We start from the raw sequence: 281,589 nt of genomic DNA on the forward strand, positions 1-281,589 counted from the left end.
ACCCCTGAGATGCTCACTTTTCAACAGTGTCTTCTTTTTTAATAAAAACTTTACCCCCAAAAGCATACAGCACTCTGGAGTTAAATAGCCAGGGTTCAAATCCTGAACCCACCGCTTACAAAATTTGTGCCTGGACAAGTTACTTGACTTTTAAAAATATATATTTTATTGATTTTTTTACAGAGAGGAAGGGAGAGGGATAGAGAGTTAGAAACATTGTTGAGAGAGAAACATCGATCAGCTGCCTCCTGCACACCTCCTACTGGGGATGTGCCCGCAACCAACGTAAATGCCCTTGACCGGAATCGAATCTTTCAGTCCACAGGCTGATGCTCTATCCACTGAGCCAAGTTAGGGCCAAGTTAGTTGACTTTTATGTGCCTCGGTTTCCCTTTCTATAAAAGGGAATTAAATAAAACTGTGCATGGCATGGTAGCTGGTTCCTAACAAGCCTTGATCAATATTAGCTGGTTTTGTTAACCACATTCATAAGGTTCCTTGTTACGAGCAAATAATAATAATCACAATGAAGGTTTGCCCAGATGCCTGGAAGTAGAATTTATGGGTATGTCCCACTAAGACCAGCTGGTTTCCCAGGATCCCCTCTGGGGGCTTTCTGGGGCCGGGACTCAGCCCATCTCTGACATCCGCACCCAGAAAGGTGCCAGAGCAACGGGCAAAGCGGCATGGGACTGTTCAGAGTCAGGTTTGCTCTGGGTGGGGGCTGAGCCTGGAGCACACAGCGTTTCCCCCCAGGTGTTTGTGACCTGGGCTGAGATTGGGCTGCCTTGCATATCATCAGAAAACAACAGCAGGCAATAATCGCCAACACTCAGGAGTGATTCTCCCGCACCATCACAATTTAGTACTTTACACGGGTTAACCCATTTCATCCTTCCAGTTAATGCTGCTGTTATCTCCACTTCACAGGCGAGAGGAGAAAGCTCCAGACAGAATAAAACAAACAACAGGCCCATTAAGGGTGGACTGAGCACACTTCACCTGCAGTTTTCAAACAGAAGGTGGCAAGGCCCAGGGCACCAAGGAGAATTGACATCAAAGACTGATCTGCAAGAGAAATGAAGGCCCCAAACCAGCAGTAGAAGCGCCCCTTTAAGGAAAAGGTGGGTGTGTTCTCATTTTCTGCCAAGGGAAGGGTGAGGAAGGCCTCAGTTGCCAGTATTCCTTCAGAGGTTTCAGTTTATTTGTGTGTGTGTGGGGGGGGGGGGGGTGTTTATAAAAACCTGCATTTCCTGGGCCCTTAGGATCCAGTGGGCCCTCTGCTCTCCCGCCTGGCCTCCTACCCCACCCCGTGGCTACTTCCGGCTGCTCATGCTCTCTTCTAGCTCCTGCTCTCCCTGGCTCCCGATTTCTCTGGCTCTCTCCTAGCCGCTAGAGGCTTGACAAGCCTCCCTACCTCTCCCAGTGGGTGGGCTGGGGCAGCGGGGGGGAAAACAGCAGGTAGGTCTGGGCAGGGGGCACAGTGGGGGTGCTTGCCCCAATCCAGGGCAGCCCGGGAAGGTGGCGGGGGCAGAATAAGATTCCATGGGGGCAGAGGTCCCACAGGAAGGAAGCCCAGTGTCTGGCAGGTGAGCTTGGTGGCAGGCCCCAGCTGCCCCCTTGGCCTAAGCCCCCTTTCCCTTCTGGCCTCAAACCTGCCAGGTCTTCAAGACAGACAGGAGCCCAGCCTCTTCAGAGATGAAGGAAAGCACGTGTGTCTTGTGGTTGTGACCACTACCACCTGTAGTTCCAGGAGGGGGGGGGGGGGGGGGGGAGGATTTTCCTTGTCACACTCACCCAGATTCAAATCCTGCTATTTCTCCAGCTGTGCAAACCTGAGCACGTTCCCCCGAGCCTTATTTTCCTGCTAAAATAGTGATGTAATGGTGTCAGGAACCAAGAGTCGGTCAAAGGATTAACCCTGACCTTCAGTAAGTTACTGTAACTAGGCCCACCTCCTCTTGCCTGAGGACAAAGCATTTCTTCTGTAGCCGCCCTTCAACTGCCACACCCTTTATCTATAGTTACGACTTTAGCCGATTATCTAGGTCAGCCCCCACCCCTCCTAGGCATCCACCCTTCTAGAAATCACATATAAGGAACGCTGTAAAAATAAAATTTTGAGGCTTGATCAGAATCCCCTTTGTCTTGCCTCCATTCTTTGCGTCCCTTGTCTGTTTCTCATTCTCTTAGGTGCGCCGCCTCGGTACCCCCGTTAGAAGACCCCGCTGGCCGGGGCAATAATGGCGATAATGATCATTGCTGACATTTCTGAGCCTGTCTTCTCTGCAGTGCCCGTGGGTAGGGGCTTCTTAAGGACAGTGACTGATCCAGGTCAACTCTGGGGCCACCGCCTGACACTTCCAGGGACTCAGGGATACAGAACAAATGAATGAATAAACGTCCGTCTTGACAGGGAAGTCGTGGGTTTGGAAATAGCCTTTCCCCAGCACTTGGAAGAAACCCTCATTCTTTCAAAATTGTTCCTTCCACCCCATCCCTCCCCCCGCCCCCGCCCCCAAAAGTGTTGGTCCTCCCAGCTCACTCTATTTCCTCATCTGCAACAAGAAGGGCGGGGGATTTGGGTAGGGCAGGGGGGACTAACCTCCAAGCTTCTCCTGCTCAGCTCCGTCACCTCTCACCCCTGCCACCCCCCCCCCCCCCCCAACGCAGCCAGCCTAGGAAGAATTCTCGAGTCCGCTCCTTTCTCGCTGTAAAACCTTGGGCCACTTCTGTGAACTCTGAGCCCCCGTCTCCCCATCTGTGAAATGGGGCCGAGGCCCCCTAAGTGGCCGATCGGGGATGGGGGTGCCTGGAGGCGTGGCTGGCAGCCTGAACTCCACGCGGGCCTTCCCAGCGCGCCGCGCAGGCCACGCCCCTCGCCCTTGCGCTGGCCCCGCGGCGTTGCCATGGGGACGCGCGTACACAGGCCAGGCGGGTGCGCGGGGTGCCGGCCTCTGGCTGGAGAATCCGCGGGAGCGTGGCCGGGAGGCCTCGCCCCGGAGCGGGCCTGGCGCCTCGCGAGCCCGCCAGGCTCTGGGCGGAGGACGGAGTGTGGGCATCTTCCTCCGGCCAGGTGAGTGCTGCCAGGAGGAGGAGGAGGAGGAGGCGGCGGGCGGAGACCGGGCGGGCCTGCCCTGTGAGGTCAAGGGCTGGGGTGGCTGGGAGTGACCGGGCCCCACCCCAGGCCCTCCCTGATCCAGGCTCCTGTCCCCAGGAGCACCCCCAGAGGCGGTGCCCCAGCGCCAGCCCTTCCTACCTGAGTGCGGTCTCCCACCCTGCCCTCCGAGGTGGCCCCCATGGGAGCTTTAAGGACCCTCTTTGGCACCAACTCTCGCATGTCCTGTGGGGTACAGCTGGGATTAGGAGGGACCACCCCAGGTTTTCTGGATTTCCTAACAACAACACCCAGTGGTAAGAGATCCCCCTTACCTGACCTCTCCTCGGAGGAACTTCCACACCGCCCAGGCCACTGAAGACCTGGTCGCCCTCAGAAGAAATCCCGTGTCTGTGGCCCATTCTGGACCAGCGAAGTGGTCAGGGGTGTCCGTGCCGGAAGCTCTTTCCTCTTCACCGTGGCTGGTGCTCCGTGGCTCTAAGAGCGAATTTACAGAGTTGAACACATTCGATTACTTTCTACGGTGTTTTCAGGCCGGGAAATGGCTGCGCAGGGCAGGACTAAGGTGAAGTGTTGTCCAACCCCAAAGCTAAAGAGGTAGAATTTAGGTTTTCCAAAAAGTCATGTAGAACAGACACTAAGCGGCAAATGAGGGTAGCTACTGTTCAAGATTCCTAGCCAGCTGGTCCTCTGATGGCTCTGAGGTGTCATTTTGTATTTTCATTCATTCAGCCACAGTGTTGACTGAGCACCTACTATGTATCAGGCCTGGCTCCAGGCACTGGATATGGGGTAACAGAACACAACTGTCAGGAACTTGGAAGGGGCTGCGTTTTCCCCCTGCTTGCAAGCTAACGAGGTAGCCTGCCCAGCGGACAGTTGCTGGCAGAAGACAGGAGACACCGGGGCCGGAGACAGAGGACTTGACTACTCACAGCAGAACGGACAACAGGCAACCAGGGTTCCCACTCACGTTGGTTCCCGTGCCCCCAAGTCCCTTGGCGTGGTGCAGAACATCAGAGGCGGGCGCTGTGCACGCAGTGGGTCTAACCCCAGCTGAGGAGCTCCAAGCTTAGAAAGCCCCGATCTTTGAAAGGGGCTGCTGGCAAACTTGCCTGGTCATTGCCCCCAAGGGAGGCGGCGTCTTTCTTATGAGCCTGACCTATATTCCCCCAGGCCGTTTGCCCTGCAATAATTATTTGGTTGTAACAATGTCCTTGGCAAGACCGTGCAGGACAAAATCTGCCAATGCCTTTACTCTGAAGATGGTACAAACACAACTCATGCAAAATTGTCTCAACAGCAACAACAAAAAACACGGTTCTGACGCTCCTGGAACATATATCTTAGTGAGAGGGAAATAGACAGTAAACCCAACCAAATGAATAAGAAAATGTCAGCCCAGCCAGAGTGGCTCAGGCTGAGCATCGACCTATGAACCAGGAGGTCACAGCACATGCCCAGGTTGCAGGCCAGATCCCCAGCAGGAGGCATGCAGGAGGCAGCCAATCATTGCTTCTCTCTCATCGTTGGTGTTTCTATCTCTCTCTCTCTCCCTTCCTCTCTGAAATCAATAAAAATATCTTTTTTAAAAAAGAAAATGTCAGAGAATCCGTACCAGGAAGGAAACACAGCAGGGAGACGTGCTAGCTGGAGAGTGACAGTAACTGGAGGGTGCCTTCAGCCAGGTGGTCAGATGGTCCCCACAAAGGGGTAACATCTGAGCAGAGAGAAAGCACCAGCCTCGGGAGCACCTGGGTGAGAGCTAAAAGCAAATATGGGCATCACCTGAGTTTGGGGTTTTAGTTGAGTGGCCGCCCCGCAGGAGAGACGTTCTGCGCCGTGTGCACGGGAGGTGAATTAGGCCGGAAGGAGCTGCTTGGTAGCGAGGTCCTCAACTGAGGACGAATAACTGAAACGAGTTGATGGCAAGGGAGCACGCTTCTTTTGGGAAAATGTCTTTCCTCCTAGATTAATGACAACACACTTAAAATTTATTACTCGTGATATGAAAGCACCGATATTTGTGAGGCATCCATAGGCCTCAGAGTTTACAAATATAAAATAAACCCTCTGGCTTATTTTTATTTCTCTTATCCCCGAGTAGGGTCTTTTTTTCCTCTCAGAGGATAGAATCCTGGTTTCAAGGACTTTCTGATATAGCATGCCCCAAGGGTCAGCAGGCAGGGTAACTGGCTGTCCCCTCTCCGCCCCACCCAGCAACAGTGCAGGTGGAAATTGAGCTGCGGAGGGTCACGTAGTAGGTACATGAAAGCGCTCAGAGTTCTCTCCCTGACACTTACTGCTACACAACCTTAACCTCTCTGAGTCTCAGTTTCCCCATCTGTGAAGTGGGACAATAGTGATACCAAGCTCTCAGGGCTGTTCTGAGGACAAAAAGAGGCAATGTCTATAAAAGGATGGCACAATAAATGATGATGGAGATGTTGAGGGAAGGCAGAATCAGACCTGATGCGTGTAAGTCACAACTAGATGACGTTGGTTTTATCCACAGTCCAGCAACTTCGCATTTCAGTGACCTTTCCGTTGAAAAGAGAAGGACTGTCATTCTTGACGTGGCACTGAGATGGAGGATGTCACACTGTAATAGGACACATGTCAAATCAGAATGCAAGCATCATGTGAAGTCTCACCAGCGTTTTGGAAATGACTGAAGTTGCTGAAATGTTCACATTTTGAAAAATATGTACAGAATTTATTTGAAATGCATCAATATGTAAATGGATGAATGAATGGATAGATGGATAGATGTGTGATCAAACAAATACAGCAAAATGTTGATTGTGGAATCCAGTTGGTGGATATACAGGAGTTCACCATCCACTTCTTTCAACTGTTCTGTATATTTGATATTTTCATAATAAAACACTGGGAAGAAATATGTGCAGAGTCCTGATCATATGGCCAAGCCTAAATCATCATTTTCTTCTAAGTATATGAAAAAAAATGAGTGACTTTTTACAAAAGGTATCATTCAAAGCTCATTTCCTCAAAGACTGACTCAACACTTCAAGAAGCTCTATAAGGTTTGGCTCAGTGGATAGAGCATCGGCCTGCGGACTCAAGTGCATGTACCTTGGTTGCGGGCATACCCCAGTGGGGGGTGTGCAGGAGGCATGTTTCTCTCTCATCGATGTTTCTGGCTCTCTGTCCCTCTCCTTTCCTCTCTGTAAAAAAAAAAAAATCAATAAAATTTATTTTTTAAAAAAAGAAGCTCTATAGAAGCTTGGAATTCCTTGGATCCGAGTTCAAGAAGCCCAAAATTAATAACAATAATAAAAGTCATAGTACAAATGTGTATTTCTAAATGCTTCACGCATATTATTGCATTTAATCCTCACAAAACCCTTTGGGATACAGAGTATTATCCCCATTTTACAGATGAGGAAACTGAGGCATAGAGAAAGAATAACTCACCTAAGGTCACAGAGCTAGGAAGGGAAGGGTTGGGAATATTGAACGTGAATACTTGGTGTGTCATACAAGTAACCTCACTCTTAAGGTTAATGGGAAAACCATCACCCGTGGAATTCAGATTTGTTGTTGAGTCATCGTAGCTATAGTTTGTGCTCTGAGTTAAGTAAAAATGTCTTCTACTTGATTATCAGAACCAAGCTCACCTATATTAGAGATCACAGCTAAAGAGACAATCTTTAAAATAAGTAAAATCAGCCCGCTGGTGTGGCTCAGTGCTTAAGCATTGACCTATGAACCAGGGGTCACAGTTCCATTCCCTGTCAGAGCACATGCCCAGGTTGTGCGCTCGATCCCCAGTAGGGGGCATGCAGGAGGCAGCCAATCAATGATTCTCTCATTGATGTTTCTCTCTCTCTTCCTCTCCCTTCCTCTCTGAAACCAATAAAAAATATATTTTTTAAAAATATGCAGCATCATAATTGTGATTGCGTCAGTCCATCTGTCCACTCGCACCTCTGCTGATTTCTCCTTTGGGCATGCGGTGTGTCTCATTCATTCTGAATAGGACGTGGGATGGTTGGAGGACTGCATCTTCCTAACCGGTTTCTTTCTGAAAACCTTGTACAGGAAAAGCAGAGAGTATGAAAGCCTATCTAAAGAGCGCAGAAGGCTTTTTTGTCCTGAACAAAAGTACGACGATTGGAAGGCACGAAGACTCAGACCTTGTTTTAGCGGTAAGAACTCATCCAGCCCATTCCCTTGCCCCCTCCAAAGCCCTGACTGTTTTGTGGACTCAAATCTCTTTTGAAACATAACCTCTGGCCTTACAGCCACATTTCCCCTCCATGTGCTTCCAGTAACCACTGGCCACACGCGCTGGATTTCCGCAGGAAGCGTAGTGAAAACGTGTGGGGCGCGGCTACAGTGTTTGGACGGGTTCAAGCCTTGGACTGATGAGAGGGCACAGTCCTCTCATGGCCACGTGCAAGTCCCAGCTTGGAGGGCAGAGCCCTCCCAGCACAGATATAGCCAACAGCTATAGTTGTAAGCTTGAGCCTATGGTCCAAACTCGTGGCACCATATGCCCAGTGGTCGGCAAACTGTGGCTCACGAGCCACATGCGGCTCGAGAGCTGCGGTTTGCCGCTCTGTTGACTAATGAGTTTGCCGACCACTGACCTAGACTCTCGATTCCAATAATTACAGGCTGTTGTTGTTCCTTGTGATTAAGCCCCTATCCCAGTGGTTGGCAAACTCATTAGTCAACAGAGCCGCAGTTTGCCGACCACGTGCCTAAGTGATACAGGCTGCAAGGAAACAAAGCTTGATCAGGTGCATGTAATTGAGTAGGATCGAAACCCACGAGAATGTTGTAAACATCTTGACCACGCCCTTACTTTGCCTCGTGGCATCGGCTATAAAATAAAGACACGGCTTGTAGTCCCTGGCGCTGTCTCTCCATCAGAGAAGCAGCGTCCCACTGAGACCCAGCTTTCATTCTCTTGTCTGTCTTTCCTAAGCCTTTCAGCCGCCCCCACTCAGGGTCACTGACCCTGGCTGAGCTGGCGTGGCACATAAGGCACCCTGGGGCTGAGTATGCCATGGCCATGCCGGCTCGCCACAAAAACAAGCGCCAGGCAAAGTGCCACGTGTCCCACGGCATTTGCTGAACTTGTCTTCGGATGACCCATCCATCGTCCCCTCCCCAGCAGCTTGGTGGTCGGTTTGCTAGGTGGGCGTGGAGCTGGTGCTTTGACCTTCACCTGCTCAGGGTATGATAGCCAGAGCCACCCGGAGTGCCCAGCCTGGGGAGTGGCCTCTCGCCCCCGCCAGAGGTTTTGGAGACTGGCGGGCCCCTGGGAGCCACGGATCTCCAAGCAGTGGGTGTGGCCGCAGCATTTCCTCATTTCATTCCATTCTCTAACACTCAACAAAGTTAGTGTGTTGGAGAGCTGAGGGGAGAAGGGGGAATGACTGCTAGTAGGCATGGGGTTTCATTGACCTTTCCGTTGAAAAGAGAAGGACTGTCGTTCTTTGAGGTGGCATTGAGATGGAGGATGTCACACTGTAATGAATTAGCTGTGGTTTGGTCCAGAGCCTCAGCTCCTTGACATCCAAGGAAGCTGGGAGAAAGGAAGGAGTAATAGAAACAGTGGCTTTGAGCCTTTTAACTACCCAAGAGGGTTAAAATATTGAAGCAGAAAGAGAACTACAACAGAATCCCTTTATAACTGTGAAAGGCAGGTTTCTCTGAGACCTGACTCAACAGATTTTCTTTTAACTTTTTATTTTGAAACTAGAGGCCCAGTGCATGAAAATTCATGCACTGGAGGGGGGAGGGGGTCCCTCAGCCCAGCCTACCCCCTCTCACAGTCCAGGAGCCCTCAGGGGCAGGAGGCGACCCGGCGATCAGGGGAAGGCAATGCCCCCATCACACCTCTGCTGCTGCCACTGCTGGCAGCGCAAGCCTTGGCCGGCCCTGGTTACCTGAGCCTCGGGCGGCCCTGGGCAGCTGGGCAGCCGCCATCTGAGGCTTGCCTGCACCACGTGCCTGCCGCCCCGGCAGGGCTGAGGGGACTGGGCGCCACCATCTTGTAGCTGTGGGCACTGCCATCTTTGAGGGTGGGGCAGTCAGTTAGCATATTCCCTCCTTATTGGCTGTGAGCACCGCCATCTTTGCAACAGTGTGAGGGTCAATTGGCATATTTCCTCTTTATTAGATAGGATAATTATAGATTCACAAAAAGTTCCAAAAACTGTAGAGAGAGAGAGAGATCCCAGGTACCTTCACCTAGTTCCTCGCAATTGGTTACATATTACCTAGCCATAACCTTATCAAAACCAGGAAATTGACATGGTGCGAAGTGTGTGTTTGGCTCTATGCCATCTTGTCGCATGTGTGGGTTTGTGTGCAGCCATCGAGGTATAGACCGATCCCAGCCTCAAAGCCCTCCCTGTGATAGTCCTTCACAGCCACACCACCTCTCCACCACCAGCCCTACCCCTGGCAGCCACGAACAGGTTCTCCCTTCGCATGCTTTTCTCTTGGAGAATGTTATATAAATGGACCCCTATACCATGTGACCTTTTGAGGTTTTTGTTGTTGTTGTTTTTCTACCAGGATGTCCTTGAGATCCATTTAGATTAGCCTGTTCCTTTTTATTGCTGAGTATTATTCCATGGGGTAGACGTCCCACTTTTGTTTAACCATTCACCTACTGAAGGGCATTTTGATTGTTTTCCATCCGGGGCTGTTACAAATGCGACCACTGTAAACAGCCGTGTACAGCTTTTTGTACGAACGTAAGTTTTCATTTCTCTGGGATAAATGCTCAGCAGTGTGATTGCTGGATCACGTGTTTGGTTTCTAAAGAAACTGCCAGACCACTGTCCAGGGTGACGGCACCATTTTGCATTCCCCCCTCCCTCCAGCCGTATACGAGACACGGTTTCACTGCATCCTCACCGGCAGGTACGATTATCCCCGTGTTTTATTGTAGCTGTGTTCGTGCGTAGTGAGAGCTGATCGTGGTTTTAATTGCACTTCCCAAGCAGCTAGTGATGCTGAGTATCTTCTCATGTAGTTAGTGCTCATGCGCCTTCTGCATATCCTCTTTGGTAAAATGTCTCCTCGTGTCTTTTGCCCACGTTCTAATCAGATCATTTGTGGGGTATTTTCCTATTGAGTTTTGAGAGTTCTTTCTATATTTTAGATATGAGTCCTTTGTCAGAGGTATGGTTTGCAAATATTTTCTCCCACCGGGAGTCTGTCTCTTCATTCTCTCCACAGAATATTTCACAGAGCAGAAGTTTTAAATGTTGATGAGGTTCAGTTTATCATTTTTATTCTTTTATAGATCCTGGTTACAGGGTCCCCATGCCCTCGATTCTGAGGATTCTCTCATGTTTTCTTCTAAAAGTTTTATAGTTGTATATTTTATATTTAACTATATGAACCTTTTTGAGATCATTTTTAAAATATAATGTGAGGTTTAAGTCAAGTTTTATTTTTATTACATGTGGGTATCCAGTAGCTCCAGAACCATTTGCTGAAAAGACTGTCGTTTCTCCATGGAATGGCTTTTGCAACTTTGCCAAAAATCATTTGGCCGTACTGTAGGGGGGCTATTTCTGAAATCCCTATTGCATTCCATTGATCTCTGTGTCCATCGCTCTACCAATATGACATGGTCTAGATCAGTGATGGGCAACCTTTGAGCTTGGTGTGTCAAACTTCGCCAAAAAACTGAGCATAACTCGGGTAGTGTGTCACTTTGAGGAAAAAACTAACTCCAAGACTCTAGTCGCAAATGTTTCATCCTCAGGAGCAGCAAATGTTTCATCCTCGGCATGCGGCCGCGTGTCATCAGAAATGGCTACGCGTGTCGGTGCTGACACGTGTGTCATAGGTTCGTCATCACTGGTCTAGATTATCGTAGCCATATAAGCCTTAAATCATATAGAGCAGGCGTCCTCAAACTACGGCCCGCGGGCCACATGTGGGTGTTTTTGCCGTTTTGTTTTTTTACTTCAAAATAAGATATGTGCAGTGTGCATAGGAATTTGTTCATAGTTTTTTTTTTAAACTATAGTCCGGCCCTCCAACGGTCTGAGGGACAGTGAACTGGTTCCCCGTTTAAAAAGTTTGAGGACCCCTGATATAGAGTGACTTCTCCCACTCTATTCTTCTTTTATAATTTTTTAAAACTATTCTAGTTCTTTTGCCTTCCCATATAAATTTTAGTAACAAGCCTGTACATACAAAATACCTTGCTGGAATTTTTATAGGAATTGTGTTTAAACCTCTATATCAGTGTAAGAATAATTGATATCTTTACTATGTTACCTTCCACCCACAAACATGGTACGTTTCTCCATGTATTCAGGTGGTCTTTTATTTCTTTCATGAGTGTTCTAGTAGTTTTCAGCATACCAGTCCTATACACTTTTGTTATATATATTTGCTCTTGTTTCTCTCTTTTTCTCTGGCTATAAATGGCATTATATTATTAATTTTGGTGTCCACCTGTCATTGACAGTAAATACAACAGATTTTTTTATGCTCACATGGTACCTTGCAACCTTAACTGAACTTTCTAGAAGGCTTTTTATAGATTTCTTAGGATTTGATTCCCAAACAATCATGTCATCTGCAAAAAGGAACAATGTTACTTCTCCTCTGAGAAGAGGAGAGCGGAATGCCTTTAATTTCCCTTTCTTGCTTTATTGCATGGTCCAGCACTTCCAGCACTCTGCTGAAAAGCAGCGATGTGAGCAGTAGAAATCTTCATGTTTGCTCGTTCCTGATCTTAGTGGGGGCGGGGGAGGGGGGAGCATTCAGACTTTCTCCATAAGTAGGATGCTCACTGTAGTTTTTTTGTAAATGCTCTTAACAAGTAGAGAAAGTCCCCTCCTTTGTCCCTAGTTTTCTGAGCGTGTTAATTATAAACTCAACAGATTTAAAAATAACTCAGTGGGCCTCCCCTCGAGATCCTCATCCAGGTGGTAGTCTCCCCACAAGGACACAGAAAATCTGTTGAGTGCCCCAAGTCGGGGGAGAAGAAAAAGAAAAAATAATTTCAGTTTCTCCTTTATCACACGAGGCAGAGGCGGTTTTAGTCTTATCTTGCGTCTGGCTGTCATGGAGACGGAGAGCTCTGGTTTGAATCTGACGGCGATATTAGAAAACCATTGCAATTTTCAAAAGCACAGTCTTAGGGGATAGACAGACCTGGGTTTGAATCTCACTAGGCCCCTTTCTGGCCCTGTGACTTGGAGCGAATTCATCGAGTTAATCACTCTGAGCTCCTCCTCCCCGTCTACAAACTACTTACCACATCTCAGGGCCGTTGTGCGGATTCAGACAGACTCGCAGGTTAGTGCCCGCCCTCCTGCTGCTACATAAACCACGATTGTTATTGTCTCAGAAAACAAACGGAGACAGAAGAATCCTCGGAGGTGAGATGCGAATCCACTGATACTGAGTTGTTTGGGAGAGGGAACTAATGAGGACAGTGGTCACGGAGACAGGAATTGAGCTGCGCTCGTCGTATAAAAACTAATTGACTGCCTCCTGCCCCTTGGACGGAGTTTAAGGAGCCACCGCGGCCCGCAGCGGCGATTGACGAAGAGATGAGCTGCGTGTGCAGCGGCGCAGGCTCCGCCTGGCTCCCCAGGGGACAGGTGATGCATGAGTTGCCAAATGTTTTGTGAACAAACTCGATGGGCGCGTCTGTCTCCTCTTAGACAAATCCTCTCCTCCCAGAGCCTCAGTGGATTCGGGCGAGGAGATCTGGTTTAAAAAGGGATGTGGGGACACGGGTCCATTTTGAAGAACTGAAACCTGCGAACATGTCAGCATTTTCCAGTTTTAATAAAACAGGACGAGGTGAACACTGCCCCCGTCCGCTGACGTCACTGGGCCTTGTCTGATTAGGAGAATCACCCTTGACCAGCCGGAGGCCACCCGAAGGTACAATTCCACAGTCAACTTACAGTCGCCAATAAAGATAAATTAAAATAAATAAATGAATGACATTTATAGCTGCCACTAGAAGCCATGCCACTAACTAAAGTTCAGAAATATTTATTAACAAAAAGGTGTCCTTGAAGTTACCCAGAGGTTACATCTCAAAAATAAAATTTAAAAAAAGATTGTTTTATTTACTTGGGTAAATCCCAAAGGACAGGCATCGATGCTTCTATAGGTTGATCCTCATTCGTGAGGCTGACACAGTGTTTTGATTGTTGATATCATACAGAGTGGGCAAAAGTAGGTTTACAGTTGTGAGCATGCAAAATAGCGTTTACGCTTGTATTATGACTTATCAGTTATTGTATTATTTTCCATTCAAACAACTGGAAACCTACTTTTACCCCCACCCTGTATTTTGAAATCATTTACCTTTTTCTGATCGTGAAAGGTTGTTACATGCTTATTGGCTTTTTAAAAACTTGAGGGAAAGCAAAGTGTAAGGAAGAAAAAGTCCCTTGTAATCATGCGGCTCAGAGAAAATCAGTGTTGGTACTTGTAGGCGTTGCGCCCCAGGCTTTTTCTATATCCTGTAAGGGTTTGGTTCCCCAGCAGCAGTAGGAAGCCCGTGTGTGCCAGCTCAGGCATTGCCGCTGTTGTCACTCCTTCATTCCACAAATATTTACCTGGAGCCTCAGCACGGAGGCAGTCCTGGGACACAGCACTGGCCACATCGGGCAGGGTCCCCGCAGTCAGGAAGCGGCGAGGAGGCAGAGGTGTGAGTCACAGATCCCACCGAGGCCCGAGTAGCTCCCAGCCAACACTGGGCTCCCAGGGAAAGAAATGGGGAGGGCAAGGAGGCCTTCACCAGACAAGGGAAGAAGGGGGTGGCATGTGCAAAGGCCCTGGGGCTAAAGAGGGAAAACCGGTGTGTCCAGAGCAGGAGTGGGAAGGAGGAGGGCTGAGACGAGGAGGTCTCCTTCGTGCACGGTGAGCACGTTGATCTCTATCAGGAGAGGAATGGCAGGAAGGCACTGAAGGATCGTAAGCAAAGGGGAGAGCTGCGTTTTGAAATGACCGTCCCGGCTGCCGTGTGCAGGCTGGCCGCCGGGAGCTCATTCAGAACCTCCCCTCGCCCATCTTGCACGGCTGGGAAGCCTCGGCCTCGCTCATCTCAGGGCTAAACGTTGTAGGTTATCATTTACATGATCTGACGTGGCGCGCGAACTGTGATTTTTAGAGTGGGATGTGGCTGTTATTTAAACGCTGCCGAGAGAGGGGCTTGATTCTTCCAGGATGTGAAGGAACACTGCAAGCCAAGGGTGGTTGGATTTTTCATCTGAATAGAAGTGCTTGTTAAACATGAGCCCGAGACATGCTGGCCCAGGGGGTTGGGATGAGACCTAGGAACCCTCACATTATGTGCTCCCCACGTTCAGGTGGTGGCTGAGAACTCACCTGGCCCCGCACCGGGGAGGTTTCAAGATCCCCTTGACCGCTGAGCTCTCGGACCACCCCAGTCAGCGCAGTGCTGTGGCCAGGAGGGTGGGGAGGGAGGGAAAACCAAGGGCAGAGCTGACGGGGGATGAAACGCCCGGGCCTGCGCCTCCGTCCTTGGTGGGCAGTCCCGCCGCCGGCTCCTCCCTCGAGGCTGGGACCACCTCTCTAGCCTGTGTCAGCCCCTTCCCATCTGGGCTCTGGGGGTCGTGGAGCGAGACTGACCTAACACACACACTGGAACCCGTACAGCCCGATGACCTGGCCCCTTGCCGGGCACCTGCCAGTTCTGGGCCGCCTCTTGACAAAGGCCCATCGGAGCCCATGCCGTAATCTTGCTTATTGTTCCGGAAAAAAGGCCGCTGTGACCGTCCCGTTTACACCATTTCATGGACGTGGGGGGCTGTCTGCTGTGGCCCAGGGCGTGTACACCCGGAGCTCTGAGGGGGTGCTGCCAGTTACCTCCAGAGGTTTACAGATGTTTTAGGCCAGTGCTCGGCAAACTCATCAGTCAGCAGAGCCAAATATCAACAGCACAACGATTGAAATTTCTTTTGAGAGCCACATTTTTTAAACTTAAACTTCTTCTAACGCCACTTCTTCAAAATAGACTCGCCCAGGCCGTGGTATTTTGTGGAAGAGCCACACTCAAGGGGCCAAAGAGCCGCATGTGGCTCGCGAGCCGCAGTGTGCCAACCACTGTTTTAGGTTCCCGCCAGCGGTGACCTCTGCTCTGGAACCCCCCCCCCTCAGCCTAGTGTGTTGCCCACCTATAAGGTCTTCACTGGTCTGGGAGGTGAACTATGGCGCCCTGTCACTTTAATTCGCGTCTCTCTTATCACGAGGGAACCCCTGCATTTGAGACGTAAGGTCTGGATGTGGACTCTCACCCCTCAGACTCTGTGGGAAACCCACAGGAAGCAGCAGGCCTGGGGGTGCGGGTCCCAGGCTCGCCTCCTGCCAGGGTCCAGCCCCACGCCCACCCCAGGCCCCCCGCCCAGCGTGGCTCCCCTGCGGGTTCTCCCAGGGGACCTCACCAGTCCCCGGACTGATTCTCCCCGTCGGTCCCAGAACCGGTGGCTGGAAACCGGCCGATGTCCCTGGGCCTGCTTCCCCCCGGGCCGGCGGGGGTTCCCGAGAGGAAAAGTCCAGAGACAGGGGCCGGAGTGGAATCATCTTTCCATTTCTTGTGGTAACATGCACATGACATGGACTTTACCATCTTCGCCGTGGTTAGCGTGTACACTTCAGTGGCATTAAGTACGTTCACGTCGCGCAACCCGTCCCCATTCTTCTCCAGACCTCGGTCATCTTGCAAAACGGAAACTCCGTGAAACGCTCACTCTGCATCCCTCCCCCCCCCCCCAGGCCCGGCAGCCGCCGTCCTGCCTCCTGCCTCCGCGCACGGGGCTGGTCTAGGCGCTTCGCATACGTGGAATCACCCGGGGTTTGTCCTTTTGTGGCCCTTGCGTCACGCAGCGTAGCGTCCTGAAGGTCCATCCGTGCCGCAGCATCTGTCGCAATGTCCTTCCCTTCTGAGGCTGAGGACTGGGCTGTGTGTGCTGACCACAGGTCCATACCCCCCGGCTGGTGGGCTCCTGGGCCATCCCCACCTTGGGCTGTTGTGAGTGCTGCTCTGAAGCGGGGAGGAGGGGGGTGCGAGTCTCTCCAAGCCCCGGCTTTCAGTTCTTTGGGGGATATCCAGAAGTGAACTTGCTGGATCATACGATAATCTTATTTTTAATTTTTGAGGAACTTACTCTTTTCCAGAGCAGCTGCTCCAATGTACGTCTCCACCCCAGGGCGCAGGCCGAGACCACCAGCACTCACTTCCTGGGCTGCTCGGGGTGCGCCGGGGTGTTTGACAGCAGCCACTCCAGGGGACGTCAGGGGCAAGTCCTGATCTTCTGCAAACAGCTACAGCACACACTTATAGACGACTTGATGCGTCTTGCATGTTTTAACATATATTCTGTGTATGTTCTATATGTGTATTTACAGAATTTTACCCTCAAAATAATCCCACGGGGTAGGAACTACGATGATCATTTTTATATGTTCATGTCAAGATGTGGAAATGGGGCTCAGAAAGGTTAAGTAACTTGTCCAAAAACACACAGTTGGGGAGGGCGAGGGGGGGGGGTGGTTAGGGGGGAAGAGACCGAGTTTCAGATTCTAGGCTGACTCAAAGCTTCTAAAGAAAGACGCTTCATTCTTTGGGTGTGAATTTGGCTTTGGGGAACAACTAAAAATCGAAATATCTGAAATTCCATGTGAGTTAACTGAGATCATCAGCTTAATGACACATGAAAAGTTTCTTATGGTCCGCATTCACTCAAGGAATGGGCGTGGCGCCATCTAGTGGGGGCCGTGGGTAAGGAGGAAATGTTGGCCGGGTGCCCTCCATGGAAGAGGCGCATTGGGGCGATAGACAGAGGCCCCAACCATGACCCTGTCCTGGGACAGAGTAGACCAAGCTGACCTGCCCCTATAAGGAGAAGCCCGCGGATCTGCCGGGCAGAGCCGGCAGGACAGGCCACCCCAGCTGCTGAAACCGCAAGTGCTGAGGTCTGGAGGTGTTCGGTGAATCATTTGGACGGAAGAAAAGGGCTTGATGGCATGTTGGTGACAACATGTTGTGGATGAAAAAAAAAGGGGGGGGGGGAATCTATGAAAAGTCGCCTCACAGGGTGACCTGATCATAACTTTCAGACGGGGCAGGTCATGGTGGGTGGTCAGGCCTCAGACCTGTAACTTCTCAGGGAAAGGTTCTCAGCCAGCCCTGCCCCTTGTTCTTGGGCATCCAGGCGAGCACGCTGGGAACCGCCAGGAGGAGTGCCCCTGAAGGGCCTGGCCCCCGAGAGAGCACTGAACCTCGACGGGCCTGTCATCAGATCCCCCCCTGCTCTTCTCGCCCTCCCTGTCTTCTCCCCGACGCTCCCCTTCCGCCTCAAGTGCGTAAAGGAAGCTGCAAAGCTGCCCTTCCCTGGAGCACTGGAGGTTTTCGTGTGCTGGGCCATCAGAGTGCATGCCAGGAATAAATTCCACGTGCTCGTGCCACGTAATCCTTTTTTTTTTTTTATTGAGGTATAATGGACATATAACATTATATATTAGCCTCAGGTTTCCAAAATAATGATTTGATATTTTTTTATGTATTGCAAAATGATCACCAGAGTAAGTTTAGTTAACATCTTTTTTCTTGCGATGAGGACTTTGAAGATTTACTCTCTTAGCCACTTTCAAGAATGCAATACAGTATTATTAACTACAGTCCGCAGGCTGTACATCACATCCCCACGACTACTTATCTTATAACGGGGAGTCTGTGCCTCCTGATCCTCTTCACCCATTTCACCCACTGTCCACCCCCTGCCTCTGCCAACCGCCAGTCTGTTCTCTGTATCTCTGAGCTCAGGCGTGTGGGTTTTTTTTTTAAGATTCCACATATAAGTGACATCATACACTATTTGTCTTTCGCTGCCTGACTTACTTTCCTTAGTATAATGCCCTCAAGCGCATCCATGCCGTTTGCAAGTGGTAAGATTTCCTTCTTTTTTTTGGCTAAATAACATTCCATCATATGTGTGAGAGTGTGTGTGTGTGTGTGTGAGTGTGAGTATGTGAGTGTGTGTGTGAGTGTGAGCGTGTGTGTGTGTGTGTGTGTGTGTGTGTGTGTGTTTCGATGCTGTTGAGTTCAGTTTGCTAGTATTTTGTTGAGGCTTTTCCGTCAGTGTTCATAAGGGATGTTGGTATGTAGCTTTCTTTTCTTGCGGTGTCTTTGTCTGGTTTGGTATGGAGGTAATGCTATTATTCTCCCATTCCACCTTTTGAGTCTCTGCTTCTTCGCCTATAGGATGGGGCTAATAATAGGGCCCATATAGGGCTGTTGTGCAGGTTAAATAAGAGAATACACACAGTGCTTCAGCTGGGCCCGGCTCACAGGAAGCCCTCACAATACATTAGCCAACAGTAACGAGGCTGATGACAAAGGAAGAGTTTGCCTCACGGGCAGCTCGGCAGAGGGAGCTTAGCCACTCAGCCTGCGCTTGCCGGGCTCTGTCCAATGGTGGCCTGTAGCAATTCTCCAAGTAAGGGGAGGAGCGGTAGTATTACAGGGGGGTGTCTAGGAAGCTCCCTCTTGGCCTAACACTGGCAGAGCCTCACCCCATTTGCGGAATCATTCAGAATTCCTGCTGCCTTGATGTCTTAACGATGGCCTGGCAGCTTTTAAGGAACTGAAAGCAATGAGGCCAGGAGGAGAAAACGCAAAATGCAGCACAGAGAACCTCTCTTCGATGGGTCATCATGGGCTCGCAGCGCACAAAGGTCAGGGGAAAGGTGATGAAGAAGGCGTGGGTGGCACTTCCCAAAACACTGATGAGTTCTAATGTGTTTTAAAGTATTTTTTAGAACTGTTTCACGCTTACAGGAAATTAGCAGACAGTACAGCGAGTTCCCATATATCCCCCGGGCTTTCCCGTTACCAGCATCTTGCATGGGTGTGGTCCGTTTGTTACAACCAACACGGATACATTATTATTAACTAAAGTCCACAGATCACATTAGGGCTCATCCTGGTGTTGTACATTCTGCAGGTTTGGACACATATATAAGGGCATGTATCCAGCATTTCAGCACCAGAGTCCTCTCGCTGCCCTGAAATCCTGCGTTTCACCTGTTCACCCCCCTCCATCTCCACCTGAGCCCCTGGCAACCACGATCTTTCCACTGTCTCTCTAGTTTTACGCTTCCCAGAACTTCACAGAGTTAAAATCGGACAGTCTATAGCAGGCGTCCTCAAACTATGGCCCACGGGCCACATGCGGGTGTTTTGCCGTTTTGTTTTTTTACTTCAAAATAAGGTGTGTGCAGTGTGCATAGGAATTTGTTCATAGTTTTTTTTAAACTATAGTCTGGCCCTCCAACGGTCTGAGGGACAGTGAACTGGCCCCCTGTTTAAAAAGTTTGAGGACCCCTGGTCTATAGCCTTTGCAGATTGCTGTCTTGCACTAATCAGTGTGCATTTAAGATTCTTGCAGGTGTTGGAGGGCATGATAGCACATTTCTTTCTATCGCTGACTACATTCCATTGTGTGGATGTACCCCACTGTGTACCCCAGTCATTAAAGGAGATCTTGGTTGCTTCCAGTTCGGGGCAATTATGAATAAAGATGCTATAAATATGTACCCAAAATAATTGAGTCTTAAAACTCGACAATAAAAACCCCAACTTAAAAATGGGTGAAAGATCTGAACACAGACATCTCCCCAAAGCACATATGCAGACGGCAATTTATATATGCAAATGAGCATGAGAAGATGCCAAATATCAGGTAAAACTAAGGAACTGAAAATAAAACATGGACTATCTCTTCATTTATTTAGATCTTTGATTTCTTTCATCAACATTTTGTAGTTTTCTTCAAATAGATCTTGTACATATTTTTGTTAGATTTATACCTAAAATTCTTTATGGTTTTGGTAATAATGTAAATGGTGTTGTGTGTTTTTTGTTAATCCTCACCTGAGTATATTTTTTCCATTAATTTTTCGAGAGTTGAAGGGTGGGAGGGAAGGGTCGACCTGGAGGGGAGAGAGAATATCAATGTGAGAAAGACACATTAATTGGTTGCCTCCTGCACATGCCCCGACCAGGGCTAGGGATTGAACCTGTAACCCAGGCATGTGCCCTTATCCGGGAATCGAACCTGTGACCCTTCAGTGCTCAGTCTGATGCTCTAACCACTGAGCATGCTGGCCAGGGCAATGGTGTTTTTAATTTCAAATTCCAGCTGTTGATTGCTGGTATATAGGAAAGCAAGTGACTTTTGAATATTAACCTGTATCCTGCAACCTTGCTATAACTGCTTATTAATTCCAGGATTTGCGCTGTTGTTGATTCTTTGGAATTTTCTGCATAGGTACATACACATTAAGGATTGTTGTGTCTTCTTGTCCCTTTATCAGTATATTAGAGGCCCAGTGCATGGATTCATGCACTGGTGGGGGCTCTAGGGCTGGCCTGCAGGGATCGGGCCAAAACTGGCTCTCTGATATCCCCTGAGGGGTCCTGGATTGTGAGAGGGCACAAGCCGAGGGACCCCACTGGTGCACGATCGGGGCCAGGGAGGGACCATGGGAGGGCTCCAGGGTGTGTCCGGCCCTTCTCGCCCAGTCCTGATCAGCCGGACCCCAGCAGCAAGCTAACTTACCAGTCAGAGCGTCTGCCCCCTAGTGCTCTGTGCACGTCATAGCGACTGGTCGACTGTCTGCCCCCTGGTGGTCAGTGCACGTCATAGTGAGCAGTTGAGTGGCCTTAGCATATCATTAACATATTATACTTTGATTGGTTGAACAGCCAACTGGACGACCGGACACTTAGCATATTAGGCTTTATTATAAGCTATCCTATCTAATAAAGAGGGAATATGCTAATTGACCATCATGTCATCACAAATGGTGGCACCCACAGCCAATAAAGAGGGAATATACTAATTGACTGCCATACCCTCAAAGATGGCAGTGCCCACAGCCACAAGATGGCGGCACCCAGTCTCCTCAGCCCTGCTGGGGCGGCAGGCGCGTAGCATGGCCGGACCTGCCTGGGGGTCCGGAGGCAGGCGTTTGGTCATCGTCTGCCTCCTGAGTCCCCCAGTCCCCTCAGCCCCCAGCCACCCAGGGCCAGCCTGAGGCGCAGACAAGCCTCAGATGGCAGCTGCCCAGCCTCCCAGGGCTTCCCGAGGCTCAGGTAATCAGGGCCAGCCGAGGCTTGCGCTGCCGGCAGTGGCAGCAGCAGAGGTGTGATGGGGGCGTCACCTTCCCCTGATCGCCAGGTCACTTCCCGCCCCTGAGGGCTCCCGGACTGTGAGAGGGGGCAGGCCGGGCTGAGGGCCCCCCTGCAGTGCATGAGTTTTCATGCACCAGGCCTCTAGTATCATATAAGCTATTATCATCCTAATAAGGAGGGATTATGCTAATTGACTGCCCCGCCCTCAAAGGTGGAGATGCCCAAGCCAATAAGGAAGGAATATGCTAATTGACTGCCCTGCCCTCAAAGATGGCAGCACCCACAGCCAATAAGGAGGGATATGCTAATTGACTGTCAAGCCCTCAAAGATGGCGGCGCCCAGTCCCCTCATCACCGGGGCAGCAGGGGCAGCAGGCGCAGCAAGGCTGGGCCCGTCCTGAGGCAGGTCCATCTGCTCCGTGCACCTGCCTCTGGAGTCCCCCAGTCCCCTCAGCCGCCCAACCACCCAGGGCTGGCCCGAAGCACAGGCAAGCCTCGGATGGCGGCTGCCCAGCCACCCAGGGCCGCCTGAGGCTCAGGTAACCAGGGCCAGCCGAGGCTTGCACTGCTGGCAGTGGCAGCAGCAGAGGTGTGATGGGGCGTTGCCTTCCCCTGATTGCCAGGTCGCCTCCCATCCCTGAGGCTCCTGGACTGTGAGAGGGGGCAGGCCAGGCTGAGGGACCTCCCCCCTCCAGTGCATGAATTTTCATGCACCAGGCCTCTAGTATTACTATAAGCTATTGTTTATTATTATATTACTAGCGTTCCCATTGCAGGAAAAATCCTGCAATAGGATTTCCTGCTGCACTCTACCCCACCTCCCCTCCTCCCTTGTCGCCCGCCCCGCCTTCTCCTCCAGCCCGCCTGCTTTTCCGTTCGCCCCCGGCCCCACCTCCGCTCTGCCCTTGTCACCCGCCCCGCCTTCTCCTCCAGCCCGCCTGCTTTTCCCTTCGCCCCGGCCCTGACTTCGCTCCTCTCCTCTCCCCTCCTCCCAGCTTGCTTGCTTCTTCGAAGCTTTACTCCCTTCTGCAGCTCTTGGCTTCTTTCGACGCTGTCTTGATATACAAATTAGCCGCCATCTTTGTTGGGGCAATTTGCATACTCGTCCTGATTGGCTGGTGGGCGTGGCTTAGATGTAGCGAAGGTGTGGTCAATTTGCATATTTGTCTATTATTAGATTAGACTAGAGGCCAGGTGCATAAAATTGGTGCACAGGGGTGGGGTCCCCTCAGCCCAGCCTGCACCCTCTCTAATTCGGACATCCCTCTCACAATCCAGGACCACTGGCTCCTAACTGCTCACCTGCCTGCCTGCCTGATTGCCCCTAAATGCACCCCCTGCTGGCCTGGTCACCCCCAACTGCCCCCCCCCATCGGCCTGGTTGCCCCAACTGCTCCCCCCCCTGCCAGCCTGGTCACCCCTAACTGCCTCCCCAGCCAACCTGGTCACCTCTTACTGCTCCCCCACCCCCCGCCAGCCTGGTCACCCCTAACTGCCCCCCCTGCCCGCCTGATCGCCCTTCACTGCCCCTCTCTGCTGGCCTGATCGCCCCTCACTGCCCCCCCCTTGCCGGCCTGGTCACCCCCAACTGCCCCCTCTGCCGGCCTGGTTGCCCCACAAAGCCTGCTGTTCGATTGTTTGGTCGCCCCTCACTGCGCCCCCTGCCGGCCTGGTCGCACCACGCAGCCCGCTGCTCAGTCATTTGGTCAGCCCTCACTAACCCCCCTGCCAACCTGGTTGCCCCACGCAGCCTGTTCGGTCATCTGTTCAGTTGTTTCGGTTGCAATGGTCGCTTAGGCTTTTATATATATAGAGGGGACTTTAGTACAGGTTTGTAAGTGCCAGTACTCTTTGTATGAAAGTTAGAGGAGACACTGTGAGAAAATAAACTTAGAAAATAATTGCAAAGTCTTGGGCTAGAGTGGATGCCTCAGAGGCAGTGTCTTGGGAAGACAGAGACTTCCCATTGCCCTGCAGCCCACAGTCCAGGGTCCTGGTGCCAGGGAACGTGGTATTTCCTGCTGGGCGCTGTGTTTTGCTCACTCTTCTTATTAAAGTGAAATTACAGAGGAGCTGTCTGCCCTCGCCTCTAACTCACAGACATGCTGTCTGGGGTCTTTTTCTCCTGGGAAACATCGTCACATCAGGACCCATCGTTAGATAAATTCTGACAGGCTTTTAAGCAACAATAGAAATAATTGATCACGTGGGGGAAATTTATTGTATATCAAGGTTTTTTTAAAAGGTAGTTATTAAACTCTTTTGTTTGGCATGATGTCAATTTTGTTTAAACGTCTTAAAAAGATTGTAAGCAATTTTTTTTAAAGACTGGAAGGCTGGGAACCAGTGTTACAATTCCTGCCTCCTGGGGATGGGACCCTAAACGATTCTAATGTCATCTGTGCATTTCTCTGGTTCTCGTTTCCTGCAATATTAGGAAAAATGTGATTCTAAAAATGAACAGAACGAACTGATGAAGGACGGTTCTGACAAAACCTCCCTTGACCTTAACACCCTATTCCATGAACTTGGCATCTTTTTTGCAAGAAAATGAACAGTTGTCACTAGCCGACTGACCTTTCTGGTTTGTGTTTGGGCCGGTTCTGCTTCCTGTCCCGCCATTTGCAACAAACAGAGCACACCTGTGTGGAGCCGGGAACTAGGAAGTGGCGGGTTCCCTGGCCACGCGTGTGCCCACCCATTCGGACCCCCCGAGTTCCCTTTGCCTCTGTGTTGCCTGACTCCCCACCCAACAAGCGTGGGTACCTGCCTGGGTCTGGAGTGGAGAGAGCACATATCCCAGCTTCCCCTGCACTCGCTGTGTGACCTTGGGCAGGTCACTGAACCTCTCTGAACCTCAGCATCTGCATTTACGAATGCGTATTGTGGTGACCAGCCAGCCAGGCAGGCACCCGGGGGCACTCACTAGTCCCCGTCTCCTGTTCTCCTGGCCCTGACTGTCCCGCTTTTCAGTCTAAGGACATCGACAACCATCACGCGCTCATTGAATATAATGAGGCCGAGAGCAGCTTCGTTCTCCAGGACTTCAATTCCCGCAACGGCACCTTCGTCAACGACTGCCACATTCAGAATGTGGCCGTGAAGCTGCTGCCCGGAGACCTCCTGAGGTTCGGGTCCGAAGGGCTGACCTACGAACTCGTCATCGAAAACCCACCCCCGGTGAGTCCCGCGGGGTCAGGTGCGTGTTGGGGGGGAGGTGGGGGTGGGCAGAGGGCGAGGCTCAGGTGGAGCCGGTCCTGAGCGCGTGGCTCTGATTCCAAGCTGCGCACACAAGTGGCAGCGGGGATGCCAGTGGGTGAAGTTCAGACCCAGCCCCCCGGGGTCCCAGGAGGAGCGAGTCCTCGCGCCCTCTTCTGGGCATTGGGTGGAATTACATGCAAGAGGTTCGCAGCGGCCAACACAACTCCCCGAGTTTTCCTGAAAACGCCAAGCTGGGGAGGGGAGGTGGAGAGCACGCGTGTGCTCTCCGAAACTCAGAGAGGGCTGCTTCCGTCCTGCGCAGTTCAGCGCTCTGCAGCTTCCTAGCCTGGTGATCCCGGCCTGGTGATCTCGGCCTTCCCAGACAGAGATGTTGGTGCACGCACCCTCTGAGCTCTTACTAATGGAGCGGCCTCGGAGGCCTGAGCGAGGGCCGCCTTGTGACAGCAGCACGTTCCTACAAGTCCCATTTCCTGATCGCCCAGGCCCTGCACCTTTTTATTTTAAAGAAACGGGGAGAAAGGCAATTCCTCCCTCATCGGTCGCCTCTAGATTTGTTTCCCAGCAGCCAGGGTAAAACACATTGGCATTTACCCCTCCTCACTTTCAGCCCATTCATTCCATACATCTTTATCAAACCAAGGGGAGAATGGTTTGATTACAGCAAGACAGCCCCCGAGGAGGGCTGGGGAGGGACGGGATGGACAGAGAAGGCAGGGGCAGCGTCTGAGAGCGAAGGAGGGAAGGAAGCACGGGGCGGAGGCTGAGATGCTGGCAGGGAGAGAAATTCAAAGCTCCCCGGAAGGGGACCGTTCCGGACACGGCCAGGCCCGCTCCTGAGACAGACGCCCAGGGTCGCTGTGAATGCTGGGCCATACGTCCTGGACAGCGTGTTCTCCCTCTCTCCCAAGAGCCTGCGGGGGGGCACACAGGGTCCTGGACTTGCCTGAGAGGCTGTGGCTCCAGGATCGGTCCCGGAGGCCGAGTGAGTGAGAGGAAGTGCGGCTGCCAGCGCTCCTTTTTGGGGAGCGCTCTGGCCCGTCTCGTTGTGGGTCTCTGAGCGCACATCCCCTCCGGTCCCCAGAAGGAGAAACGCGACCCCGGGAGAATCCACACGTGGCCCCACGCAGGCAGCAAACCTGCTCGCTTCTGGCCCGGAAGTGTGTCTTCTCTGCTGAGAACTGGGAGGGAGAGGCGGGGAGAGACAGAGACGAGAGGGACTGGAAGGGAGAAGGGAGAAAGAGGAGAGAGGCCGATTGGAAAGAGAACGAGAGCGAGAGGGGTCATCAGATGTTGACCCCCATTCCCTCTCCAAGCTCCATGGGGGAAACGGGGGTAATGAGAACGCTCCCCTTAAGGGCTGCTGTGAGGAACAGAGAGGGAAGTGCGATGGATGAGGACACACGGCGGCACGCACTGCTGGCCCCGCTTAGCCACGAGGCACGGGGAGCAAATACCGCTGAGCATTAAGCCAAGACGGAGCCCGGAGTCAGCACCTCTGCCGGGCACCGGCTCCCCCCTCCCCCCCCGCCCCCGTTAGATGGACGCTGTGCTCTCCACCCTCCGTAGCTACAAACATGTCCCCCCGGTTCGACAAAGAGGTTTCCTGGTGAGATACCTATGGAGCATCTGCCCAGAATCCGAAGTGGTGGGTGTTGAGGATCAAAGGTTAAGAGACAGTCGGGGTCCCTGCCATCCCAGATCTCTCGGCTTCCAGGGGGTGGATGGATCAGGGGTGCCAGAGACACACCGTGCCGATGGAGAGAAAGCAGGCCTGGGGTCCCGGTCTGGGTCTCAGCGCTCTGCTCACCATCCTCTCAGCCCGTGGGGAGGGTCTGCCCTGTCGGTGGCAGGCGTTTCCGAGATGCTGAGGCTCCGTGGTGAGCGAGACAGACCCAAAGCCCTTATCCTCTCAGAGGTGCCGTCCGCCAGCTGGCAGCTCACGAGCAGACCTCGCAGCTGGGGAACGTCCCCTGGTCCTGCTCAGCCGCAGCCTCATCACAGAGGTCAGGAGAATTAAATGGGGTCACGTGGGAACCCCTTGGGAAGGTGCCTGGCAGGAAGGCCACGCCCATCAATAGCGGTACAGTCGTGTGCAGCGTGACACCCAGTGGGGACCACTGTCCCAAACGTGGGGAAGTGACTTACAAGCTGAGACCTAGGGCTGCCATGATGTGGCCGGACCAAGGGGTGGGGGCCGCCCCCGCTCATCATGACCTCCCCTGACCCTCCTGCCTACCCCTGCAGGTCTCCTTCCCGTGGATGGGGGGCCCGGCACCTTGGCCAAGATCACAGCCACCTCGGTTCACAGAGCAGCTGGCCCACTCACCTTTGCCGCCACAGATGCCCTTCCAGCCGGGCGTCCGGCCAGCGCCAGTGCAGAAGAGCTGGTCCCAGGGGTTCCCCAGGCCAACCACGGCCCCGCCCGCCTGCCACAAGCGGCCCATGAGCGCCTGCGGGAAGATGTTCTCCTTCGTGGTGGAGAGCGCCCCCCAGTCTCCCGTCATCAAGCAAGGTACGCGCGGGCACGCCCCCTGGCGGCTCGGGGTGGGCTTGCAGCCCTGAGGATGGGTCTTGCTTTTTGCTTATTTTCTCTGATTCCTCAGTTGAACACAGTCAGTTGTGAAAAAATTGTAAGGAAGCAGTTAGAGATCAGCCGTCTCCCGATTCCCCCTGTGGACTTTTGGTGTACATCCCTCCCGACTTTGTGCACTGTCCACATGCACACGTCAGTACCTCTGTGGTGAGTGTGTGTGTACATATATATGAGTGAGTGGCAGGATCTAAATGTATACACGTTGACTCAGATGTGCAGAAATACCCTTGCCTTAGGAGGTTTTTAAATAGTTGATTACCGCCTGGCTGGTGTGGCTCAGTGGTTGAGCATCAACCTATGAACCAGGAGGTCACAGTTCAATTCCTGGTCGGGGCACATGCCCAGGTTGCAGGCTCAATTCCCAGTGTGGGGCGTGCAGGAGGCAGCCGATCAATGATTCTCTCTCATCACTGATATCTCTCTCTCTCTCTCTCTCTCTTCTCTCTCTCTCTTTCTCTTTCCCTTTCTCTCTGATATCAATAAAAATATTTTTAATAAATAAATAGTTGATAACCATTTTACAGGTGAGAGGAGACTGAGGCTTATCGAGGCACATTACTTCCCCAGAGGTGACACTCAAGCTAATCTAATGGTTTTTAGTGAAATTTAAGGCTGGTTATGCTAGTGACGGTCACTCATAGCCCGGTCACTTTGGGGACACAGAGCCTCCAGGGTCCCGTGCCCCACCTCTCCCCCTGGAAGGCCTCATGGCATCTGGGAGAGGGGGGGGGCGGGGAGGGACTTCCTGTCCGTCACCTTGCTCTCGGCCGCGCCGGCCTCACTGCAGAGTAGCAGGTTCAGCTTAGTCCCTGGCATGGTCCCCGGGTTTCCGTCGTGGCCTCTGGGTCAGGGTCCCACTCTCTGTCCCAGCCCCAGGCCCTCCGAGTCCCAGGTCGCTCAGGAACACTCACCCCGTCACACCCCTCAGCCACGCAAATCATGGTTATTCTTGTGAAATACAGAGACAACGGAGTAAAGAAAAGGCATCTCTCCAGTGACATCACCACCATTGTCCTCATCGGGTGCACCCTCGTGCACCTGCCACCCAAGTCAAGAAATTACTCAGCCATTTCCCCCCGATGGTTTGATATGAAAAGTAAAAATAATTTTTCAGATGACCCCATCTAATCTACCATTCCCACTTTTCTGTACTCTTCATTATAGATCCATCTTTCTATCCATCCTTCTACTTATGCATTAATCCACCCTATATTCTGATACATTTCAAAGTACATTGCACATATCTGTAGTCTTCTCCCTAAATATTTTACGATATCTGTCATTAATTAGAGTTCAACAGTTTTTGTCTTTTTGATGTAAAATTAACATGCCATGTGTATTAGTTATCAATTGTTGCATTAAAATGCAGCATCCTAAAGCAAAAAAAAAAAAAAAAAAAGTATGGTATTGTTTCTTAAGTTCAGCTCGAATATTGTTCCCAGCAATCTGAAGACCTGTGACCCACAGAGACACACCCTCCGTACATTGATGGGACGGATGTAGCACACCTGCTACAGACACTCCTCTTGTTCAAAAGGGAGCAAAACAGGAAGTGCCCTGGAGTCTCTGGTCCATAGCAGTTCTGAAATCCAGCCGGGAAAATGCTGGACATTTCTCCATTCGGCTTCAGGCCCACTCTTGCCCAGAATGACTGTCTGTGGCTCTCGGCTCTCCACGCTGGCCCACCAGTTCTGCCCCTGAAGCCATCCTACCTTTCCCACAAAAGGTGTCACCCGTGTGCTGCTGAACAGCGTTACCGTCTGCTTCCTGCCTATGGAAGCTTAGCAGGGGCGTCCAAACGCTGCTGCTTTGTGAGTGAGGAGACAGGTGGGGGTTCGCGCTGGAGACTGACCTCTCTCTAGCTGTGTGAGCGTGGGCAGCGGTTTTCTCTCTCTGCGCCCCATTTTGCGCATCTGTCAAAGGGGATTAGTAAGCTCATCTTGAGGGCCACAAACTGAGACATGGTCCCCAACCCCTTAGTCAGGGAGACTGACATGAACAGAACCATCACAGAACGACTCCCATAAAGTGACAACTCGAGGCAGGAGAGGTACCGGTGCCCCCAGAGCTCACGGCTGTAGGCCCTGACTTAATTGGGGGATCAGAACAGCGCCCCAGAGGGAGGGAGATTCTCGCTGAGTGCGGATGGGTGAGTGACATTCGCCGAGAGAGTAGGGGAGGAGCAGTGTGGAAGGGACCCCGAGGGAGGGCCGTGTTGAGGGGGGATGGGGCGGGAGCGAGGGGATGGTCAGTGTGGCTGAAGGGTGTGCTCCCAGAGGAACATGGCTGGAGACCATGTAAGAGTGAGAAGTGACGGCCAGGGCCGGGCAGGGCGGGGACGTGACCCAGGCCCAGCTGCACCGGGGGTGTCGGGCTCTGGCTGTGTTTGCCGCCACGGGGAAGCACCTTGGGCACAGCTGAGCGGGGCCCTGCTTGTCCGAGACCTGGGGGGAGTCCTCGGCTCTAAATGCACCAATAAAAGTGCAGGATCAACATGAACACATGATTGAGTGAATGTCCACGGGTGTGACGGTGCATGCTTCATTCATGGCGAGTGTCCACACGCATGAATGTCTCATTGCCCTTGGAAAGAACTGGTTCAGTTCATCACTTCACAAAAAGACAGGAATGCACCAGAAATCCTAGTCGGTTGGAAATTAAAAGTGCAGTGCTCAGAGCCGAGTGAGCTCAAAGGCAGAATTATAGAAAGCCTTTCAGAAGTTTCCACACCAACCAATGTATTCAGTGTCCACAGGAATGCACTTCCCAGCGTGATGCATTTGATAAAGTGGGGGCCCCAAACGAAACTGTGTCAGAACCCCTCGGAGTCATCTCAACAGCCCTTGTAATATTGAGGTAAAGAAGAAAAAATCAGGAAACCAAAAATCTATCAAGTGGATGGATTCTAGTTAAATATGTTTTGGGACCGACCCTTGTACAATGAGTGGACTACAATGCTACTATGGAAAGAATGCAGGATATCCATAAATACTGATGTGGGAAGGTGTCCGTGATACATTGTCAGGTGAAAAACATCTCGGCGATTGAAACCCATATTTTTTATTCTTTTATGTAGAAATAACCAGCATGTAGTGCTCAGTGCTCTAGCTCCGGGGCAGGGGCTTTCCTGTAAAGAGCCAGATAGTAAATATTTTAGTCTTTGTTGGACAGAAGGTCTCCGTTGCTGCTACTCAACTCTGCCATGAGGGTTCAGCCACAGACAATATGAAAATGAGTGACTGCGGCTGTGTTCCAATAAAACTTTATTTATGAAAACAAGCGGAGGGCCAGATTTGTCCCTAGGGCCATAGTTTGCCAATGCCCGCCCTACATCATTATTTCTTGTAATCCTCAGCCCTGTATAACAGGCTGTTAGCATCCCTAGATTATGTCTGTGGAAACTAAGGTTTAGAGAGAGTAATGACCTGCCTGAGGTCATCGGCTCTTCTGTGGCCTAGGGAAAAGTCTGGAAAGACACACATCCACGTGAGTCGGCAGTGAATGCCGGGGAAGAGGAATGAGGCGGCCCTTTCCCGTTCTAACACGTCTCTGATGCTACCATTGTTTTGCAATGAATGTACACACGGCTCTGTTTTCTAATTACATAAATCTCAGCGGGAAATGAATGTGAGGGTTAATCTGCAAACATTCTCTAAGGCCTTAGGGAAGCTCACAACCTCCCCTGTGCTCTCTGTTGACCTTGCGTTAGTGTGGGCCAGCGCCGCGGAGCTGCTGGAGCAATCGGTGGCCGAGGGCATGCCCGGGGCAGCCCCTCCCGGGGAGATTTATGTGGACCAGGACCTGGCCCAGCAGGACAAGGTGAGGGGTCAAAGGGGAAGGACGGGCCACGGCAGCGAGCAGGACCGCGGAGGGACTGCCCCTGCCTCTTGTCCCAGAGTGCTCTTGTTACTGCTCCCAAGAAACCACCTCTTACTCCCCAGCACGTTCAGCCATAACTGTGGGAACTGCTCCTTTGATCCCAAGGAACATCATCTGCAACCACAATGTATTGAGCACCTACTGTGCGCTGGACCGTGTCCTGTGCACTCGACATGCAGTGAGCTTGTGCATCTTCACCACCTTCAAAATAGACTTCTTTCACCCTCACTTGACAGATGAGGGAACTGACGCTCAGAGAGGTTAAGTAACTTGCCCAAGGTTGCTCAGTGTGAGGGGCAGAGTTGGAATTCAAACCTAGGTCTGGTTAACCTCTAAGCTGATCCTTCCAACTCTCCCCTGGTAACTGTTTGGTCAACCAGGAGGGATGGACGGTGGGGAAAACATACTTCCTGGCAGGAAGAGGTGAGCACTGGGGTCAGAGAGGACTGAGAGCGAAGAGAGAACCAGAGAGGTTTAGAGTGCAGAACAGGATCCGAGGCCCGAACAGGTGAATTCAAGCTATCCTGGGGAGGGCCCCGCTTGATTTCTCCCTCAGACACAACTGAACATGGTCCTAAAAAAGCAGGTCATAGGGCGTCTTGCTTTCCGGAGGCCCAGGGCCTGAGCCGGCAGCCCTTCTCGGAGTCTGTGAGGAGGGGAGCCCCCCGGGTTCTGGTTAGATACTGGAGGTTCTGACACAGGTGTCCCGAGACCAGACTTTGAGAAATGCGGCAGTAAGGTGAGAAGCCAGGCTGGGCACTGTATCCGTTATCTACTGCCGTGTAACAAGCCACCCAAAACGCAGTGGCTTAAAGCAGTCCTTTATTATTTCCCAGAGCCTGTGGGTGGCCCCGGAAGGTTCCTCTGCTGCTGTCCCCTGGCCTCACTCATGTAACTGCAGTCAGCCAGTGGCCTCTCAAGAACTTGCACAGAGCCCGGCCGGCGGGGCTCAGTGGTTGAGCATCAACCTATGAACCAGGAGGTCATGGTTTGATTCCCGGTCAGGGCACATGCCTGGGCTTCAGGCTCGATCCCCAGTGGGGGGCGTGCAGGAAATAGCCAATCAATGATTCTCATCATTGATGTTTCTATCTATCTCTCCTCTCCCTTCCTCTCTGAAATCAATAAAAATATATTTTTTAAAATAGAACTTGCATAGAGATTGCCCAACATCACTCCCACCGTATTCCGTTGGTCAGAGCAGGTGACAGGGCCAGCCTAGGTTGAGAGGGTGGGGAAACAGACTCCACCCCTGGATGGCCAAAGTACGGTATTTGTAGCCGTTTTCCAGTCCACCCCGGTTGTTAAACTGGAAATGCAGTGTAACCACATTTATAGTTTTTCTATTTGTGAGTCATTTGTGCCCTGACTTGCCAGGGCTCCTTGGAGTACAATGACAATGAGTAAATTAGCTTACGCCAAACAACCTGAAGCCACTATCGGCTCCTCCTACTGGAGATGTCAAGGCCTGCTGGCTTCAGGCATGGCGAGATCCAGGGCCCCAGGGATGTCCTCAGAACAGTCCCACGGGCAGTCTCTCCCGTTCCCTCCGAGCGTGGCGCTCTCCAGCAGGCCGGCTGCATGCGTTGGAAAAGACACACTCAGGCAACCGAGCCCGTGACTTGAAAGTTAGGACCCCATAGGAGTCAAGACCCTTTCCCTCTGCAGTGGACACGTGACATCTCTGAGAAAACCCTGACTGGCCAGCCTGAGTCACATGCATGTGGGGAGGCGGGACAGGAAGGAGCAGGGCGCGGGATCTCCAGTCTGACCAGGACCCCGTGGAAGGGGGAGCCCTGCCTCTAGGAAGGGACGGGGTCCTCCCCAGGAAGGCAGAACCACTGCTGGGCACCGCACCCTGCAGGCTTCTTTATACTCCAGCGCCCAGCACAGGGCCTGGCACACAGTAGCTGCTCAATTAATGTGTGTTGCATGACTAATGGCTGAGCATGGAGGCTCTGGGCCACTTATCCCTGGGAGGCTGCCCAGGAGGACAGAACGTTTGATGCTGTCCCCTGGCATTTTGCCACAAGCATTTTCAGAGGCCCCAGGAGAGGCCCTTGGCAGCAGTTGGCAGTGCCAGGCAGGCTTCCTCATGACCCTGTCCTCGCCCGGGTCAGGGGAGTGGGAGGTCATGAGGCTGATCGGACAGCTCCCCTGGCCCTGAGCTGGCCTGGAAATTGCCCACTTAGCTCCTTCCAACCAACGGGAAATTGTTGGAAGAGCAGGATTTCCTTTCAAGGCAGAAATTCTGTAGCTGCATTTGAAAAGTTAAAAACTAGCCCTCATTATAAGCAGAATGTGGTCGAATAGAATGGCGTTTCCCTAATTACCTTTCCTAGGTCCCCAGGATAATGGGCTGAATATGATACAATTTAAAAAACACGATAAACTCTCTAGCAACCAAAGTTCCCAGCAGGGGTGGCTGTGCTGGGTATGAAAGTCTAACTTTAGGGGCAGGAAAGTGTTAGCACCCGTGAGGCACAGCATCCATCTCCCGGAGACTAGACACAAGTGGCTCAGAGCCAGCCTTGCAGGCCTGCCTCCCCCCTCCCCCCTACCCCCGCCCTGCCTGCCCTCACCTTCCTAAGCCCTCGCCCCCCAGGCCCACGCCCAGTAACCTGCCCATCTGCACCCCCCCCCTCTGCCCCCAGGATGAAATCATCCTGCTGCTGGGAAGAGAAATCAGCCGCCTCTCGAATTTCGAGCTCGAATCCAAGTACAAAGACGCGGTGATCGCGAACCTGCAGAACGAGCTGGCCAGCCTGAGTCAGACGCTGCTGTCGGAGACCACCTTCCCCATGGGCGAGCGGGGGGCCTCGCAGAAGTGCCCGGTTCTGAACGAGGACATCGACGCCAAGCACAGGGAGATCCAGAGCTTGAAGAGCCAGGTAGGACTCTGAGAAAGTCCGCCGGCGAGGTCTGAGTCAGGACGCAGGGTGACAGCTCTCGGGAGGGCCCGAGGGGGACAGCAAGAGCCACCCCGATGGCCAGGAAAGGGGTGGTCAGCGCCGGGGGGTGGGGGGCGGGGGTCAGAGCACAAGTCCCAGGGATGAGAGGCTTGGCAGATTTCTGGCCTGGGAAGAACCATACTAACTTTGACTAAGCACCTACTATGTGCAAGGCTTTAGCTTTTAACCCCCCGATCTGCCGACACATTCCATCCTGCAGACGAGGAGACCGAGGCAGGCCCAGAGACGCCAGCCACGCGTCACAGCTTGCACAGCAAGGGGCTAGGGCAGCACAATTTGAACTCTCTGCCGACCCCATGCTTTCACCCCACTTGATATTTCCACCCAACTCTGCCTCTTCAGGGACCACCTCTCCCCCACCACCTCCCACCCCACCCAGCCCCAGAAAGAGCCGTGGGCAGTGAGCCGGACGGGGGCACGGAATCCCAGCGTTCCAAACCCTGAGGCCTTGGCCACAGCCCGAAGGGAGCTGCTGGCTCGCTCGTGGGGCATTTCCTCAAACAGAAACCCTCCACCAGCAGTTCTGGATGCACCAGTCATGTTCTTTCTTTCCAAACTAGGTCCGGTTTTTTTAAGGACTCCTGTAAAGCTGGCCATAGATTGTGTACATAAATTATGTCTCAACAAAGGTGACTGAAGAAAAGAAACCGGCCACTAATGAACGCTGGCCCCGGTGCACAATGCGGCTTAAAACCTGGGTCAGGCGTGGGGCCCCTGCTCTCTGCCCCCGGCACTGCCTTTCCCTTCTGTAACCCACTTAAGGTGCACAGTCTCAGGCCCAGACGGGGTGCCTAGAAAAGGGCAAGCTGTGTGGTGGACCCAGGAGATTCCACCAGGAGACTGGAAGCTCCAGGAGGCAAAGACTAGACCCAGTGACCTGCATTACTCGGATAGGACCATGTCTGTTCATTCACTCATTCATTCATTCATTCATTCATTCATTCATTTGTTCATTCACTCAAATATTAGAGGGGTGCCTACCTTGTGCCATGCCCTCTCCCAGGCTCTGGGAAGTCAGCAAAGGACAAGGCGGACATGACCCTCGCCTCCTCCCAACTGCATTCCAGTGAGGGAGACGAAAGCCAAGGAAACACAGACACGCTCTGACGTCTAAACGAACAAATGACTCCCTTCGGACCCGTTTTTGAAAAAAACCAATGTCAGTAGCCGGTCCTACAGGAACGACCGCTGCAAACAGTTGCCTTGACTGCAGCTGGCTCGTCGTGAGCAGCTCTTTCCTTTCTGAACCCAATTTGGCCACTGGATGGAGAAAGAGCCCCTCAGTTGCTGTCCCGCTTCCTGAGCAGAAGTGGCCTGTCTTGTCCAGGCACGTGGGCGAGGATGAATATCCCCCACCTACCTTTTGTCTCGTTGAAATGTACTTGACACCTAACATTGTGCAACTCCCACAAGTCTTTGGCTGTCGGCAGGTCGCAGTTAACTATTGTTTAAAGTGGCTAGTGATATCTGGAAAAGGTTTAAAAAAAAAAGAAAGAAATGACCTACAAATAATCACACTGACTCATCCTACTGAGGCCTGCCTCCCTTCCCCGATCTTCACTTACAACCAAAGGAGAATATTTGAGAACAAGGCATCTCTGAACAAGAGGCCGCAGCTGGTTTGAACTCAAATCGAGGTTCACCCGCTCATATTTTAGTTCCTTAAATATTCTATTGCCTGGAGGACCTTCAGCCAGAGCACACGGCACACGGCACACGGCACACGGCAGGTTGACCTGTTGGCCTGATGGTTGTATATGTTCTCCCTGGGCCCCCTCACAGTACGTGCGCAATGATCTGCCCTCGAACACCTCCAGTCTGCGATGTCGCTGACAGCGCCTGCTCCGGCTGCTGCAGCCTCTGCCACCAGCCGCCGGGCCCTCATCTCGGAGCCCCCGCTCCGCCCGCCTGGTTGCCGCTCTCGTGGTTCGGCGCCTGCTTCACTGCACAGCAGGACAGACGCTAACCTGCCTGTGCTTATGCCGGTTACAGACAATACGGACGTTTATTTCGATCATGAAAGAAAAGAAGCTGTTTGAAGACTATTTGGAGTTTTCCCACAATCTGAAATCCTGAAGCTCTGATGCTCCGGTTTAAATATTTTGTATCTGTCGGAAGCACTGGAGTCTTTGGGGGGAAAGGTGTCTTCCCATCCCTTCTGGAAGTTTCTGTTGTGCCTCTGGTATCATGCAAATAAAGGCATTAAGCTGAGAAGAGCTAGATACATTTTTTTTTAAAAAAATTATTGCAAGTGCCCCGTATGGAAAAGTTGCGTGCTTCAGATGCCCCAGGGAAAAAGGAAACGTTACTGCCCCAAATGTCATAGATGGTGCAGGAAATGGGTCAGAAAATGAAACGAAACCTTGATGGTTCGGTGAATTCTATCTGAGAAATGATGACTAGATTTTCTGAGACCAAAAGCAAGAATAATGATCGTGAGCGCCATCTGGTGGCAAGGCTCTCACCACATTATGTGAGCTTACCCCACCCCCATCATTTTTTCCGCTCTGCCTACAGCCTAGGACCATTACCAAGGATTCCTGTGTTTGCTCATTTTCTAAAAAATATATTTTTTATTGATTTCAGAGAGGAAAGGAGAGGGGGAGAGAGAGAGAAACATCAATGATAGGGAATCATTGATCAGCTGCCTCCTGCACACCCCGCACTGGGGATGGAGCCCGCAACCTGGGCCTGTGCCCTGACCAGGAATTGAAGTGTGACCTCCGGGTTCATAGGTTGATGCTCAACCACTGAGCCACACTGGCCGGGCCCTGTGTCTGCTCTTAACAACAGTCGCACTGGTGTTTACGTGAGCCTAGACAAGGCTTACAAATGCACACAGACATGCTACCAACCTACCTTCCCCGAGACAGACGAGAGAGGCTGAAGCAGAACATGCTGTGGGTAGTCAGGTGAGAGGATCGGCACAGCTAACACCCACGTGCCGTGTGCCGGGCGTGATCCGAGCACACGCACATACACTAAACCATCCTCACAAACCTGCCAGCTTGGGGCCCCCACCACCCCACTTGCAGAATGATAAAGGAAGCAGCGTCGGGTGCCCTCCCTCCCCGTGTTCCCACGGCCTGGAAGTGGGGGAGACGGGATTTGAAGGCCGCAGGCTGGCCCCGAGGCCACGCCAGCTTCAGAGCCTCTGGCTTTCCATGCGGGTTCCTGGAGCCATGGGACAGGATGGGAAGAACTGGGGCTAAAACCGAGGTGCGGGTCGTAATTCCACCTCCGACCGGCGGCGTGACCTGGCCCCAGCGACCCCGCCTCGCTGAGTCTCAGTACGCTCACTTGCAAAATGGGAACTGTAATGAGACCGTCAGCCTTCCGTGATGCTGTGACGAGCTGTCAAAAAGTAGCGTCTGTGCCCAACCGGCGTGGCTCAGGGGTTGAGCGTCACCCTATGAACCAGGAGGTCACGGTTCCATTCCTGGGCAGAGCATATGCCCAAGTTGCATGCAGGAGGTAGCCGATCGATGGTTCTCTCTCATCATTCATGTTTCTGTCTCCCTCTCCCTTCCCCTCTGAAATCAATAAAAATATATTTTTTTAAAAAGAAGAAGTAGCCCCTGAGAACGGGCTCAGGAAGCTCTGGAATGCTCTGTGACGTACACACCGTCGTCACTACCATTGGAGGGAACTAATTTTATAACCTGCTCCCCCTCTTGAAATTTTCTCCGCATCCAGTGGTGCTGGATGATCTGGAACCAAGGGCCGGTCTGTAGATGGCTGAGAGTTCAAAGGTCGTAGGCAGGCACATTGGGCATCAGCTGTCCCGGCGGCAGCTGTGCCCGGGCCCTGTGTGTGCACAGAGAGATGAGCTCATGTTTTGATTGCACAGGAAACGGTGGGCCTGAAGGAACAGGCCTCTCCCGTCCCTTCCACCATTTAACAGTGAGAAGCAGTGGTTCCCCCCACAGCCCAACCCAAGATCAGGTGACCCTTGACCTGGGCGGCCCCTCTGACTGCACTGCCTCCGCCCGCAGGTCAGCGCCCTGCAGCAAGGCTACAGCCAGGTGCTGAGCCAGACCCTGTCGGAGAGGAACTCGGAAATCACCTCCCTGAAGAACGAGGGCGAGAACTTACGGAGGGACAACGCCATCACGTCAGGTGAGCTCTCCCTGGGCTCGGGCCCCAGAGCTGCCCCCTCCACTCATCCCAGTGCCACAGGCGCCTCCACAGCCTCTGCCCCCTCCTCAGCAGCCCCTTCAGCAGGGGGGTCAGTGAATTCGCGATGGCCCCTAAGGGAGGCTTATTGCCATCCAGTTCCTGGGGCGGGGCCTGCTAAATGTTTGAGTGCATGTGACCTCTTAGCTGGAAGGTCTGCTGAACTCTGGGCTCCCCACGAGAACACGGGGCGCCGGGGGGCTGGGGCAGCTCCTGGACACAAACTAGAATGTGGGCCCCGGGGGGCCACCGCTTTAAAGCACCGTCAGAGAGGTGCACCATTACCCCCTCGTGCACGAGGGCTGAGTGAGGACCTTGTTCTTCAAATTGACTGACAGAGGTGGACCCACCCAAAGCCCTGGGGTGGAGGAGGGGCAGCCAAGGCCTGGGCCAGGGCACAGGACTCTTAGCCCGGACTCCTGCATTCCTTCAACACGTTTACTGAGCACCTACTGGGTGCCAGGACCTGTCCCGGGGCTGGGGAGAGCCCTGAGCAAGCGTCAGGTCCCTGAACTCACGGGGCTCACGTTTGGGAGCGGGTGACGGACAAAAGTAAGTAAACGTGAACAAACAAGCCCATTTCAGAGAAAACGGGGCAACGTGGTGGCAAAGTGCTTCGGGGTGAAGCGGAGGGAGAAGGGCTTCCCGGGTGGGCAAGGACAGGTCTCGGAGGAGGGGAAGGGAAGAGCACCGGGCGAAGGACCCGCGGCTGAGCGAGCTGGCCGTGTGGGAGGAGCGGACGGGATGGCTGGTGGGGCTGGAGTGGTGGGAACGAGGGACCGTGGGGCTGGACGGGTCGGGCGGGAGGCAGGGCCTCGCTCTCAGGGAGGAGTCTGGGTCTCATTCTAAGGGCGCTGGGAAGCCATTGGGTTTTTTTTAAGCAGAAAATGAGATGAAGAGGATGGAGTCAGTAACAGAGAAAAAGGGAGGGAGAGAAGCAGGCGTTGAGTCTGGGTCGGGGCTATTCTTTCTTTTAACATTTTTAGTGACTTCAGAGAAGAAGGCAAAGGGAGAGACATAGAAACATCAGTGATGAGAGAGAATCATTGATGGGTTGCCTCCTGCACGCCCCACACTGGGGATCGAACCCACAACCTGGGCCTGTGCCCTGACCAGGAATGGAACCGTGACCTGAGTGAATCCGTGTGCTGTGCCCGGGGCCAGCCTGACCACTCGCTTTTCCTCGGCCTCACTCTTTACACACTCACACCACGTCCTCTACCCCACGCCGCCCTGCCTGCCAGGCCTCTGCTCACGCTCCCCTCTAACTGGAATGTCCCAAGAAACTTGCTGAGCACCCTGCACGGGCCAGGCACTGCTCCGAGCATCAGAAACATAAAGATGAACTCGCTGAGCCCCTGCCTTCCTCCCCGACGACTGCTCATCAGGCCTCATCGGCGCTCCAAGCCTCTCAGATACCACTCGGTCAGGTCCCCCCAGACCACCAGCATCGGTCACCCCTGCGGCCGGGCCCCAGCCCAGACCTCTTCCTGCACACCACCAGGACCCCAGATGTTCTGTGTGCACATCCAAGACTGAGCCGCAGGGGCCGGCTGATGCTGCAGTAACAAACAGCCCTCCCCCCTTCTCAGTGGTCCACGTCGTTGCCTCCGACCCTGGTGAGTCTTTCGTGGTTTGTTTGTTTTTAAACAGGGATGGTGTCCTCTTTGCAAAAAGACGTGATCGCCAAGGATGAGGAAGTGCAACAACTGAAGCAGGAGGTGAGCCAGCTGAAAAGTGAGAACAAAGAGAAGGACCGCCAGCTGGAAGCCATCAGCTCCAGAGTGAGTGTAGCTCTAGGGAAAAAGGGGAGACTGACCTTCTCGCTCCTTCCCTCCCTCCCTCAGGCCCAAACACCCGCCTCCTCTGACACCCTGAATGAGGCCAGTGCCAGGGGCAGAGGGAGGATGGCTGCCGTGAGTCACCTGGGAGGACTAAAAGCTGGGGGCCAGGTTCCTTGCAGCTTTTCAAAAAACACATTTTTGTCCCCAGCCCACGTAGCTCAGGGGTTGGGCATCGACCTATGAACCAGAAGGTCCTGGTTCGATTCCTGGTCAGGGCACATGCCCGAGTTGCAGGCTCAATCTCCAGTGGGGGCTGATTCTCATCACTGATGTTTCCACCTCTCTCCCTCTCCCTTCCTCTCTGAAGGTCCCTTCTGCCTTCTGGGCTGTCACGGTCTACTAAAAATACATATATATAAAAATACACTTTTGTGACTCAGAATAAACGAGGTATTTTCAAACCCAGCATACGTTTTCTAACACCTATTATGGGTTAGTTTGTTGAATCCCAACCTGACAGCAGCAGACCGCTGTATTGTGCTGTATGCACCCAGGGAAATGCCATGTAGCTTTTAAGAAGAATGAGCATGGGAACACGGTAGCATTTAAGATTTAAACGTGAGCGGCACGACTTCAATGTGAGATTGAATACACAGCATGCCCTGCCGGGCGGGCTCTCTCTGCGGGCCAGGGGGACCCCGGGCTTCCCCGCGGCCCCGGGCACCCCGGTTCCCACAGCCGCCTTCGCAGCAGAATGTCTGAGGGTCCGGATGCAGACACGTGACCCTCACTTCTGCCGTGGACGTCAGTCTGTGTGGGCGCTGTCTGTGTGGGTGATGTCTGTGTGGGCGATGTCTGTGTGGGTGCTGTCTGTGTGGGTGCTGTCTGTGTGGGCGATGTCTGTGTGGGTGCTGTCTGTGTGGGTGATGTCTGTGTGGGTGCTGTCTGTGTGGGAGCTGTCTGTGTGGGCGCTGTCTGTGTGGGTGATGTCTGTGTGGGCGCTGTCTGTGTGGGAGCTGTCTGTGTGGGCGCTGTCTGTGTGGGTGATGTCTGTGTGGGTGATGTCTGTGTGGGCGATGTCTGTGTGGGTGATGTCTGCGTGGGTGATGTCTGTGTGGGCGCTGTCTGTGTGGGCGCTGTCTGTGTGGGAGATGTCTGTGTGGGTGATGTCTGCGTGGGCGATGTCTGTGTGGGCGATGTCTGTGTGGGTGATGTCTGTGTGGGTGATGTCTGTGTGGGCGATGTCTGTGTGGGCGCTGTCTGTGTGGGTGATGTCTGTGTGGGTGATGTCTGTGTGGGTGATGTCTGTGTGGGCGCTGTCTGCGTGGGTGATGTCTGCGTGGGTGATGTCTGTGTGGGTGATGTCTGTGTGGGTGATGTCTGTGTGGGCGCTGTCTGTGTGGGTGATGTCTGTGTGGGTGATGTCTGTGTGGGTGATGTCTGTGTGGGCGCTGTCTGCGTGGGTGATGTCTGTGTGGGTGATGTCTGTGGGTGATGTCTGTGTGGGTGATGTCTGTGTGGGCGATGTCTGTGTGGGTGATGTCTGCGTGGGCGCTGTCTGCGTGGGCGCTGTCTGCGTGGGTGCTGGGCGGGAGTAGACCGTGACAGCCCAGAAGGCAGAAGGGACCTCTGGTGCTTAGCACAAGGCCCAGTTTGGAGCTGGCGAAAGGCAGAGCCTGACCAGGCTTTGGTGTCAGACAGGCCAGGGTCCAACCCCAGAGCTTGCTTTTATTGTAACTTAGCTGGCCTCCACTTCTCCATCCGTGAAATGGGGACAACAAGCTCTTTCTGAGGACTGGGAGGCTGGTTTTAACTCTGTCCTCTGCCTCTGCCCCGGTCGGCCGCCCGCCAAGCTCCTGCCTCTGTTTCTTCCCAGCACATTGCCATCCTAGGCGCCTGTGATCAGTTTTGTGTCGTGTGTGTGTGTGTGTGTGTGTGTGTGCTGGTGGAGGGGTGCTTGTACACCGATGCTAAGTAAGAGAAATATAGAAAAACAGCGCCTGTCAGGCGAGTCTACTTCCTGACCCCCATTTCCCCTTCCTCCTTGACCTTGGAACGAGGGCTCCGTCTGCTCCAGCCTGTGCCGGCCACCAGCATGCAGGCTCCTCACCAGGGGGGTCACTCCATAAACATCGGGGTGCATATTGCGGTTTAAATTATGTCTGTCATAGTGTTGATTTTAGAAAAATAAGTACATGGCACTAAAAAGCAAAATTTTATAAAGAAGAAAGGAAATGCTACCCTAAGAAATCAACATTAATATATTTTTTTATATATTTTATTGATTTTTTTACAGAGAGAAAGAGAGAGGGACAGAGAGTTAGAAACATCGATGAGAGAGAAACATCGATCAGCTGCCTCCTGCACACCCCCCACTGGGGATGTGCCCGCAACCAAGGTACATGCCCTTGACCGGAATCGAACCTGGGACCCTTGAGTCCGCAGGCCGACGCTCTATCCACTGAGCCAAACCAGTCAGGGCTCAACATTAATATTTTAATGTATACTCTTCTATCGTGTTTTTATATATCACCCAGGAGTAAATAAATTATGCACTCATATCTCACAGTGAATTAATACCATGCACATTTAAAAATCCTAAATGCTTACTGATTCCCTATGTTAATAAGTAAAAGCTTATATCATTGGTCTTAAAAGCTACAATGGTATTTCCCCGGGGGGTGTACAATCCAATACAGCGGTCTCCTGTTGTTGGACACGCAGGGTTTGTTTTGTTCTTTAATGTTGCTAACGATGCTGAGGAGCACATCCTGAGTCTACAGATTCACCGATTCCTCTAGTCGTTGTCCTCAGGGCACATCGCTGAGGCCGGGATTTCTGGGTCAAAAGGAGGACATGCCTTTATGCTCTTAACGCCTGTTGGGGGAGTGCCCCCCGGAAAGGCTGCTCCCTTTTCTCTCCTCCCTCCCCCCCGCCCACCACACACACCAGGGCAGTTGTGTCTTTGAGATGAAGCACCGAGAGCCATCCAAGTTCACCGCCACGTTCACTAGTGAGCCCCACCCCGTCCACGTGCTCCTGAACGCTGTGCTCGGAGGGGCCCAGAGTGGAAGGTTCCCATCCCTCCACCCTCAGCGCCCGGACTCTGCTCACCTGCTTTCTCCTGTGGCGTAGCTTGCTGGCTCTCGAAAAAGAAGTTAGACACTCTCTTCCTCAGAACTCGTGAGCAGGGTGCCCTGGGAGCTACCGCAGATCCCCGGCATCCCCCGGCCCAAACGGCCTTGCCCCTGGGAGTGTGGGGTGTGATGGGATCAGACAGCGGCACGTGCTCTATGAGGCCACCGTGGGGACCTGGGACCCCCCGCCCCATGGCCTGTTGCCCTTCTCTCTCCACAGTGCTCCGTGCTCAAAGAGGCGCTGAACAAGGAAGATGCTCAGAAGGAGCACCGGGAAGCCCAAGAGAAAGAGCTGAAACTCAGCAAATCCGTGAGTTGGACGTCCTCGCTCCTAGGCATCCACGAAAAGGCTTTGGCCCTCAGGTGTTGGCAAGAGCACCAACTCCGGGGTTTTCTGATGGTTGTGGCTAAGGCCATCGCCTCACTCTGATTTGCTGCCTCCAGGAGGACCCGGGTGGGAAGACCCTGGAAAACACACTCTCCCAGCATTCCCCGGGCCTTTCTCTTAGAGCTGGGCTGGGGATGGGGATGGGGACGGGGACAGGGGCCGGCCACGTGGTCACCACATGCTGCCACAAAGTCACTGTGGCTCCTGCCCCTGGGCCTGTGATGCCCAAACTAGTATGTCCCGCTGCCACACTGTTATCGTAGGAATACTTTGATCACGATCCCCAACCCAGAATTCTTCCTTAAGTAACTTTACACCAACTCATAAAAACAACACGAAAAGGCACCCTGTGCCTCTACACAAGGTGACTGTTAACGATGCAGTGAACACCGACCATGAAAATGGAAGTGGGCCAGCGGGACCCTCTTCCACCTCAGCAGGCACGGCTCCAGTTCGGGGGACGCACAGCGCCCTCAGCACACGGGGGAGACGCGCCCTTCCCGCGTCAGGAGCTTTCCGTTCTCTGCCCCGGGGGGAGAGGGAAAACCCGCATTGTTTTGTTCCTCCAAACCGTGCCCATTGTGTCTTCCAAACTGCCCTTATTCCAGTCGATCGCAAAAATATACCCCAAGAGGAATAATTGTAAAATTATCCTAATGAATTGATGGATGTCTCCTGCTGTTCCATCCCAGGGTACAGCTGATTTTCAGACAAAACTAGCCATTTTCAATACATCACTTGAAAAAAAAGTCTGCTTTGCTCTGCAGATGTAGGATTCCCCGCCAGGGGCGGAACTTAGCTGATCCCCGGTTAGGTTTTCGCCTTCACGCACCCGGTGAAAGGAGTTACCGAGATCCAGCCCTTTCCGCCCAGAAGTCAGGTCCAGCGTGCCGTCAGGGAAGCTGACTTTTGTTGAAACTCTTCCAGCAAATCCAAAACATGGAGAGAGAAATGAGGAGGCTCAGGGAGGAGTTGAAGAAGAGTACTTCTGACCAGAGCATGATCTCTAAGACGCTTCGGGAAAAGAGCAAGGTACGGCCAGGGCAGCCCCGGCCCAGTCACCCCTCTGGGCCAGGCGCTCCACACGCATCCTCTCCTTAGGTGACGCTGTGTGGTCTATACTGGTTTTAACCCCACTTTACAGTTGGGAAAACTGAGGCTCACAAGAGCGAAGGGAGTTTTCCAACTTCACTCAGGTAAAGTAGTTGCGGCAGGACTTGAACCCCGGTCTGTCTGGCTCCAAAGCCCCTGTGTGCAAACACTACCCCAGCCTGCCTTCAGGTCTGAATTGTGAAATTATCCCGAACCGGCCCATTAAACCACGTTTGCCAGTGATGTTCAAACTGAAATGCTGCTGCTGATCGTTCTGTGGGTGTGTCCCACAGGTCTTTGAGAGAGGCGTGTTTTTAAAAATCTCACCATGACCGTGGATTTGTGTATTTCTCCTTTTAATATCGCTAACTTTTGCTTTGTGTATTTTGAGGCCGTGTTACCAGGTGCATGTAAATTTAGAATGTTAATTCTTCCCGTTGGGAAAGAAAACACCCCTGGATCATCATAGAAATGTCCGTCTTCGTGTCTACTAGTGCTTCTCCCCGAAAGTCTGTGTTGCATTAATGCAGATCCATCAGCTACCCGGCCTCTCTGTTGGTGAGGGTTTTCACAGCATCTTCTTCATTTTTCTGTCCATCTTTGTTTTTAAGTTTGTTTTTTTCTCTCCTAAATAGCATGCCATTTTATAAAATCACATGACAAAGTCAAAGTCACAATCTTTGTCACAATCTTTGTCTGTTAATCTTTGTCTAAAAAGACAAAGTCACAATCTTTGTCTGTTAGCCCATTTATATAAAGTGCAATTGCTGGTATATTGATTGAGGCTTACCTCGACCCTCTCGCTCAATGCCAGCTGAGCGATATTTCTGTGCTGTATTTCCTTTTCTCTCCTTTCTTGGGTTCTTTTGAGTTGATGGTTTTCTGTCATTCCATTTTTGTCTCTGTTTGCTTGGAAATGTTTCACTCCTTAATTATACTTTTAGATTAGTAAGACAATAGCATTGACCCTGGACTTGCCAAAATCCAATATTCATTGAGTTTCTTAGTCTTTTAGCGCTCGCCCCAAAGGCTGTGCTATGCATTCTTGTTGCAGTGTCCGTTGATGACTATGCCCTTGGCCTTGGCAATGCTGGTGACAGATATTTTTCAGGAGAATGTGTGTGTATGTGTGTGTGTGTGTATGTGTGTGTGTGTGTGTGTGTGTGTGTGTGTGTGTCTGTGTGTCTGTGTGTCTGTGTGTCTGAAAAACGTATGCTTAACCTTCGTTTCTGACTGAGTGCTGAATCCCACGTTGGCAGTGGTTTTCTCTCAGCACCTTATAGGTAGCATGAGGTTCATCTTTTAGGGTCTTTTGGATCCTGGTGCTTCTACTTTGAGGTCGTTGTCGAACCTAATATCGCCCCTTTGCAGAAGCTCTGTTTTTTTCTGGGGCTGCTTTTAAGAGTCTCTGTTCCCTTGGTTTCCACAGTTTGACGATGGTTTATCGGGGTGTGGGTTTATTTTTTTTTGCTTTGTGTGGCGTTCACGGGGCTTCCTAAGCCTTTGGCTCGGTGTTCTGATTTGTTCTGCGCTGGGGGCTACATACCACACAGGCAGTGAGGAGCTACCGGAGGCCCTAAACAGGACACTGACACTGTTACATTTGTGATCAATAATAACGGTGAAAATGGCAGCTGTAATTTCTCATGTTATGCCAAACATTTCATCTTTTTCTTTTTTTTAATATTTTTATTGATTTCAGAGAGGGAAGGGAGAGGGAGAGACAGATAGAAATATCAATGATGAGAGAGAATCATTGATCGGCTGCCTCCTGCACAGCCCCCATTGGGGATCGAACCCGCAACCCAAGCATGTGCCCTGACTGGGAATCAAACCGTGACCTCCTGGTTCATAGGTCGACACTCAACCACTGAGCCACGCCGGCCGGGCTCATCTCTTTTCATCCTCACAACGACTCTATGACCTAGAAATTATCCTTCCCACTTTACGGCTGAGGGAGTCAAGGCTGCTAGTTACTAGCACAGTCAGTGCCCCAAAGTCAGTCAGTGGCACAGCCAAGGTTGGGAGCCAGGTTTGTCTGATACCAATGAGGGCAGCACAGCCACCAGCCACGTGTGACTGTTCACATTGGAATTTACCAAAATTAGAGAAAATGTAAAATTCAGTTTCTCAGTCACACCAGCCACACCTCAAGTGCTCTGGCCAGGTATGGCTCACAGCTGCCGTGTTAGCCAACACAAACACAAAGCCGTTCCATCAGACAGAGCTGCTCCACAGCCCGGTAACTCTCAGGACCATGAAGAATGTTCTGGAAGGAAATGAAAATAGAGGCGAGGAGGCCGGTTATCACAGGCCAAAGGTTCTCAGCGCCTGGCGGGGCCTTGCCCAGGGTAGGGCAGGGGTAGGAACGGAGAAGCGGGGGGACGTGAGAGGGATGGGCTTGGAGAACAGTGGGTGTGAGAGACAGAGAGGGAGCCGTGGGAGATGACCCCGGGGCTTGAGGCAGGGGGTGGGGCTGTTCTTTACGGTGGGGACTACAGAGAAGGGCAGAGTCCGGGGTTGGAGTCCGCTTTGTAGTGGAGGAAAGTCTGCCGAAATAGAAGTCAGAGCTCCGTAGACCTGGGAGGGTTGTTTGTGGAGGAAACTGGGCCCAGGGAGGGTGCACAGCTTTTCCAAGTTCACAAGGCCGGTGCGAGGCGCTGCCGCGGGACCCCACAGCTCAGCGTAAGCTGTAAAGGGCTCCGCTGGCTCTTTTATTACATCTGCGTAACCCCCCCCCCGCCCCTTCGGCTCCCGAATAAACAGCTGTGGAGCTTTTCGGTACAAAACCCTCTCATTTATTTAGGAGAGTTTGCCTCGTTTCCTGATGGTGCCAGAGCCCTGGGCTCAGCACGTGCTCCCAAAATGTTTATTGTTCTGAGATGAATTGAGCAGCTGCAGGGCCCCGTGATGGCCAGCAGAGGGCAGCGCCGAGCACTCCCAAGCTCCCCTCCAGTTGACTGTTACCCAAATCAGAGGGAAGAAATCAGCTCGCTTCTCTGCTTTAAACGCCTTCCCTCACAGGCTGTGATTCATCGCTTAGCAAGCCTCCCAGAGTGGGTTCCAGAGCCCTCTAAGGGAGTACTGCACTAGGCTAACCACTGCGAGTCCCGCGATACCTCTGTGAGGCGGTACTAGTATCATCATTCCCATTTGACAGATGAGAACACTGCGTCGCAGAGCAGGGAAGTAACTCAGGGTCCTAGGGCTCGTTAGGGGCTGAGCTGGGATTGGAGTCTGCGGTTGAAAAAACAGAGATGAGCCCAGGATGCAGAGCTTGGCCCTTTCCCCGAGGAGCCGGCACGCCCGTGACCCCTGCAGCCGTCCCTCCCCCTCGGGGACTCCCCGGCCATTAGCCCTCCTGGAGGGATTTCCCAGAGTGCATTATGATCACATTAGCAGCAAGCGCCTGCTTTCATCGTCCTTTCAGGTTGAAGAGAAGCTTCAGGAGGATTCCAGAAGGAAATTGCTTCAGCTCCAAGAAATGGGGAGCAGAGAGAGCCTCATTAAAGTCAATTTGGAAAGGGCAGTAGGTCAGGTAGGCGTGCGAGCTCCAGAGCCCCTCCATGGCCCCGCTCCCCAGGGATTGTCCGCGCCCAGAGGCTGGTGGGAAGCGTGAGGAGGAGGAAGACGGCCGTGGTTTGCTTCTCCCGTTGACCTCATGGGCAGCAGCTTCATGTGGCTTCTGCCTCCCCGTGGATGGATGTCCTGAGGGCCGTTCCCTGCTGGGAGCCACCCACTCCGGGAGTTCGCCGTCGCCCGAGACCCTGGCCACGCAGCCACCCTTCAGTGCCCGCCCCCAACCCCCAGCCGCCGCTGTTCCCTCTTGGGAAGGGTCTGAGCCTCTTGACCCCCAACAGTGTTTCTAGTACCTTCTCCCTGACGTTGTCACCCTGACATTTACCACTCTCCTGCCTCCTCTGGGCCCCAGCAGAGGGCCCGTCAGTGTCCACGAGGCAGCGCCACTTTTCTTAAGAAAGTAAAGCCCCAGGATGTTGTCCGAGCTCATGCGAGACGGAGACGTCCCGGGCAGGGTGGTGAGCAGGCTGGCCCGGCTGGTCTGGGTGCATGTTCTGGCCTGGATGGCCCGCGGCCCCTCCCCTTACCCGGGGCACAGCGTGAGGGCCAGAACGTGCAAATAAGGCTTCATCAAAGGCTGAGCGAGAGCCAATGGGAAGCCGGGACAGGGCACTGAGCCTCCAGGACACGGCCCACCAAGGGCAGCCCTTCCGGGGGCTCCTCCTCAGGCCCCTCCTGGCAGCCACGGCTCGAGGGCATCCAAGAACGTTTGGCGTGCACACGAGTTTGTGCTTCTTTTCCTGGGAGGAAGGGTCCAGCATGCTGCTCCGTGGATTCTCAGAAGGGTCTGTGAACCACCAAACAAGGCGAAGCACCGCGATCCTAAGGGTCCTTCCATCCCACCCAGCCCAGCCCCAACGCCCTCCCCTCGGGCAGCGTCCGAGCCTGACCCACAGGGTGGCCGGGCCCCGTCAGAGGCACACAGTTCATAGCGATGCTGACTACCGGGCAGATTTTAAAGCTCCTTCAGCAAACGTCACCACCGTCACCCCAGGGTCACGTCTCCTGCAGGGACCCACCCTTAGCGAGGGCAGAGAGCTTGCCCGTCTGGGCTCCCCCTGTGCACCTGGGCTGCCCCTCGCCTCTCCTGCACGCTGCTCTCCCAGCACGCCTAGGTGAGGGCATCATCTGTGCCACTTGGCCAAGTGCCAGGGTCCTGGTTATGACTCTAGGAAGCAGTCAGCTTGGAGAGGACCCTGAGAGACACTGAGGTTCCTCCAGGTCTAGACTCAAGCAAGGAGGAGCCCCGCTCTGGCCCCGGACTCTCCCAGCCCAGCCCCTGTCTCCACGTCCTGCTCTCTCTCTCTCTCTCTCTCTCTCTCTCTCTCTCTCAGATCCACCCTCCCCCAGGCAAGTGATCCAGGACGGAGCCTGTGGCCCAGGAGAACCTGTCCCTCCGCCCTGAGCAGTCCTACAGGGTCCTCTGCTGGCGGGGCCATCACTCAGGGCCTCTGTACATAGCCTCTTCCTTGGGGAAAGGAGACGCCCCCTTGGCTGTGAAGCCAGAGGCGGGCAGGGAGCGCCCGAGGCACCCCGATCGCTGCTGCAGGCCGCCCGCCCGCCCGCAGGGATGTCCTCAGGAGAGTCTCACTCCACGCCCGGGTCCCAGAGCTCCGCGGTAGTGCACGCCTGTGTCCTGGGGCCGTTGACCTTCAGGCTGGCTCAGTGGCCCTTCCGCCCCTTCAGGACTCTGTCTCAGGGTCCTCACCGACCAAACACCCAGGCCCAGGGCCACCAGGCTGGGAAGTTTCCAGATAAACTCGGGCTCCTTTGCCTCTGCCTTCTCATGGAACCGGGGACCCCCTGAACTTGCAGTTCCGTAAGCCCTGCGTTAACGTCACTGCTGTTTCATCGCCGTCATCGGAAAGCGCCGGCCCCAAGGAGGCCCTCGAGGGCGGGCTGGGCTGGAGCAGAGGCCCCTGTCTTTGACAGATGTCTCTGTTCACAGCGTTCAGTGAACCTTATGGGGTGTCTGCTCTGTGCCAGGCCCTGTACCAGTCGCTGGGGACACAGAGAGGAACACGATACCCAGGGTCTTCGGGGCGCGAAACGGCAGGAGGGAGTGGATCCCTCTGTCCCCAGGCACCCTTGCTGATGACAGTTTCCTGGGGCTGACAGCCTCCATATTTATCTCACAGTCCGGGGCCGGCTTAGCCATTACGGCAGACGCTCCGGCCCCAGGCTTCCCACTGGGTAATTGGCAGCAAGTGGCTCTTCTGAGGGCTTGAGACGTGTGTGTGCTGACCACACCATCAGCTGGGTCAGGCAGGCCGGCCGAGGACGTCGTTAAAACCTGCCGCTCCCTCCCTCCTGCGGCCACTGCCCCTTGCAGTGACAGGTGGAGATCTTAGTGGCATGGCATGGCCATCCAAAGCGCTCAGGCCCTCCTACCTGATTTCTCCCGACACCCCCCCCCCAAGGCTAGCCGGCTGCAGCCGCCCCCCCTGACTCAGTCGCCTCCGCTTTGTGCTGCAGCTGGAGCATTTCAGGAGCCAGGTCATCAGGGCCACCTACGGGCGAGCCAAGCCGTTCCAGGACAAGCCCGTCACCGACCAGCAGGTTCGTCCGCCCTCCGGGCTCCCTTCTCCGGGGCCGGGGCCTGCAGCGCCGGGAGCACATGCTCCCGGGCTTCGTCGGTGGCACGTTCCTCACTGCTGCCACACCATGAACATTTGTTTAGGTTTCATGGGATTTCCCGGCTTTCACAGCAAAAGCCAGGGAAACCCCCTTGAAACGTTTCTGTGAACGTCAAACCCCATCACTCCGGGCGGGTCTGGCCGCCGGATGCGCAGGGGTGGCCTTGCTTAGCGCCCTGTTCAGCGTCGTGAGAAAGGGCTGCCTCACCCGGACCACACGTCCCGCCCGCCCGTTCCTTCTGAGGAGGGAGAGGTGAGGACGGACTTCCGGCTGGCCGGGGCCTTGTTAGTTTCCGGTGGTTCCTTCCCACGCTCTGTGCTGGCCCGTGGGTAAGGATGTGTGGCTCTCCTTGGCCTCAGAACAACCGGACCCTCAGCATCAGGATGTGTTATCAGTCCCTCCTAAACGGCAGAAAAATCTAGAACAAATGAATGGCAACATTACGGGCCTCGGGATCTTCAAAACCGTCTCGGATCCCAGGAAACGTGTCCTGGTGACAGCGCCGATGGCGGCCTCCAGAGCCATCGCCCAAGCCTGGCCGGACGGCCCTCCCCACCTGCAGAGACGGGGTGACGCTCCCAGCTCCCTCCTCCCGGGGGCCCCTGTGTTTTAAATCTTTTTTTTTTTTTTTGGTCACCAGTTAATAGAGAAGATCATCCAGGTCACGGAGGACAACGTCAGCTTTCAGCAGAAAAAGTGGAGCCTGCAGAAGGAGAGCCAGCTCAGCCACTCCAAGCAGGAGGCGCTCGCCGAGAGCATCGAGAGGCTGCGGGCGTCGCTGGACAGCTGCCAGGTGCCCCCGCTTCCCACCGCGTCCCCTCTGTGGGAACCCGTGTCGCGGGCGCGGGAGCCTGTCCGGCCTCCGTGGAGCAGGTCGGGCAGGGTGCCCTGCCGCTGTGCCCACCTCCCCTCTCCTGGGAGAAACGCGTGTGAGAGCAGGAGCAGAGGACCTCAGAGAATGCCCCTGGCGGACGGGGGCAGCCCAGGAGGAGGTGCCTGGCACTCTGAGTACCTTCACGGGAGGTCGCGGACCCCAGGGGGGCAGTAAAAGAGCCCTGTGCTAGCTCCAGAGAAATCAGAGCAACAGGCCTGGCTTATAGCTGCTCTTCCTTGGGGCCCAGCCAGGGAGAGGCCGTTTGTAGCCCTGGTGCCTCACCAGGGGTGGGGCCTGCTCTCCGCCCAGGGCCCTTGGGTTACTATAACGTCATTCCCGGGCCGTACACAACCATCAGCTTAAGGACCAGCCTGCTGTGTTTCCTCAAACAGTTAACTCACCCCTGATGCCTCGGCAGGGCCAGACCAAAGGACTTCTCGGGCCTTATAGGACCCGTGGGCCGGCCGTTCCCCACCCCTGCCCGAGCCTGCGGAGGGGGAGGCCCACGGGGTGGGGCCCAGCCCCCAAGGCCCCACGCAGGGAGTAGGCAACTGCTTCCTTGTCTCTGGAAATCGGCTGCTACCATCTGGGGAGTTTGTGCCAATGTTAGCGTGTCAGCTCTTTCAATCAGGAAACTGCACTTTCTGACCAGCCTATGTGTTGATCTCAGCAGGAATTTTGACGAATAAAAATAGCCAAATTCAGTTCTCCTTTCAGCCTATTGTCCTTGGCAATTTGGCTTTGAATTTGAATAGACCCAAGTGGGGTCGCTCTGACCACCCAAAGTCCAAGTTAGAGTGCAAACAAAATAATGCAATGCTGCCCCTTACATTCCCCTTCCCTCCATCCCCACCCCCAACTCCACCACCTCCCATCCTCCCACCCCTCCCTCACCAAAAAAATTAAGCAAATAAAACTGGACGGTACACCCCCGGGCGCTGACCTGGGGCCCTGCTGCTTCACGGCAAAATCAAGAACATTCTTCACAGGTGGTGTCGGGTGGGGTTTCTGGGGCGTGTCGAGCCCCTCACCGTTCTCTCTCTCCAGGCGGGGCCCTCACCGTCCTCTCTCTCTCCAGGCAGCCCCTCACCGTCCTCTCTCTCCAGGCGGGGTCCTCACCGTCCTCTCTCTCCAGGCGGGGTCCTCACCGTCCTCTCTCTCCAGGCGGGGCCCTCACCGTCCTCTCTCTCCAGGCGGCCCCTCACCGTCCTCTCTCTCCAGGCGGGGCCCTCACCGTCCTCTCTCTCCAGGCGGGGCCCTCACCGTCCTCTCTCTCCAGGCGGGGCCCTCACCGTCCTCTCTCTCCAGGCGGGGCCCTCACCGTCCTCTCTCTCCAGGCGGCCCCTCACCGTCCTCTCTCTCCAGGCGGGGTCCTCACCGTCCTCTCTCTCCAGGCGGGGTCCTCACCGTCCTCTCTCTCCAGACGGGGCCCTCACCGTCCTCTCTCTCCAGGCGGGGCCCTCACCGTCCTCTCTCTCCAGGCGGGGCCCTCACCGTCCTCTCTCTCCAGGCGGGGTCCTCACCGTCCTCTCTCTCCAGGCGGGGTCCTCACCGTCCTCTCTCTCCAGGCGGGGCCCTCACCGTCCTCTCTCTCCAGGCGGGGTCCTCACCGTCCTCTCTCTCCAGACGGCCCCTCACCGTCCTCTCTCTCCAGGCGGGGCCCTCACCGTCCTCTCTCTCCAGGCGGGGCCCTCACCGTCCTCTCTCTCCAGGCGGGGCCCTCACCGTCCTCTCTCTCCAGGCGGCCCCTCACCGTCCTCTCTCTCCAGGCGGGGCCCTCACCGTCCTCTCTCTCCAGGCGGGGCCCTCACCGTCCTCTCTCTCCAGACGGCCCCTCACCGTCCTCTCTCTCCAGGCGGCCCCTCACCATCCTCTCTCTCCAGGCGGGGCCCTCACCGTCCTCTCTCTCCAGGCGGCCCCTCACCGTCCTCTCTCTCCAGGCGGGGTCCTCACCGTCCTCTCTCTCCAGGCGGGGCCCTCACCGTCCTCTCTCTCCAGGCGGGGTCCTCACCGTCCTCTCTCGCCAGGCGGGGTCCTCACCGTCCTCTCTCGCCAGGCGGGGCCCTCACCGTCCTCTCTCTCCAGGCGGGCCCCTCACCGTCCTCTCTCTCCAGGCGGGGCCCTCACCGTCCTCTCTCTCCAGGCGGGGCTCTCACCGTCCTCTCTCTCCAGGCGGGGCCCTCACCGTCCTCTCTCTCCAGGCGGGGCCCTCACCGTCCTCTCTCTCCAGGCGGGGCTCTCACCGTCCTCTCTCTCCAGGCGGGCCCCTCACCGTCCTCTCTCTCCAGGCGGGGCCCTCACCGTCCTCTCTCTCCAGGCGGGGCTCTCACCGTCCTCTCTCTCCAGGCGGGGCCCTCACCGTCCTCTCTCTCCAGGCGGGGCCCTCACCGTCCTCTCTCTCCAGGCGGGGCCCTCACCGTCCTCTCTCTCCAGGCGGGGTCCTCACCGTCCTCTCTCTCCAGGCGGGGCCCTCACCGTCCTCTCTCTCCAGGCGGGGCTCTCACCGTCCTCTCTCTCCAGGCGGGGCCCTCACCGTCCTCTCTCTCCAGGCGGGGCTCTCACCGTCCTCTCTCTCCAGGCGGGGCCCTCACCGTCCTCTCTCGCCAGGCGGGGTCCTCACCGTCCTCTCTCGCCAGGCGGGGCCCTCACCGTCCTCTCTCTCCAGGCGGGCCCCTCACCGTCCTCTCTCTCCAGGCGGGGCCCTCACCGTCCTCTCTCTCCAGGCGGGGCTCTCACCGTCCTCTCTCTCCAGGCGGGCCCCTCACCGTCCTCTCTCGCCAGGCGGGGCCCTCACCGTCCTCTCTCTGCAGGCGGGCCCCTCACCGTCCTCTCTCGCCAGGCGGGGCCCTCACCGTCCTCTCTCTCCAGGCGGGCCCCTCACCGTCCTCTCTCTCCAGGCGGGGCCCTCACCGTCCTCTCTCTGCAGGCGGGGTCCTCACCGTCCTCTCTCGCCAGGCGGGGCCCTCACCGTCCTCTCTCGCCAGGCGGGGTCCTCACCGTCCTCTCTCGCCAGGCGGGGCCCTCACCGTCCTCTCTCTCCAGGCGGGGTCCTCACCGTCCTCTCTCGCCAGGCGGGGCCCTCACCGTCCTCTCTCGCCAGGCGGGGTCCTCACCGTCCTCTCTCGCCAGGCGGGGCCCTCACCGTCCTCTCTCGCCAGGCGGGGTCCTCACCGTCCTCTCTCGCCAGGCGGGGTCCTCACCGTCCTCTCTCTCCAGGCGGCCCCTCACCGTCCTCTCTCTGCAGGCGGGGTCCTCACCGTCCTCTCTCGCCAGGCGGGGCCCTCACCGTCCTCTCTCTGCAGGCGGGTTCCTCACCGTCCTCTCTCGCCAGGCGGGGCCCTCACCGTCCTCTCTCGCCAGGCGGGGTCCTCACCGTCCTCTCTCGCCAGGCGGGGCCCTCACCGTCCTCTCTCTCCAGGCGGGCCCCTCACCGTCCTCTCTCTCCAGGCGGCCCTCACCGTCCTCTCTCTCCAGACGGCCCCTCACCGTCCTCTCTCGCAAGGCGGGGCCCTCACCGTCCTCTCTCTCCAGGCGGCCCCTCACCGTCCTCTCTCTGCAGGCGGGGTCCTCACCGTCCTCTCTCGCCAGGCGGGGCCCTCACCGTCCTCTCTCTCCAGACGGCCCCTCACCGTCCTCTCTCGCCAGGCGGGGCCCTCACCGTCCTCTCTCTCCAGGCGGGGCTCTCACCGTCCTCTCTCGCCAGGCGGGGTCCTCACCGTCCTCTCTCTCCAGACGGCCCCTCACCGTCCTCTCTCTCCAGACGGCCCCTCACCGTCCTCTCTCGCCAGGCGGGGTCCTCACCGTCCTCTCTCTCCAGGCGGGGCCCTCACCGTCCTCTCTCTCCAGGCGGGGCCCTCACCGTCCTCTCTCTCCAGGCGGGGTCCTCACCGTCCTCTCTCTCCAGGCGGCCCCTCACCGTCCTCTCTCTGCAGGCGGGGTCCTCACCGTCCTCTCTCTCCAGGCGGCCCCTCACCATCCTCTCTCTGCAGGCGGGGTCCTCACCGTCCTCTCTCTCCAGGCGGGGCCCTCACCGTCCTCTCTCTCCAGACGGCCCCTCACCATCCTCTCTCTCCAGGCGGGGACCTCACCGTCCTCTCTCTCCAGGCGGCCCCACACCGTCCTCTCTCTCCAGGCGGCCCCTCACCATCCTCTCTCTGCAGGCGGGGTCCTCACCGTCCTCTCTCTCCAGGCGGGGTCCTCACCGTCCTCTCTCTCCAGGCGGCCCCTCACCATCCTCTCTCTCCAGGCGGGGCCCTCACCGTCCTCTCTCTCCAGGCGGCCCCTCACCGTCCTCTCTCTCCAGGCGGCCCCTCACCGTCCTCTCTCTCCAGGCGGGGCCCTCACCGTCCTCTCTCTCCAGGCGGGGCCCTCACCGTCCTCTCTCTCCAGGCGGGGCCCTCACCGTCCTCTCTCTCCAGGCGGCCCCTCACCGTCCTCTCTCTCCAGGCGCGCATGAAGATGTCTTGCTGCAGCACCGACCTGAAGAAGGAGGCGGAGCTCCTCCAGGCCCTGCAGGTGAGCCCACCTGTGTCCGGGCTCCAGAAGGCGGCGCTGGACCTGGTGCGCCTGTCGCAGTCCTGGCTGGAGGACACCGAGGGGCTCCTCCGGGACGTGGGCATCCAGCTGCCCGGCTCCGACAAAGGTGACTGGGCGTTTTTTCTCACGTAGCTGCACGACTCTAAAATGTCGTGTTGAATCCCTATCACGAAGGGACATCTGTTGAGGAAAGCTTCTTGGGCACATGGCCAGGTGCCCCCTGCTCCAGACTCGCTTTGCTTCTCCACTTGAGAAGCAATTGCCTTTAAAAAAGGAAAAATAAAAAAAACATGAGACTTGATTACTGAAGAGAAAATAAGACATGACAAAGGCCAAAGGCTAATTAAATCCAAATTGTACTCAATCTTACTTCTCAGCAGTAAGATATATTGTGAAATATATTTTTATGTTTACCGTTAAATATGTTTTTAATAGGCCTTTTTTAAGTGTAGTTTTGGTTCACAGCAACATTTAGAGAAAAGTACAGGGATGTCCCATCTGCCCGCTGCCCCTACCCACGCTCGGCCTCCCCGGTTGTCAACGCCCTCCACCATCGTGGAGCATTTACTACAAGTGATGGACCTACCTGACACATCATCATTGTCCCGAGTCCGCGGTCCTCATGAGGGTTCGCTCTTGGTGCAGTACATTCTCTGGGCTGGGACAACTGTATAAGGACATGCACCTGCCTCTCTATATCAGACAGATATTCTCACTGCCACGCAAACCCTCTTTGCTCTGCCTGTGTATTCATCCCTCCTCCCGCCCCCAGCCTCTGGCAGCTGCTGGTCTTCTTACTGTCTCCATGGTTTGGCCTTTTCCAGCAGGTCCTAGAGTTGGAATCGTGCAGTGAGTACAGCATTCTTAGGTCGGCGTCTTTCACTCAGTCATAAGCATGTGCATTTCCTCCATGTCTTTTCATGACTCCATGGCTCATGTCTTCTTAGTGCTGAATGGCATTCCGTTGTCTGGAGGGACCACAGCTTGTTCATTCTCCTACGGAGGGAGGGACATCCTGCTTGCACCCGAGTTTTGGTGATTGTGAGTGAAGCTGCCCTAAACGTCCATAGGCAGGGTTTGGTGTAGCGTACGTTTTCAACTCCCTGGGATAATGATCCAGGAGCGGGATTGCTGGATTGTGTGGGAAGAGTGTATTTCGTTTTGAAGGAAACCACCCAACTTGGAGACAGTCATCTTGGCCATGAGTGGAAAACGCACTGGAAGGTGGCAGCAGGGAGCAGCAGTGAGGAGGCGGTCACCAGCGATGGCGGTGGCCACACTGGAGCGGGGGTGGGGATGGAGAAAGAGAGAGGAGTCCCGGGCGCTTAGAGGTATATCCGCAGGCCTCCGTGTGGGATTGGAAATGGATGGGAGAAAAGTGACAGAGAGAACGGGGTCTACAGACCTCCAGGTTTCTGGCTGTGTGCAAGGACGGATGGGTTCCTTCACTAAAATCCAGAGCGAGGAACGCTGCATGCGGACCAGGTCTGAGGGCGGAGATGAGTGTGGGGTGCCTGTAACTTCCAAGGTGAGGTGTCGAGAATGCAGTTGTCACCCTGAATGTCTAGCCTGGAAATAGATATTAGTGATGTGTACCCAGAACCCAGAAGAACATGTGCCACATAGTGGGTGCTTAATTAAATCTCTGGGATGGGTGGATGGTTGGATGGATGGATGATGGATGGATGGATGGATGGATGGATGGATGGATGGATTGATGGATGATGGATAGATGGGTGGATAGATGGATGGTGGATGGATGGGTGGATGGATGGATGGATGGATGGATGGATGGATAGATGATGGGTGGATAGATGATGGATAGATGGGTGGATAGATGATGGATGGATGGGTGGATAGATGATGGATGAATGGGTGGATGTATGTATGATAGATGGATGATGGATGGATGGGTGGATAGATGATGGATGGATGGATGGATGGATGGATGGATGGATGGATGGATGGATGGATGGGATGGATAGATGGATGGATGGATGGGTGGATGGATGATGGATAGATGGATGGGTGGATAGATGATGGATGGATGGGTGGATGGATGGATTACTTCAAAGTAACCCAGAAGGTAATGCAAAGTTCTTTAAAACAAAAAAAAGGGAGAAAACAAGATTAACTTTTATATAAGGCCTGCCCCTCACATAGGGAAGAGGGTTTTCTCCCAACCACCCTGTGGCCCTCCGATCCCAGTTTTGCTGTTGTTGCAACCATGGCAGAGTTTTGAAGGTACAGAAATCAGGTGAAAAGTGACCACACTTCTAGCTGTTCCCCAAGATTTGAACTGAAATCGATCTCTAGTAATAGTGGGGCCAAACTCTCCGTGCACCGTCCCTCCCCACTCCGTCATTGTAGCCTACAGTACGTCTTGATATCTAGTCATATGTCACCATGAAGACTCGTTTTAAACAGCCTTTCTCAGACCCACCACCTTCCTAGTCAGGAGGCCTGAGCAATATTAAACAGGTCTCTGCAGATCCCTTCTCTACTGATGTGCACTGTGGGTCTGTAAGGATAGGATAAAGAATGGTGACCCCCAAATGCTCCTACCCCCAACTTAGAATAATGCTCTATGGCACACCTGTTGGCCATTACAACCACTTTGTTCTAAGAAGTCAGAGAAGAAGCATGAAGGGTAATAACAGAAAGGTCAGTGGATAGGGTCCATCCTTCTTCCATTCAGCAGGAGAGGAAGTTGATGATAAAAGGCATTTATCTTTCAGTACAAGCAATATTATGGCAATGTCCCAAAAGACTAAAAAAAAAAGAGAGAGAGAGAGAGAGGTGAGCTAGGGTATTCCATATATTCTCTATGTTAAGTACTGCTGTACCAGATTCCTAGCACAGAACCCTCTGCACAAGGAGGAGGAGGAAGAGGAAGAAGAAGAGGGGGGAGGAGAAAGAAGAGGCTTGGGAGGAGGATAATGGTGATGACGATAATTATGATGGTGATGGTGGTGATGATGAAATGATGATCATGGTGATGGTGATAATGATTAGGTGGTGATGGTGATGAGGATGAGGTTGGTGTTGATGATGACAATAGTGGTTATCACTCATTCCTGAGCACTTACATCCTAATTGTTGTTCTAAGCGTTTTTCATACATTACCTCATTTCATCCTCACTGTAACTCTATGAGGCAGGTACTATTATCCTCTTTTTAGAAATGAAGAAACTGGCTCAAGACATGTTTTATGAGTATTCCACCAGAACAAGGTGACTCAGGGCGCTTTCCACTACTGAGGCCAGCAGGGGGTGCCCAGTCACCCATCGCCGTCCACAGATACGCGTAGGCGCCTCTGTGTGCAGTTTCTGAGAGATGGGCGGGAGCCATGGCGATGTAGCCTCGCGGGAACGTGTTGCTGTGTTGGCTGTTTTGCACGCATTGTGTGCTTTTACCCTCCCACAGCCCAGTGAGCTGGGCACTGCCACTGCCTTTATTTTGCAGGCAAGGACACGGAGCTCAATGCCATCACGAAACTTGCTCGAGGTCACACGGCTGGTACATGACAGGGTCAGGACTCAAACTGAGGTCGCTGCGATCCTAATGCCTGTGTTTTATCGATGGCCCCCCACTCCCTCTGGGACCCGGAAGGATAGCAGGGACATGCCCGGTTCCAGGTGACAGGCTCGTCATTAACTTGGGGAGGGACAGAGCGACGTGTCTTCATTCTCTGAGGGAGCCAGGCCCAGGGACAGCCCCTCGCATCACGGCAGGAGGGCCCTGAGTCTGCCCTCGGGAGACCAGCCACGCTTTGGCCCTCCGCTGCGCACTTGCTCTGTGTGGGAACGTCACCTGACTTCTCTGCGCCTCCGTTCGCCTGTTTATAAAACGGGGACAACATCTCATAAGGTCGTTGTGAGGGTTAAACGATGGGAGGAGCACACACATCGCCGAGCTGGGTCACGGAGCCTTCATAAGGTCACCTGCCATCGCCAGCGCCCTCAAGTGATTGTTGGCTTACTGCGGCCACCAGGCCGTCCAGCCTGATGTTCTCACACCGGGTGACTGTGCCCGCAGCCCCGCCCCATCGCCATTTGGCAGCAGACGAAGTTTTCTCAGCCGTGAGCACTCAGTTGGGCTGAACCCAGAGCCCTTGCCAGGCCACCTTCCTGGAGAGGACAATGGGCCGAGTGTCCCAGCTGCCTCTTGGCAGAGCCAGGACTCAGTCCGGGTCCCTCTGCCCTCAGAGCCCCCGCTCTGCACCACCATACCACCTGCCTTTCAGAATGTTGTCCTCAGAGACAAAGCGGACCTCACAAGCTAGGTTTGTGAATCCCGAAACAAATTCCCCGGGAGGATCCCGGGAGAGGGAAGCCCCTTGCATTGTTGGGCGATGTCGTACGAGGCCCACAGGTTGGAGCCGCTACTAAAGATCTGATTGGTGGAGGACTGGCTGCGTGGTGCCCTGGGGAGATAGGAAACGTCTAAGGAGGAACCTTGGAATTTCGTTCCCCACGCCTCCCACCTGGTTTCTCAGCGCCTCTTGATAAGGGAAGGAACAGACTCCGCGTTTGTCTCCGCTAGCGCAGTTTATGTGTCTACGTCTGCAAGGCTTTGTCACAGACAAAAGGCTTCCCACGTGCACAGGAGTCACTCTTTCTCTGACATCCAAGCTGTGCAGTATTTTTAAGTGGAAAAAAGCAAGTTGTAATACAATATGCATAGGGTACTCCCATTTTTTGTTTTTTAATGTCAGTATCTGATCAAAAGAAAAATCTAGAGAAAAGACAAACCTGTGGAGAGTATTATCCCAGCGTTTAGGGCCTTCACTTTCCCTCATTCCACACTATTTATTGTGCACCTACTGTGCGCCGGCCACTGAAGATACAGCAGTGCGCTTTCCACAGGCGGATTTCAGTAATGTTTGGATTTTTGTAATAAGCACATGCAACTATTGTAACCGGAAATATAAGAAAGAATTGCTCCTTCTCCCACAGAGAGAAATCTCGTTTTGATCACTGTTCATCGTTGAATCTAGAAACATGATCACTCACCCTGTCTTCCCTGCAACCTCCTTGACTCCCTCCTGTCCCTAACCCTCCCTGGGTCCTACCCAGGATTGGACCCTTCCCCTTGGGTCCCTGGGTCGCAGGTTGCAGCTGAGCACAATCCCAGCCCCACCCCAATTTAGCCACCGAAAATCCAGGACACCACCCAGGCCACCTCGCCTCCGTGCCATCTTGGTCTCCTCCCAGTACACCTCTCTCCACACACGCTTCCCATGAATTAACCCAGCTCTTTACTCTGGAGCCTCCACTCTCTTTTAAAAGAGAAAGACAGACTTGGGTCTGAATTCTGATCCCACCGCTTACCAGACCGGTAGCCTAACCTTGCTGAGCTTCTGTGTCTCACCTATCAATTCAAACACATTTCCTTGCTGGGTTGCTCATAATGATGAGAACATATGTGTAAATTCCTGGCTCGGTGCCTGGCACACAGTAGGTGCTTAATACCTGATAGCTATTACATTATTCTCACTCTTCCCTGATGGAAGTTCTCAGAAAGTTCCATTGATGGAGATCAGGGTCCCCGCACGAGCGTGTTCAGTTCCACATCCCCCTTCCTCCCTGTACCCACCATTTCTCCCTTCCTCCCACCTTCCCCACCGTGTTCTTCCCTGTGTCCCCTCCGCTCTCCCCCCAGAGAGCTGTGCGCGCGCAGTCCTGAATTGGGACCTCTGTCTTTGGCGCTTTCAGCCTTTCTTTCTTTCTCTCCTTCTCTTTACCATCAAGCATGCTCTTCAAGGTGGTAATTTTTCGCTGGAACCCCCTGCTTCTTTAGCTGCCTTTCCGCTACCCGCACTCCTGTCTCACTGATGACCTTGAAGAAGTGTGGCACACCCTCTGTCTTCACGGCCCACATCCTGCTCTGTCTTTGCCTCTTTGCTTTGCCCCTGCTGAGTAACCGCCATGGAGCCCTCCTGCCCTGGCCGGCCCGCCACCCTTCCCCGGCCCGCGGCCTCTCTGGCCCACCCAACACGCTCGGTTCTCTATCTCAAAACCCTCTCACCCTGGACCCTCCCGGGCCTGGCACACCTGCCTGTCTCCTGATGGTCTTGGTTGGTTCTGAGCAGCCCCTTCCTCCAATCCTGTCCCTCCCAGGTGTTTCCTCCAGTGCATCCATTGGTCCTCCTCTCCCACCTCCTTTCTCACGGAGAAACTCCCCGCTCCGCATGCTTCATCAGCCACTCCAGGCAGAGAGGGCCAGATGGGGCCCCTGGCCGGGGCCATGCCCACCAGGAGGCCCATGAAGACCCTGGATGAGCTGGGCTGGTCTTGCCAACTGAGCATGCCCAGCTCTCTGCCGACCACCTCTCCTTAGGGTCCTCCCAGCACCGTGTCCTCCTTCGGGCTTTGGACCTTGTCCCTCGGGCTGAACCGTCAGCTCACGGCTTGGCGCACGGTGGGTACTTAGTCAGTAGGTGTTCTGTTGACGGGTTTTCCTCTGCCGCCTCCAGAAAGAACTTGGCTTTGAGCCCGTCCCAGCTGATGAACCATCTTAGAAGCACGAGTTTGGGTGGCGGCTCACGTCTTCTTGATGGGAGGGCAGTGCTGCCCTCGCCCACCTGCCGGCAAGCTCTGCCGAGAGGCTGTTTGGAAAGCACAGGAAGTGAACTGAGTAGATACTTACCTTCTTCTCGCTTCTCTTTTCAAGGGTTGTCTTTGTATCTGAAGCATCTTCTGGAACATTATAAAAAAGTCACGATCCGGACCCAGGAACTTCAGGTAACCTTCCAGCTTCTGGAAAGTTCAGGCCAGCGCCTCCTCGGCGTTCACGCAGCGCTGTGCATGTTAACCCTGTTTACCTGTTAGCGGGTCAGTCCACACCCTCCAACAGGTGAAACCGTAGCTCCATCTGCACGTGAAGGGATTCAGGCAGGCTGGCTGGGATGGCCCAGGACGGCAAGGGCAGGGTGCTTGTCTCCCTCTGTCAAAACCCGGGGAGGCCTCGAAGCCCTCAGATCTTGAAAATTGTGTTTATCAAATGCAGTGGAAGAGGTACAGCTGGCCAGCGTCCCGGCAGCAGGATTACCAAAAGTGACATAATGTCCACATGTCCGAGGCAACGTGATCCTCAGGGATTGTATCGCCCTCACGGTCATTGCCATAATAACGCCGTGTAATAAACACCCACACAACGTGAGAGGCATTCCACAGTCACTGCCCCCTGCCTGCAGGCTGCCGCCAGGTACCCGCTGACCCTCATGGGCTTGCTCACCGTCTGTGCTGGCCTGCCCTCGGTCGGTCCAGGCTGGCCTCAGCCGCAGCGGCTCTGTTTTGCTCAGTGTGTCCTCGCTCCTCCAGCAGGCCGGCCCGCGCATGCTCTCACGGTTGGCAGAGGCAAGAGAGAAGCAGGACCAGACATGGAGTGCTTCGCAGTCATTCTCTGTTCGTGTTGTGACTGTTCTATCCCATTGGCCAAAGCAAGTCACATGGCTGAGTTCAGTGTCACTGGGCAGGACAGGGGTGGACACTGACAGCCACGTAGCCAAAGACACAGGAGGGTGGAGTGTTGGGACCACCACTGTGGTCAGTCACGGGCACCATCTAGTCCAGGGGTCAGCAAACTTTTTCAGTCAAGGGCCAGACGGTAAATAGAGCTTTGCAGATGGCTTTGCACGTCACACAGTCTGTCACACCTGTTCGACTCTACTGCTGTAGAGCAGAGACACCACAGAAAACACGTCAATGCATGAGCATGATGGGCATGGCCCTCTTCCAATAAAACTTTATTTACAAAAGCAGGTGGTAGACCACATTAGGCCTGCAGACAGCAGTTCGTCAACCCCCGATCTAGTCCATTCTCCTTATTTTACAGATGTGGACATCGAAGTCCAGAGGCCAGGTTCTGTTTCAGCATTACACAGTTAGTTTGTGGAAGAATCAAGACAAAAGTTCAGGCCCTCTGGCCCTAGCTCCCTGCTTTTTCTTACATCCAGCAAATAATAATTAATGACCCTGGCTACCATTTACTCTGTGCCTACTATGTGCTTAAAGATTTCCATCACTACCTCTAGTTAATCCTTAAAACACTATTATTGACCTCATCTTCTACATGAAGAAGCATCTAGAAAAAGCTAGAGCTAAGATTCTATCTAGATTCGGAGTCTGGGCTCCTAACCACTGTACTCTACTGCTTTCCTGCCAGTAACCAGGTTAAGCATATATTTTCCTTGTGTTTAAGAAAGTTTCACATAAAGCTTTGTCCCTCCCCACAAAGGTAAACAACTTATAAAAACAAACAAACAAAACAACCATGGAAAAGACGCCTGCCCTTAGTCCTGTCCCCCATCAGCTTCAGTGTCCTTTCCTCTCATTTCAGATCAAGGTCAGTAGTTCTCAGGAAACTCAGAAGTCTTTGCTGGAAGAGAAACTACGGGAGCATCTGGCAGAGAAGGAGAAGCTGAGCAAAGAGAGGCAACAGCAAGAGGAGAAGCTGAGGGCCAGAGTCAAGTGGCTGATGGAAGAGAAGGCGGTAAGGTCCCTGTCATTTTTTTTTTTTTCTACTGAAAACGGAAGCAATGGCCTTTTCTGTGACAAATTAAGAGCGTGTCCTTAGATGGAGAACTCTCAGCAAGTCCTCGTTTGGTGTTCCGGAACTAAATTACTCAAAGGAGTGAATGATGTTGGAGGAGTTCACATGGAGCTTGAATTCTGAAACTCAGAGCAAAACCACCTTGAAAAGGAAAGGTTACTGAAATTTCTAGAACTGGTAGCTCATCTGTTTAAATGCTGCAGCTGATTTTACCATCGGAGCTGTCTCCGCAGGTCCTGGGTGGTTCTAAGTGTTTGAGACCAGCATCGTGTTCTCTCAGTCTTCTGCTTTCTCTTTGTACACACTGATTTCAGTCTTTGCTCTTCCCTTACACTTACCAGGGAAAACGAACGGCCAAAATAGCTGCTCACGTTTCTAGAAACCAAGCCAAGTACGAGAGGACACTTTACAGGGGCACCTCTCAAGCTCCAAGGTGCCTGAGGGTCACCTGGGGGTCTTGTTAAAGCGCAGGTCCTGACTCAGCAGGTCCGGGGTGCGGCCGGGCACCTGCATTTCTAACAAGGTCCGCAGACCACACGTCCAGCAGCAGCTTCAGAGGAAGGTTTTCCCACGGCTGCCTGATGAGAACCGCCTGGACACTGGTTAAAGCTACAGGTCCTGGGCCCCACCCCAGACCCACTGAACTAGAATCCCTGGAGAAGGCCAGGAGATGGCACTTCAGGAGCCCAGCCTCGTCTCTTTTTGATATTTAGGGACCACCTCGATTTTAACCACCTCGTGGCCATCATCTTGGATCAGTGGCTGGGGACTTCGGCTGCCCTTTTGTCATTCAGATTAAAAAACACGAATGCTCTGCCCCTCTCCCCGACCCCCGGTTCTGATCTAACCGGGGTGAGGGTGTGGCTCCTGCACTAGCGTTTGTCAGCGCTCCAGGTGGTTCTACCACAGCCCGCCCCTCCTCCCGGACCCCCCGACAGCAGCACCAGATCCCCTGGGCCCCAGCCCTTTTCTTCCCCTGGAGGACTGCCCTGCCACTGCCTCCGTCTTTCACGCACCAGAGCTCCGTGACCTCCGGCTTAGTCTGGTCTCTGTCACACGCCCCCCTCTCTAGAACCCTCCAAGAGGCAGAGACCTCTGCCTGTTTCATTTCATCCTCCAGTTCGTGCCGTCTCCTCCTCCTCTCTCTTCTTCTCTTTCTCTGTCCGTCTGCCTTTTGTGAAATAAAAGATTGAAGGAGGAGAACCATCTGCCCAACATCACACCTGATCCACTTTGAGGCAATATTAGCGATAGACTTAAACCAAGGTGGACCATTTTGAAGGACAATTAGATATGCAAAAGGCCAGTGTCCGTCAATAGAGAGGAAGCTAAAACCAGAAAAAGGCAAGTCTCCAGCACCTTCCACCACTTCCTCCCTCCTCCTGATCAACTCTGCCCTTTCCAAATGGCTGCTTTTCCTTTTCCTTTGGGGTTCGCTCTTTCCCTGTGGGTGCACGGCTGGCCCCCACCACGTTCCACCCGCTGCACCAGCCTGGGCCTCCCAGACGCCCACTCATAACATCGACCCTGACAGAGGCAGGGGTTCAAGGGCCGGCTTCAACCCCCTTTTAAACAAAACCAATGTCAGGGCCCACCACCCCCTGCAGAGGGGAAGCAGCCAGGTGCCCACCAGACAAACAGACACTGTTCCAGGCCCTTGCTGTCCCATCCAGGGTCATCGCTCCCAGACACTTAGTGTTGACAGCTTGACCCCAGGCACTCATCAGAAAGTGTTGTCTCAGCCCTAGCCGGTTTGACTCAGTGGATAGAGCGTCGGCTTTCGGACTGAAGGGTCCCAGGTTCGATTCCAGTCAAGGGCATATACCTTGGTTGCAGGGACATCCCCAGTGGGGGGTGTGCAAGAGGCAGCTGATCGATGTTTCTCTCTCATCGATGTTTCTAACTCTCTATCCCTCTCCCTTCCTCTCTGTAAAAAATCAATAAAATATATATATATTTTTTAAAAGTGCTGTCTCAGACTTCAGTACCAGGCACCCCAATTTTAAGTGCATCTTTTTCATGCCGCATGACACGGGTCGGTATGTCAGAATTTACTCATTAAACTTCTCATGGACCCTGGCTTGTCTGGGGGCTCTGTTTCAATGGTAAGAAATTTTAGGTTCCTTCACCGAGCTACCATTCTTTTGTGTTATCATCTGTTCACAACCCTCACCTGATTTCTGCACGCACTAATGGCTTAGATCCGGGTTGGCGAGCTTTCTCCACAAAAAGCCAAATGGCATAGACTTTGAGTTTTGCAGGTCATGCGGTCTCTGCCGAGGCTGCTTAGCTCTATCGTTGTACTGTGAAGGCAGTCATAGGCAATCCACAATGAGCAAGGAGGTGTTCCAATAAAACTTTATTTACAAAAAGCAGGCAGAGGGCCAGATCTGGCCCATAGACCATAGTTTGCTAACCATGGTTTAGAACGCAGGCTCTAGAGTCAAATGGACCAGCGTTTGAATCCCTGCTCATGTGGTTAACTAGTAAACCAGGCAGATTCCTTCATCTCGCTTTCCTCGTTCCTCCTCTGCAAAGCAGAGATGACAGGAGAAATGACCTTTTAATGAATGGCTATCATGTTCCCAGCGTTTCATGTTTATCATCTCATCGCTCCTCACATCCACCCAATGCAGGAAGCACCATTGCTATCCCCACTGTACAGATAGGGAAACTGAGGCTTCTGTAGCTTCTCACTTGCCCAAGGTCACACACCCAGGAGGGATGGACCTGGGGCTGGGATCTGAGCTGCCAGTCAGAGCCCCAGGTTCTACCGCTTGCTGACCGATGCAGGGCCTGGCACAGAGTCAGATTCCTGCCATAGTAACCAGGGCTGTTAAACAACGGTCATTGACTTTCAGGCTTTGGAGGAAAGAATTACTGAAGAGAAAAACAGAGCGAAAGAAGCATTAGAGGAAGAACAGAGGAAAGTCCAGGAGCTGGAGGATCGCTTAAGCCACCAGAGGAAGGTATACAGCTCGGGGAGACAGAGTCTGTCTGGGCCCCAATCCAGGCCACGCAACGAGCAAGGGCTGGCCCGGGGCCCTGACCGGGGCCTTCGACTCCAGTCCCGGGCTCTCCGCGGCCATCGCCTCCCGTGCGGTGCTGTGCGTTGTGGAGCACTAACCGACGCAGCGCCCGGCACCGAGTCCAGATCCCTGCCATGGTAACCAGGTCTATTAAACAGCGCTCATTGGCTTTCAGGCTTTGGAGGAGAGCTTTATGCAAGAGAAAAGCAGAGTGAAGGAAGCACTGGAGGAAGAACAGAGGAGAGTCTACGAGCTGGAGAATCGCTTAACCCGCCAGAAGGAGGTAGGCAGCTCGGGGGGACAGTCAGCTGCAGCCCTGACCCCACTCGAGGGTCATGGAAGTACGCTCAGAGCCACAGATGATGGTGGGCGGAGTGGGGTGCAGCTCTCCCAGAGTAAGTGGTCCTCAGGAGGGCTCAGCTACTTTGGGAAGAGGCCTGGGGGACTCTAGGAGAGAACCATAGAGTCGTAGCCTCAACAACCAGTTGGAAAGTTGTAAACAGCATAAAATACAGGCCCCCCCACCACCACCACCCCATTGCCCTAGCCGGTTTGGCTCAGTGGATAGAGCATCAGCCTACAGACTGAAAGGTCCCAAGTTCGATTCCGGTCAAGGGCATGTACCTTGGTTGTGGGCACATCCCCAGTGGGGGGTGTGCAGGAGGCAGCTGATCAATGTTTCTCTCTCATCAATGTTTCTAACTCTCTATCCCTCTCCCTTCCTCTCTGTAAAATATGAATAAAATATATTTTTTTAAAATAAAATAAATAAAATGAAATACAGCCCCAGGTAGAGCTTGGAGAGAAGTTGGGACTGGGACATGGGCGTCTTCTAAGTGGAGATTGGGACCCAGAGCACAGGGCTGGAGCCGTCACGGAGCTCTGGGACTTCGGGGCTGGGCGGATCCTTCAACGTCACCCAGCCTCCCTCTCCCGCCACCAGGGAACCTCCCAGCCCAGGGCAGCCCACCAGGACCGGCAAGTTCCATTATTAACGGGATTCTCCTCCTTATCGGGAGGCTGCCTGCACCGAAGTAATTCAGGCCTGGCCCCCTGCTCTCCTGCCGCCTCCCGAGGCCTGCATGCAGGTGGCTCTTTCCTCCCACAAACTGCGTGGCCCTGGGGCTCGCACCGACTTCCTGTTCCTCGGTTTCCTCATCCAGGAAATGGGGGCTAACTTCTCTGACAGGGTTGCTGCGTGAGTGGGAGGTCTGGGCGCGGGCCCTGGCCTATAGACCACCCCAGCCCTTAGCTGGCGTCACTCTCAGCAGCATCAGAGCGAGTGTCCTCGGCACATCACTGGTCACCGCTTTGCAGGTTCTGGAGAGCAGCGTGGCCCATGAGAGGAAAGTGAAGGAGGCCTTCGAGGCCGAAAGGAGGCGCGTGCAGGACCTGGAGAACCACCTCATCCAGCAGAAGGAGGTACGGGGAGCGGGTGGCAGTGGCGGCGGCCACGGCCGTGGGAGGAGCCCGAAGCCAGGCGCCAGGCCGTGTCTCTGTGCCCGCTAGCGTGTGGTGGGCACCTGGGCAGATGCGGGCAGCGCCAGTCCAAGTGGCCAATATCACCTCACCCAGCTTCACAGCTGCATGGCCTGGGCAGATCACTTAACCGCCTGTGCCTCAGTTTCCTCGTCGGTAAAACAGGAGTGGTGACAGGCCTGCCTCACAGGTTCCGTGAGTTGATCGATATCAAGTACTTGGAACCGCACGTCACACACAGGTGACTGCCCAGGGAAGAGAGAGGATCTCCAGGGGATGACCCCGGGGTGGAGTCGGGGTCAGGCCCTCAGCCAGCTCCCCCTCCTCATCACCGAAAGGCATTTATGATGCAATCCAGCAGGGATGCCGGAGGAATGCACTCCCCCCCGGCTGCGCCCCACCCCCAGTAAGGAGAGACACAGACTCGCAGTCAGATGGACGAGAGAGGAACATAAGGAGCTCACGTGGTGGTCACAGCAATGACCGGGGCTCAGTGCCTTCTGGAGTGGATGGGAAGGAGAGGGAGGTCTGGGGGAGTGAGGGGGATGCCTGAACTCCAGGCCCAGCAGAGCTGGGGACACCCACACCCCGCCTCCCCCACCAGTCCCCACAAAAGACAGGGCACAAGAGCCCACTCTAAGGTGAGGGGCAACCAACCACCGAAACATGCACAGGATGGCTCCACAGGTGGGTAGAGAGTGGCCTGCAGCCGGGAGGGCCTCTCTGGGGAGGTGACCTGGAGGAGAGAGGGAGCATCTGGGGGAAGAGAATGTCACTGGATAAAGCGGCCAAGTGCAAAGGACAGGGGCCTGAGTTAGCCCGGGGGCAGGGACAGGGACATAAAGAACGGAATTGAGGCTGGAGCAAAACGGAAGCCAAATTAGGGCAGGGGAAGGAAGCGGAAGACAGAGTGTGTGCCAGGTGAGCCGGCGGGGGGGGCGGGGGGGGAGGGAGGGGAGCGTGGTGGGCTGAAAGTGTCATTTCTGGGTCCAATCCCAGCCCTGCCCTACATGCTGTGCGACCCTGGGCAAGCCCTTGCCCTCTCTGTGACCTGTCTGTGATGTGGGTGTCATGGCAGAACCACCCAGAGGTTTGTTGTGAGGAGTCAGTCAGTGCATTCATTGTGAAGCACCTGCCAGGTGAGGGCAGAGTCTAGGAGGGGTAGGGAGGATGGTGTGCCCAGCAGAGGGGAGAAGGGAGGGGGTGGAGGGTGGGGAGTGGGGGTGGGGGGGGAGGGAAGGGGGCCGTCAAGCCTTAAAGACCTTGGCAGCAGGACTGTGCCAGTCCACGCAGGGAAGTGAGATCAGAGCCCTGGTGGGTGAGGGAGCACCACCCGAGCAGGCCTTTTAAGGGGTCGAACCCAGACTCTGGTCGGCGGCTGGCCCCTGAGCTGCCTTATGCAGATGGGCCAGGGGTGGGTCTTGAAGCTCGGGCTCCTGCTGGGCAGGTGGCAAGCTCTGTGCCCGCTTAAGTGTGGCCATAGACGCATGTCTCCTGCTGCCAGGTAGGGTGGGGTTTGAATCAGGACAGGTGAGCAGGGTCCAGAGGCCAGTGTCAGAGTGGGGAGGGCGGGGCACTGGCATCCGAGCTTGAGCCACCGCTTCCTGGCGTGTGACGTGGGCACATGACTTGTCCTCTTCCCGCCTCACTTGCAGCCTCCGTGTCCTCACCTGTAAAATGGGGATAACTGGGCAGATGCTGCCCGGGGGGTGCAGATTAGATGCACTAATACTTCAGCGCACGGAGCAGGGCACCACAGTGCAAGCACTTAAAGATGCCGGTTATCACCATTATTATTTGCACCTGGAATGGCCAGGCAGCACCTAATAAAGGAAGGGAAGGAGCCCTCCGGACACGGACTCGTACAACAGGAAGGACGTAGCGTGGCAGGGTGGGGGCTGGATCTTCGGAGGCAGCCTTGACAGTAGGAAAATGCCAAGCCCGGCAGGGAGGTGAGGCGGGGCCCTGGTGGGCCCGGGAGGCCCGAGCACGGGGCAGGGCGTTGGACGGGGCCACTGAAGCTGCTGGAACAGCGGGGAAGCTGGTCTTTTCTCCAGAGCCACGCATCCCAGCGTCTCACCCCGCCCCGCCCCCCTCTCCCGCCAGCATAGCATCCCCTATAACAATTTCCAGTAGCTTTGTTTTCTTTTTGCTAAATATTGCATGTTCACTAAAGAAAATTTAGAAGATAAAGACTAGTGAAAAGAAGAATATGTAAATTGCCATCATCCCAACTCCCCCCAAATTACCATCTTTACATCTTGGCACATACCTCTCCAGTCTTTTGTCTGTGCTTCTATGTATATATTTTACATATTTTTCTTGCGAACTTTCTATGTTTATGGGGGCAAAAGTTCCACCAGCCAGAACTGGAGTTCTCCAGCCTCGCTCTGGCTGTGTACCTCCCGGGGCGTGTGTGGCTGAGGCTGGGCTCCGACCTCGTCCCCATCACCAGGCCTGGCCGGGTACATGTTCCCCGTGCCAGACAGCCCTGGACATCAATTTTTGGACCCAAGCCTTTGTAGGCTGCGTACAGACCACCAGGCGCCAGGCCTGCTGGTACGGGGGGTGTCTGCCCGGCTCTGTCCCTCATGCCCCACCTCCCAAGAAGCCGTGTACTTCCAAAGAAGGCCACATTGGGACCAGCGCATGTCAGCTTACTCAGTGGCTCAGTGCCAAATGCCTAGAGCTGAACACTCACCAGCACGTCACTTCCCGAACGCCAGCCCCAAATTCCTGAATGACAAAGAGCTCTCCCTCTGATGCGCATGACTAACCAAGACGTGACTTCCAGGTTCTCCTCTCTCTCCAGTGGGCGTCCTGATCCTGCCGCTCTTGCTCCCAAACCCTGACTCACTGGTTTCAACAATTACAAATCCATTTCCCTCTCTTCCTCGTGCGCACGCCCTCAGACCACTTGCCCTTGACTTCCAGATCTCAGAGAGCAGCATCGCCCACGAGAAACAGAAAGCGAGGGAGGCCGTCGAGAAGGAAAAGCGGAGGGTGCAAGACCTGGAGAACCGCCTGACCAAGCAGAAAGAGGTACGAGCCCCAGCGAGGAGAGACGCGGAGGAGCAGGCATGGTTAAGAGCAGGCGCGGGAGGCAGGTGGTCGGTCCCACCTCTGCCGCTCTCTGGCCGTGGGACATTAGGCAAGTTGCTCACCATCTCTGTGCGTTGGTTTCCGCACTTAATGAAACACAGGTGATACCCAAAGATCAGCCTCCTGGAGCTGTGAGGCTCGATTGTTAACGTGCACACAAAACACACACAACAGTCCCTGGCACTCCGCGAATGCTGGGTGTGTTGCCCGCTTTTATCATTATTACTGTGAGCTCACAGCTGGGAAGCAGAGGGGCAGGATCCAAACCCAGGACCATCTGACGCCAGAGCCCTTCATCGTCACTCCGCCTCTCTCTGCTGGCCGTGGGCGCCGTGTGGCTCTGCCGCCTGGGGTCAGAGAGGGGGGCAGGGTATGGACGCCTGACCTTCTCATCACCGTGATGTCGTTTCTCCACCAGAACTTCTCATGATTGTCATCATCGCCTTCATGCCAAGCCCCATGTATGAGTGTCACGGGGAGTCACAGGCGCAGTAGCTGTGGAAGTTGGCACGTGGCCCTGCCCTGGGCACCTCCACGCTGTGGGATGTAGCTCACTCTTCCTGGTCCCAACAGTACAAGGGACACACACACACACACACACACACACTCACACACACACACACACAACACACACTCACACTCACACAATGGCCAACATCTCAGTGGTCAGAGCAAGCAATAAACACACAGCCTGACAATAGAGGTTTAATTGTAAACAACACTTGAGTTACTTAAATACAGGTAAATACAAATTCAGAAGGTTTTCAAGGCCAGATGGAACTAAAGGTCTATTCACATCAGTCCTGGATGATTTTCTCCCAAGGAAGGTTCCCAAACGTCAGCCTGGGTAGAGTCACCGGGCAGTTTATTCCAGGTGCCCCGGAGCTGCGGACTCACTGTCGGGAGGTGCGGGAGGGTGGGCCCGGGAACCTGCGTGTTTAGCAGGCAGTCCAGGGGTGCTGCTCAAGGGGGACGAGAGTCAGGAACCGCATCTGGGTTGCATGGCGGTCCTGGGCGCTTCTAAGAGCGTGTCCCGAGGAGGCCGACCAGAGCTGGGGGAGTGACGCAAGGCTTGCCCGCTTCCCTCCGGAGGGCTCCTGCGAGCAGGCGCGATGCCGCGGGCTCAGGGAGAGCCCAGGAAAGCAGCCTGGATTCCCCAAACGACTTAACACGGGCTCTTCCAGAAAATGCTTTACTTCGGGGTAGGAGAAAAGGAGAAATGAACAGTTTTAAGTAAATTACTCAGGGCATAAAAATGTATGTGTATCATGAAATCAATATGGGCCACGATTTTTATTCTAACAGTTACAGTGAATAGGGAAGCCCAGTTGTGCAATTCACAGATGAAAATGGAGCGATTGCTCCTGAAATTGGGACCATTCTTGGTATTCGGCCCAGAGAGAACGCCTCCTGAGGCTCATCCCACAGAGAACTCTGTAATGTAACCAACAGTGTCCTCAGCACCTTAGGACAGTGGTCGGCAAACTGCGGCTCACGAGCCACATGCGGCTCGAGAGCCGCGGTTTGCCGCTCTGTTGACTAATGAGTTTGCCGACCACTGCCTTAGGACATCGATGACATCAGAGGGCGGGGCCTCCTGACAACCCTCAGGCAGGCTGGTGGTGTCACACCAGACAAGGAGAAACGGAGCTCCGCCCCAGCAACTCCCCACTTACCAGCAAAGGTCAAGGAATTACAAGGTCAAAGACACACTCAGAATTGCTTACCCACGTGCTGTTCGAGCTGTATACGCGAAGAGCAATTGAGAGATGGATTTCATCTGCATGGGCAAAAATAGGGTTTCTGTAGAAGAAAGAGGTGACAGTGGAGAAGGAAAATGAATGGGGATCCGTGGGGACAGTGAGCGCTGGGCTCCTGTCCTGCGTCAGCTGCCGAGTAGTCGGCAAGGAGCACAGATGCCGGCCAGCGTGTCCCGCCGCTTCCTGGCCCGTCAGAGACCCATCTCAGTTTGTGTGGGTGACAGGCTGCTCTGGGGGATGCCTGCCAGGGTCCCCAGGAAGCATCTCCTCGGGCCAGATCCACACATTGTCCAAACTGGGATTCCTCTCTGTACCTTCCCCTCAATTTTGTTACAAACCGAAAACTGTTCTAACAAAAAAAACACGAAGTCAAATAAAGAAATGAAGTCCACAGCAAGGTGCCTGCCACAGAGCCTGCAGGGCACACGGTGAGGAGGGACTCAGAACCGGCTAGAACTTCCACAGTCAACGAACGGAGGAAGGACGGGACACACAAGGCCGTGGCAAGACTGGGCCCCGACGGGGAGGGGAGGCCAATCCCGTGCCAGAGCCTCTGAGGAACGTGGCGCATCCTGGAGGCAGGTCCTGTGACGAGGGCCGAAGGAACTCGGCACGTTTATCCTGGAAAACAGAGTTAGAGCGAGACATGACAGCCTTCCTCAAGTATTGAAAGGGCTTCTCATAAAAGAGAAATAAAACGTACTCAGTGAGCTCCAGGTGACAGACCTGGGCTCAGAGACCGGAAATCCCAGGGAGGCAAATGTCAGCTGAATGTAAGAGGGAGCTCTGTACTAATTGGAACCTTCCAGGGAAAGCATGGACTTTGGACTTCAAAAGAACCGAGGGAACAGTGACAGGACAGAGTTCACCTCCCTCTGAACGCCGGGGCAGGAGGGAGGGGGGAGGCGGGTGAATATTCATTCCTGGATTTCTGTTGACTTGATGTTTGTTGCTTGTCTAGGAAATGGATGTGAAAGTGCAAAAGGAAGATGTTCTAAATAATAAATTAAATGAGGCGCTGGCCATGGTAGAAGAGAGTCAGAGAACAAAGGCGTCCGAGAGTCTGAAAGCAGAGAGCCTGGCCATGAAATTAAATGAGGCGTTAGCTGAACTGGAAACCGCCAAGACAAAGATGGTAAGAGACAGACTTCTCCTCTCGGGGCAAGAGCACAGCGCCGTGAGCACGCGGGGTTCAGAAGTGGGGCAAGGGCGGGGGGCGGGGGGGGCAGGGAGGATAGTGCTCGGCCTCCACGCTGCCGCTGTCGAGGCTCTGGGTCAGACAGGCCTTCCCCAGGGGACCCTCCTGTGACTGTAGGATGCCCACCAGACGCCAGCAGCTCCCTCCCCACAGCTGGGACGACCAGAACTGTCCTCAGACTTTGCCAAATGTATGTGAGTTTCTCAGGCAGAGCATTAAACACAGGGGGAGGAAATGGAGCCTGGAGGCCAACAAGTAGCGGGGTGTAGGGAGCAGGAGAACGAGGTCATCAGAGAGAAGAACAGGCTCATCCGAGGAGCAGGATGGGTGGGGGTGAGGACAAGGCTCTGGGATAGACGCGCCGAGAAGAGCCCTAGGAAGGAGAAGGCGGTCATGGCAAAGGGTCTGACTCACCATTTGGGGACCATTGGTGGTTTTTGGTTTTTAGGAAATACAAAGTCATCCACTTTTCCTTTTTCTTTTTCTTTTTTTTTTAAGTGTTTTTATTGATTTCAGAGAGAGGAAGGGAGAGAGAAATAGAAACATCAATGATGAGAGAGAATCATTGATTGGCTGCCTCCTGCACTTCCCCTATGAGGAATTGAGCCTACAATCAGGGCATGTGCCCTGACCAAAAATTGAACCGTGACCTCCTGGTTCAGAGGTCAACACTCAACCACTGAGCCACATCGGCCGGGCCATCCACTTTTTTCTTATAAAATCATTCATTGATTAATTCAATGAGTCTTTACTGAGCATGTGGGTGATCCCATGCTGTGGCAGGGATCTAGGCACTGATGGCGCTGGGTGTGTTGGTAAAGTTAAAAAGATCAGTACCTGCTGTCATGGAGCTTACATGCTGGGGGGAGTGAGAAGCAAAGACACGGGATAATTCGGATGGTGTTAAGTGCCTCAGAGGAAACAAAACAGGATGATGGAATAGAAAGTGCCTCAGGTTGCTCCTCTGGTTAGGCAATCAGAGAGGGCCTCCCTGAGGAGGTGGCATTGGTGACCTGAAACTTGGGAAGGAATCAGCCATGCAAGGAGCCAGGGAAGCAGTGTACCACGCAGAGGGAACAACACACATGCAAAGGCCCTGAGGTGGGACCAAGCTCAGTGGCTGTGGATGCAAAGGGGACGTGTTACTGTTGTTATTGTCAGAGCAGCCGCCCGGGGTCGCATTAACCATTCCTGTTTCCCCAGATCATGATGGAGGGGCGGATACAGCTGCAACAGCAGACCATCAAGGCCCTCCACGAAGAACAAGAATCACAGAAACGGGGGTTTGAAGAAGAAGTCGTGGAGTACAAGGAGCAGATCAAACAGCACTCCCTGACGATAGTGAGTCTAGAAAAAAGACTCAAGAAAGTGACCGAGCATCACAAGAAAATAGAAGAAGAGATCTCAACTTTGAAGGACAATGACCTGGGTAGGTCCCGAGAGACCCTGAGAACCCTTCGTGTCGGGGCAGATTCCGATTGCCCTGTGGGTCCCAAGAGGCTGATGGGTAAGAAACGGGCTTCTGCTCATTGAGAAGCTCGCTCATTCCCTGGCGCCCCTTTCGTTCTTGTGACAGAACACGGTTAGGGGCCCTCGAGGCCCAGGGGCGACAGAAGTGACAGCCTAGAGGAGTTGGCCAGCCTCTGTGCCCGGCCAGTCAGCCAGGGAGCGCAGGCTGCCGGGCCGTTGGGGCTGTCGGCGCGGCACGGCAGGCACCGTCTTTCCTACGTGGAACTCCCCCAGGCAGGCGCCTTCCGAAGGCTTCCCTCGGCCGTTGTCACGTGTGACTTGGTCTAATGCACTTTCGTAGCCAGTCAGGGTCTGTTTCTTAAAAGCTAAACCCCAAAGAGGCTGAAACGGAACACGGAGTGCTGAGCATGTATCTGCCCTAAATGACAGGACACCAGCTGCTTGGAGAGGTTCTCTCGCTACTCTCAACGTCAGGGTCATCAACGTCACTTCTCGGAGAAGAGTTCTGGAAACAAAGGCCTCAGGCCAGGGTTTCTCAGCCGCAGCGCCATGGACATTTGGGGCCAGATAATTCTTTGGGGCGGGGGTCGTCCTGGGCACTGTGGGGTGTTGAGCAGCATCCCTGGCCTCTACCCACCAGCTGCCAGTACCACCGCCCACCCCAGTGTGACACCGAAAAGGTCTCCGGACATCGACAGGTGTCGCCCAGGGGAGCACATCACCCCTGGCTGAGGATCATGGTCCTGGTCCCAAGCCGGTTGACGAGCTGTCAGGGCTCACCTCATGCATTCGTTCACTCAACACACCTCATGGAGCATCTGTTAGGTTTCAGGTTCATTCTAGGCACCGAGGGGTCAGTGATGGGCAAGCTGACAGGGTCCCTGCCGTTAACCAAAACACTGCCCTGACAGGTGACCCAAGACGAGCAGGGCACCATGGCCAGGGCCTGGAGTGGGACTCAGTTTCCCAGGCCAGGTCCAGGTCAGAGGGAGGATGCTTAAGCTGGGACCTGAAGGGTGACAGCTTGGTCACCCCACACTTAGACCATAAAGCACTGAACTGTTGAATGAATGAATGAATGAATGAATGAGAGTGAGCACGTGACTGAGTGGTGAGGGTGGAAGCCGAAGGCAGTGGGCCGGGGAGTAAGTGGAAGATGTAGTAAGGACACGACTCTTGTCTGAGTGCAGAGGAGGAAGTAGGGCGGGCGGTGTGACCCAGTGGTTAGGGCTCCACCTCTCACCAGCTTGCTGAGTGGGCACAGGTTCCGTCACTCCTGTGACAACTTCATCGTTTGTACGGAGCTAATGAGTTAATGATCTGTGCCTTAGAGAGCAGCTGGAAGGATTTCATGAGCTCAGGGGGGGTGGGGGAGTCCTCAGCCTGTGACACAGAACTCATGGTGGGTCCCGTTAGGAGGAGAGTGTGTAAGTGGGGGAAGATGCGGGTGCGTTGATGGGTTACTCCGCGTCGGGGAAAGAAGGCCCGGGTTGCAGGACTGTAATGATGTGCGCATGTCCCTGCTTCAGCCCAGGAGAAGGGAACGCAGCAGGACCGTCCCCCGGGGCCCCCGCTGGAGAGCCGCACCAAAGACGCAGTGTGTGACCACATGATGTGAGTACCCAGAGGCCGTGTCCGCGCCAGAGCACCCGCCCTGGCGTGCACGCCAGCAATGACAAACCCACCAAACTCCCACTTCTGGCCACGTTGTCGGAATCTGAAAAAAGGAGTGGAGTCTGGGGTCTTCTTGTTGTTATTTGAATTTCTTGATTCTTTTAGCAAGTCAGGATGATGTCATGGAAAAGCCTGGGTGGATCTGTGTTCAAATCCCAACTCAACCCTCTCCAGCTGTGTGACGCCGGACCTCAGCTTCCTCATCTGTGAAACGAGGAGGCTCAGGCCCGGCGCACAGAAGTCGCTCGGGAAATGCTGGCTAACAGGTGGTGGGCAGGTGGTCGCGGCAAGCCGAGAGCGGAGGTTGCCAGCAGTGGAGACCACTTGGTGGAGAGGTCCTAGAGGGGGTTCAAAGTTCAGAGGTTGGACTAAATGACTTTGAAGATCCCTCCCAACCCCAAAGCTATATTTCAGCCTCAGACGGAACCCAACCAGGGCCCTTTCTTCTATCTCGATGTATTTCTCTCCCCTTTTTTTTTTTAATATATTTTTTATTGATTTCAGAGAAAGGAAGGAAGAGGGAGAGAGAGATAGAAACATCAGTGATGAGAGAGAATCACTAATCAGCTGCCTCCTGCACGCCCCCCACTGGGGATCGAGCCCACAACCCAAGCATGTGCCCTTGACTGGAATCGAACCCTGACCTCCTGGTTCATAGGTCAACGCTCACCCACTGAGCCACACCAGCTGGACGCGATGTATTTATCTTCAATGATGTACATAAACATGAATTTTGTTTTGAGAATTTGTAAAGCCCCTGCTTATCCCGTTGCTGGGACCAGTACCCCATGGACCATCATTGATGGAGCATCACTTGGCATTTGTGCTTGGTCCTTTCCAGGCACTTGAGACACCACGGAGACGGGGCTGACCCGGCTCTGCCTGTTTTTGTGAATTGCAGAGAGGACTTACTGACTGCTCAGAAGGAAATCCTGTCTCAGCAGGAGGTCATCATGAACTTAAGGAAAAACCTTACGGAAGCCCACGGCCGAATGTCAGATTTGAGAGGTTCGTATGCTTGCCTGGGTCCCTTGACTTCCCGGCCCGCTTTGAGGAAGGAAAGAAATGGGGCTGAAGAGTTGGACAGCATGGCATTGAAGCCCTGCTCGATCTGCTTTCCTGGGCGGTCACAGCACTTGTAGCGGGATCAGCAAAAGCTGTGTCCCGACTATGGCCCTGACTCCCTATCAAGGGGCCACGGGTCACTCCCCAGAGGGCGCTGGACCTCTGCGATGAGGCGCAACTCTCCTTTTCGGGGAGAATTTCCTGTCACCACTGAGAATTTTCCCCCAGGATCAAAGGCTCCCTCCTGGGCAGGGCAACCTGCACAAGCCCTAACCCTCACCAGCTTTGGGACCCAGGGCCAGGTCATTCCTTCTAGGGTCCCCTTCCTCAGATATGAAATCAACCTGCAGTACACCTGCTTCCCGGGCTGATGTGCACATCGGGGCCACCTAGAGTGGGTGAAATACTCAGGTCTTAGGGTTGCCCAGCTGAGGGTGAGGGAGCTAGCTGCGTGCTCATCTCCACCTGTCATTGGCTGGAGGCTGTTGCACCTGAGCGGAGCAGATTCCAGAGGCCTGAGAACACCCTTAGACACAGAGCTGCAGAAGCAGGCAGGGGGAAGTGGACCGATGCCCCAAAGGCCATAGGTACATGGCTGGGGGCGGCGGGGACAGAGAGCACCCGCGGGGTAACACTAGGCTAAGGCAGGAGCACACGGTCCTCATAGAGCCAGCGCTCACGTGAGTTGTTTGCTCAGACGCCAGCAGACCGCCTGGCTGTTGCTGAAGCCCCCAGAGAATTCCTGGAGGACGGGCCCTCCTCGTGGCTCTCAAACCCTGGCCGAGGACCCTGCTGTGGCCCTAGGGGAGACCCCAGGCAGGACACCCCCTCACCAGCTTTCATGTCGCTGCCAGGGGAGCTTAATGAGAAGCAGAAGGTGGAACTGGAGAGGAACGCGGCCCTGGTCCAACAGCAAAACAGAGAGCTGGGTGCGCTCAAGGAAAAGATGGCCCAGGTGACCAGTCTGGTGGAGAAGAAGGACCGGGAGCTGGAGGTCCTCAAGGAGGCACTCAGGTGTGTGAGAAGGTCTGCACGGCGTGCAGAGCCCAGGTACAGCTGGGTGCCCCGGGAACCTTGCACAGAGAGGGGGTCAGTAAGTGCCGAGTGAGGAGTGGGATGGATGCATGGATGGGTGGATGGATGGATGGATGGATGGATGGATGGACAAAGAATGAATGAAGGGATGAATGAATGGCGTGTTTCATTGCTTCACAGCCTTATCAGGTAGAACAGGCCTTTACTAAGCCCAATATTCCAGATGACAGGTCTCAGCTTAAATGCCACTTCCTCCAGGAAGTCCTTTGTCACTCACCCTCCCCAAATATAGACAAGGGCTCCTTCTCTGCCTGAGCCCCTCAGCCCCTCACTTCACCTAACCTAACTTCTCAGTCAGGCTGTGTTTAATTGCCCATTCAATGGTCTGCCTTCCCCCTGAGGACAGACCTTGCCTGGCATTGCCTCCCAGCATTCGCGCAGTGCCTAGCACTGAAGGAACTCAATAAACATTTGTTAAACAAATGTATAGACTGGGGGTGTCAGAGATCAGCTCAAAATAAGTATTAAATATCCCCGTCCCATGGATTTGTCTAAAAAGTGCATGTGACTTTGCATTTTCATCCATAGTTTGTCCAAATTTTGACATAAAAATAATGTTTTCCCCAAGAAAGTGTGAGTAAAACCGATGTCTTGTGTAGACCCTGTAGCTTCTTATGCCACCGGGCTCGTGGCCAAAGCAGAGTCACACAGTGGTTAAAAGAACAGGCTCCAGACCCGTGCACTCCGGGTTCAAAGCCAGGCATGTCCACTTACAGGCTCCGTGACCACGGGCAAATTGCTGTGTGTCTCTGTTCCTGCCTGTCAGATGGGGCCAGGAGAGTCCCCGATTCATGGGATGAGACCTGGAAGGGCTTACCCATAAGAAAGCAGGAAATAGCATGAAACAATAAATACTCCCATTCGTGGCACAGCAGGTGTCCCGCAGACCCAGGTGGGAAGCAAGGGCAGCTGGGTGCCCACCGCCCTGGCCACTCCCCTGCAGGTCCCCTGAGACTAAACTCTCTAGCGATCTGTGGGCAGGAGACTTGAAGGCTGGGAGACTTCAGTTACCTGTAAAAATGGAGCTCCTTTTCCTGTCCTGTGGGGGCAGCGGTGGGGGGGGGGGGGGGGACTCGTGGCTCCCCGAACCTTGTGCAGCCCCGTGACGCATCGCCTCTGCCCCAGAGCCTGCCAAGAGAAACGCAGGCCCCAGCCGCCCAAGGAGAAGCCCCCGAAGCCCAGGAGCGCGGCCCAGATGTGTGACATCTCGGTGCAGATGGAGCCCATCCTCACCGACACTTTCGTGAGCAGCCAGGAGGTGAGTGCCCGCCCCGTCCTGGCACCCAGAAGGACAGGCTGAGGAAGGAGGAGCCCCGTGGTGGCTTTCCTGGCTCTGGAAAACATTCTCATTCTAAGTTCCCAAAACAGCACGTGCTTCTGTGCCAGGTACGTGCTTCTGTGCCAGGTATGTGCTTCTGTGCCAGGTGCAAGTTAAACATTAGGAGTCCTGCCCCTCCAATGCCGTCAGCAGAGGTGCCAGCAGCCCCTGCACATCCTTATACAGCGTGACTGGGCAGTGGGTGGAGACCAGGCTCGGGTCTGGTCTGCCTGGGTCCTCTTCTCAGAAACTGTGACCTCAGGAGGTCACTGAGCCAATCCCCTCTTCCAGAAAGTGGGAGAAATGACACTCACGAATCACCTCGTGGGGCTGTTGAGAAATACATTTTATTTATAAACTCAACACACACAAACCTATACATATAGGGGTTGGCAAAAGTAGGCTCACAGTTGTTCGTGTGGAAAATAATACAATAATCTATAATAATAAAAGCATAATATGCTAATTAGACCAGACAGCCGAACGACCTTCTGGACATCCTTCCGGACAACCGGACGAAGCCGGGGCTGCGAGGGCCGAGGCAAGCTGCCACGGCTGTGAGGGCCGAGGCAAGCCGCTGCAGCTGCAAGGGCCCAGCCCCCTGTATGAATTTCGTGCATCGGGCCTTTAGTTAATAAATTATAATACAAGAATAAACTGTCTCATGTACTCACAACTGTAAACCTACTTTGCGTCCCACCCTGTACATATATTTATTTTTTAGCTTCTTTTTTTTAATTTTTTTACTTTTCTTTATTGATTAAGGTATTACAGATGTGTCCTTACCTCCCCTTTCTTCCCCTCCCCATCCATGTTTTTATTTAAGAGATTTTTTTTTGTGAGTGAAATAATGGTATCAAGCCATATATATTCCACAAATTGGTTTTCCCCACACATAGCTATTCAATGGGCATCTTTTCAGGTAAGATCCACCTCACACTTTTAAATGGCTGCATAGAATCCACTGTGTCCCTTTTGTCCAAGCAGCGCCCTGTTGATGGAGATTTAAGTGGCTTCTGCGTTCCCACATTACTATAGTTAATACTGTATCCTGCCCTAGCCAGTTTGCTCAGTGGATAGCGCGTCAGCCTGCGGACCAAAGGGTCCCGGGTTCGATTCCAGTCAATGGCAGGTACCTTAGTTGCAGGCTCCTCCCTGACCCGGGTCCTGGTCGGGGCGTGTACAGGAGGCAACCAATCCATGTGTCTCTCTCACATGGATGTTTCTCTCTGTCTTTCCCTCTCTCTGCCACTCTCTCTAAAAATCAGTGGGAAAATATCCTTGGGTGAGGATTAACAACAACAACAAAAATACTGTATCTAAATTGCTGGGTCCAGAGGACATCCTGAATTGCGCTCGATAGGGCCACATCCCAAAGAGCAGCGACATTCATGCTCCGTGGCTCTCCCCTGGCGACTTCGCTCGGGTCCCCGCCCAGAAACCTCCGTGGGCCTGAAGTCCCAGCCTCGCAGCACCAGGGAGTGCGCGTGAGAACAGCCTTAGTCACGCCGCCCTCGGAGGTGGCACTCACGTTCCGCCCCGGGGCTGGGGCTGTGATGCTCCCACTGTCCGTGGCCGCCTGATGTGGGTCCAGTGCTCCCTGCAGGCCCCCGGGTTCCTGGAGGCCCCGGATGTGACTCCCTGCTTGGCTTTATGAAGCCAGAGAGCAGGGCGCTTCAGTCACGGGCTTTGGATTCTCACTTGGAAACGGGGCCAAATGTGTCAGCTTGCCTTCCTGCTTCCTCACAGATGCCTCCCTCCTGCCAAGCAGCAGTGAGCCAGGGCCGCACACAGCTCACACGGAAGGGCTCGGCGGCCCAGCGGCTGTCCTTGGCACCGACCGCTGTCCAGGGCCCTTGAAAAGCGTCTCCTTGTCGCTCAGGGTGGCCTTGAGCTGGGGCTGCAGCGGGTCCATGGGCTGAGCTCCGAGGGGCAGAGAGCAGGTCTCACTCCTGCTGGAACCCCAGGCTCTTAGTGCAAGACCTGGCCCATATGCATTCACTCTTTCAACAACTATTGAGCGCCCGCTGTATGCCAGGTCCTGTGCTGGGGGCAGAGGAGGACGCACGGGGTTTCTGCCCACACGGGACCCGTGCTTGTTGGGATGGATTGTTATTAGTTTCCCTTATGGGGTGGGATTGGCAGCGCAAGATAAAAGGGAAAAAGCATTTGTTCCTCCTCAGAACGGTTTCCGCCCTCCGGCCACTTCCTGCTTTCTAAGCCGGAGTGGGTCAGAGGGCTGAAGAGTCGTATGAGAAAGAATCTCCATCTTCTCTAAATAAACGAGTTCCCAGGGGGCCGTGAGTTGGGGTCACGCCGGGCTCGGGCGCGCTCTTCCTGCCGAGTAGAGGCTGCCCCGAGCCTCGCTGCCCTGCTGCATTGTTTCAAATGACAGAACACGGGACGTGGGCAGATTGTGAAAAGCCGGAGCCCCTCCCAAACGGACTCCGGCCATGTGACTTGCTTGTCTCATGGGATATGAGCAAACACAAGGCAGATAAGTGTTTATGCTTTGGGGCTTGATCTCTCCTGCTGCTCCTGGGAACCTGTGCCCACCACACACGAAAGAGCCTGGTGTAGCCCGGCCGGCCTGGCTCAGTGGTTGAACGTCGACCTGTGAACCAGGAGGTCACGGCTCGATTCCCCAGTCAGGGCACATGCCCCGGTTGCAGGCTCGATCCCCAGTGGGAGGCGTGCAGGAGACAGCCGATCAATAATTCTCTCTCATCTTTGATGTTTCTGTCTCTCTCTCCTTCTCCCTTCCTCTCTGAAATCAATAAAAAATATATTTAAAATAATAAATAAATATGTAAAAGAACCAAATTGTCAATTCCTTCCCTTTCTTGCCATTTTGCCCAGGACCTTCCTTAGCAGCTCTATCTACAGCTGAAAGCCATTGCTAACATCCCATCCCATTCCCTCTCTCTCTCTTTAACACCTACCACCGTCCCCCTTACATCTTCCATCTTACCTTTCTTATCGTCTGTCTCCCACACTGGGGTACAGAATCCAGGACAATAGGGATTTTGCCAGTTTTACTCACAGCTGAGTCCACAGCACCTAGACTAAGTCTCGGCACGCAGAGGTGAATTGCTTACCCGAGAGAAGTGTTGCTTAACAACACGTAACGTGACTGGTCTTCAGAGGGATCCCTGAACCCCCAGAAGTTGTAGGCACCTCATGGTGTGTACATGGATTTTTCTGGAGGAAGGCACCCTGCACTGTGCCGAATCTCAAAGGGGTGCCCGGCCCCCACACGATGAGGAAGACCTTCCCTTGTCTGTACCCTCTGTGAACCCGGCTCCAGCTGTGTGGCTGGCGGCTGCCAGGCCTGCGGTGCGGATCCAGAAGGCTCCCTCCATTGCAGAAGTCCCGCTGGACACGCTGTTCTAGAGGCTCCCGGGGGCTCCGAGGAAGCGTTTCCTCTCTCCAGACCAGCCGAGAGCCCGTTTACCAAATCCCCGTGGCAAGTATTAGCTCACCATCCTTACCACCAGCGAAGAAGCAAGCATCCGTGTTCTCCTCTACACACGTCCCTCCAGAGCGGAGTGTGAAGTGTTGTTCAGAGATGAGCCCAGAATGACAACAGATGGAAACCCAAGCTTAGAAGAAACATAAACAAGACGCGGGGAGGTGGCCTGGAGGGGATCTTTTGTTTACAGCTGTGTTAAGTAGGGAGGAAAGCTGGAAATCTTCCTAGCTGTGAATTTATATTTGAAATGAAAGATTTCAATTCCTTCCCGGCTGAAGCCCCCTTAATGATATTTTCCAAAGTACTCGGTGGCCAGGTTTCTGCTGGCGTGAATGGTTCACGTTTCTCCACACGTGAGAGAGGTTCTCGCCCCCAGTAAAGCCGCCGCCCGTCCCTTCACCGCAGGAGCAGTCCTTCTGCGACCTGGGGGCCAAGTGCAAAGGGTCCCGGCACGAGGAGGTCATTCAGCGTCAGAGAAAGGCCCTATCCGAACTCCGGGCGCGAATTAAAGAACTCGAGAAGGCGGGCTCATCAAGTAAGTGGCCCCCTTCCTCGTCTGCCTCTCCGCACGTGGATCCGGCGGGAGGGGGGGGGGCGGTAATGGGGAAGTGGGGGGGGGAGGGCAGACTTTCTTGATAAGATCAAACATTCTCGGAGGTTGGGAGTGGAGGAACAATCTCCAGGTGGGTTCACTTTGGGAACTGACCAATTTGCCAGGATCACCATCTTCTATCCCTGTCATTTCATAACCAAAAAGATGTTCTAATACAAAAAAAAAAAAATTTAAAAAAAAAAAGATGGGCAGACATGATCTCAGAGTCAAGGGCAGAACTTGATATTAAATAAGTAAGGTTTCATGAAAAACCCAAACATTGTCCTACTTTTTCTCTTTCCACTGAGGCCTGGTGGAAACTTTAGCATGGACCAACACTGTACAAGGATCGACCTTGGGGAACCTCCTAGAATTCCTGCCTAGAGGGGATAGGGCTCTCCGGGTGCTGAGCTGGCTGCTGGGCAGAGCACTGGGCTAGGACCCAGAAGGCTGGGTTCAAGTTCCATCCTGTTCCTGTGAGGCAGCCTCCCATTAGCTGTGTGACCTTGGACAAGACCAGTAAAGAGTAGCTGTGCTTATGACATGCAATCACGGAGCCTTTCCTTCGAATCTAAATTATTTCTTTTCTAGATGATAAGGTCCACCAGAATAAATCATTTCAAGACTTAAAGACTCTCAGAATGGAAAAACATGTCCAGAAAATGTTGGACGCAAAGCCCGATTGGCCAGCTCTCTCAAGACTGGAGATCCAAGCGGTAACCAAATCAAGTTTGTCTCTGCATGACTGACAGACACGTGGAGAGGGCGGGCATGAGGGCAGACACTAGCTGTGTGCCCTGGCACGGCCGTGCATATTGGGGGTTCGGGGCCAGGCCCTTCCAGATGGGCCATTGTCTGCACCGACTGGTCAGTGCCTCGCGTCCCAGCAGCCCTGTCTTAGAATGGGAAGGTGGCCTCCGTTTGTGCACTGCCTGATGCATCTTTGCATTGACCCGGGGCCAGGTCAGCCTCTGGTGGACCCTGCTTTTCACACCGCGTGTTATATTCTGCAGAAAACATTCAACGGGCTAATTTACGGCATTATGCCATGAGTTTGCCTGAAGTTTGCTTTTTGCTTGTAAACTGAAAAACATGAACACATGAAGGGTAGCAGAGGGAGCCATGATTAAGAGGACGCCATTCTGGAGTGAGAGAGACCTGTGCCGGAATCCTGGTTCTGAAAGTTGTGTTAACCTTTCTGGGCCTCCATGGCCCAGCTGTAAATTGATGACGAAACAAATAAAAGGAGGTAATTATGTAAAGTGCTTATCCCTCCACTTAGCTCACAGTGAACACTTAACAAATGATAGCTGTTATTATTATTCAGTAGTATTTAAACAGTATTATTCAAGAAAGTCTTCTTTTCTTAGGGGGCATAGTTTTATTTGACAGGATTTTCAGAAGTAATACTGTTGTTAAGTTGAAAGTGCCCTGTACCCTAAATGGGTATTTGATTGACACGTAACAATGGACAGCTCAGGTCAGTGTCAATCACAGGAGCCACTGGGCGGGGCTTGCTGCCACAGTTGGATATAAACCATACTCAGGCTTTTAGGAGAAATAATAGTCATCCTATCTGTACTAACATTCTCCCCAACAGTTTTTCTAGACATTTGCTAGAGATGTGAGTCTTCAAAACTCTGTTGGTTTTCTTGGTAAGATCAAACTTTCTTTCTCCGAGGTGGGGAGCTCAGCCTGACCCTGCTTTTAAGATTTTCCTTCCCCTTGGAAATGACCCCTGATCCCACCCCTGACACCACAGAGCACGAAACCTCCCAACTCTCTTAGAAGACCTTGGTCCTTCAAGGTTGGCAGTAATTAAAGTCAGAGGACGAGAAGCAGCAGGAGGAAGAATAGCTGACATCTGTTATGTGCTGACTTGTGCCAGGCATTGAGCTAAGCCCTCTCTCTACACACGTTACCTCATTTAATCCTCACAGCAGCCTGTGTCTAGTGACTGTTGTCATCCCTGGCTTACACGATAAGAAACCTCAAGGCTTCTGGAGGTCAAGTACCTCACCCAAGGTCACAGAGTGATGAACGATGCAGCCAGGGCTGTGTCCCTGGCAGTCCGCCTCTGGCACCCTGCCAGACTGCAGAGAAGGGGGCGGGACTGTGTGCCTGAACCCTGGAGCCCAGGCTCTTCCTTAGGTGACCCTCCCCCAGGAGAAGAGGGGGGGGGTCTGTAGAGGGGTGCCAAGGCCGCAGCTCAGGGGAGGTGAGGACACTGAGCGGCATTTCAGGTTCTGTTTGCAGCAGACCTGCCCAGCTTAATGTCATCTTCAAACACCCTATTTTATTCTCCTCCAATAAATATATAAATAAAGGTCTCCACTCTTCTCTGTCACAGTCACTTTTGGGGCCTCTATGCTTTTATATTTTTTTTGGGGGGGGGTTGTTTTTTAATCTCAGGCTTGCAGTATAGTGCCAGCAAAGGCTATGGGCTGAGCACCGAACACCCAGTTTGGTTTTTGAAGGAGACGTATTGGCCCTTTGTGGTCCTTCCCTGATCGGCCTGGTGGCTTTTCCACGCAGTCAGTAGAGCCTTCCAGCAGCCAGCTGCCGGCTAGGTCTTAGTGAGCGCACAGCTGTGAGCGCCATCCCGAGAAGTTCCTGGGAAGGGTCCGCAGGGACGCTCGCCCGCCAGGCCCCACTAGGAGAAGGCTGGGCCAAATTTTGTGAGGGTGTAGCTTCCGCTGCATAAAAATCAGATTCCTTTAGTAAGAGGAGGAGGGCTGTCCTCTATTTAACCTTCATTCATTCATTCGACAACACGCCCACAGAGTGCCACTCTGCCAGAGGCGTGGCAGCACAGGAAATGGGAGAGCGGCACCCTTCCCCTTCCTGGGGGCTTGTCCTCTAGACCAGGGTTTCTCCACATCAATGCTGCCGATATTTGGGGCCAGGTGATTTTTTTTTTCTTTTTAAATATTTTGTATTGATTTCAGAGAGGAAGGGAAAGGGAGAGAGAGACAGAAACATCAATGATGAGAGAGAATCATTGATTGGCTGCCTCCTGCACACACGTCCCCCTCCACTGGGGTCCGAGCCTGCAACCCAGGCATGTGCCCTGCCCAGGAGTTGAACTGTTGACCTCCTGGTTCATAGGTCGATGCTCAACCACTGAGCCACGCCAGCCTGGCGGGCCAGGTGGCTCTTTGTCGTGGGCCGCCCTCTGTGCTGTGGGACGTGTAGCAGCATCCCTGCCCTCTTACCCACTGATGCCAGTAGCATCCGCCACCCCCAGGTTCAACAACCAACAATGTGCCCAGACATGGCTAAATGTCTGCGGGAGGGGGGACAAGGGTGGCCAGGATCACCCCAGGTTGAGAACCGCTGGTCTAGATGGAAGACAGTGACCCAAGAACAAGACAGGCGACGTGTCGTTTCAAAGGGAGTTGCGCTCTGAGGGGTAGGGACACCGTTACCAGAAAGCAGTTGGCAACGGAATCAGACTGGCAGGTCGGGGACTGAAATCAAAATCAACTCTGCCGAGTTGTTCTTGGCAACTACACGGCGCTTCCACTTCTGGATGCAGACATCCATCGTGGAACGCCAAGAGGTTTTAACTCTCTTTTTATTTCAGTCTCAAAATGGCTTTGCCCACCTGGCCACCGAGAAGCCGGGGAAAATGGACGTGGCCGAGGCTTTGGATCTCAGTGAAAAGCTGGTATGTACAGCCAGCCAGCCTCCTGTCCGCACCCGGGGCCCCTGCAGCCCGTGCGAACCGCGGGGTAGTGTCCACACCAGCCCTGCGTGCACAGCGGGTGGTTACCGTGGCTCCGCAGGACCCGCCCGCGACCCCAGCGCGGGCCAGGCAGGGCCTCGCCAGCCTCCCTGAGAGCCTGCCGAGTAAGAAGGCATGTTTATAACGGCTGTCCCTTCCCCCAGTTCTCCCCAAGGCAGAGTGTAAATGCATGTGGAGAAAACAAAAATCGTGCTAACCACCCTAATGGCACTCATTTCCAAAGCGGGTGTTTGCCCCCTGCGATGGCCAACAACGAGTGAGTGGGCATTAGGCGTGGGCCGCCTTAGCCACTGACCTGCGCGCCGCCTCCCCTGCAGTACATGGACATGAGCAAGACGCTGGGCAGCCTGATGAACATCAAGGACATGGCCGGTCACGTGTCCATGAAACACCTCTCCCCCAAAGAGAGGGAGCGGGTCAACCAGCTGCGGCAAAGGGACCTGGACCTGGTGTTCGATAAGATCACCCAGCTCAAGAGCCGGCTGGAGCGGAAGGAGGAGCTGTTGAGAGGATACGAACAGGACGTTGACCAGCTCAGGTACCGCGTGTCCCCGCGGAGGCCCAGGCCTCCGTGCCCCCGACTCAGCCTCAGGGCAGGACACCGGCCTGGGGTGTGGAACCACTAAAACCTGGGGGGCTCGGAGGGGGCAGGACGATGACTACAGCCTGGAAGGGACCGGAGTGGGCAGGGTTCTCCACTCTCGGCTCTCTCTCAATGAGTGAGATGTGAATGAGTGAATGAGTCTCATGTTCCAGCATTTGTGGACTTGCCCCAGCTCCGTCCCATCCTCCCCCCCGGGAAATTGGGAGGGGCCGCTCACACACCCTTTGCCCCCCTCACGCTTCACTGCTTCAGCCGATTTGCTATTTATTCCGCTCTCTACTCCCCCAAAGCTTTGTCATTCTCTCCTGCGTGTCATGAAAACACTGGGATAGCGGTGTCTGGGAGTTGGAGAATCCCCCCGGGTCGGGGACATGGACGGTGGCTGAGGAAGATGCGGGGAAAAGAGGCTTTGTCTCTCCCCTGCGCTCAGGCAGAGCAAAGTGTCCATTCAGAGGTACCAGTCTCAGGTGGCGAAGCTGGAGGACGACATCTACAAGGGGGCCGAGGAGAAGGCGCTGCTGAAGGAGGCCCTGGAGCGCACGGAGCAGCAGCTGCGCCAGGAGAAGAGGGTCAACAGGGCCAGGAGGCAGCAGCAGGTGAGAGGCCCCGCCGGGAGCGGAAGCTCCGAGGCCGCCCCTCCGGCCCGGACGGAGGAAGGCGGCAGGATGGCTTTAGCGTCAGACAGACCTAGGTTTAGACCCGCGATCTGCCACTCACTGTGTGATCTCGGGCCGGTTTCTTAACTTCCCTCAAGCGCATCTGTGTGTGTGTCTTAACAGTGGCTGTTATTGGCATTTTTATGGTTCTGCCACGTCCTGGGGATAAATAGGTGATTAAACTCTCTGAGAATAGAGATTTGGTTTCACTATTCTGATTGCCCAGAACATAGGAGACACCCAATAAATATTTGGTGGATGGATGATGGATGGACAGGTGGATGGATGATGTTTGGACAGGTGGATGGGGATGGATGGACAGGTGGATGGGGATGGATGGACAGGTGGATGGGGATGGATGGACAGGGGGATGGATGATGGATGGACAGGGGGATGGGGATGGACGGACAGGTGGATGGGGATGGACGGACAGGGGGATGGGGATGGATGGACAGGGGGATGGGGATGGATGGACAGGGGGATGGGGATGGCTGGACAGGGGGATGGGGATGGATGGACAGGGGGATGGGGATGGATGGACAGGGGGATGGATGATGGATGGACAGGTGGATGGAGGATGGATGGACAGGGGGATGGATGATGGATGGACAGGTGGGTGGGGATGGATGGACAGGGGGATGGATGATGGATGGACAGGTGGATGGAGGATGGATGGACAGGGGGATGGATGATGGATGGACAGGGGGATGGGGATGGATGGACAGGGGGATGGGGATGGATGGACAGGGGGATGGGGATGGCTGGATGTCCTTGAAGGACGTGTCCTTTAAGTGCCGAGCAGACAGGAGCTGACTCAGATGAGATCCCTGTAGAAGCCCGTCCTCCATCCTGCAAACCCTCCAGACCGCAGGCCCCCGGCTGCAGCCCCAGAAATGAAAGCGGCTTTGAGGGAGCACCAGATGTGGCGTCTAACGTTCGCCGCGCTGAGTTAAATTAAACATCACAGCCCACTGTCTGCGGTGTCACGGGCTGCCTCAGGCAGAGGACAGTTTCCTTTCACACCGAGCAATGCCCGGGAGAGCTGGGCCGCCAGGGAGAGCTGGGCCTGGCAGAGCTCCGGCTCTTCCTTTGATGTGCCCTCTGGAGAGCTAGCCCCTCCTGAGGGGCCCCTCCCCCCAGGGCTTGGCAGGCTCCGTCCCAAAGCACCAGCGCACAGAATGGATGGACAGGGGGATGGGGACAGCAAAGGGCCCCAAAAAGGCCATTGTCGTGTGCTGGCTAAAAATGTAAGAAAACCCAGGGATTTACATAATCAAGCTTCACATGCATTATTCATGAGCTGCCTCTTGGTACACAATGCAGGCACTGGACATCCTTCATGGAGAGGGTCTGAGAAGGCCAAGTTGGACCTGTGACGGGGCCCCCGGAAGAGCTAGAGCCGGGAACGTTCAGATGTGTGCAGTTCACAACTTAGGGGCAGACCTGTATGAACCGGAGCCATAAGCATGGCAACGCCGTGGGCGTTGTTTATCGAGCGCTTACCAAGCGGCAGGCACCTGCCCCGCACGACACGGGCTTCCTCTGTGCCCTCAGCCAGCCCATCTGAGAGGGGGGACACTGGGGCTGACGGGGTGCTGTTGCCTGGCTACCCGGTGCAGAGGCAGGGTTCCCACATGCACCTGCTGCCCTCCCCGGCCCGGGTTCACTTTTCCACGCCCACTCCTCGCCATCCCCCTCGCCAGGGCATCCCCCGCCCCCTCGCCCTCCACTCACCCTTCCCCTGGTTTTAAGGGCTTGGGTTTGCACTTAAGTTTGGCTTGTTGTCAGAAATACCTGTTTGTCAGGGAAAAAGTGATAAATTTGTAAAGGTTTGCTGGATTCTGAAGGGAACTTGTATTCATCTGTCTCTCATCAGTTCCTTCCAAGGAGTATATATTCACCTTTAAAAGGGAAGTTAAAGGGAAATGGAATTCCTTTTGGTTTTTTAAGTTTTGCACCTAATATTTCCACAAAGAGCCTTATTTTTTTTTTTTTCCCAGTCTCCAGTATAAAGTTTCACCCGTTCACAGAAACGGCCTGGTTGGAGCCCTGGGGAATGAAATTACCCACCTGGAGCTTCAGAACCACCCCCCCTCTCCCCCCCCCCCAAAAAAAATGTAGTTTGTAGTTTTAATGTTTGAACATCTCTTCGCCAAACAGAACTTTCCAGAGTCAAAAATCATGCTTCCATACTAACACCTGTGGCTGGATGTAAAATGCGGAGAAATCCTCAGTGCTGGGCATTCCCAGAGAACCTTGTGGTCACCGCCTCCAGGGGCCTCTGGGACGCCCTGGGTCCGCAGCTCTGTCCCCGTGACAGAGGCAGTGACCGTGACCCAGCCTGTGCTTAGTCCGGTCCGCTCCCCAGTCACTAGAGGAGACGGCAGTGTCTGTCAGAGTTCGAAGGAGGACTTCAGAGTCTAACAAACAGGGTTCAAGCCCCACCTCCGCCCCAGGGACCCTGAGTCAGCGGCTCAACCTCTGTATCTCAGGGTCCTCAACAAAACCCACCAAAAGTGGTAGCAATGGGATCTGTTCACGGGGCACGGGGAGGTACAATGGTACGATGCCCGCAGTGCCTGGCACACAGCAAGCTCGGTCACTACCAGGGAGCGAAAGGCAACTAGCTCCTGGCGGGCGGGGAGTCCTGCGTTCCCAGGGAGCTTCCTGCCGCTGCAGACCCAGCAGACCCAGAGCCACTGTCCGGTCCCGGCCTCCCGAAGCCTGTGGCTTCTCCTTCTGCTTGGTGAATACAGCGAGGGCTCCGGCCCCGAAAAGGCCCAGGCACTTTTTGTGAAGAGGTGAAGGCGGGACTTCCCATAGGAAATGTGTGAACGCACAGAAGCTGCCATCTGAGAGCACGCCAGCCCTCTCTCAGCCCCCTCTCAGGGCCCCCAGGGTGAGGAAGGCTGAAGGGCACCGGCCGCCTCTGGCTGGGGAAGCAGCCCCGTTCGCCTGCCAATCAAATTTCCAGCCAATAGAACCCCGGCCAAGGGGCGTGGCCACAGCTTTGCCAGGTGGTCTCAGGAACCACCTCTCCTCTGCTTAATTAGCTCAGATCCCTCATCTCTCTCTCTTTTTTTTTTTTAATTTATTTTTCTGTGGAAAAAAAAATCTTTATTTTGTGCAGAACTGGCCCTAGCGTGGGTCTTTTATTTTTCTTTTTTTTTTTTTTAGATCCCTCATCTTTAAGATGAGAATAAAAATGGCACCAACCACATAGCATTTAATTCCATGAGAACATGCATACAAAACCCTTCGCACGTGGGACCACTCAACAGATGCTCTTATACCATCATTGTTATCATCGCTGCTCTTTTAACTCACTGTTTTCCCGGATTTTCCTGGGCCCAGGTATCCTCAAGATCCTGGTTCCCTCAGTGCCACTTGTGTGTTTTGACCACGGAGTAGAAATTGGTAGATGTCGTGTAGGATGTGAATGGCATGGGGCAGGGCGTTGGAGGTGGTACCCTCTGGCCCACACAAGGATGAAAAAAGTGAAAACGTGGTTAGGATGGCCCAGGATAGGGATAGAAGATGGCTGAAGAAAAAGACCCTCCCCCACACCCTCCTCCCCCCACATCTTTTGCCCACCAACTTGAATCCTCACGTCTCCCAGAAGCCTCAGAGGTGTGTCCCAGAACGGGACAGGTCAGGACACACTAAACACTGCCTTGCTCCCTGATGTTTTCCCTCAGGAACGTTCAGAGGATCACGAGCTGAGAAATGCGAAAGAATCGACATCTTGCAACTGTGCCTTCAAAGAGAAAGAGAGGCAGGTGCGGAGAGGGTTTCTGACCTTGCCACCAGACACGAAGCCCGTGTGGTATTTTCAAAGAGTGGGAGCTTATGGAGCGTCAGTGCCGTGGAGGGCTGCCTGGGGCACAGACACACACACACACACACACACACACACACACACACACGTCCTTCCCTCCCCTTCCCCAGCCAGCCCCTGCCCCCTCCCCCCACCCCCCTCCCCTGCCTGCAATCTGAACAAATGGCCTAAGAGACAAGCCTCTAACCCAGTGTCTGGAGGTGAGAGAGAGCAGAGGGGAAGTTCAAGTGTAGTTTTGGCTGACGGGGCAACCATCCCAGGTTCTACATGATTTGGGGACTTGGAGACAAGATCATAAGAAGAAGAGAGGAGTGGGGAGCCCCCGGAACCCCTGCTCCGAGAATGAAACAAGTGGGTAAAGGAAGGGAAAACGTGGGTACAAAACGGAGCCCGGAATGAGGGTGTGAGTGCCAGTTGTAGCCACCTCCCCCCTACCACAGGGAGCCTCGTTTGACGCTGTGGGCTCCCCGGTGCCGTTGGGACGTGGGAAGCCCAGCACGGTCCAGAGTCCACGATGTCCCTGAGACAAGAAGGATGTGACGCTCAGAAGTGTTCGCAGAACAAAGGCGATGCTGGGCTTCCCTCGCGGGGACACTGTGTGATATAATGAACAGCGTCCCTAAGAACAGCCATTCGAGGTTGGCTGGGCCACGTCTGAGAATAGCTTGTGAGGCAGAATGATGTCATCTCACAGCCCAGTGAGGCCAGGAAAAGCGGGCGTGTGGGGGCCAGGCTCTGCCTTCAGCGCTCAGCTGTCCGCTGATGGGACCTAATCCAGAAAGATATTTTGGAGCAATGTTCAAACTGGGGTTCCCTGGAGCCCATGGGTGCCACGGAAGAGAATGACTCAATACACACACTCACACACCACACACACACACACACACACACACACACACTCACACACACACACACACACACACACACACACACACTCACACACACACTCACACACACACACTCACACACACACACTTACACACACACTCACACACTCACACACACTCACACACACACACACTCACACACACACACACACTCACACACACACTCACACACACACACACTCACACACACACACACACACTCACACACACTCACACACACACTCACACACACACACTCACACACACACACTCACACACACACACTCACACACACACACTCACTCACACACACACACACACACACACTCACACTCACACACACACACACTCACACACACTCACACACACACACTCACACACACACACTCACACACACACTCACACACACACACACACACACACACACACACACACACACACTCACACACACACACACACACACACACTCACACACACCCCTCACTTCCACAAGAGAAGCTCTCCATTATCTGCTTTATATGCCAAGTTCTTCCAGGGATTTCGCTTGGGTAAAGGGTCCTCCTACAAAAAAAAAAACAAAAAAGAAGGAAGGAAAGATGTTGGGTTAAAAGCACTGCTTTATAACACCTGGGAATTTGGGGGTGACTGTTTTCTGAGCGTAGTTCCTCTCCACCGAGTTTGTGGCAAATACTGAGTCGCTGCAGGCTCAAGGCCTTCGCCACAGAAAAGGCTGGAGGGCAACTGCTGGCTAAACACGGCCTGAGCCTGCAGAGACGGCCCCTGAGACGAGCCAGCCCAGTGGTCGGCAAACTCATGAGTCAGCAGAGCCAAATATCAACAGTACAACGACTGCAATTTCTTTTGAGAGCCGGAAACCGACTTCTGCGCATGAGCCTCGAAGTTTCCATTGCACTGGACGTGCGCGCCCGCACGTGGTATTTTGTGGAAGAGCCACACTCAAGGGGCCAAAGAGCCGCATGTGGCTTGCGAGCTGCAGTTTGCCGACCACTGAGCTAGCACCTTCCGTGACTCACAGCAGCCATGCCCGTCCCAAAGGCCTTCGTTTCTCCGTGAGTTTTGCGAATGCCCAGTAGGGTTGCCAGAATTAAAAGGGGGCAAAACAAAACAGGACGCCCAGTTAAACCTGAGTTTCAGATAGACAACACACAGTTATTCAGTGTAAGTATGTCTCAAATATTGCACGGGACCTACATCCGCTGAAACATTCTTGGGTTTCATTCTGAAATTCAGACTGAACTGGGCATCCTGTGTGTCACCTGGCAACCCGCCCGCAGGGACTCACTGAGCACCGGGCAGGCTCTGAGGCGGATGCCGCGAGGTGGCAGCCCGCAGATGTTCTCATTGGACTTACGGGATTTTTTTTTAAGTGACATTTCAAAATACGGCACTTTCACGGAATACTCTAGATTCTTGGCTTCTCTGGGAACCGCGGGAGATGTGGTGATGCTAGGCCCACAGTCCCACGGCCGCCACCCCCCAGGCCCCTTAGAAAGATGCTGGGCTTGGGGGGTGCTGGCAGCCCCACCCGCTCCTTTGACTTCTGTTACTTCCCGGCCCCCGTGGGCGCCAGGTGGGTGGCCCTCAGGGCTCTCTGAGAGCAGCCCCTTCCCCGAGTCCCTGCACGTTCACTCCCGAGCGTCAGCCTGTGAGGGGGGCCCCAGCTCGCTCTCTCACGGGGGCTGCTGGCTCTTCAGTGAACTGCCCCTGAGATGTGGGGTCTTGAGGAGACCAGGGTCAGCAACAGTAACCAAACCCCAGGGGAAGCTCCAGATGGGCTGTCCCCGCGGAGGGTAGCTGCTGTGGCCGTCATCGCGCTCGGGGCCTGGGGTACCTGGGGGGGGAACCCCCCCGTGGAACCACGTCTACAGCCTCACCCACGGGCTGGAGGCTCTGCTTGCAGCTCCAGCAGTTTTCCTCCCAGAGGAACACGGGCTCCTCCCCTCAGGTTCCCCTGGAATGTGGACCTGAGACCCCGAAGGGGCTCAGCAGGACAGCGCGGCTTCGCCCGCCCCAAAGCCAAGTCCCCTTCCGCAAACCCACACTGTCCCCCGCCCCCGTCCCTAGGGCGGCCCAGCATTCCATCCAGATGGGTGGCATCTGAAGGGTGAGAAAAATCCACTTTTCTTCGATGCAAAAGCCAAAGAAGAACGTAGGCTAAACCTTGTCCCTGTTCTCTCTGCATTAAAGAGGCGGGTGTTTGTAGAGACGGTGAAGAACAAGATGCAGAACTCCGGTTTGCAGGTGAGCCAGAAGCAGGAGAGAGGGCGCAGTGGGAGGTCAGCAGGAAACCAGTTGTCAGGGGCCCCACGTCTGTTATGTATTTGAGCATTTAGTATCTGCCAGGCACAGAGCTGAGCGTCGTCGCATTTAATCTTCACAACAACCCAAGGCGGTGGGTATCGTTATTATCCCGTTATCAGATGAGGTGGCTACGGCTCAGAGACTTTAAGTAACTTGTCCAGAGCCACACAGCTCAGTAGGAGAGCTGGAACTCAGTGCAGGTCCCACACCCAGGTGAGCACTGCTCGCCTTCCTCGAGAAAATAAGCGTCCAGGTAATAACGTTGCGGCTGGCATTTCTCTTGAATTTCAAGGAAGCATCCTCTAGAATACTCTTCTTAAGAGCTGAGAATCAAGACTGAAATCCTAAACCTGCTGAAACATCGCCGTTCACAGTTCAGCCCAGGAACTGGAACTGACCCAGCCCACACTCGCACTTTGCAGAGAATAGAAGCAAGCTCTCAGGAAGCTCAAAAGCAGACACATGTTCACGGGGTAGGAGAGAGGAGATATATTTGAGTTTGATAAAAGGCCACAATCATTCTGAGACAACCAAATTATCATTGGGAAAAAAAACAGATGATCCTAGGTAAGGGACATTTTTGGGAAATAGAAGTCTCTTCTCAACCAACACCCTTGGTCTAAGACTAGACGGTGGGTACTCCCCAGAGCAGGATGTTAGGAGGGCAAAGTGCATCCCAGGGGCCCCCCTAGATCTGAGCCCTTTGCCACCCTGCAAAGTGGGAACGAGTAGGAGCCTTGTCACTTACTCATCTGCACTTACGGCCGAGCCCAGGAGCAGGCAGACACCGCCCTACAGCCAGGTTTTGTCTGAGGACCAACTGGGGATGAGATGACAGAGGAGATACTGGGATGGGGCCGATATCTTGGATGTTGTAGGAAGATGTACTTCCCTGAGATGGGAAGCCTCCTGGAATTTCAGGCCGCCTCTGGTCTTGACAGAATGTGGGTCGGTGAAGCGGTGGGTGTGAGTAGGTGATGCAGTGGGTGTGAGCGGGCGATGTGGTGGGTGTGATGCGGTGGGTGTGAGCGGGCGATGTGGTGGGTGTGATGCGGTGGGTGTGAGCGGGCGATGTGGTGGGTGTGATGCGGTGGGTGTGAGCGGGCGATGTGGTGGGCAGGCGATGCGGTGGGCGTGAGCGGGCGATGTGGTGAGCGTGGGCAGGCGATGCGGTGGGTGTGATGCGGTGGGCGTGAGCAGGAGATGCAGTGGGCGTGAGCAGGAGATGCGGTGGGTGTGAGTAGGCGATGCGGTGGGTATGATGCGGTGGGTGTGAGCAGGCGACGCGGTGGGTGTGAACAGGCGACGCGGTGGATGTGAGCAGGCGATGCGGTGGGTGTGATGTGGTGGGTGTGAGCAGGAGATGCAGTGGGCGTGGGCAGGTGACGCGGTGGGTGTGAGCAGGCGACGCGGTGGGTGTGAGCAGGCGACGCGGTGGGTGTGGGCAGGCGACGCGGTGGGTGTGGGCAGGCGATGTGGTGGGCAGGCAATGCGGTGGGCGTGAGCGGGCGATGTGGTGGGCAGGCAATGCGGTGGGTGTGAGCAGGCGATGCGGTGGGCGTGGGCAGGCAATGCGGTGGGTGTGAGCAGGCGATGTGGTGGGCAGGCAATGCGGTGGGCGTGAGCGGGCGATGTGGTGGGCAGGCAATGCGGTGGGCGTGAGCGGGCGATGTGGTGGGCAGGCAAAGCGGTGGGTGTGAGTAGGTGATGCAGTGGGTGTGAGTAGCGATGCGGTGGGTGTGAGCAGGCGATGCAGTGGGTGTGAGTAGGTGATGCGGTGGGCGTGGGCAGGCGATGCGGTGGGTGTGAGCAGGCGATGCGGTGGGTGTGAGTAGGCGATGCGGTGGGTGTGAGCAGGCGATGCGGTGGGTGTGAGTAGGCGATGCGGTGGGTGTGAGTAGGCAATGCGGTGGGTGTGATGCGGTGGGCGTGAGCGGGCGATGTGGTGGGCAGGCAATGCGGTGGGTGTGAGTAGGCGATGCGATGGGCGTGGGCAGGCGATGCGGTGGGCGTGGGCAGGCGATACGGTGGGTGTGATGCGGTGGGTGTGAGTAGGCGATGCGGTGGGCGTGAGTAGGCGATGCGGTGGGTGTGAGCAGGCGATGCGGTGGGTGTGATGCGGTGGGTGTGAGTAGGCGATGCGGTGGGTGTGATGCGGTGGGTGTGAGTAGGCGATGCGGTGGGCGTGGGCAGGCAATGCAGTGGGTGTGAGCAGGCGATGTGGTGGGCAGGCAATGCGGTGGGCGTGAGCGGGCGATGTGGTGGGCAGGCAATGCGGTGGGCGTGAGCGGGCGATGTGGTGAGCGTGGGCAGGCGATGCGGTGGGTGTGAGCAGGCGATGCGGTGGGTGTGAGCAGGCGATGCGGTGGGTGTGAGCAGGCGATGCGGTGGGTGTGAGCAGGCGATGCGGTGGGTGTGAGCAGGCGATGCGGTGGGTGTGAGTAGGCGACGCGGTGGGTGTGAGTAGCGATGCGGTGGGTGTGGGCAGGCGATGCGGTGGGTGTGATGCGGTGGGTGTGAGTAGGCGATGCGGTGGGTGTGAGTAGGCGATGCGGTGGGTGTGAGTAGGCGATGCGGTGGGCGTGAGCGGGCGATGCGGTGGGCGTGAGCGGGCGATGCGGTGGGTGTGAGCAGGCGATGCGGTGGGCGTTGGCAGGCGATGCGGTGGGTGTGAGTAGGTGATGCGGTGGGTGTGAGCAGGCGATGCCGTGGGTGTGAGTAGGTGATGCGGTGGGTGTGAGTAGCGATGCGGTGGGTGTGAGCAGGCGATGCGGTGGGTGTGAGTAGGCGATGCGGTGGGTGTGAGCAGGCGATGCAGTGGGTGTGAGTAGACGATGCCGTAGGTGTGAGTAGGCGATGCGGTGGGTGTGAGTAGGTGATGCGGTGGGTGTGAGTAGGCGATGCGGTGGGTGTGAGTAGACGATGCCGTAGGTGTGAGTAGGCGATGCGGTGGGTGTGAGCAGGCGATGCGGTGGGTGTGAGTAGGCGATGCGGTGGGTGTGAGTAGCGATGCGGTGGGTGTGAGTAGCGATGCGGTGGGTGTGAGCAGGCGATGCGGTGGGTGTGAGTAGGCGATGCGGTGGGTGTGAGCAGGCGATGCGATGGGTGTGAGCAGGTGATGCGAGGGATGGTGGTGCTTCAGCTGAGAGCAGACTGAGCTCCCCGGCCCTCCGGCCTACACGTGGAGGCTCCGTGTCTAGAACCTTCTCGGCACAGAAAGGTTTCCTCCAGGTTCCTTGCGAAGTGTGGCTTGGGGCGTCCTTTCTCCACAGTGTGCCCTGAGTGCGTGTGGGCATGGAGCCATCGTGAGCACCCTGAGAAGGGACGTGTAGGATTCCATCTTCCAGTCCTGCCCACTCACAAAGAGTCTCCGCCTCTAGCGAACTTCGGAACTGGCAGCTCCTTCCTCTCTGAGGTCCTGGGGACAGGGGGGTTGTTCTGTCCTCCAAAACGCCATTCATGGGTTTGATTTGATATTCATCGCAGCTGACAGTCTTTTATAATCACTTGCCAGTTATATGCTAATGAGGACACTCGTCTCCCTAACGAACGTGTATTGAATACCCAGTCTAGGCCACATGCTGTGCCAGGCAGTGGGGATGGAAAAGTAAACAAAAGGACACTCCCCGGCCCCCACTCATTCAACAGTTCACCCAGAGCCTGGGGTGGGGCAGGTACTGTCCAGGTGCTGGGTTTCAATCACGAATTCTCAGTGGGGGCAGCATCGCCCCCGAGAGGGCAAAATTCCTTTTAGAGAATGTATAAAGCACAGGAGTACAGACAGTGCTATCTGTAATGTCAGCGTTTCGTGGGTGTGGGAGCGACGAGGACAAACATCTAACGTGATGAAAAACATGTCCCCCTGGGTGTCGCTATTTCAACGACCGGCTTCTGTCCACACCTTTTCATTCCAAGGGTGAGCCACGTGCTTCCAGACATCCCGGCTGAATGCCCGGCGGTCCCCTGCGGTCCCGGGTCCAGGGAAGACCCTGCCTCGTTTCCCCTGCCCTTCCTGCCCTCATCTGCATTTTCGGATTTCTCATTCCCCATCTCTTCCTCTTCCCAGGCGCCCATCCTGGCTGCCTTCTGCTGCCCGTCCCCCTCTCCCCTCTTGTCACTCAGAAAAGTGGACCAAACCCCCAAACTCCTGGCAGACCTCGGGGCAGGGGACCCTGGACTGCGGACGCTTGATTTTTTTTTTTTTTTTTTTACAGAGAGGAAGGGAGAGGGATAGAGAGTTAGAAACATCGAGGAGAGAGAAACATCGATCAGCTGCCTCCTGCACACCCCCCTACTGGGGATGTGCCCGCAACCAAGGCACATGCCCTTGACCGGAATCGAACCTGGGACCCTTGAGTCTGCAGGCCGACGCTCTAGCCACTGAGCCAAACCGGTTAGGGCAACGCTTGACTTTTAACAAAGTCCCTGGCTCTAATTCCGACAGCCAGCCCCTCGCCGGGTCAGGGCACCGGCGTTGGGGAACCACCCCCAGCCAGCACTTCTATTGAAAATCAAATAAAAGAGGATGTAAAGGAAGGTGGTTTCCAGAGGAAAGTTCTCAGCATTTGCTGTGTGTCCTCATTTTCCCGGCACTCAGACAAGGTACCCTTTGTGGGCTGGTGCAGAGACCTTAGCGCTTCTCACTCTGCGATGATGTTGAACGCGGTCGCCCAGCACACCCAGGCTCTGCCAGCCCCTGCACAGGCCTCGGGAGGGCTGCTCACACCTGTCGGAAAGAGGAAAGAGCTCAAGGGGTGGTCCAACGGCCCCTTCCATTGAGAGCTCCCCAGAACCCCTCTCGGTGGCGGCCGCGGAAGACAGGGTGGGTATTCTGGTCCCTGTTTGACAGATGAGGAAACCGAGGGTCACGTCCTAAGTGGCAAAGCTGAAATTCAACCACCCACAGCCCTCTTCCCCCGGGGCTATTGTGTCCTCACTGCAGAGTCAAAGCTGCAGGAAGTAGGGCTGGAATTTGAAACCAGTTGTAAAGCTTGCAGGTTGCAATCTACCTACAGGGGGTGCGGAACACAGAGAGAGAATCTTGGGCTGCAATGAATACAAACCTATGCAGGCAGAGGGAAGGGGCTTTTATGAGGATACATGGAAGAGCTGAGCCCTAGCTGGTTTGGCTCAGTGGATAGGGAATCAGCCTGCGGACTGAAGGGTCCGGGGTTCGATTCCAGTCATGGGCACATGCCCAGGTTGCAGGCTCCATCCCCAGTGGGTGGCGTGCAGGAGGCAGCCAGTCAATGATTCTCTTTCATCATTGATGTTTCTGACTCTCTCTCCCTCTCCCTTCCAGTCTGAAATCAATTTTTTAAAATGTTAAAAAAACGAAGAGCTGAAAGGGAGTCTGGCCTCGTGTCTCTTACACACACACACACACACACACACACACACACACACACATCTCTGCTCTGCATCGTCTTTCCGTGTCTCTATTGATCTATCTCCAATCATGTGATAGGAAGGGATAACCTCTAGGTCCCCCAGTTCAAAGGCCCAGTCCAGAGAGCGAGTAACCTCTCAGAGCCCATTAACCCCAAATCCTGGGAGTGGTCACCTTAAAGGCCCAGCCTGTGCCAAGTGTCCGATCAACTCTGACCAGGGCCAGGCCCACACCATGGCTCCCGGGAGTCAGGCAGCGCTCAGAGAAGGGTAAACAGACCCTCCAATATCCTGCGTTGTCCCTCCTATGACATCAGAGACAGAAGACACACGCAGTTCGGTGAAAGCTTTTCAGAGAAAGATACTCCATCACAGTGAATGTGTTCATGCTAAGAAGCTCCTAGTTTGAGAAACATGAAAGTTAAAAGGGAGACTGTCACCTGTATACCTGGAAGGGCGGACACTTTCACAAAGCCTTCCGGATGCTCACCTTGGGCGGTGCGATAATAGCGGGTCATTTTAATTTCCTTTGCTCACATCTATGTGTAAATATACTGGGGGGTTTTGTGTTTTTTTAAGGAAAGATTTATTTTGAGTAAAAAAACAAAACATATTTGAATGGAACATTTGGGGATCTCTCTGCACTTATAGATTTAGCGCATTTATTTCTCTTGCTGGTTGAAGGCTGGAGCCAGAAAAGCCGCCCCAAAGACAGACCAAGAAAGAGAGACGCTGAAGAGCAAATCCAGCCAGAGTCTGCAGGTCTCCAAGCCTGGCGGAAGGAGCTAGAAATGCCATCGGCCGGCCTTGCACGATCCTCTGTGAGTCGGTGTGGCTCTTCTGTGTCAAAACACTAAGATGCTTTGGTAGGACGGTAAAGCGTGTTCCCCTCGTGTGTGGCTTCTGAGACTGGTATTTTGCACAACGCTACATTTTGTTCTGGTTTTTTTTTCTTTCTTTTTGTTTCTTTTTGTTTTTCTACTTTTTTTCTGCACAATGCTGTATTTTGGAGTGTGTGAGGTGAGGCGTTCTTTATTAAAAATACTTAATAATGTATACATACATAGGCATGTGAGGAATATAAGTTTGAAACCCAGACATATGGGTCTAGTAGATACAATTATATGGTTCCACATTTGAGTCGTGACGCACCCAAAAGTCACACCATCAAGGAGCTCCAAGAAACTCACAGTTAAGAAAACCCAAGACCGATACCAGGGCCACAGGCTAGAATGGTAACCTCAGGGCTGTGGTGAGTTTATTATAATAAGTTTAGAATGCCAGTCAGTTTTGTCGCTGCCATAATAGTGACTAACATTGATACGGCACTCTGCAGTTTTCAAAACGCTTCTCATCTAACCCTCCCCCAAGCCCAGGGAGGTAAATACTGTAGTGTTATGTTTTGCATTTGACAGCTGATGAAGCTGAGGCCCAGAGAGGTTAAGTGGCCTGTCTAAAATCACACAGCTAGTAAATTTAAGAGTTGGGTCTGGAATCCGGGTTTCTGGTTCCATCTCATAGTACCCATTCTGCTACACCAAGGTGGCCCCGTAATTCAGGACAGACCAAGTACCCAGTCACCAAAGAGCACCTACTGGCATAGTGGACAGCACCCCTTTTTCATGGTGTGTGGAGAGACCCCCATTTTGCTTGCTCTGCTTTCTGCTTCTCTCACGTTCTGCCCCCTCTCCAGCCGGCCATCCTCATACCGCCAGAACCGCCAAACAAAATGGGAGGAAGGGCCAGAAGTTATGAATATCATTTATTTTTTTATTTTTCAAAAGCCATAATAAAAATAATTTGATGTTTCAAAACCAAATGCATTCTTTATACTGATTAAGACTAGAGAGAAATAGTAGATTTTCTTGGCGTGATATTCCACCGAAGGTCCACCTAACCCAGGGTTAGGTTCTAAAGTCAGTGAGAAAGGTAGGCATTACCTGATCTTAACAATACTCTTGAAATTTCTGGAACTTGACCATATCCCAGAAGTCCAAGTCAGCAAGTTTTTCTCCAGCATCTGAAGAGACCACTTGGGTAGGCAGTAGTTCAAGCATCTGGCTCATGTTTGGGACCCAAATTGTATTAGGAAAAAAAATGCTTGTTGGTTGAATATTTGAATTTGCCTAAGTTAAATGTAATGCCTATATGGCTCCATATATTTTAGGTCTTTCCAAGGATGTGTTCATTTTTATCCTATGAACATTACAACTCATGATGGCAATTTCTTTTCTCCCTTCCCCTACCCCCCCCAAAAAAAAAACAACTAGGTAGCTTGTTAGGTGTCTCCCCAGCCACACACCCCTTTTCCTGAGAATTTGCACCCCGCCCTGCCCCCAAAAAAGGCTTGCCCTGCCTAATGCTGCTCTCTTGGCCACAGCTGGTTGGCCAAGCCAGACCAATCAGGTTTCTCTTCTAATTCAAGCTGGGCCAATCAGCACCTCTGTTTTTAGTGTTTGGAAGTGGATTCTGGGATGTCACACAAGTCATTAGTGGTCCTGGAGCTGACAGTCTGATGCAGTTCCAGGGCTGGGATGGCCATTTCCTACCTTGTGTTTGGAGGAACAAAGCCAGCTTTCAGAGAGAGAAGGCTGGGGTAGATATGTAATCATAGAGACAAGAAACCAAGACCCCAGAGAGACAATGTAGCAGATACTACCAGTCCCTTAGTTATCGACTCCCTCTGCTGCATAAGCTGAAGGCTAGTCCCCTTGATTTCCCAGCCTCCCTTGCAGCTAGAGTTGGCCATGTTGTTCACTTCTAACCAATGACATGTAAGTGAAGGCTCCTGGGGAGGATTTCTCTTTGGCAATAAAAGGCACACCTTTGCTAGGAGAAAGCTTTTTGCCCTTTTCCCCTTTGCCTTGTCTCCTTTTTGTCTCCTGGAGCTCAGACTTGGAGCTGGAGCAGCCATTTGGGGATCACGAGGCAGCAAGCAAGAGGCTAAAGCCAGCCTCCAAGGACAACGGAATGGAAAGATGAGAAGGGCCCGGGGCCGCATCCCTGTGCTCTGCACCATGCCTGCACTGCCTACCTCTGTACTTCCTGTTGTGGAAGACAATAAATTTCTTCCTGTTTAAGCCACTGTAGTCGGGTGTACTTGTGGACAAACTATTCAAAACGTAGTGAGTGAAAATAAAACCATTATCTCACATGATTCCATGAGCCAAGGTGGGCACTTGTCCTGGGCTGAGCTGGCTTGGCTGGGACTAGTTTAGGAGGGCCTCATTTACATGCCTTGTCACTGGCAGGCAAGTTGGGTTACGTCAGTGGTTAAATCACTTCAATCTGGGGTGATTTGGCCCCCCAGCAGACATCTGGCAATTTCTGGACACAATTTTTGTTCTTACAATTGGGGAGGAGGTGCTGAACATCCTACAGTGCACAGTGTTCCCCACAACAAGGACAAATTTGACCCAAAATTAGCAGTAGCGAGAATGAGAAACCACCGTCTAGAGAGGTTACATCTGGGACAGTCTACCTCTGCTTAGGGTGGTCTCCCATGATGCAGCTGGCTAGACCAGGCTCTTTCTTTCTTTCTTTCTTTCTTTCTTTCTTTCTTTCTTTTTTAATTATATTTTTACTGATTTCAGAGAGGAAGGGAGAAGGAGAGAGAGAAACATCAATGATGAGAGAGAATTATTGATCAGTTGCCTCCTGCATGCCCCTCACTGCATGCAACCTGGGCATGTGCCCTGACCGGGAATCAAACCCATGACCTCCTGGTTCATAGGTCGACGCTCAACCACTGAGCCACGCCGGCCGGGCTACACCAGGCTCTTTCGTGTGTGGTGGGCACAGGTTCCCAGGAGCAGCAGGAGAGATCAAGCCCCAAAGCATAAACACTTACCTGCCTTGTGTTTGCTCATATCCCATCAGACAAGCAAGTCACATGGCCGGAGTCCGTTTGGGAGGGGCTCCGGATTTTCACAATCTACCCACGTCCCGTGTTCTGTCATTTGAAACTGACTGCAGTCCAACTGATACCAATGGAGAAAGTTGCCTTGATTCCTGGTAACTTTCTGGTTCCTAATCTTTCTTCCTCAGAAAGCCAGTTCCAATGCCTGCCCTGGGGTTCCACTAGGACCCTTTGTATCACACAAAATTCTTTGATTGCAAACAACAGAAACCTCCTGTGGCTAACTTAAGCAGAAAGGGAGTTTATTGAAAGGCAATGAGGATCCCTGGCCGGTGTGGCACAGTTGGTTGGGTGTCCTCCCATGCACCAAAAGGTTAATGGTTCAATTCCTGTTCAGGTCACATGCTCAGGTTTCAGGCTGGATCCCTGGTAGGAGGTGTGCAGGAGGGAGCTGATAGGTGTTTTGCTCTCACATTGATCTCTCTCTCTCTCTCTCTCTCTCTCTCAAAAAAAATCAATTAAAATCTTTTTTTAAAAGAAAACACAACATTTTAAAGGAAAAAAAGGAAGGAAAGGAGGAAAGTTAGAGAATCAAAGGGCAAGCAAATCTGAGGAGTCAGGACCATCAGGAACTGGCTTTCCTTCCCTTTTTGCTTCAGCTGGTTTGAGTTTCTGTTAGTTGCTACCAAAATGACCTTTACTGAGACACTCTGCTCCACAGCCCCCGCTGGGAAGCTACCAGAAACCTTTCCCGGGGGGTTGTATCTCGGTCCAGCAAGGGACCCGCAGTCCCTAAACCCTTCCAATCTGCTGATCCCCCAAGAAGCTAAGACAAACAGCTTCCACCCTCGCCAATGGCAGCCCATTTGGATTCCTGGATTCGTGACTTTGCAGATAAGGTGCCCTTCTCCAGAGACTTGGCAGAGCCGCGCAGCCTGCTGCTGTGGAAACCAGTCCTGAAGTGTCTGCAGGAAAAACAGCTTCCAGATCGCATTCCAACGTGCGCTCCTGGTACGCGGCGTGGTTTCCAAGTTTTGGGGGGTCTCAGGAATGAAAGCAGCGCCCTAACGCTGAGAGGAAACCCAAACCTGCCCATGCTAATGGGTTCCTCTGTTCCGTGCCGAGGCCTCCGAAGCAGGAGTCAGGTCACCGGGGAGGGGAAACTATTTCGGCTTATCAGCTTGGCCTCTTTTCCATCAAGATGTGCCGCTTGCATCCGTCTGCTCAGTGTCCCAAGTTATTTTGGGCCAATTCATGACCTTATGTGCCTGCTTTTGTTTTTAGGCGTTTTTTTCTTGGCCTACCTGTTCCCCAGGAATCCATCACCCTGTCCTGTCCTACAGCGGGAGGTCTCAGCAGCCTCCTTGCTTTGAGTTCCCTCTCGGCTTCAGCACATTGCTTTCATCCTAAGACCCTAAGATATTGGAGGCAGAACGCTTTATCTTCTGACTGTGGTCTTCTCATCGCAGGAGCCAGAGGTGCTCTTTGACTGATAAATCGTTTTTGTGGTTAAACCACCAGCCTTCATTCATTCAGGCAACCAATACTGGGGACCTACTATGCACCAGGTACTCATGGGTACTATGCTAGACCTCCGGGCCTTGACCTTTGCTCCCCTTTCTTTTCCTGTTCGGATCTGCTGCTCTCCTGAAAAGGGGATCATTCGTTTACTGGGTATGTTGCAGGGAGAGCCCGCCTTTGGCGTTCATATCCTGCTTTTCTGCTTTCTACGGGACCACTGCTGGGTATTCTGTAGCGAGAGCTGCATGCAGCAGTGACCCTTTTCTGGAGGTTTCTCTCTGCCTTCCAACAGTTGAAGTTCAGGAGCTAATAATAGCAAACCTTTTTTTTTCTTTTTAAATATATTTTTACTAGAGGCCCGGTGCATGAAATTTTTGCATGGAGGGGAGGCCTCTCAGCCCACCTGTACCCTCATGCAATCCGGGACCCCTCGGAGGATGTCTGACTGCCTGTTTCAGACATCCCTCTCACAATCCAGGATCGCTGACTCCTAACTGCTTGCCTGCCTGCCTGCCTGATGGCCCCTAACCACTCTGCCTAACTGCCTCATCACCCCAACCACTTGCCTGCCTGCCTCATTGTCCCTAACCACTCACCTGCCTCCCTGATCACCCCTAACCTCTCTGCCTGCCTGCCTGATTGCCCCTAACCACTCACCTGCCTGCCTCATAGCCCCTAACTGCCTCTGCCTGCCTGCCTGATAGTCCCTAACTGCCTCTGCCTGCCTGCCTGATCGCCCCTAACCACTCTGCCTGCCTGCCTAATAGCCCCTAACCGCCTCTGCCTGCCTGATCTCCCCTAACCGCCTCTGCCTCGGCCCCCACCACTGCAGCTTCATTCAGAAGGATGTCTGGAATGACATCCGGAAGGTTGTTCGGCTATCTGGTCTAATTAGCATATTATGCTTTTATTATTATAGATATTATATTCAGAGAGGAAGGGAGAGATAGAAACATCAATGATGAGAGAGAAACATTGATTAGCTGCCTCCTGCATGCCCCCCACTGGGGATGGAGCCCACAACCCAGGCACGTGCCCTGACTGGGAATCGAACCGTGATCTTCTGGTTCATAGGTCGCCGCTCAACCACTGAGCCACGCCAGTTGGGCAATAGCAAACCTTTTACAGTGCCCTTGGCAAGCCCTCAGACACTGTGCTAAGTACAGTCCAGACTTGGGCTGCACTCACTATGGGTATGACTCCTGTTCTACCTATGAAAACGATGAGTAGGAAGTAACCAGCCCAAGACCAAAAGCGTCAGAACCCAGGCTTCGTACCCTTAACTGCTCCACTATCTCTCTTTCTTCAGTGAAGTGCAGGACCCAGCAGGTTATCTACTACTCCAGGAGGATGGGGTCAGAAACCTTTCCTGTAAAGGGCCAGGCATTTAAAGCCCTTTTCCTGTAAAGGGCCATTTCGCTTTGAGGACCAGGGAGTCTCTGTCATCACTGCTCAACTCTGCCATCGCAACATGATACCCAAACAAATGAGCATGGCTGTGTTCCAATAAAACTTTATTTATAAACATAGGCAGTGGGCCAGACATACCGGCCCTGTATTAAACTGTCACCCAGACTAGATTATTAATGTCTGCCCGGCTAGAGCCTGCTGCATGGCTACCTGGGAGGCAGGTTATCAGCATCTCCACCACTGAGAGCATTTTGAGATTTTACATAAATGTTTTCATTTAATCCTCTCAAGTGTTCCAGGAGGAGGTAATTATTGCCGTTCTATAAACAATGAAAGGTCACCCACTGGGATTTTCACATTCCAAACCACGACCCCACATTGCCTTTCACCACACCTATGCCTGGGCAATTGGGAGTTTGGCCGGTGAGTTTGAACACCTGCTTCCGCTGGACCCAGCGTGAAAGAGCTGAGTCTTCACCACACACATCCTTCCTCTAGGCCAGTGGTGGTCCGTGAGGTCCGAAAGGTTGGCAACTGCTGCTCTAGGCAACCTGGTTCACTAGCCCCCTTCCGAGAGTCACCTGCTTTCCTTAGTTAAGAGCTCAGGACAGGTGTCCCTGGCCTAGGCTCGGGGCTCCCTCCCTCTCATCTGACTCCGCCCATCTCTGCATGGTGCCAATTTTATGATTTCCCTGTCGGTTTCCCAAATTCTCAGGTGCCCCTGCAGCGGCCACATGCGGTGTTTATCTGCACCTTCCACTTATTCCTTCCACCCTGTCTGCTGAGCAGAGAGCTCCAGATGACCTCCGGGCCACCCTGATGCCCACGGACCAGCAGTCGCCGGCCTCAATCTGACGCCGCTGACGCTGTCCTCAGAGGAGTAGGGGACGGACACTTGAGAGGCTTGTTTTTTCAGAGCTCCTGTTATCTTTTGTGGTGAGTCATGTGGGTGCATAGAGGTGTCACTTTAGCAGCTTCTCTTTCTTGGCAGTGACCTTGAGACCTAAACATGAGCCACCGATGCTCTGGAGGGGACACTGAGAAAGCACCCAGGGTGACCCCAGCCCCTAGACAGAGCAGACCATCTTGCATTCATTCATCAGTGATTTCTGCCAGGCCAGGCCCCATGATGGGCACAGAGGAGCCAACGTGAACCAAAGGGACAGCTCCCTCCCCCAGGAAGTTGTGTTGGGCTCAGTGGGGTGGTATCAGATTTTCTTTTTAATCCTCACTGAAGATATGCTTATTGATTTTAGAGAGAGGGGAAGGAGGAGAGAGAGAGAAACAACGATGTGAAAGGGAACATCAATTGGTTGCCTTCCATATATGCCCCCAACCAAGGGTCAAACCCACAACCTAGGTATGTGTCCTGACCGGGAATTGAACCCACAACCTATCAGTATACAGGACTGACACTCTATCCAACTGAGCCACCCGGCCAGGGCAGTGTCAGGTATTTTATGAGCAGCTTCATTGCGGGTGTAATACGTGCTGAGTCCCAGTCCCAGCCACAGGCCGTAGCCTCGCCCAGCTCCCCAGCACGGGGTCCAACAAATCTCACTCTTCCAACTGCCAGGTCCTGCTCCTCCCCCACTCCTGCCCATGACCAGAATTCCAGGACCAGCGCCCGTGCCCAACACACTGAATAAATATGGCTTGATTGCCTGGATGTGGACGTGCAGTGCTTTCACGTGTAATATAACAACCATAATCGGCTGCGCATATCATTGCCACTTCTGGAAGGGGTCCCCAGGGCACCTCAGGTGCAGCACTGCTGGGTTTTAAGCCACACACACACACACACACACATACACACACACACACACACACACGGACCCTTTAAGAGTTTAAAACAGGCTAAAACCCAGGCTGTTAACCTTGGACAGTGAACTGCCTGGGGTTTAACAGAAGCAGAAAACACTCAGCTTTTTCCCAGCCTGCCCAGCTGAGCATATGCAACTAATTTGAAAGGGGAATCTCGGTTTTCAGGTAGATTCTTCCCTTCCAAGAGGAGAGCTCTATAGATAGATGCCCGGTTTCTAATGACCTGCCAATGGGGCCACTGCAGCTGTCCCCAGCGCGCCCTTTCCCTCCCGCCCCGCTCAGCGGGTCCCTCAGCGCGAGCCTGACATAGCTCCTCCCCCGGGGCACCCTTCCCACGGCTTCCAAACTCGGCAGGAACTGAGAGAGCCTCTGAGACCCACCAGGCTGTGACCCATTCCCTGTCATCTCCCCTCCAATTGCTCCAGATGCGGACTTGGACTGTCCCTAAATCTTGACCTCTGTGCGTCTTCTCACTCCCTCAAGGGTGTCCTGGTGACCACAGAGTGCCTTCGACGATTAATCCGTAAGCTGGTATTTACAAAGTGCTGAGTGTGGACTGCACTTTGAGCCAATTTTATCTCGGCGGCCTCCCTAATCCCTTATTTCCCAGCATCTCAGGGTGGAGGGACCACCCAGTTCTGATGGGGCAGATTGGAGTGAATATCTGCCCCATCATCCACCATTTCTCCCCCCTCTTTTTAGATACAGAGATAGAGATATAGATATAGATATAGATATAGATAGAGATAGAGACATAGGTTGATTTCAGAGGGAGAGGGAGAGAGGGATAAAAACATCAATAATGAGAGAGAATCATTGATCGGCTGCCTCCTGCACGCCCCCTACTGGGGATCGAGCCTGAAACCCAGGCATGTGCCCTTGACTGGAATCAAACCTGGGACCCTTCAGTTCGCAGGCTGACGCTCTATCCACTGAGCCAAACCGGCTAGGATTCTCCCCCTTCTTTTTCAAAGTGCTGTTGTGTTTTTTAATACGGCTTTACCCCTCCCCAAAAGACAGTTACACAAGTGGATGTGGGAGGAAGAAGAGAAACAAGTCGATGATGACTAAGCCGGCCAAGCTGCCTCGCTGCTGGGACGCTGTCAGAATTGGCTCGCGCCGGCCCCGCCTCTGTAAAAATCCTTTGCCGAGGGTGTGATTTTTCCTGAAGATCATTCTTTCCACATGACCAAATGCTGTAACGCGGAACCAGTCCAGATCGCTTCTCTCTGCCCAAATCCATGCTTGGGGCGCGCCGCCAGGGTCATTCAAAAGCGGTTTCCCTAATGAAGAGGCCACCAAGAGTTCCCGGGAGATTTACAACCTAGTCAGTGCTCAGCAGTTAGCCCTGCCTTTCCTTTCTTCACCGTATCTTTGATTTCTAAATAAGTGACTTCAATGAAGTCCAATAGCCTCAGAATGTTCACATAAAATGTAGCCCTCCAGCCCCCCACCCTGGCCAGCATGGCTCAGTGGTCAGTGTCGGCCTGCTCACCGGAGGGTCCCGGGTTGGATTCCCAGTCATGGGTACGTACCTGGGTTGCAGGTTCATTCTACTTTGGGGTACGTGCAGGGGCCAACTAATCGATGGGTCTTTCTCACATTGATGTTTCTCTCCTCTCTCTCTTTCCCACCTCTCCCCTCCCTTCCACTCGCTCTAAAAATCAGTGGTAAAAAATATCCTCACTCCTTGGGTGAGGATTTAATTGATTGATTAAAATAAAATGCAGCCCCCAACATGCATCTCTGGCTTTAGAGCAGATCAACAGTTGTCTTTTATAGGCAGAGCCCAACCCAAGGCCTGCAAATGGGGCTGCGGGCTGGCGGCGTGAGCTCTCACCCTGCAGCCACAGAGCCTCAGAACTCGAAAACCCAGGGAACCTGTGCAGAAATCAACCCCAGGTGTGCCAAGGCTACCCTTCCAGGCAGCTTTTCCTGAGCTCTGCCTGCGTACAACGGCAAGTCTGCGCGGACCACTCCCCCGTTACAAGATGAAATAGGTAATGGTTGGAACTCCCCAGCCTGTGCATCATGGAGCCCGCCCTGCCTCCGGAGAGTGGTGTCCACACAAGCCAAATAGGTAATTGATCAGAGTGTTTAAGACATACAGCCCGTGGGAATAATTCAAACTAAACAGGTTTTTCACACACGTAAGTTGTTTTTTAAGAACTCAAACCCTCTTCCCTGTTAAAAGTGTGCTCCCACATCAGGCAGATGCAGAGCATTTCACCATAAAGGCAGCCCTGCCTCATGCAGACCCATTGCAAATCATAGGTTAAGGCAAGTCGAGGTTCATCCGATTTTTTAAAGCTATTAGCCGCTTTGTGAGGAAGGCTAAGAATTTGGCAAACCCCAGCCTCTGTAGACACACTTTTTGAAGTTTCAGTCTACACCCTGTCCCTAGTCTTGTGCATTCAATATCAAGCAAACGATTGTACTTCTGTTAGGTCCTTCAAGGTCACATGTGGGAGATACAGAAACCTGTCTCCTGCAAGTAGCTGGGCCAAACTGCCCAAGACCACCAGGAGCGTAATTCCAAGCTTTTAAAACACACACACACACACACACACACACACACAATCATGTCATTTAACCTGAGCTGCTTTATTGAGTACAGAAACAATCTCAAAAATAAGTTAATGAAAATTTCATGTTTTCTGAACGCCAAGGTTTTTTCTCAGTTTTGTTCTTTTTAAACTGCCTTTTAAATTAATTCAGCAATATTTTTAAACTCTGGCAAATCGACAAATATCAATCGAGAGGCTGTTCGTTCAAATCGCTTTGGAACAGCTGCTGGCTTTACCCTCCAGGGTGCTGCTCTGCCTCCAGACACGGTTTCCTAAACCCTGTCCATCTTTCCTCTGCACCGGGGCTGGTGGGCGGGGTTTCTGCATAGGGGTCTTCAGCACCCCCCCTAACATGTTAGAGAATAAGCACACCCCTCCTTCTAGATGAGTGATTCTCTAACGTCAGAGAGCAGAACTCCCTGGCATACAGACTTCTACCCCAGAGATGGGGGTTTGTCTGTCTGGATCGGAGGCGGGGACTCAGATTATTAAACGTCACCCGCCTCCTACCCGCTGGGCCCCGCCGTGGGTTTCTCTGGCTGGAGGTCCCCAGCTTTGCAGTTTGAAGGTGACAGGGCCAGACCACAGAGAGAAACCGCATCCTGTGAGGCTTTGGAGAGGACGCGTCTCCTCGGAGGCCCTCAGCATTGAGGTCGCTGAAGCAGACAGCGTGGCCCAGCACCTGTTCTGCCAAGTCATCCCTGCGATGAGCTGGGCCGGGGGGGGGGGGGGGGGAGAGGCCCAGCCCCTTCCCCGTTCGCTCTCCCCCGTCTCCGACACCTTTCAGGGCTGAGGCCCAGCCCATCTCCCTCGCGGCTGCTGGTTCATCCTTTTCTAAAAGACGCAGCAGCTTAAATCTAAACGGGGGGAGGGGGGGAGTCAGGAGGGGGGGGGAGTCCCTGCTCACCGGGCCCACCTTCTTCATACCCATGCAACCCTCCGTGACAACGCCAGTGTGTAACAACGAGTCGTCTCCATGACAACCGACAGGGTGTCACGCACACAGCTGTGATTACGACTCCACCGCGTGGAGATTCCAGAGCAAGGGGTTGGGGGCGGCGACCCCCGCAGCCCTGACCCACACCCAGACTGCAGAGCGGGGAGCCCCTCTTCCTTCCCGCCGGGCTCCGGGCCCCAGCCCGACCGCCCCCGCCCCGGGGCCGCAGGGAGAATGGAGCCGGGGCCGGATCTTCACGGAGACCCCCAGCTCCCGGGGTGGATGCCCGCAGGCTCGGCGCCACCCGCTCGCTTCCACCCCAGCGCCTGACTCCCAGCCCGCGCCCGCCGCGCAGGGCCGGGAGCGGGGGCGGGGAGCGGGCGGGCCCCGAGGGGCGCAAGTCCCACCCCCGGGGCGGCGCCGGGCGCGGGGAGTGTCAGGAAGAGGAAGAGCGCGCCAGAGGCGGTGCGGGCGCGCGGCGAGCGAGCAGGGGCCGGCCAGGGCGATCGCCGCGCGGGCCACCATGGCCACGGACGAGCTGGCCAGCAAGCTGAGCCGGCGGCTGCAGATGGAGGACGAGGGCGAGGGCGGCGGCGAGGCCCCCGAGCAGCCCGGCCTGAACGGGGCGGCGGCGGCGGCGGCCGGGGCGCAGGACGAGGCGGCCGAGGCGCTGGGCAGCGCGGACGACGAGCTGAGCGCCAAGCTGCTGCGGCGCGCCGACCTCAACCAGGGCATCGGCGAGCCCCAGTCGCCCAGCCGCCGCGTCTTCAATCCCTACACCGAGTTCAAGGAGTTCTCCAGGAAGCAGATCAAGGACATGGAGAAGATGTTCAAGCAGTGAGTGCCCCCACCACCACCCCGCCGGCCGCCTCGGGCCCCAACCCCGATCCCGCGCCGCCGCGGGACCCCTCCTGCCCGCCTAGCTCCCCGAATCCCCGCACACCAGGGATGGGGACCCTGCTGCCAGCCTAGCTCCCCGAATCCCCGCACATCAGGGATGGGGACCTGGCGGCCCCTTCCAGATAAACACGAGCTGCAGAACCCTCCACCCCACCAGGCGAATGGGTCTGGGCATCCCCAGGCCCTGGCTCGTGACCCCTCCTCTGGGTGACGCCGCCCCCGGTGCACCAGACACATGCACAGGAGTGGGGGACCCGGCGGCTCCTTCTAGATCATCACGAGCCGGGGAGCCCCCACTACCCCTGCTTACATGGCTCTGAACACTCCGGGTCGCTGGCCTAGGACCTGCCCTCTTAGTGACGTTCCCCCCACCATCTGACACTGAGACTGAGGACTCCCTAGGCGTCCCTTCTGCCCCCCACAAGCTACTCGAACTCCCACCCCCGCCCCAACACACCCCCCAGCTCCTCAGCAAAGGTAACCCTACCCTGCACCCCATGCCACGCACATTCCTCACCTTGGGGTCTCTTCATTCCCTCTGCCTGTCTCAGATCCCATCCCCCTCCCCCTGTAGTTATTCAGCACCTGGTAGCAAACTATGATCAAAACCCTTCAGCCCCTCCCACCCCTACCCCCTCCACTCTGTTAGCCAGGACCCTGAACCTTGACCTCCGGTGGTCTCCCTAGGGAGGGACCCCTCAGTCCCTGCCCCTCCCCATTTTGCAGGTATGTGCAGCTTCTCTCCCCCGCCCCCCATCAAATATCTCCTAAGGGCTCAGTCCCCACCTCTCCCCACCCACTGCCCCTCCCTCCTCGTGCCCTCACCCAAACCCCCACCCAGCCGATTTGCCATCACTGCTCCCCTGCTTCCTATCAGAAAGTCCCATCTCTCCTCACCCCCTCCCCTGTGCCCTCCTGGCTACTGTGTGTCCCCTTCCCGCCCCACACAGGGTCCCAGATGCCCACACGTTCCTCACTTCCCAGTTGCTCTCAGCCTTACCCCTCACTCCACATAGTACCACACCTGTGTTCTCAGCAGGTTGGACAGGCACCCTGGTGGGTGGACTTAGCCCTTCCCCCTCAAAGAAACACCCTATCTCTGTTGAAGGAGAGAAAGGGTGCCAGGTCCCCTCTGGTCATCCCTGATTCAACCCCGTTGGGATTGAGATGGTCAGCCACACTCCCCTCTAGCCCCCCTCCCTTCGACACCCTTCCCACTTCCTGTCCTGCCCTTGGCTTCTGGAGGGGACCCAGCCCAGGAGTCCTGGTCTGGAGTGGATCAGGGAGGAAGTGGAGACCAGGTCTAGGGTGGAGGAGTCAGGCGGTCTCTGACCAGGACAAACAGCCCAAGGCCAGGGAGGGGTGCCGGCCCGCCTTGCCCCGGCGGGAGGTAGAGCCGGCTGAGGCTGTGTCTCCGCCACAGACAGCTGGCTGTCCAGCCGGCAAGCAGGAAGCCCAAGAAGGTGGGGTTTTGCAACCTCCGAGCTGGATAAAGCTCTTCCCACTTCTCGCACTTGCTGCAGCTGCTGCTTCTGCATTTAGCCCCAACCACACGGGGGAAGAGGTTTCTGGTTCCCAGGCCTGGAGGGCTGGGTGCCCCCTTCTTTTCTAGGGGCCCTCCTGGGGGGAAACAGTCCTTGACTCCCCTCTGGGCCTCTGCATGCCGGTCCCGGCGGCTGCCTCTTTGACTGGACTTGTTGGGAGTTCTAAAGTTTCTTCCCAGCCACAGATTGGCACGGTCCGGAAAGCAAGGAAATCGCCCAACAAGGAAGTTTCCAGGATTTCCAGGAGGTGAAGATTTCCCAAATTCTGGCAGGAATAGATTGAAAGTTCCTTGAGCCCAGGATGGGTGTCGCTTCCCTGTCTGGAACTTCCTTGTAGAGGCTGCCCGGAGTGCAGGCGAGGTCACTCAGCGCCGCCGAGATCCCTGCATCAGTGGCACCAAGGCTCTGAGCTCATTGGTTCTCCGAGCCACGGGGCCATCATTGCCATGGCACAGTTGGGGAGTTTGGGCACAGACGTAACTTGTCAGGATCGGAACCCACCAGGTCTCTGACTCCAAAACCCATGGTCTTCCTTTCCGTGTTTCCTGTCACAGCCATTGGCTCCCACGTGGGAAAACACTCCCCCAACACCCCTTCCATGTTCATGGTGATTTTCTGCCTGTGAGCCCACCCAGCACCAGCCCCCTCCTTTCCCCTGGAGCCCTCCTTGTCTTGGGGTTCCACAGCATCCCTCCCTGCCCCCCCCCCCCCAAGAAAAACATGAGCTGTTTGGAAGAGCCCAGCTGCCCGCAGAGCAGGGCCTTGGGGCCGGGGCTGGGGGGAGTGGTCTGCGTTTGCAGAACAAGCTGGCTTTTTGCAGAGGCTGTTCTTGGTGTTAGTTTGAGGAGAACTTTGGTGAAGACTTGGGGGAGTGGAACCCTGGCAGGCCGCCTCTTGGCCCCGCTGCTGCCGGCTGCTGGGGGCGTTGGGAGGGGGGAGGGGCAGGAAGGGGCCAGGGAGCTGGACTTCTAGGGAAGGAAGTGCTGCCCGCCGGGGGCCCTGGCCTGAATGGAAAGCTGCAGATTTTGTATTCAAGGAAACAAGGCTTCACTGTGCCAGCCGAGCCCAGCCCGCCGAGTCCGGTGGTGAGCAGCCAACAGCCGGGCTCTCGTGGAGGACAAAACCCCCGTTCTGCTTCTGCTGCCTGAGAGGGGCTGCAACCCGCTGGGTCCCAGCAGGGCCTCAGGACCGAAGCCAGGGCTCTGCTGAGCGACTTCCACCCTGGTCCCCAGCTCCCGGGCAGGGAGGGGGGTCCGGCCCTCCTGGGAAGCCGTCCACCAGAGCCCCGTGCAGGGGACGGGAGGTCAGAGGGAGCTGGGAGCCGGCCTTTCCTTGGCGGCCAGGAGCCTGGGCGTCTTGTGCCTCTACCCCTGAGTTACCTAGTGTGCCTGCCCTCCCTGGGCCTCAGTCTTCCCACCTGTAAAGGAGCATGCTCTCTCTGATGATTCCCAAGGGGATTCGGCAGTGACCTTATTACCGAGGGGTCCTGAGCCCTTCCAGGTGGCAGAACTGCCTCCCAGGGTCTTGCAGTCCATCCATTCCGTGTTCGTCAGCAGATGCTTCCTGAGGAGGGAGGTGGGGGAGAGTGAAGAGGACGGGGAACATGGGCTCTCCACCCCCATCACTGACCTCACGCCACAGCCATGCCGGTTCCAGCAGGGACAGACCTCGAGGGTTGACTGCAGCCCTTCTCCCCATTTTACAGAAGAGGAAACTGAGACCCAGAAAGGTGGAGTGATTTGCTTGGGGTCCCAGGGAGGTTTTCAGTGGCTGAAGCAGAGCGCCCTTGTCTGGACAGCGGGGACAATGGTGCCCATTTCTGGGGCTGAAGCTCCGAGGAGGTGACGCATGTAGGGCTCGGGCACAGTGCCGGCTCGTGGGCGCACCGCGTCCGTGGAGCCTGGACAAGCAGTCCTCCCTCCCTGTGCGGGCTCAGGCTGTGTCCACTGTCTCTCATCCACCCTCTCCCCACCCCAGGGCTGTCTCTGGAACCCCAGAGAACATCAAGGGGGCCCCTCTGGGCTGGCAGCAGCCTGCGTGGGACTCTGCAGGGTTTTGTAAGCCGAGACCTGCCAGAGACGTAGGCAGCGTGTAATTCTGAACCGGCTGTGGAATCGGAGGAAGATGCCCTACTTCCCTGCCTCACCCAGCCCCGTCCCCAGCCACCTTATCTCATGACCCCTTGCGTCAGAGGCAGGCTTCCCTCTCCTGGACTCCGCTTCCCTCCCACCCCGCCCTCCCTCCTCTTCACCTGCTCAGATCCTTGCCGCTCACAGCTCCTCCGCGCTCCTTCCTGGAAAGGCAGTGTGGTGCAGTGGTTAGGGAAAGGGCCTTTGGACTCTGCGGCTCTGGGTCCTGGGACGGAACACTGAACCCTTCCTGAGCCTCAGTTCCTCACCCCAGAACAGGGAGAGTCACGGCACGCCCCTCACAGGGGTGGCACGAAGTAAGTCCTTAGTAAGTTCCTGTCACCATCAGCCCCAGCCCTAGCGGTGGTTGTCTGAGCTGTCACCAAGCTGCCTCCGCCTACCCCCAGGGAGCTCCTGGGCTGGCAGCGAGCCTCCTGCTTCGGGCCAGAGTGACAGGGACCCAGCAAGGCAGACGCCCCTGCTGACAGACGCTCTGATTGACAGCTCCACGTGGCTTTGATAAATAGCAGAAATGGGGACAGGAATTCATTATCACGTAGTTACGCGGAAGGCAGGTGGCGGAAAAGGGGGAAGAGCAGACAGCGGCTCCGGAGTGGTAGAAAAGCGGGACTCCGACGCCCGATCGGATGCCCAGCGTCTCCGAGCCTCAGTTCCCCCCGAGGCTGCAGTACGTGCCAGGTGAAGTTCTGAGGATTAAGTTCCAAAAGTCCTAAGCCTTTGTAGAGTCCACCATGGGGTCTGGTCTGTGGGTCTTGGGGAGCATAGGTGGTGATTCTGGAAAACCTCGAGTCCCCTCTTTGGATCACTCATCTAACACGTTACATTAAGGTCCCGCTGTGTGCAAGTCCCACCCAGAAACTACGGGAAGAACCCCGTTCCTGCCCTCGAGGAGCCTGAAGGCCCAGAGAGCAGCGTGTATAGGGGCCTTTGGGGAGAGAAGATGGGCCCACTGGGCTGGAGATGGGAGGTTCCATTTCTCTATTTCTCCCGCGAGCACTGGAAGTCCTAAGGGAATGCCATGACGCTGGCTCTCCTCAGCCAGCCTGCCTCCACACCCTCTCCCTGTTCAAGGAAGCCCCCAAGGCCAGTTACTCCCGAAGGAGCCTGTGTGTGTTATTTCAGAAACTGAATTTAATCCTCACACCCACACAGCGAGGTGCGTCCTGTCCTTGTTATCCCCATTTGCCAGATGAGGACATTGAGGCTCAAGGCGGTGGCAGGATTAGAACCAGGTCCAGGACCTCCAGAGGCCGTGTGAGGGCTGTTTATGGTTGGGGGACAGGGGGACTTTCAGAGCCTCAGGGGGAGACCCTCTGGGGGATGCAGAGGTTGGGACCTCCCACCAGCAGCAGCCAGAAGCTTGACTCTCTGGGGAGAGAGGATTTCCAACCTCAGTGTTCACCCTCTGCTCGCCCTCCTTCCCTTCTGGTTCTGAGTCACCTTTCTCCTCCCCCAGGGACTTTTAGTTCCCGTTTGGTTGGCACCTTCCCGGCAGCCTTCTCTCCACCCTGCCCTCTGGGCCCAAGGCCGGCTTCCGCTGTCCAGGCTCTGGGAGGCCAGGCCCTGCTGCCTCAGGGAGGTTAAAGGCCTTTCCTGCAAGGGGAGCCCAACCCAGCAGAGGAGGGAGTCTCTGCCACCTCATCAGGGACGGTCCCACACCCTCCAGCAGCTGAGTTCCCGCTGGCTGCTGGGCCGCCTTCTGCTGCGCTGACTTCTGCTTTTCAAGGCCTGCAGAGAAGTGGGGGTTCCATGCCAGGAAGGAGGTCCCCCTCCCCCCCCCCCTCCGCCCACCCCGGGTTCCTGGCCTGTGTGGAGACCCAGCTCCAGCACTCCGCCTTCCTCTGATTGAAAGGGCCACTCCTTTCCAGGCGCTGTATCTCTTTAACACCCTGTGAGATTCTCATCACCCATTTCACCGATAAGCAGACTGAGCCTCCAGGAGCCTCACATGACTTGTCCAGAGCGTGAGACAGGACTTGAAATCAGGTCTGCCTCCACTCCAAGTCCCTTGCTCCCCGGGGACCCAGATAGAGCAGCACCCGCATCGCTCGGGAGCTGGTAGAAACGCAGATGCCCAGGTGCCGCCCCAGATCTACTGGATCAGAATCTGCATTGTAACCAGATCCACCGGGTGTGCATGTTGTCAAGAGCGGGCAGGGAGGGAGGCGTTTTAGGGTGAGCCGGCAGGAAACCCACCGCTGACACTAGGGGTGGGGGGTGTTGCCCCTCCCGGGCCAGTGTGAAGTGGTTGAACCCCCACTTAGGATGCTCCCCAGCCCCGACAGCCCCCAGCAGGTTGCCATCAGCCTCGGGTCTCCCACTTGATCCTCAGAGCCGCACACGCCCACGCACACACACCCTTGGCTGACGCAGGGCAACAGGTTACCTTTCAGATCCTGCAGATAAGACAAGAGGAAGTGGTGAGCAGCTGGGTTTTCCCTGCATGAGTCAGGCAGTCTCTGGTGGGGGCGTGCGGAACGGATGGGCACCGCCAGGCCGTCATCAACCAGCATGAGCGCATCCACCCCCGTGGGGGGAGGCCACAGGGCCAGGCTGGCTGTATGGAACAGCAAAGCCAGGATTTCTCTCTCTGGCAGAACTTTCCTGCCCCAAGGGACCTAGGTTCCCATTTCGTAGGACCAAGAGTAGAGGCCTAGGAGCTACTGGGGCCTCCCCAGACAAGATGGGGGAGGACCAGGTCTGTGAATGCTGAGACCAAAGCCAGGTGGGCCTGTGGCGGGGGGCGGGGGGGGAGACGGGTTCTTGGTCCATGAACACTGCCTCCAGTTGTCTGTCTTCCTGGACTCCCGTGGGCAGAGGGCCATCAGCAAAGGCCTAGGACAGGAATCAGAAGAGACAGATTGGGGTCCCCTGTGCTCCCAGACCAACTGCTCCTGCCTTCCCCTTGTGCAGTAGCTGCCATAGCTCCTCACCTGCCATCGGGCTGTGCAGCACAGCTGACGGATGGGGAGGGTCGTGTGTGAGGGTCAGCTTTCTACTGCACGGTTCCTAAGCCAAAACGGGCTGCCTGAAGGAGGCAGGGAGCCCCCCGTCCTCCGTACATTTAAGCGGGAAAACCACATTTAGAATCCGACCCTCACACATGGCTACATGAGGTGGCCTCCAGCATCCCTGCCCCAACCTGGGCTTCTCTGCTACAGGGTCTGTAGGCGTCAGAATGCAGCATAGCCGTTAAAAGTGCGTGTTTTCCAACAGGCCTGGGTTCGGACCCCAGCTGTGTTCTTGTGAACTGTGGCTTCAGCCAAGTCGCTTCCACCCTGAGCCTCAGTCTCTCCATCTGTAGTATGGGGATACTTATGCCTGCTTCACAGAGTTCTTGTGAGGATCTGGTTCAGGACACTGGCACAGTGCCTGGCACATAGTAAGTGCTCAGTAAAGACCAGACACTAATAATATTCTTATGAAATGGGGACAGTACTGCGCACCCCCATGACTCCTGGTTATCAGAACCAGGGGTGGGGGCCGGGGCGGGGAAGCAGCCGGCTGGTGGGACCTGCTCTTCCCAAAGGGCAAAGTCCGCCTGGGTGGTGCCGGCTGTGCCACTTTCAAGGACGGATGGGAGGGGATTTTGTCACCAGCATCCGGGGCAGCAGCTGCCGCCCTCCCGGTTGAGAACTATTCAGGGGGAGGCGGGCAGGAATGTGGGCACGGTGCCAGGTGCAGCCACCTCCCTCCAGTGCCGGAGAAAAGTGCTGAGCGGCTGGGAGCTTTGTTGCCAGTCTCGCCAATGGAATTGGGCCTCCCAGGCAGGCCCCACGCCCGGCTCTCAGCCCAGCCTCCCCTAGCCCTGCAAACTTGAGAATTCAGGACCCTCCGTGGGACCAGGAAGAAGAGGGAGGCAGGCAGGGAGGACAGATTTTGGAATCTTGCGATCTGCCAACTGGGTGACCCTGGGCTGGTTGCTGCCCACTCTGGACCCCAGTGTCCCCACATAACATGAAGGGGGTAGACCAGGCTCTTCAGATGGCTCTCCTGTGCCAACTCTTTCCCTGGATCCTCTGAGCCACCTGCGGCCTCCGTTCCAGCTCAGGGAGAGGGCTGATGGATGAGAGGCCCTCCCCAGCCAGGGGGATGCCTGTGTGGCCAGTCGCCCACCTGCTGTGGCACAATGACAGTCTCTGCCTTCGTCCCTTCCCTCCCTGTAGGGGGAGGGACAGGAGAGTAATCTAGGGCTGGGACTCCTCTCTCCCTCTGCCCAGCACCTGAGTGAAAGGCTGTGTCCTGCTGTCTTTCCACCTCCCCCAGGGGCGGGGTCTTTGAGTCAGGCCTAGTGGGGGAAGTGGTGGGACCTTCAGAGGAGGGGGAGATGCTGGAGGGATCTCGGGGACATCTTGTCCACCCCCTGCCTCCCGGCCAGTCTACCACAGGCATGTCCGCCCAGCCATGCCCCATCAGGCCTGGTACCAGGGGAGAAGCGGTTGTAACTTTGATTATCATTAATGTTATTGTCACCATTATGTGCAAAGTACTTAACATAGTGTCTGGCTCTCAAAAGGTTCTGAATGGCCACTGTTATTATAATGACATTAGCAGCTTTTAAGCACTTACTGTGTATGAGGCGTTTTATATCTCTAATCTCATTTAATCTTTGATCCTAAAGGTAGATATGAACAATAATAGATTTATTTTATTTTTTTAATTATTTATTTGTATTCATTAAGTGCTTACCATAGGCCTGGATCTGTGCTAAGGGTCTCTTTTAACCCTTTCCTCAGTCCTGAGATGGGTCCTCTGATACCCAGGATGGGGAAATTGAGGTTTTCAGGGTCACTCAGCCAGCAGGTGGCGGGGTCAGAGGTTCAGACCCAGGTCAGTCTCAGCAGAGTTGATGTGAGCCTTCAAGGTCATCTTCAGGTTAACCCTGGTACCTGGCTGAGCCCCCACCCACGTCAGAGCCCAGGGCACATGTGGGTGCCCGCTCTCTGGGGATCTCATGGGAACAGCCTTCTCCAATGTCACCTCTGGGAGCCCAGCTCCCACCCTGACCTCCATCACCACCACCACCCCCCCCCCCCTTGGCTATCAACCCACTGGCACTTTGGCCAGTCCCTGCATTGCCCCCCTGGGGCTGGAGCCTGCCCAGGATGGAGCCCAGGCTCAGTAATTGATCGACCTTTGATTGATGCCGGCGGCGGTTCAAGCTGTGGTTTAGGCTGCAGCCCAGGCAGGCCCAGGAGCTGCCAGAGACCAAGAAATCCAGAGCCCAAGTTTCCGTCCAAGTTTGGACACTTTATCTGCACTTCCTCTGAAACTGAGCCGCCACTGGCTGCGGGAGCAATAAATAAAGCTGGGCTCAGGAGAGGGTGGGGTGGCGGAGAGTGGAGTGTGGGAATCGGAGGGAGGGGGTTCAAATCCCCGGCCTGCTGGTTCTCGGGCCAGTGCCTTCACCTCTGCAGCCCTGGTTCCCTCCTCAGTCCCATGGGGACATACTGCTGACCTCCCAGGTTGGCTGAGCACAGAGGGTGTAAAGAGAATGTGCCTGCTGCATAGTAGGAGCTTGCTCAAGGTAACTACATCTTGTTATAGGGGTGGCGGCTGCCATTTCTGGAGCCAGCTCTGTATGCAGGTGCTGAGTGCTGGCGTGTATGAAGCCAGCCCTCACAGTGACCCTGTGCGAGTCGCCAGGATGGCAGGGGGTCTCAGCCTTGGTTGGAGGCTCACATGGCACCGGCTGCCAGAACCCAGGCAGCCTGCACTGGCCCTGACGTGCCCCTGACCTTCATTGGAGCCCGAGTTTGGGAAGCAGTAGGAGCCTTGTTTTCCTAGGAGGGGGGTCCCTAGGAAAGCTGATGTCCTCGCCAGGCTGTTTCCAACCTGTCACTAAGGGCCACGCAGCGGCTGCCCAGCCCCTGCCCAACTGGCAAACAGGCTCCAAAGAGGGAAGGAGGGGCCGCTGCCTTGCCCCCCAAAAGGTTCCTCCAGCTCTAAGTAGAGCCTGGACCATGGGATCATGGGCCTGCCCAACCCTCCAGACTCCCACAACCCTCTACGCACCCGCATCTGCTTCCAGCCCAGCTATGGCCACTACCCTAGGGACCGCTGGCCCGTCTGTCCCCATTCCACCCGCCCGCATGGTGGGGAGGAGGCCTCAGGACCCTGTGTTCCCTGTGCCGCACCATTTCCAACCACTGACTCACTTGCTGGGGAACTATTTATACCCCTTGCACAAATGCTCCGCTCAGCGCTCCAGGCAGGCGTCTCTGTTCTGCTGGCAGCCCCAGGACATGCGGAGGGGGCTGGGCCCAGAGCAAATGTGCGGGTTTATGAGCCTGACGCGTTGTGGGGGGAGGGGATAGGCCAGCTCTTTGTTTCACTGCTGTGTGACCTTGGGCAGGACACTGAACCTCTCTGAGCCTCCATTATAAAATACGTGCTTTTTAAATTTTTTTTTATTGATTTCAGAGGGCAAAGGAGAGGGAGAGAGAGGCAGAAACATCAATGATGAGAGAGAATTATTAATTGGCTGTCTCCTGCACGCCCCCCCCGGGGATCGAGCCCGCAACCGGGCATGTGCCCTGACTGGGAATCGAACCGTGACCTCCTGGTTCAGAGGTGGATGCTCAACCACTGAGCCATGCCGGCCGGGCAAAAATAAGGTTATTTTGAGAATTAAGTAAAATAGAGTATGTCAAGTTCCTGGCACAAGGACAGATTTCTAAGAGTGGTTGCTGTTAGATGTCCAAGTCGTGTGAAGTTCGTGTGTAACCAGAGAAGGGAAGGGGGCAGAGGATGGAGATGTGTGTTTAGGTAGCCATGTTCAGTCTTCAGCACAGGTTTCTGGAACACAGCCCCTCGTCACCCAGCCAGCTTGAGGCCTTGGGGATGGCACCAGGTTTCTTTGGGCTCAGAAGGCCCATTTTCCCAGCCGAGACCAGTCCCGGCCCCGCAGGAGGCAGGCAGGCCGGGTCTGCTTAGCCTGATAGAGGCCCAGCCGGTCTGTGCGAACAGCACCCACGTCTGCCTAGCTGCGCGCTCCACGGCAGCGCCTCCCCCGCCCGGGGCCCCGGGCCAGGTCTGGAGGCCAGCTCCCACCCAGGCTCTTACACAGGAGGCCAGTTTAGAGGGACGCTTAGACTCCACTCCCACCCCATCCTGTCTGTGCCGGGTGCTGGGTGGTAGAAAGAGACCTGAACCTTCATCTAATCACAGCTCGCTGCAGGCGCCCTGCACAGCTCGGTCCCTGAGCACACCCAGCCGCCCCCGGGAAAACGACTAGTGGCCCTCCCTCCTGTGACCTCTGGGCCTGCCCTGTGACACGTGACACCTTCTACCTCCCTCTTGGGAGGGGGCATGGATAGGAGAGAGATGGGGCAAGATGCCCCCAGGTAACCGTGGAAATGGTCAATGAGTCCTAACATGAGAGCCCACTCCCCCCCAATCCGTACCCCCACAGTACTGCGAACTTCTCCCTGCTTGTTCATATGTCATGCAGGACAGAGGGGCTATGGTTTCAGCTTCCTTGTACAGCAGGCTTGCCTGTTAAACATGCAGGAGGCCACCAGGCCATGAAGTGAGTTCCCCATCATCAGAGGTAACCAAGCACTAGCTGGGCCATAGATCAGGACCCCGCCTGGGCTGAGGTCCCCTTCAGCTGTGAGGGGATGACATGTTGGTGGGAGGTGCCCTCTGAGCCCTGGTACTTTGGCTTGTGACCGCTCTGCCTGGTCCAGTCTGCGGTGTCAGGGTGTCCTTAGGCCTGTCTCCTTGTGCTCACAGATACGATGCCGGCCGGGATGGCTTCATCGACCTGATGGAGCTGAAGCTCATGATGGAGAAACTTGGAGCCCCCCAGACCCATCTGGGCCTGAAAAACATGATCAAGGAGGTGGACGAGGACTTTGACAGCAAGCTCAGCTTCCGGGAGGTGAGACCCCCTTTGCCATGGAGTGGCATTGTCCTTGAACACAGGGGGTTTGTCTTCAGTGAGGAGGGACATCCATGTCTTCCTGTCGTGAGCACTTTCGGAGTGACTTCTGTATACCCGGCCCTGTGTGGGCTCTGGGGGTGCAGCGAAGGCCCTGTGCCCCACCGGTCCTAGAGTGTCGAGTGGGAGAAGCCAGCGTGAAATGGCACGCTGCTGTGACTCAGGAGGAGAGGGGGGCAGGCGGAGGGAGCGACGGGTGCTGCGGGTCCAAGAGGAGCTGAGGACTGGGGCACTTCGCACTCCGGATCTCGCTCAGCCTCACTCTGAGACGGACGGGAAGGCCTGTCCTATGGAGGGGGACAGGCCCCCACCAGTGGCAGTGACCCCAGGCAGCATAGGGTTAAATGCCAGCAAACGGGGCGCGGCGGGGGGGGGGGGTCGGGAGGGGGGGGGCCTCCAAAGAGCAAGCGCCAGGCCTTGGAGAACTAGCAGGCAGCATAGAGGAGGCGGGGCAAGAGAAAGGGCCGGGCAGTACAGGATAAGGGTTTGGACTCAGGACATGTGTTCAGATCCCTCGTCCATTTCTGGGGCTGAGATTTGGGGCCGGTTTCTTCTTGTCCCTGAACCTTCCTCATTCTGTAAAGTGGACACCGTCATGTCCTGTTAGGACTCAGTCAGTGGGATGTAGAGTGCATTAGTCTGGGGAACGTTGGAGACTATGTTAAGAGGTAACCCCAGGCCGAGGATCAAGACTCTTGATAGCAGCTGAGTGTGGACACGCAGGCCTGCCGTAGCCCCGCATCCTGGGAGGGCAGGAGCTGGGTCCCCTAGTCTCCCATTGTACAGATGGGCAGACCGAGGCCCAGAGAGGAAAGGCAGAACCCAGACCTCCGGCCCCCAGTCCCGTGAGCACACCTCCTTCCTCCCAGGGAGGCCGGGCTGGGGCTGGGTGGCTCCTTTCCCTCTCGCCCTGACACCCCTGCTGTTCTCCCCGCGGCAGTTCCTCCTGATTTTCCGCAAGGCGGCGGCCGGGGAGCTGCAGGAGGACAGCGGGCTGCACGTGCTGGCCCGCCTCTCCGAGATCGACGTGTCCACCGAGGGCGTCAAGGGGGCCAAGAGCTTCTTTGAGGCCAAGGTGAGGAATGGGAGGAAGTACCGAGCCCAGGGTGCTGCCCTGATCCTGGCTCAAGGCCGGGGGTGGCCGGGGTGTAATGGGCCCTGGGTTAGCTCGAGGGTCAGCAACCCTTCCTGCCCTGAGAGGCTGCAGACGGGCGATGGGGAGCTGACGCCCAGGCTGATCCTTTCCCGCTGCCCCTGGGGTGGATGAGGGTTTGTGTGTTTTTGAAGAGGGGACAGTGGCCCCTGGCCACTAACTCAGGACTGGGCCTTAAAGGGTAGGCCCAGAGACAAGAGAGCAGGCCCAGAAACACGCACTGGCTCCTGGGGCCTCTGGGAGACATTGGCCCCCCCTGGAGGAAGTATGGCGCACCCCAGAGGTCACTTACATGCACAGCACCCTTTCAGCACACGCTCAGATGGAGGGGACCGTGGCTCCTGGATCCCGCCCTCCTAGGGCCGGGATGCCCACCTTCCCTTGTTTCTCCCTCTTCCCATGTTAGCCAAGGACATTCCTTCAAAGGTCGCCTTCCGCCTCCTTCTGGGCTTCTGGGGCTGAGGGGGTGCTCAGGTCCATTGGTGGGACCCTGTGCAGCCGTCTCCCCGGGACAGGAGACAGGTTAACGATGCAGCATCAGCAGCTCCCACGTATAGGACCGTGCTGTGCAGCAGCCGCTGAACCTGTGTTCTCTCTTTCAACGAATCCACGAGGTCAGAGTTACCGAGCATCAGGCTCTAAATGGAGAAACTGAGGCTCCAGAAGTGACTGTAGAGCCCAGCCCAGGGTAGTGAGGGGGGGAGCTGTGAGGGCATTGCTGGGCGGACCCCAGAGAAAGCCCACGTGGAGCCTTGGAGACCCCTCCAGCCCTCAGCCATCTCCTCCTCCCTCCACCCAGGTCCAGGCCATCAACGTGTCCAGCCGCTTCGAGGAGGAGATCAAGGCGGAGCAGGAGGAGCGGAAGAAGCAGGCGGAGGAGATGAAGCAGCGGAAGGCGGCCTTCAAGGAGCTGCAGTCCACCTTCAAGTAGCCGGGGCTGGGCCCGACCGCCTGGCCCTGGCCCGGAGCCCCGTCTGGCTGGCGAGGGAGGTTGCGGGGGGCAAAGTGGAGGCTGAGCTGGGGTCCTCCCTGTGTCTGAAGGGACCATACTGAAACCTACAAACGTCTGTGAACACAGCCCGTCGAGGGCCTTGCGGGGGTGGCCTGGCCTCTCCCGCTCTCTGCCACGTTCCTGAGGCCGTGCCCCCAGCGCTGGCTCCCGGCCTGGCCCAGCCCCCGCCCCTCCCTGCGTCCCTGCCTCTCTTGCACCCCTGGCTGTCCCCTGCCTGCTCCAGCGCTGCTCTCTGCCCATGAGCCTGCCCGTCACACACGCCTCTCCCGGCCACCTCCTCCCCTGCCCAGAGGCCACCTGCCCTCAACAGGCAGGCTGCACCGCCCCTTCCTAGACGGGGGGAGCGACAGATGGCAAGAATTTCGGCTGGCTCGTAGAGGGGGACCTCAGGGTCCATGCCCTGCACCTGTTCCTCCAGCCCCGCCTCCTCCCTGCTGGCATAGAGGGGGGGCAGGGGAAAGGCTTCTATTTTTGTGAAGGGACCCAGGCCCTGGCACCCCCTGCAACCCCAGTGCTCGGCCCAGCCAGGCGGGGTGAGGGGACAGCTGTGTCAATCTACCTCACTCTCGCAGCCGTGGCAGGGAAGGCTCTGGGGGCAGAACACCACCCTAGTCCCCCGGGGACAACCTGAGGGTCCCAGGGGGCTCTGGAGAGAGCAGGGGTGGGGGGTCAGGGGGCCCCTCACAGGAAGGAAACCAGCGACGTCTCCGCTCTCCAGGAGGCGCCCAAGAAGTGCTTTAAGAGGTTTGCACGGACCAGGCCGTGGGGAGCAGGGGACCTCCCTGGGCCTTTCACACCCTCCTTCCGCCTTGTCACCAGCGACGGGACTATCCTGTCACCCCCCCACCCCGAGGAAGCATGGGGACCCCCGCCTCCCTGTGCCGCCGGCCCGGTCCCGCGCAGCCCCCATGTGCTTGCTCACGTGTGTGCGTGTCTGTGTGTGTCTGTTGCTGTGTCGTGAAGCTGTGCCCGTCACCCAGTCCCAACCAGTGAGTGGCCACCGAGGCCACCGTTATGCAACTTTCGGTGTGTGTCAGGACAGCGTCCCTGCTGTTCGGGCCCGATAACTTTATTTTAGTAAAGATGCCCCAAGAGTTTAAGAAGCTCCCGTCGGACATGCAGAGGTTTTATTTTTTTGGCCTTAGAATCTACGGAAACTCGGGGGCACTGACCCCCCGCGGCGGCCCTGGCCCTGGATTGCGTTTGCCTTAGCGGATCTGTTTACACAGATGAATATAAGAAGTTCTTTTTCTTCGGCTTATTGCTTTTTTTTTCTCTCTCTCTCCCGTCTCACTCCTCCCCACCCCCCAAAGAGCTACTTCTTCATTCGGTGGTACAATTATTTTTTTTTAACTAAAAGAAGATAAAAATTCTATATTCTTATGTGCGTGTGGTTCTTGTCGGTTGGTGGGGAGGGAGGGAGTGGGAAGGGGGAGCGGGCTGAGGTCGCCTGGGTGCCAGGGGGCCCCTGTGTCATGTCAGAAGCCAGGGATGAGGGACCCTTCCTAATGGGAGAGGCGGAGTCTGATGTCCACCTGCTGTCACTGGCTGCAGATTAACTCATTCAATCCTCACAGCCAGCCCATGGCGGGGGAGCTATTTCTTTCCCAGACAAGAACAGGGAGACCCAGAAAATGTCCCACAGGCAAGCAGGGTGCAGGCCAGGGCCACTGAGCCCCCAGCCCATACCCCCAGCCAGTTCAGGGGGGGCATACATGTCCATGGGGCCGTGGTGCACATCACTGTGGCTGGAAGTGGCATCAAAGCCATCGAGATTCTAGATCAGGGGTCCTCAAACTTTTTAAACAGAGGGCCAGTTCACTGTCCCTCAGACCGTTGGAGGGCGGGACTATAGTTTAAAAAAAAACTATGAACAAATTCCTGTGCACACTGCACATATCTTATTTTGAAGTTAAAAAACAAAATGGCAAAAACACCCGCATGTGGCCCGCAGGCCGTAGTTTGAGGACGCCTGTTCTAGATTGATGTACTCTCGAGCACACTCCCCCCCACAACACACACACACACACACACACACACACACACACACACACACACAGATACCCAAGGCTCCCCAGCCTCGCACACAGGCGGGGGTAGTGGGGTGATGAGGACAGAGCCAGGGTACTCCCTGTATGACTTTGGACAGATCACCATCACACTGGGTCTCAGCCTCCCCATCTGTACGATGCAAGGGTGGGCTAGGGTCCCCAGGCCTTCCCATCGCTCTGGTTTCCAAGTAGAGCACCCCCTCTCCCAGGTCCAACCCAGGGTCCCTGGACTTTGGGTTTAGGCTGGGCATTACTGCCCCTGGGTGGACATCGGCGGTACTACAAAAGCCAGGATGCCCTGAGCCTGCGCTGTCCCATGCCAGGGCCTTCCCCAATGGGTCTCAGCTGGGAGGGGGCCCTGCACAAGACGCCCCCCCCCCCCCGACTCCCAGCCTGGGCAGAGGGCACAGGCTGAGGAATAAAGAAGCCTGAAGTGATTTGGGGGTCAAGAGTGAGAAGGGAGCCCTAGCCGGTTGTGCTCAGTGGATAGAGCATCGGCTTGTGGACTGAAGGTTCCCAGGTTTGATTCCGGTCAAGGGCACATGCCCGGGTTGCCGGCTCGATCCCCAGTAGGAGGTAGCCAATCAATGATTCTCATCATTGATGTTTCTATCTCTCCCTCTCCCTTCCTCTCTAAAATCAATAAAAATATATATTTTTTAAAAGAGTGAGAAGGGAGACAGCTCCTTAAAACCCTCCCCTGGTCCCATTTCTCAGTAAGCCTTACCCCCACTGAGTCCTGGCCACAAACCCCTCACAGCCCCCAGACCCTCTCTGAACTCCCAGTATTCCATCCTGGGTTTGGGGGGAGTGGGGGTTATTGTTTTTTTAATCCTTACCCAGACAGAGAGAAATATCGATGTGAGAGAAACACATCGATTGGTTGCCTCCTGCATGAGCCCTGATCAGGGGCCAGGCCGGAGATGACCCTGCAACCAAGGTACGTGCCCTTGACCGGAATCGAACCCGGGACCCTTCAGTCCGCAGGCCTACGCTCTATCCACTGGGCCCAAACGGCTAGGGCCATCCTGTTTTAAGGAGAAACCCTGCCAGCCCCAAGGCCCGCCCCCTTAGGGACCTCACCTGAGATGTAACAGCTGCCACCAGCACGCCCTTTCCCAGCAGCGAGGAGATATGGTCCCCAATCAATGGCACCTGCTGTTTTTCAGACTCACCACGGCCTCCATGACCTTGGCCTGCCTCTCCTGAGGTCCCCCCTCTTCGGAGCCCAGCCTCCACCGAGTCATCCTGGGTATTTTTCCACTGCAGTCTGACCCTGAGTGGCTGGGGGTCATTGAGGTCCCAGATCCTCCGAGGCCCCGCTCCACCCTGGAAAACAAGGCTCAGCGGGATGGGGCCTGGCCTGGGACAGCATCCTCACACTCTCAAGTCCTCGAGTGCATTTTGGAATCTGTAGAGAAGGAACCCTTTCCAACCCGCACCCCATCACGCTCTCACCCAGAACGAACTTCTGGTTCAGGGACACTCCCAGGAACACTTATCACCCTGCCCAGCAGGGGGCTCCAGCGATGCTGAACTGGGTCTTAGTATCCCTGAGGTCCCAGCCCTAGCACAGGGCCTCCACATAGGAGGTGCTCAGCGAATGTGGGACAAATGAATGAAGGAAGGAATGAGTGGCCTCTGTGGGCATGGTATACCAGTGCCTCGCCGTCTGGGCGTACAAGAGCAGAAGCTAACCCCCCAGGCTGAGGTCGTGCCTTGGGAAAAATGGATTAAACCAGATGCTGTAAGGGACAGACTAACCCCAAACTGCTGGGGCTCCGGATGGAACCGCTGGGCACACCATAATGAGACCCACACCAAGGGCCATAGACCCAGATCTGCCACTCAACCTTGACGTTCCAGTCATAGAAGCTTAGGACTGATAGGAACCTAAGAGTGTGTCTGGTTCTGATTGCCCATTTTAGAGATGGGGAGACTGAGGGCCTTGCAGGGAGACAACCGAGCTGGCTCCAGGTCGGAATTTGTCCGGGAGACGCCCACGCCTCAGCCTCTGTTCTCAGGCCGGGAGGAGGTGCTAGAGAGCAGGGATGCCCCAAGCCCAGACAATACCAGTTGAATGAGGGGGGAAGAAAAAGAGAAAACAGGAAGAGAAGAAAGAAAACGAGAGGAAGCTGTTGACGACAGAAGGGATGGGTGTGTCGGCAGTGTGAGTGACGCCCTGGACCGGCTCTGTTGTTGCCCAGCTGTGTGACCATGGATGGCCCCAGACCCTCAAGTCTCAGCTGCCTCATCTTTAATGAGCGGGTGAGAGTGTCTATTTCGTGTTGTTGGGAGAATTACGTGCGTGCAAGAAGCATTGAGCACGATGCCTGGCACCTAGTGGGTGCTCAGTAAATAGTAGCTAAAAGAATGAGTTAGGGGGAGAGAAGAACACACTCCCAGCAGAGTGGTGGGGGCCCCCCAAAACCTGCACACCTCAGAATTTGCTCTCCCCGGTTATTTGGGAAAATCCATGCCTCGAGCCAGCCCTATCTCCTGCCCAAATTAAACAGTAACCACCCAAGGTCAGGGAAAGGGCCTTGCAGGAGCAGGTTTCTTTCCAAGAGGTGGCTCAGCCTTGACCGGTGGGCTCTCCCCGCTGCTGCCTATAAAAGTGCCCTTCCCGCCTGGACCGGCCACTCACTCCTGAGCACGCAAACATGCTGGGCTTCACCGTCCTCGCCGCGCTCCTGGCCTACGGTAAGCTGTGGGTCAGGGACCAGCTGCAGCCCACGGGCCGTGAGCTCGGGCCTCCCAGGAACAAGGACCGGAGCAGGGGGCCCTCTGCTCTCAGGGGGCGGGGGTGTCCAGGAAAGGAGCTTTGGGGTCCTATGAGAGTTCAGATACTGCTGACACGCTGTGTGTCAGATGAGCCACTTGCCCGCTTGGCAACGTGGCTTCCATGTCTGCAAAATAGAGCTGATGATCTGACCTCCCAGCGCGAGGATAGAACGGAGGCGTGGGGAGCCCCAGGCCCGCGCTCACCCTGGGCACTCAGGGACCGCCGGGGCTTGCCTTGCCCAGCGTGGGCATCTCTCCCTTGGGGATCCTTTCCTTCCCCGCGTTGGTGGCCTTCTGCCCAATTAGGAATCAACAAACGTGGCTTGTATGGCACTCACTCTCGGCAGGACCGAGACAAGCCGCTTCACCTCTTTAAGTGTCACTGGCTCTTTTGGCAAAGAGAGCACTTGATTAAGAGTCCTGCCCTGGCTGGTGTGGTTCTCCTGCACCTAAAAGCTGCTGGTTCTATTCCTGGTCAGGGCACATGCCGGGCTTGCGGGCTCAATCCCCGGTGAGGCTCATGCAGGACAAAGCTGATCAATGTTTCTCTGCTCTCAAATCAATGTTTCTCTCTCGCGCTCGCTCTCGCTCTCTCTCTCTCTCTCTCAAAATCAATTTTTTAAAAATCTTTTTAAAAATTATTTGTAAAAGAGTCCTTCCAGCTAACAACCACGGCAGAAATAATAATAGCACCTCCTGTTTACCATGTGCCAGACCTGCACTAAGCCCTTCACGTGCAGGAGCTAACTTGACCTTGGGAGGCAGGGTCTATTAGTACGTCCACTTTACAGATGAGACACTGAGGCTCAGTGAGGCTCCATGCCTCGCCCAAGATCACGTGGCTGCTCGGTGGTAGAGCCAGAATTTGAGTCTGGGCCTGTCTCTCTGTGGAGCTCATGCTCCTGACCACTCCACACAGCTCCCAGCTATGACAGTCTGGGCCTCTATGGACTCAATGCTCACACACACACACACACACACACACACACACACACACACTACGCTGTGGCCTAAAAACGAACAGCAGGGTAAGGATGAAGGACCCTAGTGGTCCCGGGCACTCGCACGCACGCCAGCCACCTTTTGGTCCCTCTGCACCAGGCCTTTCGCTGAACTCTTCGCAGGCATTGTCTGATTTGTTCTCAGGACAAGCACCCCAGGTCGGTGCTATTCTTCCCATTTCACAGACAGGGAAGCTGAGGCCCCGAGAGCTAGACGGCTCCCCCAAAGTCATCCAGTAAAATCTGAATCCGTGTCCGCCCAGCCCCAAAGTTCCACCTGCCCCTCCCCCAGCGGGGATGCCAGCCCCCTCACCTCTGCTCTTCCTCTCCTGTCTCCCCCAGCCTCCAGCTGCGGGGTCCCCACCTTCCAGCCCAACCTCGCAACCCGGGTGGTGGGCGGAGACAATGCCGTGCCCCACAGCTGGCCCTGGCAGGTAAGTACTGTTGCAGGCGTGGGAGGTGGGAGGTGGGAGGTGGGAGGTGGGAGGAGAGGGGCGTGGGATGGGGGTCCCTGTGGACTGACACGTGGCCCCTCCTCCAGATCTCCCTCCAGTACCTGAAGGACAACACATGGAGGCACACGTGCGGTGGCACCTTGATCTCCAGCAACTTCGTCCTCACGGCTGCCCACTGCATCAGGTGAGCGGGGACGACGCCCAGAGCGGGGGCCTGAGGAGCTGCTGTGAGTGAGCACCTATTACACACTCAGGCTCTGCGCTAAAGAAGCCGCTTATCTCCAGTAACCGCGCTTTCATTTCTCCATCCAACAGTATTTATTGTGCACCTACTATGTGCCAGGGGACACAGCAGACAGGATGAAATCTGTGCTCTCAATGAGCTTATATTCTAGCAGAAGACAGAGCCACAGACCGTTAAACAAGTGAATATATATAACATATCAAATGTCCGTGAAGAGAAAAGGCTGGAAGAGAATAGAAAGATAAGGGATTCTATTTTAAAGGAGGCGGCCAGGGAAGCTCTTTCTGCAAAGGGGACCATGCGAGCAAAGACCTGAAGGAAGTGAGGCGAGGACTCATGGTCTGGGGGAAGGGTGCTGCAGGTGGAGGGAACAGCCAGTGCAAAGGCCTGGAGGAGGGAACTTAGTATGTCTGAGGAATGATGAGGAAGCTGGGGTTGCAGAAACAGTGGGGGGGGGGGGGGGCGGGGCAAAGGAGGGGAGTTAGAGAGAAACGCAGGTGAGATGATGCAGGCAAGAAGCAACCGATTCTCACTGCAGTCCTGCAAGGGAGTTCCACTGTTATCTCCACTTTACAGATGAGAAAACTGAGGCCTGGGGCTATGCACCTAGGAGCCAAAGTGGACTTGGCCAGGACCCTTCTCTGCACCTGGGGAAGGGTCAACGGGGATGGACGCTCCCTTCCCCCAAATGATTGCCATGTGGCCACAGAGCTGAGTCACCGAAGCTCTGAGTCCCCTCTCCTTTTTTTGTTTTAGTTTTATTTTATTTTTATTTACATTTTTTTGTTAATCCTCAAGGATATTTTTCCATTGATTTTAGAGAGTGTAAGGGAGGGGAGAAACAGAGAGAGAGAAACATCGATGTGAGAGAGACACCTTTATTGGTTGCCTCCCACACAAGCTTGACCAGGGCTGGGGATCAAGCCTGCAACCGAGGGGCGTGCCCTTTTGACCCTTCATTCCGAGGGCCGGCGCTCTGTCCACTGAGCCAGTCCGGCTGGAGGGAGTTCCCTCTCTACCCCACCAGCTAGCGGGGACGGGAGGCCACCCTGACCAGTCCCCTTCTCTGTTTAGCAAATCCAAGACCTACCGTGTGGGCCTGGGGAAGAACAACCTGGCGGTGGACGACGAGGCGGGCTCCCTGTTCGTGGGTGTGGACACCATCTTCGTCCACGAGAAGTGGAACTCCTTCCTGGTGCGGTGAGTGCCCAGCTGACATCTCACGCCCCTGGGGGCAGCGCGGAAGGAGGAGGGGATCCCAAGACAGAGCTGCAGAGCCTGCCCCCACCCTGACCCTGGGCCCCACCCTCACCCTGCACAGCCAGCAGATGGCTCCTTTACGCAAAATGGCAAAATGCTAAGTGGAGACAGACACCCTTCCCATCTCCGTCATGGGCCAGGGTGCCCCAGGGGTACGCAGGGAATCACCCCACACCCCCATAGGTCTTCCCTGAAGCCTCCCAGTCAGGGCTGAGCTAGCACTCGCCTTAACTGAGTGCCTACGCATTGCAATAAGCACTTTATGTGCCATCTCTTATTTAATCCTCACAACAGCCCTGCACGAGGAACTCAGAGAGGTTAAGGAATATGTCCCAGCTCACACAGCCCGTACCTGTCAGACCTAGAAATCAAACCAGGTCTGCTAAGGTTGCCAGCTCTCATCCGGGTGACAGGAAAACATTTTAAAAATTGCATCCACAAGCGTCCCTCTTTTATCATTGTAATTCCCTACTTACCTTTGCTTAATTGCTGGTGGGTACTTAACCTGCTGGTCCCAAAGGCTTCATCTACATCTAAAGGGGCGGGCGGTGACGGTGTTAGAAGGCAGATCATCTGTCCTCCGACATCTCTGTCAGCCAGTAAGAAGCTGGCAGTCAGGATGTTCAGGGAGGACCCCAGTCACCCTGGGCCTGACTCTCAGCTCACAGCTGGGCCTCTTAGCCTTGGCGGGGGAGCCAAGACCTCCTGCTCAGTCAGTCCTCCGCCCTGAATTCCAGCAATGACATCGCCCTCATCAAGCTGGCGGAACCCGTGGAGCTGAGTGACACCATCCAGGTGGCGTGCCTGCCCGCGGAGGGCGCCATGCTGTCTCAGGACTATCCCTGCTACGTCACCGGCTGGGGCCGCCTCTGGAGTGAGTACCGCCCCTGGCAAATCACGGGAGCCTTCCTGGAGGAAGTGGCTCTCCCAACAAGCACATCAGCCACTTTGCCCATCACTTTTCCTCTTCAGATTCTCTTAACGTTGTAATAACAACAGCTGATCTTTATTAAGCACCTACCATGTAGCAGACACTCTAACAACTTCGTAAGAAGGGGTGCTACAAGGATTGAATGGATTAGAATTGGTCAAGTGCTTATACAAGGCTTGGCACACACTAAGTGCCATATAAGTGACTATTCAATAAGCTCAACAACCTTTTGGGGGTGGAGGGTTAGATCTTATGGTACCATATGCCCAATAAGTTCCAGCCAAATTAAAAGGTTAAGTGTAAATAGATGAAACTGTGGAAGACTTAGAGGAAAATGCAGATTAATACTTGGAAAATCTTGGGGTGAGAAAGACCCTTTACTGTGCGACATCACTGCAGAATCTCACAAGGAAACGAGTGACAATGGAACCCCAGAATCACCTCCAAGAGCTTTCTATGATTAGTCCTGCCTCCAGCCTGCTCTCCCTTCCCCCTCCTCAGAGGAGCCCCCAGCCACACAGTCTGAGGCCATTGGCTCAAAGCCTCTCCTCTCCACTAAGGGCCTATGTGTGGTTCCCACAAACTCCCTGGGGACCTATCCCAGCCCCGCTCACCCGGAAGGCCTGGGCTGCCAGGGCGGACGCCCGCTCACCCCTGTTCTCTCCGCAGCCAATGGCCCCATCGCCGAGGAGCTGCAGCAGGGTCTGCAGCCCGTGGTGGATCACGCCACCTGCACCCAGAGCGACTGGTGGGGCGCCATGGTGAAGGACACCATGGTGTGTGCCGGGGGTGACGGCGTCACCTCAGCCTGCAACGTGAGTGCCCGGGCCCGCACCCCGTCCCTGTCCAGGTGGCCAAGTAAAAATACGGACATAGAGTGAGCATCAGGGGTTGCCGTGACGACTAAACGAGTCTAGCAAGTGGAGAAGGAACTTCATGGAAGTCTCTGTACATGTTCCGTCATGCCATCAGCTCCATCGTCCAGAGAGACAGGGGACTCGGGGAGCCTGACACAGACCCAGGAAACACCTAGGACAATCAGGGGACTGTCCCGTTTTCAAACACACGACCCCTCTCTCCATCCCACCTGCCTCACATTACCAGCATCCTCATCCCTCTGGGCATCTCTCTCTGGACATGGTGACCTGAACAGCTAGGGAAACTGAGGCACAGAGAGGGTTACCATCATCCCAAGATCACACAGCACATCAAGAGCTCATTTGACACCCCAGGGCCTCCTAGAAGGAGGCCAAGATAGCCCCACGCCATCTCTTCTCTGCCCCCCTCACCATGGACAGGCTGAGGCCAAAAGAAGGGGTACAAGGCTGTGAGGAGCCCCCACCCCGACTCGCCCTGGCTTCCCAAGCCTGCCTGGGGGGAGGCTGGGACTGATGCCGCCTGTCTGGTGCAGGGGGACTCCGGCGGCCCGCTGAACTGCCAGGCTGAGAACGGCGCCTGGGAGGTGCGGGGCATCGTGAGCTTCGGCTCCGGCCTGGGCTGCAACACCCACAAGAAGCCCGCCGTCTACACCCGCGTGTCCGCCTACATCGACTGGATCAACGAGGTGCGTGCCTGCCTCCCAGCCTCCTTCCGGCATGCGCCAGCCCCTCGCCCTCACGCCCCCATTCCTTACCAACTCATTCATTCATTCACTCATTCATTGGCTGATTCCATCATTCATTCATTCACGTGCTTGTTCCCATAGTCATCCATTCATGTACTCACTCAGTCAAGAAGTACTGCATGCTTGCTGTACACAGCCTCAAGTCAGGTGCAGTGAAGGGCACGGTCATTACCATTTGTCCCTTTGCTTCAGCAAATACTCCTGTCCTGATCCCGGGCCCCACACCAGTCCCCCAAAGAGAAACGTGGCCCCAGGAGAGCAGGGCTCAGCAGAGGAGCGGGGCAGCGTGGCCGGCCATATAGGCCTTGAGGACAGGGAGCAGAGGGTCACTCGGACTGCAGCTTTCACGTGGGGGGCGGGGGGCAGATGTGTTCCGAGTCCCATTTGCACTGCGGCCTGAAGCCCTGGGGGGAGGGGTACGGAGCCCTCGGGCAGAGGCGAGGCTGGCTTGTGAAGTCCGGGCCTGCCCTACTCCCCCGGCAGCAGGGGACACGGACGCGGGCGCAGGTGCACACACGCTCACCCTCTTCTCTGCTCTTGCAGAAAATGCAGCAGTGATTCGTCCTCGGGAGCTATGGTCACAAATCCCTGCAACCACAATAAACCTCCTCTGCCCTTGAGCCAGTGCCTGCACTCTTGATTTGCGTCTCCACAGCAGTTCCCGGGCCCTGTGTGTGTGTGGGGGGGGGGCTGGGGGAGGAAGGGGTCATTCCACATTGGGATGCAAAGAGAGCCCCCCCGCCAGCCCCCAGCCAGGCTGGTCAGGCCTTGGAGTTGGCTCCTGGTCCTGGAGGTGCTAGTGGAGGGGACCCCAGGAGGCCCCCTGGTGCCTGAGGGGATATGAGTGAGGGACACACCAGACACTTGCCCTCAACGTCTCACCGCTGTGACCCTGATCCTGCCCCCCGCACCCAGAGGAGCCTGGTGGGTCAGCTGTAGGTGGAGGATGGGGTCTCCCCAAGGACAGCCTCGCTGGCTCAGACAGGCAGGCCCCAGGAGGGTGCCCACTGCTCAGGGACAGCTACCCCAGAGCGGCTGGCACGGGGAGGGTGCAGGCGGAGGGGGAGAGCCTGGCCCAGCCCTCAGGGGTACAGGTTTGAGGAAAGCAATGGTTGCCACTCATGGTCACAGCAGTCAGAGCTGGAAAAACTTTCACCGTATTAGACAGGCCGGGAAACTGAGGCCCAGAGAGAGGAGGGAGCCGGGCCAGGTCATAGGAGCAGAGACCCAGTAATGCGCCTGCCACGGCGGCCCAGGGAAGGGAGAGCCCTCCTGAGGCCCATTGGGGGGCAAGTGTGGCCAAGAAAGAGAGGGACCCAGTGTCCAGTGAGGGGAAGACCAGGTGGGGACCCTGACCCCTGACCACAGCACTCCTGAGAATGTGCTGATCCAGAAAGGGAGGTGCCCCCCCACCCCCCGCCTCTGAACTCCCAGCTCCTCCTGGGCGAGCCCGCGGCTGCACCGCCCGGTGGCTGGTCCATGAGCTGTCCAGCTTTCCCACGGACTTTGGCCCCGGGAGGAGGGACGTGGCGGACCTCTCCTGCCTCACTACGCCAAGGCCATTCTCGGGAAAGACGGCTCATTCAACGAGAAAGACAGCTCCACGCAGCTGGTGCTGCCGGAGCCCGAGGCACCGGGCAGGGAGGGGTGGCCGACAGTCCCGGTGCTGAGTCCTTTCCTAGGACGTGAGGCTCTCAGCGCCAAAACCAGGACAGTCCCAGGCACACTGGGGTGGCTGGTCACCCTGGCAGGGAGGGGCAGGAGATGTGACGGGAGCATGAACAAAGAGAGAGCCATGGTAGTGGGTGTTGGGACTTTCTTTGCAAGGTAATAGGGAGCCATAGAGGGTTTTAGATAGAGAGGCAACCGCTATGGTCCAGTGCACACACTGGAGTGTTCATCCGACAGCTGGATGGAGGGTGACTTGGAGACAGGAAGGCCAGCTGCAATGGTCTAGGCCCGTGGTCGGCAAACTGCGGCTCTCGAGCCACATGCGGCTCTTTGGCCCCTTGAGTGTGGCTTTTCCACAAAACACCACGGCCTGGGTGAGTCTATTTTGAAGAAGTGGCATTAGAAGAAGTTTAAGTTTAAAAAATTTGGCTCTCAAAAGAAATTTCATTCATTGTACTATTGATATTTGGCTCTGTGGACTAATGAGTTTGCCGACCACGGGTCTAGGCTAACATCACTGTGGCCCCGACCAAGGCCGTGATAGAAAGGAGAGAGGGGGCTCAGGAATTCAGTAATAAGACCAGACTTACTTAAGAGGCACATGTGCAGTGTTAACCAGCAGCCCCCAGTCCCCAATCTATACAGCTTTTGGGAATGTGGTTGGATTAGCACACCTAGTTGGATTAGCTAATAAATGTTGAAACAGAAGCCACGGTTCTGTTTGCCCGACGAGAACACAAATCTGAGATTCAGGGACAGGACCCACTGTTGGTCCAGGGGTTAGTGTGTATGTGAGGTGGACAGACGAACAGCCTCCGAAGACGTCCAGGTCCCAGTCCCAGAACCTGTGAGGGTTAGCTGACATGGCGAAGGGGATTAGCAGGTGTGAATGATTTAAGGATCGTGGGACGGGGAGTGTCCTGAACTAGCCAGGTGGGCCCGATGCAATCACACGGGCCTTTATAAGAGGGAGGCAGGCGGGTCAGAGTCAGGAGATCTAAGAACGGAAGCAGGGGGTCCGGGTCCGGGTCCGGGTCCGGGTCCGGGTCCGGGTCCGGGTCCGGGTCCGGGTCCGGGTCCGGGTCCGGGTCCAGGTCCAGGGCCAGGGCCAGGGCCAGGGCCAGTTCCGGGAGATGCGAAGATGCTGGCTTTGTGGACGTGGGAGAGGTCACAAGCCGAGCAAGGCAGGCGGCCTCTAGCTAGAAGCTGGGAAAGGCGGGGACCGGGGCTCCCCGCTGGGCCTCCAGAAAGATCCAGCCTGGTTAGCCCAGTGACACTGGTTGTGGCCCTCTGGCCTCCAGAACTGTGAGAGGACACGGGTCTGCGTTTTGAGCCACTGAGTCGTGGTAAGTTGTTGAGGCAGCAACGGGAAACACATACACCCTCTCTCCTCTCTCCTGGCGAAACCTGGAGTCCGCGGTGGGGTCAGAGGGGGAGGAAGGGCAGGGCAGGAAGGACTCCCTGGGCTCTGGCTGCGGTGACGGCAAGGATTTGTGCACTTTGCCCAAGAAGTCACAAACCGGTGGTTGGGAGCGAGGGAAAGGGGGCACTGAGGCACTGACCTACCGCCCCCGCTTTCTGAGAGCCCCGTGCCAGCAGCCACTAGAATGCCATCGTGGGTACGTCTGATGCAGTCGCCATGGCTGGCGCGCAGTGAGCCCCAGGGAATCTGTGTGCCAGGCGCCATCCAAGGACTTCCCATACACTGTCTCAGTTAATAACCATGACAGCCCTGATTACTATCCCCCTTTACAGATGAGGAAACTGAGGCTCAGAGAGGTTTAGAAACTTGCCCACGATCATACTGCTGGTGATGGGCACCAGGTCTTGAACCCAGGTAGTCTGACTCCAGAGCCTGTGTGGCTAGCAACCATATCATTCTGCCATTAATCCCCAAATCTTAAGGCGCCCCTCTACACTGAAGCCCTCTACTGGCCCTGTCAGAGGGGAGGGGTGTGGGCTGTGGGTGTGCTGACAGGCCTGAGCAAAGCTGGCAACGAGCCCAGACAGACGGAAACCTGAGAGGAGAATTACTGCTCACAGATGTTCACAAAGGGCTCGCACCCACTGTACCAGCTACTGCGGGCACAATTAATGCTGCGTAACAACCAACCTCAAACCCTCCGTGGCATCCAATGGCAGGAGTTATTGCTCACACGTGTGGGGACAGCTGGGGGCCAGCTACATGGCCCTGCTGATTGTGGCTGGAATCCCTCCTATGTCCAAGGGCCTGGGGGTTGGCTGGTCAAGTCTGGGCACTCGCAGGGTTGGAGCGCTGAACCCTGCCACTGACAGGCAGCGACAGTGACTGAGTCACTTAACCTCTCAGAACCTCAGTTTCCTCATCTGTAAAATGGGCACCTGCCTCCCTCTCCGTTTCCCAGTGAAATCACAGCAGCTTGTGATTGGAGTAATTACGTCTACTGGCCCCCCACCTGGGCTCCTATTAGCAAATCTTCCCTCTCCCTTTGTTCCTAAGGAGAGAGAGCCTCATTCCCAGCAGGCCTTGGGGGCCGGTTCCCCCACGCTCCCTCTTCTGAGGTGGGGGCATGTGTCTGCAAAACTTCTCGTGGTGGTGGACCCAGGGGGGCACGTAAAGACAGAGAATAAACACGGAGCATCTACCCAAAGCATCGATTTTGCGTGAAGATTGGGTCGGAAGAAAGAGAGTTGACATGGAGCCAGCGATGCTATGAAGTAAGCTACAAAATTCAGGCGAGGTTTTCCAGATGAAGACTGAGACTCCGGAGACATCTTGCTGCTGTGGAGACTGCTTCGCGCTAGACCTCGGCTCCGGAGCCCGCGAACCAAATCTGTTTTGTAAATAAAGTTTTATTGGAACCCGGCTATGCCCAGATGGCTGCTTTTGCAAGGTTGACTAGTTGCAACTGAGACCATATGGCCCACGAGCTAAAATATTTACTGTCTGGGCCTTTACAGGAAAAGTTTGCCAAGCCCCGGTCTGCTAGGATTCTTTGATGGAAACGTTTGAAGAGTTCTGTGCTATTCATATCCGGGGCCCACAGTCTCAGGATTTAAGAGTGAACATTGTATTGCACATTTACTGCTGTTTTAAGTGAATACGCTGTTGTTTCATTTTACCCACAAACCTACGAGATAGGTGGGATGCTTGCTGTTCCTATTGGATAGGTAACGAAAGTGAGAAAATGGATGGAACTTGCCCTAGCCCCGTTCTTCCCAACTTGCCACGTGCGGAAGAACTGCCCGGGTATCTCGCTAACCTGCAGACGCTGAGCTGGCGGTCTGGGGTGGACAGTCTGCACTTCTCACCAGCTCCCAAGCTGTGCGGATGCTGCAGGTCCACACCGCTCTGAGTAGCCAGGACCCAAACCACAGAGTCAGCACACGGAAGCCCCGGGTGTGAACCCAGCCCCTAACCACTGAGCCACACGGCTTCCCAGAAGAGTATTTTTGCACGAATGAGTCATAAACCCCATGAGAAGTTCACATCTACGTCTCCCTGCCCCCACTGAGACCTCCAGGACCGAGCCCCGTTCAGAACTTGACAAACTTCCTCGTTGCCCAACAACAGACAAATGGGGAACCGAGCACCGAGGGGGAAGTGGGCTGCAGGGGCTATTTTCTCTCTTCCTCCCTGACCCCATTCCCGCTCTAGAACCCTGGATTTTTGTGTCTGTGCCACCCTTTCCCCACTCCTACACGTGGTCTGGGTGGAGCCTCATGCCTAGATTTGGGGGTGGGACGTATGAGGCCTGGCCAATCATTGTGTTGCATCCCCAACACCACCACAACAATTGGCTCAGGGACGGGCATGTGACCTACGGCAGGTCCAATCAGAGAGCGCTGTGGGACTCCTGAACCCTAGAAGAAGGCTCTCACTCCCTGCTGCAGGATGGGGAGGTGTGAGGGCACAACTGCAAGAGGGAGAGAACGGGAAGAAGGGGTGATTTTGTTTCCCTGGGGAATAATCTTGGCAATGTATGGAGACATTTCTGGTTGTCATGAGTTGGGGCTGGAGAGGAGGGTGGGAGCCAGGGATGCTGCCAAGCCTCCTACAACGCAGAGGACAGCCCTCATAACAAAGGATCATCACCCAAAATGTCACAGTGCTGCAGTTGGGAAACCCTGGGTCCAAGATCCTATAGCCGTCCTGTTCCCACGGACGGGAGAACCTGCTGCTCCAGGCCACTCCGTGGAGCCGAGAAGGGACCCTCAGAGCAGCTGAGCCCTGGGGACACCCTGGGAGCCTTGAGGACACCCTCAGACCCCTGGACCCAGATAAGCCTCAAGCCAGCACTGCTCCCATGCTTTTCCATTTTGTGGCCCCATCAATGGCCCTATGGCTTACGCCTGTTTAAGTTTTCTGTCACTTTCAACTCCTCAGAGCAACGTGGTGGGCACATGCCCTTCTCTCTGCTTTATAGATGGGCAGTCCCAGGCAGAGAGCCTCTCTGACTGTCCCAAGGTCACACAGCAAGCTCATGGCATGAGCCAACTGGTATTTGCTCAGTGACCTCACACAAGACAAACTGTATTTTATATTAAAACAAACACAGCTTCGTGAAGCAGAATGCCAGATTCACATTAACTTTCAAGATAGAAGAGGAGACTCCAGAAATAGTTTGTTGTTGTAGTGACCTGCTACAGACTAAACTGAGTGGCCAGATTATTATGATCTCTGAACGCAGAGATCCTATATAATAAAAGGCTAATATGCAAATTGTCCCCTCCACCAGGAGTTCGACCAGCAGGCAGGCCGGCCAACCGCTCAAGTCCCCTCCACCTGGCTAGGCTGGCTGGCCCCCACCCATGCACGAATTCATGCACCAGGCCTCTAATAAATACACACACACACTGAGAGTCCAGATTATTATGTGTTCAGAGATCATCATAATCTGGCCACTCAGTGTATAAACAAGAGTCCAAACACTCGTGGGGAGTTGGGGGATCTGTCCGGTGCTTCTCCTCTGTAGGCACGTCCCCCGTGTTTTTCAAATCCTCTCCACAATGTTGCAAAACAGTGGGCACATCTTCCTCTCCCCGTGTCACAGATGGGCAGGCCCCAGGCCCAGGGGTGTACATGACTCATCCAAGGTCACACAGCAAGCCACGGCCTGGAACAGCATTCCTCAACCTTGGCACCATCGACATGGGCAAGGAGATCATGCCTGTGTGTGGTGGGATGTTCAGCAGCATCTCTAGTCTCTACCCACCGGATGCCAATAGCACCCCTCCCGAGCCATGACAGCCAAAAATGTCTCCAGACATTGCCAAAAGTCCCCTGGGGGGCAGTCCCAGCCCCAGGGAGGACCACTGCCCAGAATGCTTTTCGTTCGGCATGCCCGCTTTGTCTTTGAGAACTCACCTCCAAGCACCAACAACCCATCTTCTTCCCCGGCACATAACACCATCTCTTGAAGGCAGGTTGAACCCGTATTTCAACATCCACCTCTGGCATCTTTTTTCAAAGTCTTTCCAGGGTGACCGATGGGAGAAAATGGAAAAACAATATTTGAACACGGGCCCTATTTTCCACTGGGCTTTGAGAAAATCCCCACCTGTGCACTCTTCGTCTATCTCTGGCCGATAAGACCGCTCATAAAGCCGGGGCCCCGGCCACGTCCAGGATTCCTACGGACTCACCATGATCAGGGCCCTGCTGCTGTCTGCACTGGTGGCTGGAGGTAAGCCCCGCCACCCAGAGGCACTTTCCCAGCCCCCTGGTGGGATTGGGGACGGGACTCCCCTGCCCACACGGGGCTCGGTCCTCTGGTTGTAAGAAAGCTGCAGTGACATTCCAAAGGCATGCAGCCAAGGGCAGGACTCGATGGCCTCTCGGGATCCCTCTAGAACAGGATTTTCTCTCTGGAGTTGGGGAAAGCAGCAAGCGTAGGTGAGACTATCAGGGTCACTGCTTCCTGGACTCACAACCCTTTCTCTTTGCACAGCTCTCAGCTGTGGGCTCCCCACTTACCTGCCCCATCTGCCCAGGGTGGTTGGCGGTGAAGATGTGAGGCCCAACAGCTGGCCCTGGCAGGTGAGTGGCCCGCACTCCACTTCTTCCCTCCCTGCCCGCACCACCTCACACCACCCCTGTGCCCTCCACCATGGGGTCTGTTGCACTGGCACCGATGAGAAAATTCACCAATAAAATACATTTCTGTGGCCTTGGTCAACCTTGGAGGGGGAGAGGAAGGGGTACCTTCTCCAGCTGCAATGAGGAACCACCCCATCCAACTACCCACACATATGTGTGTCCATAAGCGCATGTAGTGTGGGGACATGAGTGTGCACATACACATGTGCAGGGTGGTCATAGAGGTTTCCTGGAGAGGATAACCTTTTTTAAAATATATATTTTTATTGATTTCAGAAAGGAAGGGAGAGGGAGAGAGAGATAGAAACATCAAAGATGAGAGAGAATCACTGATCAGCTGCCTTCTGCACGCCCCCCACTGGGGATCGAGCCCACAACCCGAGCATGTGCCCTTGACTGGAATTGAACCCAGGACCCTCCAGTCTGCAGGCCGATGGTTCTATCCATGGAGCCAAACCAGCTAGGACCGGAGGGATAACCTTGACCACACACCTGTAGGAAGTGAAGGAGAAAACGATGCTAATACCAGGGAGAAGAATATTCCAGGCAGGAGGAACAGCAAGTGCAAAGGCCCTGGGGCAGAGTGGGCTCGGTGTATTTTTCCATGCCCCAGAGGTCGGTGTGGCTGGAGCAGAGAAGAATGGGAGCCGATGAGGTGAGGGCGGTCATGTAGAGCTTTGTAGGCCTTTATACAGATCTGGATTTTCCACTGGAGGGTCTGGGCAAAGAAGAAACATGGATATTTTGTGTTCATTTCATTTTTTAATGTTGCATTAAAATGTGATTGATCCCGATTCCTGAGTTTCTTGGTGCCCCTTACACTTCGCACCTGAGATGAGTGCCTGGCTCACCTGGCCCTCACCCTGCTCTCAGGGGTGGGGGTGGGACGCTGACGAGCAGGAGGCCCTGTTCTTTCAGCTACCAGAGTGCCCATGCTTCTCCCCAGGTCTCCCTGCAGTTCAGCAACAATGGCCAGTGGCGCCACACCTGCGGAGGGACCCTGATAGCCCAAAACTGGGTCCTGACGGCTGCCCACTGCATCAGGTAAGTGCTGTTCCCAGACACCCAGCGGCTCACCCCGCAGCCAGCATTCATCTCCGAGAGTTCAGCCCCAATGCCCGGAACCTCCCATATAAAGGAGCCTTGCAAATATCCTCTTGCCTGGCCAAGAAACTAGAGGCCTGGTGCACGAAATTCGTGCACAGGGGTGTGTGTCCCTCAGCCCAGCCTGCACCCTCTCCAATCTGGGACCCCTCAAGGGATGTCTGACTGCCCTCTCACAATCCAGGACTGCTGGCTCCCAACTGCTCACCTGCCTGCCTGCCTGATTGCCCCTAACCACTTCTGCCTGCCAGCCTGATCACCCCCTAACCACTCCCCTGCCAGCCTGATTGATGCCTAACTGCTCCCCTGCCAGCCTGTTTGCCCCTAACTGCCCTCCCCTGCAGCCCTGGTCACCCCTAACTGCCCTCCCCTGCAGGCCTGTTCACCCCTAACTGCCCTCCCCTGCAGGCCTGGTCACCCCTAACTGCCCTCCCCTGCAGGCTTGATCGCCCCCAACTGCCCTCCCTTGCAGGACTGGTCCCTCCCAACTGCCCTCCCCTGCTGGCCATCTTGTGGCGGCCATCTTGTGTCCACATGGGGGCAGGATCTTTGACCACATGGGGCAGCCATCTTGTGTGTTGGAGTGATGGTCAATTTGCATATTATTCTTTTATTAAATAGGATTAGATAGGATAGAGGCCTGGTACACAGGTGGGGGCCAGCTGGTTTGCCCTGAAGGGTGTCCCGGATCAGGGGGGGGTTCCCTTGGGGCATGGGGCCTGTGGTGGTTTGCAGGACAGCCACGACCCCCAGCGACCCAAGCGGAGGCCCTGGTGTCTGGGATTTATTTATCTTCTATAATTGAAACTTTGTACCCTTGAGCAGAGCCAAACCTCCTGCTTGCTCTGTGGCCGCAGCCATTTTTGTTGGGATTTATTTATCTTCTATAATTGAAACTTTATAGCCTTGAGCGGAGGCCAAGGCAAGCCAGGCAGGTGGAAAACTTAGCTTCCTCCATCGCCGGGGGCAACTCAGGCCTCCTGCTCTCTCCAGCTCCATGGCTGCTGCCATTTTTGTTGGGATTTATTTATCTTCTATAATTGAAACTTTGTAGCCTTGAGCAGAGGCCAAGGTAGGCCAGAGCGGGCGGAAAGCTTGGCTTCCTCCATCGCTGGGGGCAACTCAAGCCTCCTGCTCTCTCTGTGACCACAGCCATCTTGGTTGGGTTAATTTGCATACTCACTCCTGATTAGCTGGTAGGCGTGGCTTGTGGGTGTAGCGGAGGTATGGTCAATTTGCACATTACTCTTTTATTAGATAGTAAAGTCATTATGTTTTACTATAACTAACCAATTGCCCCAGGGAAGAAAAATTCCCAAGTGCCAACTAGTGGCATCCTTGGGCCCATCCCAGCGTTATCCAAAGCCAGGCTTCTGGAGACTGTGCATTGGGATGTCCCTGCCCATGGGGGAGGTGGGGGAGAGGACCAGACAGCCAGGAGCTAACCCTCTCTGCTCGCCTCTCTTCTTCCAGCTCCTCCAGGACCTATCGTGTGGTGGTGGGCCGCCACAGCCTCTCCGTGGACGAGCGTGGCTCTCTGGCCGTCAAGGTCTCCAAGATCGTGGTGCACAAGGACTGGAACTCCAGCCAGCTCTCCAAAGGGTACCTCCTATCTGGGCGCACTTGGGGGCGGGGGCGGCAGGGGCACAGACAGGAGGGTGTCTCCCAGAAGGCACCCCCTCCTTTGCTCCTGTAGGGAGGGGCGAAAAGCTCTGACCTTTATATGACCTTTAGAAGTAGAGCCAACCCCAAAGATGCCTGGCATGAGGATGTGAATTGGGGGAGGGAGAGGCCACGACTATCAGGGCCCCCCAGGTCTCCTGCCAGTGAAGCCGGCAGATGCCCCATCCACCTGGGCACTCACTGACAAGGTATGGATTCCATGCCAATCCCTGGGGACACAGGGACGGGTCTGCAGGCTCCATGACTGTTCAGTGGAGTAGGACACAGTGTCTCCTGCCCTCCCCCACCCTGTACCCCTCCTTACAGGCCTTTTACACTTTCAAAGAGACCCTGAGAGCCTGCGGGGGCAGCCTGGGGGTAATGACACAGGCAGGTGACAGGGGTCTCTGAGCTCTCCAAGGCCCACAGTCATTATCCCTCCTTTTCCTCTCAGATGACCAGATGCCGTCCTATGCCCACCCTAAGGCTTTACTGACCCCCCATGTGCCATGCCGTGCTGGACACCGGACTCTGGGTGTGGGACGCACGGAGGCACAGGCCGCCGTGCCAGGTCGCAGGGAGCTCAGGGCATGCGTGTGGCCGTGGGGCAGTGCGGGGCAATGGTTAGGAATTGAGCTTCTGGAGCCTGGTGGCTCAGTGGGAATGATGACTGCGTGACCCCGCCTGGGTTCCTCAGCTTTTCTGCGCCTCGGTTTCCTCTTCGCTAAAAGGCGGAGAGTAACAGGACCTGCCTCTGCGGTTGTTGTGAGGATTAAATGAGATACTGTATGTAAAGCACTTAGAAAGCGGCCTGGAGCGGGGGGGGGGGGGGTGGCCCAGACTGCCTGGGGAAGGTGAGGAGGAGGAAGTGAGGAAGGAAAAGGTCCCCTGCAGAATCGACCACGCACTCCCCTCCCCCCCAACCTCTCCCCCATCCCCGGTTCCTGCTCTCAAGGGGCAGGCCCAGCGGAGGCGCATAGTTCGCTGCTTTAGGGGTTAGCTGCATCATGTACAAAGCTTCCTCCCTCGCCCTTGGGGGTCGATGCCCCTGCTGGCTGGGACTGGTGTCCGGATCCTCCACACGTGGCCTCTCCGTGTGGCCTGGCTTCTTCGTGGTGGAGGCCGGGTTCCAAGGACCAGACGAAAGCTGCATCTCTTCTCACGTCCTAGTCTCAGATGTCACCTGGTATCACTTCCTCCACATCACAGGCCCCGGGCCCCCTCTCAATCCAGGGGGGAGAAGCCCAGACCCCACCTCCTGAGGGCCGGAGCGTCTGCATCACCTCGTAGCAAGTGCCTATGGGCCGGGAGAGCCCATCGCAGCCATCGTGGAAAAGGCACCTGCTCAAGCGCCTGAGAGTAGGGACGAACCGGGGGCAGACGCAAGGCGGGCGGGAGAGCACAGAGCAAGGGCAGAAGGCCTTTGCATTGGAGCATCTCCTGCTGTTTGCTCACTGAACACAGGAAGTAGAAGGTCAGGACAGACATCACCAAGCAATCGGGACATGTGTCCTCGCTGATGCTGGACGGAAGCTCAGGATCCTTGTCAACACAGCCCAGCAGGCAGCCATGACTAAGCCATCCAAGTGCACATCGCAAGATAAAACCTCCCTGCCCCTCCTGTTCTACATAATCCCCGAAAGGCTCTCAGGGGGTACAGGGCTCCAAGCTCCACCACAGACAAAATGCAGCCTGGGGTTTAAAGGCAGCTGCTCCCCAGTCCCTCGCAGCCCTGGCAGAAGGAAGCCTCACCGTCAGGCTGGCCAGGGAGGGGCTCAATGGTCCAGCGGGGGCCAGACCAGAAATGAAATTAGGACAGGCACAGCCAGCCCTCTCTTCACTCTCTCCCTCTTCTCCGGCCCAGGAACGACATTGCCCTGCTCAAACTGGCCAGCTCTGTCCCCCTGAGTGACAAGATCCAGCTGGGCTGCCTCCCTCCCGCCGGCAAAGTCCTTCCCAACAACTACACCTGCTACGTCACAGGCTGGGGAAGGCTGCAGAGTAAGTGGGGGCTGGGAGCCCCAAGGGTTGGGAGGGAGGGAGGCAGTGTCACCCTTGTCCAACCAGGGGCTCTCTCCGCACTCTCATCCCAGGGTGTCCGGGAGAAATGCTGGCTGCCTAGGGGCAGGGTAGCACAGACTGATAAGCAGTCGGGCTGCCTGGGTTCGAATCCCAGCTCCTCCACTTGCTAGCTCTGTGACCTTGGGGACATGACTTAGCCTCTCCGTACCACAGTTTCCTCATCTGTAAAATGGGAATAAATAATAGCAGCACCCACATCGCAGGGACTTGGGAACACAGGGACTGAAAGAGGTAATCCATGGGAAGCACGTAGGACAGTGCTTGGCGCATAGTAGGTGCTGTGTGACAGTTGTCACTGTCACTATGACAGAATGTGGGTACTAGTGACCACATGACGTCTGGCTAAGAAGTTTCTCTGCGTGGCCCCAGGCCGGAGTCCAGAACAGCATCCACTCTGTGACCTCAGGCTTCCCTGGACCCTCATTGCACCCTCCTCCCCACACATCAGACTTACCCGTCCACGTGCCACCTGACTTCACTGCTCAGACCTGGCTTCGTGTGAGTCTCCTTTTGACATGAACTCCAAGGTCAGAAGGCCAGTGATGGTAGGCCCCAAGACACAGAGGGCCTGCCTGTCCCTCGTCATGTCACCAGAGGTCTGGAAGGCTCGTGCAGGTGGTGTCCTTTTCATAATGACCTAAACCCATTCGTATAAGTGAGGTGTTTCTCCAGAGGTACGTCAACACACGTGCACTCAAATAAACTACTGCCGCCCTCTGGACTGTGCAAAACCAGGGCACGTGGAAACTCCGCAGAAGTGAGAAGCAGGGGAGGCGTCACAAGCACGGCCTCTTGTTCATTTACCCAGAAAGCACTGGGGCAGAATGCAAGAGCCAAGGTCCACAGGTTTGCCTCTCAGTCCCAGCTCGGTGGGTGAGCTCTGTCACCCCGGGCAAGCCACTTTGCAGCCTCCGTTTCCTCATCTGGCAAAACAGAAATACAGTTGGCAAGCTTAAAAGAGATGACAAGAGAGAGATGACAGTGCTTTATACATTGTGAAACATTATACACGTTAATGATTTATTCAAGTGGTCTTGGGCAAGCTGCTTAACTCCTCTCAGCTTCAAAGTCCCGTCTGTCATACAGGAAAATACATTTACTGTGAGGTTTAGCATGTTTTGCAAAGCCTAATAAAGCACAGGTGTAGAATTATAATACTATCAATCCTTGCCATAAGTAGCAATAATAATAGTAATGGAGGTGATGGTGACAGTATCATTAGGGGCCATTAGGAAAGCTCTACCTTAACCACATTAGAATATTTTTTTCTAACTGGGGCTCGAAATGCCAGGAGGTTCACTGTTATATTTAAGGTAAGTGATAGAAGCCTATGAAAACAGCCAGTCTCAACCAAAGGCAGAGACACAACCAGGCTTCAGGAACAGAATAAAATCAGGGGCTGGAAGACTAAAAAACTCCAGAAACCCTCTCTCAAAATGTCTTTCTTGGTAGATCCACTTCATTCTTCTCTCCCTAGAAGAAAATGGCAGCCACTGCCAACAGCTCCCAGGTTTACCACCTCTCTGCCTGGGATTGCTGAGTTCTAATCCCAAATTCCCAGGGAAGGAGCTCATTGGCTGAGGTTGAGTCAGCTGTTCACCCCTGAACCAATCATCAGTGGCCAGAACACTAACCAATCAACTGTGAGGACACAGGATAAACAAACATGGCTGCTCCCCTTGCAACCATGGATGGATGGGAAGTCAGAGTGACCAGAAAAAAAAAAGGCTGGGCAGAAACCCAGCAGGTGTCTACTACTTCCTTAATTCTCAGGAGTCCCTTTGTCCCTGTAACACCTTCTCTCTTCTCTTGTCTCATCAGCCAACGGGGCTACTCCTGACATCCTGCAGCAGGGAAAGCTGCTGGTTGTGGACTATGCCACGTGCTCCCGCCCTGACTGGTGGGGCAGCTCCGTGAAGACCAACATGATCTGTGCTGGCGGTGATGGCATCATCTCCAGCTGCAACGTGAGTACAGAAAGTGGGGTGCGGCCCCTCCACAATGAAATGGGGCTGGGGGTGGGGAGAGGCTCTCGGGGGTCCTAAAATCTGTCCCCTGCCTGCTAGCAGAAGCACTGGAAACAGCTCCAGACATTTCAGTCCCTGACCTTTGTCCTTGTCGTCTCCAGAAAAGATGTTTGAGATGTTTCTTGTAGTATCTGCCCTCTGCCCCCCTCACTGCTGGGAAGTCCTTCCTTGCGTCTCACTGGGGTCTCTCATCACCGTCATCTCTCTTATTCTGTCCTCTGTGTCGGAAGGGAGCCAAGGGGTGTATGCTCTGGGCCAGGGCCTTTCTAAGGTGACTTCGGGTTTATCTGTTGAATTAATTGCACTCATGGCCCAGTGTGTCCCCTTAAGGTAGCTGCCACCGAGCCTTCCTAGAGACAGTGTCCTAACCGAAAGGAATTGCTATGGGGTGGGCCTTGTATCAGAGGGAGGGCAGAGCAGGGAGCTTCACATGTCCTGACAATCACACGGTGCCCTACACGCTGCCCCCACGCAGACCAGCCCCCGGCAAGGTCCCTCATCCTGGGTGGAGATGGCCGGTGGTGGCTGAGCGCCCGCCATTCTAACTGTGGGTCGCAGTCTCTGCTCCTTCACTTACAGCCTCAGGCAAGTCACCACCTCTGGGGGCCTCAGTATTTCCTGTCAGTGAAATGGGAATACTAACACTCACCACATAGGTTTCGGTGAGGATCCGTGAGATAAGGAGTAGGAAGTGCTTGGCTCAGGTCCAGGCACCCAGGAAGGATAAATGTTCGTTCTTGTTGGTATTATGGGGCCACCTTGAGCTGTGACCACAGGGGCTGGAACAATATAAACATTCTGCAAGCATGGGAACCCGGGTCTCTAGGGGCAGCCCCTCCCGCTCCCAGCACCCGCCCAAGCTGCCAGGCCCTCCTGACAGAGCCCCTCTTCCCCAGGGAGACTCCGGAGGACCCCTGAACTGCCAGAAGGCCAACGGCCAGTGGGAGGTGCACGGCGTGGTCAGCTTCGGGTCCTCCCTCGGCTGCAACTACTACCACAAGCCCTCCGTCTTCACCCGCGTCTCCAACTACATTGACTGGATCCATTCGGTAAGAACCGGCTGCACCTCGGGCCCCATGGGCCTGCCCTTCTGACCTGGCTCCATCTAGGGTTTGAGAACCCCCTCCTTCCTCCTGAGAGCCAGGCCGGAGCCCCTAGAGGAGGCTGCAGACCTGGGTAACTCCTGAGCGGTTACCCAGGTCTGAGTGGATGAAGTGGAGTGAAAATGCACGTACAGATGGAAAACAAAGGACAGTCCTCAGGCACTCAGAGTGGGTTCCTTAGGATTAGTGGGGTGTTCTGTGTTTGCTTATCTGCGTGTAAGCCCAGACCCCACCTTCCTATGCTATCAGCGTGTTTATCTGCAAAGGCCAAAGCCTGATAGGCTGAGACCCGCCACAGTCGTCATCATGGGAACTACCCCCCCAAAAGGGTCCCCTAGCTACATGCATCCGCAAGCGCAGACGGTAGGTGCCGACCATCTCGCTCTGCCGGGACTGGAGGTTTCCTGGGATGCGGGACTTTCCATTTTAGATGGGAACAGGCCAGACAAATGGGACTCTGTCTCCTGGCAGCTCAAAACCAGTGCCTCATAAGCTTCCACACCAGCTCAATTCCTATTTTAACGAAGAACATGCATCTTCTATAACAATAAAAGGGTAATATGCTAATTAGACCAGACGTCCTTCCCAATGGCCTTCTGGACGAAGCCAGAGCTGCGAGGGAAGCCAGTGCCAGCAGCTGGGGGAAGGAAGGCCTACTCTTGCACAAATTTCATGCATCGGGCCTCTAGTTTATAATAATGACCATAAAAATTATTCTTTAAAAGACTGGCACCAATCTTGCAAGAAGTGGGGGTTACAATCAGCAGCAGGTCTAAGCAGCCCCAAAGGGAAGAGTCACACAAGGAAGGTGGACCTGGCCATGGCGTTTGCTCAGTGGTTAGAGCATCAGCCCTGGGACTGAAGGCTCTTGGGTTGGATTCTGGTCAAGGGCACATACCTCCGTTTCAGGTTCAATCCCCGGCGCTGGTCTGGGCAAGTGCAGGAAGCAACCAATCAATGTGTCTCTCTCACAGCAATGTTTCTCTTTCTCTCTCTCCCCCTCCCTTCAACTCTCTCTAAAATCAATGGGGAAAAATATCCTCGGGTGAGGATTACAAAACAAAAAAAGGAAAAAAAGGTGGGACTGGGGAATGTTGGGGCATGGGAGGAGGAGGCATTGTGCCTAGTGATGGCTGCTGGGAAGGAAGATTAGGGGCACTTTTACCCACCTTCTGGCATCACCCCCGCCTCAGTTTGCTCTTCTGTGAAATGGGACTTGAACGAGACCAGGACTCCTCCCTGGGTTTAGAAGCCAGAGCAAGTGGGAGCCGGGTGTTTGTGGCCAAGCCCCACAGAAGGGGAGGCCGGCATCTGATTTCATTATTTTAATTTTCAAAAACTATTCAACCGACTCCAAGTGACACCGTTATAAAACCAAATACGAAGCCGCAGCCATGAGCATGTGGTCACAGGGGGAAAACTGCGCCGTCAGACGGGCCCTGTCAAAATAAGCAGGTGGCCGCCTCCACGTCTCCCATTCACACTCGCCGGCTCCTTGCTCGTCCGTCTGCCGCTGGCACCGCTTTGCCAACAAGTGTCACAGACACCAGAGATTCCAGGCAAGTTTGCTGGAGAAAAGTGTAAAATCGAGAACAGAGTGGCTATTCATGGGCAGGGTTTTGTTTTTGTGTTGCGTTGTGGTGGGTAAATTGGAGGAAAGCACAATTCCGTTTTGGCAGAGGAAAATGGGAGTCTGGCTGTTAGAGCGTCACCAGCATTTCCAAGGAGCCTGGCCCAAGGCCGGCTGGACGGAAGGATGCTCAGAGGACTTTTCCCAGACACATCCCAGGATCTTTCCCAGCCCCAGCCGCTGCGTGAGTCCCCGGGCAGCTGGTCCTGGCAGCACCTTGAGGGCCCAGAGCAGAGGCCAAGGACAACTGTCCTGAGTGTTTGTCCCAGCGTCAGCTGTTCCCAGGGACAGACACAAGCCCCACAGAGGACGCCACAGCCGAAAGCATGGCCAGATGTCCGAGGGGATCGACGGGAAAGGAAGCCTTTGGAGGCAGCGAGGCGGAGGTCCTGGGTTCACGGGACAGCGGCCAGGCAGGCACATATGCCCGTCACGGGTTCCAGGAGTGACAGAACCAAGCAACCGGCTGTCCCCTGGTGGAGGCTGCCCGGCAGCTGCCAGAGGCTGGTGAAACCTTGCAGCAGTCACAGCCCAGCGGCACGCCAGGCGTCACCCACAGGCGCTTGGGAGCACCAGCCCCGACAAACCCAGACAGGTGTCCAGGGCAGGAGGTTGCCGTGGAAAGGCAAGAGCCGGACAGTGACAGGAGGCAGGTGGCCGAGGGCAGTCACCTTTTCAACTAATGTTCACTGAACGACAGCAACACATGAGTCTTCAGCATTCACCACTTTATTTTTATTTTTACTTTAGAAGGTAATACATCCTCTTTACAAAAACATTAAAAGAATATAGGAGTATATCAAGTAAAAAAATATGCCAAAAAAAGGGGGGGGGATGTACACGTGCCCCTTGTCTCACATCTCCAACTCCATCCCCGCCCCAGAGATCATCATTGCTAACAGTGCCGTCTTCTGGACTTCGTTATGTCCACATATACACACGGTCTTCTAACCCAAAATAGGATTTTCCTCTTCATACTGCTCTGCAACTTAGTTTTTTCACTTAACACCATACCACATTTACACGTGAGCACATAGTATATTTATGGCATCCTCTTGAACAGCTACACAATATCCCGTAGTGTGAATACAATGAACGAAGCTTCCCCCTGCTTCCTGGTTCCCACCCCCACACGGCCGCCAGGGACATCTGGGACATGCATTCTTGCACACGCGTTGAGCATCTGCTATAGCCATCCAGCAGCATCTCTGGGTCATGGATGGCGTGTGAACATGTTTCGGAGAAAGCTGCTAAACCCCCTCGCAAAACAGGCTACAGCAGCGCTCTGCACACCGCGGTGCCTGTTAACAAGTCCAGGGCTCTCGAACCCTCTGCGAAACCCATGGAGTCAGAAAGCATATCATTTGTAGGCGTTCTCACGCGGGCCGGCGGAAAGCTGTGATAACTAGAACTCCTCGGGCGAGCCGAGCGCTGCGCCACCCCGGCCGCCTCTGGCTGACCGCGCAGCGCAGAGCCTGGAGGAAAAGCCGGCCGGCGCACTGCCTCGCGCAGCTCTCTGCTCTGCTGGGTTAACCTGCCTGTTCTCTTGCGTGTGTCCTGCAGGTGATGGAAGAGAACTAACCACCAGAAGTTCCCAGCACTGTTTCAAACTTGGACAGGCCACAGAGAAAAAGAATAAAGTGACAACAACATGAATCACACCTGCGTGAGAGTCTTATTCGCAAACCATCCTCACATCCAAGGCTCTAAAAGCAAGAAAGAGGCCAGATCAGGATTAAAAAAAAAAAAAAAACAAAAAAAAACCTCAGGGTTGGGGCCTTCTCTGGGGTGGCCGATCATGTCCCCATCCCCAGCACGGCCGCCCTGCAGTGCCGGGCCCTCCGGCCAGGAAGGCACCTGGAGGCACAGGCTGGACTCAGAAGTCCCGGGTGCGGCCAGGCCTCTCCGCTGGTTAACGGGAGAGGCCTTGTCCCCTGGACAAGCCACCTGATCTCCCTGAGCACGTGGTTCCCACCCCAGTCCCCTCCTGGGATGGGGTAGGGGTGGGGTTCAAATGAAATGTTTTGAAAAAAGCAAGTCTCCTTTAAAAGGAAGGACAAACGGTTGAAGCAAAATGAGGGGGCAAACAGGCACAAGAGAGTCCATATTCACCTGAGGTTTATTTTGTTAAGAATATTGCAATGCAGGAAGAAATAAGTCTTAAGACTTCATTTAAGATTCACAGATGGCAGCTGTTCAGACCCCAGTAGTCCCAAACTCGCTGATCTAAGAGATGCTGGTTTGTTTGTAGCTAAGACATCCCCACAGGTCAGTGGTTCTCAAGTGGGGGTCCACGGGGGACATCTGGCAATGTCTGGAGGCATTTTTGGTTGTCACTGTTCAGAGATGCTACTGGCAGTCCTTGGAATAAGGGGCAAATGTCACCGCAGGCATCTCGTGGGTAGACGCCAGGGATGCTGTTAAACATCCTACAATGCACAGGGCAGCACCCCACCCCCAGCAAAGGAGTACTGGCCCCAAATGTCAGAGGTGCTGAGGCTGAGGAGCCCTGCTCTAGAGGAAATACAAGGATCAGACCCGGTCACTAGCCAGGCAGCCAGCCACGGGGGGAGGTGGGGGGCCGGAAAGCCACACGCCGTCCACGGCATTCTTCTGCTCCTCTCCCTCCATCGTCGGTCGCTTGTCTCCAACTTGGAAGCTGCTAAGAGCCTGTGTGCCCCCAGCTGAGAAAGAGCGGACCCCCGACGGCTACAAGATCCTTCCACGGGGGACAGCCGCAGTTGAGGGAAAGGCCAGGCCTCAGTAGACACCGGGCGGGGAGCAGGAAGGTGAGGGGGTAAAAGGTCAGGCAGGGTCGGGGGGCCCTGGCGTCATGAAGTTTTAAAGAAGAGTTTTTTCCGGAGGAAATTAAAACACCCAGGAATCTGTTTGTAAATCCCTTTCTCCGAAACGGCATTAGCGACCTGTGAACACACGACCACGGAGAGCTCTGTGAGTCCTCTCCATCCAACCAAGAATTCCTCCCGTGTCCGGAATCCCCGAGGGGTGGGGGAATGTCTCCTAAGGAAGCACTCTTAAACGGCTCAGCTGCAGCCTCCTCGGGCGGCTGGGGGCGGTTAAAGAACAAGCATCTCAACCGCAAATTAAAAAAAACTCAGAATTCAAAATTTCCAAATTCAAAACTTACCAAGTTCACCTGCCCATGGCATGTGGGACCCTGCACCTGACTTTTCTTCCCCACTCTGCTCAGCAAAGCAGAGCCAGAGGCTACGCAGAAGACAGGAGGTCCCTGCCCAGACACCCCCCCTCACGGCACAGACACCTGAGCAGAGCGGGCCCCGTGCTCTGGGACCCTCGGAGGGAGCCGCTGCTCTGAGTGGGACCTCACTCAGCGAGGCTGGGCCTCTCAGGACCTCCTCCCTGCTCTCTCGCTGGAGCCTCATTCTAAAGAGGGGTCATGGTTCTGGAGGGTCAGGAGTATAGGACCAGGCAGTGGGGCAAAGGGTGCAGGGACGGCCCCGCGACCTGCCTTCGGGATGCCATGCTCTGTCCACTGAGCCAGCCAACCCCGGTGCCGAGGACCGGCTCCGTCGGGGGAGAGGGGAGCGGAAGGTGTCGGCCTGGGGACCTCAGAGAAGCCGAGGAGGATGTGGCCCTTGGCCTGAGGGGCCAATGTCACCACAGGTAGTAACATCTCGCGTTAGAGACGTGAAAGCACTGTCGCGTGGCAAGCCCAGGTGTGGCCGCGGACGGGGTTTCGCAGCTTTTACCTTTGGTCTACGCGCTCCCCCACCACCCTGCCCTCCCAGCAGCCTCCCCTCTCCTTCCCAGAAGGCGGGGCTCACCCGGAGCAGGAGGCTCTGCAGGTCTTCCGAGGGAGCCCACTGCTCCAAAACGCCATCCAGGGTCTCGATGTACCAGGAGCCGCTCTTGGTATCCCTCCAGGAGACAAAACCTTGGGACGGAGAAAGGCCGGGCGTTGTTGGAGCCTCCCCGCCCCACGCATGCAGGCAGGGCCGCCCCGGACTCTGACCCATTCACGCATCCAGCAGGAGCGGCCCGCCGCTCTGCGCCCGGTCCCACTGCCCTGGCCCACTGCCATCTTATTTCATCCTCACCACCACCTCCTGATGCTGGCTCTGACTCCAGCTTTCCAACAGGGACACCAAGGCTCAGAGAAGGCAAGTGACTCCTCCGAGGGACCAGAAAGGAAGGACACTAACTCCTGCCCCACCTGCCACGTGCCAGGCACTGCGCTCAGCGATGTGCCAGTCACCTCGAGAATCCCCGTGACAAGTAGGATCATTAGTCCCACTTTAAAGATGAGAAAACTGAGGCAAGGCCAGGATGCGGAGAGGCACACAAGCCCCAGGGCGCATTCCTCCATAAATGTTGTATCCTCGGCGCCTCGCCTGCCTGGACCCGAGGCTCAGAGAGGTGAAGTAACTTGCTCAGGGCCACACAGGTGGCAAGAGGGGAACCGAGGCTCAGGCCCAGGTGTTTCCTTTCACAGCTGCTTCTGGGACAGATGGGGGGACGCCCTGGCGGAGGCACTCACCTGGGAAGGTGGAGTAAGACACAAAGATGTCACTTGGCGTGGGCAAACTAGACACGGCGTCCGGCTGGTCGTAGCTGCCGGGGTGGTCCTGGAACGGGAGGGCGTCTGGCTCGGGGTTCCCGCCAGGGGCCCTGTCCTCAGGGGAAGTGGAGACCACCTCAAACCCATGGTCTTTCTGCCCTGCAGGGAGCGAAACCAGACAGCACGCATCACTGAAACACACAGGCCACAGCTCGGGCCCCATGTCCCCTGTCCCAGCCCAAGGCCCGTGCCCTCTAGAGCGGGGTTCCCGAGCTGGGCAGACACGCGTCGGACACCGAAACAGAAGCTTTACTTTTGTCCACGACAAGAGTTTTACACATTCATTAAGTAAAATCTGGGCGCAGAGGGTGGAAAGATGCAGAACTTTAAAAAACAGCTGTAATAACTCCGAGACATGTGGATTCCTGCAACAGAGAGGAATTGACAGGACTGCTCCAGCCATGAAGTCAGAAGAGAAACAGTCCAGAGATGGAAGACGCTGGCGATGCCTTGCCATACTAGCAGTCAGCAGATATGCGTCACTGCAGATTACCCAAGACCAAACCAGAGAGGGTCAGACCTGCAATACCACCATTTGTCCACCATCCAGAACAGAAATATAATTGCTGTTATGAACACATTAACAACTGTTGGACATAGAAACCGGGACTCAAAAGAACTGTTGGCCCAGAAAGAAACTCACTACAGACTGATTCATTTGCCTCTCAGCATAACCATTATTGCTTGTCTCATTTTCAGTTCCTATAAGTGTATTCCTAGTATCACACGAGCTCACTCATCTAGGGGAAAAGATGAACAACATAGACTGAAGAACAAGAACAGCATTGATCAGACTGTCAGACCTCAGAGGGAAAGTAGGGGAGGGTGGGGACAAGGGAGATAGATCAACCAAAGGACTTGTGTGCTTGCATATGAGCCTAACCAATGATCACGGACAACAGGGGGGCGGGGGGGCTTGCGTGTGGGGGGGATTGGGAGGGGAACGGGGGGAGGGGGTTGATGACAAATATGTGATACCTTAATCAATAAAGTAATTAAAAAATAATAATAAATAAAATAAAAAACAGCTGTAAAAAGTTACAAGGCAGGCACCCCAAAGAATTCAAAACAGGTGTCCAAAGGAACACGTGCACCAAAGGGTCAGAACAGGCAAAGATGGAAAGGGCGCACGTGTCCGTCCACAGATGACGAGATGAAATGGGCAGAGACGGGGAATGGAACAGCGCTGGGCTCGGAAAGGAACGGAGCGCCGATCCACAGCACAAGTGGGTGGGCCTGGGAGCGTGCCGAGTGAAAGGAGCCAGACACTAAGGCCTCGGGATACGACTCCATGTCCAGAGTAGGCAAATCCACGGAGAGGAACGCAGGTTCGCTGTCGCCAGGGGCTGGGAGGAGGCGGGGATGGGTACGGAGCTGCCTTTTGGGGTGATGAGATAGTTCTCGAATTAGATGGTGGTGATGCGAATGTACTCCATGCCACTGGACTGTATACTTTAAAATGGCTAAGACAGCAAATTGTATGTCATTAAGAAGACAAGTCACATTATTTCAGCCTTAAACGTGGGGAGGAACTTGTGATACATGTTACAGCTTGGACGGGCCTTGGGGACACCCTGCAGGGGAAAACAAGCCGGTCACAGGAAGAAGGCAGCTGAAAGGGCTTCGGGAAAGAGAGGCGGAGGTGGAGGCGGAGTGGCCAGAGGGTCCCTGAGTGCAGGGTGTCTGGAGCAGGGGACTGGGCCCCAGCCTCCGATGTGAGACGGGAGGACAGTCCTGGTGGGAAAAACGGCAGGCGGTTTGGGTGGCTCGACCTATGGTGGGAAATAGCAAGGAGGGAGGGAGGTCACAGCCCACCCAGGAAGCTGGGGTCCTGTCTGCAGGAACAAAGATGAGACAGAGATGGTTCTGGCAACCCCATAGCAACAACTCCAACGTCTGCTGACCCCTCAGCCCACACGGTAAAGCTCAGAAACTTGGTAATGTGCGTGCTCACAGCTCGTGGGCAGGGGCCAGGATTCTGCCTTCTATCCTCCTGCCTCTCAGCCCCCCTGCTGTCCTCCAGGGAGACCCCACGCTGCCAAGGGGGCTCGAGGGGGTGGAAGCTGGACTGCAGCTTTCTCAGGTCGCTGCGTCTGGTTATCTTCTTGGTTGAGATTCTAGAATCTGGGACTGACCTGAGTGGACCAGGGGAGGGGACCTGAGATTTGAACACGGGACTGCGGCTGGGGCCGCCTGGGCAGCCGGGTGCGGGGGGGGGGGGGGGCCACTTCAGTGGACAGTGGGGGATGACTAAGAATGGCCTAAGGAGACAGAGGTGGGCAGAGGGACTGCCTGGGACAATAGGATCCGAGAGGGGACTCTGGGGAGAAACGTGTGGGTCGGACAGGGGACGCTAGCCATGTGTATTCACGTGTCATCCTCATTCTACAAATCTGATGCGAAAGCTTAGCTCCCGGCTTATGCCCTGTATGCACAGCTTTGTTCTGAAGGAGCCTCGATCAAATCTCACTCACAGGTACTTGTATATGGTTCTATTTCAAATTCAGAACTCCCCGGGAGGCGGGACTAACTCCTTCCCCCTAAGCAAGGACATACAGTGGTGAGAGGAGCCGTCGTCTGAGCATCTGAAAGGCACAAGCACTGCAGCATCCTGCGCCGCCTCCAGCCTTCTGGGCGGGAGCTCTAACCACACAGGCCGCTCAGCGTCCGCCACGGGCATCGCCACGCGTGTCACCGGCACCATGCTACTCACTAACCCTCCACACCAAAGGTACCCACTTGGACACGGTTTCCGCCCTGGTGCCCGCACTGCCTCTCCGTGAAGAGTGTTAGAGGATTTTTAAATGGTTTTACATTGCAACAACAGTGGACTCTAAAATAGCAACCAGAATCCAGGACAGACTTCCTGCTGCATGTCAACAGGACACCCCGCCAGACACACTGAGAGATGGGAGACATGTCTGTTTCCGTGCTCAGCTGACAGGCCGCCCCCATGTGGCCACAGCGGTAATCACAAGCTCCTGCGGGGGCTCCGCAGGGACCAGAACTCCAAAGGCAGCTGCATTCCAGCGCGGGAACCTTGCTCTTCCCAGCGAGTTGTTTTGGTTTGTTTTTTCATGGCGGGAGTCTACATTATTTCAGATTTCACTCGCAGATATTTTTATTCTATTTCAAGTTCAAATAATTAGAATCTACATGAGATGCAACCAAACTGTGAGCTTTGTGCCAGGCGAGGACCCGGCTGCAGGGCAGCCAGGCCTGCCCCTGCCCTGGGAGAGCTGACCGGGGCATGAGGCTGTCTCGACACCTCAAGAAGGTGCTGTCACAGGGAAGGACAGGAGCGGCCGGAGCACAAGAGCCAGCTAATCCTGAGATTGGAGGAAGCAGGTGTTTAGGGAAGACTCCCTGGAGGCGGTGACAGTGAGTTTTAACCAGAAGGATGGATGGTCAAGAGTTGGCCAGGAGACAAAGCAGAGGATGGCACAAGGAAAGGCAGAGGAGCAGGCCAGAGTCTGTGACACCTTGGGAAGGTTGAGAGGCACAGCATGCCGGGCTTGGGGAGGCAAAGTGGCCGGGGCCAGATCGCCAAGGGCCCTGTAGGCCCCACTAAGAAGTCCAAAGATCCTCCGTGCTACTGAGAATGGGTGTCGGAGCGGGCACAGAGCTGGAAGACGGGCTAACTAACTTTCCCAGAAAGCTGGCCTCCCTTTCTCAGGGGCGGGGGGAAGAGATCTGGTTGAGGGACCTCAGGAGAATGACAACAAGGAAAATGAAAGAGTTTTTAGAAAAAGGAGAAGGGAGAGAGAGACAGAGAGAGAAACATCAATGTGAGAAACATCGATCGGTTGCCTCCCGTGCATGCCCTGACCAGGGATTGAATCTGAAACCTAGATACATGCCCTGACCGGGAATCAAACTTACAACCTTGACCTAGCCCCGTGGTCGGCAAACTCATTAGTCAACAGAGCCAAATATCAACAGTGCAACAATTGAAATTTCTTTTGAGAGCCAAATTTTTTAAACTTAAACTTCTTCTAACGCCACTTCTTCAAAATAGTCTCACCCAGGCCGTGGTATTTTGTGGAAGAGCCACACTCAAGGGGCCAAAGAGCCGCATGTGGCTCGTGAGCCGCAGTTTGCCGACCACTGCCCTAGCCGGTTTGGCTCAGTGGATAGAGCGTCGGCCTGCAGACTGAAGGATCCCAGGTTTGATTCCGGCCAAGGGCACATGCCTGGGTTTCGGGCTCGATCCCCAGTAGGGGGCGTGCAGGAGGCAGCTGATCAATGATTCTCTCATCATTGATGTTTCTATTTTTCTATCCCTCTCCCTTCCTCTCTAAAATCAATAAAAATATATATATATTTTTTTTAATATATTTTATTGATTTTCTTAGAGGAAGGGAGAGGGATGGAGAGCTAGCAACATTGATGAGAGAGAAACATCGACCAGCTGCCTCCTGCAACCAATGTACATGCCCTATGACCGGAATCGAACCCGGGACCTTTCAGTCCGCAGGTCGACGCTCTATCCACTGAGCCAAACCAGTTTCGGCAAAATATATTTTTTTAAAACTCCGCAACCTTCCAGAATACAGGATGACACTCCAACCCACCGAGCCACACCGGCCAGGGCTGAAGGAGTTTTTCTTTCTCCTCCACTTTGTTTATTTTTGTCAAGTCTCTGGCGTTGAAGGTGCCAGAGCTGCAGGAACCTCTGCGTTGAGACCTCGAAAGGCTGGACAGAGCTGACACCTACTCTAGCCAGACGCAGGTGCTACCACTGGAACAACAGCGACCATGTCTGGGGCCCTCTGCCTGCCTGCAGAGACCCCCTGGATATCGTGGGGCTGGTCGGAGCAGGAGGCAGGCGGCGGCTCCTTCCCCACCAGCTCCTTCCGCGGGGAGGCTGAGGGCCTGCTTACCTCCCCCGCAGGCCTGGATGAAGAACAGCTTGGGCTTCCCTCCCAGGCTGGGGCAGCCAGTCCCGTTGAAGATGTTCACGATTCTCTCCACGGACACCGAAGACCCATCTGTGCCATAAACAGCCCCCGGGAACTGGAGGTGGCTGGCCTAGAAGACCAAGAACCCTGGTCACCAAACCAAGAAGCCGGGGCGGACTCCGACAGCCGGCCCGGGAAGCTGAGGCCCCTACCTGGCAGCCGTGAGAGAGGATGACCACCACGCAGCAGTCCAGGGCCCCGTGGTCCCGCCGCGCCAGCTCCGCCAGAGCCTGCACCATTTGCTGCAGAGAGAAGGCTGCAGGTGAGCCAGACACCGGCGGATCGGGTCCCCATCCTGGGCACCTGGGCAGAGCACCTGCCCTGCCCCCAGGGCCAACACGGGAGTAATGACACTCGTAGCAGTCACAGCAGCCACCATTCTTAAGGCAAAGGTGCTGTGCTGGGCACTGTTCACTTAATCCTCACAGCGACCCGAGGAGGTGAATCCTGTTCTTGTGTCTAGACCAGTGGTCAGCAAACTGCAGCTCGCGAGCCGCATGCCACGGTTTGCCGCTCTGTTGACTAATAAGTTTGCCAACCACTGGTCTAGACAATGAAACTGAGGCTTGGGAGTCACCCGCAGGGACCGGGAGGGCCAGTCCTCCACCCAGGGCTCTCTGAGTCTGACGCTTAAACTGGAAACCACTGGGCAACACTGCCTCTCATGGTCCTACAGACCTAAGGGCTAGTCTTGGGGTGTCCTCTGCATTCAGGGTCCCTCGCAGGGAGTCCGCCCAGCCTCGCCCGCCTCTCCGCAAGGACAGGGGCCGTACCTTCGCAGTCAGGTCGCTCTCCACCTCCACCGCGAAGTGCAGCAAGCGGAAGCGACTCTGCAGCTTCTCGCAGTCCACGTGGGAGCCGGTGCGGGTGCTGAGCCCCGACTTAAGGCAGAAGTTCACGTTGTTGATAATGAGGCAGTAGCCACAAGGGTCTGCATTCAGGACGTACGCCTGCCAAGCACAGGGACCAACGTAAACCGGGGTCTCACTGCACTCACCAGGCAGGAAGGCGGGAAGGTGGCCCCTGGGTTTCAATGGGGTGCTGGGCAATCGGGAGCAGTGAGACAGGAAAGGGGTCTGCCCTGTCTCTGAAGGAACAGCGGGGTCTACGCCCAGCATCGCAGGGCTCAGCAAACAGACTGCAAAGCAGACTGAGGGGAGCAGTAGGTGTGATGTTCAAATAGCGCAAAGTGGGGGAGATCAGTTCTCACTACCGTGCTCAGGGGTGGGAGCTGGTAGCTTAGAATTCCAACACCATAGACACCCACCCCCAAAGGACCTTACAGACCGCCCAGTCCAGGGGAGCACTGAGAACCATGTGGGTGACTCTGTGGGCAGGCTCGTGCCCAGGCCCACCTCGGAGCACTGACACCACTTCCTCCCAGGCTCAGCATTTCCCGTGTAATCCTCTCTCCGATCAGCCTGTTCATTGTGTTTATGGTACGTAACACTCTTTCTACTTATATATTTCGTCCTAGGAACATATAAGGTATCCCAGCACAGAGGCCAGAGCTGGCATCCAGAAGTCACACAATAAATGCTGTGAATGAGCGAGTGACTCGGTCTGGGGCGGATGCCACAGCCGATTCTGACCCCCTGATTTCACAGATGAGGAAAGGGCAGGGTGGGCCAACCTGCTCCAGAAAGAGCTGAGCCAGAGTCAGGAAGCTGTAGGGGCCTGGGACCGGGACCCTCTCTCCAGCTGGGCTGGGTTCCCTGAGCTCCCGACACAGCTGCAGGGAAGGGCCTGGGGAGTAAGGAGCAAGAGGGCTCAAAGCCAACGCAATTGGCCCCAAATCATATGAATGCTCACCAAATCAGCGTTTCCCCTCCGGCTCCCATGAGCACCTGGAGAGAGAGACAAAAAAGAAAAACATGAATGTCAGGGTCCAACAGGGGAGGAGCACGGGACTCTGGAGCTGAAGAATACAATGAATAAAATAAAATAAATGCAACAGAGAACATCAATCTCAGACTTGATCAGATAGAAGAAAGAATCTGTGAAGCAGAAGACAAGTCATTTGAAAGTACCCATTCAGAAAATACATGTTTTTCAGAGGAGGGGCTCCCAAAATTAAATCTTCTGTATTTACCAGAATATTCCACCCATCCCCTATGAGTGTTCAGAAAGGCAAAACCAAAATTAAATTCTGGATTTCAGCCTGCCCGGCCGTACCAGTGGTCACGCCCACCTCTCTCAGTACTCACGGATATCACTGAATCCTCCAGCACCAATGTCCACTGGCCTGGGCACGCCTGGTCTGAGAACCTGTGGATAGAGCTCCTCTGGCCCCAACACCACTGGAGGGAGTCTGCCTGGAGCCGGCTTCGACAGATCCTGCTTCACTACTCTTAGCTCCTCTGGTCTGACCGCCACAGGCCTGAGGTCCAGGGGTCTGATGGCTTCCGGATCCCGCCTTGCTGTTTGGCTACTCGTTCTCAGCAATGAAGCCAGGCTATGCTGGCCTGTGTCCTCTAAGCAGGAGATGAACAGAGGAAGGGCCTGACTCCCTCGTGTCTCCAGATCTGTGACCAACTGCCTGGCCTGATCGCGCCGAGACCCAGAGCCTGCCCTCTGTTGGGAAAGAAACACATGGCACTATTTATTACTCACACACTTTCCTGTGACTCTCATCTTGGCCCCCTATTTCCCAGATAGCATAAATCTAGAAACAATCAGCCATATGGGCAAAAATTGAGCCTGCCTTTGCTTATCTATTCACTCAGTATTTTGGAGGCATCTACTATGTGCCCAGCGCTGTGCTAAGTGCTGAAAATACAGCAGGGAACCATCTCAGTCCTCAAGGAGCAAACATCGTGTGGGGACTGCACACAGATAAATCAATAATGACACAGCAAAGAGAGATGTGTCCCAGGAAAGCACAAGGGCCTGGGAGAGTACAGGGGCATCCAACTCAGTCCTCAATGGTCAGAAAGTCTTCCAGCAGGGGATCTTAACCGAGGCCTGGTCGCCAACCTTTCGGACCTCACGGACCACAGGTTGGCAACCGCTGCCCTGGAGAATATTAGGATGTGAATAGCAAGATGTAATGATGGAAGCAGAGGCTGGAGTGATGTGGCCACAAGCCAAGGAATGCTGGCAGCCTCTCGAAGGAACGGATTCTCCCCTGAGCCTCCAGAAGGAAGCAGCCCAGCTGACACCTTTATTTTAACCACTTAGGATTCAGTTGGGTCCTTGACCACCAGAAAGGTAAGAAAATAAATATATGTTGCCTTAAAAAAGAGAGAAAATAAAGGAAGTGTGGAATAGGAAATGTGAGTTGGGATGGGGAACAGTAGTGAGGGATGAGGCATTTGTGCGGTCATGCCAAGGAAGCTGTGAGAAGCCACTGAAGAGTTTTAAGAAGGGAGTGACAGAATCAGGTCTGCCTTTTAAAAAATTCATCCCGGAGGCAGGGAGGACAACAGAGGGAGTGAGCCACAGCCAGGTCTGGTGGTGGCAAAGATGGTGCAGCTGGAAGAGAGGAGAGGACAGACCGCAGAAATAAGGAAGGAGAAGGGACAGGATCTGGCCATTGATTGGGTGGACGGTGAAGGTGGAGAAATGGTTAAGGCTGACAGGTGTGGGGATGGAGAGGCAGGTCACTGAGACAGGGAGTGGGGTGGGAGCAAGAAGATACTGGTTATCTGCTGGTTGTCCTGAGACCCAGCACTGGGCAAGTTCCGCAGGATCCACCGGAATAAGACACCGCCCTATCCTCAAGTTCCTTCGGCAGCACTGTCCACGGGAACATTCTGAGACGATGGAAATGTCCTTTGTCTGCGCTGTCCAATATGGCAGCTAAGAAAGTGCTTTTAAAGAGAACCTCCAATGTCTGTCCTTATTATTCCCTCCATTACCTGCATAAGGCCGTTCATCTCCAAAACCCCTCTCAAAACATAAACTTCACACATGAGGGGCTGGCCAAGGAGGACAGGGCACAGCCAACTACAACAGGTGAGCCCTTATTCTGTGGCTGACGCTCTAGTGTTTCACACCCATTATCTCATTTAGCCCTCTGTCCCCATTTCACAGCCCAGGAAACTGGCTCAGAGAGGGTGACTTGCCCAAGGACAGGGTGCCAGGCAATCTGTCCCCCAGGTGGATGCTGAGGACCTCCATGCTAGAGGAGGGGAACAAACATGCCTCCTGCTGGCAAAAGCCCCGCGCTGCAGCAGCAACAGTGCAGCTCCTGTGCAGGCGCGGAGTGGCTTCCCAAGCCCTCCGAGCGGTGTCTGGGACTGCTCGGTTCGGCTGGGCAATGCCGGGGGCTCGCTGCCTGAAGAAAAACGAGGTTCCCCACAACGGTTTCCTAAAGGCGGTGGGGTACCGGTGGGCACAGAGGGGGGATCTCGGCCATTAAGTTACGCTGTGGCTCCAGCAACCCTCTCCGCGCGGCCCCCCGTCCCCGTCAGTGACTGAAGCCCGCGCGCGGCCCGGGAAGTGGGGGTCCCGGGCTGGGAGGGGGCGGGGCGCACCTGGATGTCCTCGATCATGTCGGGCTTGAAGAGCTCGCGGGTCAGCAGAGCGTCCCAAAGGTTGTCCACCTGCAGCTCCCGGACCAGCTGCACCCGGCACCGCCGCAGAACCTGCCGGTCAGCTTCGTCCATGGCGAGCAGACAGTAGGACCGCAGCCGCCTCCGTCAGCTTCCGGCCTCGGCCGCCGAGCCCCGCCCCCTCCTCCAGGGCCCGCCCCCGAGTCTCCCTCGCCCCCAAGGTCCCGCCCCCAGGCCCGGCCACCTCCAGGCTCCGCCTCCGAGCCCCGCCCCGCCCCGGGACACACCCCCGCGCCAACGCCCCGCCCCAAGCACACCCCGCGACGCTGCGCCTGGCCCCTGGCCAATGTTCAAATCCACTCGCTTTTACAGAGGCGGAGTGGGTCACCCTGCTAGTCACTGCTGTGCCTGGAGCCACCGTCTGTCCCTAAAGGCCCCTCCTCTGCCCTCCCCCCAAAACCATAAGTCTGCCGCCCCCCTGCCCGTTTCTCATCGTTCGCTGTTCCAAACTCGCGTCTCATCCAACCTTACACGGTCCACCTTACACGGTCTCCCCTTCTCTTCCCTTCCCTTCCCATCTTTCCTCCCTCCCACAAAGGAAAAACACGGATCGAAATCTACTCTTTTGAACTCCCAGTTTGCACCGCTCATTTCCACATCTGAAAAGCCATTGCTCGTTTATTGAGTCCCAGCCACCTGACATTACATGACCTCATCTCTCCCTGACTACAGCACTACCAGGGAAGTACTTGCCCCCACTTGACGTGTGTGGTCGCTGGGGCTCGAGGAAGTGACGTCACCGGTCACAATCACAGAGGCAGTGAGTGGCAGAGGCGGGCAAGATTTACACTGGAACCTGACTCCAAGTCCACACTCTTAGAATGTATACTCTTGAGCAGCAAAACCTCAGCCCCATTCATTCATTTATTCCTCAAATATTTATTGCAATCCTGTCTGTGCCAAGGTCTATGCAAACTCAAAGAAAAAAATACAAACATACAAACAAAAGCCCTGACATTAGGAGCTTATATTCCAGTGAGAGGAAATAAATCCTATATAATAAAAAGCTAATATGCAAATAGACCAAATCGGGGAACAACAGAACAACTGGTCGCTATGATGTGCGCTGACCACCAGGGGGCGCACGCAGAACATGGCTGGCATTGGCCAAGGTGCGGGGGTGAGGAGGAGATGGTGGAGCAGTTGAGCAGGGGCACCAGACCAAGGCAGGGCACTGGTCGCTGTCATCAGGGCAAGCCTCTGGTGGTTACTGAAAATTCTTTGCTCCCTCGTGTGCCACGGTCCCACCCTGTGCTCACACCTGCTGCCAGTGCCAGCCCCGCTTGCAATCACTCCATGCTGTCAGCGCATGGGAGCAGCAGCGGGAGCAGGGCTGCCAGCAGACAGGGGATGGGAGGGGCTATAGCAAGAGGGGCCGGCCAGGGGTGTGGAGGATGAGCCGAGGCCTGCCCCTGTGCCCCCTACAGCCTCTTGGCCCACAGTTCTTTTCAAGGTGCATGAATTCGTGCACAGGGCCCCTAGTGATAAAATAAAAGATGTAGTATATTAGATGGTGATAAATGCAAAGGACATAAAATAAATAAAAACAGTGAAGGAGGGGGGGGGGCCTAGCTGGTTTGGCTCAGCGGATAGAGTGTCGGGCTGCGGACTGAAGGGTCCCAGGTTCGATTCCGGTCAAGGGCACATGCCTGGGTTGCGGGCTCGATCCCCAGTAGGGGGCATGCAAGAGGCAGCCAATTGATGATTCTCATCATTGATGTTTCTATCTCTCTTCCCTTCTCTGAAATCAATAAAAATATATTTTTAAAAAACAGTGCAGAGGGGATATGAAATCTCTTTATATCTCTAAAGAACCTATCTCATTGGCTCAATGAAAGTGTACCTCCTTCACCTGTGCCTCTCCCTCTCCCCAGCACCACCACACATCCCTTTCCCGTGCTAAGGGCAGGGGCTGGCACTCAGGGGGAGCTGGCTTTGGGGTAAATGGGTTTAAGAGTCCTGGGTTCCAGGCCTTGGGAAGGTCCCTGCCCCTCTCTGGACCTCAGTCTTCCCATCAGCATATGGAGGAGTTGGACTAGAGAGAATCCCCCAAGGTCCTTCCAGCTCTGACGCTCTAGGATTCTATGAATAGGCTTAAAGAGAAGCGGGACCTGCGATTGCTTCCCCACCCTAGCAACTGTTGCTAGAGCGGGCCATCTCCTGGTAGCACTGGAAACTCCTCCCTGGATCGGGGAGGTCTCCTTGGCATCCCATCTTGCACCGCGACTTAGCCTAGCTAGCCAGGCACGTTTTCACCTCTTTGGTTACGATCATCCCTTATGATCCAGCCAAAGAGCGCTCCTCGTCCCCATGGTAACCGCGTTAGGTCCACGCGCAGACGGCGTGTGGCCAGGGTCAAAATACACTGGCGAACAGGAAGCCTTCCACACGTTCAGTCCTTGCCTTCGATGCGCTGGGCCTTTAAGTACCACGTGACTCCCTTCAGGCTGGTCCCTCTCCCTCTTCCCCTCCCCAGGCCCTGGCGAGCGCTGCTGTGGACCAGAGCCTCCCGGCCAGAGGACTAACTGGACCTCGGACTCTGCAGCCCTTGAGGCCGGTGCCCTTTCCCGGTAACTCCTTCCCGGCGTGACGCGGCGGGGCCGGGCAGGCTCGGGAATTTCCCTTCGGTTCCTCTTCGTTCCGGGTCCCTGCTGGGCCTGGGGGGCATCGGGAGCCGACAGGGCCCAGCCCACGGCTCTCGGCGGGCAGCGGAGGAGGCGACCGTCTCCTGGAGGGTTGCGACCTCCGGCGGGAGCCCGAGGCGTTGCTCAGACTCCGAGCGTGTCTGCGGAGCGGCTGCCTGGTAGGGGATATGGCCCAAAGGCGGTTGCCTGCCTACCTGTTGGGCTGGTGGTTTCCTGCCCTGAGGCCGGCCCCGGCCAGCTGCCTGCAAAAGAACCTCACGGCCCCCGCCACTTGGGCCCTCTCACTGGAGGCGACTGACACAGTGGAATAAGGCATGATTGCACAGCACCATAGAAAAAGAATGATAACAAGTGCCACTGATTGACTTGACCCTGTGCCCAGTAAATGCTTTCCATACATTTAACTCCCAGGTTGATCCTTTCAAGACTGTATTCTTCGCCCCCATTTTTTGGATAAGGACACTGAGGCTTCACAAATTTAAGTAACTTGCCCAAGGTCACAACGTGGTGGAGGGATGGATCCTGGTCGTAGGCTGATCCCAGAGCCCATGTGCTTAACCAGTGGCTACATCCCCATCCGGATTCGTAGCGGGCTGTGCGTGTCTTGGAGGGCAGACTAGGGTATATATAGGTTGCCTGAACGAGGAAGACACTGGTTTTCCTATTTTATTCAGCATGCATGCAGTCCTAAACGGTGGCCATCGGGTTAGTCAGTTTTGTGAGGACTCTCACGCAGCATTTAGACTTCTGCCTGTCAGAATCCACCGCTCTTAGAGCTTTTGCTCAAGAAAGGTGCCACACTAAGACACTTGAACCTTAAAACTTAATTTATGTATGAGAAGTCAAGGTAAATTTGGCCCTTGGGAAAACTTTGTAGGATATCACCAAGATCACAATCTTGGAGTGTAAGTAAGTGTCTGTGCAATACAGCACTACCGTCTTCATTAACCTGCCAGGATCACTCCCAAAACCCACGATGAGTTCAGTCACTGCACTCACCAGAGATGGAGCTTTAATATTTGAGAACCACGTCTGGTCTACAGTCTTTGTTATTAATTCCCCTTTACATGGAAAACTAATTTTTTTTTCTCACTACTTTTTCTCAAATGGGAGTGAGAAAGTTGAGCATTTCCTGAGGTTTCCATTTATCGTTAATGATCAAATTAAAGAGCAGCTTCATTTTTTGGTTCTCATGGGCTTGGTGAGAAAGAACAGAATTGGAGCATATTAAATCATAATTGTACCATTTTTAAAGAGTATCTCACTTTTGTATTTGTATTTATTTAACTCCCAAGGATGCCACAACTATCTCATTTTGTGATTTTGCACATGGTATATCTGATGATTTCATGAATTTATTTAGCATATACTAAGTGGGGTATTCTTAAGCCTCATATTTTAAGTTTACATTGTTATTGTCAGAATAAGTGAAACGGTGTATTTGAGATGTAGTCGCCTTGATTTTCATATATATCTTCCCAGATTTGCTTATTAATTCTTCATCTTACTCATTTGTAGTCATTTCTACAGCTTTTTTAATCCAAGGATTCTGGAGAGTTGCTACTCTTATTGCTCATCTTTTCAATTATAGTCGTTCTATCATAGTCCTTATTTGTGATGTAAATAGTAGTGAGGTTGTTGACTTTTTTAAAATACAGTCAAACAGCATGCCACTTTTCCTGCAAAATATCTTTTCTTTTTAAAAAAATATATTTTATTTATTCTTTACAGAGAGGAAGGGAGAGGGATAGAGAGCTAGAAACATCTATGAGAGAAACATTGATCAGCTGCCTCCGGCACACTCCCCAGCAGATATGTGCCCGCAACCAAGGTACATGCCCTTGACCGAAATCGAACCTGGGACCCTTGAGTCTGCAGGCCGACGCTCTATCCACTGAGCCAAACCGGTTAGGGCCAAACTATCTTTTCTTTGTTTTGTTTTTCATCTGTGTATCTTATACCTTTACCTAAAAAGGAAGACTGTCCGGGTTTCTAACGCTGAAACTTGTTGCCTCTTCAGTTATTTCAGCTCTGGAAAGGAAGAGAAATGGAAGTGAAAAAGTTGAGCATTTCCTGGCAGCTCTTGATAGTTCTGGTTCTGATCCTGCAAATTTTGTCTGCGTTGGCTTTTGACCCATACAGAATCCTAGGGGTCACCCGAAGAGCCAGTCAGGCTGATATTAAAAAGGCTTATAAGAAGCTCGTCCGGAAATGGTAAGTAAAACAAAGAAATAGTTTAATGTAAGCTTAGCAGTTTTAGCAAGAAAATGAACCCTCAATTCTGATTAGCTTTTATTTGTCTCTATGTTCAATAAATATATAGTATATATATATATATATATATCTGTCTAAAATGTTTTATTTGGGAGATCTAATGTTCATGTTTTTCTATAATTTTAGTGATGTCACCCAAAGCCTGTGTTACTGTGAAACCCCCTTAATTGCCCTAGATACCATTAGCATATTTAATATTAAAGTAGGAGGGAACTTTAATGTTTAAAATACATATATACTCAACAATGGATAAGCTACCCTTCCCATGATGTTATTCATAAAGTAACTCCTCATGAGTGTCATTGTTAAAGGCAACACCATTCAGTCCTATTCTCTAGATTATTACTTTTTTAAGCTTTCAAACTATTTTAGAATAAGAGCTTTTTACCCTCAATTTTTTAAATGAATATTCGGGGATTGAGTTTGTTATTTTATAGAAAAAAACAGAATTTTACCTGTAGATATTATATATGCTAGAGAATATACACATGTTTGTGAATTAGCAGGATAGCAAGAAATTTAAAATTTATTTTGGACAGACAGCATCAGTTTCTTCCACTAATACTAATACTATGGACTTGCCTACGTAGAAATGGTGGATTGTATCGCTGGAAGGGAACAGCAGGAGGGAAAGAACACGGGAGACTACAGCTGGGTGAACCAGGCATAAACAGGAAGAAGGTTTGGGATGGGAACCATCGCTGAGCACCTACATGCTAGGCTCCAAGTTCTATGTTTATCTCATTTAAACCTTATAATTACACTTTGAGGGAGGGTTTTGCTGTCCCAGTTTTATGGGTTAATTCTGTATTACCTCTGGCTTCCATCGTTTGACCTTCTGCACCGACAGGTAGTTTATTGCTTTTTTTTTTTTTTTTTTTAATCACTTACCTATCTGGGCAGAAGTAAGAGTGAGTAGGTCAGTGTTTGGGTGGCAGGGAAGTCAGGCAGGAGCAAAATTGCAACATGCAGATGGCATTGCAGGCTGTGTGTGACTGCTGAAACATGTATCTTAGTTTTAAACTGGTTGCAATACAGGCAAAAGATAATTTTAAAATATAATGTTTTGAATGGATATTTTAGACCTTATTCATATCATGAAGAATCCAGAATTGGTTACTAAAAAGCACAATCTCTAATTATGCATGAGCTCTTTTCAGGGAATCTCTTCACAGTCTAGTTGCTTTTGACATCACTTCAAACTCTTGCCTCTTTATGTTTAAAGCAAAATTTATAAATCTGCAATGAACTCATAAGGAACTCACATTCTTTTGGACAGGACATGGCCTTTGGCAGCATTTTAGAAGCAGAAATGATCGCTTGAGTATGTAGGACCTATTAAAACATACCGTTTTGACTTTGCTGTCTTCAAAGCTGAAAAGAGTATTATATTAATTAAATGAGTCATATGATTCTCTTCCTTAATTAGGTTCTCTCTTGGAGTAATTCATCACCGTAGAAATATAGAGAGTATCACCCCGTGAAATACTACAATTTTACTTTACCTTGGATTTTTGCTGTACTATCATTTTCTGCTACATTTTGGCTGTGGCAGTGTTTTATCGCTGAAATAGTCTGTCTCCTTTTGTTACGGTTTCATATGCCCTGAAAAATAGTAGTGTTTTCTCAGTTTGGCTTTTCAGAATGAACTACAGCAGGAGGATGTGGCTAATTGCCGAATTGGATTTGTAGCCTTCCTCTCCTGTGTTTTATAATAGTGTTGCTTAAACTTCTCAAGAGTTTGCCCCGGGGTGGGGGGGTAATAGTAAGATATGTACACATATAATACCTCAATAAAAATATTTAAAAAAAAAAAAAAAAGAGTTTGCCCCTTGCTTCGTGAAACCATTTAAAATTACTTCTTTTTTTCTCAGGAAAACTGTTTGTCTTCCAATAAAGAAGTTTTATCATAGGTGCTTTTCTTTTGTCATCTACATTGGCAAAATAAACAATTCCTCCCACTCCAAAGAAAAGATGTCATAAAATTGTACTTGAAGCAAATGGGTATAACATGGTCAGTCGTAGTACATAGATTGAACAGTACATAGATTTCTCTAATACTTTACTATATTACTTCTAATGTTTATTTTCACTATTTTAATTTTTTAATTATAGTTGACATTCAAACTATATTACTTTTCCTACCTTTGCTTTTATTCCCTTAGAGGTAGCTAGACCACCTGTAGATGCCAAGTACAGTATATTTTTCCCTTTGAAATTTAAAGGATGTGTGTGTATTGCAGTGTGTGAAATGTTTCATACACTGAAAATAGCATTGGACAGTACTTTCCTAGAGCTGAAGTTATCTTTTTCTACCTGTTGTCAATTTTGTGCTGTCTCCCTGTGATTAGAAAAATATTCCTTACAAGAGGCCTGGTGCATGGATTCGTGCACCGGTGGGGTCCCTTGGCCTGGCCTGTGCCTTCTTGCAATCCGGGATCCCTGGGGGGATGTCAGAGAGCCAGTTTTGGCCCAATCTATGCAGGCCAGGCTGAGGGACCCCACTGAATCCATGCACCGGGCTTCTAGTATGCATATAGATCTTTGGTTAATCTCTTCCCGCCCTCTCTACTCCCCTCTGAGATTCATCAGTCTATTCCATGTTTCCATGGCTGTGGTTTCTGCTCCTGTGTTGAGCGTCTGCCCCCTGATGGTCAGTGCGTATTATAGCTACTGGCCAGTCACTTAGGCTTTTATATATGGATAAGCTGAAACTGTCCTGTAGTTTCCTCTGTTGCAGAATCTGTGCTTTTAACCCAGCTGCCCTCACAACTCTCTTTGGTTCAGCCTCTTTAAAAGTCCCTTCCTACCCTTCCCCCCTACAGAGTTTTGTCTGTTAAATCTTTATTTGTGTGATCGCATAATTTTTATCTTGTCAGCCTCTAGCCTGAGTTTGAATAGTTAAAGCACTTTTTTTTGTTTTCCAGAAACATGCTTCAAAACCACCATCTTCTTTCCTTAAGTCATACTATTTTTTCTTTTTCTTTTTTAATCCTTTATTGTTTAAAGTATTACATATGTCTCCTTTTTCATACTATTTTCATTATACCAGCTTTTTTCCCCATTAATATTCATAACAAGTATTAGTTAGGGAGTGAGGTCCAAATTCAACAACCAAACATTTGAAGTTTCTTTATTTTTAGTGAAATCAGAATATGTGGTATAATTCATTAAAAATATGTTCCTGCTAGAATAAGTTGGTCAAGTTGTAAGCTGTTTTTATTCTAATACTAGAGGCCTTGTGCACGAATTTGTGCACCGGTGGGGTCCCTCGGCCTGGCCTGTGGGATTGGGCTGAAACTGGCTCTCCAACATCCCCTGAGGGGTCCTAGATTGTGAGAGGGCACAGGCCAGGTTGAGGGACCCCACCGGTGCACGATCAGGGCCAGCCAGGGAGGGACCGTGGGAGGCTCCAGGGCATGTCCAGCCCATCTCGCTCAGTCCCAATCAGCTGGACCTCAGCAGAAGCTAACCAACTGGTTGGAGCGTCTTTCCCCTGGTGGTCAGTGCACGTCATAGCGAGCGGTTGAGCATCCTTAGCATATCATTAGCATATTACGTTTTGATTGGTTGAACGGATGACCAGGCGACTGGACACTTAGCATATTAGGCTTTTATTATATAGGATACTTGGTGCTGTTTTTAGTAGTCATTTGCTTCCCAGTGGATGTTCCTTTTCCAGAACCTTGACTAGACAAAATTTACTAGAAGTTAGCAGAAGTGATTACATAAAGAATAAGGTCTGTAATAGAGTTTCAATAAAATGAACATTGAAAAATTAAACACTGATTTAGATCTTAGAGGGTTCTAAGGACATTAAACCTGGCCCCTACTTTCCAGAACTTTAAAATCCCCAAAGCTGAAATTGGTATAAACACAAGCAGATTACATAATATGATATGACCACAAGATGGATAATTGGCTGTGTATAATAGCAAACAAATAGTTGTTCCAATATTAGTTGAAAGCATTTTGCTTCTTAAACTGTAGACTTTGCTCACATCTTAAAACATGTGGCCTTTGGGTCCAGGAGAGGCCATGCGCCCCTGGGTCCGGATGAGGCTGGGTCCCGGGCCCGGGTGATGCTGGGTCCCAGGTCCGGGTGAGGCTGCGCACCCCTGAGTCCGGGTGAAGCCGTGCCCCTGGGTCCAGCCGAGACCAAACCAGAGGGAGTCGGACCTGCATTACCACCCTTTGTCCACCATCCAGAGCTGAAAAGTCAGTGCCGACATGTACACATAAGGAACTGGTGGACATTGAAATTGGGTCTCAAAAGAACTGTTGGTCCAGAAAGAAACTCACTACAGACTGATTCATTTGCCTGTCAGCATAACTATTATTGCTCGTCTCACATTTGGTTCTTATAAGTATATCTCTAGTGACACATGATCTCACTCATCTAGGGGAAATGATGAACAACATAGACTGATGAACAAGAACAGAACCAGAAACAAGGAGGCATCGATCGGACTGTCGGGCCTCAGAGGGAGGATAGGGGAGGGTGGGGGTAGTGGGGAGAGATCAACCAAGGGACTTGTGTGCATGCATATGAGTCCTAACCAATGGTTAAGGACAACAGGGGGTGGGGACATCCGTGGGGAGGGGTGTGGGATGGGAATGGGGGGATGAGGACAAATATGTGACACCTTAATCAGTAAAGAAATTTAAAAAAAACAAACGTGGCCTTGAAAACATTATCTGTTTGCAGGTAAAAGGCATTCGTAGGTAGAACGGGTTAACCGGAGTAATAGTGACAACTGAAATGAGCTCATTTGAACACAGTAGCAAGATGCTATTTGAAACATGGTTGCTACTAAACAAATTCTTGTTGCATCCTTAAAGCTATTTCCTATGTCTGACTGAGAAGAAATTGATATCATTGATACCGTTCTAGCATTGGGTTGAAATGCCACCATCCCGGGAAAAGAAGTTGGTTCTTACGGATAAGTGAATTTAGCTGTGAGCCAGCGTTAGCAGTGTTGGGGAGCAGTGTAAAGGCACCCACGTTTCCCACCTTTCCTAGGGAAATGCTGCAGGACTGTCTTCTGTTGCACTTTGAAACCGTGCCCGGTTGAAATACTTCTGGAAGAAATTGCCTGTTTTAAAGTTGCATTTTTTTTAATAGTTATGTGAAACAATCTACCGTTCATTTTTAAGAAACTGTCCTAACAAAATAGCCTTCCACTTGCCTCTGAGGTAGTGAACCTTGTGGACGAGGATGCTAATTAACCGTCTGTGAAACATTAAGTCCAGTCTCACTGCGTGCCCTTTTGTGTTTCAGGCATCCTGACAAAAACAAACATCCTGAAGCAGAAGACAGGTTCATTGAAATCAGCAAAGCTTACGAGGTATTGTGTCAAACTTTGGGATGCATCCATTAGCTCTTACAAAGCATGTCTGAATGTTTAATAAAGTCCCCTCAGACAGGGCATATTCCCTATGCCCTTGACCCAGTTTCTAGATGATGGTAGACCATATTTGGCCACATCCAGTATGTCAAAACTAGTACCTGAGCACTTAAGCTCTTTTTTAAAAAATGGCCTAACCTGGCTGGTGTGACTCAGTGGTTGAGCATCAACCTATGAACCAGGAAGGAGGTCATGGTTTGATTCCAGGTCAGGGCACATGCCCAGGTTGCAGGGCTCGATCCCCAGTGTGGGGTGTGCAGGAGGCAACCAATCAGTGAGTCTCTCATCATTGATTTTCTATCTGTCTCCCTCTCCCTTCCTCTCTGAAATCAATAAAAATATTTTAAAAATAAAAGTTAATAGTAAATGGCCTATTTTAAAGGCTTTAATTAGAATTGTAGAATTACCGTGAAAGTATATCTCTATTTCCTCTTTAGAAACTTATATTATGTACTCCTTTGGCGGCACATATACTAGAAACTTAAAGAACTACAGACCAATTTGCCTGTAGTTATTAATGTGACACAAGGTTGCAAATACATTTAAACACAAGATTTTCAACAGTTTTCTAACATGGCAGCTTAAATAGTGTGTCCGGAAGACACAAAAGATAAGCTTCCCGCTTTGGGCAGGGTAATGCTCTTCACCACACAGCTCCGCTCCTGGAATGACGTCATCCTAAAGCAGGGTCTCAAATTTCAGGCGTCAAAATTACTTCTAAGTAAAACCAAGTCGGCCAACACACAAGACACTGAGCTCAGTCTGGGGTTACTTGTTGGTGTCCAGCTTTTCATATTTTGGTTTGAATCATTCCAACTTCAATGGCATGACCTAGTCAATTTTCTTGTGGTTGAGCCCTGGTGGTCAACATTATGTCGAGTTTTATTTGTTTGACTGATGTGCTTAGAATTATGATAGTCCAAAAGTCTTTAAATCCAAGATGAACATGAGTAAGGGACTGGAGTGATTTGGTCTTGAAATACTTAATGTTTCTATTGAGAGAATGTTCTGGATGTAGAGTGACTGATTTAGAATATCTAATCAGCCAAAGCCGGTTTGGCTCAGTGGATAGAGCATCAGCCTGCGGACTGAAGGGTCCTGGGTTCGATTCCGGTCAAGGGCATGTACCTTGGTTGCAGGCACATCCCCGGTGGGGGGTGTGCAGGAGGCAGCTGATTGATGTTTCTCTCTCATCGATGTTTCTGGCTCTCTGTCCCTCTCCCTTCCTCTCTGTAAAAAATCAATAAAATATATTTAAAAAAAAAAAAAGAATATCTAATCATGTCATATCTACATTTATTTTCTTCTCGTATCTTCCAAGCTGCTTACAGGAACATTCTTTGGGTAAACTTTTTCGTTCCATAGATTTCTTTTTTTTTTCTTTCTTTCTTTCTTTCTTTATAGATTCTTTCCCACGAAGGAAGGAGATCGGAGTATGACATCTATGGACATGGTAGCGAGAACCAGGACTACCCGAGGCACCATGAGCATCGCTTCCGCCAGTACCCAGGAAGCTTTTATTTTGAAGAATCTTTTATGCACTTCCCCTTTGGTTCTGAGCATCAGGAGCCCATTGATGAAAGACATTTATTGCACTTTTCATATTATGTGAATAAAGTGGTTCCCGATAGCTTCAAGAAACCCTACCTCATTAAGATCACCTCAGATTGGTGCTTTACCTGTGTCCACATAGAGCCTGTTTGGAAAGAAGTAGTTGAAGAACTGGAAGTATTGGGTAAGATAATTTTATTCACTGGAAGATGTTTATATGGGAGGACGTAATTTTCTAAATCTTGAATTTTATGGGATGTCGGGGAGAATGAACGGTATGATTTCTCTTCACAAGTTCATGGTGACTAGTATTTTCCAAGGACGCATTTTCAGGGGGGAATGAATCAGCCACTTTCACTTTGCATTATTAATTTGAAGCTTTATCTATATAGTCTTCTAACATCTAGTTGGGGGCCTAATACATAGGAGAAGCTTAAAAATGATTGGTGAACAATGCAGTTCTCAAGCATCACTGTTAAGGCTGGTAGGATTTTCAGATTATTCGTATGGTATTTGTGATTTCATTCTGTATATTAATTCGCTAGGGCTGCCATAACAAAATGCCACATAAACAACGGAAATTCATTTTCTCGCAGTTCTCGAGATTAGAAAGTCCAGGATCCAGGTGTTGGCAGGGCTGGTTTTTTCTGCGGTCTCTCTCCTTGGCTTGCAGATGGTTGCCTTCTCCTTGTGTGTTCACATGGTCGTCTCTGTATGTGTGTTCACATGGTCGTCTCTGTATGTGTGCATGGTCTGGTGTGTCTCTTTTTCTGTGTACTAAACTTTTTATAAGGACACCTGTCATATTGGATTAGGGCCCACCCTTGTAAGGCCCCATTTTAACTTCAGTACCTCTTTAAAGGCCCACTCTCCAAATACAGTCACATTCAGAAGTCCTGGGGGTTAGGGTCTTATGGGTGGGGGGGGACACAGTTCAGCCCATAACATTAATGGTCATGCGTTACCATTCCTGATCGCAGGTTAGTCTTTCCTTTGTTTATCGTTACCACTTAGTGCCAGGAAGACTTTAGTGATCCAGGGAGGGTATTTATTTTAATAACGCTGTAAAGTTAGAATTACTGAACTAAATGTGTGTGTGTGTGTGTGTGTGTGTGTGTGTGTGTGTGTGTGTGTGAGAGAGAGAGAGAGAGAGAGAGAGAGAGAGAGAAAGAGAGGCATTAGCAAACCTATTTTGAGTAACTAAAAAGGGACAGACTCAGCCATAGGGCCCGAGGGGTGTGTCTCTGGAGAGGGCCTGCACTGTGAAACCATTGGTTCATTTCTTCTAAAACAGACATTTCAGCCTGTCGCTCAGAAGCACTCAGATACTCAGATTTGCCAAAATGCTTTCCTGAGATTGAATATTAAATGACAGGTTTTTTGTTAAGTGCCTGATACATAGGAAGCACTTAATAAATTAACCTTAGGAATTGTCTGATTAACTAGGTTTTCTAGTTTACCAAAGTTAAGTTTTTGAAAGCACCCATTTTATAAGCTTCTTTTATTTATTTATTTTTAATATTTTATTGATTTTTTTACAGAGAGGAAGGGAGAAGGACAGAGAGTTAGAAACATCGATGAGAGAGAAACATCGATCAGCTGCCTCCTGCACACCTCCTACTGGGGATGTGCCCACAACTAAGGTACATGTCCTTGACCAGAATCGAACCTGGGACCTTACAGTCCGCAGGCCAACGCTCTATCCACTGGGCCAAACTAGTTAGGGCTAAGCTTCTTTTAAAAATATTTCTGAAATGTATTAGTTTACTTTCTTCAACTCACTGACCATCAAGCACCAACTTTTTACTTATTCTTTGAAAGGTGATTAGGAGTTGGTTGGGCAGGAAGCGGGGGAGTTACATTAGGGCAGAAGGAACAGTGCCATCAGAGCAACATTCTCAGAAGAGCCAGCAGCAGCAGGGCGTGACTGGGTGTAGGTAAGGCGCGGGTGTGTGTGTGGGGGGGGGGGGGGCAGGAACATCTGGGAGCCAGGTAGTAAGGAGCCTTACTGTCCAGGCTAAGGAAGCTGGACTTTATTTTTTAATGCGTAATAAAGCCAAGAAAAGTTTTTATATAGAGGAGTGACCTAATCAGATATACTCTATAAAAAGCTGACTACTGTTAAAGCTACGTGAAGGACAGGTTACAGAGCGTGAGAGTAGAGGAAGGAGGTGACCAGCCCCGGCGAGGCAGCAACCACTGGCCTGAACGAAGGCAGAAGGAATAGAGAGAGGTGGACAAGTGTCAGATACCCCCTTCTGCTCGGTCATAATTTCACACCAAAAGATTACTTAGCATTTCTCCAGCTGCCAGGGACAAAAAGGCTTCATGTAGGTCTCCCATACTTTGCAGGTGTGGGGATCGGCGTGGTCCATGCTGGGTACGAGAGGCGCCTGGCCCGTCACCTGGGGGCACACAGCACACCCTCCATCATCGGAATCATAAACGGGAAAATCTCCTTCTTCCATAACGCGGTTGTCCCGGAGAACCTGCGACAGTTTATAGAGAGTCTCCTTCCAGGGAACTTGGTGGAGAAAGTAAGTACCTGGCTGAGAAGTCGTTGGCGAGGTGCCTGGGACTGACTGCTGGCTGCCCGGACTCTCCCTGTGGGTCACTTGAGCAGGGCAAGAGACGTGTTAATTCATGTATCATTCACACGAAGTATTTTCCATGAAGTCTGTCAGAGACTGAAATTGAACAGATGAAGTAGAGAGACCCAGAGTTCCTCCCTGTTAATAACCACTGTGCAGTGTTACCGTCCTAGGACTCAGAGCCTAAAATGACAGTGACTCTTACTCCCTAAGCAAAAAGTTGGACCACAACATATAAGATAAAGGATTTCTTTCCGACTCATGTCCTTGTTCCTCTGAAGATACTTTTCTTATGAGGCTATTCAAATTAAGCTACGTCTAATATAGATTTAATGACCATATCTATAGAAAATACCAGATTCCATGAAAACAAGTATTATTTTTGGAACTTCCAGAACGTATAGTGATGCAACATTATGATGACATTTCACATACGAGGGGGTGAGCTAAAGAAGCCAGGTACAAAGAGTTCATACTAGTTGATGGTTTTTATATTTAAGAAGCATTTCCCCCCTGTCTCTTAAGTTAGGAATCAGAGGAACTAAAACAGGATTCTTGTTTTACTTTAAATGATTCGTTCCTGTAACAATACCAGGGAAAGTGAACATGCAGACATTTCCATCAAATTTCTACCTGCACTGTTCATAGTCTGTCCTGCAGAATCATTACCTGCAGGAGAAAGGAAATTGTCAGCACGGTAGGCTCCTGAAACCATCAGAGGTTTTCCTGCTAGTTCCTCAAGCCTTGCATAACCTCTCTCCTATGCCTGGCACTGGACAAGTGTTGAGGATAATTTTCAAGGAGTTCACAGTCTAGTGAGTGCTGTTTTCCTCCGGTATGCTAGAGCTGGGAAAGGCTTCCTGGCAGAAATGACCCTGTTCTGAGTTGACCAGGTGAGGAGAGGGAAGTAGGGAATGAGTTCCCGGCAGGCAGCGGTCCAGGACAGGAACAGCCTGCTTTGTATGAAGTAAGCATCAGTGAGTGGGAGAGGGCTCCTTTAGAGCATGAAGAGGAATCTTTAAGGAACCTGGGCCTTGGCCTGCAGATGATGGAGCCATTGAGCAATGGCGAGAAATGATCAGATTGAGGTTTTTATAGAGATCATTCTAGAAGCAGAGTGGAAAGATACTTTTTTGAATTATTAACATATTTCTAGATAGAAATTTAATTATTCATGCTTTTAATTTGTCCTCTCAATAGGATTATTTTAAGGCATAAACAGGGAAACACAAAAGTAGCAATTCAGATGCCAATAAATGAAATTATGTAATGTATAGATGAGGTGGGCCCACTTACTTTTATCATCTGTTATGTTTTTGGATTCGTTTCAGTTGATATGCCTGACCCCCTTCCTTTACATGCCTTCTACTTTTTGTTTTGTTTCAAATATGTGGGTGTTTTTTTTTATTTGAGAGAGGAGAGAAAAGGAGAAACACCAATTGGTGCCTCCTACACACCTCCTACTGGGGATCAAGCCTGCAACCCAGGCATGTGCCCTGACCGGAAATCAAACCGGCGACCTTTTGGTGCAGGGGACAATGCTCATCCAACTGAGCCACACTGGCCAGGGCCTTCTACTTTTGGATACTAGACAGTGTACATTTTACCTGTTGGGTACTGCTATTGGGATGTCTTTATTTTCCTATAAATGTTCTGGGATGTGGTTAAGTTCCTTGGGAACAGTGGTCTTTTCAGGTCTTGTTTTAAATTTCTCGAATTGAGGACAGAGCAACATTTAGTCCAGGGCCAATTTTGTGTCACCAAAATGGCAAAACCCCATGCTCTGTGAGTGATGGGAGTTTTGACTCTGGCTCAGGCCCACTTATTTTTATTTAAGCTATTTTAAAAGTGCAATTGTTGCATTATCTTCTGCATTAGATTAAGGTTAATTAAGAATTATAGTCTGTAATTAAGCAAGAAACAACTTTGAAAGCTTATTTTTTAAAATATATTTTATGATTTTTTTTACAGAGAGGAAGGGAGAGGGAGAGAGAGTCAGAAACATTGATGAGAGAGAAACATCGATCAGCTGCCTCCTGCACACCCCCTACTGGGGATGTGCCCGCAACCAAGGTACATGCCCCTGACCGGAATCGAACCTGGGGACCCTTGAGTCCGAAGGCCGATGCTCTATCCACTTAGCCAAACCGGCCAGGGCAAAAGCTCATTTTTTAAATAATATGGTCAGTAATTATTTTAGAAAAGATTATGCTTTCAGAGTTGGAACCACATGAAAATATGGAATCAACATCTCTTTCTTTTTAATAGTTTTAGTCAAATGAAGACAAAAGCTTAGTTGCCTGCATTTCTTATTTTTTACAAAATATTTTGCACATTTGATTTTATGTAATTATCTATTGATTGAATGATAATACAGTGGTTAAAAATTCAATATTGAAATTAACATCCTCTTTTCAATTGAAGGTTACAAACAAAAATTATATCCAATTCCTCTCTGACTGGCAGCAAAAGAATAAACCACATGTCCTTCTGTTCGACAAAATCCCGGTTATACCACTGCCATTCAAGGTACTCTGTGCGCTGGGGTAATGTTTTCTCTTATTTCCGTGGGAAGAACTTATAGCCTGAGTGTCCTTTTGTAGGTAAAAGCTTATCCCATGAGAAATGTTCAAAGACCAGAAATTTGCCTTAAACCCTGAGCAGCTCCTGATGCTATTGCAATGCTGTGCTTTCCGCACACGTGACACATTGAATGTTCAGAAGAACCCAAGGACCTAGACATCATCCCTGCTTTATAGACCAAGATCCTGAAACTTGGAGTGGTTTATAACAACCAAGGTCTCCCGCAGTATGGGGAATATTGAGTCCCTGGAAGCCTGACTCCACACCTGTCCTCTGAGTGACACCCTAGTCTACACTTCAGCACACCTGGTTGTCACTGTGGCATGAGATGGTCACTGCCATCTTACATAGTTGGGGTACAGGTAATTCCTCAAACACTCCCTGCCTCTCACCCAGTGTACATCTCAGTAAGATGATGATTTTCTCTATCTGAAAGAAGAGTTGTGTTGAGCTTTGTTGGTGCAGGTTTCATGCACGAACACCATAGAATACAAGTGTACAAGGGTGTAACAGCCCACGTGGGGCTATACAATAAGCTAATGTTCATCTGATGTAAGAAGTCACACTTGATTTGTAATTTACATGCTCTGCTATCGATGTCATTTCTTCCTCTCTGTTATGCCCTAACAGCTGACTGCTTTTGCACACAAAGACTCTATTTTATTTGGATATGTATATGTCGGTATGAGAGGGGCGGAAGAGATGACGCGGCAGTTCAACGTCAACGTCCATGTTCCCACCATCTTGGTCTTTAAAGAGTACATAGACAAGCCTGCAGACGTTATCCAGGTATGTGAGAGCCAGCTGGTGTCAGCATTTTATCTCGGGCCTTCATGTCAACACTGAACAGCAAAACTGAGCAAAGCAGATGAGGAGAAACTAGCTTGTCATTTCTTCCTTCAGAGGCACAGAATTTAAAAACAAGTTTGTTTTCCATCTGATTGGTACTCTTTTGCTCTAAAAGTAATCTTTTTTAAAAAAAATACGTTTTTATTGATTTTTAGGGAGAGGAAGGGAAAGGAATAGAGAGATAGAAACTTCAATGAGAGAAACATCATCAATCAGCTGCCTCCCACACGCCCCCTACTGGGGATAGAGCCGGAAAATCATGCTGTGCCCTGACCCAAAATCTAACAGTGATCTCTTGGTTCATGGGATGAGGCTCATCCAATGAGCCACACCAGCCAGGCATCTAAAGATAATCTTTTGACAGAAAGTAGAATGGCAGTTGCCAGAAGCTGGGAGAGTAAGGAAAGGGGAGTTAGTCTGTGATGGGGACAGTTTCCATTTGGGAAGATGAAAAGGTTTGGGAGGTGGGTAGCAGTGATGGTTGCAGAACAATGTAATGCCACAGAATTACACACTTAAAATGGTTAAAATGGTAGGTTTTATGTTGTGTATATTTTACCACAAAAATCAAACAATAAACTTTTTCCCAAAAAATGGGCTAAGAATATGAACAAAATTCTGAGAAGAGATTCAAGTGACTAATAAACTCTTTTAAAAATTAAATCTTATTGCCCTGCCAGTGTGGCTCAGTGGTTGAGCATCAACCTATGAAGCAGAAGATCACAGTTCAATTCCCAATCAGGGTATATGCCCGGGTTGCGGGCTCGATCCCCAGTGTGGGACATGCAAGAGGCAGCTGGTCAGTGATTCTCTCTCATTGATGTTTCCTTCTCTCTCTCTCCCTTCCTTTCTGAAATCAATAAAAATCCATTTTTAAAAAAAATTAAATCTCACTAATAATCAGAGAAAGGCAAATTTAACATTTTCTTCTCCCATCAAATTGTTAAAGATTTTCAAAATAAAAATACTCAGAAGTGTTGAGGATAGAAAGAAACAGACACTCTTAAAATTTTCAGAAAAGCATTTGGGTGGTAATCAATCAGCTACCTCAATTCATTCATCAAGAGTACTCCTGAGTCCCTGTCATGTGCCAAACATTGCGCTGTGTACGGGGATCCAGCCCCAAACAAAATGAACAGAATTCCTCGTCCTGTATTCTAGTGGGGACCACAGACAGCATAACGTACTCTGTTATGGAATGTTAGTGGTAAGTGCTGAGGAGAATAATAATGCAGGCTGAGGAGAAATAAGAGCTGAGGAGAAAAATAAGAAGAATGTGGAGTGTTGGGGAAGAAGGTTTGCATTTTAAGGTAAGGTCATGCTTGAGTAAAGACCTAAGGGAGATGAGATTACCTTTTAGGAATCTCTCCTAGGGGAATAGGAACTTAGAATTACATACAGAGATGTTAAGTATCACTCATAATAGCAAAAGTGACGGGAAAGTATAAATAACCAACAGCAGTATAATTATTGGTACATTTCAAGCAGGGACCTTATATAGCTATTTAAAATGGCAATTCAAGAGTATTTAATGGCCCTAGCTGATTTGGCTCAGTGGATAGAGCGTTGGCCTGCGGACCAAAGGGCCCCGGGTTTGATTCCAGTCAAGGGCACATGCCTGGGTTGCAGGCTCTATCCCCAGTAGGGGGCGTGCGGGAGGCAGCCGGTCAATGATTCATCATTGATGTTTCTATTTCTCCATCCCCCTTATTCTCTGAAATCAATAAAAATATATTTTTTTAAAAGAATACTTAATTATGGGGATTATTTTCATAATAGAACATTAAAGAGCAAACGATGCAAAATTGTATATTCAGTTTAAACACTGATCTCAAGTTTATAACACCAGTGTGTGTGTGTGTGTGTGTGTGTGTGTGTGTGTGTGTGTGTGTGTATGCGCGCACACGCGCACGCATACACACAGGAATAGGTGAAACATTAGTAGTAGTTATCTCTTGATTATATGTTAATATTTGGATTTTCAAAAATCCCTATAATGCCCTAGCCAGTTTGGCTCAGTGGATAGAGCCTGCAGACTGAAGGGTCCCGGGTTCAATTCTGGTCAAGGGCACATGCCCAGGATGTAGGCCTAGTGTGGGATGTGCAGGAGGCAGCCGATCAGTGATATTCTCTCGTCATTGATGTTTCTCTCTCTCTCCCTCCCTCCCTCTCCCTTCCTCTATGAAATCAATAAAAAAAAGATGTATATTAAAAATATGTATATATATATATATATATATATATATATATATATATATATCCTTGGGTGAGGATTTTTAAAAATTTGTTTAAGAAAAAAAAGGAAATCCCTATAATGAACATGTATTCTTTTATAATTTTTAATGTTATTTTTTAAAAATCAATGACCCGCCGAAACCGGTTTGGCTCAGTGGATAGAGCGTCAGCCTGCGGACTGAAAGGTCCCAGGTTCGATTCCAGTCAAGGGCATGTACCTTGGTTGCAGGCACATCCCCAGTAGGGGATGTGCAGGAGACAGCTGATCGATATTTCTCTCTCATCAATGTTTCTAACTCTCTGTCCCTTTACCTTCCTCTCTGTAAAAAATCAATAAAATATATTATTTTTTAAAATAAAAATCAATGACCCTTTGACTGGCCTTCTCTTAAGGCTAGAATGAAAAGAATGAGAAATTCTATTTACTGATTTGAGAGAGAGAGAAACATTGATTTGTTGAGTCTTAAATGTGCCCTGACCAGGGATTGAACCTGCAACCTTGGCTTATTGGGATGCTCTAACCACTGAGGAACCCAGCCAGGGCTAAGAAATTCTATACAATTTTTTATTTCATTCAGTAATGAATGTAGTACAGCTATGTAATAAATCCAGAGGCAGCTCTGACATCCAGAGTTAGTCTTTGTCCTTGAGCAACTCACAGTTGGGGAGGAGAGAGACCTAATGGCAGTTCCTATCCACTGTAGTAGACGTCTCACTTAGGTGGGTGCCATGTGAACATGGAAGACAAGCGTCTGAGACCAGGGGGGTAAGGGAAGGACAACGCGTGGAAGGTGGGTTGGAAGGAAAGAAGAACAGGTGTATGAGGAAGGTAATGAATTCAGCTGTGGACATAGTGAATTGGGACTGCCTACGGAAGTCTGAGGAGAGCTGTCCATCAGGCAATTGAATACAGGGATCTAGACCTTAGGATGAGCTGGGGATAGAGGTTTGTGGGTCATCAGTGAATGGTTAGAAGTTGGAGTCCTGAGTATGGGGAGATCTCCCAGACATCGTATGTGAAGTAAGAGAAGGGGCCAAGGACAAAATCTGGACAACCACCAGCAAATGAAAACGGGTGCCTGACGGTGACTGAGCAGAAGCTGAGAGAGAGTAGCAAGAAAACAAATGCCATTGAAGGAAGAGGCAGACGGTCCCGTCCATCGAGGTTAATCTGTGAGGATCGCCTAAATTGCTTTTTAGTAATAGCTTCTCCTCTGGGGACTTGTTATTCACTCCTTCCCCAGGGAAACTTGTAAATCAAACGCAGTTGCAAAATGGCTGATACGGTAGCTGCTTCACCAAGTTGCTCTTTAAGGATGTAAAAGTGCGGGCTCAACATAAACCACGTTCTCCCAACGATGAGTGGCTTGGTGTGATGCTAGGAGCACCAGTTATTTCGCGGGGCTCTAGTGAACGTGTGTTCACTGGGTACAGAGTATTCACAGCCACGTCGTCATTTCCTCGTGCTCCTGTTGAGGGACCTCCCGTGCCTGAGGAGCAGCGGTGCCATGACCAGGACATGTGTCCAGTGTCCTGCGCTCAAGTTTCTCTAGCACCACAGCTTTCAGAATGTGGTTCACAGACTCAGGGTGGCGAGTCCCAAAGGCCCATGAAGAGTCTGTGAGATCAAAACTGTCTTCATAACCTTAGACATCATTTCTCCTCCTCTGGGTTGATGCTGGCACTGATGCTGGCACCAGTGGGTAACCGCGCGTAAACCCCGGCACCAGTGACCATGCTTTTCTTCCTCAGCCCGGTCCATAAAAACAAGCAAACACTCACTTACTTCATAGCCTCGATAAGCAGTAAGGAGTCTTAACTTTATTAATAAATAAATGTTTTTAATATTCTGTGTGACAAAACGGGAAGTTTGCATAAAACAGTCTGCTTGACGTCCAAGTGCAAAGGTGGTCTTGAGGACAAGTGTCGGTGTGATTGTGAGATTTGAACTAGAGGGAATTTTTCTATTTCATCCAAATTTTCCAATTTAATGAACTTCTTTTTTTAACTTTGCGACATAGGTAGTGTTCCCCCTTGACACACTGATAATGGTTATTCGAGTCTTCTCTTGTTTCCATGATTGGTTCTACCAGAGATTTGTCCATTTTATTAGCACTCCCAAAGAACCAATTTTGGCTTTGTTAATTCTTCTGTTTCTTCTTATTCTGTATTTCTTGTTTTATTGATATCCGTTTTTATCTTCATTATACCCTTTTTCTGTGTTTATCCTTTTGCTGTTCTTTTAAACTTCTTGAAACAAATATCTAATTCATTAATTTCTGTTATATTCATTTTAATATTACCCTTTAAGTACTACTTTTATCTGCATCTCAAAGTTTTGATAAATAGTATTTTCATTAATCATTCAAGTTCAAAATATTTTCTAATATCTTAGATCAATAGGTTATTCAGAGTGTGCTTCTTAACATACGAGGATGTTCTGGTTCACATTTTATATTGATTTCTAGATTGTGGTCAGAGAACCTGCAATATATGGGATGGGCAAAAGTAGGTTTACAGTAGTTTGTATGAAAAAAATATACAACACAAGAGTAAATAATATAAGAATAAATTCTGTTTCGTATACACACAACTGTAAAACTAATTTTGCCCCCACCCCATACCTGTATAATTTCAGTCCTTCAAAATGTATGAAAGCTACTAATAACAAAGTGGTCTTACAATTTTGTAGTCTGTCTTATATACTTAACTAGAGGCCCAGTGTATGAAATTTCATGCACTGGGGGGGGAGTCCCTCAGCCGGGCCTGCGCCCTCTCGTAGTCTGGGACCCCTTGGAGGATGTCCCTGGAGCAGGCCTAAGGGAGCGGGCCTAAGCTGGCAGGTGGACATCCCTCTCGCAGTGCAGGACCCCTCGTTCCTTACCGCCCACCTGCAGTGGAGGTGGGAGAGGCTCCCACAACCACCACTGCACTCGCCAGCCGTAAGCCCGGCTTCTGGCTGAGCGGTGCTCCCCCCTGTGGGAGCGCACTGACCACCAGGAGGCAGCTCCTGCATTGAGCATCTGCCCCCTGGTGGTCAGTGCGCATCATAGGGACCAATGGTTCTGGTCATTTGCCGTAACGGTCGCTTAGGCTTTTATTATATAGATAATAAAACCCTAATATGCAAATCGTCCAAATGGCAGAACGACCCAGTTGCTATGACGCGCACTGACCACCAGGAGGCAGACGCTCAACGCAGGAGCTGCTCCCTGGTGGTCAGTGCGCTCCCACAGGGGGAGCGCCACTCAGCCAGAAGCCGGGCTCATGGCTGGCAAGCACAGCAGTGGTGGTGGGAGCCTCTCCCACCTCCACGGCAGCGCTAAGAAGCAGCAAGCCGAGTGGTAAGGAGCAGCAAGCAGGCGGGCGGTAAGGAGCAAGGGGTCCTGGACTGTGAGAGGGCACAGGCCAGGCTGAGGGGACGCCTCTCTACCTCCCCCCGTGCATGAATTTTGTGCACCGGGCCTCTAATATAGGATAACTTTGTTACTTTGGCGTTTATTTAATTGTTCAGTTTGCTACAAATCTTAAATGAAAGTAAATTTGCCTAAAATGATTGGGTTTTTTAATCTGCCAGCATAAAACAGTATACAGAGTTCTACAGTGGAAGGAGCTCATGGCTATCATTTGACCTGAAATAACTACAGCATTGCCCCAGCCCTGCATTGTTGAAGGTCACATGTTTAGTTGCTCAAACAGATCTTTCTTATTTTGTTACATTACAACTAGAGGCCTGGTGCACAAAAATCGTGCACTCAGGGGGTCCCTCAGCCCAGCCTGTGCCCTCTCACAGTCCAGGACCCCTTGAGGGATGTCTGACTGCCAGCAGTCAGACAACCTTTGCACTGTCGCGGAGGCATGAGAGGCTCCCGCCACCACTGCTGCGCTCGCCAGCCGGGAGCCTGGCTTCTGGCTGAGCAGCGCTCCCCCTGTAGGAGTGCACTGACCACCAGGGGGCAGCTCCTGCATTGAGTGTCTGCCCCCTGGTGGTCAGTGCTTGTCACAGCGACCCGCCTTTCCGCTGTTCAGTCAATTTGCATATTAGCCTTTTGTTATATGGGATAGCCAGGGTGAGCCTCGTTGTTCTTTTTTTTTTTAATATATCTTATTGATTTTTTTACAGAGAGGAAGGGAAAGAGATAGAGAGTTAGAAACATCGATGAGAGAGAAACATTGATCAGCTGCCTCTTGCACACCCCCTACTGGGAATGTGCCCGCAACCAAGGTACATGCCCTTAACCGGAATCGAACATGGGACCCTTCATTCCGCAGGCCGACGCTCTATCCACTGAGCCAAACTGGTTTCGGCAAGCCTCATTTTTATTGAGTTGTACGTGAAGCTCATTTGCAGTGAGAAAACGAATAAAGTCAACTATTTCTTGGTTTTCTTCCAGGCCCCATATATGAAGAAAGAGGTCATTGATGACTTCATCACCCAAAACAAGTATCTATTAGCGACCAGGCTCACCAACCAGAAGTTGTTCCAGGAACTCTGCCCCGTGAAGCGGTCTCACCGACAGAGGAAGTAAGGCCGGGCTTTGCTCTGCTTGTCGTGGCCGTGGAGGGGCCACGGCACACTCTCCTAAGGCCATTCACACCTCCCCTGTGGCAGTCGGAGTTTATTCTTTATGTAGCAGATACTGACTGACAACTGTTACAGGAGTGGGGCGTATTAACTCAGGGTCCCTTAGGACTAAGTTTTGGATGTGCCAGCCTGCCCTCGGGGTCAGAGATCTCCCTGCCGTGTAACACTTCAGCTGAGACCTGAAGATGAGTAGACTTCAGCCAGGTGTCAGGGAGAGATGTTTCTTTAAAGAAGCATGGAGTACGAGAGAGTAACTATTCCCACAATAGTGGGGTGAGTCTGCGCGTCTCGAATAGAGGCTCCACAAGGGCACGATCATAGGAAGTGCTCAGGAAATCTTGGGAGAGTGGATGAATGAATGATAAGCTAAACTTCCCAGTGGAACCATTGCAAAGGAAGCCCTTCAGAATGAGGCTCAGGGCCTGTGAGCTGAGAGGTGAGCGGCCCGGCCTGCAGTGGAAGAACCAGACCAGATGGCTTCTGAAAGGCCCGTCTGCATCCAGGTCTCCGTGCTCATTGCCTCAGAAGACAGTCCGAGCGTGGTAGAGGGTGGTCTGGGAAAACATCCCCGGTCTGGGAAAGAAGCATGTTGGGAACGACTTGGAAATCTTCTCCCATTAGACTTTGACCATGGAGTTCCTTTAGTAAATGTATTCACGTCTTTAGTAAATGTAAACGGGGTTCCTTTAAGAGCGCGTCCTCTCCTTCACCCTCACTTGCCATCACAGGTTGTAGTGGCCTCGGGAGTGCTTACCGTGTCTTCTGTTGTGTGCAGGTACTGTGTGCTTTTACTGACTCCGGAGGCCGCCAAGTCGACTCAACCCTTTGAGGCCTTCCTGTCCTTCGCGCAGGCAAACTCACAAGACACACTGCGATTCATGCACGCCTACAGCGACCGGCAGCCGGAGTTCGCCAACGCCCTCCTGCCGGACAGCGAGACGTTCCGAGGGAAGTCGGTGGTGAGTCGTGGTTCCCGTCCTGGTCCTGATCCCAGCTCCTCACAAGCACTGGCACTCGATTCTGTGTCCTGTTTCCTCGGGAGTTTTGAATACAAACTCCAGGAAACCCAGAAATCTCTGAGCCTGTTTTAAAAGCCTGCTCTTAGAAGTCTTTCACCCTGGTGACCACCTCCTAGATTTTCGCCTTTGACCTTCACAGAAAGCACCTTTCCTATGAGTAGAGATTGAAGAGCATCAATCCTTTTAACCAGTTTTGCCTATGGCAGGTCTAGTTTTGAGTATCTAGTTTGCAAAATCTTCCTTAGGCTACCAATAATGTGCTATCGAAATATCCCCTCCTGCACTCACAGCATCCTAATCGATCTCTCCTTCCGTTCTCCCCTTTGTCATCACTCTCTCAGATGCATGACATTCTCTTCATCCTTCTGGTAGTCGTGGAGAATCTCTCTAAAAACAAAGGGTTCCTGTATTATAAAAATTAGTAAGAGGTTGTCGAACAAAGCTTATTAAAAGGAAGAGCTTTAACTTTAACAGAAGCTTCATAAAGTCACCATAAAAAGCCACCACAATTTCTTTTGTCAAAAAATTTACATCTTGTAAATGTTTTATACTCATCCACCTCTGTGTTTGAGTTTATTGCTGACTTCCCTAGGCCCTTTTCCCCATCCTCTCTGAAAAGAAACCAAACAACAGTGACGTACCATTCTTTGAGAATTCTGACGGCTTTTCTCTTTTCTCCCAGGTGTCTATCTTAGAAAGGCGCAACATGGGAGGCAGGGTGGTCTATAAGACCCTGGAGGACCCCTGGACAGGGAGTGAGAATGATAAATTCACCCTTCTGAATTACCTCGAGCAGCTGCGGAAAGACTCCACTCTTCTGTCCTCGGAAGCTGTGCTCCCCGACTTGATCGATGAACTTGCCCCTGTAAGCGTGTGGCCCGGGAGAGTGGGTGCTGGGCAGGGCTGTGGCTCCCAGGGCCACACAGAGGCTCAGCAGCCGCGCTGTGTTGGGGTGAGGACTTCCCGCGCTGGGGCTCAGGAGCTCGGTCCTGACCATCATTCATTCTCTCAATAGATGTTCCTCATTCGGTGGCTTTTCTCTGCTGTTGCCTACATCGCTGACTGGCTGGAAGACCTGTATTACAACAACTGGTAGGAATGTTGTGAGATTGCGTTTCTTTCGCTCTATTAACGGCAGGACTGCTGCTTTGCTTTTGAAAAGAGTCTATTCTTCTTTGACTTGAGGTATATTCAACATAGTGGGTGGAAGAATGTTTACACATTTTCAACACCGTTCCCTCTCTTTCTTTCCACAACTTCACTTTTTTTTTTTTAAATATATTTTATTGATTTTTTACAGAGAAGAAGGGAGAGAGATAGAGAGCTAGAAACATCGATGAGAGAGAAACATCGATCAGCTGCCTCCTGCACACCCCGCACTGGGGATGTGCCCGCAACCAAGGCACATGCCCTTGACCGGAATCGAACCCGGGACCCTTCAGTCCGCAGGCTGACGCTCTATCCACTGAGCCAAACCGGTTTCGGCCACAACTTCACTTTTTTATATTTGCTGATGGACTCATTCCCACTGGCTGCCCTTGCAGACATCAGAGCCTGGGACTGTCCTCATCGGGGCCCAGCCCAGAGCCTGACACACATGTGGTCCAATGTGTAGGTGTACAAGCCAGTCAGGAATGGATCGTTCCCTGCCTGGTACATCGTAACTCCCCTTGACAGCGGAATGTTCTTCCCGGCTCACGACGTGTATTTTTCCTTTTTACTGAATTTATTGGGGTGACACTGGTTAACAAAATTTTACAGGTTTCAGGGGCACAGTTCTTCAACACAGCGTCTGTACCTGTATTGTGTTCACCACCCCAGATCAAGTCTCCATCCATCACCATTTACCCCCTGTTCAGGCTCACAACCTAAATCCTTTATTGCCCCCTTACTGTTTGCTCCTGCAGGATATAGTAGGCACAGCCTGTAATACGGAGACACAAAAATTAAACTTAAAATAAGCAATCTGTGAATCCTAACAGTCTGAGGGGACTCTCTGCTTTCCCCTCCCCCAGGAACCTCTCTTCCTGTGGAAATAGAAAGTGTTTATTGATATGAAAGCTTTTCAGTTTGTGGTGGTTTGGGGGTTGGTTCTTTTGAGCCAGAGAGAGGAAACCTAAAAGCAGTCATTGATGTCACAGCAGCCCATGTAGAGTGAGCAGGCGTAAGCTTGTTGTCTTGGTTTTAGGCGGGAAATGATTCCCCTCCTGTCCCTGGCCTTCTCCGCCATCTTCGTCCTCTTCGGCACCTTCATCATCCAGGCCTTCTGGTGAGTCCTCCACGGCTTCTCAGCGTGGCTTTCTGCGGGGAGGGCCCAAGCCTCATGGCGGTTTGTCCTCTTTTTTTGTAAAACTCCTTTTTTCTCACTTTAGTGACTCAAACTATGATCGAGAGTCAAAACATCCAGACAAAAGGAAAGCCCAGGAGAAGGCCGGGAAGACCGTGTCCAGCTTCACCAAAGAGAGCGCCAGGTTTGTCTAACACGGGTGGGGAACCTCTCTCCCGCCGAGGGCCATTTGGGTATTTATAAGATCACTCGCGGGCCCTACAAAATTATCAGCTTAAAAATTAGCCTGCTCTATTTGGTCAAACATTTAATTAACTCACCCCTAACGCCTTGAGAGGGCCAGGCCAAATGATTTTGAGGGCCTTATACGGCCCTCAGACCGGACATTCCCCACTCCTGGTCTAACAAAACACCACGCCTACCTCCCTGGCTGCTGACCCACAGTCCGTGTGTCTCATAAACCAGAGTTTGACGACATGTGTATATAGAACTCTGGTTCCCTCCAGCTGTGGGAGGTGGGAACAGGGAAAGTCGCCGTTGAATCCTGTTCACTGAGGCCCTCTCCACAGGCAGACACTGGACCTCCTTCTGCTCAGTGTCATCAGTTTCTCAATCTCAGGTTTAACAGTGAGGGCAGGAGACAAAGAAGCACATCAGAGAGATGCTAGATGAGCTGGAGCAGAGAATGGTGCGTCCTGTCCTAAAGTTGCTCTGCTCCGACTGAGAATCTCTTTGTAGGCCCAGGACTGCCAAGCAGGGACCACCCAATCCTCCTAGTGCGTTGGGCTCTCGAATCTATATCTATCTATCTATCTATATTTATAAAAGCATAATATGCAAATTGACCGGACAGCAGCATGGCCGGTCAGCTATGACGTGCACTGACCAACAGGGGGCAGACGCTCAATGCAGGAGCTGCTACCAGCCCGCAGGCCCCCATCGATTGCCGATCAGGGCCTGCTGGCCAACCTCTCGGTCCCTCCCCCAGGCCAGCCAGCTCCAATTGCCCGAGGTAGGTGGCAGTGCCAGGGCCCCAATTACCCTGCCGATCACCCCTCACACTGAGGGCCAGGCCTAGGGACCCTACCCATGCACAAATTTCGTGCACCGGGCCTCTAGTATTAACATATCTAGTCTGGTTAGAACGTAGTGGGTTTTTGTTTTTTTAATGTATTTTTTAATTCAGAGAGGAAGGGAGAGAGAGATAAAAACATCAATGATGAGAGATAATCACTAATCAGCTGCCTCCTGCAAACCCCACACTGGGGATGGAGCCTGCAACCTGAGCATGTACCCTGACCAGGAATCAAACTCTGACCTCCTGGTTCATAGGTCAACACTCAACCACTGAGCCATGCCGGCTGGGCCCTTTTTTTTTTTTGTAGATAATTTTTATGAGTTTATTTGAGCCAAACTGATGACATATCCTGGGGAACCAGATCTCAAATGTTCCGAACATAGCATTTTCTTCCGCTTGTTTCTTTTAAATGTAATGGCATTCCACTACCCTGACAATATTTTTTTATTATATTTTTAATGATTTCAGAGTGGGAGGGAGGAGAGAGAGAGAGAGAAAGAGAGAGAGAAACATTGATGAAAGAGAATCATTGATTGGCTGCCTCCTGCACACCCCCCAGTGGGGATCGAGCCTGCAAACCAGGCATGTGCCCTCACCGGGAATTGAACTGTGACCTGGTTCATAGGTCAACACTCAACCACTGAGCCACACTGGCTGGGCCCCTGATAATATCTTAACTCCTCCACATTCCTTCACAGCAGGGTCCCTAAAAAAGGCTTTGTGGAGGTGACCGAACTCACGGATGTAACGTACACCAGTAACTTGGTGCGCCTGAGGCCGGGCCACATGAACGTGGTCCTCATCCTGTCCAACTCCACCAAGACCAGCCTCCTGCAGAAATTCGCTCTGGAGGTCTACACGTTCACTGGGTGAGCGCCTGTGAGGGGCGGGACGGGGAGGCAGCAGGCACATCTGGGCAGGAGGGGACTGGCGGGAGTTACATCCTCTCCTCTTGGGCGGAGGAGCTTTACCCGTGCAGCACGTGTCGGCTGTGACCTTTCTAAGCCAGCCGTCAGAGCCACCCTGAGGGCGCCTTCTTTCCCCCTTGACTTCATGCCCCTCGGTTCTTCCCGGGGCCTTTCAGGAAACTGACTGTTCCCCAGCTCTGTGTCCTTTCCTGGAGCCAGACACTGAGAGTGATGTAAGTGACACCCAGCAAGGGGCCAGGGGTGGGGGGTGGCGTGGTGTCTGCACCTGGCCCCGCCTGGCGTGAAGCCGTGCTTATTGGAACTGACAGGTATGTGTGTTCCCTGCAGCTGAGTGTGTCAGGAAGCCCCTGAGTCCTCCCTCTTCCCTCCACAGGAGCAGCTGCCTGCACTTCTCCTTCCTGAGTCTCGATAAACACAGAGAGTGGCTCGAATACCTGTTAGAATTCGCTCAGGACGCAGCCCCGATCCCAAACCAGTATGACAAGCACTTCTTGGATCGTGACTACACGGGTTATGTGCTGGCTCTGAACGGCCACAAGAAATACTTCTGCCTCTTCAAGCCCCAAAAAACAGTGGAGGAGGAGGAAGCCTTGGGGGCATGTGATCTGGACTCCTCCCTGCCCCTGGGGGAATCTCGAGGGAAAGCCGGCAGCCTGGGGCTCAAAGGGAAACTGAGCAAGCTGTCCTTGTGGATGGAGCGCCTGTTGGAAGGCTCCCTGCAGAGGTTTTACATCCCGTCCTGGCCTGAGCTAGACTGAGGGGCAGCGGGAGAGACGGCAACTCCCAGACCCTTTGCAGGCCCTGCGCACAGGTACTTGCAGGACTCCAACTATCACCACGGACAGAGTGTAGATTTTAGATGATTCTTCTAGAGCAGTGCGAGAAGAACCTCTCCTTTGTCCTGCTTTGTCCTGTTCTAACCTAGGAGTGAAAATATTTTCCTTTGGGGTGTTCTTTCCTGTCTGAATGCCGCACTATTTAAAATAGACCGCTCATTCCTCTTCCCTACCGTCCTGTCCGGCGCTCACAGCCCCTCCCCCGTCCTGTGTCTGTGCCCGGAGAAGCACAGATGCTCGCCCTGCAGCAGTACCAGGACGGAACCTCAGGAGCCTGGTGTGCTGGTCGCTGGCCGGGTGTTCACCCGCCTCCCCCGCGCCCCCATCCCACCCCCCAGCCGCTGTGCTTCTGCTGCGGTGCATGCTGTAACAGTGGGACAGCCCACAGCAGCTTCTGGACCCGCGGCCTGAAAGGGGCCTGGGTCCACGCAATCTTACGTTTAGCAGTCTTTCTGGCAGTAAGTGGCTAAAGGATATTTTGGGGGTATCCCCCTGCTGCAGTTTGTCAGCCATGGTTTTAAAAGCATAGGGATGAGTGGGGGTTCTGCATGTGAGTGGGTTTCTTCCCAAGGCAGGAGAGGGGAGGGCTGGGCAGTGACCGAAGTGACCCCTTCCTGAGCGTCCCCTCAGCCGCCTCCCCAACATGAGAAGTAGACGAGAGGGATCCGCACGGCAAGAAGTACTGTACCGACTTGAGCCATTTATGCGTATGTTTTAGATGCCTTTCTGCCTCTGTCAGTCTTAGGGTATGGAGATTAGGAGCCATAACTTGAACCTTGTTCTCTGAACGTAGAGATAAGCTGCTATAAGCCAGTAGATGTTAAACTAAAGACACATTATTCCCACCTGCCACGAGCGGTGTCTCTTTAGTAAAATACCAGACACGTCTGTGTATCAAGGAACCTAACATTTCTCAGCAATCGTATTTTGAGCAGTTACCCCAAAAGTGCTGTATCTTCAAGTCCTCATTTGTGACAAGTGAACCAAGACTTGTTCTAGACTCCTGTTTTGCAAAAGGCTTACTTTGAGCTCCTGGCCTGCATTTTGATGTCTCGTCTTAATCATCTCACTCTTAACTTACAGCTGCTCCACCAGTAACAGGGCCGTTCCTGGCACCAGCTTGCTGAGCTCAGGGTGAGATGGACGCCAGGCTGGATCACTCCAGAGCTGGAGAGCTTACCTTTTCTCTTTAGGGCAGAACTACCAGTGGGGTGTGGACAACCTCAGAGTGGTCTATTCCATTGTCAAAGCGGATGGCCCTTTAAGGGCAATTTGTAAAGTGAAAGGTCAAAATCAGTGATGGGACAAAATAAGTTAGTATTTTCTTTAATCATAACTGCTTTAAGCCATTTGGATCCCAAATGACTGAAATACCGAGCTACGGTGACAAGTAGTAAATTATTTGAGCCAAGGAATTTCTGTAGTTTCCATGGAATCTACAGCTTGATGGAAAAGGTGAAGAATCACTGCCAGGCTTCCTTCTCCACGAGGTCCTCTAAAAGTGGGTGCTTACTCTGAGGGCCGCCTCCGGGGGCACCTGACCAGGTAGAAATGATCACGGGATTCATTTGGCTCCTTGATGCATCTGTTCTCAAAGTTATTTCCTGGGTCTTTTATGGCCAGGTTACTTAAAAGAGTATGCTTTGCTTTTATGGTAGATTTTAATTTCTGGTACTAATGGGATTCCTGACCATAATTTCTGAAAACCAAAACCTCACCAGATTGGATTTTAAAAATGTTTATCATTAAAATAAAAAGCACCTTCCATTTTCACTAAGAAAGGAAAGATAATAGGATTGAAAACATTCCTGGCAAATACTTCAGTCCACCAGTTCTACAGATCTCCCTGGGCAGGCATGTCTGCCAGGAGGACACTGGGAGCTCTTACTTTAAAACAAACTTTACCTTTGGCCACCAAGCCTTTCCTCCTGAATGTTGTTCCCATTCATTCGTTTGCTTTTGTGTCAAATGTATGAGCCATAGTCTGCTCAGCCAATGCCACCATTTCTCTTCCTAATGTATGTAACCACACAGACCCAGTTTTGGTTTCAACTTCCTAGTTGTTGAATACGTATCTTCAAAAGACAACATGGATGATTTTAGAGGTAGCTTTTTCTGGTTGATAGAGTCTACACATCATGTTTAGCAGATGCGGATGAAAACTGGACTTAAAAGTCTGTGTAGAATACACACCCACTTACCAAATATTTTTTTCTTGCCAAGGTGTCAGGGCACGATTTGTCTCACACAGAGGTGGGCACCCCCAGCTCAGCTGGTTCAGTGAGCGAGGCTGCCCTAAGTTCCACTGGCACCATGGTCTCGCTGCCATCACTCAATGACCGTGAAACTTGATTGTGGTTTTCAAATATTAGGTTGATTTCCTCCTCATTCAGTACATAAATGTTTGGGAAATGGGATTAGAAACAAACACTCAAAAAAAAATTTTAAGGAAAACTCTTTAAAAGCTGATGCAGAACATTTTACCAAATGAAATGTTGCTCACATCCAAATACCTGCCATTGTCCCTTGAAAACAAACGCAGCGCAGAACTGCTGACTATCTGTTCAGTTTGTAATTAGACTTCTGAGACAGATCTGAAAAGAAAGTGGATATTTTGCACTTTTGATATTCTTAGGAACAAATAACTTATTTGGCAAATGGTGTCCTTTTTATGTTGTTTTTGTTTTGTATTGTGAACATAACTAAAGCTGATGTTATTTTTGTTTTAAGAATATGACCGACTGGAAACAGAAATAAACTATTTTAATGTGTGATGATTACGGGTAGCTCCTGCATGGAGGTGATTTATCGTGGACACATTCCCAGCGAAACTGAGTTTGCATGTAACTCAGCACATGCTTACGGTCAGCACGTGGCGACTGCAGATTTCAGGAACTCCTGTCCTGGAGGGTGGCAGTTGGAAGAGCAGATAATGCAAAACAGCTTGGGGAAGGGCCTCGGAGGGCTCTTGGGAGGCCAGCGGTGTCGGCTGGTTTAGAAGGCATTTCACGTACCCTCCTGGGCTTTTGAGTGGGAAGTTTGTTAGGATCTTGGAGTGACTTTCTTTCAACGCCGGGGTGGGGAACACCTGGCCCCAGGGCTGTATGAGCCGGAGAAATAATCTGGTCTGGCCCTGCCAAGGCAACCGCTGGCAGGACTCGAGATTCAATAAATCTCAGCTTTTTTCATAGCAACATAAATTGATATTAAGTGAATTATATTAAGCGAATGATGTTATAAATATCCAGATGGCCCTTGGCAGAAAAGAGGTTCCCACCCCTGCTTTAAAGGAAGATACTATAGAAACATGGAAGGTTTATACAGTATTATTTCATAGTCTTTTTATTTCATTCCTCCAATTTTTAGATAACTTTGAACTGATGTCTCCATCCCTTCCCCCTTTATCCCCCATCATCTTTCATTAAAGGAGGAAATCAGCACAGCACAAGTGCTACTGCTTTGTTAAGTTAATTCAGACTCCTTAGAAATGTTAGCTGTCTGGATTCGAGTTCTGCTTTGTGCCCTGATTGTACAGCCACCAGTGACACTTGGAGCAGAAAGTTTTATTGGCACAAACTCTAGTACTGGCAGATGCTTGAGAATTTGTCCTCGATGCGATCTGTTCTTCTATGTTGACGAGCACGAGGTTCAGACGACTCTCACTTTGGGGAGAACACACAGCATCTCGAACAGCAGGTTGGCTGCCAGGAGGGCCGTGTTTCCTACAGAGAAGTACACCCAGCGTGAAGGCCACCTCCCAGGCCGCCTCTCAGGACTGCTCAGCCCCCCGCCCTCTGTCTTCCTTTTCGGGGTCCCGCCTTCCGTATCTTTTCAGGGCTGGCCAGCCACCCTACGGACATGCTTTCCCTGGCATTCCGCTCCATCAATCACTTGGAAATAGTATTTTAAAATACAGAAGGTCCTTTGTTTACTCTCAGAAAGGAAACCTATCATAATGGTGTGTATTGTATTTATTATCCATCCTCTGAGGCTAGTAGGCCTAACTGTAAGGTTTTCTAAATTAAAATTATGAGGCTGGCATCTGCTTTGAGCCTCTCTCCTAAGCCAACTAACTCCCCACTTTATTAATTAGTAACTAGTATTTATCCTTCGGGAATTCACTTTTCCTGAACTATCAGGAGGATGGCCATGCGCCACCCTGTTACTAAACTGCAGGCTTGTTCCTGCCTTTTGCTGACGAGCGGGCAAGCTAATAATACTTAGCAACCTCCAGGGGTTTTGTTAGGGCTCATTAGCTGTGTCTGTAAGGTGCGCAATAACAGGTTCATTTTCTTCACTGTAGGACGTACTCAGCAGGTTCCTGAGTTATGCACAAGGACCCGTCCATCTGCTACCTGTTCACTAGATTAATAAAATCTGAACTAGCAGCCTCCGGATCACAGGTTTCTTGTTTACTCACCAAAAGGGTCGTATGGCGGTGAGACTTCCACAAGGTCACAGCCCACCACGTTCAGGCCTTGACAGCCCCGGATGATCTCCAGAGCCTGTCCACAAGCAAGCCACGTGGGAGTCATTGACCACGAAAGAAAAACAGTGGAGGCCTCCGTGGCTTTCTCCCAACACGTGCCCACCTTCTGACTCGGAACCATTGCTTTCCCTCAGTAAGCATTTACCGACTGCCAGGCACCCTGGTGGGCATCGCAGCTGACCGATGCCCAGTCCCTGCTCCCGGGGGCTCCACAGTGTGGTGATGGGGACAAGCAAGCCAATCATTTCAATGGCATGCACTGAGGACTTCAAGAAAAACAGGTGGAGCATAGGATAGGAACACGTAACAGCCGGAAGAGGAGGGGAAGGCCTCCCCAAGGTGGAAACACTTAGCGCAATAAATTGACGAAGCAGCTGAGCAGGGGAAGGGCAGCCCAGGCAGAGGGAAAAGACGAAGAAGGACCCCGGGTCAGACACGGCCGGGAGACAGGGGCAGGAGCGGGTGGTAGGAAGAATCGCTCTGTCGCGAGGAGTTTCCATTGTGCAGGTGCAAAGCCCAGAAGGACGAGACGCTGAGGAATGAGGTCTGTGTTTTAGAAATCTCTGGTGGGAACGGAAAAGGGCTTTGAAGAGGCGGTTGTCACCATCCTTTCTTAGAGGGTATGAGACAATGGATTGGGTTTAAGCAATCTTCATTTCCTCACAAGAGAAATTCGAGTGCCTACCATTTATCTATCAGGCACTACGCTAGGCTCCAAGGACAGGGTAGTGCACCAACAGCCTGCACCTCCTGCAGCTTACCTCCTCGCTATAACCACGCTCCAGGCCTGCCGCCCTGCCTTTATGCTCAGCACACCTATGGGGAATTATTTAGGTAGTTCTAAAACTCTTGAACTACCTCGGTAGCTGGTTAATCCCACTGTGCATACTTTTTTAAACTCTAACCCCAAAATGGTAAGCTTAATGTCCTTGAGAGGGTACTACAATATTGTTCCCAGGGACCAACTACAGCAGGACCAGCAGCAGGAAAATCAAATGAAGGACTGTAATATCCCGATAAGAAATGAGGGCCTTGCCCGGCCAGCGTGGCTCAGTGGATAGAGCGTCAGCCTGTGGACTGAAGGGTCCCGGGTTCGATTCCGGTCAGGGACATGTGCCTGGGTTGCAGGCTTGATCCCCAGTGTGAGGCCTCCGGGAGGCAGCCGATCAATGATTCTCTCTCATCATTGATGTTTCACTCTCTCTCCCTTCCCCTTCCTCTCTGAAATCAGTAAAAATATGTTAAAAAAAAAAAAATGAGGGCCTTAGCTAAAACCCAGTCCTCAGGGAGTCAGTATTCAAACCTAGGGTCGCCCCGAGAACAGTAAAGGCCGACGTGCCTGGTTTTTAAAACCCTATCCTGGGAGGGGATAAGGGATACATGTAATACTTTCAACAATATATATTTTTTTTAATCACTACTGTAAGAAAAGGAAAAAAAATCCTATCCTGATTCCCGAAGACTCACCACAAGGCCCAGGAAAGCAGGGCGTTAAAAATCCTCACCCCCAGGAACGGTCACCATGGAGCCTCCGTACCTGACTAGGGGTGAGACCAGCAATTTCCGGTGTCCCTGTCCCTGGGGCATAGGCAGGATCCAAGCCGTCAATATCAAAGCTGATATACATGGGTTTGCCTCCCATCTGCTGCCTCACTTCCGCCATCAGAGGAACCAGCGACTTCATCCAGCAGTCTTCAGCCAGGACCACCCGGAAGCCCTGGGGACGGAGGCATGGATGAGTGGCAGGTCATGGCTTCTGCAGGGCACACTGCCTGGGCATTTCCCTGTGCCAACCCCAGGCTAAGCGCTACGCGCCCATCACATTGGACCCTGAACCTTCAGGAGGAGGGAACTATCACCCCCTGGTACAGGTGAGGAGTGAAGGGCCGATGACGGGTGAGGCAGGGAGAAAGTCAAAGCTGACCTACGGAGACGGGATCAGAGAGAAGCGTGGCTAAAGCAAGAGCGAGAAACTCGGGACAGCTCCCCCGAGCACTTCCTGAACAGCTCTGTCCACAAGACCGGCCTTTGCATGGGGTCTTGGACTTTTCCTGTTGGGTCTTGTCGTATGTGTTCACCTGGGAGCCACTCTGCCCAGGGGGTATGAAGAGGAGAACTAAGGTGTCCCCTCGCCTCGGGTGGGGACCTCCCCAGCTCTTTTCCAAGCCAGCAACACCCCAGGGGTTGGTTCGTCCCTGCTAGTCTCCCCACCCCTGCAACAGGAGGCCGCCTCTGCCCCGTGAACTAGCACCCTCGCTCCTCTCTGCTGCACATGACCCTCCGGGTGTAAACGCAGCCTTCCTCCCCTTTTCTGAACTTGCTTATGAAAGCCCCTGTGGAGTCCATGGCTGCCACTGAGTGAGCAGTGGAGAGGAAGGCTCTGTGCAGGCGGGGGACAGAGGGCAGGGCATGCAGTCTGTCACCTGGTTCCGGCTGTATCTGTAGGGATCCAAGGTCATGGAAGAGCCCCTGATGCCAATCTGTACTACGCGCTTACAGTCCAGAAGTTTCTCCTCCACGCACCGGCGGAAGGGCGTCCCGTGATAGATCTTCTCTCCCAGGGCCTTGTCAGCTGTGTCCGTGTGAGCGTCCACGTGCAGCAGCCCCACAGGGCCGTGCCTGGTGACAGCAGGGCAGCTCAGAGGCCAGGCCTCCTCACGGGGACTGAGCACAGCCACCCTCCAGCCCAAACCTCGATGCGGGTGCAGAGCCCAGGAGGGGAGACCTGGCAACAGTTACAGGCCTTGCAACTGGTTTCTGTCTTCAAATGACTTGGCATCATTTATTGATGAGAACAATAAACTCAGACAAGTGAGGCCCAAAATAGACATGTGCTTCAGCTGCCACCCACTACCTATCACCCGGAAGTTCCTCACAGATGGGGAGAGCTGGGCGGGTGACAACGAAGGGTGAGCTCAGCGGCCATCCTCCAGCTGTAGCCCCGAGAAGCAGCCTGGACCCAGCTCTCCCACCATCATCTTCATCAACCCTGCTAGCCACCCAGAAGAACTATACCATCCAAAGCAATGCTGGCAAACACAGCTTCGAGAAAAGACTGCACCCACCCACCCCCAAATCTGAATTCTACCCACATGTCTTCCCCCTCTCTGAATTCTGGAGCTGCCACCAACGTGGCCCATCTGTCCCTTTCTCAAACTAATTCACAGTTAGTCAATCCCTGGTAGATTTCTGCTACTGGGAAAGCCAGCTTCTCCCAGCTTTTCTGGGGCAGGGGCCCGTGCAGGAAAAAAACCAGGCCCGCTCCTCCGCAAGCAGCACCATTGAGCCTGCCAATGTTTAGGGTTGGCCTTTGAGCAAAACAGAAACAAGTTAACTGGGGTTTGGGGCTCATCTCCCCAACACAGAGGCAAACCCTGAGCGTGCATCCCAGAGCAGACCCAGGCCAAGGGCAGGCGGCCAGAAGTGTTAATAATAGTCTTGACTTCTAGCGGGTGACTGACAGGGACGCCTGGAGCCCGACCTTAATTTTGATCCGCAGCAGCAACTCAGTCGGGAAGTTCCAATCACCCCCAATAACTTGAGCCAGCAGAGGGCACCTGATGCCATCTGGCAGCAAACAACTCATGTCCCAGCGCCTGGATTTTGAAACCTTGCTTGGGCCCAGATAGCTGGGACTTACTTTTTTGCCATGGCTTGCAATATAGGATATGTGATGGTGTGATCTCCACCTGCAACGAGAAAAAAGAAAACATCTGGATGTGGGTAGGAGGAGAGGACTGTGCATTACACAGAACAATCCTCAACTTGCCCAATTCTGCCCCCCTTTCTATTAGGCTGAAGAACTACAACCCCAGCTAAAATACGATTTTGTTCCGTGAGGAAAGGGACACTGGGTGTTTGAAATTACATTGTCATTTAAAAGAAGAAGTTAAACAAATGAAGGCTTACAAGTGGAATGCCCAGAACTGCTCTGTCCAATAGAACTTTCTGCAATGAATGGACATGTTCTGTAAACGCACTGGTCAATATGGCAGCCACTAATCACGTGTGGCTATTAAGATGGGGCTCATGCAGCTGAGGAACTGGATTTTTATTTTAATTAAAGCAATAATTAATAATTTATTAATTATTTAAATAATAGTTTGAGTTAATTTTAATTTAAATAGCCACATGCAGCTAGTGGCTACGGTATTGGATAGCACAGGCCTAGAAAAGTATTCCTATGCATACCTATTAGTCATAATAGACAACATGTATTGAAGCTCTAAATATGCCGAACACAATGCTGGGCTATTTGTATGAATTTTCAATATATGTCTCTCGCAAAACAGAAAATGGTAGGTGTAGTTATTATTATTCCCATTTTACAGATGAGGAAATGAGGCCTATATAGCTAGCAGCAGGTGGAGCTGCAATTTCAAACCAGGCCATCCAGAAACCACTATGCTCCGCAGGCTCTCTGCTTTGGCAAGCATTAATTTGCTATCCCGAAAAAGGGCTGTGTCATTTTAACTATTTGTGACCCAGAGAGAAGTAACTGCTGCAGTGAGAGTGGGCGGGGAGGGGAGGGGAATGGAAAGCTTCCAGATACACTGATGTAGACCCTGTGAAGGAGGAAATCACCCTGTTCTCTCAAAGTCATTAGCACAATGTCCTTGAAATAGTTCAAAGGTCACACCGAGCCCCTGTTGGCAGCCTTCCCCAGGCCTGGGATCCAGGGCTGGGACAAAGGTGAAGTGGGTGAGGTAGGTGATGCAAAATGTAAGGGATGCCGAGAAACTCAGTAATCAAGAGAAATACTCTTTTAAGGTAACATTAAACCAAAAAAAAATTTCATGAAAAAAAAAACACCCTGATCCTGTCCCCCAGGCCCCTTTTCTCTGACTTTCCAGGGAGCCAAAGCAGTTGCCTGCCCACCCCATCCCCACCTCGGGCTCTCCTGTTGCTTTTTCTATCATAAGCCCCTCCTGGTTTCACTGTCCCCAGCTGTAACAAACATACTTTAAAAAAAAATAAAAGAATCCATGACGAATTTTAAAGAAAGATGGGACCAGTATCGGTGCTGTTCTGAGCCATAGAGGAGCCTGAGGCAAAAAAAGGAAAATCAGGAATACTGTTGCCTTTTGGGGCACCCCTTAAATTTTGCACAGAGGCGAATGCCTCACGCTGATCTAATCCTGCCTGCCACACTAGTCCAACATTTACATGTCCTCTCCCCGGAGATTAGGACACATGCATTAATAATGGGCTCGTGCTCCTGTCTCCACGTTCCCAGTGGCTTGCCCTGGAGAAGCAGCTGTGTTGGACGACAGGCTAAGCTCTCCCTGAGCACAGCCAGCTGCCCTTGCCCTTGCAGATGCCATTACCCAAGGTCAGAGGCACGCAGCCAGCAGCCACGATTTTCTGATAGGCCTCTTGAATTAGGCGGCAGCTGTCCTGAAGGTTGTAAAGATTGACATTCACATCGCCGAGGTCTGCAACCATGAGGGACTGGAAGGGGAGGGCCCCCGTGCTGGGGTTGATTGTCCGAAGCATCACTGATTCTTCCCGGATCCGCCGGGGTCCAAATCTGGAAGAAGATGGAACGTCCTGTGAGCATCCCTAAAGGCTTAGAGGCCCCATCTAGGGAGGGGCTTCTCAGCCTCTGGCCTGGTGGCATTTGGGGCTGGATGTTATGGAGGCCCATCTTGTGCCTTGTAGGATGGTTAGCAGCATTCCTGGTCTGTTCCCACTAGAGGCCAGTAGCACCCCTTCCCGCAAGTTCTGACACCCAAAAATGCCTCCAGACTCTGCCAAAAAAAACCCTGGGGGCAAAAAAAAACCAAAACCCTGATCAAGAATCACTGTTCTAGGCTGCATATTGAAGAGATTAAAGGTGGGGGACATGTAATATTCTCAACAATAAAGATAGATTTTTTTTAAAAAAAGAGAGAATAAAGGCACAGATTTAGGAGCCCACCCTTCACCAACTTCCTAAATGGTATTGGATAATCTCCTAAACTGTAAAACAATGACAATACTTACCTTACCTCATTGTTGTGAGTTAAATGAAATTACCTATGCAAAGTGCCTTGCACTTGGTAGACTTTTAATAAAGTGGCATTTATCATATAGACCGGCAGTCAGATGTATTGCTGCTGAGCTGAATCAGAAATAGCTGAAGCTCAATAATTAGAAAAATGAATTTTACTGCCTCTGACTTGAATTTAGAAAAATTGATTTAATTTGAGCAATTCTGCTTTTTTAAATTGATGGATGAGAGAGAGATCAGTTTATTGCTCTACTTATTTATGCATTCACTGGTTGACTCTTGTGTGTGCTCTGACCAAGGAATGGAACCTGCAACCGTGGTTGATCAGGCCTCACGCTTTAACCAACTGAGCTAGCCGGCCAGGGCCTTAGTCTGAGCAATTCTTGCAGCAGGTGACCCCGGGTTTAGGAAGGGGCGACCAGCTTCTTCCGTGCTCAAATGGACCCTGCCACTGTGCGCTGGCGTTACCCCCAGCCTCCATCCCCGCAAGGCTGGGGATCACGGCATGGAGAGGCTCCGGGCGGAGAACCCCCTTTTCTTTACCAGTGAAGCCAGTCATGCTTGATAAAGAAAAAGGGAAATCAACTCTCAACCCATTAGGGGCCCTTTGGAGCGTGGAGCCCCTTCCAACCTGACCCTGGGTGAGCAGAGGCACCCGTGCGTCTGCCGGGTGGCCCTCAGGTTGTCCAGCCACGTGTCCCTTAGTCCTGGGGCCTTACCTCGCCCCGGGCCGGTTGGAAGTCCCCGTGTCCAGGGGCACCCCGACGAAGGCGGCGTCCAGCCCCTCCGGGGAGGCCTGCACCGGCAGCCGCATCATGGAACAGACGCCCACGGGCCGCGCCACGACCTCGGAGCTGGGGGGCAGGTTCCGGGGGGCGTCGGAGGCCTGGCGCCTGGGACCGCGGCTGTGGTCGCCGAGCCCCGCGGCGGGACGAGCGACCCCGCGGGCCCCGGGGCCCCGGGCGCAGCGGGACGCCAGCAGCCGCAGCATCCCCCCCGCCGCCTGGCCCAGCCGGTCCCCGCGGCGACCAGGGCGCCTGTGCCCGCGCCAGCGCCGGGCTCAAAGGGCAGGGGCGCCGGCGGATCGAGGGCGGGGGAGGGGCCGCGGGACCGGCCGTCACTCCGGCACCCCTTCCTGGACTTTGGCCTCTGGCTTCTCTGATGAATGAAGCCCGGCCAGGGCTCCCTGCTCGCGCCCACCGGCCCTGAACAGGTGTGTCTGCGCCCCCCAGGACCTTGGCAGAGTAAGAGGTTTTTGTTTTTGTTTTTAAATATATCTTTATTGATTTCAGAGAGGACGGGAGAGGGAAAGAGAGACAGAAACGTCCATGATGAGAGAGAATCACTGATTGGCTGCCTCCTGCACGTCCCCTAATGGGGATCGAGCCCGAAACCCAGGCATGTGCCCTTGACGGGAATCGAACCTGGGACCCTTCAGTCCGCAGGCTGACGCTCTATCCACTGAGCCACACCGGCTAGGGTTTTGTTTGTTTTTGTTTTTGTTTTTTTAGAGTAAGAGCTTTTAAAACACGAGAGGTTTGAAGGGAAACGACTTGTCTCTAAGCGAGAGCAAGTAAAAATGCCTTTTGAAAAATAATGTCCGGGTGGGAGTCTCAGGAAGCAGCGAGCCCTTCTAAACAAACTTTTCAAAAGGTCCCACTGGCAAAGCCCATTCGTCTGCAGTCCTCTTCCTTTGGGGGGCGAGGGGGAGGGGCGTCCTGTGGGGGGAAAGGAAGTGATTTGTATGTGACGTCAGCCACTGGGTGGTGTTTATATATTTTTTAACTTCCAGAGGTTGAGGTGGAATGGGAATGAAATCATAACCTTTGCGGTGGGGGGAGTGGGGGCGGGGCGCAGCACATCAAGTCCCACCCACCGGCCTCCGCTCTGCAGGGCGGGCAGCTTCCTAAGGGTCAGTGAGGGAGGTTCAGGGTTGGAAGAGGCTGCTGGGAAGTAGGTCCCCACATTTCCTGGAACAAATACTTGGTTCTGCCAGATCCCACCACTGTTTCATATCGCTTGTCCTGCGTTTCCTTACTCCTGGCTTTTCTTTTATTCTCACAAGTATTTGAGTGCCTACCAAGTGCCAGGCACTCAGGGACAATGACTCCAACCTCTCTCTGTCGTTAGATCTCCCTCAGGTGGCCTCCTGGGCCAGGTGAGACCCTGCTGTCCTAATACCTATCTGACCTCCAGTGACAGTTTTCACCTGTAGGCAGGTCACTCACAGCCCAAATTTCAGTCATTCAGTCGTCACCCATTTGCTAACTCGCCACCTGGGTGCCTTTTCTTTTTTTTTCTTTCAGAGAGGAAGGGAGAAGGAGAGAGAGATAGAAACATCAATGATGAAAGAGAATCATCAATCCACCTGGGTGCTTTTTGGTTTTGTTTTTTATATTTTTATTGGTTTTAGAAAGGGAGAGGGAGAGAGAGAGAAAGAGAAATGTCAATGATGAGAGAGAATCATTGATTGGCTGTTTGCAACCGGGGCCTGTGCCCTTGACCTGGAATTGAACCGTGACCTCCTGGATTATAGGTCAACACTCAACCACTGAGCCACCACCTGGGTGTTTTGACAGCACCTGAAGTGGGCTGCAAGTTGAGCGGACTTCCCACCTCTGCGTCCTGGACCCTGCTCTCTGCCCCGTCCGCTGGTAAGTCCTGACGGTTTCCTGCACGCAAGCCCTCCACTCCTTCCCTTTGCAGCTACTCTGGTTCAGGCCTTCCCACCTCTAGCATCTAACCCGGTCTGTTGTTATCACACAGACTTCTCTGCCAGATCACACTGCCTGAAGCCTGAAGCCTGAAGCCAGCCCACCTTTCTCATCCTGTTTCCCATGATGCATCTTCCTGTACTTGTCCCTCCCGCCATTGTTCACCTTCCACAGCCCCACTCTCTCGCCCCCTAACTCTCCTCATTCCTCATCCTCAGCCTGCAATGCTCCCTCCCCAGCTCCCAGCTCCTCACTCCCAGTGTTCGGCTGAAACCCACGCTCAAACCACTCTGAAACTCTCTTAAAACCGTAACAATTTTCTACCGGAGATAAGGATGAGATCTGGAATCAGAAAAAAAGTTAAATCAGTGTATCTCAGTCATTGATGGCAGAAGAGAGAAGTCATCCCCCTTCCAGCAGGTGGGGTGGCCGGAGGGAGGGGAGTGTGTGTGCATAGCTCCAAGTTGCCCTCAGTAAGCACCATGTTTCTTTGGCGTTTCATGTTTGATCTTTTATATTATTTACTAGTTAAATTGTCCCTAGTGACAATTTCAAGTGAAGCTGTCACTCCAATAACTTGTTTTCCTCAGCCCACCAATGTGTGTGTCCCTGAGGCACCAGCTAGGGAAGTATGGACTTAGCATGTCAACCTGAGCAACTCGCCCTTTTGAACCGATTTCCCATTCTGTAAAATGGGATGATAGTCCTCACTGGTTGTTCTTATGAGGATTAAATGAGGGTCAATTATAAGCCACACATTGATAAATAATAGGTAGTGTGGTCATTGTGTGTTTTATCTCCTCTACCACAAAGTGTCCTGGCCAGTGGTCATTGCACACAGATTTAATTATTTAAATAATAGTCCCTGGTGTATTGCAGTTGGGTTACAGGTGGAACACAACATAAAGATCCCACAGCCTTTGGGGCACCAGCGAGGCCAGTCACTTCTGGGCAGTCCAAGAAGGGGCTGGTCCAATCAGAGTCTGACATCCTGCCCTGCGATCCCCACAAGGAGGCAGCAGGATCAGTGTCATGTGCTGCTTGCCATGTGTCCCCACCTGGACACTCACTCAGAGGCCAGCTGCAGAGTACACCGCAGCACATCATGGACAAGGGCCCAGGGCCCTGCTAGAGGAGCTGGGTCCCAGGGACCCAAAGAGGAAGAGCAACAACTCAAGGTGCAGGAGGGAAGGGGCTGGGAGACTGGTTGGGGGTGTGGCCAGAGCAGCCCCGGATGGCTGGCCCAGATCTGTCTTCACGTGGTATCAGATGCTTCCATCCATTTTTGTCTGGTGTCCAAGCTAACTTCAGGGTGGCTGCTCCAATAATGCTTCTGGGCAGGATGAGAGTGAAAATAGTTAACACCTGAGATGGCGCAACCATTGACCAATCAGAACAGAATCCGCTAGCCATAAACAGTGAATGCCAAGGGGTTATCAACCGTGAAGGAACATGCTTTAAATCAGAGCTCTGTCATTACTTAAAAGTGTTTGACATGAGTTTGATTGAATTTAAAATCCATTAATGTTATCAAAAGAAATTGCCATTGCATAGTTGTTAATGAAAGACAAATAAGACATTTCTTTAAATATTTTAGCTTTTGTAAATGTTTTCATTTTTTCTTTAAATCTATTTTTATTGATCTCAGAGAGGAAGAGAGAGGGAGAGGGAGATAGAAACATCGATGATGAGAATCATTGATTGGCTGCCTCCTACACGCTCCCTGGGGTTCAAGCCCACAGCCTGGGCATGTGCCCTGACCTGGGATTGAACCATGACCTCCTAGTTCATAGGTCGATGCTCAACCACTGAGCCACACAGGCTGGACTAAGCTCAATATTTAATGCTGTCTCTAATGCTTTCATTTTATGTTTCAAATCATAATTAAACAATATGTAGAAAGTGTAATTAATTTTTTTTTTACCAAAACAAATACAAATGCCCCCAAACCTACTCCCCACTCTTTGTCCCCAGTTTCCCTCAGTGGGACATACAAATTGTAGGGTTTTCTCTGTGTACCAAGACAGAATAAAGGCTCCAGAGCACCGTTCTAGTAAACTGCAAGTTCCAGTACCTGCTTCATCCTTTAAGCCAGCCTCTAGGTGCGGTGCCTTGTAAAAACACAAGTAATAGCCCTAGCCGGTTTGGCTCAGCAGATAGAGCATTGACCTGTGGACTGAAGGGTCCCAGGTTCAATTCTGGTCAAGGGCACATGACCAGGTTGCAGGCTCAATCCCCAGTTGGGAGCATGCAGGGGGCAGCCGATCCATGATTCTCTCTCTCTCATTGATGTTTCTATCTCTCCCTCCCTCTCCCTTCCTCTCTGAAAACAATAAAAAAAAAAAAAAAATAAAACACAAGTAATAAAATAAATGTTTGATGAGCAAGTGAATGATTGAACAGATCTGCTGGAGGCTGTGGAGAGCAGCTCCGGGGAGATCACTATTTCAGCCAAAACACTGTGACCGCCAAAGTATGAGGAAATCACCATGGACATCTGAGCTGTCTGCCTGGATCCCCTCTGGCCTAGTGCATGATGCAAGGGCTCCACAGGAGTCAGCACTTGGAGCGTGTCTGTGCTTGCACAAGCTCAGGAATGGTCTGGTTCCACTCCAACCGCCCGAGACCCCTGACATGTACCTTTACCTTCCTTGTTCACTGGCCCTAAAGAAAACGATATTTCTTAGCGTGTTCAAAATACTTTCATCAAAGTGTGTCGAAATCTCCGCTCTTCTACTTCTTTTCCCTGTAACTTCCACCCTCAGCAATGCCTCAGGGGATACTTCACACACTCACGTGGAGTTATCCCCAATAATAGCATCATTTTTGAATACAGGAAATAAGAACATGTACTGTTTGGACATGAGATCGTTTGTGTAGACTCTCTGTTCAGCCTGTCGAATGGACATCCGGAGCCTGATGAATCTGACCACCTTTATCCAGACACCCAAGTACTTGGTCCTCTTGGGCTCTCTCTAGTCCAAAATGAGAAAAGGAGGGCAGAGCATGAATTTATCTAAGGAAAGACCCGCCCAGTGAAGCTGAAAGAATATCACGTTATGCAGTTTCAAAGTCAAGCCAGGAGGGGGCACAGGAAACTTCTGCTTGATCAGCTAATGAAGAAAAGAATTCAGGAACGGGGAAGAGCGCTCCTTCCAGCTCCATCAGGTGCCACACAGTTTAGTTTGCTTAGTCAGACTGATTTCATCCTGAGACCTCAACAATCCTATATAATAAAAGGGTAATATGCTAAGTGTCCGGTCGGCTGTTCAATCAAAGCATAATCTATACTAATAAAAGGGCAATATGCTAATTAGACCGAGAAACCTTCCGGGAGACCTTCTGGATGTCCTTCCAGACAAAGCCATGGTGGTGGGACCGAGGTAGAGGTGGTTAGGGGCCATCAGGCCAGGAGGGGAGGGCAGTTGGGGGCGAGAAGGCTGGCAGGCAGAGTGGTTAGGGGTGATCAGGTTGGCAGGTGAGCAGTTAGGAGCCAGCAGTCCTGGATTGCAAGAGGGATGTCTGACTGCCGGTTTAGGCCTGATCCCGGTAGGGTCCCAGATTGGAAAGGGTGCAGGCTGGGCTGAGGGACCGCCCCCCCAACATGTGCATGATTTTCATGCATCAGGCCACTAGTATGCTAATAATATGCTAAGGCAGCTCAACCACTTGCTACGACGTGCACTGATCACCAGGGGGCAGATGCTCCAACAGGTAGGTTAGCTTGCTGCTGGGTCTGGCCAATTGGGACTGAGCAAGGTGGGCCAGACACACCCTGGAGCCCTCTCACAGTCCCTCCCTGGCTGGCCAACCTCCTGTGTCCCTCTCCAGCCCCAGTCGTGCACTGGTGGGATCCCTTGGCCTGGCCTGTACCCTCTCGTAATCCGGGACCCCTCGGGGGATGACAGACAGCCGGTTTCAGCCCATCCCGCAGGCCAGGCCAAGGGAACCCACTGGTGCACAAATTTGTGCACTGGGTCTCTAGTTTTATTATAAAGCAGGCTATCCTTCTTTTAGTTGGCATCCTCTTGCCTCGCTAGGGAAGTCAGCTGCCTGTGAGTAGCTCCTCTTCATCTGCAAAGTGGAGACTGGAAGAACTAACCTTCCCCGACTTCCTGGTGATGATCTGCAGCTGAAAGTACACAATCAACCTGTCCTTAGAGAGAGAGGCATTAGACAAATGCAAGGGCTGATTATTCATGATAAACTGTACACTCTGAGTAAATAGATCTGGCTCAAGTCATTAATAGAACTGAATATTCAATAATTAATGACTAAAGGGAGTGTAGCTTAAAACTGAGGTTCTAAAGTGACAGCAAGCCATGGGACCCTTGGGAAAATACTGTTTAGACAAATCCATCTCTGAGCCAACTCATGCTAGGCAGTTCAGCATCATTATACATGTCTGAAAGTTAAGAATGAATGCTTGAAATAGAGATCTCATGTAAATAAAGCCTGCATGATACAATGTATAAATAAAACCAGTGGTATGATAAAGTATTTGTTGTTTTAATATGACTGGCTTTTACATCATAATTTCCTTCTGAGTTCAACACAATATATATTACATCTCACTTGTCCTCCCAATCATCCTAGAAAATAAATAATACAGATTATTTATATCTGAAAAGGACATTGAAGTGCCAGGCCAGTGATGTCACTATATATTGCACAGCAACTTCCTGTCCAGGATCCAGAATTAGAGATGGTTTTACCTGTCAAAGGTTTTGGACAGACTGGTTGGGAGGTAGGGAATGCCATCATTTATTGGGTAGCTCAAAGGTTACAAAGAGTCCCCTGTACTGACATCATTCCCATAGCTGCTATCAAAATTGCTTCAGAGCTTCACTGAAGTTTCAGATCCAAGCTCCAAATATTCACTTCATTGCTTAAAACTGGTTTCTGGAACCATGGCCAGCAGCTAAATAATTTCTCTCAGCTCAGAGTTCAAACAACAGAATTGGAATTCCTGCTTTCTGATTTCTAATCGTACTTCATGTCCACTACCTTGTGGGTGGGGCAAACAGACACTTTTTTTCTCTTGGTATTGCCCTTTATTTTCTCTGTCTTTCAATTTAAAATGTTTAATCTTCCTTTTAAGGTCTTTTTTTTTTTTTTTTGATTATAAAAGCAATACATGTGTGTTGGACAAAGTGAAAGTCCACCATGGTCTACAACCGTGGTCGGCAAACTGCGGCTCGTGAGCCACATGCGGCTCTTTGGCCCCTTGAGTGTGTTTCTTCCACAAAATACCACGGCCTGGGCGAGCTATTTTGAAGAAGTAGCATTAGAAGAAGTTTAAGTTTAAAAAATTTGGCTCTCAAAAGAAATTTCAATCGTTGTACTGTTGATATTTGGCTCTGTTGACTAATGAGTTTGCCGACCACTGGTCTACAAAATCAAGGCTGTATTTCAATGCATGTAAGGCTTTTGAAAAAAATCAAAGCTGGGTTTAGCCTAAATAAGTTGGCAACTTCCTTTTACACCTTCAAATGTCTTGGAAATCTTTAAGATAAGCTTAAATATTTACCTATTTTTAAGTGAACAATTCAATGATTTTTATAAACTGATGCGACCATCACCACAACCCAGTTTTAGATCATGTTCATCATCCCCCAAAGTTTCATCCTGCCTGTGAATGAGCTTTTTTAAAGGGTGCATTTTTGTGGATAATTATAATCATGAATAACAAGCCCCAGAAATGTCCATTTTGCCTAGCTTTCATTTCCTGCTGACAGACAAGAAGAAAATTGCAGAAGCCCATCAACAAATGTTGGAAGAAAACACCATAAGCTGATCGACAGCTGTTTGCTCAAAATAGTTTCTTTACCCACTCCAGCTTCCCTGAGTGTCAGCCAAGGGCCAGCCTATTGGTGAAGCCGGCAGTGATACAAAGACAGGATAATAGCGTCTTCTCCTGGAATGAATCGGATGTCAATGCTGAGTTTGATAGTGTGCAACCTAACTCAAGAGTTCCCATAGCCAATGGTTCTGAGGGGTAAGTGGTCCAGATGGGAATATTTGGACGTCCACTTCTAGAAGTCAAGAGAAAGATCCAGGGACCAGATTTACTTACCCACCTAAAACAGCCAAAAAGAGGAACAAAAAAAATATATGAAACAGCCCTAACTGGTTTGGCTCAGTGGACAGAGCATCGGCCTGCGGACTCAAGGGTCCGAGGTTCGATTCCGGTCAAGGGCATGTTGCGGGCACATCCCCAGTGGGAGGTGTGCAGGAGGCAGCTGATCGATGTTTCTCTCTCATTGATGTTTCTAGCTCTCTGTCCCTCTCCCTTCCTCTCTGTAAAAAATCAATAAAATATTTTTAAAAATATGTGAAACAATGAATTTTCAATACAGTGGACATCAGGCCACCAATGGCAGTAATCCTCGAGAAAAGGAACACAAATGAGGTGAGCCCTAGCACTGCCCAACTTTACTGCCTTGAGTTTCCAGGCTGCAGTGCTGGGAAGAAAAACTGAGGCAGACCTCAGCAGAGTCCCTGATTTGAGGCGACAGTGCTGAGAGTCCAAGGAGACCAAGGCAGGTAGAGTACCAGAGAGGAGAGAGTTGTACAGGGAGAGAGAGAACCCCGGAGACCTGCAGAGGGTCCTCTTCTAGTATTCAGAAAAGTACTGCTTAGCACGTGTGAGAAAACTACCTAAGGCTGCAGAAAGAACCAGTGGAAAGGATAAGAGGGAAAGGTGCTGGATGCACACACAGAGCTAGAGATAGTGCCTATTCCCACGGCCAGATTAGAAAAACTCATCATTCATGGAGCACTGGGAAGAGTACTTGCCTCGGGGACAGTAATTGGCCCTAGAGTTGGCACTGCTCTGGTCCTAACAAATTTTAAAATCAAGACCCAAAGGAATCAAAGCAACTGCACCCCGGAGCAAGGCTCAAGATTTACAGGAATACAAAATATCCAACACTGAACAAGTTCAAGTCCACACCATCTGGCATCCAATCAAAAATTACCAGGCATGCAGAGAGACAGGAAAATGCGGCCTATGATGAGGAGCGAAATCAATCCGTAAAAGCTGACCCAGATGTGATGCAAACGTTAGAATTAGCAGCAAAGATAGTAAAACTGTTATTTTAGCTATATTCCATATGTCCCAAATGATAAGTAGAGTCATGGGGATCTAAAAAATGATTATAATTGAACTTTGAGAGATAAAAATAACCATTTCCATCCTATGACTTCCCCTTCACATGCAACTAAAAGTTTATAGATGTTAAGAAATGGCTGTTTGTGCATAAAATCAGATACAGAAAGGAGGCAGTTGTGCCATTAACTCGGAATAACAATTTATATGGGGCTGTTACTATTCAGTGTATGCATGAGGCCAACAGCATCATCTGCACCTGGGAGCTTGTTAGACATGCAGAAACTCTCAGGCCCTCAGACCTAAAGATTCATCACACACATTTTAACAAGATCCCCCAGTGGTTGCTATACACATTCAAGATTGAGAAGCACTGATGTCTGGGAAATAATTTCTCTGATCGTGTTTCCTTATGTGTGACAAAAAGGGTAGTGAAACCTGTCCACCTCATTTCACAAGTTCATGATTAGAATGAAATGTGAAATCCAACCCAAATATAAGGTAAGTAGGTACACATGAAATATCAAACTTTTTTTAATTGATTTCAGAGAGAGGAAGGGAGAGTGAGAGTGATAGACACATCAATGATGAGACAGAATCATTGATCAGCTGCCTTTTGCATGCTCTCTACTGGGGATTGAGCCTGCAATCTGGTCGTGTGCCCTGACCAGGAATTGAACCGTGACCTTCTGGGTTCATGAGTCGATGCTCAACCACTGAACCACACCAGCCTGGCTTAACTGGCAAACTTTCTAATAAACTGTGAGTTACATACAAGTCCCAAGCACAAGTTTTTCTGAATTGAAAATACTGAACAGCAAGAAAAGACTGCCACTGTTACTAGAAATTCCAAAAACAAGATCATTTTAATTTAAAAAATGTCAAATACATAAAAATTTGACTCTTTTCACTTCTGGGAATAGCATTTTTTGAAAATAGAAATCTGTTATCCTTCAGTCTGCAACTATTCAAGACAATCGTTTCAGGAAAGAAGTAGACAGAGTCCCTATTGACCATTTCCCTTCTCCGGCCAAACCCTAAACCTTGACGCAAGCCGCAAGGAAGCTGCCGGCAGCCACGCCTGGGACTTCTACCAGGCACCAGTTTCTGGGCCCAGCACCGCCTCGGTCCCACCTCGGTCCCACTATGCAGTCTGAGCCGGTTCTCTCGAGCTACGCAGGCCAAGGCAGGGAGCTCGTGAGTGGACCGGACCTAACCAAGAGGCCCGGCGGCATCCTAGCCGCCAAGTTGGTCCCGGAGGATCAAGAGCCCCCGGACGCCGGGACGCCCGGGTTCAAGCCTGGAAGGCGCAAAGGGGTGGGAGCCGCCACCAGGGCTTCGGCCAGAGAGGAAACCGCAGCGGATCACAGCCCTCGCAGGCGCTAGCGTGACCGAGTGTGTGAGCCGGGACCGAATAAAGCCAAGCCGCGGAACCCCAGCGGCAGCCGAGGTCGCCTAGCAACCAGGAGCACAGCGCGGACGCCAGGCATTGGCCAGCTTGCGTCACGTGAGCAGGGGCCACTGCCCTCTGGGAGATCGCGCTGCAGGCACGTGAGGCTGCGCAGGCGCGTTTCCACCAGGTTCTGGGCGGTGGAGGGGACGGTCTCTGGAGCGCTCTTTGGAGAACCCGCCGCGGCGAAGCGACACGGCGGTGGTGTATTGCGCTCGTGGGGCCAGTCTGGTCGTGCAGGGGCGTTTCCTGAGAGTAAGACTCGTCAGATGCTGAAATCGGCCTCCCGGTTCAACAGCAGCAACGTTAGGATGGCAAGAAGAGTCCTGACAAAGACGGGGTGGAAACGGGGGTGTGAAGGGTATTGAGTCGGGCAGTGTATCCGGCGCTGGCTTGAAGAGAGAGACTGCATCCAGGGCAACAGCAGTTTTGCGGGGACAGGCAGGGGGCTGTCCTGCTGAAGTAGTTGAGTGGAACTTCCATTGTGAATACAGAGGACTACTTCAGCTTCTCATGAGCGAAGGGCAGAGCCTAGTCATCCACACGTCAGTTCAGGAAATCTAGGCCCCAGCGTGACCCGCCGCAGGCCTGCGAGGCCTGGCCAAGGAAACATCGAGTATGAATGGGATTTTTTTAAAAGAGTATTCAGATATAGATATATAGATATATATAATTTCAGTGGGGAAGGGAGAGGGAAAGAGAGATAGAAACATCAATGATGAGAGAGAATCATTGGTTGGCTGCCTCCTGCATGCTCCACACTAGGGATCAAGGCAGAAACCTGGGCATGTGCCCTGACTGGGGATCGAACCTGCCCTCCTGGTTCATAGGTTTACGCTCAACCACCCCGTTTTCCTTTTTCATACTTCCCAGGAGGTTGTTGGCGATACCATGCTTTGATTCTAATCAATGTCCTTCCAGCAAGCAGAGGAGTTGAAGTACCCTGTCTGCTCTGGAATACTGTCCCATACCCTTGTAGCCATCCTTGATTTCTTTCTTTCACGCCCCATAGTCAATGCATCAGCAAGTCCTCTTGGCTCCTCCTTCAGAATCTGATCACTTCTCACTACTGCACAACTACCACCCTGGTCACAACCCCCATGAACTTCCACCTGGGTTATTGCAATCGCCTTCTAACTAGTCCACTCTTGCCTTCCTCCAGTCAGCCAAAGTGATCTTTTAACACGCATGTCACATCACGTCCCTTCTCTGTTCAACACCCTCCTGTGGCTTCCTTTTTTAGTTCGTAAAAGCCAATGTCCTTATGCATAATCTAGTCCCATGAGCTCCTATCCACTCTCCTCATTCATGGATCCCCAGAAGTGCTATTCTTCATGCTGTTTCTTGAGCAGGGTAAGTATGCTTCGTATTTAGGTCTTTGCATGCACTTGCTGGTCCCTGTGCCGAGTGTTCTTTCCTTATGTCCACATGACTTACACCTTCACTTCATTCAGTCTGCTTAGACGTCACCTTATAAGGCAGACTTTCCCTGACCGCCCTGTGTAAAATAACAACCACTGCATGCACCAATTTCCCACCCCCCTCCCCAGCACTCCCTAGTGATGATACTAGTTTCCCCACCCTCTCTTAACACTTATCAACCCCTGACACATTTTATATGTTTGTTGTCTACCACCCTGACTAGAATGTAATAAGCTCCATGTGGATAGGCACTTTGACTTGCTCCCTGCTGCACCACTAGTACCTGGAACAATGTATGGTATGCAGTAGGCGTTAACTGTTGAAGAAATGAATAAATGGTGTATGCCCACTATGGTTCTATTCTTCATTATGGTGAGTAGCAAAGTTTTTCCAAGTGGCTAATATTGAACACTAGAGGTCCAGTGCACGAAATTCATGCACTTGGTGTGGTGGGGAGGGTCCCTCAGCCTGCCCTGCGCCCTCTCGCAGTCTGGGACCCCTCGCTACTTACTGCTGCTCCTTATCGCTTGGCTCGCTGCTCCTTAGCACTGCTGCGGTGGCAGGAGAGGCTCCCACCACCACCACTGGGCTTACCAGCCGTGAGCCTGGCTTCTGGCTGAGCGGTGCTCCCCCTGTGGGAGCACACTGACCACTAGGGGGCAGCTCCTGCTTTGAGCATCTGTCCCCCTGGTGGTCAGTGCGCATCATAGTGACCGGTTGTTCTGCTGTTTGGTCAATTTGCATATTAGGGTTTTACTATATAGGACACTGTATCCACAGTATTGTCATGATGTTGACATTGGCAGTGCCCACTCTCAGAATGCTTTGTATCCACTTTGTATCTTAAAAGTTGACTCTATAGCCGAAACCGGTTTGGCTCAGTGGATGGAGCGTTGGTCTGCGGACTGGAGGGTCCCGGGTTCGATTCCGGTCGGGGGCATGTACATTGGTTGCGGGCACATCCCCCGGTGGGTGGTGTGCAGGAGGCGGCTGGTCGATGTCTCTCTCTCGTCGATGTTTCTGGCTCTCTATCCCTCTCCCTTCCTCTCTGTGAAAAATCAATAAAATATATTTAAAAAAAAAAAAAAAAAAAAGTTGACTCTATACTTTTAACCATGATTGAGATTCCTCCACATTGTGATGTGGTGTTCCATGAAGAAAGACATTCCAGTTTTTTAATGAAAAACCAGGAGTTTCTTGAAGAGAAAGAATAGAAACGAACAATTTAACTACTAAGGTGGGTATTGAACTAGGTATTTATCTAGGACAGATCCATAAAGCCTTGCTCAGGTGTCAACAGAGTAGGTGAAATAGGCTTGTGTCAATCCAGAAGGTTCTCAGAAAATTTACCTTCCCCACCAAGTTTCCTTAAGCCTAGAAATCTGCAGCTTATGATTAATCCTTTATCCCTTATTAAAATAAAAATACCCTAAGAGGTAATATTGAGTTTCAGCTCCAGATCTTTTCTTGAGAGTAGGTTTTGAAGAGGCAAGGGAAGAAAGTAGGAGCACATGAACTAAGCAGAGAGAAAGTTCTGGAGCCAAGGAATGAGCATAAATTTGAGCTTGCCAAGGATAGACTTTGGCCTATTTTGTAGCTTTGCCCAGGGCTGTGTCTGCTAATCTAAGTACAGCAGGTCCTCAATGTTTTGCTATGACGCTGATAAAAAAATTGAACCACAGTTGGGGCCACTGTGTAGAGTTTGCATGTTCTCCCCATGTCTGCATGGGTTTTCTCTGGATACTCTGGTTTCCTCCCAGATCCCAAATATGTGCACATGAGGTGCATTGATGTGTCTAAATTGTTCCCATCTGAGTGAGTGTGTGTGTGTGTGTGTGTGTGTGTGTGTGTGTGTTTGCTCTGCAGTGGAAAGGCAACTTTGTCCAGCCAGTGTAGCTCAGTGGCTGACTATTGACGTATGAACCAGGAGGGCACGGTCCCATTCCGGTCAGGGCACATGCCTGGGTTTTGGCTCAATTCCCAGGAGGGGGGTGTGCAGGAGGCAGCCGATCAATGATTCTCTCTCATCACTGATGTTTCTATCTCTCTCTCTCCCTCTCCCTTCCTCTCTGAAATCAATAAAAATATATTTTAAAACTTTATTTAATGAAAGGGGGCCTTGGCAGGTAGGATCTGGCCATCCACAACCCTGAACTAAAATAAATGGGTTGGAAAATAATTATCTTGTTTTTATTCATCTTTCTTAAATATGTGTATAGCTCACATTTATTTCAATGTTTAGTATTAGAAGTGTTTTGGGTCTTTATTTAAGATATTTGGCGATGTTTTTGTGACCAGAACCTAACTCTTGTTTATATCAGTAAGCCTATTGTTGTTAAATTGTTGTCATTATACCTTGTTTCACTGACGTCACAGTTTCCAAGAACCTATTGACAATGTTAAATGAGGACTTGCTGTACATGTGATCTCTTGCTCCAAATTTCTCAGTATGGCCTTAAAATTATAGCTATAATTACCTGAAATGTTTTGATAACCTAGTAGGTACAAGGCACATTGGAAATGAAGAGGAAGGGTTGTCCTAGTGGGACTGAAAGGCTATCAGATGTTTGGAAAGATAAGCAGGAAAGGGAGGAGGCATTGCATTATACATATGCACATGATCTTGGCCTAAGAAATAGGAAACCGAATGAAAAAGAGTTTTTGTGTTAAGGTGCAATGAGTAAAATGGAGCACTCTCCGCTCTCAGTTGACATGCCAGAAACAGTAAGGTGAGATAGGCTTCTTTGAGCAACCCACAATGGATCATGAGGGGAAATATTAAAGACCAATACATACATGCTTTAAAAAAAGTAACAGGTCACAAATATCAAACAAGTAGCTCAGTGTTTGTGGAAATTGGTTCTTACTGTAGGAGTTCTTGTAATCAACAAGGGTTTACTGATTTGTTCTTTCTGGTAGAAAAGAATTAGGCAAGAACCTAGAGGTAGGCAAAACTTTGCTGGTAGTGACCATACAGTGATGAAAGTCAGGGTGTTGGCATTTCTGCTCTAGTGAAGGGTTGGAAATAGATGTTTTCACTTAGAGTTTCTTCCAGTTTGGAGAATCTGCCACTGACTAAATGAATTAAGTTGGGCAAGTGTAAAACCCCCACATGTCAGTTTCCTTATCCATGAAATGGGAATAAATATAGTTCCTAGCCTGGCCGGAATGGCTCAGTGGTTGAGCATCGACCTATGAACCAGGAGGTCACAGTTCGATTCCCAGTCAGGGCACATGCCCGGGTTGTAGCTTGGTCCCCAGTAGGGGGGTGTGCAGGAGGCAGCCAATTAATGATTCTCTCTCATCAATGGTGTTTCTCTCTCTCTCTCCCCCATCCCTTCCTCTCTGAAATAAATATATTTTAAAAAGTTCTCTCTTTTTTAAAGGAGTTTATTGGCTGTGCCTTTATTCAGGGTACCGGTTATCGTTGCTTGGTAAAAAGCCACCCCAAGTACTCATTTTTGTGTGCTCACAGATCCTGTGGGTCAGGAATTCAAAAAGAGTACAGTGGAGACGGTTCCATGATGTCTTGGGCATCAGCTTGGAAGACTCAAAGGCTAGAGATGACTCAACAGCTGGGGTTGAAATCAACTGGAAGTATCTTCATTCATGTGCTTCATGGGTTTTCCTGATAATTGGCTTTGATCTCAGGTGGTTTGTTGCCTGGAACATCTACACATGTTCTCTCCATGTTGTCTCACTATCTGGGGTAGTTTGGGCTTCCTCACAGCATGGCTATTGAGTTCCAAGAGCAAGTGTTCCAAATGAACTAGACAGCCAGGCTAGTGTGGCTCAGTGGTTGAGCATTGACCTATGAATCAGGAAGTCACGGTTCAATTCCCATTCAGGGCACATGCCCAGGTTGTGGGCTTAATCCCCAGTAGGGGTCATGCAAGAGGCAGCCAATCAACGATTCTCTCTCATCACTGTTTCTCTCTCTCCCTCCCTCTCTGAAGTCAATTATATATATACTAGAGGCCCAGTGCATGAAAATTCATGCACTCAGGGTGGTCCCTCAGCCTGGCCTGTGCCCTCTCGCAGTCCAGGACCCCTTGGGGGATGTCCACCTGCCAGCTTAGGCCCACTTCCCAGGGGATCGGGCCTAATCTGTCAGTCAGACATCCCTCTGGCAGCTGGGAGCCCTCGGGGGATGTCCAACTGTGGCTTAGGGGAGTGGGCCTAAGCCGCAGTCAGACATCTTTAGTGCTGCTGAGGAGGCAGGAGAGGCTTCCACCACTGCTGCTGTGCTAGCAGCTGTCAGCCCTGCTTGTGGCTGAGTGGAGCTCCCCCTGTGGGAGCACACTGACCACCAGGAGGCAGCTCCTGCATTGAGCCGTCTGCCCCTTGGTGGTCATGCGTGTCATAGCGACCAGTCGTTCCACCGTTAGGGTCAATTTGCATATTACCCTTTTACTATATAGGATATGTGTACACACACACACACACACACACACACATATGTGTATATGTGTGTATATATATATATATTATATATATAGTATATATATAATAGAGGGACACATATATATATAAATATATATAGAGGTAATATGCAAATTAGGCAGGATGCTCTAACAGTCATGACCAGCTCAGGAGGAGGCTGTGCATGCAGATAGGCCAGAGGGGACTGCATGTGTGGTGAGGCAAGCCACGGATGGACCGTGGCATGCTGGAGCAGGCCCGGAGCGGAGATGGGGGCCTGCCAGCAGTCCCACCTCGGCGCTTGAGCTTCAGAGGAAACACCTTTTCTGACAGCTCATTGGCTAAACTCTCAGTACGCCACTCGCAGTGTTCTTGGTAACTTGGGTAATAAGAATCCAAGAACGTGATCTAGGGTTTTTCCACCTCACTCCTGGAGGAAAAAACGAAGGTCCGCTGCTGGAGGGGCTAAGAAATGTCATATCCTGCCTTAGCCGGTTTGGCTCAGTGGATAGAGCCTTGGCCTGCGGACTGCAGGGTCTGGGTTCAGTTCTGATCAAGGGCATGTACCTAGGTTGCAGGCTCCTCCCTTGCCGGGGCCCAGGTCAGGGCTCATGCAGGAGGCAGCCAATCGAAGTGTCCCTCTCACACTTTCTTTCCCTCTCATGCTCTCTAAAAATCAATGGAAAAATATCCTCAGGTGAGGATAAAAAAAAAGAAAGAACTGTCATATCCTATGAAAGAGACATCTTGAAAATGCCTAAAGAAAGTTGTCATTTTTTTTGTGGTGAAGGGACTGGAGTCCGTGTTGATGAAAACACCTTGGCGGCTGCAGCAGCCGGCAGTGGCAGCAGCAGTGGGGTGATGGGGCTGGCACCTTCCCCTGATCATCCCAGTTTCCTCCCAAAGAGGGCCAGACTGTGGCTTAGGACATCCTCTGAGGGCTCCCGGACTGTGAGCGGGGGCAGGCTGGGCTGAGGGATACACCCCCCCCCCCCCCAGTGCACAAATTTCGTGCACTGGGCCTGTAGTGTGTGTGTGTGTGTGTGTGTGTGTGTGTGTGTGTATATATATATATATATATATATATATATATATATATATATATATAAAGAACCAGGCAGAAGCTGTATTGGCTTTTATGACCTATCCTCAGAAATCACACAATGATACTTATGCCAGAATCTATCTGCCATGATTCAAATGGAGGGATATAAACCCCATCTCTTAATGGGAGGAATGTCACAATATTGCTGTGGAAAGATCATGTAAGATGAGAGATACTATCATGGCCATCTTTGGAAAATAAAACCTGTCACACCTGGATACCTGAGCACTACTAGAAAAAAAAAATGTAACAGAAAAAGTAATTCGTAATTCAAACTCCAACTGAATCCTTGACACTAGCTGGCAATCCTACATCATTTCTCTGCTGAACTTGCTTCAACTTGGCAATGGTTATTTCATACCTCTGCTGTAATAGGCACTATGTATGTCTCACCTAATACTCATTTCTCACCCCTTTTTCTCTGTCCCTGCCCTTTGAGGAGGTGAGAAAAGCTAAACACTCACTTTCCTAGCCTTTCTTGCATCTTTGTGACATAGTTCTGGTTAGTGAGATGTAAACAGAAACCAACTGGGGCACTTCTGGGAAAGCTCTTGCCTTGAAAAAGAACTAATGCATGGAGCGGAGGCAGCCAGCCATACTGTGACCCTCAGGGAAAGCCCCTCACTCCCCCCCCCCCCACCCCCAACCTCCTCTTTATTCTCCACAGATGACCTTCTCTCCTTCTTTACAGAAAAAAAAAAGTCTTCAGCTGGTCATTCTCTTTCTTTTGTTAACATAAGAAACATTCAAACCTGTAAAGAATTTTTGTGAGTGTATTTGAGCCAAACTGTCAGTAATTGCCTCGAAGCATAATCTCAAGGTAAGTAGGTTACATGAACTCCATTGGTGATAGATTAGGGAGAAAGCAAAGTGGGGAAACCTCTGGGATTGGATAAAAAGTAAAAGGATAGACACATACTTGTTTTACATAGGTGGGTACAGGATAAATAATAGTCAACAAGATAACAATAACAACGGAGTTTTTTATTTATTTATTTATTTTTTTAAATATATTTTTTATTGATTTTTTACAGAGAGGAAGAGAGAGGGATAGAGAGTTAGAAACATCGATGAGAAAGAAACATCGATCAGCTGCCTCCTGCACACCTCCTACTGGGGATGTGCCCGCAACCAAGGTACATGCCCTTGACCGGAATCGAACCTGGGACCCTTGAGTCCGCAGGCGATGCTCTATCCATTGAGCCAAACCGGTTTCGGCAACAACGGAGTTTTTGTTCTCTGCACCCTGGCCCCCTGGCGCATTGCTTGTGCCCTTGAGGGGGTCTGGAAAAAAGGGACGTTACAAGTAACCCTGACATTCCACAGGTATGTTATCTTAGATGCCAAAAGACAAATAGGCTCAGTAAAGACAGAAGATACTGGCCTAAGACTTGACAACTCACTATAAACTGCTTTTTAATTAAAAGGTTTTAATTTTTGCCCTACCCAGTTTGGCTCAGTGGATAGAGCGTTGGCCTTTGGACTGAAAGGTTTGATTCCGGTCAAGGGCATGTACCTTGGTTGTGGGCACATCCCCAGTAGGAGGTGTGCAGGAAGCAGCTGATTGATATTTCTCTCTCATTGATGTTTCTAACTCTCCTTCTCCCTTCCTCTCTGTAAAAAAATCAATTATATATATATATATATATAAAAATAAAATAAAAGGTTTATATATTTAAACATAAAATATAGATTTTATTTATATATTTAAAAATAAAATAAAAGGTTTTAATTTCAGACCATCCTTTGTGGTTACTTTAGGTCTCTTAGTTTGCAAGGCCACTACACAGGCCTTCCCTTAGTCAGGTTGTTAGCATGTGGCTCCTTGTCATCCACACTTGTCACCAAACCTACCTATTTACCTGCTTGCATGCCATCCTGTTTCCTCCTTCCCTCCCATTATAATAGAAGAGGGGTCCCTACTCCATGGATGGGTGAGTAGGGGGAAAACAGGGAGATGCCAGTCTTGCATCCATTTTCTCTTTCTCTTTCTGTTTTGGTTTTCTGACTCATGTTCTGGGCCTCTATCACTCATCAGCTATGTGGCCTAAACAGGCCATTGAAGTAACAAATATTTTATCCAGTGGATTCTAAGCCCAACAAAGGCACCGCACTCGTTGTTGGGGGCATGCCAGGGCTAGGAGAGAGACCGCCCAAGTAGAGAAAACGACAAGGCAGGGGAATGAAGCCTTCCTTGGAGGAACTGAATCCCCCCGTGGCTGGGAGAGCAGGGTGTAGAAAGGGCTCAGGAGGCAGGGCGGGAGGCGAAGACGGGCCAGAGGTAGCCAAGTTCTATGGACCAGGCTAAGGATTTTGGTTTTAACCCCAAACCACTGGGACAGGAAGTGAATTAACCCCTCTGGGCCTCAATCTTTCCTTCGGAAAATATGTTTTAGAACTATGCTCAGTTCTCAGTCTCCTCTACTTGCTTCAGAGTTCCTTAAGGACAAAGAACTGTGTTTTTTACGCATCTTTGTAACCACATGACAGGCGCTTAAATAAATGCCTGTTGGGTGAATAAATGATACTGTGGAGTCCTCCACAGACTTTTATTAAATCAGTCCATTACTACCCTTTCTCTGTCCTCGTCTCCCTCCCTCCCCTCTCCCACAGACCCTCCGGATATTTTTCTGGCTTCCCGCCACCCTTCCCCATCCCGCCCCGCTCCGCTCCGCCCCGCCCTTCCGCTGCGTCGCGAAGGTGGAGCGGGCCGGGCGGGCTTTACGGCAGCCGCGTTGCGGCGGGGCGGGGCGGGGCGCGGGGGGCCGGCGCACTTGGCGGCAGGCAGCGGAGGGAGGCAGGCCGGCAGGCGGCAGACGGAGTAGCAGGCGGTGGCGGCGGCTGTGCTCGCCAGCCAGGGCGGGAGGGAGGGAGTCGCTGAGCGTGTGTGAGGGAGGGAAGGAGCTCGCAGTGGAGCTCGCAGCCCGCGCCGCCTTCCCGCAGCACCAGCCAGGCCCTGCCGCCGCCCGCAGCCCTGCGACGAGTCCGGGCCGAGCCGAACCGAGCTGGATCAGGCCGGGGCCATGCTGCTCACCGTGTACTGTGTGCGGAGGGACCTCTCCGAGGTGACCTTTTCCCTCCAGGTCGACGCCGACTTCGAGCTGCACAACTTCCGCGCGCTGTGCGAGCTCGAGTCGGGCATCCCCGCAGCCGAGAGCCAGGTACGCCGGGCAGCGAGCGGGGCCTCCCCGGAGCTAGCCCTCCCTCCTAGGGGCCTCGCGCCTTCCTTGGCTGCCGGGGAAGACTTGGGGGTGGGGGAGCAGGATGGCCATTTCTCAGCTCGCCCCCGCATCCGGAGGGAGCTGGGATCGGCGGCTGCCCCCACACACTCCTGGGGTGGGGTGGGGTGGGGTGGGGTGGGGTGGGGTGCGGTGCTAGGGGAGGAAGTGGAGACCCTGACCTCCGACGCACCCACTGCAGCCTGAGGGGCGCGTGGACTGCTGTGCGGCCCGCCCTACCTTCCAGCTCTTGGGCCCATTCTCCTCTAATAGCCCCAGTTTGGGGTGTCGTGGTGGATCTAGGAAGAAGCCCCAGGTTCGCACGAGTTCATACATCCTGCTTCCCCAACCAGAAATACCAGTTTGGATCACTGGTAGATGTTCATCTGCATGTAGGAGAGGGTTCCTGCTTAAGGAGACGTAATTTACCTTTAAATACACACATTTGCACTCTTCAGTGAAGGAAAAAGTTTGAAACTGGCACTGCCTTGTTTTGAGGCCTTTAGAAAATGCGTTTCCCTCTCCCTCTACCACATTGGTTTCTAGTTAAATTTCTTTAAAAACAAAAAACAATTATTAGTGCAATTCAAACTGGGTCTCTGGTTTCTTCCCTGGTAGGCCAAAATCCCTCTTTCAGGTCACAATTGAGAGTTTGGGTCCGTTCGAAGCTCAGTGCTTTATGAGGATATTTGCTTTAAAAATGGCCTGTGTTCTCTGTGATTTGCATGTCTCAATTCCCTGCCCTGCTGGGTAGGAGTTCAGCTGCTCTTACATTTTAAATAAGCTGCAATTTATTCCCAAAATGCTTTGGGGCTGCCACCAAACAGAATTGGGGACAGTAACACTGTGGCTTTCACACTAACATTTAAATCTTGACTTGATAAGTCTAAATATTAAGAAAATTGAAGAAGTTCTCCAAGGTCCCAGAAAGTAAATCTTGATTTCCTTCTGCAGTTATGAAATAGTTACAAAAAACTATTGCCCAACTGCAGCTCTGTGATATCATAAACACATGGGTTAATATTTTCTTCAGAAGCGAGTCTGGTTCCTTTACACTGTGTGAATTTTAGAACTTTGGCATAAAGCTGAATATCAAAAAGAATTTATTTCAAGGCACAGTGTCACTCAGACACGCATTCTGGCAAAAGCTACAAAGAAATTGGAATGAGGGAATTTTTGTAACTTCTATAAGGACCCAGTTCCTGTCAATCAATCCCTCAAGTGGAGAATAGGAAAGGACAGTTTAAATAAGGAAGGAAATTTAACTCTTAAATTTTTGAAGTTGGTTTTAAAGCCCCACTATTCTCCCTCGGGCTGTTGCATTACCCTGGTTATAATCACCAGCTGGTAGAGGAAATAAAATTAAAGTGTAAATTGATTTTGTTGTTATTGGGGCTTGGGAGAAGACAGATGTAACAAAATTTAAATAAAGAGGGTGCAGGCTGAAAAACAATTGTATGGTTAAAACAGGCCCTGTTCTCTGCCAGCTTAGAATGTGAGGGATACCTTGCCAATTGAACAACTAGTCTAACTCCAAATTCTTTCTTATTCGCTAGGTCAACATTGGGCATTACCTTCTATCCTAAGCCATATTAGCATATGGAAGCCTGGGCTCCAACTAGTGTTAAGCCTGTATTACAGAGCTGTAAACAACTCCTGTTTTTCAAGTCTGTTCTGTGGGCCTTACTGTAACCTAACACAGTGTCTATTTTAAGATGTCTGGTGGTCGGTTGTCTTTCAGTTGCTTGCCCATCAGGCAGGAACAGAATCCACCCTAGACACGTGAGTCATTTCCTTTTCACCAAATCATAATAGTAAACATTATGGTTTTTGCCCACAAATAGATCGTCTTGGCTCACTTGAAGTACCCCCACCTTCACCTCCCAGGATTCCCCCATGTTACTCATCTTCCCTTCCTCCCTCTCATTGTTCTGGTCTCTGCCTCGTTCTTCTTATTTAGCTTCTCCCTTCTCACCCTTCACTTCCATTTCTAAAAGGAGTATATGTATTTATGTTCCTGGCTATTCTTTCCTGTCACTGTGTGTCCAGACCACTGATCTCCATACTTTTTCCGTCATGTTTCCCTCTGAGTAAAATGTTTTGAAACATACATCTTTGTGATGTATGTAAAATATGAAATAAGTTATATACCCAAACTAATGTTATGTGCATGTATATTGCATATGTGATAACTGTAAACATCAATTACATATACATGAAGTAATATCTTCTGTGCCTGTTTATAATGTACAGAATAGAATTTAAAGAAGGATACAAATGAAATGGAAATTCTGATATTTTTCTGTTTTCTTTCTACATCCTTAAAGTATTATCTTGCATTGAGGATCACTGGTTTAGAATTCAGTCTTTCACAACAACATCAATTGTGCATAAGCAAACACTTAGAAAAGGTGTTAAATTTTAACATCTCTGGTCTTATTATAGTAGTTATAATGTGATGATAACAAATTTAGAATAGAAGCCATCTCTACTTTACATGTGACTGAAGCTTAACACAAGTGTGTGCTTGGAAGCCAGTCGTGGCTCTGTTTGATGCTTTGATGCAGACCTGGCTGGGCAAACTTCAAACAGTTATCCGAACTTAGCTTCACTTTAATGTCTGTATTTTTGAAACACTGTTATAATTTACCCCTGTAGGTGGCATGTGGTAAAGAGGGTGTGAAATGTGTAAGTACTCTCAAGTGAAAGACATTTAAATGCCAAATAATAGCAATAACTGTATGATCCTGGAATCGCAGCTCTGCACACAGCATGAGTTGTGGTTTGTAAAACACTATTTTAAACCAGTGGAAACTGAAATTTTCTATTGTAGCTGGTTTGGGTATGTTTATTTTTGCAGGTAATTTTCATGTATTTTTCCCCCTTGATAAATACTATGTAGTCATTATAGAAAACTTGTAACAAAGAACACAATTACTTATTACCTCTTAACTTTTAGATAACTGCAGTTTACTTTCTAATGTATTTTTTAATAATATTTTATTCCCTTTATATATTTAAAATGTGTTTTTTAAACATGGCCTGAACTGTATAAACAATAGCTTCAGCCAACACTACATTGTCGGCATTTTCCCATATATTATAAACGAGAGGCCTGGTGCACGAAATTCGTGCACTGGGAGCAGGGGTGGGGGGTGGGGGAGAGTTTCCCCAGCCTGGCCTGTGCCCTCTCATAGTGCGGGAGCCCCGCAATCAATCTCCCCAAAGAGGTAGGCCCCGCCAACCCATCCAGGGCTCCTCGATGGATTGCCCCAAAGAGGTAGGCCAGAGCTGGGGGATCTCCGGCCTCACCACATAGAGGCAGAGCTGCCAGGACCCCTGGCCTTGCCGCGCGGAGCCACCGGGACCCACCTCCATGGCTCCGCGAACATGCAGCCCCGCCCCCCCGTGCGCACACGCAGCCTCCTGGTGATGGATTGTGACAGCATGAGGGCGTGATGACCATTTGCATATTAGCTCTTTATTATATAGGGTTCTTCAAATTCATCCCTGTAATGGCTAAATGACGTCATCATATTGATGTACTACAACTTATTTAATAATTTCTCTATGTCTGGATATGGGAATTGGGGGAATTGGAAGCAGTTATGGGTAACATTTCCATGGATATCTGTATACTTTAAGGCTTTCTCTTCATTTCTGATTATTTTCTCAGGATAAATTCTTATGGAATTGTCAGGTCTTTTGAAAGGCTTTGGTAACTGTTGCCAAGTTATCTTCCAGAAGGGTTGTAAAAGTCAAGCCATTACTTGGAATAGTGTATATAGATCACTTGGTATATAGTGGGTTTTCAACTCATGGTAGAGACTATTATGAAGCCATTCAGATGTGATTCCAAGGGTTTTGTGGCCAGTTTGTGGTCCTTAATTTTAGAAATAGTGTTATGATTTCTGTTCAGAGATCAGAAAACATTTTACATCATCCTTAAAGGTCTTGGAGTTGTATGAATTAGTTTATTGTTAAATATTGGTTAAGATTAGAATCCAATCTCGGGTACCTCCTGGAGTGAGCACCAGCAGTGTGCCCCTTCTGCAGATTAAAACCTGTAGCTGTAAGAATTGTATGCCCTTGTAACTGTCAAAACTTCCAAACCGGCTAGGGCTGAGCTTTGTACATTTGAGTTGGGTGTTATGAATGGTGGAAAGCCTCACCGGTGCCATTACTAAAACTCATTTTGTTTTGTCTGGTGGGTATTTGAAACCATGGTCTGATGGACACTTCTATTAAGTTAGAAAATCATTCAGATTTATTCTGGGACCTAAGCTGCAAAATAATTATCTTTCTTAGACTCTTAACACCTATTTTAACAACAAAAAATTAGTTCTTTGCAGCAATGATAATTTCATCTAAGCTTTTGTTTATTTATTTTGTGTCCTTGAATTAAAATGGAACATACCTGGCGCTTTGTCACGGTGAAGAATGTTTGCCCCTCACACATTCTCCAGTCTAGTATTTTTATTTTAAAAAATATTTTATTGATTTCAGAGAGGAAAGGAGAAGAAGAGAGAGATAGAAATATCAATGAAGAGAGAGAATCATTGGCTGTCTCCTGCACCCCCCCTACCGGGGACCGAGCCCACAACCCAGGCATGTGACCTTGACCAGAATCTAACCCAGAACCCACAGGCTGACTCTCTACCCATTGAGCCAAACCAGGTAGGGCCAGTCTAGTATTTTTAGGAAGTTGGGGCAGATAGCAATATCCCATTAGTGATTATCTGGGTCTTACCTGGTACATTTTTATTGTTAGATCAGGCTGCCCTCCTTTAAAAAGAAATTGTATGTCTTCTGAGGAAAGGCTATGCTAACTGAACGGTGGAGTGGTGTACGGCATCTGTGAAATGGGTCCCCAAAGAGTGAGGACTTGGTAGTGTTCCTTGTCTGGGTTCAGGGCAGGGGATGCATTGAACAGTGGGCACTGCTTTGATCCTCCTGGTGAGTATAGGCCCGTAATGGTGGTAGATGGCTTAGTAGCTCCTGTTAAGGTCACCCAGCTAATCTATATATATAAAAGCCTAAGTGACTGGCCGACCATTTGACTGTCTGACCGATGGCTTGACGCACACTGACCACCAGGGGGCAGACGCTCAACGCAGGAGCTATCGAGCTGCGGTGACTTGGCAGCTGTGGTTCTCAGGTGACACACCTGGAACCAGAGAGGAGGGAGCCTGATTCTGGGGTGCATCACCCGAGAACCGCCCTCTCGCAATCCAGGACCCCTCGGGGGATGTCAGAGAGCCAGTTTCAGCCCGATCCCCGCAGGCCAGGCCAAGGGACCCCACCAGTGCACGAATCTGTGCACTGGGCCTCTAGTTTACCAGAACACTTTGGACTTATGTGTAGGAAAGTTGTGTGTGGTACCTGAGAGTTCCTGCGTGTGGGCTTTCGAGTCAGGCTGATGTGGTTCCACTCCCAGTTCTTGATAGCTGTGTAACCTCAGGTCACTCGTCTGTTTCCCTGTCCATAAAATGGGACAAATCGGCAGTGCCCTCGGCGGTCCTGGATCTGTCTCGTGCTTCAACAGTGTTTGGACGGAACAGACCCAGGGACGCCCCTTCTTCCAGCCTCCAACCACCCTCCTGTGTCTTACCCAGTCACCACCTGCAGAACCACCTCCGGGACCAGCCAACACAACAGTTTGTTTTTCTACCTTAACTCCTTATTACTGAACAACCATGAGCTCCCACATTCGTCAGAATTGTTCCACCGAGGTGGAAACTGCGGTCAACCGCCTGGCCAACCTGCATCTGTGGACCTCCTACACCCGTGGTCGGCAAACTGCGGCTCTCGAGCCACATGCGGCTCTTTGGCCCCTTGAGTGTGGCTCTTCCACAAAATACCACGGCCTGGGCGAGTCTATTTTGAAGAAGTGGCGTTAGAAGAAGTTTAAGTTTAAAAAATTTGGCTCTCAAAGAAATTTCAACCGTTGTACTGTTGATATTTGGCTCCGTTGACTAATGAGTTTGCCGACCACTGGCCTACACCTACCTCTCTCTGGGCTACTATTTCGACCATGATGATGTGGCTCTCGAGGGTGTGGCCACTTCTTCTGCGAGTTGGCGGAGAAGAAGCGCGAGGTCACCGAGCATCTCTTAAAGTTGCAAAACAAGCGTGGTGGCCGCATTCTCTTCCAGGACGTGCTGAAGCCTCCCAAGATGAGTGGGCAAAACTCAGGATGCCATGGAAGCCGCCCTGGCCTTGGAGAAGAACCTGAACCAGGCCCTTTTGGAGCTGCATGCCCTGGGTTCTACCCGTGCAGACCCTCAGCTCTGTGACTTCCTGGAGAACCACTTTCTGGATGAGGAGGTGAAACTGATCAAGAAGATGGGTGACCACCTGACTAACTTCCACAGGCTGGCTGGGCCCAGGCTGCCTGGCCGAGTGTCTCTTGGAAAGGCTCACCCTCAAGCACAACTAGGAGCCTTTGGAGCCCAGAGGCCTTTGGGGGGCCCTCTGCATCCCCTGGTGTCTGACTTTTACCTGAGCCTCTTCCCGAAACTACTAGCCATTCTTTTAACCACCCTGGAGCCCTCTCCCATGCATTGGACCAAATGAAACAAAGCTTTTTGCAGCAAAAGAAAAAAGCGGGGGGGCGGACAAATAATGCCTGTTTCTTAAGATGATTATAAGACTTAAATGAGGGATATGAGGATTATGTGGGCGACTAAGAACCTGGTATGATGCTGGCTCTTCGTGGAAGTTCTCAGTGGTAGCTGTCTGTCTACTCTTTTAATAAGGCTTTCCATGTGTCATTTCCAGCCTGAAGAGAACTGTGATCCTGTGGATGGGAGCATTCTGACTCCTGGTTTTGATTGCTTGTAGATAATTAAATATTCTTTTATAAGTACAGTTAGAATATGTCGACTGATTGTGTATCTCTAAATATACTGATGGTTGAACTTGTGAACCTGGAAAACTAAGAAGTAAGCCTTCTCCCACTGGTACCTTCATTGTGGTGGCTTCATAATGCTGATGCCACCTCATGAGGGTCTGATGGCATTACTCTTAGCACGCCCCTTCTTTCTTGCTGTACACTTCAACCTGGAACACTGGTCATTTCAGACTTACGGTGGATTTTTCAAGCAATCCTACAAGTTATAGAATGACTTGGGTTGTATTGCAAACAATCTGTGTTGATTTTGGTGTGCTTTTTATTGTGAGATACATACTTAAATAAAGGAGTGTGAATAGATTGATGGTGACAGTTGCAGTCTGTTGTAACATGTTTTAAGTTTGCAAGTAAGGGGACTAACAATACTTTTCTAGTTATGTATAAAACTTATAAAGTATAATTGGACCTACAAACTCTGCAAATCAAGTTTTTGCTCATCCCCAGAACTTTTTTTACGTTGGAGGGAACTACATTCAGTTTCCTGTTCTGTTCCTCATTTCAGTGTAAATTCTGAGAGCAGATAAGACAGATCATATTTCTCCTGTTTAAATCCTGGGTGTTTCGGGTTCTGTGTCAGGCAGTCTTAGCTATAAGGGTTATGAGGACACGTGAGGAAACACTGTAAAATGGGAGTGTAGCAGAGAGGCCTGGAAGAGACAGCTGTAATGCTGATCTAGCCCCACTGCTTGCCGAACAAACGAGAAGTGGGGTGCCTGGGCCAGCTGAGTGACGGGCCCCTGTCGGAGCCAGGACAGAACTGAAGCCTCTTTGCATGTGGCCTGTGAAAAGCGAATTGTTAGGAAGAAAACCTTTCAAAGTCTGACTGTCCCTCTGGAGTAGAATGATGCAGGGAGGTCTCATGTTCCTTCATGGTAAAATTATAGCTTGCCCTCGGTGTGTCCCTGTTCTTTCCAGAGCACAGTGTTTCACCTGTTTTTATGCTCTCAAGCTTTCTTCAGTGTTTGATTGCACATCGTCAAAATAGATCTTTTTAATTTTATTTACTGATTTTTAGAGGGAGGGAGGGAGGAAGATAGGGTGATTGATTTGTTGTTCTGCTTATTTATGTATTTATTGGTTGATTCTTGTGTGTGCCATGTCTGGGGATTGAACCCAAAACCTTTATATCTGGACGATGCTTTAACCAACTGAGCTACCCAGCCAAGGCCCATAAAAAAATATATTTTTTAAATATATTTTATTGATTTTTTACAGAGAGGAACGGAGAGGGATAGAGAGTTAGAAACATCTATGAGAGAGAGACGGATTCAGCTGCCTCCTGCACACCTCCTACTGGGGATGTGCCCGCAACCAAGGTATATGCCCTTGACCGGAATCGAACCCGGGACCCCTCAGTCCGCAGGCCGACGCTCCATCCACTGAGCCAAACCGGTTAGGGCAAAAAAAAAAAATTTTTATTAGTAGTACATCCCTGTTCCTTTTTTCCACTGTGTTCAATTGTTCTTTTTGGGATGTCTTCCATTTTTATCTTCCACTCACAAACATCAGTGATAAAACCTTGGGGATTTTTTTTTTTTTTTTAAGGAAGAATGCAGGAAGGTTGGTGTTTGGGAACCTTTTAGACTTGATAGTGTGCAATATTGTTTTAAAAATGGGCACATTGGGTCCTGACCAGGTGGCTCGGTTGGAGCGTCCTGTAAACCGAAAGGTTGCGGGTTCGATCCCCAGTCAGGGCGTGTACAAGAGGCGACCAATTAATGTTTCTCTCTTTCCCTCCCTTCCTCTCTAAAATCAGTGAACATATGGTTGGGTGAGGATTAAAAAATAAATAACTAATGGGCACTTTGGGATGTAATGTCCAGTGTGGTAACTAAAGTTAATACTGTATCATATATTTGAAAGTTACTAAGATGGTAAATTTTAAAAGTTCTCACAGGGAAGAAAATTTGTAGCTATGTGAGGTGATGGATGGTTAATTTATTGTGATCATTTCCCAAAATACACATATCAAGCCATAGTGTATACCTAAAAATAATGCCAGTTTTTAAGTCAGTTCTAGCTCACTAAAACTGGGGGAAGGGGAGAACTGCACGCGTTATTTAATAGTATTTTGGTTTGCGTACCCAGAGTAATTCATTCCCATTTCCCTCTCTGCTCAAAGTGAAATCTGAAGTTATATCCACTACTTCCATAGACTTGTTCGTCCTTTAATTCAACACATAGCTGGGCGTTATTTATCTGACAGGCCCTGTTCTAGGCATTTGGGATATGGCAAGCAAAGCAAAGTCCTTGTCCTCAAGTAGTTTACATTGTAGCGGGGGCAGGAGGACAATAAAGAAATAAATATATGTGTTAAGTGAAGGTGATTAAAAGAGGTCTCTGAAGAGGTGATGTTTGATCAGAGACCTAAAAATGGCAGGAAAGAACATTCCTCAGGTAGAGAGAAGAGCACGCGGAAGGGCCTTGAGAGGAAGTCGTTACTTGAGAAACAGCAATCGTGGTGTGAGATAGGGTCAGAGGGAGCCTGGAGGTGGTGAGAAGGACTGGCTTTTATTCTGGGAGTGATGGGAACCTGTTGGAGGGCTGTGCAGGAAGTGACTATCTGATGAAGAGGAAACCTAGTCTTTCTTTGCTCAGTGCTTTGTACTGTGACATCTTTTCTGGTTGTAGATTGTCTATGCTGAAAGACCTCTCACAGACAACCACAGGTCTCTGGCTTCTTACGGCTTGAAAGACGGAGATGTCGTGATTTTACGACAGAAGGAGAATGTGGACCCTCGACCTTCAGCGCAGTTTCCAAGTAAGACATCTCGGAATGGTTAGCATCCCCTGGCACAAACATGACTAGATAGCATAGCGTGGTGGTTCAGAGTTTTGAATTAGCTTTTGATTCAGACCACTAGGGTGCAGATCCTGACTCTGCCCCTTTAACTCAACTCCTAGAATTGATGTGAGAATAATGCTTATAAAACCTTCAGCACAAAAAAAAAACACAAAAAAAAAACCTTCAGCACATAGCAAGCCCTCACTAAATGTTAGCTTCTGTTGTTATCAATGATAATTTTATCCTGGAAGGACTTGGAGAGGCTCCACATGCCTGATTGCTGACTGACATGAAACGTTGTGTCTGGGGTTCAGTAGCAGGTCTTTGCAGTCAGCCAGGTACTCACGTGATCTCCTAACTCGGATGTAAAGGAAGAGATTCCTCTTTACAATTTACTATCATTAACAGATGAAACTGATTTTATTTGTTTGTTTGTTTGTTTGTTTGTTTATTTATTTATTTAGAGGAAGGGAGAGAGAGAGAAAGGGAGAGAAACATTGATCGGTTGTCTCCCAGATATGCCCTGACCGGGGATCAAACCCACAACTTGGGTATGTGCCCTGACTGGGAATTAAACCCACCACCTTTTGGTGCACAGGAAGATGTTCTAGCCAACTGAGCCACAATAACCAGAGCTGAAACTCTGATTTTAAATTATGTCTTCCAAGTTACATAGCTAGTAAGGGAAGGCATAGGAATTAAAACTCGGTGCTTTTCTATTATACTGAACTTTATGAACATTAAGCAGCTAAACCACTAACTTCTGGTTCTTTCTCACCACCTTCGTTAATCATGTAAAAAGAAGAAAGGATTCTTTATCTTAGGAGTCCCACCCAGAGTAGGTGTTTATAATTTTGAATCTGTCCATTGGGTTTAAGAGGTTTCTGTGTCCCCGAAATAAGAAGCAGAATTGTGAGGGTGTGGGCATTTGATGGGGACAGGGCTCATAAGTTGCTTCAGGTACTCAAAGGGGTTTTTGATCTACCAAAGTTTATTATAAGGTTCTGATGTGGAACCACTTGGTGGAATGTATTAGTTTTTCTCCACTCCCTATCATATCCTGATAGGTTTCTTTAAACAGTGTTTGTTCTCTAGGTCACTTGGTTTTAAAATTTTTGGTAACAACTGATAGGTGTCCAGGTGATGCCAGTCTCGAGCTTAGAGCACAGTGCTTCCATTCAGCCTGGAACTGGGCTAGAGGAGATCACGGCAGGGCTCCTCCAGATTCGGATCACATTACCCCCTGGGGCTGCTGTTAAACTTCAGAAAGGGTAGTGGTTCCAAGATGCCCGTCAATGAAAACCACATCTCCCTTTGATTAAGTTGGTGAGATTGTTCTGGAAACGTAGCTGTGTTTTTCTGGACGGCCCATATGGACAAGAGAGCCACCGGGTGAGGGAGAGAGTGGGGTCTGGTCTACAAGGTAAACAAGTTTTCACATTTTTTCTGAAGTGAGCAGATTCTCAAGATAAGTGTAACAGGGTTGGAGATAAAATTTCTCAACCCACAAAGAAGGCCCCCCATATGTGTTTTGCTAATTGGTATAGTTTCCCTCACAGAGATCATGCCATTCCCTTCACCTTTTCATTGGTTGGAAGTTCATACACATACACTGCTAACTGCCAGCTGAGTGACTAGTTGGACCCATGCTAAGAGACAGAAACCTTATGCCCAAGTTTAAGCATTCCCTCCTACTTGAGGTCCAAAGGGCTTCAGGATAGCCCCAGGCTTGGGACAAGTGTGACGATCATCTGCATTTTGTGATTGGAGAAATGTGGATTAATTCAGTCCTAGCCCCTCATTCTGGTTCTACTTCTCTTTTCTTCTTCCTTTTTAAAAATAAAACTTTTAAAGTAATAGTTTAATGAGATCATTCACATACCACACAATTCTCTCATGTAGAGGATACAATTAGATGATTTTTAGTATATTGAGAGTTGTGCAACCATCACTACAATCAGTTATAGCACATTTCATCACTTTAATTAAAGGAACCCTGTAATTCTTCATCTTCCCTCAAGCCTCCTAGCCCTGGCAACCATTGGTCTACTAACTGTCTCTGTATTTTCCTATTCTGGATATTTCATATGAATAGAATCATACAATATTTGGGTCCTTTGTGTAAGGCTCCCTTTCATTTTGCTTTTAGTTTAATAAGTCAGCTCAGCCTGGAGTGTGGGATCTGCCATGTCTGTTAGTGTACTCAGCACTGGGAACCCCCTGTGCACATTATTTTTCTTCTGTTTTTCTCTCTTGTAAAATGATCACACCTGCGAGCTCCCCAGGGCTATGGGAAGAGTTAGTAGTGATGCACAGATGGAAGTGTAAATTCAAAGAACTGCTATGTACAACACAGACTTGTAGAATTTAACATCGGTCGTTTGTGCTGTGCACTTGATATACATAGTATTCTTTACCCAGGGTGTCAGGGTCCTCAAAGCATATTTCAAAGCAGACCACGGTTTTTCTTAAGAACCACATCGATTTTTGTCGTTACATTTGAGACTAGCTTTACTTTTTTAAAAAAACAAAAAGAAAAACATCTATTTTGTGATATTTTATAAGCCAAAAATTTGGGGTTACTACCATAGTCTCCCACCCCCCCTTGTATTTTTTCTACCTGTTCACTCTCAGGCTGCAGTCTTTATATTCAAAGTCAACATGAGAAACTCGAGCAAGGGAGAGGGCATTTGGCCCTAGCCGGTTTGGCTCAGTGGATAGAGCATCGGCCTGTGGACTGAAGGGACCTGGGTTCAATTCCAGCCAGGGGCACATGCCCGGGTTTTGGGCTCGATCCCCAGTGCGGGGTGTGCAGGAAGCAGCCAATCCATGATTCTCTCTTATCACTCATGTTTCTATCTCTCTCTCCCTCTTCCTTCCTCTCTGAAATCAATAAAGAAATATATTTCTTGCCGAGACCGGTTTGGCTCAGTGGATAGAGCCTCGGCCTGCGGACTCAGGGTCCCAGGTTCGATTCCGGTCAAGGGCATGTACCTTGGTTGCGGGCACATCCCCAGTGGGGGGTGTGCAGGAGGCAGCTGATCGATGTTTCTCTCTCATCGATGTTTCTAACTGTCTATCCCTCTCTCTTCCTCTCTGTAAAAAATCAATAATATATATATATATATATATATATGAAATATATTTCTTTTTTTTAAAAGGGAGGAGGCGTTAGTCTATCTGTGATCACCACTTACTACATTACATACCATGTATGAACACATGTTCTGTTTCCTTCAGATGCTTGTTTTCACGGATCATTTAAAGTAAACAATCACTTTTCCTCAACAGACATACCCCGAATAGACTTCCGTAGTATATCTGTGCCCGGCACCTCGAGCTCCCGACAGCGGCAGCCGCCCGGAGTCCAGCAGTCCCACTCATCTCCCGGAGAACTGGCTTTATCTCCGCAGGGCTTGGATAACCCAGCCTTGCTCCGAGACATGCTGCTGGCTAACCCCCATGAGCTGTCCTTGCTGAAGGAACGCAACCCGCCCCTGGCAGATGCTCTGCTCAGTGGAGACCTTGGTAAGTTAATCTGAAAGGCTGTCAAGCTGACCTGAGGTGAAGTAGTGTATCATAGCAGGTGGGGAGAATTGGAAGCAACTCGTGTGTTCAGTCCACTGTGCCACATGAGTTATGAACATATCAGTTGGTCTGTGAGAGGTAAGTTAGCACTAATGTAGAAGGCTGAGTTAATGACAGTATTGACAAAATTTTAGGGCTGCATAGAGTCCTGAAATCCAGCTAAACCAGTCCTTCCATTTACTCTTTCTTTTCCTAATTATTTCAGCAGCACATAACCCAGGTTCTGATATTTTAACCTGTTAGTTAGACCTTCAATAAAGAGCGCCAATAAGCCTATGGTGCTTTTTAGCTACAGGAAACGGGTCTGAGGCCTTCAGCCTGTGTGGCTAATTGAACCCCCTTACTCGCATCCACCCCAAGTTGAATGAAGGGGTTGTTACCAACAGTCTATTGGGAGCTGTGCTTGAGCCATTCTTTCATTTCACAGAACATTTATTTTTAGTCCTCTCTATGAGTCAGGTTTTCTCTGTAAATTTCTCCCGTTTTACGAAACTACTGATTAAATTTTAAAACATAACAGATACTTAATAACTCATTTCTTAACCATTCTGTAAATTGAGGTAATATTTACCTACAGAGAAATTCACAGATTTTATGTATACAGTTTGTTTTGGCTGACTCATATATCCACCACCCCAATCGAGAACTAGAACATTTCTTTCCAGAAAGTTGCATTATGTTCTCTTTCGGTCAGTTTCCTCCCCTTATAGACTACCAAATTCTGATAATCATTTTAAATTAATTTTGCCAGATTTGATCCTCATGTAAATGGAATCATGCAGTATGTCCTCTCATGCCAGGCTTCTTTCACTAACTTAATGATTATAGAGTCATCTATATTGTGTGTATTAGTTCATCTGACCAGTATCTTGGTTCCTTTAATTTCTTAGGCAGCATATTTAATTGTCAAAGACCATGATGATGGCACATTTAAGTTTACACATTTAAATGCACCCACATTTAAGAAATAGCAAAATAAAGGTGATTTTTGTAATGTCTCTTATAGTAAGCAATCTTTCCTCTTTACTAATATTCCTGTCTATTACCCATCAGGTAATGTAGATAGGCTAACAGTAGTTTGCATTTAATTTGTCTGCTTTAAGGCAGATTGTTATAAAGGAAATGAGACCAGAAGAGGAAATGGGGTTGTAGCGCTTTATTTTATTTCTAGCCAAAAGACTAACAAGGGCAGAGGGGAGGGGACAAGTGGGGTCCTTTACAGCATTTTCCAGATTTAAATTGAGAAGTCGTGATCTCTGAGTATAGATAATGTGGTAGGTAACTTCTTACAAGACTAAATGATTTTTCCAAATATTTTATTTCTTTATACTGAATGTAGGTGAAGAAATAGTCTTGCCTCGGAGAATATAAAGTAAATGTAATTGCTTATTTATTTTTAGGCATCTTGTAGAATTCTGCACCTGAAACCTGTACAATTTTGTTAACCTGTACAATTTTGTTAACCAGTACCATCCCAATACATACATTAAAAAGGGGAAAAAGGAGTAAGAAACAAAAAATAATTTTTTAGGCATCTTTTCTGCATCTCTTACAGTTATATTTTGAGAAATTGTCTGATGTGGAAAAGTACTAGTAAGGAATGAAATCTAGTGGTACTTAAGCTTTTCCTCCTTTTGTAGAGAAATTCACTAGGGTCCTGGTGGAGCAGCAGCAGGACCGAGCCCGGAGAGAGCAAGAAAGGATTCGTCTCTTTTCTGCTGATCCTTTTGATCTTGAAGCTCAGGCAAAAATAGAAGAAGATATAAGGTAATGGTGACTTCACCTAAACAGCAAGAGTTAGGAAATGGAGACTGCCAAACTACAGGCTGTCTGGTATTGATTGGGCACCTGCTTTGAGGTAGATTCCTTATTTTGCACCTAAGCTAGTAACATCAGTCCTTGCCTTCATTCCCACTCTCATTTTCCTCACATTTTGATTCAACATTACAAAGGTACCCCATACAAATGACTTTTCTCCTCTAAAATTTTAGTAAAGACTCCCTGACTAGCCCAGTGTGTCATCAAAGCAACTGCAGTAGATGACCCCAGGATTCAGTGATGTGGTTCCCACCTGAGGCTGCATTAAAATCTTGTTGGAATCTTTTAAAAATGCAGGTGCTTGGGCTCCACTCCTAAAACAGGTACAATAATGCTAATGCCAACCTTGGTTACATGACTAGCCACAAGCCAGATGATGTTCAGTCAATCCCTTTGAAGTCTAACTAACAGCTGCTACCCCCTCAACACCACCACCCACGTCTCAGTTTTTGTGGCTCATTGTAATGGTTTTAGTATAAATATGAAGACCATAACTTTTACCAGTGCTACTTTTAGGGGCTTTGTCATCATCTTTGGTTATTTACATGAAGCCTAAGTTGGTCATTATATTATACTGTCAACTAGGAAGTTAAATAATGGTTTTCTTCTTTCTTATTTCTCTGACTGCATTTGAAATCAAAGAAATGTAAGTTGTACACTAGAATCACGTGACAGCCCTAAGCCATTTACTTATGTTCTTATTAAGTGTTCCCATTAATTATATCAGAAATTGTATCAGAATTCATGAATATCTTTGAAAAATGCCCCACTCGTTAAATCTACTCAGAGAAATAGGAAGATATCTGTGCTCTCAGAACTAGACTGCATTACAGCTATAAGGGAACCTTATATAATTCTCAAGAATATGTTCAACCCAGGAAGCAGGAGGTGTGGGAGGGAGTGTGGTGAGGCATCATAGCTAAACCATGGCACTGAGCTGTTGGAAGAGCAGAAGTGAAATGAGGCATATCCATGTGGCTCATGTTTCTTCCCAGGGCGGGGTAAAGGAAATGGGGAACGCACACATTCTTTCCAAGGAGAAAACCTGGTACCTGTAAAGTCTACATACAGAGCCCAGAATACCGAAGGAACTGGCATTGTCTCGAAGGGTTTTTGGAGCCACTGCAGTGTCAGGAGTGCATAGTGCACAGCTAATTTTAGGCTATTTCTAACTTTAATAATATGGCACACGAGAAAGCTGTAATTATTGAATGCCTGTTAAAGTTAATGCTTCGCCAGTGATTGTACAGGGAATGTGTACTCAAAAAAAGGTATAATAGCTTGCGTGTTTGCCTAAGTTAGAGGAGTGTGCCTTTGCTTTTATAAGAAGTTTAATATTCCAATAGAGAATGGCTGATAAAACCATCAGTTCAGTTGAGCTAGAGTGTTACTACAGAAAGGATAGTTTAGAACAGGGGTCAGCAGACTTTTCCCATTAAGGGCCAAATAGTAAATAGTTTAGGCTTTGCAGGCCACACTATCTCTATGGCTGGTGCTCAGTTCTGCCAGGGCGGTCAGATACAGTGCCGGTATGTAAATGAACTGGGCTATAGTTTTCTAATGCCTGGTTTACAGTGTAACTGTCCAAACCTTGGACCCTGTTTTGTTACTGTCTCAGCCTTCAAGTAAGTGGCCTAGCCCCTGCCCTAGTTTCCATTAATGTTGGTCCTATTTGGTTATTTTTTTTAAAAGGAGGTTGGGAATGGAGGAGACATGAGATGCTAGAGTAAGCTGGAACTCCCTTTTATGTGCTTTTCTCATGTAAGAATTAGAATGTTCAGTTTTAGAAGAAATTATTTGATGACCAGGTGAACAATGATTTATATGTGTATATATTAGTAGTTTTCTAAGTGATAGGTAGAAGGATCTTTTTTGAGTTTTTTTTTAACATCTGCTCTTAACGTTGGCATCATATAATGATGCTTTCCACCTCTCAGCAATCCTGTAATAGGAATGAATTATCCTCATTTTGCAGATTACAAAACCCAGTCTTAGAGATTAAGCAGCAGATGCCACAACAAGCAGTTAAGACATCGGTATTATATTTGCAAACAATTTTTAATGCCCTGGACATAGGAAATGTACCCAGATACCCAGTAAGTCCTCAGTTAAAATTAGAGCACTCATGAAATTTTAACATTCTATAGGATAAAAAGGGTTGTGACCCTTACTCTCCAGAAGTTTCTTTTCCTGTTTCTGAGCTTGTAAAGGGAACAAACATAGTCATTTTACATGAGGGTAATTTGTCTGCCTTTAATTTTCTGCTAACTGTGTATCTCACTGCCTCCTACGAAATCACAGACTGCAGGGTAGAGGACCAATTTCCATTTCAGTGACTCAGCTGCTATAGCTGGAGCAAAAGATATGCACAGATCTGTTTTAATATCGTGACTTTGAAACAGATCTTTCTTCATGGAAGTAATGCTCTTAGTGTCCCTGGTTTTGGTTTGTTACAGGCAACAGAACATTGAGGAAAACATGACCATAGCTATGGAGGAGGCTCCGGAAAGTTTTGGCCAAGTAGTGATGCTTTATATTAACTGCAAAGTGAATGGACATCCTGTGAAAGCCTTTGTTGACTCAGGTGACGTCTCCGTCCTTTGTATCTTTGTCTCTCCAGCAAACATTCTGACCTGACACAGGGAGAAGGAGAGACCCTGGGGTCCTTAAAGATGGCATTCGTCCTATGGACTGCTCACCAGCAAACCTGGGGGTTGTTTCACTTCCCATCTTTTCTTGTTTGTGATAGCTTGTTTTTTTAATCATTTCTTCACCAGTTTTGTATTTTCAGTGTCTCCTTTATCTTCCTGCTCCCCTTAGTTGGCATCCTGAATTCTAGGATACCTCTAAGGAATTGGGGAATCATTTGAATAAGTTTAGAATAAGAATCTAATAAAGAAGGAGCTGTGTAGCCCTAGCCAGTTTGGCTCAGTGGATAGAGCGTGGGCCTGCGGACTGAAGGGTCCCAGGTTCGATTCCGGCCAAGGGCACATGCCCAGGTTGCAGGCTCGATCCCCAGTAGGGGGCGTGCAAGAGGCAGCTGATCAATGATTCTCTCTCATTGATGTTTCTGTCTCTTCTCCCTTCCTCTCTGAAATCAATAAAGAAATACATTTTTTTAAAAAAAAAAAAAGAAGAAGGAGCTGTATAGTGTAGGTCAAACCAGTATTTCTGCCTCGTCTGTGTGCCATCACTTTGCCAGGAGCAATGAGGAGTGTAGGATACAGGGCGTGGTTCTTGCCCTGAAAGAAGAAAGAACGGCCAGGTAGGGAGGCAGGGAGTTTTGCACTTGAAGATTCAGAATATCCCTGTACTAAATGTCACCTTATCTCTTAGTAACAGCTCTTTGCTTTTTGTGTGACCACACACAGGCAGTATCGTGGGTGTGACAGCGGCCCTCCGGGAATGACTTCCTAGAGTACTAAAAGCTCCTGCTCAAGTTAACTTTTCCTCCATTTTTTGTTGTTGTTGTTGTTGTAGTTTTTTGTAATATATATTTTTATTGATTTCAGAGAAGAAGGGAGAAGAGAGAGATAGAAACATCAGTGATGAGAGAGAACCACTGATTGACTGCCTCCTGCATGCCCCACACTGGGGATTGAGCCCGCAACCCGGGCATGTGCCCTGACTGGGAATTGAACCGTGACCCCTTGGTTCACAGGTCAACGCTCCACCACTGAGCCACACCAGCCGGGCACTTTTCCTCCATTTGTTCATCCACAAGTACTTGAGCACATGCTAGGTTTCAACTGTTGGAAATAGTTTATACTGAGATGCATACAGTCCTGGGAGAAGTAAACTGCTGATTACTCAAGTTTTAAAATGTCTGTTGAATGCTGTGTACAGGGCCTTGTGCTGAGTGCTTGGGGGGTAAGACTTACTAACTGGTGCTTCACAGGGCTCCTGTGAGCGAGAGACAAATACCTATAGGAGACCCTAATCTGACACTAGTATTTATTGAGCCCTTTCTGTATGGTAAGCACCATGCTAATTCATGCTAAGTTACCTAAGTGCTTAATATATATCAGTTGATTCACTTTCACTTAATCCTCAGCATGTCCCCCATGAACTGCGCTCTACTGTTACCCCTATTTTCTAGGGGAGGAAACTTAGACACAGAGAGGGGAAGTCATTCTCCCAGGTGTCCAGAGTTCACGAACTGCAGATCTTGGATTCAGCCCCTGGTCTGCTTGGTGCCAGAACTCAAGCACTGTGCAAAAATCAGATGCATGTTGGATGAATATAGAAACCACATTCTCACTGACTGGGATGCTTCACCTCAGGTGTGGCTTCAAAAGAGAGGCCATTTGAACTGAGCTGTCTCCATGGGCAGAGGAGTGGGGCTTGGAGCTGAGGCTTGAAAAGAGGCAGGAGCTCAGTAAAAGGGACCCTTCCCATCCTGGGGTTCCTTCCTGTACATCAGTAACTAGTTTTTGTGGAGTAAACGGGGAGGGAGGAATATAAAAGAGCATCGCCTTCCCAAACTCCCTTTTTCTTTTTGATTTTCATTATTTCTGTGCCTTCTTGACTCTAACCTTCAAATGCCAAGACCTTCCAGTGCCGTGTAGTGTGAGAAGCCTTAATGAGCAACATGAACAGGACGTGTTGGGATTGAGTTTGAGGAGACATCGTGGGGAAAGGACAGTCAGTTGGGGAGGAGGTGGGCCTCGAACTGGGCTTAAAGCATCAGCACGACTAGAAAGTGAACGCAGGGGAGGCGCACTCTCCCGGAGGGCCAAAGTGAGTCAAAGGCAAAGGGAACGCACCCCCCTGGTAAAGTACAAGGTGTGGAGCATTTGGAATATAAGTCTGGCGTCTGGGTCTGTTTGGGCTGCCATAAACCGGTGGCTTATAAACAACACATTTATTTCTCAGTTCTGGAGGCTGGGAAGTCCAAGATCAGGCGCTGGAAGGTTGGTGTCTGATTCCTAGTCCGTAGATGGCAGTCTTCTCCCTAGGTCCTCACGTGGTGGGAGTGGTGAGGGAGCTCTCTGGGCGGGCTCTCATAGGGGCATGAATCCTATTCAGGAGAGCTCCACTCTAGTGAGCTAATCACCTCCCTCAGGCCCTGCCTCTCTGTATCATTGCATCGGGGATTAGGTTTCAACATGAAACGTTCAATCTACAGCAGCTGGAAGAGGTTTGGCCTGGATGAGGGGGTGCTGAGGCTGGATGTGGTTTGAAGTTGGTCTTACAAGGAATAGGAGCCGTTGAGGATCTTCGAGCAGATGAATTAAGTGATCTGAAGAAGGTGGTAAATAGGAAGACAGAGGCAGTGTGACAGATCTGGAGAATTCTGTGCCACTGAGGGTCAACTAGCTCCTTGCTTTAAGTTGTACATCCAGAGTGGTTTGGAAAGCAGAGAAATGGTCCACTAGCAAGGGGGGTAGAGCGTGAGCTAGGCTCACTGCTGTGGTTGGAAGAAGGAGCATCAGAAATAGCAAGTGCACAGAACTTATTGTTAACAGGATTGGACCAGAATTTGAAAGTGGGGAAAGGCTAAAAGGAGTCAAAAGTGAACAATGCCTAAGTTTTATTATTGCAAGAAAACGATTCAGTTGGCAGGAAGAGAAATCCAAGGAGAATTATTTGTGGAGAAACAGTTTTATACCTGTTGGCTTTGAAATAGAAATGTCCGACACAGGAGTGGGAACTAGAGTCTGTGGGAGAAATGAGCACTGTAGGTAAAGTTTAGAGGAGTGTGGCCGAGTACATGCCACTGCAGGAGAGAAGTCCCTCCCTGCCCGCTTCCTGAGAGGGAAGAGGGTCTGACTGTTGGAGCAGACAATAGGGAGTTCACATCCAGTTTTTTGAGAGAGTGTATGATGTGCTTTTTAACTGGTAAATTAGAGGGTCCCAAAATGTGGAGTGACAATACCTTGGCGAGGTGTCTAGAAGCTTTGTGGAACACATCTGAATGTGAAGTAGTACTTGGTGAGCATTTCTGTGTGTAGGCATTTTGACTTTTTGGAAGTCTTTTCACGTAGTTTTGCTTCCTGTTGGTAAAGTTTTTAAGTATCATTTAATAATTACATTTAAACAAAATATTCTTCCTCTCAATGTGAAGTTTCTACACTGTTTCAGATTCCACTGTGGAACTGAAAGTTGAACTAAGCCTGGCAGGAAACCGCTAGGTAGGAACAATGTTGCACAGATAAAAGCCGAGGGTAGCCCTGAAGGGGCTGGTCAGTTGCCCATCAGGCACATGTCCCTGTTGCAGGCTTGATCCCCAGAATGGGGTGTGCTGAAGGCAGACGATTGATGGTTCTCTCATTGATGTTTCTCTCTTCCTCTCTCTAAAATCAACAAGCCTGGGGTATACTTGCTTTGCCCTGTTCTTAGTGCTGCATTTTTAATCTTAACATAATGTGGGTTTTGTCGTTATTATCTGATCTTCCCCTCCGCCTCCAGGTGCCCAGATGACTATTATGAGTCAAGCTTGTGCGGAAAGGTGTAACATAATGAGGCTGGTGGATCGTCGGTGGGCAGGGATCGCCAAAGGAGTGGGCACCCAGAAGATTATTGGAAGGGTGCATCTAGGTGAGTGAAAGGCACTGGGAGGCTTGGTAAGCAGTGGATTTAAAACCTTTTCTCTTGGACAGGTACATCTGATCCAGCAAGCCTTACAGAAATTCAGACTCTATATTGAAGTCATATATATATGTGCATATTAGCAGGTGGCAAAAAGAACATCAGTCCCCTATGTACTTCGCTCTTTTCTACTCCTGACAGATAATTCCTTTCAACTATTTTAGCAGACTTCTATTGGTGCTTGCCTCCACATTTCTAAACACGTTTATAGTGCTTTTACTCATATGATTATATAAATACTATTGAGAATATAGCCATCTAATTGAAAATAATTGCTTTTCCTTTTCTTGGAATTAATAACTCTCTCTCTCTCCCTCTCTCTCTCTCAACCCCCCTTTTTTTTTTTTTTTTGTCATTGGGATTTTGGTGTGTCACTCATCCCAAACATTTCCCTGGGTGGGTAAATGTCCTTGCTGCAGTCCATCCCATTGAAGATGCTTCTTCAGGACCTGGGCTGCGTCATGCTGCTGTTTTGGAATCGCCCTTGACTGAGCCCCCTGGGTTCCTTTTTCCTTGGTCTGATGTTGGGCTACATGAATCCCATGTCGTCCTCTTTTTATTTTGCTCCTCAGTTTATAAGAGCACATCTTCCAGTAACTTCCTGAGAAAAAGTGCATGGTAGTAAATTGAGTCCTTGAAAATCAGAACATGTCTTTTTCCCCTACATTTCACCAGTCCCGCTAAGTTGGAAATCATTTTCTTTCACAATTTTTGATAGTATCGCTGTGGAAAAGCTGGCTGCTCTTCTGATCCTTGATCCTTTATGTGAAAGATTTCCTTTTCTGAAGGTTGTAGAATCTTTTATTTGACCTCAGTGTTTTGAAATTTCACGATGATGTACTTGGGTATGGCTCTCTCTTCATCCAGTGTGCTGAGTGCCTTTCAGTCTGAGAATGACTTCCCCCCTCTCGGGTGTCTGTTATTCAGGGAGGATGGTCTCCTGTCCTGGACTTGTTCTGCCATTTTCTGGTTTCTTTCATTGTGCCCTGGGGGGCTTGGGTGAGATCTCCTCAACTTTGCCTCCCAGCCTTTCTGTTAAGTTTTGTTTTTTTGTGGGGGTTTTTGGTGCTGTTGGTTTTTGTCTCTCATGTTTAGATGGTTTTCTCAGATGTCTGGTGATCCTTGGCACCTGCTCTTATTGAAGAGTGGAACACCAAAAGGCTATTCGGAAGATTGCTCGGGTGGGCAGCCATGGCGGTTGTGGGTGATCTAGAAGTTGAGTCTCAGTAAGCTTTCACTTAATCCCCTGGGTCTTCATTAGGTGCTTGTGTTGTGTCCCTGTCTTCCTCCGTGCCCATCTATTATGAGAGCCTCTGTTTCACCCTCTTGAGAAAGAACCCCTCCGGCCTGCTGTTGAGGCAGAGGGAGGTACTTAGCCACCTGGCTGAGCAGAGTGCAGGAGAGGACCCCAAGATCTAACTGCCTGCCTAGACCTTCAGCGAGTCTCTCTGCTCTGGAGCTGCCTTTACCCCTGTTTTCAGAGGTACCTGTTTCTACCAGCGCATCGGCCTCTGGGGAGGTCTGGGGTGTTAATTGGGTTGCTTCTTAGTTTTCCTTTCTGTCATCTGCTTTCTAGTTCCAAAATTGTGTTTCACTTGTCTCTTTCATTATTTTTGACCTTAGTGATTTTATGCTGGCAGAGTATTTCAAAAGTATAGAAATATGAAAAGAAGCCAAAATATCTTAAATCCTTTTAGGTGAGAATCAGCCATTAATAGCACTTGGACATGCCTCTTTTTGATCTTGTTTCCGTGTGGTTTTTTTTCTTGTAAAGTATAGTCATATGGCAGATAGAATTTTATCCTCTGCTGTTTTTTGTTTGTTTGTTTTTGTATATTTTACTGATATTTTACAGGGAGGAAGGGAGAGGGATAGAGAGTTAGAAACATCAATGAGAGAGAAACATTGATCAGCCGCCTCCTGCACACTCCCTACTGGGTATGTGCCCACAACCAAGGTACATGCCCTTGATCGGAATCGAACCTGGGACCCTTCAGTCCACAGGCCGATGCTCTATCCACTGAGCCAAACCGGTTAGGGCTATCCTCTGCTTTAAGAAAAATTAACAGTCGTAGCATTTCTCAAATATTACTAAAAATTTCATAAGCATCATTAAGTAAATGAGTAACAGTCTGTTGTATAGGTTTAGTGGTCAACTTTTGGGATATATTTTTATCCAGTATTTTGTCGTTGTAACATGGCATTGGATTTTTGTGTAGTACACTGATGTTTTTCCTTAGTCAAGGTTCCTGTAAGTACTGAATCAAAGGTTATGGATACTTTAAGACTCTTGTTAACTGATACCAATCTGGTTTCCCTAGCCCTGAATGAATATTCATCTCAACTTTGCACAGGGGCAGTATCATAGCCAATGAGGTTTATCCGAGGCGTGGTTATTGCTAATTGAATGAATAAATGAATATTCACCTAGTGTCCTTGTACAGTCAAGTATTATTAGTTTTAACTCCTTTAATTTGCAGATAAAGTGGTTTCTTAGTATAAGTCATTTTTCTTTCATTGCAAGTCAAGTTTCTATTTTCTTTTTAAATATATGTCTATTAGTCTTATTTTCTTTTATTGATTTGTATAGCATAGGATTATTTAAATACCTTACTTTCATATACTTTCCTACACACAGAACGTAAATTGAGGAGGAATATCACAAATTGGTTGCTTCAGAGCCTGGCGTCTCAGATTTTTCTTGGTTTTAAGTGAGATGATAATAGGAGATAAAGTGATACCAGCCCCTTATGTCCTTCCTTGTGGATGGACAAGTTGTACTATTTTGCAACTTTGCATCTGATCGGTATGAAGAAAACATTTTAACAATAAGGAGAGATTTACCAACAGAAGCTTTGTTAATATATCCAAATCCCAGGAGGGGGTGTGTGTGTGTGTATGTATGTGAGAGAGAGAGAGACATGATGTGCTAATTTTAGATTTTATATGGGCTTTTTACATCACACCCAAAAGTCAATTCAAGGTTGATTAAAGACTTCTATGTGCCCGACCAGAGTGGCTCAGCTGGTTTAATTCCTGGTTAGGGCACATGCAGAAGGCAACCAATAGATGATGTTTCTCTTTCCCTTCTCTCTAAGCATATCCTCAGTGAGGCTTTAAAACAAAAGACCTACACTGTTTCAGATTCCACTGTGGAACTGAAAGTTGAACTAAGCATGGGAGGAAACTGCTAGTTAGGAACAATGTTGCACAGATAAAAGTCGTGTGTAGCCCTGGCCCCTGTAAGTCAAAGTCAAAGCTTTTAGAAGTGGGGGGTGGGGTGGGAGGTGGCTTGTGGGGCTCAATTGTGGGAAAGGGAGACATATGTAAGACTTTAGACACTAAAAAAATCAATTAAAAAAAAAGCTTTTAACCAACGTGGATACCCCGGAAGGTCACTCTCCCCAGGCTCTGTCCAGGTGGCGTCGGGGAGCGTAGGGCTCTGCCCCATGACGTACAGTCCCTTTCCACAACGTTGGAGAGAAAGCCGGGCCTTGAGTCTGCGCCTGCATATTCCTACAACTTCTCAGAGTCCTGGGGACCATGACTGAGGAGGCAAACCATGCAGGAAACATCTAGAAGAAAAAAAAAAAGCTTTTAGAAGAAAATGTAGGAGAATCTCTTGCATAGGGAAGAGGTTCTTTCAAAGATAGGAAGGAAATTATTTGATAAATTCAGCCACATTAAGATTAAGAACCTTTCATCAAAAGACAAAAAAGTGAACAAACACAAACCAGGAAAGGATTTTAGTAATGCATGTGACTAATAAATAATGCATATTCAGAATATACACATTCTGTGTGTTTGTATATCCTCCAACTCCATAAGAAAGACAATATTAAAAATTACATACATACTTTCAGAGTAAACCAATACGGTTAATAAGTGCTATATATGAAAAGTTGCTTAACCTCATTTTTAACCAGGGAAATTCAAAATTACTGCCACATTTAGCAAAATTTTAAATCTAATCATATTGAATGTTGGTGAGAATGTGGAGCAATGAGAACTTTTCATGCACTACTGGAAACATTTTTAGAAACAATTCAGCATCACCAAGCGAAGTTGAGCCTAGTAGAACCCTGTAATTCCCCTTCTTAGACTGGACCTTAGAAGAACTCGTGGCACAGCAGTAGATAAGTACAGAAGTCTTCAAGTGAGCAGAAACGAAGCACCCCAGAAAGGCCCGTAGGAGTGGAGTGGGTACCTCAGTTCTGGTGTGTTAGACATTACAGTGCTCTAAGAAGTGATGTAAAACAGAAGACTTAGTCATGTGCACCTACAGGGACCAAGTATCTCAAAATATTTTTTGAGTAAAAGAGCAGGTCATAGTTTAAAAACACAAAACTAATTTGCTTAGAAATCATACAAAGCTGGTAGAACTATAAGAAATGCTGGGAGTGATTAACACAAAACCCAGGATAGTTGGGGGGGTGGGAGGAAGCAAAGAAGAAGCTGTGTCAGTAGGACATACGGAGACTTCGTAGTTTCTATTTCTTAACTTGGGGAAGAGATTTGTGGGTGTTAGTTTTGTCAGGCTTTATGCTGTGCATATGTTTCATACACTCCTATTTATAAGATACACTTACGAATAGCAAAGTACATTTTTTAATCTTACATATTAAGTAAGGGGAGAGATTGATGAGAGAGTCGAGGCAAACACAGGCCTTGGTGTTGTCTCTGTTCGGCATATAGAAACTTGATTATCACAGGCAGCAATCAACAGTTTACTCTTTGGAGGCTAATTTAAAGGGTTTAAAGTGTGCAGATTTTATTTCCCTTTAGAAAACCTTTTGTAAGTGTATAGGAAGTAGGTGGTTTATTGGAGGGATTGGTCCCTTTTTTTTTTTTTTTAATCCTCTTTACCATCTGGTGCCTTCATTGGCTTTTAAACTGATTATTAGTCTTACAGGATTTTCTTTTTACTCCCCCTCTTTGCATGCTTTGCCTTGGTTTTGACTGATTGGGAGAAGCAAGGCACAGAGTGAAAGACACATTTCCAAAGTTTGTGTCGGGCTTCTGAATAAAAATCGGTAACATGGTCTTTCCTTCACGTGCTTTAGCTCAGGTTCAGATCGAGGGCGATTTCCTGGCGTGCTCCTTCTCGATCCTTGAGGAGCAGCCCATGGACATGCTTCTGGGACTGGACATGCTGAAGCGACATCAGGTACTCAGCCTCACTTGCTTTTGCATTGGCCTTTTGTATGTTCTGTGGTTATTCCTGCATCGCTACCCGTGGCCGTGTGCACTGGAAAACTAAGAAGCACGGCTCTTAGAACCTGAAAAGGTCTTTAAATGATGACAGTGTCATGCAGGTCTGAAATGGTGTGTAAGGAGAAATAGAATCTTTTGTGAAATCTCTCTGAATCTTAAATACATTGCGAAACAGTTTTATTGCTAGCTTTACCCAGTGGCCAGATAAGTTTCTGTTGAACAGGTACAAAAAACGTTTTATATAAATGTTCAAGGCACGCTTTAAAATTAAATGCCCATTGCATTTTGAAGTTATTTATTACATGTTCTTATAAGCTGGTATTTTTTTAAAGTATGATACTTTGTAAAACACTGTGTAATATGAAGCGAGAATTCTCGTGATCCGTCTGTTTTGATCTTAAAATGGGCTTTAGTTCCCTTGTGTAATGTGTAGTTTCTGATTAGAACGCAAGTAATTTTTTGATGGGTTTGTAGGGAAGTGTGAGTAACGCACGGTGGTGGTTGTGTGCCAGTGCGAGTTTAGCAGGTTCCTTAGTATCTGGTCAAACGATCCTTGGGAAGAAGAGCTTCAGGATTAAGGGAGAAGCCGTGGCTGGTGGGAGTGGAAATGTTCGTTCAGTACAGAGAGAGGGACTTGTCACTGTATTCATTTGCAGTGATACTTATATTTCTACCCCAAAGCCTAATCATTTGTTTAAAGATGAACAGCTCTCAGTGAAGAAGCAATTAGTGTCCCCTGGGTAGTAAAATTGTTCACAACAAGGTTTTATATCTAGCCAGTATTTTTATGTCACTATTTAAAATTCTTTTAATACTAAATTCAATGTGCAGAGTTTTAAGTAGAAGGAATGAGTGAATGCATGTATAAATAAAACCTATTTTATTGTCGCTGTCTTTCCTTATTTTTTTAGTCATGGTACAGACCATGGTATCTCCAATTACAGATATAAAGCATATATGTATGTAATTGTCCTATACTAATTAATTATAAAAATACACAAAGAATGAAATAGAGTTTTATATAGATTGCCTTACCTTTATATCACTTTTGAGACCATTAGTACAGAGTTTAAATATAAGCTGTATGTGTAAAAAATAACAAAATGTAAAACTGTATAAACAATATGTCTCTGTTTTATTTTAAAAAGTCACTTACATGTTTGTAAAAGGTGGGGCCATTGATTATGCCTGGCATTTTCCCAAATTTGCACAGTGAACATGTATTACATTTAAACTTAGAAATGAATATACATTATGTTAGACAAATAAGTGCGAACTGTATTCTGTAGAGATTATTCTGCTATAAACTTCATTAAACAAATTCTAAATTAACTGTCACCTAGGTTAAAGTTTAAATGCTTTTAGGCAAAGTTGTTTGGAACCATCTCTGTCTCTGTCCATGTTGCTCTTTGTGAATGAGTTTTAAATTCAGGATCATAATTTTCCTGCATGGTGTTTTATCTGCTATCATCTGTCTTTGGTTTCTTCCTTCTAAGTGTTCCATTGACCTCAAGAAAAATGTACTCGTGATCGGCACCACAGGCTCCCAGACCACCTTCCTCCCCGAGGCAGAGTTACCCGAGTGTGCCCGGTTGGCATACGGGGCCGGGCGGGAGGAGGTGCTGCGGCCGGAGGAGATTGCAGACCGAGAATTAGCAGAAGCCCTTCAGAAGTCCGTACAGGATGCAGGTATTTGCAGTGCCGGGCTCTTGAATACGTACCTTTTTACTGGCGGGTGAGCAGGGAAGTTGAGCTTTAGAGGGTGGGGACCTTTCCAGGTCGTGATCGGTCTCATCGTCCTGTCAGATGTGTTTCTGTCCTCTTACCACCTTCTTCTGTCTCAGCACAACAGAAAACCTGGTGTTTCCAGGGCCAAGAAACAGCAATCCACTGCTGTGTGCAAGCAGAGTGGGAGCTGTTGGCTTAGGCACGTTTTGCTAGGCTTCCTGAAAAACCTTGTATTTTTTTCCTAAAGAAAATTGTAACAGTAAGCAGACACTTCCTTTTGCGTCCAACAGTATTTCCCTGAAAATTTCTTTTCCTTTTTGTAGGCCCATTTTCGCAGGCATCGTCTCTGTGACTAAGCAGCCCAAACCTTTTTTATCGACTAAAAGTGCTGCCACCAAAGGAACCAACAATAGAAGCATCGTTGAGCGTTAGTCGGCATATAGGATTATGCTGTTAATGAGGTCACAGTAGTGAGCCAGTTAGAACAGACGTGAGCTATTGAAATGAAGTCACCTAATATGTGTGTTTTTTCCTAAGTCTGAATTGTTGTAGCCCATTTCAACCTAAAGTCCAAGCCAAGTTTCTGGGTAAAATGGAGGGGCATGGTTTTGCTGAAACCCATGAGTAATAGACTGGGGTGCATTTTCTAGAAGCTGAAGAGAATTAACTTTTAACTTTGGGTTATTTTAAAGTCTTGAGTTGTAATTATTCATCAGTGACTAGTATCACATGTTGCTTTTTTCAATATGGTGAAGTATATTGGATCTACAAGTTCAGGGACTAGCTTTCTTCTAAAGACAAAAAAGATAAGAGCTTTAAAAATAAGCAGGCAGATTTTTGCCAGTGTCTGTTACCGGAGAACACCCAGTGGGTCAGCCTTGAACCTCCCTCGAATGGACATGTGTAGCAGATGGAGACTTCCGAGCTGGCCTTGTTCACAGTCTACTCCACTGCCTTATAGTTCAGATTTACATACAGACTACAGTTTTAAATGTGACTTAAGTATTTTATAGGAAAGGGAGGATTTTGAGCAACCATACAGAGAAAAAAATCATAAGTTTTGTTTTTATCCTCACCCAAGGAAATGTTTTTATTGATTTGAGAGAGAGTGAGAGAAATCAATGTGAAAGTGAAACATTCATCAGTTTTGTCCCCTATGCACCCCTGCCGGGGATTGAACCCAAGACCTGAGTATGTGCGCTGACCCAGAATCAACCCACACAACCTTTTGGTGTACAGGATGACACTAACCAACTAGGCCACTAGGCCACCCAGCCAGGGCAAATTCAATTTTAATGTTACCTGCAAGGCAAAATTGAATGAGATTGACATACCTACTTAGAATGTTTCACATTTTCTTTTTTTTTTCTTTTTTAATATATTTCTTTATTGATTTCAGAGAGGAAGGAAGAGGTAGAGAGAGATAGAAACATCAATGATGAGAATCATTGATCGGCTGCCTCCTGCAACGCCCCCTACTGGGGATCGAGCCCGCAACCCAGGCATGTGCCCTTGGCCAGAATCAAACCTGGGACCCTTCAGTCTGCAGGCTGACACTCTATCCACTGAGCCAAACTGGCCAGGGCTCACATTTTCTTAGTAACTTGTCAGCTGAGTCATAATACTCTGTGTTAATAAACTAGAATATATTATCATTTTGTGAAACCTCTATTTTCCTCCCCACGGTTTTGGTGCTTTTATTTAAGAAACAGTAGCTGATGGTAGCAATGCCATCTAAACTAATAACAGTTACCCTCTTTGGGTAATTACCTTTTATTAAAAAGCTTAGGAGATTAAAATAGAAACCACAGATGTTTTCAGACATAGTGAAGATGTATCCACTTTAAATGATTAAAAGGAAATGGCTCTTTACCCATGTGACCTTTGGTTGCTGATGCGTATTGGCTTGTGCTGTGTGTAATGTTTAATGAGGTAATTCTACAACATGAAGTTCTATTTGTTTGGGACTTTCCAGTATCATCAAAGTCAAAACTCTGGACATAAAAGGTGAAATTATTTTTGCTAAAAACTGCTTCTTCGGTGGCTACTCATTACCAAAGTATCTATCTTTTCTACTAGTTGAAAAAATAATTCCGAATAAGAGCTGTATTTGACCTGTTTTCTACAAACTGATTAAAAGATAAAGACGTTAAGTCAAGCTAGATAATCATGTTTGGTTTGTATTTCTTCTAAAAATAAGTCTCAACTGAGAAAGGAATTTGGAAAGTGACGTTATGTGTGTTCACTTACCCTGTACTCCATAGAGGATGTCCATGTCACGTAATTCTGTGCATGGGCCTACCTCTTTTCACCTGTCTGACGTGTTTGCCCATGAATTTTCTGTGTGTAAATTAATTCTTTCCAAGTTCTATTAAAAATCTGTTGAAGTTGACGCATTACTTTATGTATTGTGGGAGAATTCTTTTGATGTCCAAACTACAGAAACATTCCGCAGCTTTGACTGCCAGTTCCTGAGGTTAAAGATGGCCAAGGAATGGAGACTGTAACCCCGCATGCTGTGTGGTTTGCATTGTTAACCCAAGTTTGCTTGTCTGTTTCCTAATTCAAACAGAGCGTCAGAAGCCATGATGCATGTAGTGTGTGTGTGCTGCAGCTGGAGTGGGCCCCAGACCAGGTATTTATAGACACTGCCTAAGCCTTCCATCAGTCGTCTGTGGTCTATATCTGCAGCAGTTTTGGAATTTAGCGTCCGTCATTCACCATTTCACCTTGTTTAATCTGGTTACAACTAGCCTGTATGTGTTTGTATGTTAGCATACATACACATCTAAACATAATTTCTTATTTAAAATTTTATCAATTATTAGAACAGTCCAAGGGGGAAATCCCAGAAAAGCGATGTCCATTGTGACTGTCAAATGAGGAATGTCAGCCTCCCAGCCCTTCGTTGGATAACTAGTCTGTTGGGGATTTTATAAGACCTGAAAAACTGGCAGTTCTTTTTGCACATGACTGCACACAGCTACCTGGAGCTCTAGAGCGGTAGAAATTTTCATTCTGTTGAAGAAGAGATGGAAACAGGCCAGGTGACTTGTGCAGGGTCACAGAGTCAATAATAAAGGTGGGACTGGCGTTTTATACTCCCGGCAATAAGAGCTGAGACCCTGCTTTTGCCTCTCCCTGGCCAGACCGATTTCCCCACCCTCCCTCTCTTTCCCTGCAGTGGAAACGTGGCCGTTGTCAGCCTGAGCATATTGGCGGATGTATCAAGCGGAGGAAAATCTGTCTTTTTTTTTTTTTTTTTTTTATATATATATTTTATTGATTTTTCACAGAGAGGAAGGGAGAGGGATAGAGAGCCAGAAACATCGATGAGAGAGAGACATCGACCAGCTGCCTCCTGCACATCCCCCACCGGGAGATGTGCCCGCAACCAAGGTACATGCCCTTGACCGGAATCAAACCTGGGACCTTCCAGTCCGCAGACCGACGCTCTATCCATTGAGCCAAACCGGTTTCGGCGGGTCTTTTAAACTATCAACCTCAGACTTGATAGGGATTCGCAGGCTGGTTGTAATGAGATACATGGGACTTAATTTCTTCTTTTTCTTGAAAGGCTGGGTTAAAAGCAGGCATAGTGTAATTATTCTTAATATCCATTGTCCTCATCATCATCTCCTATCTGATGGTACTGACCCAGTCCGCCCCTGCATTTAGGACTTAGGCCAGTGAAACTGACCCTCTCAGCTACAGGAGGACTGTATGCTGCTTTCGTAGTGAGTACAAAATACACTCAGGCCGTGTTCACCTTGACCTCACCCAGTTGTTAAAACTGTTATCAGTTGCCAGAAGACCGTTATCATTCTGCCCCAGCCCATGCTGTTGGCATGGATATTTCACTACAATGCGTCTTTCCTGTTCACAGTAACTCAACATTGAATCTTTTCAGAGTCAGCCTTAGAGATTGACAAGTAAAACTAATAACTGTTTTTAGACTCTAAGGGATATGGTTTGCACTGAGATAAATGCTGTTTTCCTGTTTACCCCTAAACTATAAGTAAGACTGTTTCATAGAAGCCTGTCACTCCCTGGCATAGTGCTTCGTCGTCTCGTGCTGTTAACCAGTGTTGTGTCAGAATGATCTAGAGCCATTTGAACCGGAACCGCATTGCTTCATGACTTCTTAAGTCAAGATCAAGCCCCCACGTTGGACACTATAACGTTGAGCATGAAGCAACTGAGTTGTATCTGCCCTAATAGATTGTATTGTGAAGTCATTTTGTTACCAGCCTTTGACTTTTGAAGATTGTGTGATAACTGCATAGAAGACAGTTTTTAACCTATCAGTGGCAAAAAGAGAGTTGCAACCTATGTTTCATGACAGCATGTTTACACTGAGGTAACGTTTAACCCTGCCATCTTGTGGGACTGGTCAGAAAGCTCCTGTGGGTCTGTCGTCATTGCCTATTGAAAACTATCTCCCTCCACTGCCCGAACTACCTCCACCCCTACTCCCTTGCCCTTAACATACTTCAATGTTCTTACTTAGTTCTGCTATGTTCGTGTGATAAAAGTAAGTGATAATCTTTTTATTTGGTAAGATGACGATTGGGACTTAATCTGTTTCGTCTTTAGCTTTACTTTTGTTCTCCCAGTCAACGCTCACATAGTTTTATTGTTATTTTGGGGAAGTTTGGATAGAAATAAATAGGATGTTTACCTTTCTGTCTTCTGGAGATCCCCAAGCATTACATTCTTCTTTCTCTTTATAATTCCTGCTCTGACCCAGATGATATGCCTGGTTTAGACTTCTCATTTATAACCTCCCAAGAAAGTGTTCCAGAATCTGCGTGCTTAGCAAACACCCAGTGATTTTAGGACAAGTGGTGGAGAACACACTGGGGAAAGTATCCAGGGTTCTGAGCTCACTAAGAATAAAGGTACTGAAATGGCCTTCAGTCTTGAGCACAAACCAGCCATCATGTGTATGTTTATTAATGATACTTAAAGTACAGAATGCAGTATGCATCTCTTATTAAGAACATTCCTACCTCTTATTTTCATGCTGTGATGTTAAATTGTCTACCACAGTGGGAATGGTTCTTGTGCAAGTTTGTGAATATAAGCAAACCCAAGTTTAAGGACCTGTCCTGTCGTGTTTATTTGTATCCTCTGGTAATTAATTTAGTGGTCTTCATAACCTGCTGATCTCTTTTCCTTTCCCTTCTGTTCCATATAGAGAAAAGTGGTGAAGAAACTACCTCACTGGGAATGTCATCGTTACCAACTTCAGATGGATTTAACCATCCGGCCCGTCCTTCAGGACAGAGTCCTGAGATTGGCAATCCTGAGGGTCTCGCTCACTCTGTCTCTGCTTCAGTCTGCCCCATCAAGCCCAGTGACCCAGACAGCATCGCACCGAACGCTGTGAAGGCCTCTAAGGCTACCACTGAATTCCAGATACCCTCTGAAAAGAAAGAGCATCTTCCTCTACAGGATCTCTCTGGTCCTGCTTCTCCAGCAGACTGGAGTCCGGCTATGCCCTGGCAGAATTCACCCGAGGAAGCCACTGTTGCAGATAATCTGGAGCCATCTCCTGCTGAAAGAAGCACCCAGAGCCTCAACTCTCCTCTCCACCCAACACAGGAAGTGTCTGTCACAGCGACTAGGATGCAAGAACCACAGAGGTTTCTAGGGGAAAAGGGTTGGCATCCAGAATGTCAGACTCTGAGTCAGGTGAATGGCCTTCAGCAGCAGGAGGAACCAGGGAATGGACATCATGAGGTTGTACAACAGAACGTGCCACATGACCGAGAACATCTTTGTAACAAGGGGGACCTTGAACTTCTTGGAGAAAGGCAACAGAATCAACCAAAAAGTGTGGATATGGACGCTGCGATGAAAGGAGACGGGCTGCGGCAGGATATGGACCTCCCAGGTGTACAGAACAGTCTGCCCTCAGGGTGCTCTGACTGCTCCAGTTCAGAGACACTTATGGAAGTAGATGTAGTTGAACAGCCCCCACTCGCTGTGCTTAGTTTGGCAGGCGGTCAGAATGCCAATGTCAAGAGCGTCAGTGCATCTGATCTCACCTCAGATAACCCCTTGATGGAAATGGAAACATCAAAATGCAACCCTTCGTCTGAAATCTTGAGTAGTTCCATTTCCACTCAGAATTTACAGCTCCCAGAAAGTAATGTGGAAATGTCTGGAACAAATGAAGACTGTGGGAATTGCTCCCCCGCCGTAAGTCTCTGTGGCAGTTGTCAGCCCTCTGTGGAGTCAGCAGAGGAATCTTGCTCCTCCATCACAGCAGCCTTGAAGGAACTTCAAGGACTTCTGGTCACTAGTAGTAAACCAGCTTCAGAAATTACATCTGAAGAAGTTATCTGTCAATCAGAAACAGTAACTGAGGGCCAAACAAGTCTGGGGGTCCTTTCTGAAAGATGGATCCAGAGTGAACAGTGTTCACAGGTCTCCTTTCATCAGGCCACATCTGTTTCAGTAAAGACAGAAAAATTAGTAGACACTTCAGCTGGCACTGGAATGGAAGATGTAGAAGATAATAACTTCAGGGGTCCAGCTGATGGCCTACTAACTGACTCGGAAGGTGCCCCCCAGTCTACAGAATCAGTAAATGAGAGCAGTTCTGTCATTCTAGCCTCAGCTAAAACGTCTAATCAATTACACTGCACCTTAGGTGTAGAAATTTCACCAAAACTTCTAGCAGGTGAGGAGGATGCACTCAATCAGACTTCGGAGCAAACTAAGTCCTTGTCATCAGATTTCATATTGGTTAAAGATTTGGGTCAGGACACACACAATCCAGTGACAGATGGGCCTGAGACCAGAGAAGATGTCTGTCCTGAAGCTGCAGGGCCGCTTGTTGAATTTGAGCCACCTACCAGCTCTCCATCATCAAGTCCCTCCATTCTTCCCCCATTGCTTTTTCCTGCTGCAGACATTGACCGGATTCTCCATGCCGGCTTCACTTTGCAGGAAGCTCTTGGGGCTTTGCAACAAGTTGGCGGAAATGCAGACCTTGCACTTCTTATTTTGCTAGCAAAGAACATTGTAGTTCCTACGTAACCATGGAAAAGTGGGCTAGACCATACTCCATTCCCTTGGGGAAAAAGCTATTATACACACATACACACATTCACCACATATACAGTATATGTACTAGTAGAAACCTGCAAGCAGAATGTTGAGCCAGATTTTTTTTTTTTTAAGATTTTTTTTCAGCCAAAGTAATTTATGATCTCTTGTCTGATGAATTTGTCTATTTGTTAAAATTTGGGCCTTTTTAAATGTAATGGCAGTATATGTATACAAAAGCGTTTTATTCTCATTAAGATGATGTATTCTGGAATAAAATTGATGGCTTTGTGTTTAGCATACCATTTTAGAATGAGAGTGAGTCTTTGAGAAGCAGAAGCCCTGAGAAAGCCCACCACCCATGCAGCTGAGAGCAGCTCAAGTTCACACTTCGGCTGTGTCTGTGCCACAGGCAAGGTATGGCTTGTTGGTTCCATTGTCAACTTACAAACTTTTGATCACATAGTTTGGGTGTTCGGAATTCTACTCAGTGCTCTGTGTATTGTGACTCAGCAGCTATAACAGGAAAATTGAAGAATAATTGAATAATATTGCCTGGCGTGGTTTGTGGTTAGGATTTGACATTTTAAAGGGCTGAATCGGGAGGGTTTAAATCTTGAGTTACTTTGTACATCATAGGCTGCTGCATGGATTGCCACCTTGGATGGGCTGTTGTAGGGGAATTGACCTTAGAGTGAAACATGGTGCTACCCAGATTAAAAAAACAAACCAACCTGGAATTCCATTTGCAAATGTCTTGGTGATGTTTCGAGAACTGTGAGTGAAAAATAGTGACCTAAACACTGGAATTTACTAGCGATTGGGTTTGCTAGCATCTCACTGATCACACTTCAGCCCTCAATGACAAATGATGGTCTCGAGTTCAGCTGATGGGCTGATTGTCAGCAGTGTGTTATCTTTCTAAATTCATCTTCTACTAGGAAGTTCTTCTAAAGCTCAGTTTGAGCTCTGATCTGAGTGAGCTAGTGAAGTGTGAACCGTGCCGCTGGTTCGTCGTGGTGCTTGGAATGTTGCGTCTGTTTGGCGAGTGTGCTTCGTGGCAATAGAAATAAACAGTAGTGGCAGTTTCTGACTCAAGTGGCCTTTTACTAGATGGTTGGTAGTGTATTCCATCCCCTTCTTTTCTCAGGAGTTTCTTTTGTTAAACAAGATTCTTCACATTTGTGTTTACCATGTCAAGTTAGAGTGGGGCATAGTGTCTCGATGTATTTATTGTGGCCTTTTCCTAGATGAGGACTAGCCCTTGGAATCCCTGTCCTGTGGGCCCCACTGTGCGGTAATCCTACTGGAAAGACACCTGCTCTCTTCTGTACCCAGAAGGAGTCTGAAATCTTGTTTTATTGGAAAGAATTTTGAGCATGATAATTCCCATTTCCGGGTTACAGTTTGCAATGTGTTTGAAACAGAACTTTTGAAATGGTGATTTGTGAACTTAGTGTTAAGTGATTTTGTCTAAAGTCTGACTCTCTTTAAAAGCTTATTCTTTCCATCAAAATGCAAGTCATTTAGCACAATCAAAATGGAGGCTCATATCTCAGAGGAGTTTTTGAAATTTTAATTTGTGGCTACTTCAGGCATTTCTCTTGTACCCTATTCCATCTTCTCTTGGCTGTACTGTTTGTGTGTGTGTGAGGAGACTTGAGTGACGTGATGGAACATCACCTAGATCCGGCACGATCCTCTGAAGTCAGGGTTGTGACAAGTTGTAGTTAACTGTTTTCAAGAAGGCGCGCAAAACAACAGGCGAGCCAGATTGTCTTCAAAATGTCCTTTTAGACAATCACATGCTGCAGACCCTTTTGCCCGCCCGACACCAAAGATGTAAGATGCACTAGGAAACTGCTTGTAGTGTTTCTGTCAGCCGCCTCCGAGAGCTGTGACTGGAATGAAGTAGTTAGTGCTGTGTGATTGGGAATTTATTCTGAGTTTATTTATAAATCTTTAGGGCCACAGAGTGGTGGGTGGGGTGGAGGAACTTCGCAATGACAAGAAGGCCTCTGTGAAGATGGGCCTCATGGTGTTCCATGAGCAGGCGGCAGGCACCGCCCAGAGGCGTGGCCCCTGTCTTTTCACAGTGTGGAGACTGGGGAATCGGTCCCAAAGATGGAATATGGGAGATCAGTCCGGAAAAGGTTTCATTGCAATAGCGTTTAAGTGTGTGTGTGTTTATGATTAGGCCAGTAGATGTCCATGTATACTTGTTAGGAATACTTTGAGGGAACTTAACCCAGGTATCCTTGTCCTTTTCCATCATTTATTTTCCAATGTATAGTTGCTTTTTATTTCTAAGATCTTATTTCCTGTCCATCGTTTTTTTAGGGAAGTTAGGTGGTTGATATTGTGAGGGTTTTGAGTCATTTGTGAGGTCAGAAGTTCTAGAGTGTGACCCTAGTGAACCGTCACTGGCAGTTTTTATTCAAAGTGCAGACATTGGAGATTAACTTCTCTAAGAATCCGATAAAATCATTGTGAAACTCCTCTGGTTGCCAGCAGTAAGGGTCAGCCCGCCCAGTAGTGGGCCCCTTCATCGGGCGGCTCCTTGGCCATTACCAGTCGTGGACAGCGGTCTGGTTCCTGGTCACCTCGGCTGGTCTGTTTATTCACCAGAGAGGAGGCGATTGTGATGTATGACTTCCGCATTTCTCCTTAAGCTGGTTCCTGTGTGTAAGAATGTGTTTGGTAACCAGACACCTATATCTGCGTTACAGATTTTGCCCATTGAAGGTGATAGGAATTATTTCCACTTGTACCTGGTTAGACCCAGACGTCAGCCAGTAGCCTTCATTCCAGAGTTTGGGCTTTAGCTATAAACATAAAGATTACCAATTGCTTGGCGAAGGGAACTGGATAGATGGTGAGTGTGTGTTAAGGCTATTTTGCCTTGCAGCCTACCCCACGTGTTTCTCCTTAAAATACTTACCCAGCAAGAGGGTCGCATAAAAATGGAAAGACACGTGAGGCTTCATGTCATAACCATTTCAAGTGGAATCTGCCTGTTCTTCCTTAGCACTTCTGTCTCTAGTAAAAGCCATAAAAATGTTGGTTTACCCACCAGCTCTTGTGTATATATACGTGTGTGCTTGACAAATATCCTACAGTTAGCTTTACATAGATTAAAAAGCAAACGGTTTTCATATCTACAGATAGAGTCTTCACTTGTGGCTTTTACCCCCCTCTGTATATAAAAAACAGCCTTGCAACTAAGTGGCCAGGAATTGCAGTGTTTTCTGATTTCTTTGTCTTACCTGTTTGACACCTGCCCTGAGGGTAAACAGGATACTTGAACTGTTAAATATTCCAAAGTTGTTATCGCTGGTAACATTGGAAGAGAAGCTGATTGGAAGATGCCTCCTGCCATTCTCTAGCACAAATTCCAAAAAGCGTTTCTCCTTTGAATTTGGTGACTTAGTGTACTCTGTGGCTTTACTAGAAAAAAGTTTCCCGTTCCCATCCTGGAAGATGGCTGTTCCCTTTCGTGTTAGGAGTTCCATAAAGTAAAAAGAGCTTTTCCTCTGAGAGAATTTCAAGTGCCGGTTCCTCTTAACAAAACAGATTGAAACCATGTCCTTGAGAACGGGAAATGTAAAACGGGCTCAAGTTCTGTTCCTCGGTGGGCCCTCAGTAGGTGTCACTAGGAGTTCATTGCATAAACTAAAGAACTTCAGGGGAACCTTTGATGTGGTTGATCTTCTCTTGTGCCTTAGTTTCTCCAAATAGCAGAGGCATCTCATTTTGGTGGGAAATGAAAAGTATGGGGGCTCCATTGAAAGTGGCCCTCCTGAAGATAGGGGGCACACATGGGGTGGCCTTGAGGCTCACCGTTAGTGTTCATTCAGAATTGTCCTGCAACAAGTCATTTGGTAGAACTAATTGAAGAGAGAAGCTATTCAGAAATCAGTTAGTACTGAGGGGGTCGGGGGAGAGTACAAGCAAATGGAAGATGACCCTTGCATGCAGGGTAGAGAGATGATGGGGTGTGCTGTAGCATCTTCCCCAGTCCCCCAAGCGTGGCTGCTCAGAACACTGACCGTTGGGGCCAACAGGACTTAGAGGGTTCTGCGGGGCTTGCTGTTCTAAAGCAGCTGAGTGCAGTGTGTGAAAATGGGGACCTAGAGCAGGACATGCAGCAAGCAAGGGTGTGGGACCGGTGATGGGCAGAATTTATAACAGGATTCAAGGCTTTAGCAAACCTTTCTATGGGACAGCTCCATCAAAAGGACATTCTTAAACCCGTTTAAATGCCATCACGTGATCCTGCGGCATACAGGGAGGATTTCTGGACTTCTAACTGCTAGTGATGCGGGTTTACAGTGAGTTATGTGTTGGTGATAGGTAACCTAAACCCTCTGGGGGCTCCAGGGTGAGAGGCTATAGCTGATACGTTTTAGGACACAATCTTATAGAATGAAATCTGCAGAGAGAATGGTTCAAGGGTGTAGAAGTTAGAAAATATTTTTTGCCTAAAACTAAGCAAACTACGAAAAGACCTGGAATGGAGGCGTGGAATACAAAATTAGGATAATGCTTACAGAACTATATCCCTTTAAATATGTACCATATGGTTTCATTAGCTGACTTTAGGAGGGGGCATGCTGGGATTTTTTTCCTGGGAAATACATGTCTGATGGGAAATGATGCTGTTTACCAGGAGCTTGTTTTACACACAACCTTGAATGAATGCATCTGTGGCTTAAAGAAAGGCAGGCCCTTACTAGTTTCCTGCCGGAGGCAGGCAGATTGGTTATTTCTGAATTCCTCTGGTCTGAGGTTACCTGATGCTGACCAGACTTCTTTTTCCTTCCCTGAAGGCTCCCCAGCTGAGTTAATGCCACCCATCTGTGACCTTTCCCTCTGAGTGATTATATTTCCATTCTCTATTCTTTTTATCATTCTTTTGAGATAGTTCTGGTGATAAACTCAGAGCAATTCAGCATAGAAATTGCATTTGCCTTTTTCACTGAACCTCTGATGGAACTTAATTTACTCATTTTAATTCTAAATCTCATCTTCATGGCAAGTTGGGCCAATGGCCTTTGCACTCAAGGTTTGTTTACCAGTTTTGTAGCCATATTTGGCAAATCTGAGCAAATAGAAATGGCTCTTTTCCCCCTTATTTGTTCTCGCTATTGCTCATGCTTTCCTGACTTTTCTTTAAACTTTGAGACTACTGCATCTTACAAGAACTGGGCTGATTGGGAAAATAGGCTTGCCAATAGCTCAGTCTCTCCCATAATGCTTTGGTTTTGAGAGTTGGGAAGCTCTGAGAACTTAAGGGAACCAAACTCAGGAATCCCAAAGTTGGTTGCGTTGTGCCATTGGTTTAGGGGCTGGGCATAGGACCGGTCTGTAGCTGAGTGAAGTAGATGCATTTGGGTTTGAGTTTGTGTCACGTAATGAAATGTAAGTCAGCCCTAAATAATCAAAACACTTTATTTTCTTTTCTTTTTTTTAATAGGAACTTTCTGAAGAAAAGTGATGTGTAAAACATTTGATATTTAAGACAATAAAGTTTTTATCATAAAACTCTGGTTTGATCAATTTCTTTTCCATTGAGATGGTTAATTAATTTGTATCCCTGTCTATCTCCCTGCCCCTTTAAATAACTTCTACCCAGGCTCTGTGACTTGTCATGTGCCTGAAACCCAGAAGAAATGGGCATCTCCAAGCCATTAAAGTAACTTGCAGATAACCACTGCAGGAGGGTGGCTGTTGCTGTTCATAAGGTGTGCACTGTGGCTCCACATGGGCGGTTGATGCAAAGTAATAGAAACGCGCGATGGGGTACTGTGGTTCAGGCTGGTCTCCAGAGCCGGGCTGCTTGGGTTTGAATCTCGGCTTTGCTACTTATTAGCTGTGTGACTGGGTAAGTTACCTAACCTTTCTGTGCCTCGGTTTCCTCTTCTGTAAAATAGGGACAATTGGAGGTCACAGGGATTAAACAATACATATAAAGTCCTCAGAAAATTATTGGCACATAGTAAGTGCTCACTAGGTATTAACTAGTATCCATTGCATCACGCGAGATTTGAGGATGCTAAAGGAAATTTCCGGAAGTCGGGCAACTCCAGCAGTGATGTGTGGGAAGGGAGGGCTCAATCACTAAGGGCCCTAGGCTACCAGGGTTCTGCCCTTTTCAGCGACGTGGCTTCCAAGATTACTTTGGACATCCGCATGTAGCTGACATACCAGGAAAAGAATGAGTTCAGTGAAGTTTCAGTGCCAGGCCTGGAAGGGGTGTTCATCACTTCTCTCCCGCATTTCACAGGCTGGAACTTTGTCGCATGGCCATGCCACACTGCCGGGGAGGCTGTGAGGGCTGATCGACTTGCGTGCCCGAGACGATGAGTACAGTGTGGTGGTCAGCCAACAGTCCTCCACCTTCACCTCAAGCATGGGCCACACAGCCTTTCTCCCAAGTGGAGCGCCCCATACCCCACCCCAGCATGCCACTGACCTCCGTCTAGAATCTTCTGCGATGCCCTGTTCTCTCCTTCAGGTCTTGCTTGTGGCTTTTTAAGGTCTGACAAACAACTGGAGGTACCTTAACTGCTCCTACGCGTATACAAGTGTTGGTGCAGGGACGGACAGCTGCAGTAGAGATTCATAAAAGTGTAGCTTATACTGCATCCCACTCACAGCTGTTGGTGTGGGAATGGGATTAAGCAAGTATAGCAATCCTTACCTGTGGCTTTTGTCCTTTAAAAACTTAGAGCTAGGGTGGGTTGGTTCCTCCTAGAAAGTTCCTAAGGCCAACATCATTTTTCCTCTTCTGCCTCAGGAATCTGAAGTGCCCTGAGCCCCAAATCCTCCACCCCCAACTGCTCCTCTCACTGTCTTCCCGGGAGAAGTAAGTGGCAGCTTCATCCTTCCCGTTGCTCACTCTCAAACCTGGACTACTTGCACACCCTGCATCCATCTACCCTCAGTCCTGTTGGCTCCACTTCAAAGTCTATTGGAAATCTGATCCTTTCTAGAGCCCTGGTCCCAGGCACGGGCACATCTCAGCTGGGTTATTGCAGGAGGTCTCCCTGCTCCTGCCCTTGTCTGCCTGCATTCCCTCCAGTGAGTCCCATCTCAGAGTGAAAGCCACAGTCCTTACAGTGCCCCCCAGGCCGCTATTGCCTCTGCCTTTACCTCCTGCTTCCCTCCCCCTGACCGAGCTTGACCTCACCATGACCTCACCGGCTCTCTCCACCTCAGGACCTCTGTATTTGTCCCTCGTCTGGAATGCTCTTTCCCCAGGCACCTCTCGCTTCCTTCAGGTCTTAACTCAAATATCACCTCAGTAACGTCTTCTCTGGCTACTTTTTCTAAAATTGTAGCCGCCCACTCCTCTTCCTATGTCACTTCCCTTATTCATTTTCCTCAGCAGTGACCCCACTACCCAACACACTCTGCATGTCATTTCTCTACCTAGTTTATTGTCTTCCTCCCCCATTAAAACAAGGTCTATGAGGGTAGGGATTTACATCTGTCCTTTTCACTGCTATATATATCCCCAGTGCCCTGACCAGGAATTGAACCAGTGACCTCTTGGTTCGTGGGTCAATGCTCAATTGCTGAGCCACACCCCACTGGGCTAATGTAGGTTTTAAAAGACATGACATTCTGAGGTTAGTAAGCTTGCAGGCATCTATGTGAAGTAGTACTTTTTATTACATCCAAATACAAGACTAATTTGAAATATTGACAAACTGCACTTCTCTGCTAATGATTGTACAGACTGACCGTAGTTCTTCATCCACTATCTTCCTAAAACAGAAAGGCCCAGATCAGGTACAACGAGAAGCAGCCTTGTATCAGTCCCTGGTTTTTTATGGCCTTTTAATTCTGTAGATGGCTAAAAAAATTTCTGCATCCCTTTGAGTGAAAACATTCATCAGAAGATATTAATTCAATAAACATTGAGTCATGTGCCAGATTGCAGGAACCGAGCAAAGATGCCTATTCCCATGGACCTTACATGGCAGCAGTCTCTTTGAAGAATGATGACAAACAAAATGCCAAGTAATAAATTCTATGATGAAAATTGACTAGATTGGTATGATGGAAGGAACTAGAGACTACTTAATGTTGAGTAATCAATGAGAAGGTCTTCTGAGAAGCTAACCTTTAACATTTGAGTGCCAAGTGAGGATTTGGGATGTTTTATGGTAAGCTAGGCTGGGGGGAACAAAGAGACCTAAAATTTCCAAAATTTATAACCACAAAAGTTTTGATCTTGCCTATGTGACAGTCCAAGACAAGTGTTCCTGATTGATGGGTGGCTCTCCTCCACTAGTGATTCAGGGAACCAGGCTCTTTACACCTTGTAAGTCCAACATCCTCCTTGCTTCATAAACAGCTTGGAGAAGCCCAGCCTAGAAGTGGATCACTTTATTTCTGTTCATGCTGTGCTGGGGAGAACTTGATAGTAGTCTTGCTTACTGCTAAGGAGGCTGGGAAATGTAGTCCAGCATTGCCTGACTACAATGCCATCACTGTGGAGAGAGCAGATTTGGGTGAACAGCTAGAGGCCTCTGCAAAGGCCCTCAGATGTGTACACACTGGCATGTTTGAGAAACAAGGTTGGTGGGGACTGGCACACACCTCAGAAATTAGGACATGAGTCAGGGAGGGAGGCAGGATCAAATCAGCTATGGCCTTGGAGGCCAGAGAGAAGAATATGAATGTCAGTCTAGACCAGTGATGGGCAACCTTTTGAGCTTGGTGTGTCAAACTTTGCCAAAAAACTGAGCATAACTCGGGTAGTGTGTCACTTTGAGGAAAAAACATTATTTCGCAAATGTTTCATCCTCAGGAGCAGCAAATGTTTCATCCTCGGCATGCGGCCGCCTCAGCGGCTGCGTGTCATCAGAAATGGCTACACATGTCAGTGCTGACACGCGTGTCATAGGTTCGCCATCACTGGTCTAGACACTATGGCTGGAAGCTGTTGGAGGCTTTTAAGCCAGGAGGTTGGGTAATATCCCAATGTTCACCAACCCCATCTTGCTGACTGAACAGTAATGAGGAAGGGACTGATGTTCAACATCCTATCTAATAAAGAGTAATATGCAAATTGACCATCACTCCAACACACAAGATGGCTGCCCCCATGTGGACACAAGATGGCCACCACAAGATGGCCAGCAGAAGAGGGAAGTTGGGGGCGACTGGGCCTGCAGGGAAGGGCAGTTGAGGGGAACCCAGGCCTGCAGGGGAGAGCAGTTAGGGGTGACCAGGCCTGCAGGGGAGGGTAGTTAGGGGTGACCAGGCCTGCAGGTGAGGGCAGTTAGGGGCAAACAGGCTGGCAAGGGAGCAGTTAGGCATCAATCAGGCTGGCAGGGGAGTGGTTAGAGGGTGATCAGGCTGGCAGGCAGAAGCGGTTAGGGGCAGTCAGGAAGGCAGGCAGGTGAACAGTTGGGAGCCAGCAGTCCTGGATTGTGAGAGGGATGTCCGACTGTCCGTTTTAGGCCCGGGCAGTCAGACATCCCTCGAGGGGTCCCAGATTGGAAAGGGTATAGGCTCGGCTGAAGGACACCCCCACCATGCATGAATTTCATGCACCGGGCCTCTAATTTTAAAATAAAATCACCTAAAATCCAGCCAGCAAGGCTCAGTGGTTGAGCGTCAACCTATGAACCAGGAGGTCAGGGTTTGATTCCAGGTCAGGGCATATGCTCAGGTTGCGGGCTCAATCCCCAGTGTGGGGCGTGCAGGAAGCAGCTGATCCATGATTCTCTCTCATCATTGATGTTTCTATCTCTCCCTCTCCCTTTTCCTCTCCCTTCCTCTCTGAAACCAATAAAAATATATCTTTTTTTTTTTTCCAATTTTTTTTTATTAAGGTATTATATGTGTACATATTTTACCATTGCCACCCCCCACCCCACTCCCATATATGCCCTCACCCCCCAGAGTTTTGCATCCATTGGTTATGCTTATATGCATGCATACAAGTCCTTTGATTGATCTCTTATCTCCCCCACCTCTCCCTAACTTTCCCCCTGTAATTTGACAGTCTGTTTGATGCTTTACTGTCTCTGTATCTATCTTTTTGTTCAAGTTTATAATGTTCTTTATTATCCATAAATGAGTGAGATCATGTGATATTTTTCTTTCATTGACTGACTTATTCCACTTAACATAATGTTCTCCAATTCCATCCAGGTTGCTGCAAATGATGAGAATTCCTTCTTTTTTATGGCAGCATAGTATTCCATTGTGTAGATGTACCACAGTTTTCTGATCCAGTCATCTGTTGACGGGCACCTAGGCTGTTTCCAAATCTTAGCTATGGTGAATTGAAAATCACCTAGATTAAAGCTGCCTTGTTTTGGTTTACTCAGTCCTAGAGCTGTAGATTGCACTTGCAGAACCACTGCTGTTACGTACAACCAGCCCCTCCTACCTCCCTCTCTCAGATGGGATCAGCTTCACAAGCCTGTTGGACAGGAAATACAGGGTGTCCCCCAAAAATGTATACAAACATTTGACTAATTATAAAGGTAGTGTTTATTAAAATACATTTCAGCCCTAGCTGGTTTGGCTCAGTGGATAGAACGTCAGCCTGCGGACTGAAGGGTCCTGGGTTCGATTCTGGTCAAGGGCACATGCCTGAGTTGCAGCTCGATCCCCGGTGGGGGGCAGGGGGCGTGCAGGAGGCAGCCAATCAATGACTCTCTGTCATTGATGTTTCTAATCTCCCTCTCCCTTTCTGAAATCAATAAAAACAATTTTTTAATACATTTCATTTTCAAAATTGAGCTTACAGCTGCTACAGTGTGTATACATTTTGGGGGGACACCCTATATTTATTCCCCTCTTTGGAAACAAATATATTTGCCTTGAGTTGGAGGTAAAGAGAGGAATTAGTCCCTTAAACCATCCTGCACTTTTTTTTACAGTCCTGTCCAATGACCTTTTAAGGATGTGATAGGATGAAGGTGCCAGAATTATTTTCTGTTTCCTCTCTGAGGCATAACACATCTTTGGAAAGAAGAGGAAAGGAGACCGGTGGGCCAGGGCTATGGTC

General features: G+C 51.2%; 8 protein-coding genes, 2 non-coding genes and 1 pseudogene across 25 annotated transcripts; 9 read left to right on the forward strand and 2 right to left on the reverse strand.

Moving 5' to 3' along the window:
• The first annotated feature begins 2,942 nt into the window (after nt 1–2,942).
• FHAD1 (forkhead associated phosphopeptide binding domain 1) lies at nt 2,943–106,495 on the forward strand. Of its 11 annotated transcripts, XM_028155570.2 has the most exons (35): nt 2,943–3,076; nt 7,184–7,290; nt 24,288–24,494; nt 26,781–27,048; nt 30,839–30,948; nt 33,663–33,899; nt 37,976–38,099; nt 39,810–39,940; nt 43,298–43,387; nt 44,393–44,497; nt 47,988–48,095; nt 50,612–50,695; nt 51,414–51,566; nt 56,094–56,289; nt 62,859–62,929; nt 64,527–64,679; nt 67,601–67,708; nt 67,944–68,051; nt 69,086–69,190; nt 72,182–72,289; nt 75,071–75,244; nt 76,511–76,736; nt 78,307–78,391; nt 79,353–79,459; nt 80,371–80,566; nt 81,737–81,869; nt 85,807–85,936; nt 86,585–86,709; nt 89,580–89,663; nt 90,059–90,279; nt 90,776–90,941; nt 94,700–94,780; nt 97,914–97,967; nt 104,100–104,236; nt 106,309–106,495. In XM_028155570.2, the coding sequence occupies exons 2-34, from the start codon at nt 7,198–7,200 to the stop codon at nt 104,202–104,204; spliced, it is 4,446 nt and encodes a 1,481-aa protein (XP_028011371.2). In that variant the 5' UTR covers nt 2,943–3,076; nt 7,184–7,197; the 3' UTR covers nt 104,205–104,236; nt 106,309–106,495. The 11 variants fall into 11 exon arrangements, with proteins under 11 accessions (XP_028011371.2, XP_054577189.1, XP_054577190.1 ...); XM_054721214.1 differs by lacking the exon at nt 2,943–3,076 and having other exon boundaries at nt 106,304–106,495; XM_054721215.1 differs by lacking the exon at nt 2,943–3,076 and having other exon boundaries at nt 80,371–80,530.
• Nucleotides 106,496–115,963: 9,468 nt separating this feature from the next.
• EFHD2 (EF-hand domain family member D2) lies at nt 115,964–131,612 on the forward strand. The gene is made up of 4 exons (XM_008148197.3): nt 115,964–116,370; nt 127,865–128,012; nt 129,013–129,147; nt 130,025–131,612. The coding sequence occupies exons 1-4, from the start codon at nt 116,057–116,059 to the stop codon at nt 130,154–130,156; spliced, it is 729 nt and encodes a 242-aa protein (XP_008146419.1). The 5' UTR covers nt 115,964–116,056; the 3' UTR covers nt 130,157–131,612.
• A 3,300-nt stretch (nt 131,613–134,912) lies between these two features.
• On the forward strand, nt 134,913–140,631 carry CTRC (chymotrypsin C). Its single transcript, XM_008148257.3, is given in 8 exon segments — nt 134,913–134,991; nt 136,416–136,507; nt 136,615–136,712; nt 137,847–137,972; nt 138,770–138,906; nt 139,633–139,778; nt 140,375–140,579; nt 140,582–140,631. Coding segments are annotated over 8 exon segments (894 nt in total). The 5' UTR covers nt 134,913–134,951.
• A 7,253-nt stretch (nt 140,632–147,884) lies between these two features.
• Nucleotides 147,885–159,651, forward strand: LOC103292033 (chymotrypsin-like elastase family member 2A). Its single transcript, XM_008148196.3, has 8 exons — nt 147,885–147,924; nt 148,189–148,277; nt 149,284–149,381; nt 150,915–151,043; nt 152,968–153,104; nt 155,007–155,152; nt 156,109–156,261; nt 159,509–159,651. Exons 1-8 carry the CDS (start codon nt 147,885–147,887, stop codon nt 159,524–159,526), a joined length of 810 nt encoding a protein of 269 aa, XP_008146418.2. The 3' UTR covers nt 159,527–159,651.
• Nucleotides 159,652–160,702: 1,051 nt separating this feature from the next.
• CASP9 (caspase 9) lies at nt 160,703–172,137 on the reverse strand. Its single transcript, XM_028155564.2, has 9 exons — nt 171,985–172,137; nt 169,714–170,080; nt 169,319–169,353; nt 168,280–168,456; nt 167,659–167,748; nt 167,429–167,576; nt 162,465–162,644; nt 161,752–161,861; nt 160,703–160,869 (listed from the first exon to the last, which is right to left on the reverse strand). The coding sequence occupies exons 1-9, from the start codon at nt 172,114–172,116 to the stop codon at nt 160,777–160,779; spliced, it is 1,332 nt and encodes a 443-aa protein (XP_028011365.2). The 5' UTR covers nt 172,117–172,137; the 3' UTR covers nt 160,703–160,776.
• Nucleotides 172,138–174,506: 2,369 nt separating this feature from the next.
• Nucleotides 174,507–207,294, forward strand: DNAJC16 (DnaJ heat shock protein family (Hsp40) member C16). Of its 3 annotated transcripts, XR_008556954.1 has the most exons (16): nt 174,507–174,632; nt 176,728–176,921; nt 182,263–182,329; nt 183,794–184,124; nt 186,293–186,477; nt 188,956–189,060; nt 189,745–189,903; nt 196,593–196,723; nt 197,559–197,742; nt 198,485–198,667; nt 198,818–198,894; nt 199,991–200,071; nt 200,175–200,273; nt 201,866–202,036; nt 202,470–202,907; nt 207,236–207,294. XR_008556954.1 is itself a non-coding variant. In XM_008148192.3 (15 exons), exons 2-15 carry the CDS (start codon nt 176,755–176,757, stop codon nt 202,852–202,854), a joined length of 2,325 nt encoding a protein of 774 aa, XP_008146414.2. In that variant the 5' UTR covers nt 174,507–174,632; nt 176,728–176,754; the 3' UTR covers nt 202,855–205,712. The 3 variants fall into 3 exon arrangements, 2 of the variants coding, with proteins under 2 accessions (XP_008146414.2, XP_054576867.1); XM_008148192.3 differs by lacking the exon at nt 207,236–207,294 and having other exon boundaries at nt 202,470–205,712; XM_054720892.1 differs by lacking the exon at nt 207,236–207,294 and having other exon boundaries at nt 201,869–202,036; nt 202,470–205,712.
• Nucleotides 206,509–214,425, reverse strand: AGMAT (agmatinase). Its single transcript, XM_008148191.3, has 7 exons — nt 214,133–214,425; nt 212,749–212,951; nt 211,062–211,110; nt 209,845–210,040; nt 208,959–209,138; nt 207,353–207,437; nt 206,509–206,654 (listed from the first exon to the last, which is right to left on the reverse strand). The coding sequence occupies exons 1-7, from the start codon at nt 214,402–214,404 to the stop codon at nt 206,581–206,583; spliced, it is 1,059 nt and encodes a 352-aa protein (XP_008146413.2). The 5' UTR covers nt 214,405–214,425; the 3' UTR covers nt 206,509–206,580.
• A 20,093-nt stretch (nt 214,426–234,518) lies between these two features.
• Nucleotides 234,519–276,093, forward strand: DDI2 (DNA damage inducible 1 homolog 2). Of its 4 annotated transcripts, none has more exons than XR_008556894.1 (10): nt 234,519–234,798; nt 244,400–244,529; nt 247,845–248,081; nt 249,782–249,908; nt 252,416–252,543; nt 256,371–256,499; nt 261,614–261,717; nt 263,261–263,453; nt 268,693–270,968; nt 276,028–276,093. XR_008556894.1 is itself a non-coding variant. In XM_028155561.2 (10 exons), exons 1-9 carry the CDS (start codon nt 234,661–234,663, stop codon nt 266,079–266,081), a joined length of 1,203 nt encoding a protein of 400 aa, XP_028011362.1. In that variant the 5' UTR covers nt 234,519–234,660; the 3' UTR covers nt 266,082–266,127; nt 270,850–270,887. The 4 variants fall into 4 exon arrangements, 1 of the variants encoding a protein (XP_028011362.1); XM_028155561.2 differs by lacking the exon at nt 276,028–276,093 and adding an exon at nt 266,065–266,127 and having other exon boundaries at nt 270,850–270,887; XR_008556895.1 differs by lacking the exons at nt 234,519–234,798; nt 244,400–244,529; nt 247,845–248,081; ... (3 more) ...; nt 261,614–261,717; nt 263,261–263,453 and adding an exon at nt 266,078–266,127.
• LOC114233948 (ferritin light chain-like) lies at nt 234,766–241,348 on the forward strand (annotated as a pseudogene).
• On the forward strand, nt 258,893–259,036 carry LOC114233995 (U4 spliceosomal RNA). Its single transcript, XR_008557167.1, has one exon. It is a non-coding gene; the product is annotated as a U4 spliceosomal RNA (small nuclear RNA).
• LOC114233976 (small nucleolar RNA SNORA73 family) lies at nt 259,924–260,127 on the forward strand. Its single transcript, XR_003620179.2, has one exon. It is a non-coding gene; the product is annotated as a small nucleolar RNA SNORA73 family (small nucleolar RNA).
• Nucleotides 276,094–281,589: the final 5,496 nt, after the last annotated feature.

This window comes from Eptesicus fuscus, chromosome 9 (genome assembly GCF_027574615.1).
Source record: "Eptesicus fuscus isolate TK198812 chromosome 9, DD_ASM_mEF_20220401, whole genome shotgun sequence".
Classification (NCBI taxonomy): Eukaryota; Metazoa; Chordata; class Mammalia; order Chiroptera; family Vespertilionidae; genus Eptesicus; species Eptesicus fuscus.

What these genes read in the sequence shown, in the direction of transcription:
- FHAD1 (XM_028155570.2), top strand. Translation starts at nt 7,198, where the DNA reads ATGAAAGCCTATCTAAAGAGCGCAGAAGGCTTTTTTGTCCTGAACAAA. An exon ending in GGACAACGCCATCACGTCAG is followed by an intron (nt 38,100 to 39,809) that starts GTGAGCTCTCCC and finishes GTTTTTAAACAG; the next exon opens with GGATGGTGTCCTCTTTGCAA. An exon ending in CCGAATGTCAGATTTGAGAG is followed by an intron (nt 79,460 to 80,370) that starts GTTCGTATGCTT and finishes TGTCGCTGCCAG; the next exon opens with GGGAGCTTAATGAGAAGCAG.
- DNAJC16 (XM_008148192.3), top strand. Translation starts at nt 176,755, where the DNA reads ATGGAAGTGAAAAAGTTGAGCATTTCCTGGCAGCTCTTGATAGTTCTG. An exon ending in AAGAAGCTCGTCCGGAAATG is followed by an intron (nt 176,922 to 182,262) that starts GTAAGTAAAACA and finishes TTTGTGTTTCAG; the next exon opens with GCATCCTGACAAAAACAAAC. An exon ending in AAATCAGCAAAGCTTACGAG is followed by an intron (nt 182,330 to 183,793) that starts GTATTGTGTCAA and finishes CTTTCTTTATAG; the next exon opens with ATTCTTTCCCACGAAGGAAG.
- LOC103292033 (XM_008148196.3), top strand. Translation starts at nt 147,885, where the DNA reads ATGATCAGGGCCCTGCTGCTGTCTGCACTGGTGGCTGGAG. An exon ending in ACGGCTGCCCACTGCATCAG is followed by an intron (nt 149,382 to 150,914) that starts GTAAGTGCTGTT and finishes CTCTTCTTCCAG; the next exon opens with CTCCTCCAGGACCTATCGTG. An exon ending in GCATCATCTCCAGCTGCAAC is followed by an intron (nt 155,153 to 156,108) that starts GTGAGTACAGAA and finishes CCTCTTCCCCAG; the next exon opens with GGAGACTCCGGAGGACCCCT.
- DDI2 (XM_028155561.2), top strand. Translation starts at nt 234,661, where the DNA reads ATGCTGCTCACCGTGTACTGTGTGCGGAGGGACCTCTCCGAGGTGACC. An exon ending in AAAATAGAAGAAGATATAAG is followed by an intron (nt 249,909 to 252,415) that starts GTAATGGTGACT and finishes GGTTTGTTACAG; the next exon opens with GCAACAGAACATTGAGGAAA. An exon ending in ACATGCTGAAGCGACATCAG is followed by an intron (nt 261,718 to 263,260) that starts GTACTCAGCCTC and finishes CTTCCTTCTAAG; the next exon opens with TGTTCCATTGACCTCAAGAA.
- EFHD2 (XM_008148197.3), top strand. Translation starts at nt 116,057, where the DNA reads ATGGCCACGGACGAGCTGGCCAGCAAGCTGAGCCGGCGGCTGCAGATG. An exon ending in GCAAGCTCAGCTTCCGGGAG is followed by an intron (nt 128,013 to 129,012) that starts GTGAGACCCCCT and finishes TCCCCGCGGCAG; the next exon opens with TTCCTCCTGATTTTCCGCAA. An exon ending in AGAGCTTCTTTGAGGCCAAG is followed by an intron (nt 129,148 to 130,024) that starts GTGAGGAATGGG and finishes CCCTCCACCCAG; the next exon opens with GTCCAGGCCATCAACGTGTC.
- CASP9 (XM_028155564.2), bottom strand. Translation starts at nt 172,116, where the DNA reads ATGGACGAAGCTGACCGGCAGGTTCTGCGGCGGTGCCGGGTGCAGCTG. An exon ending in ACATGATCGAGGACATCCAG is followed by an intron (nt 170,081 to 171,984) that starts GTGCGCCCCGCC and finishes CTTTCCCAACAG; the next exon opens with AGGGCAGGCTCTGGGTCTCG. An exon ending in AGAGCGACCTGACTGCGAAG is followed by an intron (nt 167,749 to 168,279) that starts GTACGGCCCCTG and finishes TTCTCTCTGCAG; the next exon opens with CAAATGGTGCAGGCTCTGGC.
- AGMAT (XM_008148191.3), bottom strand. Translation starts at nt 214,404, where the DNA reads ATGCTGCGGCTGCTGGCGTCCCGCTGCGCCCGGGGCCCCGGGGCCCGC. An exon ending in CTGGTCTCACCCCTAGTCAG is followed by an intron (nt 207,438 to 208,958) that starts GTACGGAGGCTC and finishes GCTTGTGGACAG; the next exon opens with GCTCTGGAGATCATCCGGGG. An exon ending in ACCGCCATACGACCCTTTTG is followed by an intron (nt 206,655 to 207,352) that starts GTGAGTAAACAA and finishes ACTTCTCTGTAG; the next exon opens with GAAACACGGCCCTCCTGGCA.